We start from the raw sequence: 288,358 nt of genomic DNA, 5'->3' as shown, positions 1-288,358 counted from the left end.
AGGCGCTGGGAGAAAAGACATCAAACTGACAGATCTTGTGCAGTAGACCAAGTTCCCCAAAGCAGAAGGTGGCTCTGAAGGGCTCCATCAGTGATCCCTTGGCTAGAACAGCAAATTCTTGGAGTTTGCCAAGGAATATTGCTAACAGTAGGGGATGTGGAGCTGAGTGAGAAACACCAAGACATGACATTTATACAAGAAGTCTGCCTGTGTGATTGGATAGAGAATAATGATAATGATCAATAAGATTTTGTAGCAGGTGATCACAACACACTTTTATTTATTTTTATAAGCACTTAGTTCTTATACTTTGCCAGGGACAGTTCAAGGTGTCTTACAAATTTTAACCCACATAATCCTGATAGGCCTATGTGGTAGGTACTATTATTATCACCATCCCTGTGTTACAAGTGAGGACACTGAGGCACCGAGCAGGTATGTGACTTGTCCAGGGCCACAGCTTGTAAGTGGCAGAGACTGAATTCAAACCGGAGCAGAATGTCTCCTGAATTCATGCTCATAACCATTACACACAAAAAACCTTTGTCGTTATTAAGAAGAAAGTCACCCTGCTCACCCAAGGAGGGTCCAGAAAATGCTGAAAACACTGGGAAGAGACACGTTCACAGGCAGGGCCCTTCACAGAGAGTGCTAGAAAGTTTTCTGAGGCTCTCAGAGGTTCCACGAACTTTAAGACTTCTCAGTGTACTGTTTCCTCAGCTTAGTCCCCTAGGTTGAAACTGCCTGCTGCTTCTACTCACCCTCTGGGTCCCTTTCCTCCAAATTATTGAGGCCATAGCTAGGTATGACCAGACTATCCTCCTTCAAAGATGAGTAATAATCAGAAACAGAACTGTGAAACCAATGTGAAGGAAAGGAACAAAACAAAGACGACTGATTAGACTGTAGAAAGACATGGAAAGTGAGCAGCCGAAAGAAAAGAAAACCAATACAGAAAATAAGGAGGGAAAAAATGTACAGTTAACAATGCTTAAAATAGAGTCATGGATATGGAGGAAAAGGAAATATCACACACACACACACACACACACACACACACACACACAAAGCACATGTCCTGTGTCATACAGGACTGTGAGCCGGGGAGAAATCACACTAAACTAGAGATAATTAATGCCCATAGGTCAGTGTGCTGAGGAAAGAGTTGCCAAAGATTCTAAGATTTCTCAAATTATTGCTACCTCAGCTTAGTCCCCTGGCTCTTCCCTCACATTTCTCCTAAAAAAATAATTTATTCAGGAAGAATTCTCCTCATTTAGAAATCAGTAATTTTCAAAAACAGAATCAGCTTAGAATCTATGCAAAATCTATGCAAAAATAATTCAAGTAAAGAAGCTAACAAAAAGCAGATGAAGAACACACACAAATTTTTACTGTAGAATGAGCAAAAAAGTTCTCTATTAAATAAATGAGTTTAGAAGAAAACAATGGTCTTCATGCAACACGAAGTCAAAGCAGAGAGCTAACATTTAGTGAATGGTTAAGTTCCAGGCACTGAGCAAATGATTTATACTTAAATTATTAAAAAGATATTCTTGGGCTTCCCTGGTGGTGCAGTGGATAAGAATCCACCTGCCAATGCAGGGGACACAGGTTCAGTCCCTGGTCCCGGAAGATCCCACATGCTGCGGAGCAACTAAGCCTGTGCACCACAACTACTGAGCCTGCTCTCTAGAGCCCACGAGCCACAACTACTGAAGCCCACGCACCTAGAGCCCGTGCTCCACAACAAGAGAAGCCACCACAATGAGAAGCCCACGCACAGCAACGAAGAGTAGCTCCTGCTCGCTGCAACTAGAGAAAGCCCGCGCACAACAACAAAGACCCACCATAGCCAAAAATAAATAAATGAATAAAAATTAAAAAAAAATTTTTTTAATTAAAAAAAATGATAGTCTTGTGAGAGGCCAGGTGGTAATAATAATAATAACAAAATTACCTAGAAGGGTTAAAAAATTTTTAAAGGATAGCTTTGGATTTCTCTACAGCAATGCTCAACTCTAGAAAACAATGGAGGAATTGCTACAAAGACTCTAGCAAAATAGCCAGGCAAACCTTCATTCAGGTATAAGAACAGCAGCTATTTTCCAACATGAAAGAATTTAAGAATATAGTCCATCTGAATCTTCTTAAATAAAATTTCGAGAAGAACTTCACTAAACAAGAGATAAATAGAGAAACTGTTGTGAAAGTACTGGCTGTGCTCTTTAAGTTGACTCGAATGTAGGTCTAAGACTAAACAATGAAGTTACAAAATAACATGTAAATGTTATGAACCAAGGCAATATAGAAATGATATTACTCAGTGTACAAGTTGCTGGGTAGAGATGTAATCAGCTTTCATGGAAAGAGTGCATGGTCAATTATACTATTTGAAAACCAGTGAAGATTACAGTTAATAGTGATGAAAGATGGAATGCCTTCCCCCTAAGATTGAGAACAAAAGAAGGAAGTCAGCTTTCACCACTCCTGTGCAATATGGTGTTGAATGTTCTAGCCAGAGCAATAAAGCAAGGGGAAGAAATTATGAAGCATACAGATTGGAAAGGAAGATGTGAAGCTGTTTTTATTTTCAGTCTACAATACCCCCTCCTCATAATCGGCAAAAAACTAAAAACTGCAAAACATTGATGAAGGAATTCAAAGACATAATAAATGGTTAGATATTCTATGTTCATGGGTCAGCAGATTCAGTACCATTAAGATGTCATTTCTATTTAAATTCATCTGTAGATTCAATGCAATTCCCAATAAAAACCCCTGAAGACATTTTTGTAGATATCAACTGGTTTATTCTAAAATTTATGTGAAAAAAATCAAAGGTCCTAGAATAGCCAAAATGACTTCAAAAAAGAAAAACAAGGTTGAAGGACTCATACTATCTGATTTCAAGATTTATTATGAAGTTATTGTAAGAAAGGATGATATTGGCCAGAGTATACACATACAGATAATAGAACAGAATCAAAATTCCAGAATTAGACCCATGTATCTATGGTGAAATTTTGGCAAACCTGCCAAGGTAATTCAACAGAGAAAGGATAGACTTTTCAACAAATGGTGCTGGACAATTGGGCATCCATATGTTTTAAAAAACGAGACTTGACCCATATCTCCAATCATATACAATAATTATTTCAAAATGAATCATAGACCTAAATGTAAAACTTAAAACCATAAACCTTGTAGGGACTTCCCTGGTGGCACAGTGGTTAAGAATCCGCCTGCCAATGCAGGGGACAGGGGTTCACACCCTGGTCTGGAAGGATCCTACATACCGTGGATCAACTAAGCCCGTGCACCACAACTACTGAGCCTGCACTCTAGAGTCTGCAAGCCATAACTACTGAGCCCACCTGCTGCAACTACTGAAGCCTACGCAACTAGAGCCCATGCTCCACAGCAAGAGAAGCCACCACAAGGAGAATCCCTCACACTGCAATGACAGCAACGAAGACTGAATGCAGCCAAAAATAAATAAACAAGCAAATAAATAAATTTATTCTTTTAAAAAAACCATAAACCTTCTAGAAAAAATATGAGAAAATCTTTGGAGTTTTGGCTAACAAATATTTCTTAGCACACAAAAGGCACAAACCATAAAAGAAAAAATTTGGTAAGGTTGGGGCTATACCTCATACAATATACAAAAATTAACTTGAAATGAAACTTTGACCTAAATGTAAACCTAAAACTATTGACAAAGATTCTTTGCTTGACCAAACTTTAGTCAGGCACCTTATCCTAAGCCCATTTGTGCACTCCTTATAATATTCAGTTTTAGTAATCTATGTCAGCCTAACCACAAGCCCCCACTCTCAATATCCAATTACCTTCCATGTCTGATCAAGCTCCTTATCCTCCACCATCCCCTGGGTGAGGTGTGATCATCCTAGCTGTCTTCAGCAAGAATTCTGTTAGATCAGTTTAGCTAGACTCCCTCTTACCTCTGACATTTTCTCTTAGTAATTTTCCATCCACTACCCTCACCCTTGCTCCTTGGCTATAAATTCCCAATTGCCCATGCTGCATTTCAGAATTGAGCCCATTTCCATTCTGAGGTCTCTCTTCCCCTCTTGCAATAGTCCTGAATGAAATCTGGTTTTACCTTTTTAACTACTCTCCAGCTATGATTTTTCTTTGACACTATAAAACTTTTAGGGAAAAAAAAATCTTTGTGACATCAGGCTAGCAAATATTTCTTAAATAACACACCAAAGTCAAGCCATAAAATAAAAAACAATACAGACTAGTACCCAGAATATACAAAGACTCTCAAAATGCAATAATAAGAAAAACAACCAATTTTTTTAATGAGAAAATTTGAGCAAACACTACCAAAGAAAGATTCAAATGGCAAACAAATATGTGAACATATGTTTAATATTATTAGCCATTGGGAAAATTCAAATTAAAGCCTCAATAATACACCATTATACACCTATTAGAATAACTAAAGTTTTAAAAGGTGACAATACCAAGTGTTGACAACGAAACAAACAATTGGATCCTCACATGTTTCTGTTGGAAATGTAAAATAATATAGTCTCTTTGGACAACAGTTTGACAGTTTCTTATAAGGTTAAACATATACTCAGCAATTCACTACTAGGTATTTATCGAAGGGAAATGAAAACATATGTCCACACAAATGCCTGTGTGCAAATGTTTAAAGCAGCTTTATTCATAATCCCTAAAAACTAGAAACAACCCAAATGTCTATTGACCTGGGAATGGATAAACATATTGTGACATATCCATACTTGGCAACATGAAAGAAGAAACTACAAACACATGCAACAATGTGGATGAATCTCAACATTATTGTGCTAAGCGAAAGAAGGCAGACAATAAAGATTACATAATGGATTACTCAATTTATGTGACATTCCTGAAAAGCAAAACCATAGGGATAAAAATCCGATCAGTGGTTGCCAGACTCTGGGGATGGAGTAGGGGGTGTATTACAAAGGTCTACAGGGGAACTTTATGACGTGATGGAAATATGGTGTGATGGAAATATTCTACTATGTATTGATTGTCGTGGTGGTTTATATTACTGTATACATTTGTCAAAACTCATAGAACTATACACCTAAAAAGGGTAAATTTTGCTGTATGTAAATGATACCTCAATAAATCTGATGTTCAAAAAGAAACCAATTTATATAGTCATGTAAATTATAGGTATAAAGAAAAATTAAAGAAAATTATATAATTAATTTAAATTAGGAACTGTATGAAAGGTGTGTGGTAGTGGACATAAACTAGTTTTCTTATTCATAGTAGGGAGGCAATGGGTAGTGTCAAAAGTTGACAAACCCAAAAATGGAAGCTTAAGTATATTATTAAAGGTTGTAAAGTCACCACTAAAGGGCTTGAAACACATTGTAAATCCGCTGAACTATCATAAGGAAAATACACATACATGCTTAATTTTTAAAGTATAGATAATTTAGCAAACTAGAAAATAAAGTAATAGCAGAAATTATAAAAAACAAGAGAACTAAGACCAAACATACCTGCATAACAATATATGTAAATAGGAAAAAGCCACCTATTAAAAGAAAAAAATTCTCAGGTAAGTTTAGAAAACTAAACAACTATTTGTTGCATGCAAGAGATATATTTAAAGATTAAATACTGGGCACACATATTAGGCAATTACTAAAACAGTAATTACATTATTAATATCAAACTATGTTGATCTCACAGAGAAAAGCATGAGATAACACAAATAAGTTCACTTTATAATGATAAAAGAGTCAATCTAAAGGAAGATCTATTGTGAATCATTAATGTCAAATATCCTAGCATGAAAAAGTCTTAAAGGAAAAACTGCATAAGATCAAGGAAAAATAGAGAGAAATACAGAAGTAACAAGAAAAGTTCACTCATTCTCTTGACCCATGGCAGATCAAGTAAACAGTAAAATGTAAAGATATAAGGTCAAATTCTGTAATTCATAGTCTCTCAAAAATTTTAATCTCTGTAAAGTATATTACACTCTTCACCTTAAAAGCAAAGAATACTCCATCTTTAAGTACCCAAAGTACATTCACAAAAATTTAGTTTATGTTGGACCACAAAATACTCTCAATATATTGCAACAACTAAAAATAGTAGAGATTATATTCTCAAATTACAATGCAAAGAATGTAGAATTGAATTTTAATAGAAAATAAAATCCCCAACTGCCTAAAAATTAGGACTTTTTCAAAAGTTGACTTAAAGGCAATAGAAAATGAAATTGAAGGATATTTAGAAAATAATATTAATGTAAACACTATGCATCAGAATCCAAGTATTATGGCTAAAAGCAATACTTTGAGGAAGAATTCAGAGCCTTAACCAAATTATAAACAAGAAAAAAAGAAAAGAAATGAGTTCATATTTAAAGCAAGAGGTAAGAAAAAATAGTAAGAAAATAAATGTGAGAAAATCAGAAATAAAGAAATCAAACACAAAATCATACATGAATGATATTGAAACAAAAAATATTAAAATAATAAACATAAGAATTAGTCACTTGAAAAATCAACAAAATGGATAAAATGGTAGCTTGTCTCATTTTTTAAAGGATGTGTAAGAAAAGCATAAACACATAAAATTGGTAGTTAGACTGAGTTAAAAGGAAACCAAAATAATTATAAGAAAATGCTTTGCACAAAAGTATGCAAATATACATGAAAATCTAGATAAAATAAATCAGTCTCTAAAGAAATATAAATTACCAAAACTGACCCAAGAAAAGATTTTATAAAACAAGCAGGCCAATTACCAGTAAAGAAATTGAGAACGTTATCAAAGATTAACCCTTCACAAAAGCACCAGGTTCCAACAATCTCACTAATAACTTCATTCAAAACATCTAGGAATACATTATTTCAATCCTAAGTGGGCCCTGAGCAGGGAAAGAATAACACTGACATTGAATCTAACAAATAAAGTGCAAGAAAGGAAACTACAGAACAATATATAACTTATAAACAGTGCAGTAATTCCAAAAAGTATAAGAAAATTAATAGATTAACCCACAGTGATAAAATAGGGTTCCTTCTTTGGATGAAGGGATAGTACAAAACTGGAATATCTATCAAGATATTATTATCACATTTAATCATCTCAATAAATGGTGAGAAGCTATTTTGCAAAGTTGAACATCCTTCCTTGGTTTAAAAATTATACACACACACACATATGATTATATATGATTATATTATGTACATATATGATTATACATATATATGATTATATACATATATTATATAAAACATGATATTATGTATATATGATCTTGCATATATGATTATATATACATTTATACATATATGTATTATATACATGTATGATTATGATATACATACATGTGATTGTATATATACATATATATGATTTTACTCATATACATACAAACATATATATTTTAAAACTCACATATATTCATATATATTCACATATATGTATATGCACATATTGCATACATACATGTATATACATAACCCAAATCTAACATCATACATAATGAAGAATCATTATAATTATTTCCATTACCGTAAGAAACAAGATGGATAATGACAGCCTGTGTGAGCAGAGGGTTGGAGTGGGACATCAGGGGAAGCCCAGTGTCAACTGGTAATAATGAGAACAGTAGCAGAACGGGAAGGGGGGACATTTCAGTGCCAGCCAGTACGTGTGTCTCTCTCAAGGACAGTGCTGTAATGGGACAGCATACACAGCCTGGCAGGATCAAGAAATTAGCTTCATACAAGTGACTGGACAAATAAGTAAATACTCTAAGGATAATGGGAGACAGGGTACTCACTGATGGACAGAGGGAATACAAATATGGAAAAAATGAAAGTAGAATGAATCCTGTGGTATTGAATTAAAATTGGAGTTATGTGAACTCAGGAACATACACATGTATAAAGATTTGTCCCTTTATCTCCTGCTGCTCCCACTGAGAATGTCTGGGAGTAGTAATACCCCAATAACTATGAGCATACTTTGCACACAAATCCTGACTTCCAAATCACATTTTCCACTAACAGGAACCAGGACTTGGAGAAATGGCTAATTTCAGGACAGGAAAGGTACAAGGTGAGCCTAGGCTACCCTGCTTTGCCAGAAAGTAAAAAAATATTCAAAGAGTGATGGGACATGTCAAAAGGACACAGAAGGCAGCTTGAAGGAGCTACTAATATCCAAATCTCGGACAATTTGAGCATCAAAATAGATAAATAGTGATGGATTACAAGCTATTGAATAAAATAAGAGTCCCTCAATCCACACTGACATAAATAAGTTAATAAATAAGTAGGGAGAAGAGAAAAAGCTTTCTTACCCTAGAAAGTCAAAAAATAAATGTAAAAGAAATGAAATCATTTGGCAACCATCAGAGCAATAGTTCAGGTAAGAAATATCAATGGGTGCTAAAACAGTAGGTGAAAGTAGAATGAAAAAATGGAATATTTACCTGCTTTCAAAAGTGTCTCCTCACAGGGCTTCCCTGGTGGTGCAGTGGTTGAGAGTCTGCCTGCCAGTGCAGGGGACACGGGTTCGAGCCCCGGTCTGGGAAGATCCCACATGCCGCGGAGCGACTGGGCCCGTGAGCCACGACTACTGAGCCTGCACGACTGGAGCCTGTGCTCTGTAACGAGAGAGGCCGCGATAGTGAGAGGCCCGCACACCGCGATGAAGAGTGGCCCCCGCTCGAAGCAGCTAGAGAAAGCACTCGCACAGAAATGAAAACCCAACACAGCCAAAAATAAATAAATAAATTTTTTTTAAAAAGTGTCTCCTCACAATATATTTACTAATTACAAAGGAAAGAAAAGTAACTTAATAATAGACATATCTAACAGTCACCTCTTAATTAAGTACTCAAAATTACTTAACATCATGAGTAATGGTACACATGGACTTGGTGTATCAGCTGAGAACATGCAGTGAGAACACTGCATCTCTTCTGTGATGTTCCTATGAAAGATGCATAATCTGGGTCTTATCATAAAAAAAAATTGGACAAACCCAAATTGAGGCACATTCTAAAAAAGAAATGCCCTATAATCTTCAAAAATGTCAAAAGCATGGAACTCAAGGATAGATAGAGAAGGTGCTTCAGGTTGAAGGAGACTAGATAGACATGACAGCTATGTAACACATTATCCTGGAATGGATCCTCCTGCTGGAAAGGATGGCAATTATGGTAAGTTGATTGGGTTAAGTGTTGACAATCAGATTCTTTTATGTAAAAGCAGTTTTGTTTTTCCCTTAGCAATTAGCAATAATTTGAATTCTCTCATTCCTTCTACGTTTATTAGCTGACACTCTTCCCCTTATCATCTTCTAAAAAGATATGGTAAATGATAATTCTTTCCCTTTAATTTCAGATATTCAGAGTGAGGATTTAATGTAAAAGTCACCTTCAATGTGACAAATGAGGCCTGTGCTCTCTCCTCTCTCTCATGATGAATATATAACCAGTTACAGTTGATATTCTTTTTAATGCTAAAATTGTCCAAAATTTGGCCAATGGGAGAATCTTCAATCTGTCCCTTATATATTTTTGTCACAAGTCCATTGGGCTTTGAGCATTTCCTCTTGCTTTTTATGACTACAAGACATCCTAGGCTCACTTCATACTTTGAATGTCACATGACTAAGAATCAGCTATTTGTCCAAGGAGATGATTGCTTTAATCTCCAAGGTATTTAGAAACCAAGATGAAGATGTTAAGTATAACTGTTATTACTGGGGTGTTGTTGATTCTAGACAATTTCAATGGGTAAAGTTTAATATAAAATCAGGAATTTTATATTATGTCCAATTCAGATTTAAATGTCAGAGCTTTTTTTCCCTTAACTGCTTGAATTTTCTATTTCTATCTCCTATTGTTTACATTAAAAATCTTGCTTCCTAAAAACATTAACAAACTGTCTTATTTGCTTTACTCTACTATACATAAAATCGTTTCAAAATTATAATAATAATATTACTATTAACAGTAAAACCACTGAGTTAAATGTACATTTTCTTTGCAGTTCTATTTGTCTTTAGGCTATCACACTACAAATGTCATCAGGGAAATGCAAATCAAAACTACAATGAGATACCACTTCATACCCACTAGAATGTCTATAATCAAAAAGACAGATAATAACAAGAGCTGGCCAGGATATGGAGAAATTGTAACCCTCATACGTTGCTGGTAGAAATTTAAAATGTTTCAGCCTCTTGGAAAGCAGTCTCACAGTTCTTCAAATGTTTAAAGTAAGTTTACCATATTACCTAGCAGTTCTACTAGGTGTATACCCAAGAGAACATATGAAAACATATGTCCACATAAAAACAGGTACATGTATGTTCACGATAGCCAAAAAGTGGAAACAATGCACTAATGAGTGAATAAATAAATGTATCATAAGGGAATATTATTATTATCATTTTTCAGCAATAAAAAGGAGTGAAGTACTATTATATGCTACAACTTAAATGAACCTCGAAAACATGCTAAATGAATGAACTCTGTCACAAAAGACCACACATATTGCATGTTTCCATTCATGTAAAATGTCCAGGACAGGCAAATTTACAGAGATAGAAAGTAAGTTAGTGGTTGGCATTCGTAAGGGTGAGGGAACAGAAGAATGCCCAGGGACTGCTAATGGGTACATTTCTTTGGGGGTAATGAAAATGTTCTAAACTTACATTGTGGTAAGGGTTGCACCTATACATTTTATGGTATATGAATTATATCTCAATAAAGATTTTTTTAATGAAATTTCCTTATCCTGATAAAGGATATCCACAAGAATATCAGATAACATCTTATTAAGTAGTAAAAGGCTGATTGCTTTTCCTTTATGATCAGGAATCAAAAAAGGATGTCTGCTTAAACTACTTCTTTTCAACATTATAGTGGAGGTCCTAGACAGTGCCATAAGGCAGACAAACAAATGTATAGATGATAGATAGATAGGTAGATAGATACATAGATAAGTAAAGATTGAAAGGGGAGAAATAAAATGACATAATCCTAAAAATTCTACGAAGTGAAGACTAAAACGAATAAGTGAATTTAGCAAGGTTGCTAAATGCAAAGCAAATATATAAAAATCAAATGTATACCAATACATAACCAATAAGCAATTAGAAAATGAAATTAAAAGAACAATTCCAGGGCTTCCCTGGTGGTGCAGCGGTTGAGAGTCCGCCTGCCGATGCAGGGGACACGGGTTCGTGCCCCGGTCTGGGAAGATCCCACATGCCGCGGAGCGGCTGGGCCCGTGAGCCATGGCCGTTGAGCCTGCGCGTCCGGAGCCTGTGCTCCACAACAGGAGAGGCCACAACAGTGAGAGGCCCACATACCACAAAAAAAAAAAAAAAAAAAAAAAGAACAATTCCATTTACAATAGCATCCAAAAACATGAATCACCTAGAAATGCACTAACTAAAATATGTGTAATATCTGTGCACTGAAAAATGCATAAAGAAATTAAAGATATCTAAATAAATGGAGAGATATACTATGTTTCTATATTGAAAGACTCAATATGGTTAGGATGTCATTTCTACTCAAATTGATCTACAGATTCAGTGCAATGTGAATCAAAATACCAGCAAGTGTTCTGTGTAGAGATTGCAAAGATCTAGAAAAGATAGAACAATTTTTAAATAGAACAGAATTGGAGAACTTATATATCTGATCTCAATACTTATTATAAAGCTAAAATAATTAAGACTTACTATAAAGTAAAAGACAGTGTGGTATTGGCATAAGAAGAAAGGTATAAATAATGCAACAGAACAGAGAGGCTAGAAATAGACCCACACCTATATAGTAAATTGATTTTTGACAAAGATGCCAAGGTTACTCAATGTGAAAAGCATAGCCTTTTCAAAAATTATGCTAGAACTGGATACTCATGTAAACAAAATTCAATCATAATATTTCCTTCACACTACATATACACACACACAAAAATCTCTAAGTGGACCATAGACCTAAAAATTAAAGCTAAAATTAGAAAACTTTTAGATGAAAACATAAGGAGAATCTTTGCAATATTTTGGTAAGCAAACATTTCTTAGCTAGGACAAAAAACCATTAAACACAAAAGAAAAACTTGATAAACTGAACTTCATTAAACTTAGAACTTTAACTTTTCAAGAGATACCATTAAGAAATGAAAAGGCAAGTCACAGACTGGGAGAAAATATTTCTTGAATCCAAAATATATAAAGAAAATATGTAAAGAAATCTTATTTCTCAATAATAATTTTAAAAGTAATCAATTTTTTAAAAATGAGCAGAAGATTTGATTAGCCACTTCACAAAAGCAGATATATAAATGACCATCAAGACACGAATAGTCAACATCATTAGTTCCAAGAGAAATGCAAATTAGAACTATAGTGAGATGCTGTGACACATCCAAATTAAAATGGCTGAAATTGAAGACTGAAAAGACTAAAGCACCAACATGTAATTCTCATATTTTCCTGGCAGGAATGCAAAATGCTACGGCCACTTTGCAAACCCTTTGGCAGTTTCTTGTAGAGCGAAACATACACTTACCATATGACCCAGCAATTCAACTTCTAAATGTTTACTCACAAAAAATGAAAACATGGGCATGTAAATATATATAAATGCTCCTAGCACTTGGTTATATCCACTTTGGGTAGAAGACGAAGTGACCCAAGATTAGAATATATATGATTCAGACAGTGACAAAAACCCTAGTTTTTTGGCCAGAGGCCAAAATATGGTCAAATGGTCAGAGACCTTGAAAATGAAAATTTGAAAGATTTAAGTACAATGCAGTCTAAGGTAGAGGCATGTGGATAGACATGGGAGTGGGCCCAAAGTGTGGAGATCTATGTATCAAATAACAGCACCCACCAGAGACCCATCCACCAGAGAAGAGACACTAACCAAACGAGTTGACAAAATGACTTGGACCACTATCAGTCATTGACTACATGGCCCTCCCATCCCCGAAGGACCAGAGATTTGTCCTACCACAAACAGACACACACTCCAGGTAGGGGTTTGCCTTTCCTACCTCTAGGACCCCAACCAGAAACGCCATCTGTAGGCTAATCAAATGTTTGGTCAGCCGGCACAGGGTCCCACACAGACCAGGAGTCCATTTCACAGCAGAGAATTTGCCAATCTTCTAAGGCTATGGGATCCACTCTTTGTATCATATCCTGCATCACCCACAAGGAGCTGGCTTACTGGAAGGATTAGCTGCATAATAGTCTTTCAAAGTCACTCCTGAGTTCATGGTTTGTACCCACAAATCGGGTAGATCCATCCATAAGTCAAGTTCAGGTTATTTCGTCTTCCATCAGCTGGTTGTAGCAAATTCCCGTATGGCCATACGTATCAGCTGAGGTACTTGTCCAGACATGGGGTCTGGGCTTTTGCTCACACAGCCCATTTGCACGCTCTGGTCCTGCTTGTGCTCAGCCCCAGATGTATCACTGTCATCTCATGTTGCATGGCTCTGAGGCCTGCCTGACCTTATGACTCAGAGGGACTAGCAGAATTCAGATCCTGAGAGGTGGGTCCAAGTGCCTGGTCTCTTGGTCAGACACTCCATCTCTACCAGGGCTCAATTTTACCATCAGTAAGATGACATTTTCAATCATTTCTATTTTTTCATAAAGAAGTTTTACTATGCAGTCTCCAGTGTCTGTTTCTGTGCATTATTGAAACAACATGCACAAAAGTTGAAAAGTGAAGGTCAAACAATAGACACATTTTTTAAAGGGTGCTGGTTCTCAGAAATCAAAATCCTAATCTCACCTCACCTGGAATCATAATCTTGTGTTTTGTTCTTGTTAATTTTGTTCTTGAAATTTAAAATAGAGTTTAAGTTCAAATATGACCAAAGATTTCCATTTACCATGCTTTATGGTTTACATCTTTGTCTCTATTTTATTACATATATGAGAGGTCCTGTGATTAATACCAGCACTTCGGTGTTTCATTAAAATGGGGGCAAAAATGAAAATAAAATAGTCAACTAACTGCCCGATTCAACTAATTGACAAAAATGACAAAGCTGCCAAAACTGAACTATTGATTAGCGCCCAGTATACCCACAGAAAAGCTTAATACTTATCAGCTAATGTACAAAACTCTAAATTCAGTATAAAGAAAGGTTTTAGGCATTTAAACATGTAGATATAAATAAAGGTTGTCTAAAAAAATCAAACACAAAAATCTAGTACCACCTATATTAAATGGAATTTAAAATTAAAATTTAAATTGAATTACTACTCTAATAAAAATGGTATAGGACAAGCCATGAAGCCTACACATGAAAAGCCTTTCTAGGGGACAGAGGCTCTGAGTGATTTCTTACACACAGGTACTCAGCGCAGTGAATACTGTGGTGCCCCGCACAGATCCCTCAGGCCTCACCACTTCAGTGAGCTGCAGCACTTGCAACTGCTGAGTTCAACCTCATCTCTTGGCCAGAGGGTGCAAACATTGGAGCATGGAAAAATGAACACCCCTCCTCTACTTCCCTCTGAGCAGCCTTCAAACAATAACTGAGGTAACACTTCGTTGGGATAACACTGGGACATGTCTTTTATGCCATGTTCCCGGTTTTCCCCATGGGATTAAACTCTGGTCACCTACAGTGCTTGATAATGAGCTCTTTCCTGGCTGCCTTCCCCCCACACCATCCCAGTTGCCCCCTCCCCAACTACCATTTCCTGCACTTTCCACAGAAACTGTGTGCACTGGAATCCTCCATGCGTGCTTTGCATCACTTGACTCCGCCACTAACTGGAACAGCAGTTGGGTAATCTGTGACCTCTGAAGTGACCTGTTTTGAGACCTAGAGGAACACTGAATACTGAACAGACTGAAGAACCCAAACAATCTTCTCTCAGGAAGTTTAAATGTGAAATGCTTGGAAAAAGAGTTGATCATAGAAGCAAAAACTCAGAGACACACTGGTGTGCAGTAAGATGATACGAGTCAGAGGCACAAAACATCTTCAACTCTTGTGGGAATCAAGAATCAAGTTTTTTACATGTGTTGAGGTTTCATTTTATCATGAATGAACCTAGAATTGAAACCAACATCTTCTGCCTTTAATTTATCTATTCAACTCCCAACATTTTCTTTTCTACAAGTCAACAATATCTTATATAAATTTCAAATATATTATTCAAGTGTCATTGTATCCCTAAAATTTTAATTCTATACTTAATGTTCCAAAGGTTTAATAAAGTAGGTTAATCCTGGTACTTTGTCAATTACCCCAAAATGCCCTAAGCCAAAATTTTCTGTATTTTGAGACTTAAAAAGTATAATCTGGGACTTACCTGGTGGCGCAGGGGTTAAGAATCCGCCTGCCAACGCAGGGGACACGGGTTTGAGCCCTGGTCCGGGAAGATCCCACATGCTGCGGAGCAACTAAGCCCGTGCGCCACAACTACTGAGCCTGCGCTCTAGAACCTGCGAGCCACAACTACTGAGCCCGCGTGCCACAACTACTGAAACTGGTGCACAAAGAGCCCGTGCTCTGCAACAAGAGAAGCCACTGCAATGAGAAGCCTGTGCACCGCATGGAAGGGTAGCCCCGCCTCGTCGCAACTAGAGCAAGCCCACGCACAGCAATGAAGACCCAACGCAGCCAAAAAAGAAAAAAGAAAAAGTATAATCTTCCTCTTCCTCTTGAAGTTTGCTTCTTTCACGTTTCTGTGAGTGTCAGGAAAAAGTTCTTCAAACTATCAACATGTTGCTTCTGGTTAGAGGAGTTATAACTTACATCTTCCTCTGCAATCAGAGCCCAGGTTGTAGCTAAAAAGACACTTCTGCGATATGGGGCTGAAAGGAGATTTCCAGGATTGTACAAATGTTAAGATGCTTCTTAAAATTATTTAAAAGGAAATGTACACCATTTTGCAGCCTTTTTGAACCTACTATAGATAACGAGAATACATTAAAATTTTTAGGAATGTTTATAGCCTTAACTTGTGTTTTCCATACAGGAACTCACAAGATAAAGAGGACAGATGTTATTAACTTACACCTAAAGGAGAGGAAACAGAGATACAAAACAGTAACTTCAACAAGGTTTGAATGAATTGTTGGTAGGGCCAGGACCTCAGCCTCCTGGCCTGGTATTCTTCGTCTTCCACAACTGAGGTTGGGTTATCTGTAATCTATTTTATAATTGTCAGTCCCTTTAGGGCAGGTGTCATATCTTCCAATTTAGTGGCTAAAAACAATGTGATACACATGCAATGCCCCAAATAGACATTCATTTTTGAGAATTTAAAATATTTCTCATAGGCCCAAAATATGTTAAATGTCTTTGAACAAGAAGTGATCCTTGAGGACTTCCCTGGTGGCGCAGTGGTTGAGAGTCTGCCTGCCAATGCAGGGGACATGGGTTCGTGCCCTGGTCTGGGAAGATCCCACATGCCGCGGAGCGGCTGGGCCCGTGAGCCATGGCCGCTGAGCTGCGCGTCTGGAGCCTGTGCTCCGCAACGGGAGAGACCACAACGGTGAGAGGCCCGCGTACCGCAAAAAAAAAAAAAAGAAGTGATCCTTGAATCTCACATCAATTTTGATAGAGAGTGAATTTTGATTTTCTAAAGTTAGAAGTATTCCCAAGATGAGACTCTATTCATATGTTCAATCTATTACTTTCTTTCAAAAACTAGGAAAACAATCTTTCATTTTGAAAGTGAAACAAGCCTTTAAAAATATCTAACTAATTCCAGCAACATTGTGTCCCATTTTGTCCCATAATTCTGTTAGATTAATGAAGATAATAATAACTAGAAAGTAGTATTTTAAAAGTTATATTAAAGAAATGTGCAACACCATTTATTATAACTATAGTTTAGAGCCTATGTGTTCTATTTGAAACGCGAAGTTGAAGTTTTCTTTTGGTACTTTTAAAGATCTAGCATTTTATTTCGATTCCCATTAAACAGTGGAGAAGAAGTGGAATGATTTCTACCAGGGCTTCTTTTCAAGGAAAAAGTTTGTGAATTGAAGCAAAAGGCCTCCTCTACGCCTATTTCTTCATACTTATCTCAGGACGGAGACTTCTAGCTGAAGTGTAAGTTAGATGACCTTTATTTGTAGCTAAGCACAGAAGCTTAAGAATCTCCTAATTATACCTTGTGAAACAGCTCCAGAACCAGCTTCCAAGGAAGCTATTGGAGAGTCATTTCAATGACCGGGCAGTGGGAGCCAGCGCTCCTTTCAACAATAGCTGAATCTTCTCATTTCTCATGGACGTTTATTGGCAGGAGCCACCGTCTGATATAGTCTCCAGATTCTGCAATATTTATTGCTGAGATGCCAGCATTTTAAACTCTTTCCCAGGGCCCAAAGCACTCCTTTGGTAAAATCCAGCTTTCTTCTTATCTTAAATTTAGTCTGTGTATCTTTCTAGGCAGTGTTTCTCACCCTGTCTTCAGCAGATGAAGATTGCTTTCCCTTCCTCAACAAGGTCACCTTTAAAACCCCTGTGGAAATTTTTGCATGTGTTTTGGGTTTGGGCTGTCAAAGCATATTCCTCAGATCACAAATTATTCTTTTTTTCTTCTCCTACACAATTCCTAGAGCTCAGAACAAGCTGCATTTTGAGCTGAGAATTCTTGAATTAACATTGATTTTCAATACGGGCTTAGGATCTTGATAACCGAGAACAAATTCATTTGTGAGGGTTATCAGCAACCTCTGACAATATTGTTTCTTGGAAAAGGCTGATGATAGCATATTTATATGTGAATCTGATTCATAAAATTCAGAACTTCTTGCCATGTGTAAGTTTGCTTTACTTGAATATTAACATGCTGGGGTGATAGAAATGAAATCTAAGGAACAAATCCTGGATTACTTAACCAATGGCTCTTGTTCAATTGCAGACACACACAGAAGAGATCAATAAATGAGCAAATAATTACATAATTAGAAGAAGTCACTTAACCCCACCATCCTTTAAATCCATAATGTATCATAATGAACATTTATATAATAGTGTGTGTTGAACATTAAGATGCCATTAAGATAGTATCGACAGTGGACATTGGTCATCTCTGTCTGGCATCCACCTCTCCTTCCTATCTTCCTAGTTTTTCTACGGACATCTCATATTTCAGAAGCTAAATGAGCAAGATCTCCTATCCTTCTCCCCATCACAGACAGGGGGTGGGCACATGACTGGCTTCTCCCTGGACTTTGAATGTTGAGTCAGGAATAAAATTATTTTGAGAGAGTTCAATATTATCTCAAGAGCAGAAGCATATGAGCCAGATAATTCCCACAGCGCGATCTTCATCGTGGCTTCTGTTCCCTAGCTCTCAGACCCTGCTTTGACTCTTGCCCATTCTCTAAACCTTGTTCTCAAGCTTTCCATTAATTCTCTGCACCCCGATACCCTTCCTCCCCCTCCCCCTCCCCTTCTTGCTCCTCCTCCTTTCCCTCCTCTTCCTTCTCCCCTCATTAATGAATGTTGAATTTTGTCAAATACTTTTTCTGCATCTATTGAGATGATCATGTGATCTTTATCCTTCATTCTGTTAATGTGGTGCATCACATTGATTGATTTGCAGATATTGAGCCATCCTTGAATCTCTGGGATAAATCCCACTTGCTCATGGTGTATGATTCTTTTTATATATTATTGAGTTAAGTTTGCTAATATTTTATTGAGAATTTTTGTTTCTATATTCATCAGAGATATTGGCTTGTAATTTTCTTCTTCTTCTTTTTTTTTTTTTTTTTGTAGTGTCTTGGTCTGGTTTTGGTATCAGGGTAATGGTGGCCTCATAGAATAAATTTGGGATTGTTCCCCCCTCTTCAATTTTTTGGAGTGGTTCAAGAAGGATAGATATGAGCTTTTCTTTATTTGTTTGGTAAAATTCCCCTGTGTTGCTGTCCAGTACTGGAATTCTGTTTACTGGGAGAATTTTTTATTATAGATTCAATTCCACTACTAGTGATTTGTCTGTTCGGATTATCTATTTCTTCCTGATTCAGTTTTAGGAGATTGTATGTTTCTGGGAATTTATCCATTTCTACTAAGCTGTCTGATTTATTGGCATATAACTCTTCATAGTATTCTCTTACAATTTTTTGTGTCTCTGTTATATTTATTGTCTTCTTTCTTTTTTCGTAATGAGCCTGGCTGAAGACTTATCAATTTTGTTTATCTTTTCAAAAAAATAGCTCTTGGTTTCATTGATCTTTTTTTTTTTTTGTCTCTACTTTATTTATTTCCTTTCTCGTCTTTATTATTTCCTTCCTTCTGTTGGCTTTGGGCTTTGTTCTTCTTTTTTCTAACTCCTTTAGATGGTAGGTTAGGTTGTTTGAGATTTTTCTTGTTTCTTGAGGTAGGGCTGTATCACTATAAAATTCCCTCCTAGAACTGCTTTTGCTGTATCCTATGGATTTTGGAAAGCTGTGTTTTTATTTTCACTTGTCTTGAGGTCTTTTTCATTTCCTCTTTGATTTTTACATGATCCATTGCTTTTTTAAATAATATGTTCTTTAGTCTCCACCCCTTGGTCCATTTTAAAGTCGGGTTTATCTATTTATTGTTGAGTATGAGTTCTCTAATATTCTGGATACTAGATGTTTATCAGATAAATGGTTTGCAAACATTTTTGCTAATTCTGTGGGTTGTCTTTTCACTCTCTTGATGGAGTTTGATGCATAAAAGTTTTTAATTTCAATGGAATCCAATTTGTCTATTTTTTTTGTTACTTGAGACTTGGTGTCTTATTTAAGAAGACCATTAAGTCTCAGATCATGAAGAGTTACTCCCATGTTTTTTTCCAATAGCTTTATAGTTTTAGCTCTTATATTTAGGTCTTTAATCCATTTTGAATTAATTGTTGTATATGTAGTGAGGTAAGGGTCCAACTTTATTCTTTTGCATGTGAATATCCAGTTGTCCCAGCACGATTTGTTGAAGAAACTATTCTCTCTTATTGAATGATCTTGACACCCTTGTCAATATCAACTGACCATAGATCCATGGGTTTATCACTAAGACTCACAATTCTATTCCACGGATCTATATGTTTATCCCTAGTTTTAAAATCAGGAAGTGGTGAGTCATTCAATTTTGTTCTTCTTTTTCAATATTGTTTTGGCTATTTAGGGTCCCTTGTAATTACATATGAATTTGAGGGTTGGCTTTCCCATTTCTGCAAAAATGCTATTGGAATTTCAGTAGACATTGCATTGAATCTGTAGATTATTTTGGGTAGCATTGCCGTATTAACACTATTAAGTCTTCCAATCCATGATCATGTTATGCCTCCATTTATTTAGGTCTCCTTTAATTTCTTTCAGCAATATTTTGTAGTTTTCAGTTACAAGTCTTTCACCTCATTGGTTAAATTTATTCCTAAGTATTTTATTCTTTTGGATGCTATTGTAAATGGAATTGTATTCCTAATTTCTTTTTTGGGTTGTTCAATGCTAGTGTATAAAAATACAACTGAATGGTTTGTGTCAATCTCATATCTTGCAACATTGGTGAATTTATTTATTAGTGCTAATAGCTTTGAAGAATTCTTTAGGATTTTTTATATATAGGATTATGTCATATATGAATAGATAATTTTACTTCTTTGACATCTGGATGCTTTTTTTCCCATCTTCTTGCCTAATTACTGTAGTTAAAACTTCCAATACAAAGTCAAATAGAAATATCAAAGCAGGTAACCTTGTCTTATTCCTGATCTTAGGGAGAAAGCTTTCAGTCTTTCACCATTGAGTAGATGTTAGCTGTGGGTGTTTTAGGGGTTTTTTTTTGTTTGTTTTCTGTTTGTTTTGCTGTACCCCGCAGCTTGCAGGATCTTAGTTTCCTGACCAGGGATAGAAACCAGGCCCATGTCAGTGAAAGCACCAAATCCTAACCACTGGACCACCAGGGAATTCCCAGCTGTGGGTTTTTCAAAAATTCCTTTTATCATATTATAAGAGTTCTAAGAAAAAAATTTTTGCAACCTAGAATTGAACACTCAGCCAAGCTCTCAATCAGGGGTGAGAGCAGAATAAAAGACATTTTCAAACTTGTAAATTCTCAGAATATTTGCATCCCATCCATCTTTTCATAAGCAGTTGTTTGAAAATGTACTACAGTGAAACAAAGAAGCAAAGTAAACAAAGGGAAGATGTAGGATCCAAAAATAGTAGACCTATCCAATCCAGGAGCACAATAAAAGAAGTCTATAAAAAGACTTCAACTCTAGAAAGCAACCAGTCCATATTTTAATACTATTAAGATAAAAGGATCCCGAGAGGGACCTTTATGGTAATATTTGGAAGTAGGATTAAGTATGAAAGTATTGGTCCACAAATGAAGAAACCAGTCAAACTAAAACAGAAAGTCAGTAGCCTTAAGGAAGAATGAAATTGATTCCAAGTAAATAAAAAGAAAGAGACTGTTTAGATATACAGCAGGGAAGGCACCAAAAAAAAAAAAAACAAAAACAAAACTGAGGGGACACGGGTTCGTGCCCGGGTTCGGGAAAATCCCACATGCCGCGGAGTGGCTGGGCCCGTGAGCCATGGCTGCTGAGCCTGCGCGTCCAGAGCCTGTGCTCCGCAACGGGAGAGGTCACGACAGTGGGAGGCCCGCGTACCGCAAAAACAAACAAACAAACAAAAAAAAAAACTGTCTGGAAGAGTATTATGAAGAAAACCAAACTGTAGAATGACTGTAAGTAATTGGTGGCATAAGACAGACACCTTTATTTGAACTTAACACAAGATACTGTCCTTGGAATGGCACCAAAGTCATGAAATGTACCATCGGGACTACTCTAAGTGATCACTATTTACATACTCAAGATAATGTTAAAGCTGCTTATTGGTTTTCAGTGTTCATGAAGGAAATCAAAGGAAGGTTTAATTATGGTTATAGAAGAGTATGAAAATATAATGAACAGTCTGATGAAAAGACAAAAGAAATATTTTTGATTGTCCCTTGGACAAGGACTTTTTCCCAACTGTCTCTAAGTCAGGTTGGGTTCTTTATGGTAATAGGCCTTCCAGATGTGTAGGAGGAAATGGCAGGTTTACAAGGCACTGTGAGGATTGCTGGCATGAAATCCTAAAAAGGATATGGAAGGAAACTTTACAAAAGCTTTGGTTTAAAAAAAAGGAGGCTATCCTGTCATCCTTTAGGGAAGAAAGATAGAACAGGTGATAATTAGTATATTTGAGGTGGAGGAAAAGAAAGTTCCAAGAGAATTTGCCACATTACTCTGAATGTTCCGTCACTATTTAACTAGTTTCTAGTTTTTGCCTGAAAACCGAGAATGATATATCACATCCAATTCATTTTAAGCATAAATTTGAATCCATGAATAAAGTTTTTCATTTTTGCAGACACCACACCCTTTTTCTGTCCTCCAGTTCTTTTCAGTTTTGTTCCATCAGACAATTATGCCATTATGCTCCATGGAAACCATTCCGTGCATTCTTGGCATTAGAAATTGGTCCTCTTGGTCTCTATAACTCCTACTAATATGAATGGGCATGACATCAGTATCAAAGAGTCATTTAGTTTGGCGTACAACATAAGATATTCTCATAATGAATTATTTTCTGTGCATGTAAAATATACAATTCAAAGCTTACCCAGAATATAAATAGTTCCTGAACATATTCTGTCCTTTCTGAAAAGAAATGCTGTATTTATATGCATAAATCCCATGATTCCTTCTAGCCATTTTGGACATATTACATGTGACTTCACCAGAAAAGGAAAGTGGAAAGTTAAGCAATTATCCAGTGAATGTATTTAATGGAGACAGTCAGTCTGGACCACGTAAGCAATAAAACATTTTCTCAGAATCCCTTTCTGAAACTTGAATTATCAATACAGGCACCTCAACCCCTCAGTTATTTGTGTATGTGCTGCAAAGTGTTTGGAATGGGGATATTAAATGGCAATATTTTGCCTATTTTCATAGAAAAAGAAGAAATTTACCCTGTTTAAATAAATTTTCAGACCTTTGGAGGTAGACACTGGTAAGTTTAATTTTTTTCAGTGCAGTAAATTATGGATCATAAGCTCTAGCTGAATTATGAAAATTGTGGCTCTTCCTGTAGGCTCCTTCAAATACAACTTTACCGAGAAGTAGCATAAAAAGGAGAAAAGATCCTGTAGAGATTTCAGAGACTTATCTTAACCTGCTTGTAACTTATAGTTAAGAACCTTGAGGCTCAGAGTACAAATGTGTAAAATACATAAATTAACACCTTGAGTCAGAACCCAAGGTATGTTTTTAACCAGCACTGAAATATGGATAAGCTCTCCCTCCCACTCTTCTGCCCCCTTAAGGTGGCCCCACAGGAAGCCAAGGGGCAGTGATGAAAATGTAATATATCGTGATTGTTGTAGTAGTTTGACAGGCATAAAGGCTTATCAAAAATCATTAAAAATTCATGTAAAGTTGGTGAATTTATAATAGATGTATATTATTATATATTATAATAAAACAATTAATAGTAAAATTAAATATTTAAAATTTAAATGTATTATATTTAAATATCTCAATAAAACAAATAAAAATGTAAAAGGAGGGGTGAGAAAATTTGAAAATAATTAGCAATTAGAAGAGCTACATGGACCTTAAAATGTTCCCTCTTCCCTCCTTCATTGTTCCTTTTTTCTTTTCTTTTTAAAAATGTATTTATTTATTTCTATTTGTCCATGTTGGGTCTTCTTTGCTGCGCTCGGGTTTTCTCTAGTTGTGGCAAGCGGGGGCTACTCTTCGTTGCGGTGCGTGGGCTTCTCATTGTGGTGGCTTCTCTTGTTGCGGAGCATGGACTCTAGGCATGCGGGCTCAGTAGTTGTGCTCGTGGGCTCTAGAGCACAGGCTCAGTAGTTGTGGCACACAGGCTTAGTTGCTCTGCAGCATTTAGGATCTTCCCTGACCAGGGCTTGTGTCCCATGCACTGGCAGGTGGATTCTTAACCACTGCACCACCAGGGAAGTCCATCCTTCATTGCTTCTTTTCTTCTGGTCCCTCTATATTCTTCTACAGTTTTTTCCCCATTCTTCAAAATTTTATTTCCATAACCCATGATTAGTGAATTATCTGGTAATTTTTAATCATAGAAAGTGACTATTACATGTGTGGTTGAGGAAGACAGCCTTTATGGAATCACGTGTTGCAGAGTTTCTCTTGGCTAGATAAGCAAAGTTCTGTTAGGGTAACATGTGGACATAACTATGTTATCATAATGACAGCTGCCAGGAAGGTAGAACCAAATTTGATGCTCAATCACAGCAACTCTATTAGCCCTTGAGGATGACATATTTGCTTTCTCTTCCTTTCCATGGTCTTGACTTTCTATATTAATTTCATCTTCCTTGTGATACATTTCTTCTTCTTCATGAACCACCTAAATTCCTTTTGAGACAGAAAAGGAATATAAACAAGGGAAATAGAGTTGTAATAATAATGATGATGCTTATGATAATGGGATTATTCCTATATATGGAAAGGACTGTGGTGGTTTGTACTCTGCTGACACTTCTTTTCCCAAAACACAGAGGTAAGTAATTAGTATTTCCCTGTACCAGTGTGTAATGGTCTGAAATTCAGGAAAAAAAAAGAAATATGTTCTCATTTGTTCTTTACATATAGAAGTTAAACTTACTGATGCACTTGTGAAAGCAACCTCATCTGAACTTCTAGCTTGAGAACTTTTTCCACTCCTCCTCAGGAATGGTAATGTCCTGATGTATGGGATGTTTTCTGTTTGCCCTTCCAAATCCACCATTCACCCTTCTCTTTTATAGACTGCATCATTGAGCATCTTTTCCTCTGGCAAACATTTTGATTCTACCAATGAGAGGCACCAGTAGGAGGGTGGAAAGGAGATAAAGTTGGGTGTTTTTTCCCCCAGCTTTCTTTATGTCAAGTGAAATTCTCTTTCAAACCACACAGGTGCCTCCCTCTCCGCCTACAGTTATAGCTACTGGCTCTAGATTCCATTGAGTACTTCCTCCCGTCTCCTGCAGTCCTAGTAAATACACCCTATAGGGCTTCACAGTTCCTGTTGGTTTCTCCCAATCCTGCTATAATGGGTTGAATGGTGGCCCCAAAAAAGATATTAAAAGATGTCCACATCTTAACCTCTTGTTTGTAAAAATAATCTTTGCAGATGTAATTAAGTTGAGGATCTTGAGATTAGGAGATCATCCTTGACTGTTTGGGTGGACCCTAAATCCAATGACAAGTGTCCTTATGAAAGGAAGGCAAAGAAGAGTTTGACACAGACAGAGAAAAGAAGGCAATGTGAAGAGAAGAGGAGAAGGCAATGTAAAAACAGAGGTAGAGATTGGAGTGATGTAGACACAGTCAAGGAAGCCAAAGAATGCCAATAGTCAACAGAAGCTGGAAGAGGCCAGGAAGGATTCTCCTCTAGAGCCTCTGGAGGGAGTGCAGTCCGGCCAACACCTTGATGTTGGACTTCTGCCTTCCAGATTGGTGAGAGAATAAACTTCTGTTGTTTTGAGCCACCAAGTTAGTGGTAATTTGTTAAAGTAGCTCTAGGGAACAAATACACCTGCCCATACCTTGGTAAAAAGACCCCCTTAAAACTCTTGCCAGTTACCCAGTTTGCGTGTCTCACCTATCTCCTGCCAAGATCTGCTGGATGTATCTGGCAATGAGTGAGTGTCTCATTATTTTACCTCTGAACTATAGGAGTGCCCTGGTGACATAAAAGAAAAACTGGTACTTCCATTACTTATTCTTATTAAATAGTATTTAGCCTATATACACTGGTAACTTTCTATTCAGCATGAGGTAGACCTAGATGCATAAGGTACATTACAAAGTCCCCAAAAGACCTTATTGTGGGGTTGTTTCTCCTGTAAGATAGTTCCACAGTAAGGATGGTAGTTTTCAAAATGTTCTATGAAACGTCCTATACAGTGGGAATTGATATCCGGAAGAAGAGACTGTAAGTTAGTTTTATGACTATGACTTTTCATATCTAATTTCCAACACCATGATCAAGAATAGAGTCACCAGGTGGCCTACCAAAACAACCCCTGTGGGAGAGATCAGGCCAAAAGATAGTTACATGAACGTTGTTTCTAGAGAAGTAAAGCCATGACACTGGCCAGGGAAAATTAATCAGAGAAGAACCCTAGGACAGCTCTTTGGGGAGCATCTATATTTAATGTGCAAAAGGTTGAAGAGGAAGAAGAGTAGTTAGAAACATAGGAGGAGAACCAGGAGAGTGAGGAGTTTCAAGGTACCTGAAAGCATGGAGTGTTTCTAAATCTGAACCTCAGGGGTTCAGAGGAATGAGCATTAAAAAAGGCCATTAATTTGGAGACTTTCAGGAGAGTGCCTGGGACAAAAGCCAGACTGCAAGAGAAGGCTCTCCTGGCTGCTGATAAGGGTCTACTGGGCTGGGTCAGTTTTCAAATACACAAAGAGCAACTATCTCATAGTGATGGCTCTCAACACTGGCTGTACATTCTCATCCATAGGATGCTTTTAACTAATACCAACACTGGGGTCCCCTCCCAGACCAATCAAATCAGAATTGGGGGAACAGGAGCCCAGGTGATACCATTGTTTAAAAGCTCCTGGGTTCTTCTAATGAGCATTCAAGATTGAGATTTACTGCTATGGAGGAGTCCACAGACTATGGCCCAGGCCCAAATCCAGCAGGCTGACCATTTTTATAAATAGTTTATCATGAAACAGAACTACCCATTGTCAGCTGGTATATTGTCAGTAGCTGCTTTCATGCCACAATGACAGAGTCAAATAGTTGTAATGGAGACCACATTGCCCACATATATGAAAATATTAACTATCCGGTCCTACAGAGAAAGTTTGAAGACTTGGTATAGAGTGGGGTTTCTCAACTTTGGCACTGTTGACATTTTTGACAGGATAATTCTTCATTGGGGGAGTGTCCTGTGCATTGTAGGAAGTATAACAGCATCCTTTGCCTTTAACAACTAGAAGCCAGTAGCACCCCCTCCCAGCCCCACTCCCCACCAAGTCATGACCATCAAAACACCTCCACACATTCCTAAATGTCCCAGGGGGTGCAAAATTGCCCTGGTTGAGAACCACTGCTGTAGACTATCAAAGAAGATGCAGTAAATTCTTGTTGTTCACAGTAGTTATGTTCTGTAAAGTCACTGAAAACACTGAATTAATGAATACTGAGCCATTGCTCCTAGGGGAAATACAGGGTTAGGTTCCTGTGAGCTTCTGGTCAGAACAAAATCAATACATATTCTTGTTTCATGTGTATTTCTGTTTAAAGACAAAATATATATATGATTATACATATATAATTATATATAATATTATATGTAATATAATGGTATATATACATATATATATATATATTACAAATAATTATTGACATATTTCTTTATAATAAAACACTAGACAAGATGGGTTTAACATTTTCATGACCCTAATTAACACGACCGTAAATTCCTTTGTTTTTAGCCTCACAACAATTCATCATCTCATGAATCCACAAATACAGTTACATTTTTTATCTTTTTTATAACTTCATCATGGACTATAGGTGTCACACTTTCCGGAGCAGCCTCATGTACAGATTGGTGGATTTCTTCTTCTTTTTTCTGAATGTACCATCTTGTTGATTCATTAACATTGAGCTCACAGCCAAAGCACTATAACTCATGCCTACACAAAGCATATTTTCTCCATAAGGAATATCACAGTTCAGTGTTTAAAGAACACACTAGACAGTACTTCACCACAACATTTCAGGCCATTTTAAACAGTGAAATCATCGACAAAGAGCACAAAAATGCAAAAATCATGGCAACAAATAGACTGCAAAAAGCACACCATTTACAGTCTAAGAGCTGAAACAAGAAGGCAGAGATCACCTTGCTCAATTTGAACTGAAAATGTGCCTGACAGGAGACTAAAATTCTTTGCTGCTCTGTGCATGTTCACAAATGACCACAAAAGCCACAAGAATTGGTTTTGGAATTACAAATAAATTTTAGTGCGTAAACTAAACAGTAAGAGAATCAACTATATAAGATAACACTAAACTACCAGCATGTAAATCCCAACTTGGACAAGGACCATGGTTTATTTATCCTTACATAACAAATGCTTTACACATGGCTAGTGTTCAATATATATATGTCTAGCCAACTAATGAACATTAGAAACAAAAAAGTATTCTAATCTGCTCATCGTTCTTTTAAAATGAAGTAATTCTTATAGCATGAAGACTATGGAGAATTTAAAGAAGATCTGGTGATTTTTACTGACTGTTCCAATGCTATCTGAAGAACTTTGAAACTTGACAACCGGTTATCCAAATGTGGAGAACACAGGTGAAGTTTGGAAGTGCACCATGGAGCAAGTAGAGAAGGTGACAAGTATAAATTTAAGGCAGTTTTCAGGTCCCCTTAAACTAAAGTGAGTTCGGAATATGGATCCCAATTCATCCTGACTTCTACTGACTGGTGAGGTCAGGCCAGCTCTGGACATCTCAAGAAAGTCAGAGTTGCCTCTGTGACTCTTCATGACAGTTAACTTAAGATTCAATTAATCACAGAATAGAGGTAACTCTGCTCAGTAAAGGGTAAATTCTTTTCTTCATGTTTGCACATCTTCTACAAGTTTCTGTGCTGTCTGGAATTTCTATGAAGAATTCCTATTCTCTGGGCAATCACTTCCAAACACTATAACTTTTGCCAGTGTCCAAGATCAATATAATAATCGCAGCAATGAGATCTTACATTTTAAAATAATAATAGCTAACATATTACTATTTATTATTTACCAGGTAAATAATACTTAGTGATATAGACTTATGACATAAGTAATATTATAATAGTCATATGATATGAATAAATATATATTTATTCATATCCATTTAATATAACTTATAAATAGGAAAAATTATTAGCCTTCTCATTATTTTTCCAGTTTTATTGAGATATAATTGACATACAGCACTGTATAAGATTAAGGTGTATAGCATAATGGTTTTATCTTCCCCCATTTTATAATGAGGAAATTAAGGTACACAGAGGTCAAGTAACTTGCCCAGGGTCACACAGCAATTAAACAAGAGAACAAGGGTTCAAATCTATTTCCTAACTCCCATCCACCAAGCCATCTGCTATACAATATAAAGAGACTGCACAGTAGTTTGAAATGATCAGAAAATATATCTTTGGCTAAATTTTCTGAGTCTGTAGACATATTAACCACTCAGTAATATTTATTAGTCATAAACCTACTGAGCACTGGTAAAATACAAAATTTCATTGCACTTGAGGAGATTGTAAATTTTTACCAGTGCCTGATGAGAAAGATATCTTGTTTTCCACTTCTTTTAATTTTGTTACCTGATTCAGACTGTTATCATCTTTTTTCTCTCTTACTAATGTAATTTGCCTCAAAATTTGTTATAACATGAAAAATAAAATCATGTATTTGTCATGGGGGTTTTATAATTCATGTGAAAAGATCAAGACAGCCTGTCAAAGTGATATTAACTGTTTTTTCAAAAATATGAAGATATGACCTTAGAAAGCCCAGGAAATGCTGTAGCATGAGTGGAAAAAAACAATTGTTTCAACCAGGACATACTCTACTTTACTATACACAAATTAAGATGATTTAAGGGCAGGAGTAGCTGTATACAGTGACTGCCAGAGGAACCTAGAAAACATGTTCTGTTTTGACCATAACAAAATTAATCATGTGCAGAATGGCTGAATCTGATAAAGAATTCTTATCTAGCACATGTGGCTACATATCAGCCTCAGTACCAAAAAAAGAAAGAAAGAATACAGACAAAAGCAGACTGGATCAAGGAAGAGTATTCAATCTTTTTTACATTCTTCAAAATAGGAATTTTCTTAGAAAAATAAAGTGAGGAAATCAGGCTTGTCAGAATGTTGATATCAGAGGAAGACAACTGATTTTTTTTTTTTTGTAGAATGAATTTATAAAATAAATTAGCTGAAACTACAGCAATAAGGCAGGATGCTTTAAGAAAGCATGTCCTCACCTATAAAGAAAGATTCCCCTGCAATATCAAACAAGCCTCTGATTTTGGGAGGGGGCTGAATGGAAAACATTAAAAAAAAAAAAGGGATGCTGATCAGGTATGAGTTAAAGTACTCACTTCTATCCTTGACTAATCTTTGTCCTTTTACATCTCCTCAAAAATTTCATCTTCCTGATATGTATAAGAACTAAATAAAATCTGATGGGAGGCAATTAGCAAAACACTAGCAGAATGGTAAATAGCGATTATTCCCCCAAAGCAATCTAACCTCATTGAACAAAAATAAAAGTAGAAGGAGGTGGAGTAGTTTTCATTATTGTGTATTTTAAATATAACCTTGTTCAAATATAATCTTGCTTAAGTATAATCTAATCTCACTAAGCAAAAATGAAATCTTTTGGGGGGGGGTTGCGTGAAAGGTACATCATTTTCTCTCTTAGACATAAGCATATGTTCCCAGTCAAATGTCTTAAGATTCTTGACTTCCGGGTAAGATGGCGGAAGAGTAAGACGCAGAGATCACCTTCCTCCCCACGGATACACCAGAAATACAGCTACACGTGGAACAACTCCTACAGAACACCTACTGAACGCTGGCAGAAGACCCCAGACCTCCCAAAAGGCAAGAAACTCCCCACATACCTGGGTAGGGCAAAGCGGAGAGATTCCCGCACAGAGGATCGGTGCCGAGCGGCACTCACCAGCCCGAGAGGCTTGTCTGCTCGCCCGCCGGGGCGGGCGGCGCTGGAAGCTGAGGCTCGGGCTTCGGTCAGAGCGCAGGGAGAGGACTGGGGCTGGCGGCGAGAACTCAGCCTGAAGGGGGCTAATGCGCCACAGCTAGCCGGGAGGGAGTCCGGGAAAACTCTGGAGCTGCCGAAGAGGCAAGAGACTTGTTCTTCCCTCTTGGTTTCCTGCTGCGCGAGGAGAGGGGATCAAGAGCGCTGCTTAAAGGGGCTGCACAGACGGGCGCGAGTCGCGACTGAAAGCGCGGAGCCCAGTGACGGGCGTGGGACGCTGGGGCTGCTGCTGCCGCCGCCAAGAAGCCCGTGTGCGAGCGCAGGTCACTGTCCACACCGCCCTTCCGGGAGCCTGAGCAGCCCGCCACTGCCGGGGTCCCGGGATCCAGGGGCGGCTTCCCTGGGAGAACGCACGGCGCGCCTCGGGCTGGTGCAACGTCACGCCGACCTCTGCCGCTGCAGGCTCGCCCCGCACTCCGTGCCCCTCCCTCCCGCCCGGCCTGAGTGAGCCAGAGTTCCCGAAGAGGCTGCTCCTTTAACCCTTTCCTGTCTGAGCGAAGAACAGACGCCCTCCGGCGACCTACACGCAGAGGCGGGGCCAAATCCAAAGCTGAGACCCGGGAGCTGTGAGAACAAAGAAGAGAAAGGGAAACCTCTCCCAGCAGCCTCAGAAGCAGCGGATTAAAGCTCCACAATCAACTTGATGTACCCTGCATCTGTGGAATACATGAATAGACAACAAATCATCCCAAATTGAGGAGCCAGGAGTCAGTACTGTGCCTCTGAGGTGGGAGAGCCAACTTCAGGACACTGGTCCACAAGAGACCTCCCAGCTCCACATAATATCAAACGGCGAAAATCTTCCAGAGATCTCCATCTCAACACCAGCACCCAGCTTCACTCAACGACCAGCAAGCTACAGTGCTGGACACCCTATGCCAAACAACTAGCAAGACAGGAACACAACGCCACCCATTAGCAGAGAGGTGGCCTAAAATCATAAAAAGTCTGCAGACACCCCAAAACACACCACCAGACGTGGACCTGCCCACCAGAAAGACAAGATCCAGCCTCATCCACCAGAACACAGGCACTAGTCCCCTCGACCAGGAAGCCTACACAACCCACTAAACCAACCTTAGCCACTGGGGACAGACACCAAAAACAACAGGAACTACGAACCTGCAGCCGGCAAAAAGGAGACCCCAAACACAGTAACATAAGCAAAATGAGAAGACAGAAAAACACACAGCAGGAGAAGGAGCAAGATAAAAACCCACCAGACCTAACAAATGAAGAGGTAATAGGCAGTCTATCTGAAAAAGAATTCAGAATAATGATAGTAAAGATGATCCAAAATCTTGGAAATAGAATAGACAAAATGCAAGAAACAGTTAACAAGGACCTAGTAGAACTAAAGATGAATCAAGCATCGATTAAAAACACAATAAATGAAATGAAAAATACTCTAGATGGGATCAATAGCAGAATAACTGAGGCAGAAGAACGGATAAGTGAGGTGGAAGATAAAATAGTGGAAATAACTAATGCAGAGCAAAATAAAGAAAAAAGAATGAAAAGAACAGAGGACAATATCAGAGACCTCTGGGACAACATTAAACGCACCAACATTCGAATTATAGGGGTTCCAGAAGAAGAAGAGAAAAAGAAAGGGACTGAGAAAATATTTGAAGAGATTATAGTTGAAAACTTCCCTAATATGGGAAAGGAAATAGTTAATCAAGTCCAAGAAGCACAGAGAGTCCCATACAGAATAAATCCAAGGAGAAATACGCCAAGACACATATTAATCAAACTGTCAAAAATTAAACACAAAGAAATCATATTAAAAGCAGCAAGGCAAAAACAACAAATAACACACAAGGGAATCCCCATCAGGATAACAGCTGATCTCTCAGCAGAAACTCTACAAGCCAGAAGGGAGTGGCAGGACATAATTAAAGTGATGAAGGAGAAAAACCTGCAACCAAGATTACTCTACCCAGCAAGGATCTCATTCAGATTTGATGGAGAAATTAAAACATTTACAGACAAGCAAAAGCTGAGAGAGTTCAGCACCACCAAACCAGCTTTACAACAAATGCTAAAGGAACTTCTCTAGGCAAGAAACACAACAGAAGGAAAAGACCTACAATAACGAACCCAAAACAATTAAGAAAATGGGAATAGGAACATACATATCAATAATTACCTTAAATGTAAATGGACTAAACGCTCCCACCAAAAGACACAGATTGGCTGAATGGATACAAAAACAAGACCCATATATATGCTGTCTACAAGAGACCCACTTCAGACCTAGAGACACATACAGACTGAAAGTAAGGGGATGGAAAAAGATATTCCATGCAAATGGAAACCAAAAGAAAGCTGGAGTAGCAATTCTCATATCAGACAAAATAGACTTTAAAATAAAGACTACTAGAAGAGACAAAGAAGGACACTACATAATGATCAAGGGATCGATCCAAGAAGAAGATATAACAATTGTAAATATTTATGCACCCAACATAGGAGCACCTCAATACATAAGGCAAACACTAACAGCCATAAAAGGAGAAATCGACAGTAACACAATCATAGTAGGGGACTTTAACACCCCACTTTCACCAATGGACAGATCATCCAAAATGAAAATAAATAAGGAAACACAAGCTTTAAATGATACATTAAACAAGATGGACTTAATTGATATTTATAGGACATTCCATACAAAAACAACAGAATACACATTTTTCTCAAGTGCTCATGGAACATTCTCCAGGATAGATCATATCTTGGGTCACAAATCAAGCCTTGGTAAATTTAAGAAAATTGAAATTGTATCAAGTATCTTTTCCGACCACAATGCTATGAGACTAGATATCAATTACAGGAAAAGAGCTATAAAAAATACAAACACATGGAGGCTAAACAATACATTACTTAATAACGAAGTGATCACTGAAGAAATCAAAGAGGAAATAAAAAAATACCTAGAAACAAATGACAATGGAGACACGACGACCCAAAACCTATGGGATGCAGCAAAAGCAGTTCTAAGAGGGAAGTTTATAGCAATACAATCCCACCTTAAGAAACAGGAAATATCTCGACTAAACAACCTAACCTTGCACCTAAAGCAATTAGAGAAAGAAGAACAAAAACATCCCAAAGTTAGCAGAAGGAAAGAAATCATAAAAATCAGATCAGAAATAAATGAAAAAGAAATGAAGGAAACGATAGCAAAGATCAATAAAACTAAAAGCTGGTTCTTTGAGAAGATAAACAAAATTGATAAACCATTAGCCAGACTCATCAAGAAAAAAAGGGAGAAGACTCAAATCAATAGAATTAGAAATGAAAAAGGAGAAGTAACAACTGACACTGCAGAAATACAAAAGATCGTGAGAGATTACTATAAGCAACTCTATGCCAATAAAATGGACAACCTGGAAGAAATGGACAAATTCTTAGAAATGCACAACCTGCCAAGACTGAATCAGGAAGAAATAGAACATATGAACAGACCAATCACAAGCACTGAAATTGAAACTGTGATAAAAAATCTTCCAACAAACAAAAGCCCAGGACCAGATGGCTTCACAGGCGAATTCTATCAAGCATTTAGAGAAGAGCTAACGCCTATCCTTCTCAAACTCTTCCAAAATATAGCAGAGGGAGGAACACTCCCAAACTCATTCTACGAGGCCACCATCACCTTGATACCAAAACCAGGCAAGGATGTCACAAAGAAAGAAAACTACAGGCCAATATCACTGATGAACATAGATGCAAAAATCCTCAACAAAATACTAGCAAACAGAATCCAACAGCACATTAAAAGGATCATACACCATGATCAAGTGGGGTTTATCCCAGGAATGCAAGGATTCTTCAATATACGCAAATCAATCAACGTGATACACCATATTAACAAATTGAAGGAGAAAAACCATATGATCATCTCAATAGATGCAGAGAAAGCTTTCGACAAAATTCAACACCCATTCATGATAAAAACCCTGCAGAAAGTAGGCATAGAGGGAACTTTCCTCAACATAATAAAGGCCATATATGACAAACCCACAGCCAGCATCGTCCTCAATGGTGAAAAACTGAAACCATTTCCACTAAGATCAGGAACAAGACAAGGTTGCCCACTCTCACCACTCTTATTCAACATAGTTTTGGAAGTTTTAGCCACAGCAATCAGAGAAGAAAAGCAAATAAAAGGAATCCAAATTGGAAAAGAAGAAGTAAAGCTGTCACTGTTTGCAGATGACATGATACTATACATAGAGAATCCTAAAGATGCTACCAGAAAACTACTAGAGCTAATCAATGAATTTGGTAAAGTTGCAGGATACAAAATTAATGCACAGAAATCTCTGTCATTCCTATATACTAATGATGAAAAATCTGAAAGTGAAATCAAGGAAACACTCCCATTTACCATTGCAACAAAAAGAATAAAATATCTAGGAATAAACCTACCTAAGGAGACAAAAGACCTGTATGCAGAAAATTATAAGACACTGATGAAAGAAATTAAAGATGATACAAATAGATGGAGAGATGTACCATGTTCTTGGATTGGAAGAATCAACATTGTGAAAATGACTCTACTACCCAAAGCAATCTACAGATTCAATGCAATCCCTATCAAAATACCACTGGCATTTTTCACAGAACTAGAACAAAAAATTTCACAATTTGTATGGAAACACAAAAGACCCCGAATAGCCAAAGCAATCTTGAGAACGAAAAATGGAGCTGGAGGAATCAGGCTCCCTGACTTCAGACTATACTACAAAGCTGCAGTAATCAAGACAGTATGGTACTGGCACAAAAACAGAAAGATAGATCAATGGAACAGGACAGAAAGCCCAGAGATAAACCCACGGACATATGGTCACCTTATCTTTGATAAAGGAGGCAGGAATGTACAGTGGAGAAAGGACAGTCTCTTCAATAAGTGGTGTTGGGAAAACTGGACAGGGACATGTAAAAGTATGAGATTCGATCACTCCCTAACACCATACACAAAAATAAGCTCAAAATGGATTAAAGACCTAAATGTAAGGCCAGACACTATCAAACTCTTAGAGGACAACATAGGCAGAACACTCTATGACATAAATCACAGCAAGATCCTTTTTGACCCACCTCCTAGAGAAATGGAAATAAAGACAAAAATAAACACATGGGACCTAATGAAACTTAAAAGCTTTTGCACAGCAAAGGAAACCATAAACAAGACCAAAAGACAACCCTCAGAATGGGAGAAAATATTTGCAAATGAAGCAACTGACAAAGGATTAATCTCCAAAATTTATAAGCAGCTCATGCAGCTCAATAACAAAAAAACAAACAACCCAATCCAAAAATGGGCAGAAGACCTAAATAGACATTTCTCCACAGAAGATATACAGACTGCCAACAAACACATGAAAGGATGCTCAACATCTTTACTAATTAGAGAAATGCAAATCAAAACTACAATGAGATATCATCTCACACCAGTCAGAATGGCCATCATCAAAAAATCTAGAAACAATAAATGCTGGAGAGGGTGTGGAAAAAAGGGAACACTCTTGCACTGCTGGTGGGAATGTGAATTGGTACAGCCACTATGGAGAACGGTATGGAGGTTCCTTAAAAAACTAAAAATAGAACTACCATATGACCCTGCAATCCCACTACTGGGCATATACCCTGAGAAAACCACAATTCAAAAAGAGACATGTACCAAAATGTTCATTGCAGCTCTATTCACAATAGCCCGGAGATGGAAACAACCTAAGTGTCCATCATCGGATGAATGGGTAAAGAAGATGTGGCACATACATACAATGGAATATTACTCAGCCATAAAAAGAAATGAAATTGAACTATTTGTAATGAGGTGGATGGACCTAGAGTCTGTCATACAGAGTGAAGTAAGTCAGAAAGAGAAAGACAAATACTGTATGCTGACACATATATATGGAATTTAAGAAAAAAAAAGGTCATGAAGAACATAGGGGTAAGACAGGAATAAAGACACAGACCTACTAGAGAATGGACTTGAGGATATGGGGAGGGGGAAGGGTAAGATGTGACAAAGTGAAAGAGCGGCATGGACATATATACACTACCAAACGTAAGGTAGATAGCTAGTGGGAAGCAGCCGCATAGCACAGGGAGATCAGCTCGGTGCTTTGTGACCGCCTGGAGGGGTGGGATAGGGAGGATGGGAGGGAGACGCAAAAGGGAGGGGATATGGGAACATATGTATACATATAACTGATTAAATTTGTGATAAAGCAAAAAAAATAAATAAATAAATAAATAAAAAATAAATTAAAAAAAAAAAAAAAAAAGATTCTTAAGATTACGTAATTACACTTACATAATTTGGGATTTTAGAAAACCCTATTTGCTAGTGCATATCCTAATCTTACAACATAATGTGACATTTTACTAGTATATTTAAAGTCACAGACAATCTAAAATACATCTTATTTTCTATTTGATCCATCTTTATTATTTCCTTAATTTTTAATTTGTGGAAAATGTCTCTTGTATTAGATGGAAATTTGTAAGAAGTGCATGGGGGCCCTCTTAATTGCGTGAAAAGCAAACCAAAAGTGTGGATTGGATTTGAAATGGGGTTACTGAGAAAGGAAGAATGCTCCCAGTCCCTGGGTCTTGTTAAAAATAGGGCAGACTCTTCTCTGTCTGGGCGGGTTTGGGTGTGGTCCCGACTGAAGGCAGGAGAATGGACAAGAATAGATGACCGCACGCTGTCCCTGACATCCTGAGGACACTAGGATCCTAGAAGCCCCTGGACTCGGCAGGGTGGGAGTAAATGAGAGAAAAACTCTTCCAAGTTTTTACTGAACCACCAGAGCCTGAGATGTAAGCACATCCTTCATTCCTGTAGGTTTCTGTAACTGGAAAACCCTAGAATATATGGGTAGCCCCATTTTACCCAATCAGTGCATTAGTCACCATGTGCTAGAAAGGATCTCAGAAAGTATTCACCCTTAGGCAGCCCTTCACAAAAGGGTGTAACTCTTAGTTTTAGGAAACTGAATCCCCTGGGGATCCAGGGGAGCGTATTATTTAAAGGAATTCTATATTGAGTCCTTTCCTTAAGAAAATACCCACTCTCTGTTTTGCTTTTTTTGTTTGTCCATAATTCTGGTTTTCCTAAAATGAGGTGTACTTGTGTGAGACTGTCTTAATTTTCACTACTACATTAAGAATGTTTTTAAAAAAAGATTCAGTACTTATTGACTGTATCTTTGTGTAGTTACTAAAATTATAACTATAAAAATTAAACAACTTGTGAAAATGTAAATGAAAAGTTGTATGAGAAAAGTAGAGCTTGAAATTGTGCATTTGCTAAAGATTTTACAACTATATAAAAATTATAGTTATATCCGAATTAAGATCAGAAGATGCTTTTATAAGATAAGGGTTGAGGGACTTCCCTGGTGGTCTGGTGGTTAAAACTCCGTGCTCTCAATGCAGGGGGCACAGGTTCAATCCCTGGTCAGGGAACTAAGATCCCACATGCTGCATGGCGCAGGTAAAAAAATTTAAAAATTAAAAAAAAAAGGTAAATATTGATAACAGCACAATATTATAGAAAATTTATATAAATGTGCCTATTAATTTCAAATTAATTATAAAATTAACTGAACCATTTATATGTTCCATTGACTCTTTGCTTAAAGTGAAATATTGAGGCATAATGCATTGAGTATGAACTCAGTTCAAAGCTTGATTCCTCCACTCTGAAGCCTTGGGCAAGAGGTAATCTCACACAGTCTTTGTCTTCTTATCTGCAAATGCAAGGATAGTAATCTGCAAAGCAGGGTGACAGAGAGGATTAAGTGAGAAAACATTTAGTAAATGGCTGACATTGTACAAGAGCTATGAAGTGTGAAAGATCCATGGAAGTTAAATGTAAGCCTGACCTTCAGGAAACCATAGAAAATGGCCATTTTTCAGGCTGGATCCTGGTGGGTCAGAGGTGCTCTGACCTAACCACACTTTGCCCATTCCCCACCAATGCCAATTACCCAGCAAGCAATCTAGTCTCCCTGCACAGCATTCATTAAGGGGTGTTCATTACCCTTTGAGTACATAAGAGATCTATCTTTCAAAAAGTTGGAATATTCTAATGATTCCACAGCAGTAAACACCACTGCCATGTAATCACATTACCCAGAAGTCTAACCTACTTCCTTTTAGACATCAGGGTGCAGGTACAGTCCTTCTGAATGCTCGATTAGATTTCCTCCTCCCCCTAGGCCAGACATCTCCCAAATACAAGGAAATCCATCTAAAGCATCTTGAAAGTGCAGGATTACTCTCATTTCATTATTGTTGCTAAGTCAATCACAATATATACCAAACACAGAAAGTCCTGACAAAGATTGGATGGTTTACAATCACTGGCATTCTGCATTGTACCTGCAGGAAATGTAAATGACTGAGGTTTGTATGAACTGGGATTTAGTCCACCAAACAGTCTTGCTTATGCTCAACTATCCATTAAAGTGGGAAGGTTGAAAACATAAAAAGTTTCATGCAATCCTAGAAGTGTAAGTTGATGGGGAGTAATGTCCCCCCAAAGTGCAGGTGGACAGCTTAGTGTCAATCTAAGAAATCTAGAAAACTACCACACAAGGGGTAAATTATAGGTTCCCAATGTTGTTCAACATTCCTTATGAGTGACAAAATGGAATTGAGAAAATTCTCAATTCTGGTATGATAGCAAATATGACAAGATTATTAACACTTAAAAAAATATAAGAAGAAGATTGAAAGTATTCTTTGTAAATTAGAGGTATGTGTAAACAAAGAATTTTGATCAAAAAGTACAAAGGCAACACTAATTAACATGTGCCCTGAAATTGAGATACTCTCTGCTGATGTAACAGGAGAAATAATCTAGACATGCCATCAATAAAGGGGTTTGAGATTACAATGGAGCACAAGTTAAAGATACTGATAAATCAATAGTGGATTTGTCTTGTTTCCTTGTTATAATAACAGAACAGGATACATCTTCAAAGAAGGTTGGACTGTAAGAGCTTGGTAGAGCACACACTTTACTGAGCATAAGAAGACAGTGTTTTACTAGACTATCCAATTGAATCATGATGTAGTAAATTATGGGAGACCCAGAAAATGCATCTAAATTTTAGAAAATATTTAAAGGAAAGGTGAAAGGCCTGAAGTTATTTAGTCAATAAAAAAGATGCTGGAGAAGTTATTTATATCACAGAGCAGTGACTAAACATTATCCATCTTCCACAGGGCAGGATGTGATTTCTTATGTCATAAATTATAATTTGAGCACCTAGAAAGTAGGGATTTCTTGATAATAAAATAACTAAACTGTTAAATAAGTTATTGAAGGGAGTTATGTGATCCTACAAAGTCTATAGGTTGATGATAAATGAGAAGCTCTGTATAATGTGAACTAGTTTAATGCTTACACTCAAAGTGTTAGACCAGAGAATGTCTAGAGGCTTTAGCCAAGTCCTGTATGCCATAGACATTTTGACTTAACTCCTACCTTCAGTCTACTGCTCTTTTCTCTCTACATGCATTCCCTCTTGGTTTTGACCACAACCCATATACAGTTGTTGACTCCAAGTCTATCTCCATCTCTGACCTCTCCTCTTAACTCAGACCCACAGATACAAATACCTGCTGGACACATTCACTCACATTTTCACTGGCACCTTAAAAATCAATCCCCTCTGCCCCAAATACTTTGCATAAATGTTCATAACAGCACTACTCACAATAGCCAAAAGATGGAAACAGGCCAAATATTCATCAGCAGATGAATGGATAAACAAATTGTGGTATACACATACAATGGAATATTATTCAGCCATAAAAAGGGATGAAGTACTGATACATGCTACAATGTAGATGAACCACAAAAACATGCTTAGTGCAAGAAGCCAGGCAAAAAAGGTCACATGGTGTATAAATCTGTTTATATGAAATATCCAGAATTGGCAAATCCATAGAAACAGAAAGCAGACTGCTGATTGCCAGGGGCTGGGAGGAGAGGGGAACGGGGAGTAATTGCTTAATGGGTAATTTTCTGAATTAATTTCCAGGTAGCACACAGTGTGTACTGTATGAGTAAGTAAGTAAAAGAGTACGTAGTACTCTTTTTGTGTTCCTTTGAACTTTCTACATATGTTACTGTGGCAGTCAGACTCCAAGATGCCACTCATGATCCCCACTCCTTGTACTCACATTCGTGTCACGTTGTAGCTAATAGAATGTGGCAGAATTAGAATTGATAGTATGTCACGTCTGAGATTTAGGTTATAATAGACACTACAGCCTCTACCTTGGTTGAGTTTCTCTCTCTCTTTCTCTCTCTCTCTCTATACACATGCACACACACACACATACACACTATATATGTATATACAGCTGTCATGTCATTAGCAGAGCAGTCTTATACAAAGGATCACATTGAGAGGAACTGAGGATGCCTGCCAATAGCCATAAGTGAGCTTGGAAGTGGATCTCCAGCCCTTGACCTTCAGGCGACTACAGTCCCAGTAGACATCTAAATCTTATGAGAGACCGTGAGTCAGAATCATCCAGCTAAGCCACTCCCAAATTACAGACCCTCAGAAATCATGTGAAATAATGATTGTATGCTGTTTAAGTTGCTAAAGTTGGGATAATTTGTTAAGCAGCAATATATAACAAATATATACAATGATTAAATTCAGCAGTAACCATGGCAATTATTTGGAACTTACACCAACAAAAAATTTTTTTCAGGGAGGAGTGTTTTTATCACTAATATCACACTCCCTTATTGCCTGCACCCAGAATGCACAGCTCTCATTGCTCTTATACATCCTGCCTCTAGATTAAGCCATTGTCATATCTTTCCTGGAATAACTGGAGTACCTGATTCTAATCTCCCCCCTTGCCATTGAATCTATCTACCATACTGATGACACTGTAATCTTTCTAATCGTAAATCTGACCTTGTAACTCAGATTACAACTCAGACTCTGTAAAACCCCTTAATAACTCCCTTACACCGGCAGAATAAAGCCCAAGTGATTTACTAGTTCATGTTGCCTATGCAAGAAATATTGGAAATGTCCACGTATTGCAGACTAGTATTCTAATAAGGTTGTCATGATCTAGTCCCCACTTAGCCTTTCCAGCTTCAATACTTACTCACCTCTGCATGTACTTGGAATTTAAGTCATAACGAAAGATTTGTAGTTCTCCAACACTTTTGCATATACCAATATTTTGTCTAGAATTTTCCAATTCTCCTTCAACTCTACTCTTGCTTCATTCCACTTGTATCCCTATTTACTTGGTGAATTTTTTTTTTTTTCCTCACAAACTATAGCTAAAAGTGTCTCTTCTTAAAAAAGCTTCACTGGGGCTTCCCTGGTGGCACAGTGGTTGAGAGTCCGCCTGCCGATGCAGGGGACACGGGTTTGTGGCCCTGTCCGAGAAGATCCCACATGCCGCGGAGCGGCTGGGCCCGTGAGCCATGGCCGCTGAGCCTGCGCGTCCGGAGCCTGTGCTCCGCAATGGGAGAGGCCACAACAGTGAGAGGCCCGCGTACAAAAAAAAAAAAAAAAAAAAAAGCTTCATTGGACATCCTCAGTCCAAATAAAGTACTTCCTCCTTATCCAGGTTACCACACTCTATAGCAATCGTATGTTTACATGTCTGTTTTCACTACTAGACTGAGAACCACTTAAGGACAGGAGCTATATTCAGTTTGCCTTTAGTGCCATGTTGATTAACACAGTGTCAGGCTACCCAGGAGGCATGTGCTAAACAAAGGAATTAATAAACATTGAAAATTAAAGCAGCAACAGCAACAAAAACTATCCAGTATCACAAAACCCTAACTCACATGCTATTGTAATTTTTACACAAACATTTTCATATTTTTCTAGATAATAATTTTATATAAATTATCCATTTTTATTCCTAGCATTAGCACAGTTTAGTGTTCTGCATTTATTTTTCATTCTGGATACTTCTATTGCTATCTGTTCGAGTTCAGTAATCTTTTCTTCTTCATTGTCTAAGCTGCTGTTAATCTTTTCAAGTACATTTTTCATCTCAGGCATTGTTTTTTGTAAATAAGTAGAGATCATAACTACAAGTTAAATATATAGCATAGTATGACTGTCAGCTAAAATCACCTTTTTCTTCCTTCCTTCCTTTCTTCCTTCTCTGTCATCCCATTAAAGAGAAATTTATCAGCATGAGTTCCTTTCAAGTTCACATGCAATTTAGTTCATCACGTTAATGTTTCTGGTGATGATGTTGGTGGCACTAGTGGTGGAACAGGTGGTGAGGGTGATGGTAGGGGTAGGAAAAGGAAGAGAGAGAGGAGAGAAAGGAGAAGTTGAGGGCGAAGATAAAGATGAGAGAAAGAAAGCGATCAAAGGGAGAGAGAAGAGAAGGAGGAAAGAAATATAAAGGAAACACAATCTAAGTAAGAAGGTAGTACTGAACAATATTTAAAAATAGGGCTTTTATCATCAGCAGTCCTGGGGTTTTACCCTAGATTTTTAACTTACCATAAAGAACTACCTTAGTTAGGGCAATTACTGAATATCTCTGTCTATTTTTTTTAATATATAAAAGAATAGTAATTAATACTTCTATAGTGCTTATTTTGTGCCAGGCACTAGTTTAAATGCTTTATGGATATCAACTCATTTAATCCTCTCATAAACCTCATTTTACACTTTTCCAATCAGGGAGGGGAACAGCCAGCTTTAAACCTGGGCAGTCTGACTCTGGAGTCTGTGCCCTTAATAACAGCATCTACCTGGAAGGATATAAGTGAGGATCAAATGAGGTAACTTATGTGTGAGGTTTTTGTAAACTAAAAAGTAATTATGGGGAATCCTCTGGCGGTCTAGTGGTTAGGACTCCATGCTTTCACTGCTGAGGGAAGTTTCCATCCCTGGTCAGGGACCTGAAATCCCACAAGCCGCGCTGCGGCCAAAAATAAATAAATAAACAAAAAGTATGATGTTAAAATAATTTCAAAATAACTGTGATGGCAATGATGCTGATAAAATGTAGATAAGACTACAGGAAGTCTTAAGAACAAAAACAAAGTATTGCTAAAATTCAACTATAATTTAGATCCGGAAAATTTACAAGTGCTAAGGAAGCTAAAGATGATGTTTCCTTTATGTGTTTCCTTTCTTCCCCAGCTTTCTAATTCCACAGCACCATCAAACAAATAGAATTACCAGTGCCTTCCCCCTTGACTTGGCTGATCACCTATAATGCCACAGAACCCATACACTGGTAGATAAAAATTGATAGAATTTATAGTCTTAGGCTTCTATTTTTATCAAATATTTCTATGTGGTCTTGAAACACATATTATAGTTTTTCATTTCAGTACTGCATTGAAGAGTTTATGTATGTACAGACATATATGTATATACATATATAATATATATACACACTGGTTAAATCTTAGCTTTTAGGACATTGTACCATCTCATTTAAAATGCTTTTTAAAAAAAATCTCAAACAGTGAAGAATTGAAACAACTAAATAGTTATCTTTAAAGTTGGGGGTTTTGAAAGAAAGAAAGAGAAAAAGAAAGAAAGAAAGGAAGGAAGGAAGGAAGGAAGGAAGGAAGAAAGAAAGAAAAGAAGAAAGGAAGAAAGAAAGGAAGAAAGAAAAAGAAAGAAAGGAAGGAAGGAAGGGGCAATTAGGGAAAGGCAAAAATTCTCTCCTCTCACTCTTCTGATACCTCTTTAGAAGTTCTCTTATTGGTGAACACACTGGAAACATCCTCAATTAAAAAAGAGCCTTAAAGTATTAGGAGCACAGGCACCTTTTCTTGACCTCTTCTGATTATGAAATCATGAAATCACAGCCTACCTCATACAGGCATCTAAACATCTTGCTGCAAGGGTCAGGCTTTTTAAAAAGTGAAAATGCAGTTGAAAAGAAAACCCTTAGTTGACACATGCTTAATAACATGATTTTGTTTGACTTTGTAAAACATTTTAGAAAAATCATGTCATTAAATGATTTTTATCAAAAGCATTTTAAAAACAAGCAAGGCACAAAAATTAAAATCTATCTTTAGGAAATATTGGCCTCCACAAAATCCAAATTTCTAACCAATAGCAGCTTGAGGACTGCTGGCCTACTACGAAAGAAAACAGACCATAAAGTGAAAGAATTTTTTCCCCTTCACATTCAGCTGGCTTACTCCCTGAACTTTTGAACATTTTTAATTATTTGGGGCTTTAATATCATCAAAGGTTGTAATAATACTTATCAGCAGTCTGTTTACAAACACATTCATAGGACCAGCTAAGGAGTGCAAGTCATGGAACCTTGGTTCTTCAAGAGCGGGGTCTATGTCTTGACTTGCCTCTAGATGCCAGACCATTGCACACTGATGGTGCTCACTAAATGCTTACCTGATGAATTAATTAGTTATAAATTATTTCATTCACCTTTTTGTGGAGATGAGTCTCTGGGCTATGGTGATAAAGAGGTGAAACCTTAATTATAGAACACCCATCCCCAACACGGCTGACTGGGGAATGTACGGCCTTGACGGTCAGCTGAGTCCTTAGTTCCACTGTATTCTTAGATAGATAGCAGCATCCAACTCTGTGCATGACTTGCCAAATTTAGGACTAGTAGTCCACCACCATCAACACTATTAAATATTCACTGTAACTGAGTTCCTCAGCTGTGCCCAATTTTAGCCCTCATTAATATATTTATCAAATACACGTTTTAATTCATGTATACTTTTTGTCTATTTCACTTCTGGAAGGAATTTTTTGTGAAGTTTAGTACCTACTGGTTGAATACATGGGCTCCTTTTACTGATCTAAAATACACTGGGGCAAGGAAGGGGTGTGTAAGTGGTTGTTACACTGTCACTCTTGTAAATCACAAAATCACTGAATTTCTAAATTGGAAGGGACCTTTGAGCATTTAAAGAACATTTCTCCCCACGAGTTCTGGAGGATGCCTCCAGTAAATTTGCATGTAAATTGGGTAATTGGTGTTCGGAGAGAGGTTCAGACTGGGTGCCATGGGAGAGGCATTCAGTCCAACCTGGTGGTTGAAGGAAGCCATGACGGAGCTGGCTTAAGGAAAGGATAAGAGTAGACCAAGTGAAGAAAGGTAAAATGTGCTCCAGGCAGATGGATCAGAAAAACCCAAAGCTGGCTGGAGTTGTACAACAATTTGGTGAAGGTTAGAAGGAGCAGGTATGAAGGAGAGGAAAGAACTACAAGTCACAAGGAGAGAAATCAATATGGAAAAATGAGAAGGTCCAGTCAGAAAGGGAGTTTTGAGCTGTGATTAAAAAAAAAAAAAGTGAACTAAACAGCACTTCTCAAACTCTGGTGGAGGATAAGGGACACATTCTGAGAATTTTTAAATTTGTGTTTCACCTTGATGGAAAAAATGTTAAAGTATATTGCAACTTATAAAGGTAACAAGATTTTAGTTTCTTAAGACAGGTCTCTACAAAATAAGGTTTGAGGATCAATACCTGAGAAACATCAGTGATGTATACATACCTTCCCTGAAGACTGTAAACAATTCCCTACTCATGACCAAACTTCATTGTACATTATAACCAATGGTTCCCTTTTATCTACACTATTATTTGTTTAACTGTCTAAGAACTCTAACATATATGTCAGGCACACTTTCACCTTGCTAAAGCTATGTATGTGGCCATTCTGTTTTAAGTGTTTAATAAATGTATTACAGACATCACCTACTTACCTAGTGTGGAAGTAAATTCTCCAAGTTCTGCATGAAGTCTTTCTGATGAATCTAAATCCCATTCACTGATGCTCTAGCACAAGGGCTTTTCATAGCAAAATTTCTAATTTTATCCTTCAATTATTTCAAAACTCTCAGATAGATGGCATTAGAACAAAGGCATTCATCAATGCTAATTTGTTTGGTCCACTTCTGATTAACTGTACTGAAAAAAAAAGTTTACCATTAGTTATAAGTGAAACCAGATTGGAGATCTTCGATGGGACAATGTGCGCCTCAAAGTCTTTAACTTGGGGTTGCTCCTACAGAGACACAACCCCCCACCTTTCACCTCATCCAATGTTCTTATGGATGACCCACTCTCATTATCATGTCTCCTCGAAGTGGTTTTCCCTGACTACTTAAAATTCCTATCCAGCTCCCACAAAGTTACTCTCCTCCCATTAGCATGTTGCGTTCTTCATAGAGTTTATCATAATTTATTATTGTTTTATCTTTGTCTCTCTCACTAGACTGTACACTCTATGCAGGCAAACACCAAGCCAACTATATCTCCAATGTCCTGCACATAGAGGATATTTCTTAAATGTTGGTGAAGCTATAAAGGTATAACTTCTCTTGGGGAAAACACCAATGGCTCATGCTTTCCTAAGGGTCATCTTGGCACAAATTTCATTAAGAATATTTCATGAGCTCCTTCTCCCACATGTAATAAGGATAAAAAACACATTTTAAGGAATTTGTTATTGAAAAAAAATTTTAAGAGCAAGCTGATGTGGGTTTCTTAGAAAAATAGCTAATCCAGGTGAGGGCATGAGCTGTACAAGGACCCAGGACAATCTCACTATGCCAGAAAGCAAAAAAATCTATCAAAGACTCTTGGGGTCTGGTTAAAAAAAAAAAAAAAAAAAAAGCCACAAGAGACAATTTGAAGGGTTCCTCATTAGCTGAAGATGGGACAGTTTGAGCATCAACAAGAATAATGATTGTGGTGGATTGGAACAAATCAAACATGTAAAATTCACAAGTTCAGGATGTTGTTACTTAAAGCTGGTTAGCTTTGGAGTTTCCTATGGCATCAACTCATTATTCTGAAACTTGGTAAATAGGGGGAAATTTATCCTGCTCTTCCTGTGTTAATTGTATTTCAAGTTAACCAAAGAATTGAAGAGAGAAAAATTCTTCTCCATAGACAATTTCCAACTAATAAGTAAAGAAGGAATGAAGAAACTATGAAAACCACAATTTTGTAACCCCTAATGAAATAATGGATTGAGGTAAGTTATGAATGACTATTAAAACCATGGAAATTTTTAGGGGATAAATCAAACTGATACTACCTGAACTTCTGATCAATCTTAACATCACTAAAATGAGACAACCATATATTATGTGTCTCTCTTGATGTGATGTGTGTCCAGCACCATCTATGAAGTGTTCTTTGCCAAAAACAGTGAACCAGCATGTAATAAACTTCTAGAACTAACCATCAACTTTAAATGACACCACGAGGTTGCAGTCAGCCATGTGGGAAATTCTATAGGACAAATGACTTGATTTCTTTAACAAATAAACATCAATTTAGAAAGTGAGTGGGGGTGAACGTTTATATATTAAAAGAGGCTTAAGAGATATCTCAACCAAATTTAACATGTGGACATCGTTTCATCCTGATTTAAACAAATGAACTACAAAAAGCGATTTTTAGATAATTGGAGAAAAATGAACAAGAACTGGGTATTGATCTTAACAAATTGTCGTCAACTTTGTTAGAGGTGATCATGATATTGTGTTTTAAAAAGTTCTTCCTTGTTAGAGGTAGATATCAAAAGTGTTGCAGGTGAAATGATACAATGTTTGGGATTTGCTTTAAAACACTCCAGAAAAATTAAAATGTGTGTTTGTGTGAGAGAGAGAGAGCGAGAGTGAGGGAGAGAGAAACAAGAATGACAAAATGTTGATAAATTTTGGAGCTGGGTATTAGGAACAGAGGAAATCATTATTCTCTCTGCTTTGGTATATGTTTGAAAATGATCATGAATAAAATTAAAAGCTGAGTTTTGTTTTTAAAATGTTTTAGCATGAAATACAGAAAACATACAAAAGAGTCTTGGAACCATTTAAAGAAAAGTATTGAAATATATTTTTATATATCCACAACCCAGTGCAAAACATGGAACATTACCATCTCCACAAGCCCCCTTCCAACCCTCCGTGAACATTTCACTCTTCTTCTCCCTCAGAAATAAACCACTATTCTGAATTTTATGTTATAACCCTTTGTTTTTCCTTATAGTTTTAAAACCATTACTCATGTAACTATTCTTACACAACATACTGTTAAGATTTTTTTTCTGTTTTTCAGCTTCATGCAAATGGAATCATTCTTTATGTTGACTTGCTTCTTGCAACATCAATTTTGAAATGATCCATGTTGCTGCTTTTACCTATAGTTTATTCATTTTCACTGCTGCAAAATGTTCCATTGTAGGCATATACCACAGCCTTTTTACCCATTCTACACTTGGTAGACATTTAAGTTATTTTCTGTATATTATGAACACTCCTGTACATTTCTCTTGGTACACAGATAGACGGAATTCTCTGAGGTAGATGCCGACAATTACTGTGCCATAGCATTCATGCAAATAAATTGGGGAATATCAAACTGTTTTCTAGGGTGGTGAATGTACCAATTTACATTTCCTCCAGTAAGCAGTGTTTTTGAGATTTTTCCCTTTTCTACATCTTCACCTACTCTTAATATTTTCAGAGTTCTTAATTTTTGCCAATCTGGTGAGTGTGAAATGGTATCTTATTATTATTTTAATTTACATTTCCTTTATTACTAATGAGTATGAGTATCTCTTCATGTGTTATAGGGACATTTGTGTTTCCTCCTCTCTGAAATACACACGTTTAATCTTTTATTCATGTTTTAACATGTTGTTTTTCTTTTTAAAATTGATTTCAGGGAGTTCTTTATATATTCTGTTAGCCTTTTGTAGTTATATGGATTACAAATAACTATTTTGTGGCTTGCTTTTTCACTTTCTTTATAGAATCCTTTGATGAATCAGTGTTCTGAATTTTAATAGAGTCAAGTTGATCAATCTTGTACTCTTGGTCACCTTATTAAAGAAATCTTTCCCTACTTCAATGCTATCAAGATATTTCCTATATTATCTCCTAACAGCTTTATAGTTTTGTTTTTTTACATCTAGTTCTTTGATTCATTTGAAATTCTTTCTTCCCCTTTTGTGAAGCAGGGCTCCAATTTCATTTTTTCCATATGGATAGCCAATTGACCCAGAATCATTTATTGAAAAGCTCATGCTTTCTCCACTGCTCTGCAATACCACCGCAGTCATAAATCAAGTGTCTACATAATTGTGGGTGTGCTTCTGGGCTCTGTAAAACAGACTGAATTTTCATCATCCAGAAAAAAGTAGAACAGTCTGAGTTTGGTAATTTCTTTTATCAACTCAGGCCTAGAACTCCTGAGATTGTTCTTAACTTGTTCTCTTCCTTCCGTCACTCCTGTAAACCATTCCTAGTCCTCCTAGGTTCTTATAACACAGGTTAGTTCACATGGTTCTCTTATCAAATGCATTCAAGAGTCCCACACTGAAACAGTATAAAGAATTATTTTTAGATCCCCTAGCTAGGCAATGGACCACCCCGACCTTCAGATTGACATTAACCTCAACAGGGCCCACCATACAGCAGAAGCTCAGCTATAGGATTTCACATGGGTTAACTGTTAATTTTTTAAAAAGAACGTGATTTGCCTCCTGGCATATCCAAAATATTCTCATAGGAACTTACATTTGTTTTTTCAAATTGTATAACCTAGAAATTTGTCTAAATCATATAAAGATGATAAAGGTTTCATTTCACTATTGCATCATTTTAAAGTATCTTACTAAGTCTTTTGAAATGTAATCAAATAAAAATGTAACTGTTTGACAAAATCATGCGTTCCATTTCAGTTTGATTTACCTTTGTGCTATTATGAAAACAGACTCTCAGAAAACTAAAATGACAAAACAGAGTAATCAAGGTCTATTTAATAACAAATTAATTTTTCATTACATTTTATTAGATGCGCAACAACTCCAATTTGAAGGTGCTTTCTTACTTATCCTATTTGTACATTTTTGGTACTATCTCTTGTCGAGCTACAATATAAAAGTCTTCTACAGGCAGCTTCGGGGACCAATTAACTCCATTAAATTATATCCAGTTATGTAGTGAACTGAACCACTGCTGTCTGGGGCTGTCTGCAGCTGTGACAATTAGGAGATGGAGAGAGGCAGAAAGGGAGAGATTGATTTTAATATGTCACTGAAGCACACTGCAACAATATGCCAGCGTGACTTTCAAAATGGCCTTAAAATATTCCAAACTCAGGGAGTTTCCTTGTTCCTGAGTGGGAGTTGTCAGACTGTCTGGCAGCATTAGAAAGAGGCAGAGAAAAGCTGATGTCTATATTGTGTCCTCTAATAATAAGTCTGCCTCTTTGCGACATCTCCCCCTTAGAAAGATCCGTCTGTTTGTTGTGAGAAGCGTGTGTGTGTGTGTATGTGTTTGAGTGCTTTGCCTCCTCTTGTGCAGAGGGCATGATTTCACCTCTCATATCTCACCAAACTCACCAATCCGAAGGACACTAACCCTCCCAAGGTCACCTAGAAAATTAGTGTTGTGACCTGGGGGGAACCGAACCCAGGTGTCCCCACTCCAGTCTTGTGGTTGGGCACTAAATAATTTTCCTTCTCTTGTGAAAAAAAAAAAAAATTATTCGGCGGGGTGGGGCGGGGGGAGGGAAGTGAGAGATGAATCAGATTTCCTCCTCTTTCCCCCTTACCTCCCCTCCCCCTTAAGGAGATAAAAACTCATGAAAGCAAACAAGGTGTCCACTCTGCAGTTCTTAAGTGCGTCCCCCCAAAGAAGGTGTCCACTCTGCAGTTCTTAAGCTGGGTCCCCCCCAATCTACCCCCACCCTCCACCCCCAACACAAAGCGATTCGGGCTCCCAAGGCTTCTGCCCGTCAAGCCTGGGAGGTGAGGAGTGGTTAAAACTCAGCCCTCACCTCCAGCCGGTCCCGGCTCCGCTGCGCCCAAGCCCCGCCCCCGCCCGCCCTTCCCCCACGGCCTCGGCACGCCAGCCCCTCTCCCCTCTCCCAATCGGGCGCACCCACCCCAGATGCCGCCTGGCACCGAGCGCAGCCGCCGCCGCCGCCGCCGCAGCAGCACTTTCCACTTGTATTGATCACCTCCCGGCCCCGCTGAGCCTGCTCGCCGCAGCGGAGCGCGGCCAGCGCGCCAGCCCTTGGCAGCCCCGGAGCACTCGGGCTCCGGGAGGCAACTCCTTGCGAGCGCCCTGTCCGGGGTGCCCTCTGCGCTCTGCAGTGTCTTTCTCTCTGTCTGGGAGCAGAAGAAGGAGGAGGAGGAGAGGGAGGAGGAGGAGGAGGAGGAGGACGTCTGGTCCGGGCTGAGAGGTGGAGCAGCGGCAGCAGCCGCCGCCGGAAAGGGAGAGGCAGGAGAGACCGAGACTTGGAAACCCCAAAGTACCCGCGACCCTGCACGGCAGGCTCCCTTCCAGCTTCATGGGCAAAGTGTGGAAACAGCAGATGTACCCTCAGTACGCCACCTACTACTACCCCCAGTATCTTCAAGCGAAGGTAAAGAGGCGCCGGGGGCGGGGGGCGCCGGGGGCGCGCGCGGCTCTGGTCCGGGAGGGGCACGCGGCGAACCCCCGCCGCCCCCGGTGGAGTTGATGGAAGGTTGCTAACTATAGCGCTGGCCTGGGCGAAGCCCGGCGGCGCGCGGGGCGGCGGCTGCCCGCGGAGCGGAGTGCGGGGATCGGGTTACAGAAAGCCGCGGGGGGAGAGACTAGACAGGAAAGAGCCGCCGGCCCCTTCCTGGCCCGGGAAGCGGGGAGGGTCGCGGGCCGAGCGGCGCCCCTCGCCGAGCCTTGGCTGCTCGGCCGCCGACGCCTGGGGCCCGCGGCAGGACCCGCTGGCGGCGCGGATCTTCGAGCCCTTCTCCTGGGCCTCGCCCGGCGAGCAGTAACTCTCGGCTTCCCTCGGAGTGGCGCGGAGCCTCCCGCCCCCCGGGGACGCCCCTCAGCCTCCCGCGCGCGAGACAACTGGGGCTCGAGGCGGGGGACGGGACTTTTTCCTCCCCGCCTCCGGCCCTGCGCGCCCGCCCCTCGCCTTGATCTTTGGGCGGTGTGGCACTTCACCTGGTTACTGATTTCTACTTTTACGCTGTTGTTTTGGGTAGAAAAGTGGCCAAAGTTCACTCAGCGTTCATTGATGTCCCTTTTAATCTTCCCTGTAGCTTCTGCAAAGGAGGGACAATGGGCAGATTTCGATGCAGAGAAAGAAGTGACTTAGTATTTCGTTTAGAGACATACTACCTTATATGTTTACCACAGATCGATTTCCAGTGGTGCTTTCTCAAAAACGGCCTTGGAACACGCTTAGGTAACACAGCGGATGACATGTAGTCATACAAATTGCGACTGGCTTTCCAGGGACCCTGGGTACGTTGTTAGTGGGCCTATCTTATTTTGACAATAAGAATTTGATGCCTCCTAAACTCAGGAAAAAAAATATTGGGTCCATGAAGAGTGAGGGTTTCACTGCTTTGGAAGCTTTTTCCCAGTTTGGGAGGGCAAAAGTTGGATGCACCAGTCTTCTTCAACAATTAGCATCTCTTATCTTGACTCCTGGTGCCCTTCCAGATCACAAAAGATGCAGCCTCTGAACTTTCTTTGGGAGGTTGTAATCATGCCCTGCTTTCTGGCAGAGGGCATGTCTGGCCTGGTGCAGAGAATCTCTGATTCAACCTTGATAAGCTTTTCTTTCTTACAAGTGTGTGTGGTCCATGTTATGTACCTACATGATAGTTTTGTATGTGTCCATGTAAAAAGGACACTTGTTAGCATAGAGACCTGAAATTTCTTAGCCCTCAAGGGCCTCATTTTCACCCTCCTCCCCATTTTCATTTTACTTTGGGTCGCCACAAAGCGGCAAGATGGTAGCAGCAAGGATACCCATCATTCATTCTTGTGTGGTCGCTGCTGTATTTGCTTTCAGGGAGTGGAGGGAGGTACCCGTGTTTTGGTGAGCTACACTGTAAATATAAGTTGTTCAAAGAAAATTTGAAGTGTAATCAATGCTCTACCTTTTAGATATCATATATGTTTAATGCACTTGTTTAAATTATGCAGCATTGGGTACCTAAAGGACAGCCTATTCAACACTTAACTGTATGAATAATAAATAACATACACTCAGGTGAAAAAGAAAAAAAGGCCATGTTTCTACAGGTATATTCACCTTAGTAATTTTTATGTACCATTAGTAAGTTAGAAACCAAGTACATAGCATTTAATATAGCTAATGCAATGCCATTTGGCGCTTTTTGCCCCGTAAATAATTGAAGAGAGAGACAAACGGCAAGAGCCTGCTCTAGTAATTAGGGTCGGATCCCAGAAAGCTTTAGGGCCCATTTTCTGAAAGTGTGCTTCCTGCATAAAGCAGTTAATATTGATTTGTGTTACGGTAAATGACATTCTCAAAACTATTTTGCTGTTTCTACTATGAAATCTGAAATCCTATTATTCTGAATCTCTTTGTTTCCGGAGAAAGACACACATACTCACTTGACCTATATAACTTGGTATTAAAGTTTGATAATTAAATCTAAATTCCCTGTTGTAAAATATCTTGATTATCTCAGGAAGAGGCATCTCCTAAAATGTAAAGCGACTAGATGCAGATTTTAGGTAGCATAGTTCAGAACACATAGCCCTTTTTGTCTCCCGTATCTCATCTATCTCTTGGTCACATGGTATTGTGAGTCATTAAAAAAAATAGAGACCTGATTTGATTTGTAGTTAGTTTAAAAACAAGTGTTACCTAATCTACCTAAAGAGTTAATAAACTGACGTAGAATCTGTTGTCTACAGTGATGATCCTTGCCTCTGTGTGTGTGTATTTTAACCTTCCTGAAATATGGGATAGAAAACATCACTGTTTAAAGTACAGTGATGTGTTTGCTAGACAGAGTTGTTTTGAAACTTCTGTGTGGAAGCTATATCAAAAACTGAGGGATGGCACGATCGTTTACCAAGTGATATTTGACTTAAACTTGTGATCAAGAGATGGATGTGTTTTGAATTGAAAAAGACTAAACGGATGGGATTTCTTTTCATTAGAAGGAATAGATACCAATGAAAATGGCACTTGAAAATGAGTTTTGTTGCCATACCGTAAAAAGTTAACATATGTCAAATCATTCTTCGTATGTTAATCATCCAGAGTCTGTTTCAGAAAAATTTAGTAATTTTTCTCTATAAAAATATATTAGTTACTTCTGCATTCTACTAACAGTCAACAACCAAAAAAGCCTGTGGAGCTGGATTACGGTGTGTGACCATATTGGTATGCTTTGTGCTTTGACAGAAAAAGATAATTATTAGAAAAAGTAATACAGCTGCATTAAACATAAACTAAAGTTGAGGATGTTATAGAAAGGCAGGACATGGGTGGAAATGAAGGAGATTGCGAAATTTTCATAATGCCTTAGCATAGAGTAACAGAGATTGCAAGTAACCTGATTTTACACGCTTGTTGAGTTTTTTGTATTTCTCCGTTAAGGATGGTCTTATCACAGCAGGGTTCTCTTTATCACCTGACACATTCATTCTAAGATATAGGTTGATGTAGCTTCATAAATATAAGCACGTATTGTTCTAAAGGATTTTCTAAATTATTAAGTGACTTATGCCATATTACTAAAAATTAAATTTGGTATCTACTTTTCAGATACACAGGAAAAATTCTGGAAATGTAACATATTTTAATTAACATTTTGTGTGTAGACATTTTCACTTATTGCAAGGCAACCCTTGAATTCTGTTTGTTTCAAAGATACCGTGATGTACGTTACTGCCAATATGTGTATGCAAATATTTATGGAAATCGAAATACTAATTCTAGTTCTTCTGAAGAAAGGGAAGTACAAAATGTTCTTTACATGGTTAGCTAATATTTCATACCAGCTACAAGCAGTTTAACACATTTGTGTCTTTATTCATAGTTATATTGTTTTGTGTACTAAAGAAATGTTCTACACTAGAGAAATGTTTGTTTCTAAAACAAATGTTTGTTTTAAAGCTATTTTTGTATAAGTGTATGCCAAAGAACATACCTGAACCTAGCTTCAAAATCTGAAAAATAATGAGTAATATAATTTGGTATTCTATTAATGAAGCTACTAGAAAAAAAGCAGCTTTTCTGAATTGAATTTTTGGGTGCATTAACATTTTGTTGAATTCCTTAACTTTTCCTTAGTCATAGTCAAATGAATATTGTATCAATCTGTTTCTCCAGGAATGAGGGATCATGATTTGATACGTGGAACTACTGAGTATATTAAGGTGAATTGGAGGTACAGTGGCATGGTATTAAAACTTGGGTTGCTCTGTGTCTTGAGAAGTAAGTACGTTTGTGAGATGAATAAAGTTTGCTTAAATGCATCAATACAGTAATACAATATTTTACATGATGAATACACCTTACTTCCTTAAGTGAGCGGGATATTGTGGCTATCTAGAAGTGGTGTTGGAAGGCTCAAGGTCATGGAAATGCTAAAATCAAGATGCATTATGATGAAATATTGTAGCACCCTTCCCCTGGGATAGCCATTTCTTTTGAATTTCCATAATACATATTATTTTTTTATATGTCGGGAGACAAATCTTATGCTCCTAGAACGGAACAGGGAAAGATAAGTGAAGAGAAGTAGGAAAGTATTCAGTCATTTAGTATCAGTATAACTAGATATACCTTACATTTTTGGCAATCTTGGCTTCGAATTTAAATTCAAATATGGGCAATTTCCATGTAATACACTTTCATGAAAAGCATTTTTTTAAGCTTTACTGACATATTTCTCAGACTTTGTATTTTGCTTAATGGTTTTTTGGAACTTTTAAATTACCCCAGCTTACTTAATGAGTACTGAAATTTTAATAAGTCGTAGGTCTTTACACTAAAGACAAAGGGACCTTTTTCCCTTTTCTTTTTACTAAAGAGGGAGTTACCAGGAAATAAAATTCTTTTTTTTTCCCTATGTCTGCTTAACCACTAAAAATCATGTGAGGAAGATCTAGAATGGAGGTAAAAATGATATGGACACCTAAATGTTGTTCATTCTTTTTAAAGATGAAGAATTTCTTGTCTAGTTTGTTTTTTATTGGATGCTCAGTTCCCTAAAGTTTATTTTCCCCAAGCATGGTGTCCTTATCCCACACTAAGTCTCTCTTCAAAGGCTATCAGCCCTCCCTATTTCCTTGCTTGATTTGCAGAACAGTAGGTGCTAAATAAATGCTTGTTAGTGACTATTATTATTCTGAATAAGTACACGCAAAATTTTTTTAGACCAGAAAAAAATTATAGACCAAAATCTACAAATATAATAACTCAGCCTGATTTTCTGATGAAATCTCAATATAGTTTGATTTGAATGTTAATTTATTTTGTTCCTATAATGAAAACTTCAAACATTTTATGAAGTGAGTAAGATCCCTAAGATGAATCACATATCAATTGATCCATGCTTAATTTATGGAATCAAAAGTGCCTTTTTTTTTGGCAGACTTTATTAAAGAATATGGTGCCAGAAAAAAAAAACTCATAGTATTATATCAAAGAGGGAAATGTTACATGATGAATTGGCGACTCAGCCTGTCTTTACCTCTTATTACTGGCCCCCACCAACAGGATTCAAACTTTTTTCTGCTTAATTTTCAAGAAATTCCTTATTTTTCAGAGTATTTCAGATGTGGTAAAAACATTTATTCATTTAATGGTTAATAACCAAAACATAAACTAGCATTAAGGTGTTCAGAATTATAATTATCTCTGTTACTGAGTGTTGTATAACCCTAAATATGACATTCAGCCACCTAGCTTTTTATCTCATTCATTGGGTATTATAGGAATAAGCAGGAACATATCCAGTTGTTCTTAAGTGGAAGTGTTTTATTCAATGTAACATCGCTTATTTTAAAGAAAGTGTAGTAATGATATGTCAGTGATTTAAATGCAGTGCCATAATATTTGGTACAAAATTAAACCATATATTCAAAATTGAACTTTGGGCTTGGGGATTTTATGTGGAATGAATGTAAATGTTCTGGTTTCTCTGCTGTATCATTTTAACGAGTAAGTAGTAAAACCTGGTGGAACTCGGCTGTTCCTCGGGAGAAGCAGCACTTGGATGATACAGACATTTACCACCGGGAGTTTGGTCAGATGGTGCACAGCAAAATGTCTTCTTAGATTGTGTGTGTCAAACACACATGCAAATTTGAGCATGCACACAAATTTGATGACAGAAACCAAATAATTTCTTAATCAGGTAGAAATGTGGGGAAAAGTGTAAAGAGAATGGTGACAGCCAAGCCAACAAGCTAAACGTGTATCTCACATATTTGAATTCCTTATTTTTGCTGAATGCATCTAGTCTCCTTAACATAATTATATGAATATTTAAAAATTTCAAACAAACATTGGAAAATAAGTGTGTCACAGATGGTGAGAGAGAAAAAGGGGGCAAAAATCAACATCTAGACCTCCTAGAGGAGAAAATGTTCTGTCTAAAACTAAACATTGTCATTCTCCATACATTGTCTTTTAGCTAATTCTTAAATGGATGCATTTACCATTTTAGAGGATGGAGAATGGTCTTCTGGATGACAGATATGAAAACCTAGATTCTAAAAGAGAGATTAGATGCTTATATCAACAGCTAACTTACTTATAAATCTGCTACTGTAAACACACAAAATCAATGTCTGGTGGATGATTGCCTACAATGGCTGTAACATCTGTATTCTGGAATTAGGCTAAATTTTAATCTGGTTGTTTGTGGGAAATTGCTGAGGCTCATGAAGGGCTAAAATACTAACTAAGCAATCGTATTTCCTTAGTGACCCCAGAGCACCATTCTCTGCACTTGATATTAGGAAAGGTTAGGGAGTGTAATATCTGGTCCCTGCTCTCCAGCTGCCAGGGAAGACAGAATAGACACAATTCAAGACATAAGCAAAGAATATTTACAAAACAGTATACCCAGGAAGGCAGCATACCAACCAAGGGTCTGAGTGACAGGAAGGCACTCAGATCTATATGTGGGATTAAAAACAGTGCCATGTGTATTGTGAGAAAAAGTAAAGTGCTAATAAAAGTTCCAGTAAACCTGGGAATTTTAGAAAGACTTGGGCTTTAGATTAATGAATGAAAATTTCTTGAAATGATAATCACCATTGTTTTGTATATTTTCTGCTCTATAATCCTTTTATGTCTACTTAGAACTTTAAAGAATATCACCTTTTTGTACTTTATGTTAACTCCTTCTCCTCAAAGTTTCATATACAATTACCTTATTTTACATTATTATTTTTCCAGTTTTATGCTTATAAATGTGCTATTAAACCCACCTATTAGGGTTGTGACAGGCCGAGAATATAATCCTTAAATGATGACATAATGGTTATATAGAAGTATTACATTTATTGTTTAAACCGTGATGTTTATTTCTCCTAAATTATTAGCCTTCTTTGGAGTTTTGTTATGTTGCTAATTACATCTTTGTGTGCCTGCAATCTACATCTTGATAATGTGTCTATTGTGAGCTAGCATTTCTTCAGAAAATAACATTTTTTTATTATTCCTGATCTTTCATGGTTATAGCTTTTTATTCTATTTGGTCATTATCTAGCTTTAATTCTTTTAAAATAAGCTGTTTACTCTGCAATGGAGCTAAGTCCTTCAGGAGTATTATCCTCTGGCCTCAGTGTGAGACACAGAACCTATCCCTCTGGCTACCCATTGAACAACAAGTGCTATTGGGCTGCTGGGTCCAGAAAAAGAGCAATTTCAGGGAAGGTTTTCGCGCAAGAAAACAAGATCATTTCATTGATATGATAAATAATTTTTACTGATCTTGAAGGAAAAATGCATCATCTTCCTAGCTGTGCAAGTGGGTGGGCCTTCTTTACATGATACTAGTTTTGTTTTTTATAAGTTGAAAAATTTACTAATAAGAATGGGCAGAATTAGATGGATACATCATGGAATTCTGTGCTTTTCCTGAACTTGAGTTTCTTGGGGCGGGGAATCAAAGTTGCCGAAAAAGAATTTTAGATTATAAACTTACATTTCTATTATACTTAAGCCCCTCAAATGACACTATACTATTTCCCCTGTTTAACACTTTCTAAACACGATGATTTTGAGACTTATAATTGGGAGTATGTTTGTGCTGGAAAACCGCTTAAACCCTTCCTCACCTGTAGAATAGCAATGAAATATTTTCGCAGTTTGAAATAAAGTCTCAGATAAAATATTTGGTTACAAGGAAAAGTAAATCATATCAGAAATTTGTAATACCACCAACTTTACCCTTGTCTTCTCAACAATAACTTGAATTCAACACCAAACAGGTTTTTGACGAATGCAGACATTTACAGAAAGAAAAATTTTCCAGTTTTTATTTTCAGGTCATTAACTGAAATACTCCCCAAACCCTCTCTGCTTCCTACAGAGCACAGCTTTGATTAATTGCATTGCTTTAAAAATGGAAGCCTTAAAAAAAAAATCCTAATCTCAGTTCTTAGGTTTTATTCTACATGATTATTTGCATACCTTTATTAACAACAACACGGAAAGAACTGGCTAGGAGAGAAACTTCTATAGCTGAAATTCTATAGCTGGGCAAATGATATTTTTTAGAGCTCTATGTGATTTGTTCTGTGATTGGGTATACCTTATCTTACAAGCAAATTGTGTTTCCAACAGGTTTTGTTCCAGAAAGTTCACTTATCAATTATTTAGAACTTGAAACTCATCTAGTATATTTCATATATAAATTGTTATCTTTAATGATAGGGCCCCCAGCCAACCCATAAGAGCTTGTGAATGTAACCCAGTTTATAATTCACATACACTTGTTCTGTACTGGTCCTACCATAGAACCAAATCATCACACGGGGACAATGTTTCTTGGAGGAGGGGGGTGAGTATTCAGAGTTGGAATTCAGGGAACCCATCTTGGCCCCCTTTAGGGGAGTGAGGAATTTTCCCTAACTCACCTGAGGGGCAGTGGGAAGACGAGTTCCCTTAGTCCCTCAGAAGGGGCTTTGAGCTTCTAGGACTGGGGACCGGGTTTCAAGAAGAGATGGGAGGTGTGGCTTGTGGAGTCACGTGGGTCAGGGATTTGCGAAGCTGGGAGTTGTGGGTTCAGGAGCTTCTCGCTGAGTTAAGGCCCTGGGAGACGTCCTCGCTTCTCACTCCTGAGACTAGCTCCCCGCTTACTTTTTTCTTTCCCTGTGTTGGCCTCACTGCTAATCTCTTGTTCCCTTTCTTCCTAGCCCACCCCCAATTTTCATAAAGCAGTCCCCGGCTTTCTGAGGAGTAGGGGTTTTCATCCCTAGCTCATCACTGACTAGATTACTACAGACTCACAAGCTTTCCTTCTCTTCTCTAGCACGGAATCAAGCAAACAGCTCTTGAGACTGGTAACAAGAAGGATATCAAAAGACAAAGAAAACATTGTCCAATACCATCACTTCTCTTATTTTCACCAAGTCCTTGTCCAACAATGGTTCGTAACTCTTAGGGGAACCTCAGACCTTGAGAATCTGATGATGGCACATTCCCATTAACCTCAGATTTTTACTGAGACTCAGCCTGTAGAGCACAGGTTAAGAATCCTACCCTGAAAGGAGGGCAAAAATGGAACCAGTCTATGCTTTAGAACATGACTCAGACCATAGATCCCTTGGTATTTTGATTCTGGATTGCTGCTTGACTCTGGGGTGAAGAGCTAGACAAAGCCCAAGGGCTGCAAAGTAGGAATGGCAAGGGTCCAGGGGGTTGGGCAATCTCAAAGTGTGCTTCCTCTTTCCCGTCTCATTTTCCCCCACTCCTTCCTTCCCCTTTCTCCTCCATTCCTGCTTCTACCTTTTCTTCTTGCGCAGTAACAGTAGTGCCACTGTGGACTGGCTTCTGGCCAGCTACACGTTTGTGTGCCCAGTGGTGAATCTGCCAGGGTGATGGCTGCATACAAGCTAGTCCCACTGCGTCTGCCCAAGTCAGGGGACCAAGTGGGTCTGACTTAATTTGGCTAAAAAAAAATCTTTGCTACCTCTTAATGCTACAGATTATGATTAAGAATTTGCTAATTACAGTTCCCTCTTTGAATGGGATTTTCTTTCTGATTCCTTATCCAATTTTATATGGAAAATTTAAATAAAATTGTATTTGGTAATGTATAAGTGTTATAGAAGCACAGACATGATGTAATACTTTGAACAAAAGAGAATATAATTAGCATAATAAAAAGTATTTTGATGCCAAATGTATGCTCTTAATGAGATTGGAACTTTAAATAGTGAAATGGTAAGCTGCATACAATTTTTCTGAACCCATAATAAAATTTAAAATCATATGTAACCATTTTTTTCTGTTTCTTGAATATTTCACAAAACTATTTTTTGTCTAAAAATAACCACGAAATATTGTGTTTTTCTGATTGGCAAAAGACTAAAAAAAGGTGTGTTTCTTACTTGGTAATAGTGCCTCAGATTTTCATTTTAATAGCAAAAATCTTAAATGTTGATTTCGATTGCTTTTTTTTAAAGAGTAGATTATATCTTAACGTATAAATAGGATTTCAAATGACAGTGTTCTTTTCTACCCCTCTATCTCTGTCACCAAATTCAAATTCATGTCTCAGCAGTTCGGGATGTTCTTCGGTGCATATCCTCTGAGCCTTCAAAATTTGATTTGACTGTGTGTTCTGATGATAGCTTGTTCAGATAAGCACATGGTGGTCGTCATCTGTGTGTCTGGGCCCTAATGAACATCTGCTTTCTAGGGCGCCACAGGAGCACCTTTCTTTGTTTCCTCTTCCTTTGCCTTTTTGATTTGAATCTTGTTAAACCCTGCAAATGGGGTTGTTTTTCAGTATGCAAATACTCCCATCTCCCTTTTTGGAAAAGAAAAAAAAAGCGCCAGATATTTTAAACATGAACGCGTTGGGAATTTAAAAGGAGTCTGCAGGAAGCAAGTGCACAACTATAGTTCTACTCTTGACCACTCACACATGTTGTACTAAAATCATCTAGCTGAGATCGTAGAGTTGGAGCTACCTGGTGGGCAATTTAATTAAATTCAGCAAACACTGAGCAGGCATTGTATTAGGCCCTGGAAGGTGCAAATATGTAAATGAGGCATGATTCCTGCCATTGTGGAGCACGAGATAATTTTTTCACTTGTTTATTTAAAAATTTTATTTTAGGTAGAACGTATATATAGTATAGTGCACACATTTTAAATATATAGATTGTTATGCTCATGTAATGGCCACCCAGGTCACTCTATGACATTTCCAGCACCCAGAAAGCACCCTCATGCCCCTTCTCACAGTTTCCTCCCCAGAGGTGTCCGCTAGTCTTACTTCTATCTTTGTAGATTGGTTTTGCCTATTCTTGTACTTCATAAAAATGAAGTCTTATCATATGTATCCTTTTGTGTCTGTCCTCCTTAGCTCATGAACATTTTGGTTTGATTCATCCATGTTCTTATGTGTAGCTGATTCTTTTTTTAATGCTATGTAGTATTCTATTAGAGAATATATCACGATTCATTTATCTGTTCTACTATTAATGGGCATTTGGATTATTTCACTTTGGAGCTGTTATGAAAAAATTGCTGTAATTATTCTTGTTCATACCATTTGGTCAACATATGCATTTAGTCATAAGAGAGGAACTGGTAGGTCACATGATATGTGTATGTTCATCTAAAATGGTAGATATTACCATTTTCTAGTCCTACTGGCACAATGTGAGAAAGCTATTTGCTCTGTATGTCACTAACACTTGGTATTGTCAGTCTTTTTAATTTTAGCCCTTCTGGTGGGTGGTATCTCATTATGGTTTTAATTTGCATTTCCCTGATGATTAATGATGTTGAGCACTTTTTCATATATTTATTGGCCAATTGGATCTCCTCTTTTGTGAAGTGTCTTTCAAGTATTTTGCTCACTTCTTAAACATAACAGCTTTATTGAATATAATTCACATAACATAAAACTCAATGTTTTGCTCGCTTTTAAAAAAATATCTTTATTGGAATATAATTGCTTTACAATGGTATGTTAGTTTCTGCTTTATAACAAAGTAAATCAGCTATGCATATACCTATAGCCCCATATCCCCTCCCTCTTGCATCTCCCTCCCACCCTCCCCATCCCACCCCTCTAGGTGGTCACAAAGCACCGAGCTGATCTTCCTGTGCTATGCGGCTGCTTCCCACTAGCTGTCTGTTTTACATTTGGTAGTGTATATATGTCCATGCCACTCTCTCACTTTGTATCAGCTTACCCCTCCCCCTCCCCATGTCCTCAAGTCCATTCCCTATGTCTGTGTCTTTATTCCTGTCCTGCCCTTAGGTTCTTCAGAACCGTTTTTTTTTTTTTTTTTAGATTCCATGTATATGTGTTAGCATACAGTATTTGTTTTTCTCTTTCTGACTTACTTCACTCTGTGTGACAGACTCTAGTTCCATCTACCTCGCTACAAATAGCTCAACTTCATATCTTTTTATGGCTGAGTAATATTCCATTGTATATGTGTGCCACATCTTCTTTATCCATTCATCTGTTGATGGACACATAGGTTGCTTCCATGTCCTGGCTGTTGTAAATAGACCTGCAATGAACATTTTGGTACATGACTCTTTGAATTATGGTTTTCTCAGGGTATAGGCCCAGTAGTGGGATTGCTGGGTCAAATGGTAGTTCTATTTTTAGTTTTTTGAGGAAGCTCCATACTGTTCTCCATAGTGGCTGTATCAATTCACATTCCCACCAACAGTGCAAGAGGGTTCCCTTTGCTCACTTTTTATATGGGGTTGTCCTTTTTATTGGTTGTAGGTTTTTAAATAAAGTCTGGATACAAATCATTCATCAGATATATATGTATGAGAGTATCTCCTCCCAATTTTCAGTTTTCCCTTTCATTATCTGATTACTATCTTTTAATAAATAAAGTTCTTAATTTTAATGAAGTTCAGTTTATGATTTATGTTCACCACTTTTTGTGTCTGTTTTAGAAATCATTGCTTACTTTAAGGTCATGAAGTTATATTCCTATATTTTCTTCCAGGAGCTGTATTTTATCTTTCACATTTAGCTCTGCAATCCATTTCTAATTAATTTTTGTGTTTGTGGATAGGGTCAAGATTCATTTCCCCCCATATGAATATCTAACTGATCCAGCAGTATTTATTGAAAAGACATTTTCATTTTCCCCTTTGAATTTCAGTGCCGCCTTTGTTGTAAATCAGGTGACCACATTTACGTGTTTCTTTTTCTGGACTTTCTGTTTGGCTCTGTATGTATTCTTGTGTCAATACTACCTGGTCTTAATTACCAGAGCAATATATTAACTGTGTATTCTTCAAAGTGGCCTTAACTATTCTAGATCTTCTACCTTTTAAAATAAATTTTAGAATAAGCTTATCAATTTTCATAAAAAAAGAAATCTGATAGAATTTTTATTGGACTGACATTAAGTCTATACATCAATATTGGGAGAACTGATATCTTCCAGTCCTTCTTAATCCTCAGCAATTAAGTCAAGTTTGGGGTTTGGGTCGGGGGGGTGGTAATTATTACATCACAAGTACATTTGGCAAAATCAGTTCTGATTTTCGAAAGATTTATCCAAATATATCATCTTTTTAATGTTACTCATTTATTAGAGAGATCCTTTATCCTATGATTTGCTTAAACCCTTAAATAAATTACACTTTAAAGGATTATAAATAATCCATCTAAAAATTCAAGTTACACACCTCAGTGTTGGTTACTATGCAGAGAGAATGTCATTGTGTATAGTTTCATGTAATCTGTAAGAAGGATATCTCTTCTTATTTATGAACTTACCACTTTTAAGTAACTGATAATAAAACACAATGGAAAATTATTGTTTTAAATGCTTATTTCTTAAATACAGCCAATGATTTCTTCAAAATTTATAGTATGATAGTTGGCATAGACTCTAAGAAAATAATTCTTTTGAAGGGCAAGAGAGAATATTCATTATCAGGTAAAAATTAATTTTGAAAAGTAGCTTATAACTGAAACTTCCCCCTTAAGAACAGATGACATGCTTTTTGATTTTTCTTGAATGCATCTCAAAATGTAACTGTTTCTCCTTTATATTCTTTATTCTCCCTTTGAGGCTTCGTTTATTTGATGATGTGTCATCCAATCACCTTGTCTGGTATAAGCATGATAATCAGCTGAAAATTAGTTTGTGTTTGGAGAACTTACTAACATCCGCTGTGATTTTTTTTTTTTTTTTTTAAATATACCCTGGATATTGTGAAAACAAAGGCTGGGAATAGCTGTGCTTAGAAAGCAATAGGACATTGCTGCTCTGTGGGCTTCTGTTCCTTCAAACTTTTTCGTAGATGTTCTAGAAATCTCATATATATTTTTTTCATGCTTTATATTTAAGGTTTTTAAGCTTTGATTACTGCCGACTTCAGCCAGCCAAAAACAACTACATAGAACTTTCAAGGCTTATTAGTTCTGGCTAGGTTAGCTTGGGTTGAGTAGGAGGTTGAATAGGTGACTTCTGAAGTCCCTTTCAACTCTAAATTTTATGATTCTGGTAATTTATAACATCTAAGAATCACAGAATGTTAGAACTAGAAGGAACTTTAAGATAATCTGATCCAAGCCACTCACTTTCCAGATGAGGAAAGCTACCCAAAGTGAAGAGACAGGAGTAGAGTTCCAGAGCCAGGGGCGGGGAGTAGGGGGGGGTGGGGGGAGGGGGAGGGGGAGTGACAGGAGGGCCAGACCTCACATGACTGGCCAGCGCTGTGACCTGAAGGAGGGAAGGAAGGAAGAAGGCAGGCCACACACAGCTTTAGCAGCTATTCCAGGAGACTTATCAGAGGCTGGACTGGCGTGTGAATGGGGCCAGCGTCACCAGCTGGTTTCTGATTGGAAACCAGTAGTGGTCACCCTGCCGGCCAGACTTCTGTGCTTCCTCCCCCAAGTGCGGCCACTTCTCCTGGTTTGCCATAACAGTGTCCAGATCTGATTCTGCTTTGTTCTCCTGTTTTTAACCCTACAGGTTAGCTGGGTAGCGCTACCGTAGCTGGGCCCTGCTCATCCTCCATGGCTTCTGGCCTATTCAAGGCCTTGTCTCCTTCTGGATTCTTCCTTTACCACATTCCTAAGCGTCTTTGTTTTCATAGCCCTGGGTCTGGGGCCAAAACCCTCTCACTTTTTCAGCACGCCTGGAGCCTTCCCACACTAGCAGGATACACTCCAGACTACTTCATTCTCGCTAAACTTTCTCTGTCCTGCCATCACTACCTGCTGTAACCTGTTTGGTCACCAAAACAACAACAACAGCACAACCCAGAGAGGCTCTGATTAAGCACCTCCTTTCTTTGTTGAAGCCAACGCTCTCATTCAGCACTCTGATGGGAGCCACTTTCTTCCTAATGCCAAGCACTCCACGTTAGTTTCTAGTATCTCTTGTTTTTTTCATGAGTTGTTTGAACATAATTGACAGCCTTCTGCATTTATGTAGGATCAGGTTTCAGGAGCTCCGTTTTAGTCAATTACGTGGAAGACCTCAGAGAAAGAAAACACACAGTAGGAGGCATCAACAGGTCCATTGTGCTACTTGGATACAGCTTTTCCCTCATGCTGTTTGGATCATATACTCATTAAATACATTAGCTGGAAAGAACATGCCTGGCCATATGCCTCACTTTAGGGAAATCAAATACAGGAGAAATTGGGATATAATAAGCAAATAAGAGAGCATGATTTTCCAACAGTTTACAAAACGTTCTCCAGTGAAAATGCCTCCCTAAGTTCATTTACATATTTCTAAGACTTTGACAGAAAGTATAATTTAAAGTTGAGCCATCAGGAGTCATGGCCTATTAAAGAGTAATTAGATATTAAGAGAAATAGTTTGTGGAATAATTCCTTAAGTCAGTTGGAAAGGGTGAGTTTATTTTGTCGTATTAGATTTACATTGAACTTCTGAGGAATGCATGATTGAGCAAAGGTACAACTGTAGTAGCCTTTTGTGTTTGTTTTGTTTTGTTTCTCACTGCTTCAAAAACCCTCAGTGCTGATTGGTTCAAACCTTTTGGTTTTCCTCCTACTAGTGTGTGTAATCATGACTGGTAAACTCTGGAAGCCATGCCATGCACAGAAGGAAATGACAGAAAGGCCTGTGGGTGATTTAAACTCATCATATTAGGGCCTCTACATTATCTGGAAGGAAAACAAATTGTTTGTGGACCATTATTAGTTGATAAGGGTCACCGTCAAGGTTTCCAGGGTGGTGGTGTTTTTAAAGATTGGGGAGAGACGTGCCTTTTTAAAACATCTTAGGGTGCCTCTTTTACAGAGCAGTTGATTTCTTGGGCCAGAAAGTTCTCTCAGGTGGAGTGAGTGAATCATCTTTAAACAACATGTTGCAAAGCAAAACGAAACGAAACAAAAAAAACACCATGTTGCTCCAACATATTTGGCTATTAATAATGTGTGCGTGTAAATTGCTCTGAGTCTCTCCCAAAACACAGCGGTAGCTTTGTGTTTGAATTTCCTTTACTTATTTAATTATCGCAGGAAAGATGGGCCTGCTTGACACTTTAGAAGTCATGTACATTGTTTGTCTAAGTTAAAAACATATGTATTCCATCAGAGTGACTTAAAGGAAAGTCAGGGTTCCAGTAAGCACAGGAGTAATTATTATCCTTAGAAACAGGGAATTTTTTTTCTGATCCAAGTTTACTTCCTAAACTAAATGTTTCTGTTTTTAGTAACCTTTTATCTAACTTTTTCAATATGTCAGGAAGCTTTTGAACAAAGTTTACTCACATTTTAAAGAATGTACAGGCCTATTAAGGCAGATATATCCAGTTCTTCATTGGTTATTATATGCTCACTCTTGGGCAGCTGATAAAATCTCATTTTTAGGATGTTTAAAATATGGGGGGCTTCCCTGGTGGCGCGGTGGTTGAGAGTCCACCTGCCGATGCAGGGGATACGGGTTCACGCCCCGGTCCGGGAGGATCCCACATGCCACGGAGCGGCTGGGCCCGTGAGCATGGCCGCTGGGCCTGCGTGTCCAGAGCCTGTGCTCCACAACGGGAGAGGCCACAACAGTGAGAGGCCCGCGTACCACAAAAAAAAAATAATAATAAATAAAATAAATAAAATATGGGGACATAAGAGTTTACTAATTTGATCTTTCCTCATTCCTTATTATATGTTAACTTTCACTAAGTGGAATTTCATTTAGACTATATGTAATAAATTTACATTATAATGTAACATAATTCACATGTTGGGAGATAGGATGGAACAAGTCAGAGAATATCAGGAAAGAAAAAGCATAGCATGAAGTTTTATGTGTATTTAAACTGAATTTAGTAACAGTTTAACGTATCATTTTGTTAACAGTAATTTGTGTGTATGTTGTCCCCTTTATAAGAATGTAAGATTCTTCAGACAAGAAATATACCTTGTTCATTTTTGTGCCTATTACAATGCTCTGCACATAGTAGGTAGTTAAATAAATGTTTATTAAATTGAATCCATGTCTATTGTTTACTAATATGATAAAGAGAATTATGAAGCACAGCCAGAATTCTTTAGGGGTGAAATGCTAATGCTTAAAATACACACATGATTAGGATAAAAATGGGTTTTTAGTCTAAATTACCTAAATAATTTTCTCAATCTGTAGCTTTACTATTAGACTCCTTGTTTGTGCCTAGAAGGCCATCACTACTATTAATCTAGTTTGTCACTGTCATATAAGCATTTCATGAAGTACAAAACCAAAATATTCAAGTTAAATATAACAAATGTAATGTGTATAGAAATGAGAGGCCTGGGCTCCCCTGGTGGCACAGTGGTTAAGAATCTGCCTGCCAATGCAGGGGACACGGGTTCGAGCCTTGGTCTGGGAAAATCCCACATGCCCATGCACCACAACTACTGAGCCTGTGCTCTAGAGCCTGCGAGCCACAACTGTTGAAGCCCGTGAGTCACAACTACTGAAGCCCGCACGCCTAGAGCCCGTGCTCTGCAACAAGAGAAGCCACTGCAATGAGAAGCCCGTGCACCACCATGAAGAGTAGCGCCCCCTCGCCGCAACTAGAGAAAGCCTGCGTGCAGCAACCAAGACCCAATGCAGCCAAAAATAATAAATAAATAAAATAAATAAATTTAAAAAAAAGAAATGAGAGGCCTATTAAAATGAAAATTTTACTTGTAATTTTTTGAATAACACATGGATGGGGCATTATTATTGAAAAGCAATTAAATATTTTAAAAGGGCTACATTTCTAAGAACGATATTTTTTAGGATTAGCTGGAGGTCTCTAAGGGCCTAGAATTGTGTCTGGAAGGGTTTGTGATTATAGTTGTCAGGGTTTTGACAGGAAACATATCGCATACTCAAACTCGGTATTCAAGGGATGTTTAATAAACAAGGATATTTACAAATGTGTTGGCAGGACTTAGGGAAACCAAAAAGGGATAATGACATGTTCTGAGGCCAGCAAAAGATGGGTATTTTTACTACACAGGGCCTGAAGGGCTAGAGGTGGGAGCAGTTCCCAGAAGCTAGAAGGGTAACGCTGTGAAGAGGGCTGCCTGAGAGGAGCAGTGACCTTAGCTGAGGACCAAGGCCAACCTAGGTTGGGCAGACATCCCTCACTTCCCTCCCATTTTTGGATCTCCTGCGAGTGCCTCCAATTGGAATCCGTAGGAAGCCAGAGGGAGGAGGATCCCTCTGATGAAGGGCATTATGGGTCAGTTTCTCAGGGCACAGAATAGGGTAGAGAAGATGGAGAGGCAAATGGAGGAATGGGGATCAGTAAATATTTGTCACATAAATAAATGGCTGCTTACTACTTAATGAATAGTTTTCTTTTTCTTTCAATTAACAGTGCTACTTATTGCCTTCTTAAAAATCTGCATTATTCCTTGAATGAGATAAGCAATATTTAGTAGAGTGCCTACTATGTGCAAAGCATTTTGCCAGGCCTGCTGCTATCAATAGCAGATTACTTTCTAAGAAAATTGTCTGCTAGTGGAGTTGTACCTTGCTTTACACAATAGATATTGAAAACAACCAAACAAGTGTTGACATTAAATACTTTGAAGTGACATTATAAAGTAATCCAAAGCACCTCATTTCAAGTAAACTTGGGAAGCTTGCTCTTTAAAGCAGTCCTTTAGTGTAGCTCTGTCCAGTAGAACTTTCCACAATTATGGGAATGTTCTATATCTGCACTGTCTGATGCAGTGTCCACTGGCCCCGTGGAGGCTACTAAGCACTTAAAATTTGGCTTTTGTGACTGAGACACTAAATTAAAAATTTTTAGCCACATGTGGCTAGTGGCTCTCATATTGGGCAACACAGCTCTAGTAAATTGTTAAGGAAGTATGGGCTACCTGATTTAATTTTTGTGTGAAATCCATTTTGAAGTAAGAAGTTGGATCCTGCATTTACAGATTTTCAGATTGCTAGTCTCCATGTATAGGAACCCTGCAAATACTGGTGACCAGAATGTAAAGGGAAAAGAAATCAAAAGCACCCAAGATGGAGTTGGTCCTAAAGCTTTTTGGCTAGTAAAAGTAAAGCAAAAGATGCAAAAACCCTTTTATGTTATATAGTATATGCTTTACAAATGTAGGTTATGTTTATTTAGACTGATTTATGTTTAAAAATAGACCATTGTGTCCAGGTTTCTCATCATTAAAAAGTCTACTTCAATTAAAAAACAATACATTTATTTCCATCATGTAGATATTTTGTACCATACTAGTGGCTTCCATTCTTAGGCAATTGGTTACAAAGAAGATATTCAAAGAATGAAGCTAGGAAGTCTAGTATGTACCCAGCTAGAAGAAAATATGACTAATGATATATTAAAGGTGTATATATCTTCTCTTTAAGATCTTGATATTTAGAGTCTTCATTTTTTGTTTATTTTCTTGGGTTTACTGTATATATATATATATTATATACATATATCATATATATTCAGCTTTATGATAAAATCTGAGATTTCTCTTGGCCATTTTTATAAAGTTTTCTTCTTTTTAGCCTGTCTTTAGAAATCTGCATTACACTAAGTCCAGAATCTGAAAAAACAATCACTTGAAGTTCATAATTATTCCATAAGGAAAAACAGATGATTACATCATGGATATGACATATTACCTGTAATGCAACTGAAAATATTTTTCAGGGCATTAAGTTCATGGATATTTGTTTTCTGATTATTCTTATTCTATTCAAGTCTACCTTTCTCCTGCCTTTTCCACATTGTGCTTTATTTGATTGGTCTTTAGCAGGCCATAAGAATTATATATGAGACTGTGCCTTTTTTTTTTTTTTTGCGGTATGTGGGCCTCTTACTGTCGTGGCCTCTCCCGCTGCGGAGCACAGGCTCCGGACGCGCAGGCTCAACGGCCATGGCTCACGGGCCCAGCCGCTCCGCGGCATGTGGGATCTTCCCAGACCGGGGCACGAACCCGTGTCCCCTGCATTGGCAGGCGGACTCTCAACCACTGCGCCACCAGGGAAGCCCAGACTGTGCCTTTTAAAATGAACAAGGTCTAAGGTCATTATGACAGATCTTAAAAATGACTCTTGCTGTACAAACTCAAGAACGTTTTTGTTTTGTTTATTGTGGTAACATATGCATAACATAAAATTTACCATTTTAACTATTTTTAAGCATATAATTCCGTGGCACTAAGTACATTCACATTGTTGTACAATTATCACCACTCAAGAACATTTTTCAGTCCCTAATATTGAGAGGTGACGTTTCCAGTTTCATGGAGATTTTTTTTTCTCTTCTAAAAAGAGCAACAAAATCATCCACAAATTCTTGTTTGTGTCAGTAAGGAAACATCTGCTAAAATCCTATCAAATGGCATTGTAAAATGGTATTAAATTAGCATAGCTACTGTAAGCTTGTTCATCAATATACAAAAAGAAGTTGTTGAAGTAACTTTTAAAATGAAACGGCACTTAAATAGGAGAATGCAGTTATTTGGCCTCTTTCCATTTCATTTTTGAAGGAATTTTGTCAGAAACCCAACAAACACTATAGACCAATGATATGGTATGTGCTGAAGAAAGGTGTGGTTTAATGTATGGGATATATTACACTTTGTGACGCACCTTCCTTTAATGTATTTTTCAAGTTTGTATAATAACATCCATACTTAAGCTTCCGTTCTTTTATTCCTTTGAGTTCTTGAGACGATACTAACACAGCAATGAAGTTTTAACTCACTTTTATGTGTGATAAAATGCATAATTGACTCATAATATTTTGGGAAATTATAAAAGATAAAACCAGCTTTCTTCCACAACATGAGTTCTGTCTACTTATCTGTTGCCGTAGTAACCAGGTAAACACTAATAAAACCAAAGGGGCATCAAAAAAGTTTCTCACATCATTTGCATTGAAAATTCTTCGTAGGACCTTTTAAAAATATTATCTGGCTAGGGGAAGGAAAGATTTACATAATGGAAGAGAAGTCAAACTTTATTTGAATATAGAAACAGAGTTGAAGGGGTAGAAATCTGTATTGCTGAGAAAGGAGTTTTCAGAGCAGACTGTTTCTGGTATTTTATACCAATTATGTGCAGCTATTGCTTTGAATAAATTTTGCTGCCCTGCTGAGATTTCCTTTTTACAAATCCTGGAGCAATTATAAGATGGAAGTCTGGAATGTATAAACAATGTCCTTTGAACAGTAAATGAGACTCATTCTTATAAAACTCAAGGGTAGGAATGTACTACCTTTATTCTGTTTCTCTGCCTTTCCTTCCTCCGTAATCATTGCACAGAAACTCGTGTCTACTTTGAGTGGACAAAAACAGGAATTTTCACTAGAAATTCTTTTAAAGTATAATTTCTATCAAACTAACAAAATCTCTCCATTGCTATAACACAATAAACGGTATACTTAATAACTGTTCAGTGTAGCTATTGATTATATATTTCTATATCTCCAACCTTAGCCCAACAAACTGTAATAGATTACCTTTTTCTGTAGACCTGGAAAACAAAATACTGCCCCAAGTCAGTTTCATGGGGAGAAAAATGACACCCTTAGAGCATAACATTAGGCTGAGTTTCCAAATGTTAGCTTGTTTTATGTGACAAAGCAATCTGCACTAATAATAGCAAACAATATATCAAATCCTAAAGAGAAGTCAACTGTCACTTGGAATTAACTGTAAAAAGCCTGAACTCCATTATTTTGCTGAACTTACAGACCTTATACAATGTTTACAATAAGGTTTGGAGAGTTGCCTAGCATTGGAATATATACAATTAAACAACACAGTGGAACGGCCCTTTTATGTCAGCACTGCTAAAAGACCGCCATTATGCTCACATGATAGTCATTCTTGGAACTCTTAACATAAACAGGAGTAGAGAACATTCATTTGTAATTCTGTCTAAGTGCATGTGGGATTTTATTTTATTTTATTCACATAAACCCCCATGGAAACTAAAGATAGCAATAATAAAGGGATCACCAAATGAGAATTATTTCTTTGTCAAAGAATGTCATACTTTTATTTTGTTTGCAACTGAGCCTAAGTACTTAGGTCTTTGGACTTTTATGTAAGCTTTTATAAACAGGGAGATTGTGTTTAAATTTATTACAAAGTGAATTTATTTGTTTGAAGATACTTTTACACTAGAAATTAATACAAAATGCACTTCCTGGTTCCCTCTTTTAGACATTTGTCAAAAGTAACAAATGTAAAGAGGCAACAGAATATCATAGATTAAAATGAAACCAAACATAGGCTGTGTTAAATCCACATCATGTTTCCTTGAAGTTAGATTAGGTCAATTTAATAGTTACAGCTAGACCAGAAGGGTTGATCCTTCAGTGCAACCACAAGAGGGAAAGATACACAACTGAAGCAATTTCTTGTTTTTGGAAAGTGGAAATATTTAAGAGATTGATTTAAGTTCTGTCTTTCAGTGATATAAATATATATTTTTAATACATGTATTGGATTTTCCCTGTAGTATTTTTTTCCTATAGGCTTCCCAGGGTTGTGTTTGGCTTTATAATTCCGAAAATTAGTTTACATTGAGACCAAAATAAAGCATAGCTGTAATCACATGACTCAATATCAAGAGGAAGATTTGAGCTCAGTTTAGATCACTGGAGCCAGTGACTCCAGCTGTTTTTGCCTCTGTTTTCTAGTCTGTTGTCTAAAATTTGGGAATTTGTTAAGCATGTTTCCAGAGAGGTTTGAACTGCTTGACAGAAAGTTGACCTGTTAAATGGCCAAAAAAAAAGCACTGTCAACTTGTATATGAAAAGTTTGCAGGATATTTGAATGACTGAGTGTCAAAGCACCTCGGAACATAAAAGGTTATCTGAAATATGATTTTTTCAGTAAAAAATGAAATGTTTGCCTCTCCCTAATCCTGGCCTGAAATTTGTAGTTTAGAACCCTCAATACAGACCACTTTTTGTCCTTTACTTTCGCTTATAGTATGAATCCTTCTCTCCACTTCTCTAAATACCTGGTGGAGCTCCACTTATAATTAGAATAAGTGAAAGATTATATTGAATTAGACTAAGGATTTCCCAAACATGGTTTTGACTCTATTTGGACAGGGTCAACCAGATGCCCCAAGTATCCTTTCAATAACCAGTGAATCGATCATCTGTATGACTAGACTGTTCTTGCACCCGTTTATGTGTTTAAGGACACTCAGAGCAATAGGATCCACATACATTTGTGCAGTACTACTGGATTCCTTTTTTTTTTTTCAAGAAAATACACATTTCAAATGTTTCCTCTGTTCCTTTCTTTTCATAATTTCAGGACTAAGTTTGGTTTTGATTTTATAAACTTTAAAAATATCTCTTTCAAATTAATATTTTTCCAGAATGAAGAATCCTAATTTTATATTTCTTTTCTTTGAATCATTTTAGTTGATAATTTAGTTGTTTGGAAGGGCAATAATTACAACTTCACAGAGTGACCTAATGCACTTGAATTTTATGCATAGTAACGTTAGATTTTCGATTATATTTCTATTAAATAACTCGCCATGCCCAATGTTAATTGCTCTTTGGGGTTATGGTTCACGTTGAGCTGCCACCTTTCAGGTGGTCCAAAATGACTCCCAGATACCGTTCCAGTTGTAGCTGGTAGTTTAGTGGGCTGTTTTAGTCTTACTCATGGATATTGAAGGTCATCTGTCACCTTTTTGACTTACTTTCCCGTTTTCTCAGCCTCATCAGCACAGTATGTGTCGTGATGAAAGGAAAGAGTGGTATATGCAGATGTGGCATTTCAATGCGTACCACTTCTTTCAAATTTTATATAAAAATGTTAAGCTGGACATGAGTCTGAGAGAGACCATTCTTAGAACTTAAAAGAATTATGTCATGATTCTCATGTTGGCTTCTTGTTACATTTCCTTCCTTTCTAATGTTCATTGCACAGATACTCTTACCCAGGCATATGGAGGATTCACAGGTCAGAAGACATATCCCCACTCTTGGAGAGAGTACAATACAACTAGGGGAAATAGTATGTAATTAATAGCCATTAACAATTTGAGTTGAGGGGTGTGGATGGTATGAGGAGAGTGGTCTACGGGAAGGTGGAGAAATAGACTTCACTTCACTTGAGGATAAATCCAAAAAATCTCTGTGGATGGGGCAACATCTGTGCTCAGCTTTGATAGCATGGTGATGATGATCAGCGGTGTCGGTGGCAGAATAACGTTGGTATGTTTGGGGTGGACTAGAAGAGCAGTGCAGAGAGCCTAGCATCCATGCAGGAAGACAAGGCGAATGAAAAGTTCTTGTTTTATCCTTTGGGCAGTAGGGAGCGATTATAGGTTTTAAGCTGAGAAACAGCAACATTTCAGGGAAATTAATCCAGTAGATGCAAAACAAATGGGTTGGAAGTGAGGGGAACTCTAAGCATAATAAGGCTTTTTCTGTGTATATTTTAAAGTGGATTCTGTGGCTACTGTGTCAGAGATTTCTTGAAAACCCCTAACTAAGAATATAGACAGTACCTAACGAAGGTACTGTCTATATTCTTTCAAATATTCTTTCAGTGTTAAACAGTTCTTTTCACTACTGACCACAAAAATATTTAAGTGCAAAATCAAATGTGCCTGTGATATGTACAAAAGACATCTAGGCAAAGTGATTCTATGTTTTTTCCTTAATTATTTGAATTTGGAATCCCACTTTATAAGACTCAAGTACTATGTAAATTCATCCTGCACAACTGCAGGTATAGGCTATGAGAGAATTCATTGTAGTAAGGTAAATTGTTTTGAACAACAATAACAAAAATGATAATGATTACAGCTAACATTTTTTGAATATTTACTATATGCCAGGTACTGTTCCAAGAAGTTTATGTGTATGCAAATCACAATTGTTAAAATATAATATATAGTTAAGTATGAATGGGTCTCATATTAAACAATAGAAAAATGGGAAGAGAAGAACAAATTGGTGTGCTTGATAAATAGAACAAATTTGATCTGTAAATATTGTCTCTTTTCATATGATCAAGAGAACACCCATGTACTAGGCCCTATGGGAAATGAATGATGTCACTGTTTTATACTGACAATTGAAAAAATCTATAATATAGTTCATTAACATATGCTAGAAAGTAAAAATAAATTGGGTGAACAGAATAATATTTGGGGAGTGTGATGTGGAGCTATTCCAAGCAGAGCACCAGCTTGGATTTGTTTTTCTTTTACATCTACACCCGCACAACAGCCTTATGGATTTAAAAATAATTATGTACAGTTTTATCGTCTTGGCTCTGGAGCACTGCACTCAGTGAAAATCATAGTTATCTGCGTTAGGAGGCTGCCGATGCAGCCTGAGCATCTTTTATGAAGAATCTTGTCTCATTCTGCCTTTCAGAAATGTATAGCCCCGCCCCCTTCATTGTTTTATCTATTCACTACGAGGTCAGCTCTTTGTCTCCTTAACTTTATTCTCTTTTTTGAAATCTCTCTTTTACTCACTTGTGGAGTTACATCACAGAATGTGTATCTCCTATAATTATATATCTTGTGACAACTCTCTTGATGCTTCCCAAGAATAATTTCTGAGTTGTTTGCATAATCCTCTGGCTTGAGTGAGAGTTAGTTATAGGGATACCAATAAGGTCCTGAGAGAAAACAGAAGGACCAGATATAAATGCTGAGATTAGTGGCTCCCTGAAGAAAAACACCCCGTGGGAAGGTGGGTACCAATGTGGGCAGTTAGAAAGGTTTGGATAGTGATTCTGGTGGAGGGTTGTCCAATGTGGAAGAAGCTGAAAACTACTAGAGAAATGACGAGTTTAGAAAATGCTGGATGTCTCCGGGGCCCCAAAGCCCTGAGTAGCCATCAGGGGCCACATAACTTGCATGGGCAGAGTCCAAGGAAGCCTGGAGTCACGGCTATGGTGGGAGCAAGTACCCAGGGGATGAGAATCAGACCCAGGCAAGAACCTCTGGTTCTTTCATGTCCAGGGAGGCGGACAGAGAGGATTCTGGTTTGAGTTAAGGTTGAGAATGAGGGTAGATTTGGAAAAGAGACTGAAAATGCTATGGAAGAATGATCTATCTCTGTAGATATCACTTATATGTGGAATCTTAAAAAAATGATGCAAATGAACTTATTTACAAAACAGACATAGACTCACAGACTTAGAAAACAAACTTATGGTTACCAAAGGGAAAAGCGGTGTCGGGGGGTGGGATTTGGGATTAACAGATACACATTACAGTAGATAAACGAGGACCTATTGTATAGCACAGCGAACTATATTCAGTATCTTGTAATAACCTGAAATGGAAAAGAATCTGAAAAAAATATATATAAGTATAACTGAATCACTTTGCTGTACACCTGAAGCATTGTAAATCAACTATACTTCAATTTAAAAAAAGAATGATCTAATGTGTAAACATGAGCCAGGCCACGTGGAATTTGAGAGTATGTACCTGTAATATGTCTAATTTGTATGTAGTTTATTCCCTGAGCTTCTCTTTAATGTTTGCTTGTAAACAGTTACCAAGTCAATCATTTTGTCTATTTTAAATGACTTTCTGGACATGTGGTACTTAAGAGTGGGGACTGAGGGCATTGTAAGAAGAGTACAAAGGCATGGAATCAAGTGGTTTTGTCTTAGGAGGAGAAACCTGTGTTCCTTCAGATGATGGTAACAGAACATTTCCCACGAAGTGGCATCAAACAGAGACTTTTTGTTTAAGGGTCCCCTGGGTCTGGGTTTTGGCATGTATACATGTAATAATCCCAACACAGGTAAATACTGACTGTATCATGGGTAAGGGCGGAACTAATGCTAACAAATAATTTTGTCAGTGGGCTGTTACTACGCTAGCCCTGATACCTCTTTTCATGCAAGAGTTCAAATTTCTTGTGGCCAGTAAATTAGGTGTTCACTGTTCAAAGCTGAATTAATGAGTAAAAGTTGCTTCAATAATTTCTTACAGTTTTTTTTAAAAAAGACTTAAGGATAAAGTTCCCTCCAACTTTCCTGCCCAAGATAGAAGTTAATGTGCCACAGTGGGCTTCCCTGGTGGCGCAGTGGTTAAGAATCCGCCTGCCAATGCAGGGGACATGGGTTCGAGCCCTGGTCCAGGAAGATCCCACATGCTGTGGAGCAACTAAGCCCGTGCGCCACAACTACTGAGCCTGCGCCCGTGCTCCTAGAGCCCGTGATCTACAACAAGAGAAGCCACCGCAGTGAGAAGCCCATGCACTGCAATGAGGAGTAGCCCCTGCTCACCACAACTAGAGAAAGCTCACGTGCAGCAACGAAGACCCAACACAGCCAAAAATACATAAATAAAATAAATTTATATAAAAAAGAAGTTAATCATATTTACTTATGCTATATATTTTAACCAAATGATCAAAATTGCATGTCCCACGTGCTGTACATAATACTGTTATTTTGTATGAGAGCTAATCAAAGTTATCAGAAAGTAGTTTATATATTTTTTGTTGAAATTGGAGGAATGAAAATAAGCTTACTTCTATTAAAGCTATTTATTTGTTTGTTTGTTTTTTATTAAAGTATAGTTGATTTACAGTGTTTCAGGTGTATGGCAAAAATGCAGACTAAAGACAACCTTTCAATGCTAGACCATAAAAAAACAGACCCAAGAAGGGGGGGACCTGTGCATTTACTCCTCTGACCATTTTGGGACAGCACTCTAACCATTTTGGCAAAACAATCCAAAAGTAAATCAGATAGAAACACGAATCTATGTTCCCAGAGAGAGACTGTTAGTAAGCCACTTGCAAGCATGGGTCGTGCCTTCAAATTGCTTTGAAACCTCTGTTATACATATAGTGGATACATACGAATAAATACTTGTTGAGTGACCCAGATCCATATATAATATCATCTTATTCTTTTTAAGAAAACAGCTACTGCGTTTCCTTAATTCCAAGTGTACACATTTCCTCCCAATACTTAACCTTCCCTGAAATCAGAGTGCATTGTCTGGTTGGTGGCATGTTTGAGGGGTTGCCAGCCTGGGTGAAAGTCCAGTTCTTCTGGAGGGGATTTGTGGATTTGGGTTTACTTGTGATGGCCACCTGGGGACACTACCAATCTGAGCCCACTTGAAATTAAATCTGCTTGAGGTTTTGTTGTGCCACACTGGTTGTGTGGATATCGTACCAGCTGGTACTTCAAATTCTTGGAGGAGATTTTTTTTTCTTCTCTTCAGCCAGTCATGAGCTTGAGACATGCACATTTCCTTGCTGTGTCTTTCAGTGCCGTAAGTTTATTTCTTGTTTGCCCTAATCCAGATAATGGGACCCCCTTGCTCTCCACATTTTCTATAGAGTTCTTCTATCAGATTCCTCATTTTTTATTTCGAAGTGGTACGTAGAATAATGGTGTATCTTGTTGTTGATGGCATCTTAGGTTTCATGAAATACAGTATTTGTTCAGGTTGCAGTTATCCAGCTGATCCATGGCACTTGAAAGCCCAGACAGAGGTTCTGCTGATTGGCTGCTACGGGGGCCAGAAAGCTTATTTTGTGTAGAAGATGGTTACAATACCCTCGTGGATCTGAAGGTATGAGCCAATGTGGATGACAATTAATGTCTTAGTGTTAATTCTGCTAAGCCTCTTTGGGCTTGTTTGTAAAGCCACTTTACAAACTTACTGGTCAGTTGTATCCTTTTGCATTTCTCATAGTAATTGATCCTTGCACATTTTTTTGCTATCACATGTGCAGAGTAGAATGCCCTCCTGAATTGTAATCTCCACTTGTTAACAGACTATTCATTTCTCTCCTTCATGATTGTTGCCAACACTTTCTAAATGCTTCTGTCCCGGGTGCTTCTCTTCCTCTTTGGGAAAAGAGACAGGAGGAAGAGGATTAATATTTATTTATTGCCTAATATTTATTTATTGCCTACTATTGTCAGGTACTCTATGAAATTATTTTATTTAATCCTGACAACAACCTGTGGAAGATAATTATTATTATCCCATTTTACGTAAGAGAAGACTGAGGTTCACAGAGGTGAAGCACCTGCCCGAGGCCATGCAGTAGGTAAGGAGTTGAGCCAGGATTTAAACCTGCGAGGCCATGCAGTAGGTAAGGAGTTGAGCCAGGATTTGAAACCTGCGTCAGACTTCAAAGCCAAACTACTTTCACTCTACTTCATCTTTTCATTTGAGGGCAGAGCTTCATGTAGGTTTTTTTGTTTTGTTTTGTTTTTTCAATTTCTCTTAGGCTCACTGAAGTGATTTATTCACACTAGAGATTGAATACACATATAGAATTCCACTAAAGCAGGTGCTGCATCTGACTATATCATAGGTGTTGGCCCTGAAGCTCGAAATTTGGGCTTTTGTTTTGTGTGTGTGTGTTGCATACATGTTAGATTTTGGTTACTGTGCTAACATTTGAGAAATGAGTGCTTTTACCTCAGATAAAAATAAAACTGAGGGCTCGCTAATCTAATTCTCAAATTTAAAAATTCTCAAAATTAGTCCGATATCTGCTTGGGTGTCTCATTTTTCATATAGATATCTAATTTAGAATTTTTACTCTTTAACTAGGATTTGGCAAAGCATCAATTGAAAGCAAATAATATTTTATATTTACATTTAGTTATATTCTGAGACTATAACTTACTACTGCATACTTTATTGAGTGAATTTAATTTCATAAAAGAATGATTTTAGAAACTTTTATTTTTAAAGGTATGATTGACAGACATGATGTAACTCACTGGGGATGGCAATAAATTGCAGTAAGATTATAATCAAAGCACTTTGAGTGTGTATGTACCATATGATAATAATACATGAATATGCTTTAGGCTAACACAGACTTTTCTGCTAAGTTTGAGAATTACCCAGAGAGGGAGGTTTTATGGAAGCTAGATGACATTCATAATTACTAGGTAAAGACTGAAATTCAGGAGTGTGTGTGTGTGTGTGTGTTTGTGTGTGTGTGTGTACACATACCTGTAGCCCTACCAAGGCCTAATTTATTTATCTGTCCTCTTGTTTCCCACTGCTTGATCAGACCCAAGCATAACTTGGGTAATCTGAACTAGGCTTCTAATCTGATGGGTTCTACTGCGAACTTTGGTGACTGATGAGCAGTCTCAGGAGAAGGCAATAGAAAGGAGAGAATTCTGTCCCACAGTCCTCGCACTTGGTTCCTGAGGCAAGCCTGCTTTATTGATTTCTTGCTGAGATTCCTTATTTCTGATACTGGCTATGATTGGTTAGTATCTGACTTTTTCTCACCCTTAGACCTGGTCCCTCTTTGAAAGTAAATAATAGGGTCGCCTGACTACAGTTGTGAGGGCTGACATGTGATGACTGAAAAAGTGGTACCTTTCTAATCTTTATCAAATAAAAAAGGTTGAATGAAAAATGTAGTATTCAGTTTGGCAGGAGTAATAATGTTGGAGTTAGGCCACAATATTGGGGCCTGATTTTTTTCAGTGTAGGTGGTGATGTCTGTTTGTTTTGCAAAGACTACACAGCTACCTTAGAGAAAAACAGGAGAGACAAGACTTTGAGTTTTGAATTTCTACAGAGTTGAGTCATAAAATGTTGGACGTGCTGTTGTAGTGTTGCAATGACTATGCCAAAGTCAAGTTTTACTGCATCACATATTGTTGTCATTAGTAGTGACAGGCTGGCCAATTAATCTGTCTCTTTGGAGAAAGAAAGATTAACTTACTTGTCTTTTTGTCATTATGATTGTCTGTCTGATAATAACTCAACTTTGGAACATCTTCAAAACTCATTTGCTTCAATGCCCTTTGAAGAACTCTTGGCCAGAAGATAGTTAAAGATAAATATTGACAATTATATTTGTGGAACTGTAGTACTATGCTATTCTGTAAATAAGTACATTGCAGTTACTCTTGGGAAAATTCAGACCTCATGGAGATCCTTCCTTATTGTATATAGCAACCTACATTGTGGAATGTGACACAATTCCTATTAAATAGGATTAGCCCATTCATGTGGGCCTTACAAGGGCAAGGATCTTTTCTTATTCTTCATATCCCAGAATTAATGACACATTCAACAAATATTTGTTGAATGCATGAGTATATGGGCAATTGAATGATTTTAGAGAACATGTATGACTTTTATTTATTTATTTTTTTAAATTTTTTCTTTATTTATTTATGGCTGTGTTGGCTCTTTGTTTCTGTGCGAGGGCTTTCTCTAGTTGTGTCAAGTGGGGGCCACTCCTCATCGCGGTGCGCGGGCCTCTCACAATTGCGGCCTCTCTTGTTGCGGAGCACAGCTTCCAGACGCGCAGGCTCAGTAATTGTGGCTCACGGGACTAGTTGCTCCGTGGCATGTGGGCTCTTCCCAGACCGGGGCTGGAACCCGTGTCCCCTGCATTGGCAGGCAGATTCTCAACCACTGCGCCACCAGGGAAGGCCTGACTTTTAAATAAAAGGTATTTAAAGCTATACTATTTTGAAAAAACAACCTCCAGAAAGCTTCAGAGAATAAGAACCTGTATATCTACCTTAAAGTATTAATAGTTATTAACATTTGCCACATATGCTTTACCTCCTTTTTTCTTCTTAATCAAAGAAATAAAATAGTGCCTTCACGCCTTCCTCAGAAGCACCTCTCACCATGAATGCTGAGACTATTCTTCATGTTCGTGTCCTTATACTTTTCCTACATTTATGTGTATCAATGAAACAATATATAGTAGAGGTTTATTTTGTGTTTTTACATTTGCATTTATGATATCATACCATGTGTATGATAGCGTATCATTCTGCAGTTTTGTTCATTCACAGGTTACATTTATGAGAACTGTCCATGTTGATTACATATAGATCAGTTTTATTCATTTCATTGCTTAGTATTCTGTCTTATACCTTAATTTGTCTACTCACTTTTTGATGCATGTTTAGATTGTTGCAGGTTTTTTCACTGTTCTGGAAATGTCTCCACGAATATCTCTCTATGGGTCCCTTTTTTGCACATGTGCGGGAGCTCCTCTGAGGCCTGTTTCTGGCAGGGGAGTGGGAGGTCTTGGTGTGTCCTGTGCTCTCTGAAAGGGCTGTCTTAATTTATCCTGACACCAGTGTGTAGGAGAGTACCTTTCTTCCATATTCTTTCAAACAGGCTTTAGTATTTAGTTAGTAAAATATGCAAAATGGGTTCTTTTAAAGTTCACAGTAGATGGCTTAACTGTTACTTAATTTCGCAAAGTTCAAATTCTTTTTCATAACCTTAGAGGAGAAGGAAGACAACATAGTAAACAAAACCCTTGTGAATGAAAAAAGGGAATTGCCATGGAATAAGATAGGAGACATTAAGTTAAAAACCCTTTGGTGGCCCTTCATTGAAGGTCTCTGTTGAACCACACTGAAGTGCATCTCATTCTCAAAGGGGTGGTGACTAACCCCCTCCCCACTTCCCATGACAATCCTGGCTGAAAAGACTCCATAATAATCATTTTTGAGCCCTAAACACTCGGTCTCGTAGCAGCCTGAACTGATGCTTTTGAGAGGCATATTATAAAATGAAAGTAGATATCTAATGAGAGGTTCTGGATTAAGTAGCTTAAGTGAGTAAGAATCAGCTTTTACAGTGATTGGATTAACCATCCTGACCAATCTGAACATCTTTTTGAACCTCTTTTTTCTAGAAAAGATACCATCTCTTTTATGTGGAAACCACCATTAGCAGAAATGAAACCCTGGTTTTGTCAGAAAGAAAAAAAAGCATTATGACTAATTTTATGGATCAAGTTTTTTTTTTTTCTCTCAGCTCCTGACTGTGTTCCGTTTTCTTCTCATTTCTGCAGGAAGAGCCCATTTCCTTGCCACGCTTTTGCCTTTAATGTATAAATAGCAAGTGTTAGATGGCCTTTACCTCAAATCTCTTCCATTCATCTCAGGTTCTCATTCTTCAGTTGAAATGGCCCGCTAAATCTGGCAAATGACCACGGTTAATATGTTCTTTACCTTTTGCCCAAATTCTCTATTTCTCTCGCCAAATATTCTTACTGTTGAGAGGATCATTTCCACTTACCCAGTTCTAGAGTCTCCAAAATCACCTGGTTGTGAAGTTTTCCTCCTGAGTACCGCTCACTGCCCTTGCCATCAGGAAATCAGCCTTTTGTCTTTTGTCCCTTTCTCTCCTACCCTCATCTGACCGGTGTGAGATGTTAAATTCTAGATTAAAAGAAGGTCTCCTCAGGGCTACCTTGAGATGCCTGGGCAAAAGGCAGGCCTAAGAGTGGAGGGCAGGAGTCATGTGCTTGTTTTTCCTATATAGTACTCAGCACGCTGTGAACTCAGTAAGTCTTAAGCACAAACTCTTTAGTGTCTGCTTGCCAGTTATTGTGATAAATGGCACAGAACAGATTGGTTTTCCTCAAAACACAGTATGCTTTCAGGCCACTTGAATACCCTCCCCCAGATGAAGCTGGTGCACATCCAAGTTTGGGGCCCATTGGGCTAAGCAGAAGAGAGCCGGGGAAGGAAATTGGTGGGGGAAGAGCACATAAAACAATACTAATAGCTGAAACGATAATACTAACTGGTGTTGTCTGTGGTTCAGGGTCATCTGCTCCGCTCCTTGCCTTCCGTTGCCATAGAAAACTGAAAATTGATTGAATTTATTAAATCAAGAAGATGACAATGGTGATTCCATTCAGCTGCCTATAAACCTGAGGGATTCTTTCACAGCTAAGCAAACAGCTACATGGCTAATGCCTAAAAGAAAATAAGCAGCAGGTCCAAGGGAAATTAAACTCTGTCCTTTCGCTGACTCCCTTTCTATTCTATTCTACTGGAAACGTGTATCTGTGAAGAATTTCTTAGTCATTTGCTGTAGGCAAATACTTGTGTGGGCCTAATGGAGTATAGAGCAGTGAAAACAGAGGTCATAACTCAGGGAGGAGGGCGGGTAGTGGCGGTGATGGATGTGAACTAGGGCAGGGTGTCTTCTGCAGCCTTTGAGGCCCTGTGCACTTGCCACGGTCCCAGAGCTCTCATAAAGCCACACCAGCCACAGGGGCTCTCCTTCCAGAGGTGATGGAGGTGCAGGCTCGGGCCCTTCAGCAACCACTGTGCTGACTTTACAGAAGTAAAAGGAAAGGGACAGGAAGTCACACCCTGCCCCACACATACTTGAATTGAGTGAAGTAAGTTCTAGAACTGCAGACGAGGCCACAGCCACCCTGCCTCTCTCTGAGGTTTGTAATGCCACCATTTACACTTTGTTCCTTCCGTCAGAGCATTGTCTTTGGTTCAAAAAAAAAGCACATTTTCTGAGACGGATAAGATTAAGCTTCATTGCTCATCTCACTCTTATTGTAGCAGACTGGATGAAGAACAAAGAGCAAGAGGATGCTGCATGTCTATAGTGGAAGAGCTGTGGTTACCAGAGCGGGGGATGGGGGGTGGTCATTCCTCAAGGAGCTTAGGGACCAGAGAGAAACCCACCCCTGCTCAGTGTGGTTGTCATATTAGTAAAATGAGAATAAGGTGAGTCCAGGGCAGCCTTCAAGGAGCAAAACAACCAAAGAGAAAAATACAGAAAAAGCAATGGGTTGTCTGATGACCTGTGTTAGAAAGGCGAGTGAGCACTCTTGCAGCAGCAGCTCTGGGACTTCCTTCTGGTACCTCACCAGCCCATGACCTGTGGCCAAACCCCAGTGACCTTAACTGAGACTCAGCCTCTCTGAGCTGCAGCGTCCTTATCAACGAGTTGTCCTTTCTGGAGCCTGGATGTTGATTCCCTTACCTCCTGGTGACACGCTAAATGATGAAGGCCCCCAGATCTGGTCACCACCTTCTCCTCCTACCCCTCTCACTTTGTGCCTCTCAGAGTCATTAAGTGGCCTCAACTTCTATCCCCACAGAAAAGCCAATGCATCCCCAAATTGATGACGAGAAGCAGGACATTCACCTTGATTGCCTCGCCGCAGGTCAAGGATGGAACTTTTGGGGGTGGGGTAGAGTCATCACCCGCTTCAGGGAGATTCTACCTCCTTTGGGCCCAGAGATTTGTTTTAACTTATCTACAAGGTTAATGGATTTAATTGTGTGTTAGATTGTAAGTAAGGATTCTTCCCAGTTAATGATGCTGGTGTAGGAAAAGCCATCAATTCTCCCATGGCTCAGCAAGCTTAGGCTTGAAGTAAAATAGTGTTTAGACCTTTTCTCCTAATATATGCTTCTGTGCACATTGGGTTCAATCAGTATTGACGAACGGGTCTCTTAGAAAGAAGATGGGTGCATTAGACCTTATCTCATCTGTCCAGTAAGTCAGTTGTTGTGCTTCAAGTATTAGTATCAGGCACTCTTCTGAAACTTTACTTTCAAAGTAATGGAAAAGTGAAATAAATTATTTATTGAGAACTTTGGTCATGAAATGCCCTGGTCTCTTGTGGCAATAAGGTTAACCGTATAACATGTGAAATAATATACAAGTTGGTCCACAGTTAATAATGATTAATGAGTGGAAGAATGAGGAAAATGTTTTAAAATAGGTCAGAAATGTAGTGCTTATGTTGGTTCGTACTTCTGTTTGGAATTTTTAAAGATCAGTATATGTATCATTTTCAGTTATTTGAAATATGCCATTAAGAATTATGGATATAGAGTTTCCCCCAAATGCATTTAATCTTTTAAGCATTTGTACTATTACAAAGATCGTTGAGGATCAAATGAAAGCATTTTAAATGGAAATCTTATAAGAAGGAAGAATGGCAGCACTTTGAGTGGTGTCCTGTTTACTTTTCTAAGATGAAATTAAATGTCATGTATTTGGGAAGCCCACTACAGTTTTTTTTTCTAAGGGAGACAACAACTTGTAACCCTAAGAAAGAGTAGATACTTATGGCAAATTGGAATAAACATGCCAGTGTTAGAAAGAAGACCAAGAAAGCTCCAATCTACACGAATGGAAACTATCCAAAGTGCCATAGACACTCTATTAACAGGATTGTTTGGAACATGAATGCAGATCAACTGTAGGCCAAACAATCTCAAAATGTAATTGCATCCCAAAGCAATTAGACATGGTGGGTATTAGGTCTTGTCTCTGAAGCAGTCTCATAAAGGTGCTGCCTGAATTTCTAAGGAACTATGTAAGCTGGTACAGTTTTTGCCAGCGTGCCTCTGATTGGTGGTTAGAAAAGCGTCACAGCAGCACACAAAGGCTGTGTGAGTCTAAAGTGAATGAGTCTTACAGATCTGCTCCAGCCAGGAATCCCTTTCTTCACAACTGTGCATGTCGTGTATATTATGGACCTTGTGCTTAAAACATTTCTCTGGAGATTTCTCTCTGTCTGCGTGTTTTGAGTCCCAGGACCCCAAGATGTGGCCAGCAGTTCTTACTTCCTTGCTTCTAAGGAAGTACTTGGGGTGTAGTTGCCGTGTGAAGACCTCTCCACTTTGGGTAAAGACCCTGGTAACTTTAAATATTAGTAAATCGGGAAGAAAATGTTCTTTAGTGTAATTTCATGTGTGAAACAGCTTCAATGGAAAATTTCTTGATCCATTTTTTAAATACTGACAATTTTAATGATCACTGTGAGTAAATGAAGGTACACGTTAATCTAATTACAATCACTGTACCTAAATAAATATTCAGGCTTATGTACTATAGAGTCACTTCTACCCTGCCATCTAGTATAATATGTAGCACAGAGTATCTGTAGCAGAGTATCTACTTAATAAATACTGGTTAAAGAAATAAATGAATTGGGACAACCAGGCTGAAATAGAATTAGGTCTAAATAAGAGAGATAAGTGCCATTTATAGCATCCAAATAAGGTGTCTGAATATGGTCATCAGTAAAGCTTTAGTGTGATGATATGCAAAAATTAATGCTAACAATGTTTTTATTCTAAGAGATATTCAATGTGTATTAGAGAAACCTATATTTCTTTGCAAAGTTGTTTTACTCTTATGCAGTAAATTGCTCGAAAGTGGTGGGTTGCACCCAAAAGTGTCAGGAGATCACTGAGGAAGTCACACGATGTGTCAAAGCGTGACATTCAGGCCCGCACTAATTAATGCGTAGGCAGCACTGCCCAGCTAGCTGATCAACTGTTGTATGTTGCCTACTTAGCAATCTCTGATCTATGCTCTGAATCATGTCATATGATTCCAATGTGTATTTGTGGAATTATTCAACACTTAGCATACCTTGAAGGCATAAAGCAAATTGTGGCTATTTCTTGAGGCCATCGGTGCTGCGAGAAATGTTGTGCTCCCCTCTCCCCCCGCCCCCCCGCCCCACTCCTGTTTGCGGCAGTGAAGCTTAGGAATAAGGAAGACCACGTTCACATCAAAGCTCTGTTACTTATTTGCTGTGAAAGCCTAATATTTCTAATATAAACATATAATAGTTCTTAGCCTCAGTTTACCTCTCTGTAAAATGGGGCTACTACTACTAATTCACAAGATCGTTAGTCTTCTCAACCTCTGTTAAGTTACACAAAGTCCCTTGGAACTGGCCAGCTGAGGGGTGCTGGAAAGGAAGTGTAGTTGTCTTGGTTTGGCTGAATATCTCTATTATTGTTGAGAAAATAGCCCATGGAGGACAATTGGAGGCTCAAGAGGAGGTTGGAGAAGCAAGAAGCAGCTGAGTTAGTGGAGAGGGAGTGCGAGAGGCAGATTCCTGCTAGAGCTCGGTACACTGACAGCAGCTAAACGTTATAGTTGGTAACTTGGCAATGAGGGACTAGACAGAACAGAAAAAGCTGGAACAACTCAAAGAGCCTTCTGCTCCCATTTGGTATAGAAATGAATAGTCCTACATTTTTTAGTATCTCTTGAGGTTTGCTATTAAGGTAAAACATGATAGCTAATGTTCAAATTATGCTCAGTATATGGTGAATTATTAAGAGAACTTTATCTGTAGAGATGCTCAGGATATTGTGTTTAAGAAAGATAGAAAATCTAAAATATTACTTAGAGGGCTTCCCTGGTGGCGCAGTGGTTGAGAGTCCGCCTGCCGATGCAGGGGACGCGGGTTCGTGCCCCGGTCCGGGAAGATCCCACATGTCGCGGAGCGGCTGGGCCCGTGAGCCATGGCCTCTGAGCCTGCGTGTCCAGAGCCTGTGCTCCGCAACGGGAGAGACCACAACAGTGAGAGGCCCGCGTACCGCAAAAAATAAATAAATAAATAAATAAATAAATAAAATATTACTTAGAAAATTTTTCATTAAAAGAGTTAATATAAAAATCTATAGTGTATCTTATTTAAACTCTTATCTAGATTAAAAGGAACACCAAAACTTACCTGGAATCCATTTGTAAAAAGCTCCAGTCAGATGGAGGTGACCTCTCATTCACATTTTGGCTTCGTTTAGCAACAGTTTCCTCATCTTTTGAATGGAAATAAAATTACCACCCACTTACAGCTGGTAAGAGGTTTAAAATCAGATAACCCCTGGAAAGCACTTAGCACAGTACCTAACACAAAGTATGTGCTAAACAGAGGTTAGCTTTTATGATTGGTGTTCTTACTATAAGTGTTACAATTACTATTTTACCATTTCAAGATTCTTTTTCTGAAACTATTAAGACCCACTTCTTTTACATTAGCTGAAAGTCTTTGCTTTCTACTCCTTTGCTTGGTCTGGATTTCCTTTTCTTTCATTGCTTTTCCAAACATTGTTTTGATATTGGGTAAATCACTGCCCATTAAAAGCTTGGGAAAGGAGCTTATATTGCATTGTGTGTGCTGGTTATAATTTTCCCTGTGCTCTCTTTCTTTTCTTGTCTTGGCTGGATGTTGGATATTTCTTTGGTGTCCTCTCCAGGCATGTTCATGGTTTTCTTTCCCAAGTTCTAAGTAGTGCCTATGGGACATTGTGGCTTGCCAGCCAAAATCCATGTATTGAAGTGTGCACATGTGTATTCCTGTTAGTCTTTGTTCATCCTGCAACTATATTTCTCTTCTTCCTTCCTCTCCCTCTTTCTGGTTGTAATATTTCTTACGGTTTAACAAAATGTCACAAGAACATTCTGAAAATGATACTGTGCATTATCTCCTTTTTGTGACATAACTGTAACTTGAGTGAATTTGTTCTCAACAGAGAGAAGGAGTGTGACATTTCTAAACAAACAAAAGTAACAGCCTTTACTGTTTCTTATATGCCATTCATAAGGCTGCAGCTTAGGTAGAAAAGGCCAAGTCTTCAGCTGAAGTTAAAATGAAAAATTTGAGTTTCAATCAACATCATATACTAGTCTTTATCTTGACAAGAGGCTTTAAACACTTTGGAAAGATAGCTCTGATTAAACATTTGTTGGCATGGACAATGTGGCATTCCAGGAACCAGGATCTGTACTGTAACTTAGTATATGTGAAGTATATTTTCAGAGAAACAAGAGCTACAGGGGTAGCTTGGGTTTAACTTCTGAGGATGATCAGAGACAAATATTTGACTGATGAATATAATATTTGATGGATGTTCAAATAACTATTATCCCAAATGTACTAGAAAATCAAATAAACTGAGAACTTTTCCTTCTCACTAGTAATTCTACCTAAAGAAATTTTAATTCCTCACTTCAGAGTGGTATTTTTAAAATGTAAATCTGATCCATTACCACCCACCCCTCCCAGCACTACCCAAAACCTTTAATGGCTTTTGGGTGCCCTTAGAAGACAGTACAGTCTCTTTGATGGAACCACCACGTCTTAGAGGGGCTGGCCCACTGTGCTCCTGCTTCACTGGGTTCCTGGCTTACCATCCTTCACTTTCTCAAATGCTCCACACTCCCTTCTGTCTCAGAGCCTTCCAGGACATTTCCCCTTTTGGAATTCTCTTTCTCCCATTCTTTACATGGTTTATTCCTCCTAAACCTTCACTTCTCATTGTCACAGTTACTTTCTTAGAGAGGGCTTTCCTGGTTCCCTGATTTAAATTAGAGCCTCAAAGTTGCTGTCTTACACGGCCTCCTGTTCTTTTCCCTTATGGCACTTATCACAGTCTGTAATTGTATATTTGTGTTTCTTTAGCATCCATCTCACAAGTAGATTGTAAGCCGCATGAAGACAAGGATTCTGTTTTATTCACAGCTGTATACATGGTACCTAGCCCGGTACCTGGCAGATAGTGAGCCCTGGATAACTGTGAGCTGAATTGATAAATATGTAAGATTGCAAGAGAAGGATAAACAATTGAAATGGTTTGCATGTGTCATCTTTGCTTCTTTTCTACCTCTAGCTTGCTGTAAACAATCTACCTCTCATGAGATTTCCTCAAAGAAACCATTATAATATTATTTTAATTTGAGTAGCAATGATGCAAACATTTATTGAGTTACAAGCTGGGTGCTTCTGCACACAAAAGTAAATTAGATGTAGCTTCTACGTTAATGGAACTCATAATATAACCCAAGAGATAAACATTTATCTAGCTCCCTGGAGGGCAATATGGGGAGAGTTCCCAAGGGCTTGTGTTTGGGGGAGAGGTGGACAGGATGGAAGAAACTTTCATAAAGGAGATGACATTGAAGCTCACTGAGTTTGGAAGCAGTTGTAGAATGTTTCTAGACGGAGGATGTTGAAAGGCTATTCTTGGTGGAAAACCTAAAATGGGTGAAGGCAGAGGGGCATCAAAGTACATGCTGTGAGAGGTTCTATGTGGCTGGGAGTGGGTGTGGAGAAGGGTGAGTATTGGAGGAGAGTGGCAGGAAATGACGTCGGCAGGATAGATTGGGTGTAGGTCCTGGATCATTGGGGTGTTTTTGCTAAGAGGTTTGGATATTATTCTGTAGGCCATAAGAGGCCACGAAATGTTTAAAGCAGGTGAATGAGAGATCAGATCTGTGTTTTAGAAGCTTAATGCTGGAGTTCCTTCTGAAGACCTTTCCAAGAGAGCTGTTTTAATAGAGTGATGGCAATGTGTTACTGAGTGCGTGGGAAGGAACCGAAGAGGACAATGAATAATAACCAGGCTTTGCGGAAGCTAGGTTATAAGGGGAAGGAAAATAATGATGGGATCTCTTTTAAAAATCTTTCTTTTTTAAAAAATTATGAAAGTAATACGTGCTTAATAGAATTTGGAAAATACAGAAAGTTATAAAAAAAAAAAGAAAGCAAAGATTATAACATGGTTTTGGAAGGGAAAGCAGAGTCAAGGGAAAATGTTCTTAGGGAAGCTTTTGGAAATGATCTGGAAGGATCTTCCCCTGTAGAGATGCCTTAGTTTTTTTTTTTTCTTTTCTTTTCTTTTCTTTTTTCTTTGCAGGTTCTAATTCTGTCCATCTAGAGGGGCCTTTTGGGTCTCAGAGCTTTTGCATATGCTTGTTCTTCTGTCTGGAATAGCTTCTCTTGCTGTCCTCCCTTCCCCCCTTTGACTTAGTTAACTTACTCTTTCAGGCAAATAATAGTAATAATGACCATCATAATAATAGCCATAATTTAGAAACATATATTGATCACTTTTTAGATGCTATTCAGTGGTTAGTGCTTTCATTTGTTATCTACTTTAATCCTCACAAGAGTTCTATATGGTACGTACTATTATTATCCCATTTTCTAAATGAAGATGCTAAGGCATGGCTAGATTAAGTGACTTGAACAAGTATAAATACCACTAGTTATTTCCTCAGGGAAGCTTTCCACACCCCCGACCGAGTTAGGAACCCCTAAATATGATCTCATAGCTCCTAATTTCTCCTGGGAGGCTTTTATCACATTAGTACTCATTTGATAAATGTGGATCTTGCCTATTAGACTGTGTCCCATGAGGGCACGTTCTATGTCTTGTTCCTGGCTGTACCCTCCAATGCTTAGCTCTGTGATTACGTGGCACATAGTAGGGTGCTCAGTTAACCAATCACTTGACACTAAAGATCGCTACTCTTGTAGTGAGGTCAGTCTAAGCCTGTGATGCTCTGACCTGGTAAAAGCACCTATACTGGAAAAGGGGCTGTTTCTTAGCTGGGCTCCATGACAGCCCTGAGGCCTTGAGATATGAGAACTTTGGAATTTCCTGGGGCTTAGATGCCTCTAGATCAAACTGTATATCTTTTTTTTCCATTTCCTCTCAGTTCCCTTTCTTCCATGGAGCAGTCTCGTAACTGATCTGATTTTCTAGGCCTTGAACTAGATCACATCTTCATGCAGGTCTAGACAACAGGGACTCCTGGTCTAGGTTGATACTCAGATTCTCTGGGCAGTTTCCTTTAAAGGTTTGAGTTTGCTTTTATTCAGGTTTTATGCATCTGATTTTCACTGAACTTTTCAAGCTTTATAATTAAAAAAAATAATGAATTAGGTGGAGATTATAGAAAGATGATTTTTCAAGATAATGCATTAAAAGTTTCATTTTTATATTTTGTCGATGAATTGGCTTTAAATAGATTTGAAAATCACCAATAAAGAAACTGAGGTTTATTTAGTAAAAAAGGTAAATTATTGATTTTTAACATTTTAATTCAAATGTAGGTTGTGCTATACATTTTAAAGTAAATATATTTCTGGATTGATTTTGGACCTGCTGCTTTTTTTATTCTATTTATCAAGCAATAAGAACTGTGAAGGCACTAGAATTTGAATATTTAACAGTTAATACAAAGTGTCAAGAAAAGGAGCACACATTATGAATTTTTTTTCCTAGTTTTAGACATTTAGTAGAGTTCTTTTTGTTTTGTTTTGTTTTTTCCCCCCTTAACAAAAAATTAAGGCAGGTCAACTTGAGTTTCAAAATATTATCTTGGGAACTACTTTAGTCTTTATCTTTGTCTTCCTGTTTATTTATAGACTGGAAAAGGAACACAGCCTTTCCTGCTTTTTCAGTTTCCTAATGATGATATCTCAGTTTGTACTGAATTAATCCAGAGGAAGAAGGCATTCTTTCTACTCCTACAGAAGAAACCACCTCTGTGAAAAGCTGGGTTTAGGGCTGTCAAAGTCAAGTGGTTTAGGAATTTCCACTATTTTACTTTATTTAAAAGGTAACACAACTTTCAAAAACTTTCTTAGCCCTAAAGTGTATTAGAGCTAGTATTATAGAAAGAATATAAGAATTGACAGTATTATAAAAGGATATAAAGATAGTAAGCCAGAGTAAAACTAACTTTGTTGGCATTTCATGGCTGGTTGTGATATCGAATTTTGTTACTTTGGGTATGAAATGAAACTTAATAGAGCCTAGGTTCTGATTACCCTATTTAAAAAAATATTTTACATTCATTCATTCAGCAGACACTTCTTAAGAGTGCTGAGTGTTAAGAATTCAGAGATAAGTACGACCTCATTATCAGACAGGAGTCTGGGTCCATGAAGGATTGTGTGCAGTTCACTCACCCACCTTTAAACAATGCCCCTTCCCAAATAATACTGGACTGTAATATAAATGAGAAATAAATTTTCATTGTGTTAAATCCCTAAAATTTGAAGGTTATTTTTTATAGCAGTTAATCCATACTGATTAATATACTTGCTGTCCACTCTCAGGATACCTCCCCCCAGTAAGCATTAGTTAGTGAGAAGGGGAGGAAGAGTGTCCCAAGTGGAGAGTGGCATAGGGGAGAAAGAAAGGTTGGAACTTTCAAGGAGCAGTTTGGTGTGGCCAGGGGGTAATGGAAGTGGAGGGCAGTGTTTATGGATGGGACTGGAAAGGAAAGTCAAGGACCGATCAAGGAAAGCTTTATGGGCCAAGCTAAGGGAAGAGGACTACTGAGACCTGAGGGAAAAGCAGCCTCAGGGATAGAGTATGTGATGGAGGGTGTCCAGGCAATAAAGAAAAGGCGCTAACCTAGATTTGGTAAATGGTTTAATAAAAGAAACAGTTTCTCACAATAGAGATAATTTTTAGTCATGGTCATGCTTAGTGGGTTTTCCAACATACAAGGTCTCCAAAAGTCTGTGATTGTAGACCCCTCTATGGATGGTAATGGACATTGATAGAACATGAGCCAAGTGAAGGAACTGGGAGTGTTTAGCCTGGAGGAGAGGGAACTTGAAAGACCGTAATCATTGCCTTCAAGTGTGGATAGCAGATGGAAGAGGGTTGTACTTGACTGAGTGGCCCCAAAGTCTACTTAAGACAAATAGGTGGAAGGGTAGGGAGACAGATTTGCGTTCAGCGTAAGGAAGAACTTTCTGTTATAATTGTCTGAAGAGCAATCATTCAGTCCTGGAGAAGACAGCCACAAATTTTATGAACAGAAAGGATTGGCATAGACTGGCTTCACAGCTTCAAGGTATTGCCATGCAGGTGGTTCAACTATTGGATGAGATTGAGACGAGATACCTTTTGAGGTCTTTGCTAATAGTCTCATGTTCTTTGATATTGATCTGAAGTTTAAAATTTTATGAAGGCTAACTACTTAGATTTGCCCTGATTTCAAGGTCAGGGAAATGTGTGATATAAGGGTTTAAAAACTTCCAAAGAGAGGGAAGACTATACTTGCACAAGTGTCTCTACCCAGAGCTAACCATTTGGCACTTAATACATACTTTTTTTTTTTTAATTTATTTATTTATGGCTGTGTTGGGTCTTCGTTTCTGTGCGAGGGCTTTCTCTAGTTGCGGCAAGTGGGGGCCACTCCTCATCGCGGTTCGCGGGCCTCTCACTATCGCGGCCTCTCTTGTTGCGGAGCACATGCTCCAGACGCGCAGGCTCAGTAATTGTGGCTCACGGGGCTAGTTGCTCCCCGGCATGTGGGATCTTCCCAGACCAGGGCTCGAACACGTGTCCCCTGCATTGGCAGGCAGATTCTCAACCACCGCACCACCAGGGAAGCCCAATACATACTTTTTGTTGGAGCTAATGAATAGGCATTTTGTCCAGTTCACATGGCTAAATGACCTTGCCTTGATATCACTGAATGGTATCTCCAATAGAATGTCAGCCCGCAACAACAAGGCAGTGGGGTGAAGGAAAAGACAGATACTATCTTCCTCTGAGATATTGGGGGAAGAAATTTTCCCTTAACTCCCTTATTTATCAGAGCCAGATAGCTCAGCTGTTCCTCTGAAACTGTCAGGCTTTCTCACATTGCTGCCTCTGAACTGATGGATGGGGATTGATGGATCTTGCTTACCAAATGTGCATTGTGGCAAGACACAACTTTATTTAAAATACCATTAAGATGCAAACATATTATAGCTACTCTGAAGGCCTTCTCTTACAACATGAATTATTCAAAAAGCTTCTTAATAATTGCATTGATTTCCACAGTTAAAAACAAATCAGATTATGGAATCTGTTCAATACCACTTAAATGTTTATAGATGTTAGAGTTGACAAAGACCTTTTAGATACTGATAATTCCTTTCACTAGGTCGGAATGCTAGAGATTTGGCGTTACTAGTAATGCTCTGTGATTGTTTTTAATAAATCAGGAGCACTGTAACAGCAGCCATTAAGGTCTTCATTCTTATTCCATCTTATTCCCAGAGTCATTGCCTGAAAATCTAGTTATGCTAAAAATCTGAGCCAAAACTTTTACATTTATATTGATCAGAAGCTTTTATGTTTCTTTTGCAAAGATCAATATAGTAAACATGCCTTAACCTGCCTGTATTGATGCACGTATTTTAAAAATCTATGAATATTTATTGTGATAAAATCCAATAAGATTGCAGCTTCTCAGATGCTTTTAGTACCCTATGAAAGAGGGGCAAGTTAACTAGTATGAAAAGAAATTATAGGTAAAGCAAAAATTAGATCTTATGTTCTTTTTGATTTTCCCCTTATATGGAAGTTTATGGGAAGATGATTTCCGTAGTGTTTTCATCTGTGTGGACTGCCACAACAAGATACCATAGGCTGGGTGGCTTAAAAACCAGAAATTAATTTTCTCACAGTTCTTGGAGGCTGCAAGTCAGAGGTCAGGGTGCTAGCATGGTTGGGTTCTGGCCAGAGCTCTTTTCTTTTTCTTTTAAAAATTTATTCTATTGAAGTACAGTTGATTTACAATGCTGCGTTAGTTTGTGGTCTACAGCAAAGTGATTCAGTTTCATATATATATATATATTCTTTTTCATATTCTTTTCCATTGTGGTTTATTACAGGATATTGAATATAGTTCCCTGTGCTATACAGTAGGACCTTGTTGTTTATCCATCCTATATATAATAGTTTGCATCTGCTAATCCCAAACTCCCAATCCATTCCTCCCCCACCCCCCTCCCCCTTGGCAACCACAAATTTGTTTTCTATGGCTGTGAGTCTGTTTCTGTTTCATAGATAAATTCATTTGTGTCATATTTTTAGGTTATACATATAAGTGATATCATATGGTATTTGTCTTTCTCTTTGCTTAGTATGATAATCTCTAGGTCCATCCATGTTGCTGCAAATGACATTATTTCATTCTTTTTTATGGCTGAGTAATATTCCATTGTGTATATGTACCACATATTTATCCATTCATCTGTCAATGGACATTTAGGTTGTTTCTATGTCTTGGCTATTGTGAATAGTAGAGTTCTTTTCTTGATGTGCAGATGACTGCCTTCTTGCTATGAGCTCTCATGGTCAATCCTTGGTGCTCACAAGGCATGGAGAATAAAGCCACCAATCCTGTCGGATTAGGATCCCACCTTTATAACCTCATTTAACCTTAATTTCTCCCTAAAAGCCCTATCTCTGAATACAATCACATTGGAATTTAGGGCTTCAATATAATAATTTTGGGGGGACAAAATTCATTCCACAGCACATAGGCAGTGGACCCTGGAGTCAGATTGCTTGCGTTTAAATGTGACCTGGAGCAAGTTACTTAACCCTATCTGTTCCTCAGTTTTGTATAAACTGAGGATAAAGAGTGATGATTTCATAGCTTTATCATGTTGAATAAATGAGTTAAAACATGAAAAGTACTTAATGCGTGGCATATACTAAACATTCAATAAATGTTAGCTATTATTATTGAATATCTAACTAGGTATTTATGTCTCAGCTAATAAGACTTTTGTGATTTTATATATGTATTATCCAAGTATTCATGTTTACATATCAAATGATTACTAGCACTGGAAAGTCAAAGCATGCCTTGAAAATTTTCCCTCTGAAATTTGATAGATACTTAACTGTAAGAGAATAAAGTATATTTTATTTTATAAAATTCTTATAAAGAAGTTGTTCCCATCAGTGTTGATCTAGTCACCCCCTTTCTCCCTGTCTTATCCCGTCTGCCAGCGCTGGAGAATGTCTGCTCTGCAAACAGACTCAGGACCTTTTCTGTCTATAACCTAAAGATTTCAAGATGACACTGTAAAAACAAATAGCAAGGGTGGAGTAACTTTCCTAGTGACTGAAAAAGGAATTCTCTACTTTTCCTATTTTTCCACTTAAATCTTTTACACACACACACATACACACACATGTACTCACTTTCCTACATGTACAATAAAAAACAGAACACATGGTTGTATACCTTATTGCTGTGGAAATCAAGAAACTTCATCCATAACAAGAAATTTGATAATCTTTGGACTACCCTAAAGGGAGTTTGGGGTAAAAGCATCCGCATTTAGTTATTGTCTTGGAAAGCTAAACAGAAAACAATTGACAACTTACCAGTAGCTCTACAGGTAATATACGGTTGCCTAATTCATTGGCATTCCATTTCCTGTGTTAGACTGAACACTGACTGGAATTTGAATTGAGTTAAAAGTGTAGAGAAAGTGCACTTAACTGATTCTCAAATAATACATTATTTTTTAAGATTTGCAACACATGCCATCAGACAGTCTCCAATCCTTCCTGGCTCTTTCTGAGTCTAGAGAAGGAGCTATGTTTTCTGTCAGCGTCAGTCATTTCTATTTGGCAGGTAGGCTTAAAAAAAAAAAAAGGAAGGAGAAAAAGCATGAAAGACAATGCCCATGAGTTCTCTTTGCCCCCTTCCTAGCAAGCAGTTCTCTTTTCCTGCCTTCTGAGTCCATGTTGCAGGCGCTGGACCTATAGCTTCCCTCCCTCTCCCATTTTGAGTCCATGAACAAGTCAGGGATATATTACACTTATAAACGTTTCATTCTAGACAGTTGTACTTATGAGTCAAATTATAAGACTTTCACTAAAATTGGAAACCTAAGAGTCTTTTTATATCTGAGCTCCTGCTTTAAAAAAAATTAAAGTGAAATATTTATGTAGTGCAATCTCTAGCTGCTGTAGGATGTACAATTTAAGTGATCTATCTTTGTAATACTTTTCAGTGTTAGGATGGCCAGTTCTACTAGAATACTGAATGCAGTAGAAAATAAAATCAGCGTGGTGAGGGCATGTACCACTTATATGCAAATTAAGGCATTTATAAATTATTTTTCATATGTACTGGGATGCAACTATTTCGCAAACTATGGTCAAATATAGTATCAAGAAACAGTCCTTTTGGGGGAAGAAAGTGAACTTTCACACCTATCTCTGTACTACAGAATTAATTTGAACTGAATCGTAGACCCAAATATAAACTCAGAACCATAAATCTTCTAGAAGACATGGGAGGATGTCTTTGTGACCTCATAGTATGCAAAGGTTTCTTGGATACCACACAAAAAAGCACATCATAAACTTTAAAAATTGATTAATTGGATATCATCAAAATTAAACATTTTTGTTCACCAAAATATACCTTTAAGAAAATGAATAGACAAGTACCACCTGGGAGAATATTCGCAACACATATATCTGACAAAGGACTTAAAAATACAAAACACATAGAGAATTTGTACAAATCTATAAGAAAAAGACAACCCAATTAAAGACTCGAACAGGTATTGCACAAATTAAGATACATGAATGGCCAGTAAGCTCAAAAAAGATGATCAACATTGTCAGATGTCAGGGAAATACAAATTATAGCCACAATGAGATGCTATTTCACATCCACTGGAATAGCTGAAGTATAAAAGACTGCCAGTGCCAAATGTGGGGGAGGATATGGAATACCTGGAATTCTCAGTCAATTGTGGGAGTATAAAAAGGTCTAACCACATTGGAGAGCTGTTGGAAAGTTTCTTACTACTTTAAACAGACATTATATGACCTAGCAGTTCCACTCCTAGGTATTTACCAATGAGAAATAATAATATATGCCTACAGAAAGAATTGCATTAAAATCTTTGTAGCAGCCTGATTCATAAAGCCAAATGCTAGAAACAATCCAAATGTCCGTGGAAAATGGATAAACAAATTCCTTTATAATGGAATACTACTCATCAATAAAAACCACTACTGATTTAAGCAACAATACTGGTGAATCTCAAAAACATGCTGAATGAAAGAAGCCTGTTGCAAAAAAAAAAAAGCCTTATTCTATGATTTCATTTACATGAAATCCAAATACGGGCAAATCTAACCTATGGTGATGGACTTCAGATAGTGGATGGAGAGGGAGGTTGACAGGAAAGGGGCATGATGGAACTCCTGAGGGATGGAAATGACCTATGTCTTGTTTTGAATGGTGGTTATGCAATTGTATAGAGTTGTCAGAACTCATGCACTAAACATTTAAGATCTGTGTATTATATATCAATTTTGTTAAAAAAAAAAAAAGAAGAATCTGTCTTCCTCTGTCAAAACTTTTGCAGACAGACGAATAATCCAAGATGGGAGCCTAGAGAATGTGAGAAAAGTTATATGTGAGATTTCTTGGAAGAAGAAGAAGCAATTGGCTGCCTCCAATGTGTACAAATATGTCTGTACTACAAGAATCCCTCAAAAGAATGTTAGACAGGAGGACCTGGAGTCAACAACCTACTGAGGAAATGGAAAGCGCAGCTTTAGGGACATCACTGAAAAGGCCATTTTATTTATTTATTTATTTATTTATTTATTTATTTGCTATACACGGGCCTCTCACTGCTGTGGCTTCTCCTGTTGCGGAGCCCAGGCTCTGGACCCGCAGGCTCAGCAGCCATGGCTCACGGGCCTAGCCGCTCCGTGGCATGTGGGATCTTCCCGGACCGGGGCACGAACCCGTGTCCCCTGCATCGGCAGGCAGACTCTCAACCACTGCGCCACCAGGGGAGCCCGAAAAGGCTATTTTAGAGTGAACAGATTTTGTTGGGGGGGGGGAGTGGGGGAAGGGGGGTTTGCCAGCAGTAAAGATGGCGACTTTTGTGCTTCACCTAGAGGGGAAGGTGGTACATGGGGATCCTTCCAAGGATACTTCAGGTGTTCCTTGGCTTGGGAGTCGACTGACTGAAAGACCAGTTAGTCAGTCTACCTTGAAGGTGGAGCTGAGGCATCCATCCTAAAGTCAGGGAAGCCGCATTGGTTTTAGGTGTCAGAACTGTCCCTTAGACGTGGTTTCTTAAGGCCAGGAATGTTGGGTACCCTCTCAGGGAGGAGACCAGATCCATCTGGTCAACCTTCCTGATGGAGAAGGTGAATCTATTTATGTTCCCAGTTACCAGAGAGCATTGATCCTCCAAAGATTGCCTTTCATCTGCATAAACAATGGGCTTTATATAACTTGATTCCCCTACGGAATCCCTTAAAATGATCTCAAAGAGTATTCTTGACTTCTAAATGCTTTGAATGCTGCTGAAAAGCAAAAAGAACTTGATGGGGATTCAGAGAGGGCAACAACATCAAAGTAACTTCTTCTTTTCCTACAATGGTAGGAACAGCAGGAACCTAAGGCATTTCTTATCTCTTGTCCAGGTCCTGTCAAAAATCTCATCTGATCACAATAGTAAAAGTGGTATGAACGGGGTGATTCTCCTGCGTTTTTGGAGTCAGGCTCTTGCAAACTGTTTTAGAGAAGTTTATCCTTAATCCCTTAAATAGAGAAGTATGTAGTATTGCTATAATTGGAAGTTTGTTTTAGAAAAACTGGGAAGTATGACTTGAGTCCCTTAATAATCAGTGCCTCTGATTTTTCCTGAATGACAGAAATGTATATTGCATGTGATACAGACTGTTCCTTTGTACCCATAGCCCTCACAGTTTGAATACTTCTTATGTTGTGTGTTCTAAAGATGCAAAAATGTTGTGAGACGATGTCCATCAAACACTTGGGAGACTGACTCAGAAAGAAGCATCATATTCATGAACTGCCTTCATATGGTTATAGGCATTTCAAGATTTGTTTTGTCAGCCACAAAACTGGTCATATTTCAGCATCTGTAACTCCTGCACTTACTGATGATAGAAAGATGAAGATTCTGTGCAGTGAGTACTGGATTGGAGTGTTGGCATTTCTGACAGAACTGACAGTTTTTCACATTGACTGAGGCATTAGGTAGACTTTGCTTTCTGGATTATATATCGCTTTATTATGGATTATATACCATTCTTGCTAATTGTGCTAAACTGGGAGCAACTGCAAGAGAAATGAGAATAGCACATGCTTTGCACCCATCCCTCCCCCAGAGGACTTTTAGAAGGGCTCAGGTGGGAGCCACAAACTAGACAAAAAACTAAGGAGGTGGCAGTGGTAGAGCTGAATCAGGTGTCACTAAGGGTAACCATGAAGGTCTGGGCTGATGGCCTTTTGGATAGTAGTTGCCAGCCTGCTGTTTTATTTTTGTGTAATTTTTTTTCCCCTTAACATCACTCAGGGTTCAGTCTCAGTGGATTGGGAATGCTAAAGCAGGTTTTCCCTTGGAAAGTGTCCCCTTTAACATTTTAGACTCCTCCAGCTATTCAGGTTTGTTTTCATGTCACTCATATTTATTTTGTCTATTAAAAATATTTTCCCAGCATCATTTCATTCCAGGGAAACGAAACAGTCTCCTCCACAATCGAACAAGATTAATGTGCAAACTTAGCACTTATCTACTTATGCTTTGCAATGATTTAAAGTTCTTATCCTATCATTGAATTAAATATTCATGGTAGAAAAGAAAGGGCAAGAAATAGAGTGGCGGCAGGGGTGAAATTCTAGGATGTACTTCAGAGACAGACAGCCGGCTGCTTGATTTCAGTTAATCTGGCTATTTTTCTTCATTACCCTTCAAAGTTCAGTTGAAAGGCCTTAGCTGAGGATTCTTTTGCTAAACACATTCTTTCAGATGAGTGTTAAAATGTATGCTATAGTTTTCCAGGAACCCAATACTCTGTTAGCTCCCATTTTATTTTACCTTCTTTTTGTTAGTGGTGGTAATAAGCATGAGACCAATGTAGCAGGAAACCATGGGGATGAGCTTTCTCTTTGCGTGAGCCTTTTCCATGGTAGTAATACCCTCAGAGATGCTCACATTCAGTCATGTTTGAGCTTGGGTGAAAATGGTCAACTATACTTCCGAGTTATTCCCTTTATTCAGAATAAAAAGTAGAGGAAGCGAGTTTGGTAATGAAGTATGGAAGAGATAACTTAATAACTCAGCCCAAAACTGCATAGCTTAAAACAACAGTAATTTATTTTTTCTCATGATTCTGTGGCACAGGAATTTGGACAGGGTTGGCGGCTCTACGTGCTGTCAGCTGAGGTGGGGCACTGGGCTGTATGCAGCTGGTGGCTGCGATGGGTTGGAAGGTTATGGAGGTTTCACTTTTAAGAGCCAGCGCCTCTTGCTTTGCTCTTATTCTTTCTTCTCCACCTGGGTAGCTTGGCCTCTCTCACAGGACATAGTCTCAAGGTAGTTGGACTTCGCTCATAAGGAGGCTCGCTTCCAAGAGGCAAGGTGGAAGCTGCCGGGAACAGCATCACTTCCACCACATTTTGTTTGTCAAGTTACATGTCAGCCCAGATTCTAGATGAAGCGAGACAGACTGCACCTCTTGATGGGTGGAGTGGCACTTGAGTACAGGAAGGCGAGGAATTGATGGTGGCTGTTTGGAGATTATCTGTACAGTTATTTACCTATGTAACTTAAAGAGAAGGGACAATTTTAGAAAAATGGCTAATTTTATTTGTTCCAGTAAGGTGGACTGCTACGATGAAGATTATGAAAGCTTTCTTGACGGGTTGTTTCATAGAGATGACTTTATAAATCCAATAATGTTGATTGAAACTCCTCCCCCACCCCTGCATCCCCCTTAATTTGTCAGTGCTCATTAAGTAATAACTTGACTGTGTGATGGAACATTTATTTACACACTGTAACTAAAACCTTGGGATGCTGTAATGAATGAATTCTTGATTCTTAGGAAATTTGGACAAAGAAGTTCAGCTTAGTCTAGATCTGAAAATAATTCCAGATTTCCCATTATTGTACTCCAATGAACCTTAACTCTTCTTGGTTTTCCTCCTACTTCTGGAGGAGTAGCATATGTCCATTTTCTCACAGCCAGAGATGACCTTGAAAATAAGTGCCTTTTTTAGAAGAAAAACTAAGGCTACACTTCTAATATAAAAATCCTCCCAAATATAAAGATTAGTCTACAGCTTGGTGAATGTAAAAATCTGTTCCTGTTGCACTCCAATTATTAGACAGTAAAATGTATTGCATGATTATTGTGTACTAAATATTCTGAAGAAAGGGTCATAGAATAGGCGTAAGAAGATTGATGTTCTCGTCACCTTTGGCAAGTCACTCAACTTGGAGCCTTTTTCTTTTTTTCTTTTAATCCCAGTTCTTTCTTTTATTTTTTATGATTTAAAAAAATTGAAGTATAGTTAATCTACAATATTGTGTTAGTTTCTGATGTATATTATTTTTCAGGTTCTTTTCCATTATAGGTTATTACAATATATTGAATATAGTTCCCTGTGCTATATAGGAGGACCTTTTTGTTCATCTGTTTCATATATAGTAGTGTGTATATATTAATCCCAAACTCCTAATTTATCTCTCCCCCCCACCATCCCCACTATCCCCTTTGGTAACCATAAGTTTGTTTTCTATTTCTGTGAGTCTATTTCTGTTTTGTAAATAAGTTGGCTTATATCATTTTTTAAGGTCCACATAAAAGTGATATCATATGATATTTGTCTTCCTCTGTCTGACTTATTTCACTTAATATGATAATCTCTAGGTCCACCCATGTTGCTGCAAATGGCATTATTGCATTCTTTTTTTTTAATGGCTGAGTAATATTCCATTGTGTATATATACCACATCTTCTTTATCCATTCACCTGTTGATGGACATTTAGGTTGCTTCCATGTCTTGGCTATTGTAAATAGTGCTGCAGTGAACATTGGGGTGCATGTATCTTTTAGAATTAGAGTTTTCTCCAGATATGTAAGTCTTTTTCTTAATCTATAAAATGAGGAGAATAATTCCTACTCTGCCTTCCTCAGAGAGTGTGAGATTTAAATGAATAAGAGTATTCAGGGCCACACATAAAGTATGATAACTGGTGATAAAAGAAGTGTTGGGATACCAAAAAATGAGAAAGAACTCAATTTAGAAAATATATGTATATAATATATATATGTGTATTCCCTCCAAGGGGCTCAAGTCTCATTAGAGAGCATTTCCAGTAGAGTATCTAGTTAAAGCATAGAAATACTTTAAGATAAACCCAATGATTTCCAGAGAGAGTTAGCAAGACCCTTTTTTTTTTCATTCTGTCTCACTGTTCTAGCTATGTAGAAAGTTTGGGTCAGGCTAAACTGCCCTAGCCAGAATACCAGTCCCTTTAAATGTTTAATTCCTTTTAAAAGCTGGGTAACATGGCAGAACATTAACTACAGGAATCAGGACTGGGCTTGTCCTTTCTGCCCTGACATTCTATGATTTCTGCCCTTCCTTGACAGTACTTTTACTTATATATGGTTAAAGATCCTTTTCATGATCAATTTAATAAGGATTTTAAAAGATCATCAGAGGGCTTCCCTGGTGGCGCAGTGGTTGAGAGTCCGCCTGCCGATGCAGGGGACACGGGTTCGTGCCCCGGTCCGGGAAGATCCCACATGCCGTGGAGCGGCTGGGCCCGTGAGCCATGGCCGCTGAGCCTGCGCATCCAGAGCCTGTGCTCCGCAACGGGGGAGGCCACAACAGTGAGAGGCCCGCGTACCACACACACACACAAAATAAATAAATAAAAATAAATAAAAGATCATCAGATAATCATCAGATAAAAATAATTCTAGATTCCTGCTGGCCATAAAATAGTTGCCACATTTAACTGATGGTATATAGGCGTACTTTATTTTGTTGCAGTTGGCTTTACTGCACTCTACAGATATTGTGCTTTTTACAACTCGAAGGTTTGTGGCACCTCTGCATAGAGCAAGCCAATTTTCCAACAGCATTTTTCTCACTTCGTGTCTCTGTGTCACATTTTGGTAATTCTTGCAATATTTCTAACTTTTTCATTATTATTATATTGTTATGGTGACCTGTGATGTGTGATCTTTGATGTTATTATTATAATTGTTTTGGGGCACCAAGAGCCATGCCCATGTAAGATGGCAAAGTTAATCGTGTGTGTGATCTGCCTCCCCCACCAACCAGCTGTTCCCCTCTCTCTCCCTCTCCTCGGGCCTCCCTATAACCTGACATAAAACAATTTTGAAATTAGGCCAATTAATAACCCTGCAATGACCTCTAAGTGTTCAAGGGAAAGAAAGTGTCACACATCTCTTATATTAAGTCAAAAACTGGAAATGATTAAGCTTAGTGAGGAAGGCATGTCATAAGCCAAGATAGGGCGAAAGTTGGCCTCTTGTGCCAAACAGTTAGCCACATTGTGAATGTAAAGAAAAGTTCTTGAAGGAAATTAAAAGTGCTACTGCAGTTAACACATAGATGATAAGAAAGCAAACATCCTTATTGCAGATATAGTGAAAGTTTTAGTGGTCTGGACAGAAGATCGAACCAGCAACACCATTCCCTTAAGCCAAAGACTAATGCAGAGCAAGGCTAACTCTCTTCAATTCTGTAAAGGCTGAGAGAGGTAAGGAAGCTGCTGAAGAAAATTTGAAGCTGGTGGAGGTTGTTTCATGAGGTTGAAGGAAAGAAGCCATCTCCATAACATCAAAGTGCAAGGTGAAGCAGAAAGTGCTAATGTAGAAGTTGTAGCAAGTTATCCAGAAGGTCTAGCTAAGATAATTAGTGAAGATGGCTACACTAAACAGATTTTTCAGTGTACACAAAACAGCCTTTTATTGGAAAAAGGTGCCATCTAGGACTTTCATAGCTAGAGAGGAGAAGTCAATGCCTGGCTTCAAAGCTTCAAAAGACAGTCTGACTCTGTTGTTAGGAGCTAATGCAGCTGGTGATTTTAAGTTGAAGCCAGTGCTCATTTACCATTTTGAAAATCCTCTCATAAGAATTATGCTGTATCTACTCTGCATATGCTCTATAAATGGAACAACAAAGCCTGGATGACAGCACATCTGTTTACGACATGGTCTACTGAATATGTTAAGCCCACTGTTGAGACCTGCTGCTCAGAAGAAAAGACTCCTTTCAAAGTAGTACTACTCATTGACAGTGTCCCTGTCACCCAAGAGCTTTGATGGAGATGTGCAATGAAGTTAATGTTGTTTTCATGCCTGCTAGCACAACATCCATTCTGCAGCCCATGGATCAAGGAGTAATTACTTAAGAAAAACATTTTGTAAGGCTATAGCTGCCATAGTGATTTTTCTGATGGATATGGGCAAAGTCAATTGAAAACCTTCTGGAAAGGATTCACCATTCTAGCTACCATTAAGAACATTTGTGGTTCATGGGAAGAGGTCAAAATATCCACATTAACAGGAGGTTGGAAGAAGTTGATTCCAACGCTCATGGATGACTTGGAGGGGCTCAAGACCTCAGTAGAGGAAGTAACTGCAAATGTGGTAGAAGTAGAAAGAAAACCAGAAGAAGTGGAGCCTGAAGATGTGTCTGAATTGCTGCAATCCCATGATAAAATTTTAATTGATAAGGAGTTGTTTGTTATGGATGAGCAAGGAAAGTGGTTTCTTGAGATGGAATCTACTCCTGGTGAAGATGCTATAAAGATTGTTGAAATGACAACAAAGAATTTAGAATATTAATAGTTGATAAAGCAGCAAGGTTTGGGAGGGTTGACTCCCATTTTGAAGGAAGTTCTACTATGGGTAAAGTGCTATCAAACAGCATTGCATGCTATAGAGAAGTCATTTGTGAAAGGAAGAGCCAACCGATGTGGCAGACTTCATTGTTATCTTATTTTAAGAAATTGCCACAGTCACCCCAACCTTCAGCAACCACCACCCTGATCAGTCAGCAGCCATCAACATCGAGGCAAGACCCTCCACCAGCAAAAAGATTATGACTCACTGAAGGCTCAGACGATGGTTAGCATTTGTTAGCAATGGAGCGTTTTTAAAATAAGGTATGTACATTGGTGTTTTAGACATAATGATATTGCACATTTAATAGACTACTGGATAGTGTAAATACAACCTTTATATGCACTGGAATATTTGCTTTATTGTGGTGGTCTGGAGCCAAACTTGCAGTATCTCCAAGGTACGCGTGTACAATAGTTTGCTTCCTCTTTTTTCAGGGATCCAGTAAATTATAGGCCTGTGCTGTCGAATATGGTAGCCACTAGCCACATGGGACTATTTTCATTTAAATTTAAGTTAATTAAAATAAAAAATTCAGCTCCTCAGTCAACACTCAGCCATATTTCAAGTGCTCACCAGCTACCGTATTGGACAGTACAGATGTACAACATTTTCATCATTACAGAAGATTCTAATGGATGGCACTATTACAGACTATTTTCTAACCCATTTGTTGCTGTTTTTTCTTCCTGCTATCTCCCTCAAAGTCTTGCTCTTTCATGCTTGTTTGTTTCGGGTGAGCAATGGGAAAAAAAGAGATCAAACTCCTGTCCAATGTTTCTGTGTTTTAGTAGTGTTGATGAAATAGCTGGTAACTGAATGAGCTGAAACTATTGACTAGAATAAGATTTCAGAAATATCTGTGAATTTAATTTATATGTATCGCCCAAAGAAGTGGTATAGAGGTGGCCATATTTGGTTTTTAAATGGACTAGTATCATGTCTTCGCTAAACACTTCTCATGAGCTAGTGGCTACACTTTTCCTGTTGAGTGTTGTTTTATTACCTCTAAAAATTTTGTTTTATTACAAACTCCTTTAGTGAGTGAAAATTAGGCCACTATGCTCATATCTAGGCCTTTTCTCAGTTTAAACAAAATTTCTGATCCGAGATATGTTCGGATCTTGATATATGCCAGTTAAAATATTGACTTTAAACAAAGAGGTCATAAAAAATATGTGATTAAAATGATTAGGAGTTGAGTCCTTATCACATAACACAAAGTAAATGAGGGTTGCATAATTCTGTACTTAAGAGGTGCAGCTCCATTGCACAGGCATGTTCCTGGATATTCCAGACTGCTTTTAAATTATAGTGCTTCGTGTTGAGAGATTGATATTAAAATATACTTGGGAATTAAAATTCACTTATGATGAATAGTTGTTTAAAAAGCTTTAAGATAACACCGTGGAGACATGTTAAAATAACACTGTAGAGACGTTAAAAAAGAAGTCTTCAAAGCCAAGCCACATTTCTTCGGATCAGAACCAGAAACATTTGTGTAAGCAGTATATTTACCAAATGGATCTCCAGTAATGGAAGCCCATTTTTCACTTTAACATTGATGTAATTTATGCAAAGACAGGCAACAAAATTATACCTTCTTGTTGCTTAATGTTTCCTACATGGACCAAATTTCGGTCATTTTTTTTATTGTGAAACTAAAAATAAAGTTTGCTGCTGAAGACTTGAATTCTGTGAACAGGCTCATTTTAAGCATATTTTCCTATCTTCATATCCAAACCAGTGAGAATAGGTACTTACCCAGGAGATTCAGTCAGTGAGCCTGTAGCCATGAACCCCAGAAGGGAAGAGTAGTTCATCGCTCATCTAGTTGGACTTCCTACCTGATGTGAATTGCTTGAGGATTGGGCAATGAGGGTCATGTCCCAGGTGTGAACCGGCTTTGTTCTAGGCAGCTGGGCAGGCTCCTTAGTAGCATATCTTTCCAGAATTCCAAATCATTAAATGAGATGCTTGTTTCTGAGTCGCTGTGTCATGACACACCAGTGAGTCACAAAGATTGCCCTGCGGTGTTGCAGCAAGCCTAGCTTTCCCCAAAGCTCTGCTTCCTTCTTGGACACATTGCCACCAGGCTACCAGCATGGCCTGCACATTCTGTCCCCAGTCCCAAGGGTTTTACATTCTTTATGTCTGGATTTAGCTAAAGTCTTTTCTTGGCTAGGGTTGGTTTGCAGTTCTTAATCTGAATTCCTCCACCCATGCCAAGTTGTTTTTGCAAGGGGTTAAGCCAGTCTCTGCACATAGGTCTAACAGTTTATCGTTCAAAACGACATTTCTTTGAGTTACTCATTGCCAGTGTCCTATGAAACCACCATTTCTTTTATTTCCTAGAACTGGAAAGGAATTTGAGACACCAGGTGAAAAGGAAGAGTGAAGAAAGAAAAGTGTGGGGATGACAAACGCTTGTGAACTTGACTGTTTCTTATGGGCCAGAAAAACACATTTGTGTCAGCCTTGCCCATTCTTACAAGCCCTTTCAGAATGGTTTCCACAGTTTTCTGTAGTCACTCTGTGGTCAGTCTCCTCCCTGTTCTCCTACTGTGTATTGTTTAGATCTCCGCCATATTGCTACTGATGAGGTTCTGCTTTGTCACTTGGTCATTTGTGCATGTCTCTTATTGAAATCGTCACATTCTTCTTTGTATCTTCAGAAGCACCTATAATATAATATGATATAATATAGTATAATATACAACATAAAATAACAATATATAAGTTTATACATAGGTATATATTTTTTTAAGTTCCTTAAATATAACAGATTCATATTCAATACATAGTATTGAGTGCTTACTCTACATTGTATAAGACACTGGTGAAAAAACAATGAACCAAACAGGTGTGACCCCTTCTCTCAAGGAGCTTCCATCAGAGCATGGACATTAAATAATAATTTAAATTGCAACTTGATGAGTCCAGAAAAGGAGATGTACAGTGTGCTCTGTGTAAGATGATGTAACAGGAGGGCCTAGCCTCTTCCGGCGGTTGCAAGGGGGGATTTTCTGGTAGAAGTGCCGTGTGTGTTGTAAGCTGACACTTGAAGATAAGTAGGAGTTAACCAGGCAGAGGTAGAGGAAGAGCATTCCACGCAGAGGGAACAGCATGTGTAAAGCATGTTGCTGGATAGGTTGCCTTGCAGATATGAAAAACTGAAAGACCAGTATACCTGGAACATAGAGGGTGAGGAAGAGAATGGTGCTAGAGGAGCGGATAGGTATCAAATCTTGCAAGTATTTGTGGGCCATGTGTGGAGGGTTTGGTTCTTTACCCTAAAATCAAGAAATCACCACTGAAGGGTATAAAGCAGAAGATGCTTAATCCACATATTTATTCAATTAAATCCTAACAGCCTTCAGCTTTTGGAACTTACAGTGGCACTCATTGTTCTCATTTGCACTTTTACTGTCTGGGGAAAAGAGGAAGTAGTATGACTTATACAGGTAATTGGAACCTCTCTACCAAAAGATAATAAGATGTCTCCTCAAAAAGAAAGAACTACCAGTCTGGATCTAAAGCTTTTGAAATTTGAATTTTATTCTATCTTAGACATGGACCACTCAGTTTATTCTGAAAACCTGATTTCTAGCAATCATCTTCCCAGTTTATTCTTGGACTCTTGTCTCAGTGAATTAGACCATTCTTGAGTTCTGAGACCGTTCCCCCTGCCACAATCCCCTGCCCCACCCTGCCCAAACACTTAGCCATTGAAGGGAAAAATCTCAACGGTTTTTCTCTTGCTGGAGCCGTGTGTCCATATCAATCATAAGCAGTCTCATGGAAAAGCAGTCTCATGGAAAGCTTGGAGGAAGGAAAGGAGGGGAAGAGGCATCAAAGGACCTGGGGCTAGGTGCCCAATCATTATTTTGCTGAACTGGAGCTCAAACAGATAGGAGAGTTGCAAAATTTGTGAATGCAGTGAGAATAAGGAAGGCAAGAACTTTTACTTTTTTTTTTTTGGAGGTATAATTGACTATGTTAGTTCCAGGTACACAACACAGTGATTCAGTAATTCTATACATGACAAAATGATCACCACAGAAGGTAAGAATTTTTTATGCATGTTCTCAAATTTTAAAATCCAGTTTATTATATTGCTTGAAGATGCCAGTGCTTTGTGCATAGAACCTTTAAATGATTAACGGTTCTTAAACATCGCAACAAAACTAGAGGCGTGCATAAAGAGACATAGGTTCCGAAAGGTTATTTTTTGCGTATTGAATCCTTAAGACTAGTAGAAATGAAAAAAAAATGTTCAGATTAATCAGTTCTTACTAAAAAGAAGCACTGGAGAGAGTAGTTTTTAGTCAATTGCTTGATTATTTCATGATCACTACTATACTAGATACAAAATAGAAAAATAGAGATACAGTGTTTTCTTATGAGAAACATATCTCTGAAATAATTTTGTATTTGCTTTTAAGCACTCTCAACTCTTGGACAGAGTATTTCACCTCTGACCCAGTTTCCTACTGCATGGTAGGGCTATAGGAGCCTATGGATGTGAAAGGGCTTTTAAAAACTATAGAGCACATACAAATGTATATACTAGTATTATCGTTCCAGTTATCTATTACTGAGGAACAAACCATCCTAAATTTAAAACAACGACTTATTATTTTGCACAATACCCTGGGTTGGCTGGGATCTGCTGGGTGGCTCCAGGTGACTTTGGGTCACTCATGCAGCTGCATGCAGTTGGGAACTGAGCTGTGGATAGAAGGTCTAAGATGAGTGCATTCACGTGCCCCCCAGGTGTCTGGCTCTTGGCTGGAGTGCCCTTCCACCTGGCTTCCCGTTCTGCAAGACCTCTCTCTCCATGTGGTCTCTCTACCTGGATGCAGACCAGCCCAGACTTCTTTACGTGGCATTTTGGCTGAAGTCTTCTTAAGTTACTCAGCAATGCTTTTACATTCTTCTGGTCCATTACAGGGCCAACCCACATTCAGTGGGAGGAAAAATAGATTCCAACTCTTGACCAAGGAAAGCAAACTCACATTGGGAAAGCATATGCAGACTGGGAGGGATTGTGGCAGCCATCTTTGGAAAATTCTATGGCAATTATTAGGTAAAGCTTGATAGGTTAAAATATTCTACTCTCAATGAGTAAGCAATTAGAAACAAACTCTTGACCTACACTATTTCCAGAGATTAAAAATTTTTGTCATTTTTAATATGTATGCATAACAACCATCAAATATATTCACAGTAGTTATTCTAGTTGAAGGGGAAAATGTATCCCCTAAAAACCTAATTCCTGATTTAGTCTTATTGTTTAATAACAAAGAAATATACTACAGTCATACTTTTTATTGTTTCAGAAGTTAAACGCACTCTACCCGTTTATTGATACAAAGGGAATTTGGATCTCCCTCTAGTGGCAATAGGTTTTCTTTTCTTTTTTTTCAGAGCTTGCTTGAAACAGTAAGATGGCTGACATATATAACAGAACACAGTTTCAAAAATGACTGGTTTTCACTGAGATGGATGCTTTCTCCTGTGTGAGTTATGGTAGATTCTTTCATTTCTTATGAGAACTGTTCACCTTCCTAAGAAACAATCATCATATTATATGAAAAAAAAAATTGAAAGGAGACTTCCTGTTAACTTTTAAAGTATAAAAACTGTTCCCATCAGTCAAGGTCTTAAGTGAAAATGATTATATTTTGACAACTAAAATAGCTTGATCCTTCACTGAAAAAATAAATTGGATTTTTAGGTTTTGTCTGAAGAATTATTTTTGGAGCAGATAAATGTATTTAATTGCAAAAATCTGCAGAGAGACAGCAATAGGTAGTTACTGAAATGTGAAGCTTGAGAAATACTAATAGCCAAACCAAAAATAAATAAATAAAAATAAAAATAGAAGTGCCAAAGCCTTATGCTTTCCTCTAAAAAAAAGTTCAAGTTCGGATAGCTATCGCTATCATTGTATAAAAGGAAGCGCCACGTCAAAGGGTGGGAGTAGAAAAACAGCTACAGCGGAATTTGTAAATGAGGCTTTGCTATCCTCACCCCACCACCCAGGAGAGTTAATATATGTTCATTAAGTTAGTCTCTTATCTGTCCATTTACAGGCAGAGCTATTCTGATTCTTTAAGAAAGGACATTTTCTGTAATGCTATCAGAAAAGACATTCTTACAAAATGCTATTTTCTCAACTATTTGCTGAAGCTGATCCAAGTTACTTATACTGCATTGTCTTGTGTGGCAGGCTGAAGCTCTCATCCCTCTCTTCTCCTTCCCACAAAGATAGCAGGATGGACAGGGATGGTAGGTAAGAATCCAGAGATTCTTTTTTCTTTTTTAATTTCCAGAAAGTAGAACCTAGGATTTTCAGAAGAATTACAGGATATTTTTTGTTTGGGAGTAAACTATGAACCAGTAAGGTTTCATGAAAATAATTAAACCATCCAATGAAAATTTAGTGTTTCGTTCCAATACCTCTTTTCAGTTCGATGTGTATAGCCAAGTATTTGTCTCTTGTGGTCTCGATTACATCCGGTGTTTTTAGCTGGCAGCATTTCCTCTGTTGAGGCCCCACTTGATTTGCCAGGCTTCATTTCTGTGAATATAAAGAGAGAAAACCAAGTTGTGTGAAAGAGTGAAATTTAAGAAAAAATTAAGTGTTAGGATAACATTGATTTTTGAAACAAAAAGTGAGACACTAAATTTGTTATAAACAAACTGGTCCTCTGATTATGAAAAATGTATAGGCTACAAAAGTACTTGGAAAGTCTTATAGCCATCTTTTAACCACCCTGTATGTTTTCTTTTGAATATTTATAAAAACCTAATTCAACTAACAAACAGAGACCAAAGAAGCCCCTCCTACGTAGTTAGTTGCACACATCTGGAATAATGAAAGTGAATTTGCAATTCTTAAAATGGTGTTTTCTTCCAGTTCTCATAGAAGTGTTTTTGGAGCAGTGGTCTATACTAACAGCTGTATTCAATCTTGAATAAAAGTCACTTCCTGAAGAGAATGAAATTCAACTCAACATTCGAGCTTGCCCAGAACGTAATCCTGTGGGGCGGGTGTACTATGTGATTATGAAACTGGACGTGGGCACCCTGCTGAGGTGATTTCTTGTAAATAGTACCCAACAGAAACCGTTAATCAGTGCCAGTGCTTTTAACTGAAGATTTAATCATCTGAAAGCATTGCTTATTCATTGTCAATTAAGACAAAACCATCTTAATTTTCAAGAATTTTATTCTTTGGTATTTTGAAAATATAATTCCCTTCTGAAATTATATTTATATGGAATCTGTATCTTTATCTATCTACACATACTCATATATATAGATATGCATACCTACATATGTTTATATATATTTAGACTTCTCAGGTTTTTTAAATTGCTGTGTCATTCTTGAGTTTCAGACAAATTTTATTTTTGCTTTTTTAAATTCATTGATTCATTCATTTACTGTAGTGAACCTAATTTAAATAGAATTTTTGTTCCTGGCTTCATAAGATTAGTTGATTACATATTTAGATGTGAGAGATACAGTTTTAGCTATTTAATATCGATTTTAAAAATATCTTTTAGGTAGGTATTACTGACTTTTACTCTCCTAAATATTGTACTTATTTAAAAGAAAGAAAATGTTGTATAACTTGGATATTGCTAAATCTTAATGGAATCATGGTTTAGATGGAAAAGTTTTAACTGAATCAGTTGTTTTCTTTATGGATCACTCTTTTGTTGTCTAAACAATGAATGCATAGTTTTCAATCAAGACTATCAAATTCAAATAAAGTCTAACACATTAAGCCAGAATTAACAAACATATATAAAAATTCCAGCCTTCTCAATTTGTAGAAATCAAAACCATTTCCCGTTTTACTTTGGTAACAAAGAAGGAGCTAGGCTTTTTTCATTCCTTGACGAAATCTCTAAGTTGCTTTGAAGACCTTTGTTTATAATGGCTTCTTGCATTCTTTTCTTCTTGACATGCTCCCCTCCCTCCAGTGAGATACTAATTAAAGAGAGGCCACTGTGACCCTAGATTGTTTAAAAGTCACCAGGAATGAGGCAGCAGCACAAATCTGGACAGGAAGTGCTCATTCCTAAAATACAACACAACCCTTAAGACCATCTTATCAAAAATCTGTTGGCTTCTAATAGCAAAAGAAAAAAAAATGCTTCCTTTGATTTAAAACATACACATTTAAAACCAAAATAGAATCTCTAAAACTTACTTAGACACCGTATATACAGTTTTTAGAAGAATTTGCAAAAAATAACATTATCTCTTATATATTAGATGACAGTTTAGTTTAGAGACATTGAAATAGATAAACATTAAAAACATATTTTGAGTTTGATGGAGAATAGTCTGATTTGTATGTGGGATTTTTTGTGTGTGTGTGTGGGTGGGGAGAGGAGCCTATATCTTGTCATTCCTTTGAAAGAATTTGAGACAGCTCAGATTGTATATGAGAAGCTTGGTTTTCTCATATGCAGGAAGTGGCAACACTTTAATTGGGATGGTAAGAAAGAAGAATATTGTACCAGCTGATCATGTAGGCAATTTTGTTAATACTAAATGATTTGAAATGAAATAATTTAGTAACTTAAATAAGCAGGTGGTACTGCCTGACATCAAATTATTTCCCTCTTGAAATGACTTGCTGTTGCTAAGTGCTAACTTTCAAGAAGAGTTTCTTATACAACTGTTAGTATTTGTTTAGCAAGATGCTTTTGATTGCACGTAATAGAGACCCACTACTGTTTGTGTTAATTAATGGGGGTGGGATTGTTCTGAGAATATATAGGGGAATCAGAATCTCTGTTATGAGACCAGACCTCAAGGGAACCCAGGAAAGCTGCCTTACCAGGCCTCGGGATTGGCAGGACCATAGTGGCCATGGGCCTTGTGGAGGCCAACTGGCTGATTGTTCTCAGTTCCAGGCACAAATTAAACAGCAGGAGTTTTGAATTTTCCCTCTTGAGCTTCCATCATTTCTGTCTCCCAGTTGCTCTTTGTTTAGCTGCTGAGTCTAGCTCCTTTGCTTCTTGCTATCTACTGGCAGCTCATTCCTCCACTTCTGTGATTCTCAGTGTAGAAGATCCTTGCCCTGTGAGTCACTATTACAAGTGATGATTCCTCTGTCTCATTGTTTCTGCGTCTTCCCAACTTCAGCTTAGTCATGGCCCCTCAGCTGCCTCATGGCCTCCCTGTCTGTGCACAGTACCTGACTGTTTGACTGTAGTAGGCTCTCTGTAAGTATTGGTTGAATGAATAGATGAGGCCTGTTGTTAGGGAATTACCATCATCTTCTCTTTTAATCAAATTTTTAAGGAACTAATAAGATAGAAAATAACTAAAAGGCAGGTGGAAGAGAAGTTATTTTGAGAATTTTTAGAGACCTGATCATCTCTCTTTGGGTTAAAAAGAATTCACTGGAGTAGTAGTAAGAAATTATTTGTTTATGCAGGCACTGAAGAAGTGAATGTGTTTAAACTTGAGAGTATAGACTATCCCGTTAAGAGAAAGAAGTACCTTTAAAAATCTCCCACTTCATGCTGTGCATTCAAGCAGCTATAGGTACTATCAGGAATGGAGATAATTTAACTTCAGACGTCAGGAAATGAAGCACTCATTTTCTTGACCATAATCCACCCAGGAACCAAGATTAAAGTCTCTAATGTAGGTCTGAAGGCTTCTTTTGGCCTTCAGATCTGAATCTTTATTATTTGTCTGTGAAGAGATGATCAATTCCTGATTTTCTCAAGGCAACCGTCCCCTTTTATGCTTGTTTTTTAAAAGTCCTCTACCTTCCAGTAGCTGCTCATCTTTTAGCTTTTGGTTGCTCAGGGTAAAAAAATAAACACCAAGACAGAGTTCTCAATTCTTTACTCCATTGCTTGCTTTTTTTTTTTTTAATATGAAATTGAGGTTCTGAAGTTTATTTTATAAAATCTTTCCTAGATTCTGCCATTTGTATAATAGTATATGAGTAGATGGTAGGCATAATTAGACCCAAATGGGTAATTATGTTTTTCATTTAAAAGTTTTCCTCTAACACCTGGGTTGAAGAAGAACCTGAAGAGCAGCTTAAGATTCAATAAAATAAATTTTTAAAAAAAGAAAAAGATTCAGTTGCTCAGCTTTCCCTGTTAGAGCATGACTATCCAAAGTTGCCAGTTAATGGGGCTTTCATTCCTCCTGCACTTTGGAAATGATCAGCATTCCCAAACACATTTGAGAGTATTTTCCCTCATTAGAGAATAAGTGCTTTTCAGATTCTGAGGACTTTCTGTGTGAAAACAAAAACAAAATAGATAATGAAAGTGCTACATGAGTATAGGGAAAATTTTCTCTTTAATTTTATGAAAATGGTATTTTTTTCTTGGACTCATGTGCCAATAAATTTAAAATAACCTTTGTTTGTAGAGTTGCAACTGTGTGTGCAAGGCATTGAGCTAGACCCCTAGCTTTTAACAAGCGTACACATTCCAGTGAAATGCACAGATGGCTATAACCAAAGTACACTACAAGTGGCCATAGTAGGGAGCATATAGATTTCAGTGGTAACGAGGGGTGGGGGGGAGAGAGGGAGAGAGGGAGAGAGGGAAAGTGAGCACAGTGAATGCTGAGCAGGGAAGCAGAGGCTCGAGGCAGTTTGGACTATGCGTCTGGATCCCTGGAGAAAGAAAGAAGAATGCCAAGAAGAAATATATATATTTGAGAAAGAACTGAGGAAAGTTCATATAAATAATGTCAGATGATCTCTATGTTATCAGTTAGCAGTGAAGAGTGAGATTTAGAGTTTCAGGGAAAAAAAATTAAAGGTTTGGAATTAATTCTGAGGAGGATGGGGTAGGAAGCCACCTGGAAACGAGTAAAGTGAACATTAAGCCTAAGTGATTTTTTGGTGAAGCCAATGAGCCTGGTTATGATTTGCGGTCATTAGCAATGCAAGAGGAGGAACAGAAAAGTCTGATGGTGGAAAGTGCTTGTCTGTAAGACAGGACGAAAGGCTGTGGATACTGGATATTGGAAAGAACAAACTTGGTGTCCCTGGTCGGGGCTCTAGATTAGTTAGGAAGCGAACTGTGGGGAGGAGGTGCTGTTGGTAATGGTGGTGATGGTGTGGCCTGATGGAACCGAGGAATGGAAGGATAAAGAGAATGAAGGGGAAGCTTACATTTTCACATCTGGAATGGGAAGAATAATGGCGGTGTGGGGACTAATGAAACAATGCCTATAAAGTACTTATAACAATGTCCGGCATATATTATGCACTCAAAAATGCTAATACTGTTATCTTTATTAATGAGTGCAGAAGTGATGAAAGAATGGGCATTTCAGGACTTGATGGCATGTAATGGTGTTAGTCACTGAAGTCAAGGAAACATGCAAGTTCTCTTGAAGTGGAGTTCAAGGACCTACCTCTAAGGTTGGGGTTTTAGGTGACATGATATCACCTAGGAAAAGCTCTTAGCTATGTGCAAAATTATCTTTATGTTGAAGGTAAATAAATGATAATAACTGATCTTTGTAATTGAACAAACTGAACTGTCTTATTTTCTTCTTCCCCAAACTCCATAGTGGAGGTATTGTTACCTTTTCCCTTTTTACAGTGAAACAGATTTAGCTGAAGATTGCCAAGTTATCAGGTGGTAGAATTGTCTTTCAAACCCGGAAGTTTTTATTGAAAGCCCCTGCCTCGTCCTCTACTCCATACTACAAGCGGCAATGGCAATCTGTAGGTGGTATAACGAGATAGAGAGCATTTCTAGGGCTGTACTGTTCAGCATTGAAGAGGAACAAGGAAGAGGCAGATGCCTCTTGGTGTGGGGAAGACAGAAGAATTAACCATTGGAGTTTCAAGGGAAGTCGCGTCATGAGGAGAAAGTAATTTTCAGCTGTGTTAGTCATTCTAAAATACATTTTGGTACCATCTTGGGTTTTAATAAAATACATCCTTTCCTGAGAAGACATTTCATCAGTCCCAAGCCCTCTTAGATCAAGCGGCTGTAATTTCTATGTATCTTATAGTAAACCTTTTTTTAATAGCAAAGCATTATATTCTATAATATATGTTATATAGACCTATCTCTTATATCTATATAAATAGAGCTGAAGTTAAATGTGTATTTTTTCTGGGTTCCTGTAACTACTCTCTGGTTCATTCTTTATAACAGTGTTTTTCAGATAAGGATGGGAGTGTGTGTCCTCCTCGTTTCTGACCTAGAATCATGTAGAAGTAAGCTGCAACGACTGATGGGAATATATAGTATTCCTCAGGTGTGCTGGACTGGAAAAGAGACTGAGAACAACTGATTCATGGTGAAGCCAGGCCAATAAGTTCTTGCTGAACTCTTACAGGATGCCTTTCGATGTAGTAAATAGTGGAGAGTACATGGTAGATCTTGGCCATGGTTTCATCAGTAGAGGAGTTTACAATGTAAAGACATTACGTTGACCTAATTTAGGCATTAATACAGTCCTTAGAAAATGTAGCGAGAGGTCTTGGAAAATAGATGAAAGTAGGAAAAACTCAGAGGGGGTGGACCATGAGCTGTGATTTCAACAGAGTAAACAGAGGGAGGGATGAATGTGGTTTGGCTGATGGAAAAACAGAGGCTGTTTCCTGGCAAAACTCAGAGCCAGAAAAGAGTGAGTTCATCTGTAGCCAAAACACAAGTAGTAGCCGGAAGAGAGGTAAAGGGGGAAAGGCGTTAGAAAGAGTGCTTTACAAGTGATGTTCAGAAATTTGCACTTGATGTGGGAGTTTTAGGAAGCACGGTGATACGGCCAAAGAAGTCATAACAAATTATTTTAGAAATGTACACAACAATTTGGAATAAATAAGGACTGGTTAGAGGGAGAAACAGAAGAGGTTCCAGCAGTTCTAGTTTGAGGAAACTAATGGATAAAAGATATGGAAAAAGAAGAGTCAGTAAGGAACACAGAGGTGCTGCTAATTTAGAAATAGTGCATTTTCACTGTCGATTGTAGAAATTGGCTAAATCCTATGTTTAATCACTTGAAATTATATAGCATTTTCCAACAGATTTGCTGTCACCCTTGTAGTGTTCAGACTGTGGTCTCATATCTCAACTTTTTAAATGTTTTTCTTTTTCTTTTTCTTTTTTTAGAAGAAAAGAATAAAATGGACAAAGTAGTTATTTAAAAGAAAACTTTCTAGATGTTGGAGCGCCAAGAATCAATTTGCCTTGGTTTCTGGAATCCTCTGAAAACCAACCTCACAAGGCTTTTAGTACACTGTATCATTTAAAAATTCTTTAATTATGAAAATTTTCATATATACACTAAAGTAGAAAGAAGTAGCTTCAACAATTATGAACAATTTGCCCATTCTTATGTACTGATAGAATTTTTTTAAGCGTTATGTGATAGAATGAAATAATCTATATGATTTTCAGTTACAAGAGTTTGTACATCTAGTTTTTTAAAATATGGTAATTATCAAAACTTAAATTATGATTTTTTTTAAATAAAGGAGACAGATATAGAGATGGGAGAAAGTTTCTACAATGATTTGCAATATTTTGTAGCCTTCTTTACCTAAATGATGTCTATGGTAAATAGCTTAAATGAATTCTAAAGCTTCTTAAAAGAGCCCCTAGATAGAATATATTTTCAAATCACTCAAGAAATTATGAATTACAGAAGCTGGAAGGATATTCTTTAATACTGAAGAAGTCTGGCTAGTCAATTCGAATTTATAATTTGTCATTGAATTAACATATCAAAATAATAAGCTTGTTTTACTTTTAGGACATAATATCTGTTTCAATAGGACTTGCATGCATTTGGAAGGTATTGTTTATTTATTCATTAAACCAATATTTGAATGCCTAGTGTGTGCCACGCCCTAAGTTGGGGCTTGAGATATATTGGTGGTTTGACATGTTAATAATTTCTATAAGATAATATTCAGTGTGAAATCAATTATAATTTTCTCTTATAACAAGGGAAACATTACAGATAAATGAAATTCATAGATAATTTCCAACCTTCAGTTTGACCAACCTTGAGTCAGTTAATAAATTGACCAGTTTGTTTCACTTTTTCCTATCGGTTTTATCTTCACATCAGCAATGAAATGACTAAAAGGAAAGCTGCATAAGGAAGGAGGAGGAAAAGGGACCAGTCAGTTCCTGAACAAATATGAACCCTCAGATACCTACAAGTACTAATAGTCATTGCTCTAAGTGTGAACCATTTACATCTTTTTCTGTAACTGGGTCATCTCACCTGCTAAGTTATTGCTTTTGATTCACTTTGTCATTTCATATCAATTTTAAGGGTTGTGATAACCATTTTAGATATATGTCTTTTTATCTGACTTACCTGATTCACATAAAAATTACTTTTCCGATCGGAAGTCCTAGGAAGACTGAGAACTGGTACTCCAGGCCCTGCAAAAAGGTAGAAATCTGTAAGACTCATAGGTTGGAATTGATGTTGTGTGCCAGAACAGCACTGAGTGATCTTTTGAGAGTGCATGTGTCCGTGTGCATGCATTTGTGTGACTTAAACTTGATAAAGAAGTAACAGTCCAGGATGAATGTTCTCAAGTTATGTTCATAACTGACAACTTTAAAGCACTAATAACAGGAAGTGTGGAGTGGAGAGGTCTGATAAATATCTACAGATTTAGGCTCCTCTCCCTGTAACCTTTCTTATCATATAAATGCACCGTGTATCTAAAACACCACGGGTGTAACTTGAGGTGACTGTGAGGAAATGGCTGAGGAGGGAAGCTGACAGCTCAGTTTGCTCCTTTGTGAGATTACAGTAGAGTTTCTCATTCTGCCTTGTGGAGACTGCCCACTGGTACAGTCAGATCTTGGAAGAACTGAGTGTGTGTCATTTACTTGTAATCACTCAGTAGCTCTGGGTTCTTTAGAAGATTAAAAATGAGTGTTTGAAAAATATATTTCTGGAGCCTAGGCTATGAATAAAAAGAACATGTGTGTGCATTTGTATGCACTGTGCTCGTGTACCTGTGTGCCATACTACACAGATGCCAAGATTCACTTTTTTCACATTTCAGCATTGCTGAAATCAGAATGCATCTTTTAATTTATAATGTCCTATAATTACTGTTGTCCATTTTTTTCAAATGTTAACATCTCAGTAATTGTCAAGCATATTATAATCAGTGGCACCTTAGATTGCACGACATACAGTTTATATCCAAATATTTATAGGAGACTGATCTCAGAGAGATTTGTAGGACATTTCTCTTTTCCCCAGAAAGTAAAGCAGGAAGATTTGTTCTGACAGTAATAGTTGAGGTCAAGAGAGAGAAACCATTTGATTGTGGAATACCATTTCCTTAATAAGTAACATACAAATGCAAAATGCAACATTCATTACAACACCTCTTAGGATCCCCAGTGATCTAAAGATTAGGACGCAAATTCACCATGTTTAATATAATCTGTAAAATGTAGTCTTTAAGATTTGATCACCCATTTCTTACATTCAGCTCTTTCTAATTTCAAGTAATCATCATTTTGAAAAGAGGATGCAAATCATTTTTGTCATTTGTGTGTATGTGTGTGTGTGTGTGTGTGTGTGTGTCTGTGTAAGAAAGCTACCATTCCTCATCCATTCATGCCTCCAAAAAAATTTACTGCACGTAAGACAGTGGGTTAAGTAACTCATTAGAGATTTACAGACTGTTTAAGCACTCTTACAAGGTTGTTAAGGCTCAAAATAAGATGACTCCACCCTCACTTTTATGGGTTGGACGGTATAGAATACAGACGAAAGCTGTATACAATCTATAGAAGACATAGACTCTAGTCCTGAGGTAGGAATATAATGAGTAGGTTCAGATTTGGAGGCTGTTTTAACAAAAAACCTTCTAATAGAAATGACTAAATATGGATAGATTGAATTTATTATCGGTCGTGGTGTCCAAGGAGAGACAGTAGCATTCATTCTATTATTGTATTATTTCTTGAGTGATTATTATATGCCAGGCACAGGAACTGGCTTTTAATAATTCTTTCCCACCTTGAGGTTCTGCTTCATGACCCAGGTCAAGTCGTTTAACCTACCTGAGGCTCATTCTCCTGTTTAAAAAAAGTGGAGGATGCCTGCCCTGCCTCCTTCCATGAGACTTTAATGAGATGTACAATAAAGCATTTTATAAATTGGAACATTTTATAATATGCTATGATATAATATAATATGATAGGTCTGAAAAATGTCTTCAGCTATTATCTATTGCTTCTTCCTAGTGCTTCCTCCAACTTAGAAGAATTTAATAGATTTTAACATTTAATAATCCTTTAGTTGAAACTTCATCACATCTGCCACTAGATCAAATATTAGATTGGGAGGTGAAGGAAGGGTGGTTCTGGGAGGATCTGTTTAATGTGTTGTCAGCATTCTGGGAGTGTTCTTCATAGTTTGGAATTAGGAATTGCTGATGTCATGATCAGTCACATTGTCATGACAATATCAGAATTTCCTCATTTGCCTTCTCTTCTCTTGGGGAGTATCAATTTGCCACAGGTCTGTCATCAGTGTGTCCCATGTGTTAAGTGTATTAGATAACCCAGAACTAGTCATTCTTAAGGACACTTGGGGTGGAGAATTTTTAAAAGCTCCTTATGTAGCCCACTGCAGTACTCTTAACTTAATATTCTACTGCTGGAAATGTTGCCTTCATGTATCCCCAACTGAATCGAAATTTACTTCTAATTCTGTATTTTCTTGTGTGAACCTTCACATTTATAATTCAGGGGAGAATAGAAAGCTTTTCAGCATCCTCATTTACTTAAAGGATGTTATTAATTATTCTGTTATCCTCCTCTTCAGGTGAAATAAACTAAGGTAATGGTCATCTTAGCAACTAAATAGAAAGGAAACTGTTTTATTGGGGGTTTTTTTCTGTATTTTGAATGCTTTAAATCCTAATTTGTGCTCTGGATCCCAGGTTTTGCATAGACATTAGTTATGTCTCCCAGACATTTAGGAATGTTTTATACCTTTTGTCATTCTTGGCTTATACGAGGGTTTTGTTTATCGGAGGTATAGTTAGTTGTTCAGTCTGTACTATCCAAATTTTCTAACAGTTGATTTTTATTCATGGAAAGGAGACAGTTTTTCCAGGTTTGAATTTTGTTTTTCATGATTTAGAGATTTGTGGGGGTTTTTTTGGCTCTAGTTTTCCAAAAATTCTGTTGAGTTCCTAAGTACTTTCTGTGTCTTCCCAAGTCATATAGCAAGAGGTGGATGTGATTAGCTGTTTCCACAGCACATCAGCCCTGCCCTTCCTTACCTCAGCTCTTATCCTTTATACATAGTTTGATCACTACAGTAGATGATTATGTTACTTCCATGTCTTTAGATAAGCTGTAATTGCAAAAATCACTTAATATCTTTCATAATTTGTAATTTCACTGTAATTCATGGAAAACTCATTGAATTATCTCAAAGCAGTTTGAAAAGAAGCACTTATTTTCTTATAGGCTTGCTAAAGGATGGAGAATAACAGCTCTAATACTAGATTCCCACAGTCAAAGAATGTAGAGGATTGAGGCATCCATCCAGGTAAATTAGGAAAACAGTAATCCACAATAAATGCAAAATGGAGCTTCTCTTTCTCCTGTTTTCCCAGATAGTTGACTCTCCTTTATTTTGTTATAGAATTTGATCTACAGATACAAATTCAATATAGTGTAAACCAAATGAAAACAAAAATCTTGAATTTTTAACTCATATAGCTACCCCCAAGATTTTGGTTTTTGGAAAGAATAAGGACCCAAGTACTTATTTTTATAGAAAAACATAGGAAAATAAATTTAACTTACAGAGAATCACTATGCCAGAAATTTGAGTGAGCTTTGAATTTTATTAACTATTTTGCAAGAACAGGGTAGTAACTAATTTATGAATAGATGATATCCAAAATTTTTTGAGTGTAAATTATTTGTTTGGAATTTAGAGGATGTTTGGCCACAGAGAGAAATATCCTAAATGATGAATAGGATGTTAGTTGTCCGATAAGCATGTATGAATCCCATAATGAAGCTAATCTCTAATACGGTTTTCCACTATTTTGTGAGTGAAATTATATTCTCAGTTTCAGTTCAGGATTCTGGAAATACCTTTCATCTAATCACCATCCCAGCTTTTAGAAGATAGTTATTTCTGCTTCTCTCCCAACTTCATCCCACCAACTATCCCAGAAAATAAAACTGGTGGTTGTAAGAGAGGAGTTATATTTTAGCAACCATCAGTTAAATGAGATTTAGGAGCTAGGTTGGGCCAGAATATGTATTTGTACTATTAACTATATGTTCTAATATTGGAAATTTTGCCTTCATAATCAACTGAATGGAAATTCAATGTAATTTCATATCTTTTTAAAAGTGACTTGCCCAAGGTCATATACATGGTAACTGAAGCTCAGATGCACACCCAGGACTGAGCTCTTGTGTTTTTCCCTATGGGGTTTGGACTTGAACCATAGATCATAGTAATAATAACGATCACAAGTGTCATTGGAGCTTGGAGACTTGGAGTCAGAGAGACCTAAGTTCAAACCTCAGCTCCATTCTGTATTGGATCTGTGGCCTTGGAAAGGTTGCTTAAGCCTCTGAGCCTCAGTTTTCTCTTCTGTAAAATGGGCTAATCATTCTCTCATGTTGCGTGTGTGTGTGTGTGTGTGTGTGTGTGTGTGTGTGTGTGTGTTGTGAGTGAATGGGGGGCGGGGGAGAGGAACCTGCTGAGAAAGTGCCTACAATATAGTAGTTACTCAATAAATGACAGTTATTTATTAGTCCATTCAGAGAAGCAGCAGCAGGGCAAAGCCTGTTTCTTCTGTTTTGTTCACCAGGATAGGTTTAAGAATCATTAGAATGTTGCTTTTGTTAAGACTCATCAGAATTTGGCTTTGTTTATGTTGTTCAATATGCCTTCTAGGATTATAGCTATAGAGCTATAGTTTTATTTTATTATAGTGGTTTCATTTTTATATACATGTGATTTTATATGTGTCTACGGAGACTTTAGGTCTAGAACAAGAATTATAGAATTTTAAAAAAGCAAAATAGTAAATAATAGAAAATATTGCTGCTCCTTTAGAAATAAGACACTATCAACTCTATTTTGTACCAGGAAAGAACAGAAATTTAAAGAATCTGCTGACATCATAATTTTTTTTTCTTTTTCTGTTTTGCTGGGAGCTAGAGGCTTGCGAGCTTTTAAACGTAGGTACTCTCAAATGTAAACAATTTTTTTAGTGTGAACTGTTTACATTAACCAATACTATGTGGGTGTATTTTATTCCTTAAAGATTGTAATGTGAAGTAATGTTGGATGAACTCTTCCTCTTCATTCTTTTCTGTTTTTAATGTGATCCAAATAAAAATGGGTGCTTGAAATTATTTAGCAGTGATAGAGAGATAGACCCTGCTACAGGTCTATTCTTTTGTTGATAGAAGTGTTCTATTTTTATCTCACTGGACATCTTCTCTTCCCCTATTTTTTTCCCTTCTTTCAAAGCTTAGCTTTCCCACCACACTTACTTTGTAGTAATTTTACTCAAAGGCTCCTCTCTTATATGAGGTTCAGTAATGCATGTGTTGGAATGGGGGCTCTCCTAGCCTTCTGATTTTGCTGCTGCCTTCAAGGAGCTCACTGATTAGTGATGATTTCAGCAGCAGTCACCCCGAATCTACATCCTCTGTCATACCATCCATCTCTCTCTATCCCGCTCTTTTTGTTTTTCTCCTCATCTTCACAGTGCTTCTTTCTGAATGTCCCTCAAACAAAACATTTATACAGCTGAGCTGCCCACACCCATGTTACATCCTGTATTGATCTCTCCCTGCAGTGGACTGGCATAGCACATGATTGTCTAGACCACTTGGCTGGCACTTATCACGTAATGCCTTGCATTTTTCGTGTCCAGCAACTCGGTGCTGTAGAAGTTACGAGTACTCACCTGGGAATTGTAGCATTATTTATAAGGCTGTTTTGAGTCCACAGCATTATAGTGTTGAAGGAGCACAGGACAGGGTCTTTTAACCCTAGCTAAGCCTAGGTTTAAACATTTACTTGTTACTTCCTTGCTCTACGGTTAAGTCAGTCAGTCTTAACCTGTTTTCCTCTCGTCTGTAAATGAAGCCTAATAACCCTTCCAACCTCATAGCGTTGCTGTGAAAGTGAAATGAAATGTGAAATTTATAAATGAAAGTCTCATTTTCAGAATGTTTCTGTGGGACAAATATCTTCTCAATTCAAGAGGCTCAAATTGCAGTTATACAAACACTTGGGAGTAGCCAAGTGTCACCTGCTCTACAAGGCTGCAGGCTCCTGCATGTACTGATGGCTCCATCTTTATTATCCTCATTCATAGCCCCCTCCTGCCTCACAGTGTGATCTCTGATACCACTCACAGTCTTCCCATTCATACAGAAATGGCCCAGGTCCAACACACAACCTCTTTAAAGGAAACAGGACAAAAACAAATGTGGGAGAGAAACTTGAGTTCACCTAGCTCTTGAAACAGACCTTCTGTCAGACTTTTTTTTTTCTTAAACCTCTTAGAGTTAAGCCTTAGAAAGCATCTTCATTCAGCCATTCAACACACAGTTCTCGAAAAAGGAGCCTCTCCTTACCTAAATTTGCTCTTTTTTTTACTTGTCAATTCCAACTACACCCTTGCTCCTGCTCTTGGATGGTCAGCCAGCCTTACTAACATAAGTTATTTACACAGTATACCCACTTAAGTCTACAAACCACCACTCTGAAACCTGGAGAAACAATAATAACAGCTGCCATTTATTGAGTTTGGTACTTTTGTTGGAGTACCATAGATACACTTAAGACAGTCAGGGAGGAGTCTGGGACTCAGGTTAACTGACTTGCCCAAAGCCATGTGGCTAGTAAGTGGGAAGCTGAAATGTGCAGCCAAATCTGTTTGGCTGTTTTAATTTTGTTCCTTGGATTGCAAAGTCCAGATTCACTTAAGCTCTCTGAAAAAGAGGGGTGGGGCTGGTTAAGTGTACACATGGAGGGGCTGTTGTCAGTCTTAAGAGCCAAAGCAGCTTCAAGGACTCCATCTCACGGCCAAGTGCTCACCCGCTCCTGGCATCTGCTTGCCTCTCCGCTTGCTGCCAGTCAGCTTCCTGTTACTCATAGTTTCTGCTTCCTCATAACCTTGGCTTGCATATGGTTTTGGCTTTTTGTGGCCTCAACTCTACCCCCTGGCACTCTTGCAGTTTCTGCCCCTTTCCTAACTGGAGTTTTCTGAATTAAATTCCCAAGGGTGAGAATCTGATTGGCTCTGCTCATTTTTTCAGTCCCAGCCATGTCATAGGTCACTGGCCTATCTGTGGATTGGCTGCCCCTGGGTCAGATTCCCACAACTTTACCCACCAGCTGAGCTACGGTAGGAGGATGTTGTCTGACCGCCCAGGCAGCAGTCTCAGTTTCCCTTTCAGGAAGATGAGCATCTACAGGGCAGATTCCAAAGCCCTAATTCCTACCATGATAACTTACAGTTTCTCTGGAATGTTTCCTTACTTTGTCTTAAAACATACTTGTTTCAAAGGTCAATAAACTTTCCCAGATGAATCTCACTAGGATCTATTCCTATAATCATTTATAACTAAGCACTTGTGAATATCTATAATTGAGTATATATACATATATGGTTTCATGTTTCTGTTATTTCTCTTAGGTTGGAATTATTTGGGCTTTAGTGACTTTGTTACATTTTATATTTTATAGTCTTTGAGGGTGGAAAATCTATCTTCTCCTTTCTTTGCAATGTAGTTAAGTGTGTAGTACCTACCTAACTCTGGAACTTTGAACCCTGGCTTGTAGACATTGTTTTTAAAAATATACACCTTGAGTTACCTCCTTTTATGTCATACGCTATATAGAGCACTTTGTTTTGTTGCTATTTAGATATCCTTTTTATTCTTAAAAATAGTCCTTTTAATACTTTTAGTATTTAGTATATTTTAGTATCTAGTATTAGAATTGCTTTTGTATTCCAATTTAAATTTTTTTATCACTTAAAGTCACGTCTTATCCCTGTAAAACGATTTCAGGGTATCAAATCAAGTCTTCCCATTCTAGAACAGCACAATATCCAAAGTATCATGACCTTAGAGAAGAGCCATAGAAAAATTAATCTATGCTGTTCTTTTGTGGTTTAGACTGTGGTTTCCTAAGAGACCAGTCATGACAAGTGAGGTTGTATACGGAATTTTTTCCATAGATGACAGGTTTGAACTGCTGGGGTCTTGGGCATTAAGTTCTCAGGAAAAGGCATCTATGACTTGAACAGTTCTGCTTAAAACCTTATATTTTATACCTGTGGTTGATAACTTGTGGTAAAAGGTCCCTGTGAGAGGAGACAGCAAAGGGGCAGCCCAAACAACTGTAAATGCATGCAGTAGCCCGAAATAGCATATATATTAACACAGAACTGAATGTTAGTTGTATTGTTTCTATTAATTCATTTTAAAGAACAAATACGTTTCTGTGAATGTTATCTAGCAAGTTCTTACTTGCCCTTGTGCACCTAGTACTGCACTTAGAGTAAGTTTGCTGCTGCTTTTTTTTTAAATGAAAAGTTAAGAATTATATATATATATATATATATATATATATATACATACACATACACATATATATATATAGTTTGTGTATATAGTTGTTTTCAATCAGGTGAGACTTGTTCTCATCACTTTTGCCTGAGAATGTTGGGAGCCCTTCATCATATGGAGGTGGCTCCCTAGGTCAGCAGGAGGAAGGATATCTAGGATGGATATTTTTTAGTTCCTTGTTGCTGGAAACACCTTTGAATGGTCACAGCTTTGCTAGAAGACTTGGTTTCTATAGGGGACACTTTGTTTTCCTTATGGCAGCCAGAAGTTGAGAGCCTTCACTTCTTAGCCGAGTTAGGATTTTTCATTATCATGGCAGATGGCCCTTTCCAGGAAGGCGTTAGAGGCCAGAGGCCAAGGAAGAACGCTGTAATATTGACCGCTTAGTGCGGTAATATAACCCTGTAATAGTCACTGCTGAACAGGCCAGCTGTCCCAGTGGCCCATCCACAGACCGCGGGGCTCTTGCCGGTGGGACTTGCTGTAGAGGCCGTCTGCCTTGCACGGGTTCTAGGCTTGATACACTAACGAACGCAAAGGCGATCCAGAAAAAAAAGAGGGGGGGCATCTTGGGTCGCCTTAATTTCAATTGAAAAACAAAGGAAACTACCTCCTCACTTTGTCCCTGTTTTGAAGTTTCTGTGTCCCTTCAATAGAACACATTTGTGTCGCATCTCATAATTAACATATAGAAGGATCACACACTTCCAGTTTTCGGGAAGGCTTACTAAACCGATGGCTTGAAATGATTTTCGCTATTTGACTTTGGCATCTTGAAGGTAAGCTTGCCAATTCTGGCATAGGAATGAAGTACGAACTTTACCGTGCGTGTTTGCGGTTAGGGGGTGGGGAGTGGAGACTTATTTTCTCTGCTAAAATTTTAGCGTGCGAATTGGGGGAACGGGGATTTGGAGAGGTTTGATGGAAGTCTGGTTTGTTCGTTGAAATAGGAGTGATTGCCCGCACCTTTTCTGGGAGAGTGGACGGTCGGGGGATAGTTTGGAAGGGTGAAAGAGAAAAAGAAGACTTGGGACCAGTGGCTTCCTACCCAGGTGTTAGCGTGATCGCCGGCGCGGTGCCCTGAAAAGGGGCTTCGAGCCCGGGTGCAAAGCTGCCGCGGGTGCTGAAGCCAAGAGCCGAGGGGGAAAAAAGAAAAGAGGAGGGGGGTGGCTACTCCAAGGAATGTGCGGCATGCGGGGAGCCAGACCCAACCATTGCACCAGAGCGGGGGCGCCGGCGGCTCCCCGGGCCGCGCGGCCCCCGCTTCGGCCCCGAGCCCGGGAGGGAGCGCCCGGGGGCCGGCCGGCCGGCTGGGCGGCGGGCGCGGCGCCGGGCGGGAGGGCGGGGAGGCGCGGGTCGGCCTGGGCGCGGCGAGAGGCGGTGCGCGGCCGCCTCCCCGCCCCCGGCCGGCGCGCTCTCGGGGCGGTGGTTGAGGCCGCGGGAGGTGGGGACGCGGCGGCGCTGCTCCTCCGCTGCCGCCGGGAGAGTCCGCGGCGCCGCCAGCTCCGCGCGCGAACTCCCGTCCATGGCACGCAGGGCGGCGGCCGCCGGAGCTGCCCGAGTCCTGCCCGCCGCCGCCGCGCCGCACTTTTAGACGAGTCCGGAGGTCGAGGGCGGAGGAGAAGTCAGCCCGGAGCTGCAGCCCCCGCCGGCCGCCGCCGCGCGGCGAGAGGGAGTTCCCAGAGCGGCCGCGGCCCCGGCCGGCCCCCTCCCTGCGCCCTCCCCCTCGCGGCGAGGCTGCCCCGCGCCCGCGCCCGCCGCCCGCGCCCGCCGCGATGATCTTCCCCAGCAGCAGCGGCAACCCTGGGGGCAGCAGCAGCTGCAGGACGCCCTATCGCAAGCAGGTGAGGCGGCGGCGGGGATGCCGCGCGGAGGCCGGCCACCCCGCTCTACAAAGGGTGGCAGCGCTCGGCCGGGCTCCGCAGTCGTCCTCGGAGGGACCGGGCCGGGCGGTGACCTTGTTTCGCAGGAGGCGGCCCGCGGGGACGGCTCGGGCCGGTGACCTTAGCCGGGGAGATGCCCTCGCCCCTCCGGCCGGGCCGGGCGGGACGCGGAGGAAGGGGAAGGGGCGGCGGCGCGGCAAGAGCAGGAGCGCGCCGGGGGCTTCGCCCAGCTCTGCAACAAGTTTGGGTTTTTTTCCGGAAACCTTTGTGTGTGGAAGAGTACGATAATAAGTCTTAAGATTGGGATACAACAATCTTCACTTGGAACCTCAAAGAACCTGCCCGATTCGTACGAAACCCGGAAGACGTGTGTGTGTGTGTGTGTGTGTGTGTGTGTGTGTGTTCGCGCTCGCTCCCCCTCCCATTTATATATTAAAAAAAAGAAAAGAAAGAAAAAGAAACAGGAACTTCTACTGTCACTTTCTCAAGGTTTTCAGTTTTCAGCAGCACAGGGAAATCCTGTGACATCCTAGTTGCAGAGATACTTGGATAAGCCTGAGTCATACACATGCCTTTTCCTATTTTAATACCGTTTCATACATTTTTTAACAGATTGAACTCCAAAGGCACTTTAGTGGTTAGATGAAAATCCCCTGCCGGGAAAAGGAGTGGAGCTGGAAGCTTATAGTCATGGCCTTTTGTTTTGTTTTTCATCTTTGTTTTTAAAAGAAGGTTACTGAAGCCATGTTGTGGTAAATCTCACGGAGCCTTTCAGCAGCAGCATTAACAAGACCTAGCTTTAAATTATGTAAAAAATGTGCAGGTCTGTTTAGAAAAGGTTAAACTGATTTAGAGGTCAGTGGCAAGATGCTTGTTGAGAAAACAAAAACACGATTGCAGATATTTTTCTTCCATAATAGATCTCTTGTCTACATCCTTAGCCACTGAGACAAATCAATTAAGTTATTATCCCAATAATGATTCAATCAAACTGTATCCTTCCACGCAGACCATGGCTCTGTTAAGATCATGACAGATGACAGTGATGCCTGGTGGCTTTCCTAAACGCGTTCACGGGATTATTGATTATGTTTAGTCCTTTTTGTTCTCAAAGTCATTTTGGGGGGTGGGGTAGGGAGGGCACTCTTACTATAAGTATATCTGAAAATGGTGCTAATTTTCTGATACAATGACTGTCAAAAAGTATTGTTTTCTGGTGTCTGGTTCTTTCACTTGTTAGCTTTCCCTTAAAAAGACAGTAAACACACCTGGTCTGTATGCCCTTGCTTTCCAAGTCAATGGAACTTTTACCTGGTTTAAGAAAAGCCCCTTCCTTTAATTTAAAAAAAAAAAAAAATCTGCATTTGTGACTTGGCTGAATATATACTAAAATTTGTCAAGATTCAGAAGCTGGCATCTGTAAAATCTCTTCATGTGGCCTCATTTAAAATAAATGCCCTCAGATCCAGTACACTTGCATCAACTTCATAAATGAAGCCGATTTACAATAAATATTCTCCTGAATCCTCCTCCCCCCACCACCTCCCTCTACCTGAAAAGATGGCTAATTATGTAAGGGCCTTGTGTATTCATTTATTTGTTGTCAGAACCCGGTGGGGTGTTAGCTCTGAAATGGGGAAAAGGCTCTGAGGGCGAGGCCTTTTGCTGTGAGGGGCTGGAGGTTTTGTGTGTGGAGGGGGACAGCCTGCTGGTCTGGAGCACGCTGATAAGATGCTCTTCTTTTCACTAGGCTCTCCTTAGATTCAGAGACTAAAAGAGCTGACTGAATCAGAAAAACAAACAGACTTTCTTTTTTCTATAGGCGAAGAAAGAAATGAATGTGTAGGCATTATACAGACACAAGACCCCGGGTACCAGTGGTATTTGAGTCAAAGGTTTCTTTTGTTAGTATTTAGCCATTCACTGGGAAAGCACACTTCCAGCAAGGGGACCTGGTTACCATGAGTGACTTTGTGATCTCATCCTGGCTTAGTCTAAATGGGAAGTCTAATTAATGCTTTTTATAAGATTTTGTGACATTAAGCTTGCACCTTTCAGTTCACGTTAGTTTGTTCATTTTGATGAAAGAATAGGTCCATTTGAGGTGTATAAGGCAGTTTGATTTTAATCTAGAAATATATGATCAGCTGTTAGAGCTGATTTCAGATAGTTTGCCTGAGGAAAACACTGAATGTGATGAATACTTAAAAATCGCCTTTGGAAAAAAAATAAGCTGGAGTCACACTTGTATTATACATATATATTAATAGTGGCAAACCATCATCGAGCATCTTATAGCCTGTGGGTTGCTGTTCTCAGTGCTATAGGTGGGTTAACTCATTTAGTCATCTTGACAGTCCTATGAGCTAGGTAATGATAATATCTCCATTTTACAGTTAAGAAAACTGAGGCATAGATTAAGTACCGTGCTCAGTCTGTATGACCCAAAGTGCAGAGCCAGGCTTTGGCAGTCAAGCTCTTAAGACAACCACACTACAGCAGCCTGCTTATTACGTGCACATCTCAGTGAAAACTCATGCAGAGCTTCTCTGCATCACTGCCCATCACCCTTCTAGTCTCAAAAGCCTGGTTTAGGGATTCCTCCCACCTACCTGGGCCATGGACAGGTGCAGGGAGGGGGTGGTGAGGAGGGAGTTGCAGGTGAAGGAGGATGCTGTGAATGACATGGATGGTGGCTTCGTGATATTTGGGATCGGCATTGATGTTAAAGGATTGCTTTACAGAGCGATTGTACGATTTCTTCTTAAAACTTTACAAATATAGGAGTCAGCCAGTTTCAGTTAAACAGAGGTGGGTGGTGCTCATTCCCCTCCTGCCCCACGTTGTGTATCGAGGACGTCAAGGAGCACTGATCTCCAGCATCATTTAGGATAAACAGGATTTTCCTGCATCACAGGCCTATGAGCATGTTAGAAATACTTCTGCTCGGCTCAGGTCAGAGTAAGATGCTTTGAGTGGGTGATAACCCAGGAGGCAAGATCTAGACAAAGATTGTTGGTTCTAGTCTCAGTGGAGAAATGTGTATGGCCTATGATTGTTGACTGTGACTTTCAGATACAGGATATTCGTTAAGCAAATCCAGTCTGTATGAGAACACCGCCACAAGCAAAATGAAAGCCCTTTAGTAGGACTTCTGTAGTTGTGAAAATATTTTTACTATGTCTCAAAAGAAAAAGTGCTTTCCTTTAATTAGAGAAGATAAATATTTCCATTTTATTTTGAATTCTTTTATTAGCTACTTTCCCCTTCCTGTTTCCTTACTTCCATTTCGGAACTGCTTTTCTTGAAGTAGTTGATTCAGTGATGTCATATACTTGGTTTTTACAAGTTGAGGTGTGTAGCAAGTACTTTTTTGCCTAGTGGTTTGCAGTGGGGTCTTTGGGGTAGGGGACTGCATATAAGAATTTTCGTGTGTGTGTGTTTCTTTTCTTTTCGAATGATCTTGCCAACCTGCCAAGCTGTACTTGTTAAGTGTTGCTAAAACTTTTGATGAGTTGAGTACTTATCTCCCCAGTTTAAATAGATTTACATAGTTTGCTGCTTTCTTGAAGATTAACTGGGTGTAGCTGCACGTGAAGAATTCAACAGTGATTCAGTGTTTGGCCTTGTTAGAGGATGACATACAAAGCTGTTGATTAATCCTCTTCAAGCCGTTTCTGTTCACAGCAATTTATGTGTAGTAGATTGGGTTTTGTTAAAGTTTGAAGATTAAAGTGTTCAGAGAAATGTTTAAATGAACACTGTCTGAGCCAGTCCCAATTTGTTGTCTTTTTAAAAGAAGGTAAACCTACTCAAGCCACAGAAATTGTAGGTTTAGGGGAAATTAGCAGAAAATTAAAGTGGTATACATAAAAAGGTCTTGTCCTGTTTTTGTATTAGGCTATTTCAGTGTGTTTGTGATTCAGTAGTGCTTGTGCCTCAAGGTAACTGTTTGAAATATGTAACCATGGCCATTTGAAAAGCACGGAATTCGCCGTCAGTGATCATCCAGTTTTTCCGCTAGGCATCCCTTTTGGCATCTCACTACATTTTCCATAGTTCGCTTCAGGTTTTGAACACGTTTCTCATTTTTGTTCTTTCCTTCCTTTTAGAGACTGCTGTCAGCTGGGCTCATCATATATTGGTAATACTTTCTGAGCCCTTTCTTGGGGTGGGCGGGGACGGGGGGAGTCAGTCTTTCCAAGTTTCTGAGAATATATTTCCAAAGCACTCTGCCAATAAATAAATATTTAAAGATGTATATGATATCCCTTCCCAACCTCAGCTATATTTAATCTTCACAACATCCATATAAAGTAGGAAAAGGTCAGGAATTTTGAGGCAGTGAATTTAAATGGCCTAGTTGGTGAAAGCTCAGGTCTCTGGAGTCAAGGGTTCTGTCAGCTACCAGAAAAAAGAGAAGGAAGCTCGGTCAAGAACAGCTGTAGCCCCACTACACTTCCCTTTACTTGGCCTCCCAAAGACATGTGGCACACACAGCATCCCAGATTTCAGCTTTGGGAATAGTAGCTTTGTAATTTATTAGTGTTTTTTGTTTGTTTCATAAAGGCCTTTGCCCTAGGGTTCTCAGATAACATACGGGACACCAACTTAAATTGGAATTTCAGATAAACAATGAATAATATTGTAGTATAAGCACGTCCCAAATATTGTGCGGTACTGTGTGTTTTTATTTGCTAAATCCAGCAATCCTATCTCTGGGGAACCCAACTCACTTTTTAAAATGAGTTATAAAAGAAATCGTAATTATAAACAATATGATTCCCATGTTTTCCTCCAAAAATCTTGCCTCTTAGCATATTCCTTGAGCCCTGGTAATGCCGATTTCACATCTTAACTTCTTTAACCATCACTCGGCCTGATTGAAAGAGACCCCGTCTTAAGTTCTGGTTCTGTCTCTTGCATGCTTTTTCACTTAACCTCCCAAAGCCTCACTTTCTGTTAAATAAAGATAATAATGCCCACTCTACAGGGTTGTTGTTGTTAATCCTTCTAAGGTGTTATTATTATTAATGTCCCTACAGAGCAAGCAACAGCGGGTGGTCCTGGGAGGCTCTGTGTGATCCTGGGAGACCTTGACACAGCCTCTAAGAATGGACTTTGTTTAGAAAGTGGGGGCAGCCTCCAAAAGCGTAAGGATCTGGAGCTTGAAAACGAGACTCTCAACCACATCAAAAAAAAAAAAAAAATCCAAAAAGAAATAGAAAAGAGCGTCCCACCATATTTCAGAACAGTTGTTCCTGTATTATGCTCTTGTTAGCAGAGTTTGCCTTCTCTTTGGGGAAAGAAAGCCTTTCAACCCTCTGTTCTTTATTTTATGCAAATATATGATTGGAGAAGGAAAAAAAGAGCATCAATCACTCTTGTTGATGAAAAATGCTACCTTTTAATTTGCTCGAAAATGGACGGATTTGATTATTAGTATATGCGTGATGATTTCCTGAATCCTTTCCTTTGTCTTGTTGGTTTTCAAAGATGCCATCTTTGCCTTTCTCAGAAAAATAAACATTGTTTTTCTCCTTGGACATCTGTAGGTGTTTGGTGGGTGTTTGTTTTTAAGCTCGCATCTGTAGAGAATGCTTTGCTTTAATACATTCTAAAAGCGTAGGAAATTTTTAAATAGGATAGACATACCATGAGGAAGGAAGTAATAAGCTTTTCCTGAAATTAGGACAAGGTGAAAAAATTAAATGGAGCAAACTAAATTCTGTATTAAAATAACGAATCAATGTAGCTATTGTTGTTTAACACTTATTAAATGGCAGCAGCCACAACAGAACTTGGTGTTAAACATAGTAGTGCTCTAATAAATAGAAATGTATTTTGGCTCCACTTTATTCATTTAAACATATGGACTTACAAAGCAGTGTAACGTAAACTGGGGAAAATTGTATTTGCATTTGTTAATTGTGCATACAATACAGCCTCAAAAAATGCATTAAAAAAAAAAGACTGGAAGGAAATATGCCAAAATATTAACAAGTGTTTTCCTCTGTTGGTAGATGGAATCATGAATGACTTATTTTTCATGATTCTCTTTACATTTATTTTTCGGCCTTCCAGTCCCCCTTGTTCCCCACCTGAACATACAGTTCCTTCGGTTATCAAGAAAAAGATAAAGTGAAAAGAATATAGAAAATTGTATTATTTTTAATGTTTAAAAATTGCAGTGAAAACCCAATTCTCATGTCATTGAGAGTTTCAGCATAGCATGTAGGTGTTACTTGTTTCTGTGCCTGAGCTTTGAGATACAGTCCTTTACTATTCTTTATGAATTTCTGTTTTTATTTTTACTGCCAATTCCTGTATCACATTTTTGGAAATCACCTAGTTCTGACAGATAGTTTTTGTATTTATGAATTTAGTATTTTCCCATTTTATACATACTCGACAGGACTTCTGTACTTTTTAAAAAACATTTTTAAGACACCAATATGAGTCAGCAAGGAGAAAATGTAGCTATATATATGGAATTTCATATGCTAAAGTATTTTTCACGGAAGGAGTTATTTCAAATATTGAAGAATTACCGCTGTTTTCTCTGTTGTCATTTGACTTACAGGTGCATTTGAATACAGCTGTTTGGTGGACAAATTCCCCCTCATATGATTTCTGTATTGAACATGAAAAACCAAGACTGTTCTACCACTCATGTCATAATCCTTTGGATTTATTTTATTATGAATACTCATAGCTGCCTTCATCACACACGTCCTTTTCATTGTAGCTTTTTGAAAGGGCAGTGGGGTGAGAGGTGTGGCTTCCTTACAGGCAGCTGTAATTTATAGTGGGACAGTTTCTGTAAGAAACACACAGTACAGATCATGTCTGCACTTTAGAAGCTGTTGTTACGGTGTAACCCAGGGGGGATTTTCAGTATATCAGGGAGTTTTGGGTGTGCTCTGTAGAGGCTACAAGACTTCAGAGTGAAAGGAGGAGAGAGCACTGAAGGGAGGAAGGAAGAGGTGGGGGGGGTCTGAGGGAGAGAGAGAGAGAAGGAAAGCAGTATTGCTTTGTTAGCTTCTTACTTTATTAGTTGACGTGCCACTTTACAAAATCTGTTTGTTTCATTGTTTTGATGCCCTGTAGGTTGGGTGCCAATATGTAGCCTCATTGTTTTGTATTATCTGAGATTCTTAGATCCTATTTTTTTCTGCATAGTATTCCCATCATCTAGAATTTCCTTTCAGCTCTGTTATAAAACAAGATCTCTGTCTCTCGACTTCCAGGAACTGCCTAAAAAAAATCACTCTTTTGGAGGACCACTTATGATCAACCCAACCCTATGTATTCAGATATTCTAGAAACAATGTTGTCTCCACTTTCTCTGTCTGTATTCTCAGTTTTATAAGTCAAATGCCAACAGGTCAGCTCCAAGGGAGTGGATATGTTCTTTTGTTTAACTGAAAGTTTAACAGCGACTCAGAAACATTGAGTCAAATAATTACTGAGCGTGTAGCATAAGTTAAGTTGGGAATGTCATTCTGGAGGAAGTAAACGGGTGACACGCAGAAGGTACACTGTTGTTCGTTAAGAGAGAGGCTGGGTGGGGGGAAGCCAGTTTAGCTAGCACCTCAAACAGCTGAGAGATGGTGAGGACCCAAAAGAAGGGAGTTACATTGTGGACAGGAGGAACAACCAAATTTTATAGATATTGGAGGACATAAAGCCCCTAAAATTGTATGTAAAATGTGGCATACATCCGCCGTTTCCTGGGGAGACGTTCGTAACTTTCATCAGTTTGCCAAAGGGATTTGTGCCCTCCAAAAGAATTTATGACTGCATGTGGAAATGGAGGAGGACAACTTAAAGATGGTGCCAGGATTTCTAACTCGGGAGGCAGGTTGCATCATGGAAGGTGACATTTCAGGTGGAAGGAACATTACAGCAAAGATTTGAAGATAGAAGACATGGGCTTTTCTAGGGGAAGACTGAGAAATTCAGGTGAGCTGGACTGCAGGGTAGAGGTTGGAGGACAGAGCAGGGATAAGGTCAAGCTTGCTGAAGTGGATGCAAGGAGAAGGTGAGTTTAAAGGTGTTGTAACAGTTGAAATAAAGCTGTAAAATGGAGTAACGGCAGTGTGAATGTATTAGATGGGGTGGATTCAAGTTATTGTACAGAGCTGGCGATTGACTGGGTGGGGAGTGGACAGTGTTCGTAAAAAAGAGTCCTAGGTCTCTTGTCTGAAATGACTGGAAAAATAAAATGTTTCTGCAACATGACTTGCTCTGGTCTCAGTGATTAGGTGGAATCCAGCCATTCTCTTACAGGGATTGGTCCTTCAGTATCCATGTTAGTCTCATAAGGAAGAATCATCCAGCCCTGAAAGGCTAGTAGCACCCAGTGCAAGCCATGTTAAGTACTCTTTTTGAATCCAGGAGATGGTTGTAAATATTTCTTTTACTGGGATTGTCTTAAAGTCAGTATAGAGGCTGTGTCACATGGGTGTGTAGATTTCCATGTTTGGCCTGGATCCTCACATTCTTTGGAGTGGAGAACTTATCCAGCAGATCTTTTTCTTGATAGTATATGTCATCTATAACATCTGTAGTATAACAAGAGCATTGGTTATATTAAATACTCCCACCTCAACAGGAGTATGAAAGATGGCAGGTTGGATGGTGAACGGGTTAGAGAATTCACCCTACCACAATAAATTAGTTTCTGAGGAAAAGCCATAAGCCTGGTTTGGCCATTTTAATTTGGCCATGTGAATCACACGTTACCACCCTTCCTACCAACCAAGTGCAGGCAGGAATTTCCAGCAAGAAATACAGAACTAGAGTTTTGGGCAAGAAGCTCAGGACCTCCTGAAACTTAATAGGTGGCACATTGGGAACAGGTTAAAGCAGTTCAGGAAGAGAAGGTGTCCAGGAGAATCTGGAGAGACCTGGGGGCATAGATTCTATAGTGGGAAGGAGGATGAGCCTTAGGCAAAGAAGGGGAAAGAAATGGCAAAATGCTGGGAGAATCAAGAGAGTATCACAGAAGCCCAAGAAGAGCAGAGTTTCTAGCAGAGCTGGTCAGCTCTGTTAAGTGCTGCCTAGAGGTTAAGGAAGATAAAGGCGGAGTAGAGGCCATTGGAAATGTCCGTTGGGAGGTCTTTGAAAGTCTTTGAGACGGAAGTTTCAGTCGAGTAGTTTGTGTGTGGTAGGCAGGGAAGGGAGCAGGGGTGAACGTGGTAGAAAGTACATTCCAAAGGGTTTAAGGAATGCATGAGTGAAGAGGGTGTGTCTTTAGAAAAATTGGGTGTCAAAGGAAAGAGTCCCTTCAGACAATCTTGAGGCAAGATTATCTTAGCATCTGACTGGTTGTAGGTAGAACAAGGTGATAGAAAACAGGGACTAGTTGGAACTAGGTCTTTTTTTTTTTTTTTTTTAAGAAAGATTGAGGTTAGTCTTACAGGAAAGGGATCTGAGAGAGTTTCCTGACAGTGATACAGGAAGGAGGAGATTGATTATGCTAGAGATATTAGGAGGAGTAAAGAGGCCAGTGAAGCTCAACCTTTTAAAAGCTTACATTTCAGTAAAGAGGTTAGGTCGTCTGTTATGATTTAAAAAAAAAAAAAAAAAGGGATTCTAGGCCTAAAGAGTGTGACAAAAGATTTGGAGTAATCGCTCTTGGGAATTTGGTGAGCATTCAAATAGAGATGAGTAAAAGGATGCCTAAGCTGTAGCGAGGGCCCCTGGGAGTGCAGGGGTCTGAGTTGGCAGGATATTTTGACCCTTCTCCCACAAGAAATGAGGGAAAGCATCTGGGTAATGAATTTATGTAGGGTTTGGCATTGGTAAAGGGATTAGGTATGAAAATCGAGAGTATCCTGATGAACGTTAAGGAGACAGGTGAATATTACTCAGCCATAAAAAGAAACGAAATTGAGTTATTTGTAGTGAGGTGGATGGACCTAGAGTCTGTCATACAGAGTGAAGTAAGTCAGAAAGAGAAAAACAAATACCGTATGCTAACACATATATATGGAATCTTAAAAAAAAAAAGGTTCTGATGAACCTAGGGGCAGGACAGGAATAAAGACACAGACATAGAAATTGGACTTGAGGACACAGGGAGGGGGAAGGGTAAGCTGGGACGAAGTGAGAGAGTGGCATGGACATATATACACTACCAAATGTAAAATAGATAGCTAGTGGGAAGCAGCTGCATCACACAGGGAGATCAGCTCGGTGCTTTGTGACCACCTAGAAGGGTGGGATAGGGAGGGTTGGAGGGAGACGCAGAGGGAGGGGATATGGGGATATATATATACACGTATAGCTGATTCACTTTGTTATACAGCAGAAACTAACAACATTGTAAAGCAATTATACTCCAATAAAGATGTTAAAAAAAAGACAGGTGAAATCAAGAGAGACACTGAACTTTGAGAACAGGGAGGGTCCTGGAGATTCTGATAAGATAAAAAGGAAAGTCCCTGGGAGTGAGGGAAGGAGAGTGATCAGAGGGGAAACTCCACAGTCAAGATCTTGAAGGTGTAGTAGTTCCAGAATCTTAACCTTTTAGAGTTATTGGGATGATTAAATGAGATGATACAGATGTGTCTGCCTGGCATGCCAGAAATGCTCAAGTGGTGATAATTACTAAGATGTGGCTCTCATATAATTTATACCTCCCTATAACCATTGTTCAAATATTTGTGTAAATCAAATCATATTTCAAACAGACTTCAATCACGAACCAAAATAATATATATTTTTTAACTGAACCACAAGCCCAAATTAAGTTTTAAAATATACTATCAAACTATTTCAAAACATCTTAAGTTGCTTTTAAAGAATAAAAGGTGGACATGGGTGTGGATCCCAACTTCATCACTTATTAGTCCTATCACTGTGAACACATTTCTTAAATTTCCTGCATCTTGATTTCCTCAGTGACAAAATGAGATAAAATAATTACTTAATGTTATTGAGATGATTGGATGAAGTCATATATGTGACAGCACTTGACGCATTATCTGTTCCAGGTACTCTGTCTGCTTCCCTTCTTCCTTGCGGTGTCGCCTAACAAGTCAGTTCACACAAGAGGATCTCGGCGGATGGGTCACAAAATGATAATAGTGGTAGAAGGTTGTGATCATTCTGTTCATGAGCAGAAAATACTTTGTTAGGAGAAAGCTCTAGAAGGGAAACTCAGTTCTCATTGATAAAAGGAAATGATTCTTACATTGTCCTTGACTTCCTAGAATAAAAGATCAAGGAGTTAAAGTAAGGTAAAGTGCTTTATGACAGACAAACACTACAGAGATGTTGTTATGGATTCTGAAATGGGTGCCCTTAAACTATTACATGAGTATTTTGTTTCCTTCAGCGTGTGATTTTAAGTTTATGAAGTCTATTGTTCAAAGCCACTTTTCCCAAATTGTGTTCACTAAGATACTGGGGTTCTATTAAATGTTAAAAGTGTTCCAGGAATTGAAATATTCAGTGTTCAAAGAAACTTGGGAAATACTACAAACTATATAGTATCGTCGTCTTAGAGAGTAACAGTGGAAATCGGCATTTAAAAGTCTGAGAAATCCTGCAGTACAGACATTTGTCCAACTTTGTGTATTTCATTGTTTCCTAGAATTATTTGATCACAGTACCTAGAATATTTACTAGCTATATTCTGTGGAACAGTTTGGGAAACACTTATTTAAAGGAACCTTTTGCATTTTAGAGTTGGAAGGGACCTTAGAGATCATCTAGTCCAGCCCTTGTAATTTACCCCTAAGGAAATTATAATCCAGAGACATCGAACGATTTGTTCAAAATCTCACAGCTCAAAAAGCCTAGGTCTTCTCACCCTGAATCCTCCATCATTCTACCTTCAGAGTCTTGGCTTTTCCAAGTGTGGCACACCCTTGCACCAGTGTTTTCAGAATTGCTTTCACATGAGGTGTTTTATTATTCTCTGAACAAGTAAGTCCTTAGGGATGGTATTTTGCATGTTACTTTCAGACAAAATAAATTATCTGCCAACTGTCATATGTTTTGTTTTTAATTTCTCCTCTTTTAAGGTTAGTTTTCCCACCTATTTTATTGTTTCTTAAAGCACTTATGAAATCTAGATTACTGACTTGGGAGGTCAGTCTAGTTTAAAATATCAGTGATCTAGAAAACCCACAGGTTCTAATTATTAATGAACATTCTTTTGCCCTCTAAATTTGTTTTGTCTTTTTCACCTAATTGGCTGTGGGTAGACAAATTTACATATGTTTAGCCCCTTCCTGCCTGACTTACTACAACATGCAAAATTTGCTCTGTGGTTTCTAGAGTAAGTTCCTGTATAGAAGAAACCACAGTTTAGACTTTACAACCCTGCTGTGTGCTAAAGCCCTCTAGGACACACTGAAATGTGCTCTTTAAAAATATGAATGACCAGTTCCTTGCCCTTTGTTACCATTCAGATATTTCAGGTACTAATAGTTCACTTGGATACTTTCTCTTTTTATGTATCTTAAGGTTCGTAGTTGCTTAGCCTAAAGAAAAGTGGGTGGGTCCCTGTCATAGACCCTCACTGATTCTTTCTGGTGTCTACAACGTGAAAATTTATTCTGAATGAATCCTGTGATGTGATAACTAGTGCTCTGGATGAAGTGATATGAAATAATGTCTGTTATATCATGTGTATCACAAAAGAAGCATAGAATATTAGTGCTGAAAGGACCTTAAGAGATACACTTTTGTAAGTACTCATTTTAGAGTTGAGGATGTTTCAACATCACACAGCTTATTTGTAAGAAAGCCAGGACTAGAACACATGTATCCAGGCCACTAGTGCAGTTTGAACCTTTTCAAACAAATCTAGCTTGGATTATTATTCATTCAATCAATATTTTAGAGACCAATATGGGCCAAGCACTGTGTTAGGCCCCGAAGGGAATAAGAAATTGATGATTTTATTTCTCAATGTTGTAGTGAAATAGGGGCTGTGGAGCAGGTGTATAAATCACTATACAAGGTAGAAATGAATCAGTGGCTTAAGAGGTGTAGCTATTTAAGAAGTGCATGGTGTAAGAACATGTCTAACCTATAGCTATCATGCTCCGATTGACCTTAATTTAGATTATTTGACTTTTAGGTGCATTTGATTTGACTCCAGATAGAAACAATGTTCTCAGTTGGCTGATCCATTTTGTCATTGTGTTGATTGTCACATTAGAGTTATTCTACCCTTTAATTGACTGTATTAAGCTGCTTATTAGGGCATAAAGCAGAGAAGAAATGGAAGTATATCTTCCACATTCTTGACATTAATTCATTGACAAATTTGGTTTAGTTCTCTAAGAGGGGTGTGGAAGAGCTAGAGAGCACAAAGAGAAATTCAGGCAAAAATGGTACTATTTCAGTTTCTAAGAGGCTCTTCTTTTCATTGTTCAGAAGTCAAAGGTATGAAGTAGGGTTGGAAAATATCACTTGTGGAGCTGGGATTGTTGACAATCAAGGCAAACAACAGATAAAGGCTTACCTAAAAATTGCTCGTACATTTCACAGACTGTCTACAACTGGGGTCAGTATACGGTTTTCTGTGAAGGGCCCGATAGTAAATATTTTAGGCTTTGCCAGCCATAAGGGCTCTGTCACAATTACTTAGCACTACCTGTGGCTTCAAAGCCGCCATAGATGATGCATTCGGATGGGCTGTGTTCCAGTAAACTTTGTTTACAAAAGCAAGTGGCAAATGGGATTTGGCTTCTGGACAGTAGTTTGCAGACCCCTGATTTATGGAACCCTTTATTCGTTGGCTCTTTTACCAAAAGGTGCACAGAACGAACTGAAAGAAAATGATACTCAAACCAGATAGTAATGATACTTATTAGCACCATCAGAATAGAGTAGACAGAGAGTAAAACCAAGTGAGTGTAGGTTTGATTCTTAGCTTTGATCAGAAGGTTTTGGATTAAAGGCTCAATCTTTTTTTTTTTTTTCCCTAAATAAATTTATTTATTTATTTAATTTTGGCTGAGTTGGATCTTTGTTGTTGGGTGCGGGCTTTCTCTAGTTGTGTCGAGCGGGGGCTACTCTTCGTTGTGGTGCACGGGCTTCTCATTGCGGTGGCTTCTCTTGTTGTGGAGCACGGGCTCTAGGCACGCGGGCTCAGTAGTTGTGGCACGCAAGCTTCAGTAGTTGTGGCACACGGGCTTAGTTGCTCCTCGGCATGTGGGATCTTCCCGGACCGGGGCTCGAACCCGTATCCCCTGAATTGGCCACTGCGCCACCAGAGAAGCCCTAAAGGCTCAATCTTGACCAGATATTTTGTTTGGTTGTATTCGGGGAGGCTTCCTTCATGTATCTATGTAATCAATACTACCTTGGTCATTTTTTTTTTTTTTTTTGTATTTTGAATCCCTATATCTTGGTCATAATTCTGAAATGGAATTTATCACAAGAGAGCTGTGATAAAATAGAAATAGCATCCTAGGAGTAAAATGTTAATTTTTTTTTTTCTTTAAAAATATGTTTTGGCTTAGTTTGCTAGGGCTGCCATAACAAAGTTCCACAAGCTGAGTTCTTAAACAGCAGAAATTCATTTTCTCACAGTTCTGGAAGATAGAAGTCGAAGACCAAGGTGTTGGCAGGGCCATACTCCGTCTGAAGGTGTTAGGGAAGAACCTATTCAGGCCTCTCTCCTAACTCCCGTCTTCACATGACATTCTCCCTGTGTGGATGTCTGTCTCTGTGTCCAGATTTTGCCTTGTAATAAGGACACCAACCATGTTAGAGTCTACCCTAATGAACTCATCTTAACTCCATTACCTTTGTAAAGACTCTATCTCGAAATAAGGTCACATTCTAAGATACTGGGGGTTAGGACTTCAGTGTATGTGGGGGTTTTTTGGGGGGCGGGTGGGGGAGGACAAAATTCAACCCACAACAACCTGGTACCAGACATTCCTTCATCTTGAGTGAAGCTCATCAGTTGGTTACCCTGATGGACCCCAAATAAAGCTGAAATGCTTCGTGACTCACTCGTGGTCACTTTGGCTTTCATAACACAAGTGTTACACTGGTGGTCCTCTTGTGCATAGCATATAAGGAAATGTTTTATTTTGTTGTTGTTTTTCACCTGTAAGATAAAAGATACTTCTTTACAGAAATAGCTTAAACATGTAAATAGCTACGGATGCGTCCATTTCCAACCATAATCGTCAAGGACCTTGAGGAACTAACTGCTCTGTCCCTGATCTGCTTTGCTCAAGTCCATACCTGTCATTCCAGTCAAAAGTACTCTCCTTGCTTCTTGAAGTCTGTTTTTCCTTCCTCTCCTCCAGTCTTTTGTTAGGCTATCACAGATGGCCACGAAACTCCACCCTCTCATGGGCAAGCTCACTTCCCTTTCTTCTGGAAGTTGAAGTTCAAGGTCTCCCTCTTCCAGGAAGATAATCTCTGTGATCTCCCTTTTCTGCAGTTCCTGCTATTACATTAGAGCAGAATTTTGATGTGATGGTTTTCCATTGACCGCATCTCAGCTGGGATGTGTATGTGGTGGTGTGGAGAAGCAGTAATGCCCTTTATACTCAGAAAGGGATGAATCGCACCATTACCCATTAAGGCATCAGGTTACCTCTAGGGACTTGGAATGGAAGTGAGTTCCTGAAGTTATTAGGTAAGTCCTTCGGAACAGGGAGATTCTTGCCATTTTTAAGTTTGTTTTGAAAGCTGTCATAGAGCTGTGGTTCTGTAAGAATGTGAAGCCTATCAAAGCTTCTTGAGTCTTATACAAAAATTTAAAGCTATTCATACATTCCATTAGAGGTGCCTCACTTTTGTTATTCTTTCTTTCACTTCTTTTTCTTTCTTTCTCCGCCTCCCCTCTTTTTTTGACAGATACTAAGGACACATCTTGATGGCACCAGTTTTTTAAAAAAACAACTAAATTAGTTATTTCTCTTTACCAAAGTATTCTTCATTATATATAATTGTTGCTTATTTGCTGAATTGTTCTAACTTTTTGTTTGGGTGTGTTTCTCATTACCAACTAGGTTGTTTTAAGATCTCTGAGCACTCGGAAACTGTATTTCTTTGCAGCATAGTGTTTATGGAGCATAGTGTTTTACATGCATATTTGGGGCACAATATTTGCTGCTTTCATTTTCAGGTTTTCTTTAAAAATCCTGTTTCCTTACTGCATTCAGGACATGGATTTGCTCATGCAGAATTTTTCAGAACTACCTCAGCGTGTGAAGTTAGGCATACTTATCAGTTATTATTTCGGCAAGAATTTATCAGTGACTGGCAGTGTTGGGGAAGGTACATTTCTGCCCAGAATGATGTCATTGGGTTTATAAAAGCAGCCACTTTCTGAAGTTTGTTTGTTTTCTGCAAATAGTCACATAAACCAAAGTAAGGATTGAGAGAGTTTGTAAAACGAACACTTGTGGAATTGACTCCCTGACTCCGAATGGGAACAGAAAGATGTTGTCTTGTAACTGTGTAGGAGATGCACTGTGGAAGGCCTCGTCCCGGGGGGCATCCTCTGAGCCGATGAGTTGACATTTCTTTGTACCCAGTGAAGTGTAGGTAGAGCTGGGCATTGAACTCTCTATATGTCTGTTAGTGAGAAGCCACGAAAATCTCTCACATCTGAGGGAGGGTTAGTAAGAAGTGTCAGATCAGGGAACCAGAAATTGCTTGGATCAGCTGATGGAAAAGAGGATCTAGAGGGTGTGACTAGAGAGTGTGCAGTTTCGGAACCGGAGACGCCTTCTCCTGCCGGCAAGTCCAAGGATGCAGTGTCATTTGGAAGAGCTGAAAGATAAACCCTGTGGGGGGCAAGGGGACAAGATGGCGGCTGCTCTGCGAGTAGGGTGGTCACAGCCAGGGTGCTGGGGCGTAAGTGGGTAGGGGCCTCAGTGCCCTGAAGACTCAGATTAGCTGTAGAGGCCATAGCATAAACCTGCCAGAGTAGGAGGGACACCAAGGTCTCTGAGTCTCAGAGATGTGCTCTCTTTGTTCTACTGTTTATGTAGGCATTTCCTGAAGTGTGGTCCCTGGGCCACTGGCATCAGAATCTTCTGGGGTGCTTATTAAAAAGGTAAATTATTGGGTCCCACTACCTCACTTTCCCAAACACTACAGGGGCATTTTAAGGTCTCTAGGTGACTTAGAAGCTCACTGAAATCTGAGGACCACTGGGTGAAATATTCCTCAGAAAAGCTCTGCCTGTGGGCATCTTCAGTGAAGAAGAATGAGCTAGCTTATAAAGTAGTCATCTTTTAAGTCCAGGGGTGATGTAGGCAGGAAATGTAAATGGGTGCCAAGTAAGAGAATGACAGATGTATGAGTAACTGAGTCAAAACTGGGTCCAAAGAAAAACTGGGATATATCTCCCAAGGCTGACATCAGAAAAGCTAACAGCACATGTCCCTTGCAACCTTGGTTGGCCAGAGCACTGGACCAACTGGGCTGATGCATTTGAGCTATTCTGTGTTCCTACAGGAAACTGGAAACGGTTTCAGAGGTCAGTCTGTAGAAGTGCTGAGCCAGCTAAGATGCCAAGGCCAGCCATAAACCTCAGGGACCAGATGAAAATCTTCAAAATCTAGTACACAGGAAGCTGTTTCTTTTTTTCCCCTGGTAAAATTTTTGCCAGGCATGTTTTTTAAGCAACTGCCTAGGGTGTATATATGTGTTGGGGGGGCGGTGGGAGGAGGTGCATGTGCTGCTAGTTCTGTGTACTTGTTGGGGGAGAGGACACGGCAGGGAGGAGAGATTTCCCCAGCATTGCCACCTCCCCAGCCCCATTTCCTAAAGCCACGATTGGCAGTCTTTTGATATTTGTAACTTCGATATTGACAATCGTATATAGCTCTATCTCTAGCTAAGAGGGAAAAAGCAGCCTGGAAAGTCAGGAGGTGGGGGTAGTCTTAGAATTTGAAAAACCAGACAGTAAATATCTTGAGATAAAATTTGTTGAAAACAGCAACTTGTACACCACGTAGAAAACATGCTTCTCAATTCTTCAGGTGACGTCCAGCTGGGAGGAATGGTGCACTACAGAGAATATCAGCAGAAGGATACCAGTACACTGGAAGATAGGCACCAGTTAACAAAAAGAGGGTTAATGGGAATAATCATAAAATCGTGCCGTTCAGTTAAAAAAAAAATTCTGAGGGAAATCGAATACGTCCAACTAGGTATGTGAAAAGACCTGTGTGGCTGGTTTGACCCCAAATGAATTAGCCAGCTGATTTAGCTGCTTAGACTGTTGGTGTCATTTTACCTACAATTAATAAAATGTGAGTACTTAGATTAAGAAATGAAGTCATCCTACTGCATGAGTATTAAAAGTTCTCATCCAAAAGTTCATCTGTAAGTTGAAATTTTTAAAATCAGAACACTTTTTTTTTTTCTCATAGAAACATGGTATTTGGTGAACTGGTTCCTAAGTTTGCCAGTCGAAATGTTATTAATAATAGCTAGATTCCTAGGTTAGCCCCAAAGCCCATGGTCTTCTAATGGAATTTTAGAAATGATGTTGCCAGCTTCAGAGTCTCTGTTGAGCAAAGGGTTACCGTATGGTACGTTCAGTAGAGGAAGAGAATGCCTTTCTCACTTCTAATAATCATAGTGAAAAACGTAAATTGAGTGGCCTTTTGCACTCTCCCTCCTCTCTCTCTGAAGGTTGAAATAACAAAAGTTAGGCACCTCTAATGGAACATATGCACATCTTTAAGTTCTCTTGCTGATGTTCATCTCAACTGTTTTAGGTGATGACTGTTTTACCACATCAGATTCAAGAAGTTTGGGGATTTTTTTTTTTTTTTTTTTTTGCGGTACGCGGGCCTCTCACTGCTGTGGCCTCTCCTGTTGCGGAGCACAGGCTCCAGACGCGCAGGCTCAGCGGCCATGGCTCACGGGCCCATCCGCTCCGCGGCATGTGGGATCTTCCCGGACCAGGGCACGAACCCGTGTCCCCTGCATCGGCAGGCGGACTCTCAACCACCTCACCACCAGGGAAGCCCAAACTTTGGGGATTTTAAAAGAGGGGCCCTAACCCAGATGCACCTCTAGTTGGAATTTCAAGTGTCAAACTCACCCAAATGAAAAGGCCCAGGGCATAGGAAAACTTTGGTTAGCCAGCCTTTCCAGGGAGCCTTTCCTGGGGAATCAGCTCCCCCAGTTTCCTTTGCCTTTTGCAGCATCTTGCACTTTTGAACCCACAGGGTCATTTTCATTTTCAGTTTTCTCCATTTTCTTCTTTACCGTGGCTTTGCAAAGGAGCCTCAGAGTAGGAGGAAGGGGGATTGAGAAGCTACTTACCTGTATAAGTCAGTTTCAAGCTTAGGACTGGTGGTGTCTGTACTGAGCAGAGCCCTCTTGGCCATCTGGGTACCAGGTTGCGAGAGGAACACTGAGAAGGATGAACTCAAGTGTAGCTGGCAGTAATTAAGCGCTTCTTCCAAGCTTGGCATTTCACTAGGAGCCCAGCAGTGATTAGCTTGTGCTGCCTTCACAACTACTCTGTGAGCTAGCATAGACAGTATCATCCTTACTTTACAGATGAAGAGATGAGATTCAGAGATAATTTGCCTTAGGTCATGGTGAGTGGCAGTGGTAGATCTGAACTTGAGGCAGTCTGATTTCAGAATCCATCCTTTCAACCGTAATTGCTTTACTACCTCCTTAGGAGTTGTCTAGGTCAAAGAAGTTGTTCAGTTATTGTTGCTTGTCGAGGGGTTTAAAGGAATACCTTTGGGGGGACGATAGTTATCATTAAAGATTTAAATTTGGATAAAAGAAGGGAAGATTAGACTTGTATGCTGTGGCAACTAGAAGTGGTTTAGAAATAAACTGGGGCATCTGTTGTCTTGTAATGGTCCCCCACCTTCACCCCCCATCTCTATGCCATAGAGAGAAATCTTACTTTGGATATGAGGCTGGACAAGATGACACATAAGTTTCTTTCTGGATATAATTATGGTTAAAGAATTAATCGGTGTTATAGTGGGTACGGATGTAAAGTAATTCTCTGTGCATGTTTTGACTACATACCTAAGTTTAGGAGAAGTAAGGTTGGGAGGGTCAAAATCAGCCGTTAGAGAAAGTCACTGTAGTGGGTTGAATAGCGTGTCCCAAAATTCGTGTCTAACCAGAACTTCAGAATGTGACTTAATTTGGGAATAAGATCTTTGCGGATGTAATTAGTTAAGGGTCTTGAGATACAATCAAAGCAGAATTAAAAAGTGGGCCCTAAGTCCAGTGATGGTGTCCTTCTAAGAAGAGGAGAGACACAGACAACCACGTGAAGGCGGAGGCAGATTGAAATTACGCTCCCTCGAGGCAAGAACAGCAGGAGCTACCAGAAATTAGAAAAGCAGGAAGCAGCCTCCCTTAGAGCTGTCAGGGGAGCATTGCCCTGCTGACACCTGGATTGCCGACTTCTGGCCTCCCGGACTGTGAGACAATAAACATCTGCTGTTGTAAGCCACTAGGTTTGTGGTGATTTGTTACAGCAGCCTTAGGAAACTAATCCAGCCATTTCCCACTTTCTCCCCATTTATATTTTATCTTTAACTTCGGGTATAGCTTAATGTACAAATGTAACATTATAGTTACTATACAAATCTAAGTTTTAAATTTCCTGACAGAAACTAATGACATTTGAATTGTATTAGGATGCTGATACTTATATTTAATCGACTTTTTAAAAGCCATGCAGTTCATTTCAAGGAGTAGCATTTTCTCTGTCTATTCTTCTAAAGCCATGCTGCAGTTGAGGGGGCGGTGGGTGTGATTTGTGATTCATCCGAGAGAATTTTATCAAAATACTCAGATGGCTCCATTAAGAAGTTAGTCCTCTAAATAACTCTCTGTCGTACACTTCTCTAAGGTTAAAAATCAATTAAAAGGATTGGAGTGAAGGTGTCATTTTTCAATTGAGAGTCTAATAAAGCAAATCCTGGCAAGAATGAATAACAACTGCCTGACCAGATGTGGCCATTACCGAAGGCAGGAGGATCCCAGAGTGATTATATCTTCTTGAAGGTTTATAGTAATTCTGATTAATCTGTTTTGAAAAGACAGATACCCACATATCTCAGGTATCCAAAGGCAATACGATTAAGATTATTAGGACTCATCTTTTTCTCTGAATTATAATTCTCACTATCAATCATAATTTGTCCAGCATCCCTTGTGTTTTTGAAGTCTTAAACTTTAAAAGTCCACCTGTCATAGAGTTGGGAGATTGTTCCAGAGATGCTACAAGTCTGGAGAGGAAATATAATAGATTTCAGTGAAAATAGAGATCCTGTTTCAGCTATGAAAAGGGGTACGATTGATGCATTTTGCCCCAAATATCAAACTCCTTTCTAAGACAGACTCTGCCATCATCCAGCCCTGGCCAACTCCTCTCACCTCTTTATACCCCAGAGCTGTTCAACATACAGCAGTTAAAGCCCTGCAACAGTTGCATGGTTTCTAACATATGTCAGTCCATGTTTTTTCCCTCACCACGTACATAAAGCGCTTGGTCCAAGCTCTGTGCTGTACAGGGTGGGATAATCAGGCAGGATGTGGTTACATGTCCTCAAGGGGCTTACAGGCCAGGGAAGGCAGATTTATTCTTTAATTCAAATGTAGAAATAACCATGTTAGAAAGTGTTAAACTATTGTTTAGATTAAAATACCATGTACTGAGAAGATCTAAAGGAAAGCATGTTGCCTGAGTGTTTTCTAGCGAAATTCCTTCACAGTCATGCTGTACTGTTGGGATTGGGGTAAGGGAGGACATATCACTAAGTTCCACTGTTTTGCAACCAGTTTCTTGAGCCAAAAACCTTTTGGTTATGTTTGATTGATGGGTATTAGGAAGATTTTTAGTAACCATGACATAGGCAGAGTATTCACGGCAAAGGTCATTTTTTAAAAAAAAGAGTCTTTAGATAGAGCAACTGTGTATCAATCAAATAAGGCCCCCAATTCAGTGAAAATCAATGACACACCCCTCCCTTAACGCCTGCTTTCTCTTCTGCTTAGCTCCTAAAGAGGTTGTCAGGCAGACCGTATTTCACATCAAGACGTCCACCTTATCAGTGATGTTGGCAAAATCTCTTAACTTCTGTTTTCTCAGCTGTAAAATGGTGAAAATTATACCTCCCTTATTGTGATTAAATGAAAGAATACATATAAAGCACCTAGCTTCGTACCAAAAAACACAATAAATGCTCAACCATGTTAGCGATCAGTACGATGAATAACACTCAGTTCTCTAGAAAAAAATGTTTGCAGTAAGCTGTCATGGTTTAAAATGGTGTTCTCCCTTTAGCTGTTGCTTATTTCGCTCTTCTTAAAGATTGTCTAGGTAAATTTGATAGTAAAACGATCAAATATTACAGCCCCAACTAAAACAGGTAAACAAATGGCTAAGCCTACTCCCCTCAATTAAGAGAAAAGTATTATTCTTGACATTTTGTCTCTTTCTAGAAAGATAACTGCTAGCGAGCATTTGCACATCAGCTATTAGTGCAAGGTATGTTTGGATTTTACAGTAAGAAAGAACGAAGATGAAGTTAGAGTCTCCGATGCAGGTGATGCAGGCAAAGTTTCCATGTGTATTTCTGGGGACAGCAGAGTGAGATAACCTGTCTAAGGTTTTAATGGATAAATTCTGGCTTCAGTATTTACAATTTACATTTTACCTTTCGAAAAATGTATTCAGGCAGGATTAGATTGTTTTTTAGATCTGCATCTCTTCCTAATTTGCTTGGTACTGGAAGTTCTCCTAAAAGTAGGATGATGGTGTAATTTGAATAATTCTTATGTAACTGGGAGCAGCTACTGGGTTGCAGAGACAAGCAGAACAGGGGCTGACTGGCACCCTCCGTGCCTCGAGGTGAGGACCTCCTTCTCCAGCTTCCCTGGCTGGAGTGTAGAAGAGGCAGTTTGCCCATTCATTCCTAATTTTTCCCCCCCATACTAGTAGTTACAGTGCCTGGTTCTGATCTTTAAAAAAAAAATCTACCATTCTTCTTAGTTCATTCTTTTGTTCTATGTCCCGATTTTTAAATTGGGCAGAGAGTACTGTTTTGAGATTAAATCTAGTCCAAAATGTAAAGGAAATATCCAAAGACTTGAATTTTAGGATTTTTGATGTTGTCTGTATGGAGAAATAGAAATTTTAAAACTGTTTGTGTCCCCCTCCTGCATTTTTTCTGTTTCAGCAAAATGATTTGGTTATGCACAGGTTCTCTGAAGTATCCTTGCTGCTACTTCACATTCACACAATCCGGAGAGCGTAGGAGATCCTAGGTGGCTTGGAGGCCACACCTGGACCATTCCCATCTGCTCTGTCAGGACAGGGGTTCACAGCAGTGTTTTTCCCTTTCCTGTGCCGGCAGTGCTCATTGGCTGCTTTGGTTTAGGTGGGGTGGGTGCCGACAGCTGGCCCCTCATCACTGGTCATCGAGTGTAGAGTCTCCTGAAGCCAATTTCCATTTAGGTACAATTGTCTTCACCACTGTGTTTCTTTGTCGATGGGTGGGAAGAGATGACGTCGTTTTCTTGTGCATTTAGAAGGACAGAGATTTATGAAATCCAGTTTGGGTACCTGTCACTAATAAATTAGGTTAATCTAGGATCATGATTGAGAATGAAAGATTGCATGTTTGATTTCATGAAGCAAAGGTAAAGGATATTTTATATGCTACATAGTGAAACTAAATATAAGGAGAGGAAAAGGGGATGGAAAGGCTCAATGGAGCTGTGCTGCTGTGGGGTGTGTGACCCCCATACCCGACCCCCCAAATTCACAGAGGTTCCAGGTCTCCTTTCTACCGAGAGCTAGAACTTGAATCATACTGTCCCAGGTTTCTTGGAAAAGAAGGTCCCTCTGAAATTTTCAATTTTCAATCAGTTTCAAATGAAACTGATGCTTTGTGATTAACTTGAGCAACAGAAAATAAAAGGGTCTTCAGGAAGATGAATAGCTTCACTTTTTTCTTCTTGAGCAACAATCCCTACTTTAAACAAAGAGTATTGTGAAATAATTTTTCTTTTGAAAAAGAAGTCCTGTCTGGTTTACATAAATACTGAAACCGTTTCCCAGATTCCACTTACTGCAGAATGAAGTTGTATGTTAGTTTATCTACTTCAGAAAAGATGAAGAGAGGAGTGAACCTTGCCAGCACTTGGGTTGGTTACCTTCCAAGGCACCCAGGTACTCCAAGGCTGATACCATCAGTCCTGAAGTGATTAGACAGCAGTAGTGCATGGGCTGGCTCCACAAGAGAGAGGAGAGTCTCTGGGCTGCTGTAAGCAGTGGATATTCAGTCTAAATATACAAGAGAAATCCCACAGGGAAGAAAACTTGTTCCTGCAAAAAAAAAAAATGAAGAACTGCTTACTCAGGTCAAAAGAGGAACGGTTCTTTAAGTATACTGGTGAGCTACTGGGAGCAGGGTTCTCATAACTTTGGGGATTTCTGAAGGAAAACCAGCTCGTCTTAGAGAATTAATATGAGTATAGCCACTGTGAAGCTTTAGGATAAAACCAGACACTGGAATACATGAAAGGAAAATCTTCCAAGTCTCTAGTTTCTTTGTGAGGAAACTGAGGGTTAAAGTTTCTTGGTTTAAGTGAGTGAATTTGTGACATACATAGGGAGATTAGAGAGTGGGCGGACAATTCTAGAGACTTTTCAAAGGTTTCTAACCTAAGCTTATTAAATTGCCAGTTGACCCTGAATGTACTTCTCTGACAGAAAGGCAACAAACTGCTATAATTAATCTGTTTGATTTGTGTATCTTCTTGTAGATGGTACAGATAGTGATTATATTATTCACAAATTTTTAATATAAACACAAAAATAGAGTGGTAGCATTCACAAGAATTTTTTAGGAATTTTGAATTGTAAATTTAATAGATGGTGTGAGTTTCCTTTTTTTTTTTTTTTTTTTTTTGGTGAGCAGGAAATTGGATGTCTCGCATACACTTGGACATCCAAGTAAGCAATCTAAAATATGAGGTGTATAGGGGTAAGACAGGAATAAAGACAGAGACCTACTAGAGAATGGACTTGAGGATATGGGGAGGGGGAAGGGTAAGCTGTGACAAAGCGAGAGAGAGGCATGGACATATATACACTACCAAACGTAAAATAGATAGCTAGTGGGAAGCAGCTGCATAGCACAGGGAGATCAGCTCGGTGCTTTGTGACCGCCTGGAGGGGTGGGAGGGAGGGAGATACAAGAGGGAAGAGATATGGGGACGTATGTATATGTATAACTGATTCACTTTGTTATAAAGCAGAAACTAACACACCATTGTAAAGCAATTATACTCCAATAAAGATGTAAAAAATTAATTAATTAATTAAAATAAAATATGAGGTGTAAAAGAGGCAGTACAAAATACATACTTCTTCTATGATGCCTTAACAAGACTAGCACATCAGTTTTCCTTTTTAAGACTCATTGAGAAAACTTGGCATGTACCATTATAATTGCTACAATCTTTGTAGCAAGTAAGGGCTGGTGCCTTTTGACAGCACTGGTGGGAAGGGAGACCTAGTTCTGCCTTGAATTAGCTGTACGACATTGGACATATACATGCTTTGACTTCTTTGGGCCTCAGAGGGGTTTCCTGAAAAGTAAAGTATTGAATTAGATCACTGTTTATCAACATTTTAAAAGTCAAGCCTTCTTGAGTAAAAATAAAAATACTGCCCCTATCTCCACTCCCCACCCATCTCTTAATATTCTTTTATACTTCCAGTTGAGAATTACTGGACTGCATGATCTCTGATGTCTCTCTCAGCTCTGGAAAGCAGATGAACAGAGGTTTTCATTTCATTTTATGGGTAGATGCACCTTGCTCCTTCTTAAAGTTGGAAAGGGCCCTTTCCAGAATTCATTGTCACTCACCAAGAGTATTTATTGCCTTCAGTCCTGCCTTATGCATGGGCAACACCCAGAAGCTTGCTAGAACTGCAGAATCTTGGCTCTACCCAAGTGGCTGAGTCAAAATCTGCATTTTAACAATGCAAGTGATTCCTGTGCACATCAAAGTTTGAGAAATGCAGCAGAACACTGTTTTGTAACCTTCAAGTGGTGGTATTAGTGGGGTGTGGAATCAATTTAGTAGGCCACTACTAAGTCGCTACCAGCATTTCTTATTTAAGGAAATAGGCAAGAAAAGGTACTGTTAGGGTACATTTTATACGGTAAAGGAAAATAACTTCTACGTCTTTGCCTGTATGTGTATACAGTGTTTCAATCTCAGGCAAAAAATAAATTTTTTAGGTGGATCTCAGGCAAAAAAGAAAAAAAAAAAAAAGCCACTGTGCTTTGTGTCTCAGAGACAACCATTTGCTTAATCCCTTCTGTTTGCTCACAGACATTTACGTAGAAATACATACACAGAGATACATAACAAAAAGCTGTCCTACACTAATTATCCATATTGCGTCAGATGTAAACTGCTAAATTTTACCATGAAAAAGCAATAAATGTGATTATTAATTTTTTTGAGTTGTAGTAACTCAAACATTTTTCCTGTTGATGTTTTACTTTGGCTATATACAAATCACAACACGGTCAGATATGATTTCATTTTTTGTATTATTATTATTATGGGAAGATTTCAAATACTTGTTCAGTTTCCTGAAAGTACAGATAATGCTTTTTTCTCCAGGGGCTAATTTGTGAAACCATAATACTGCAAGCTTATTCACATGTCCCTTTGCATCTTGGAAAAAAAAAAATTCATTTGGGGTTTTTTGGGGGTAAGCTGGCTCATATTTTTCTAACTTTATGTTTAGTTAATCACTTTATAGTACTTTCAATAAGTGTTGTGTAGTGTAAAGAAAGTATATTTTTAAATAGGTAATTTCCACCCTGAGGACTTTGCAATCTCAGCAATAATTCTTTACTTACAAAAAATGCTAGAAGATACAAACTGTACTGTACATAGAGTTTTAAAAACAGCTCATTAGAGAAATGCAAGTCAAAACTACAATGAGATATCATCTCACACCGGTCAGAATGGCCATCATCAAAAAATCTAGAAACAATAAATGCTGGAGAGGGTGTGGACAAAAGGGAACACTCTTGCACTGCTGGTGGGAATGTAAATTGATACAGCCACTATGGAGAACAGTATGGAGTTTCCTTAAGAAATTACAAATAGAACTACCATACGACCCAGCAATCCCACTGCTGGGCATATACCCTGAGAAAACCATAATTCAAAAAGAGTCATGTACCAAAATGTTCATTGCAGCTCTATTTACAATAGCCAGGAGATGGGAGCAACCTAATTGTCCATCATCGGATGAATGGATAAAGAAGATGTGGCACATATATACAATGGAATATTACTCAGCCATAAAAAGAAACGAAATTGAGTTATTTGTAGTGAGGTGGATGGACCTAGAGTCTGTCATACAGAGTGAAGTAAGTCAGAAAGAGAAAAACAAATATCGTATGCTAACACATATATATGGAATCTAAGAAAAAAAAAAGGTAATGAAGAACCTAGGGGTAAGACGGGAATAAAGACACAGACCTACTAGAGAATGGACTTGAGGATATGGGGAGGGGGAAGGGTAAGCTGGGACAAAGCGAGAGAGAGGCATGGACATATATACACTACCAAACGTAAAATAGATAGTTAGGTGGGAAGCAGCCGCCAGCTCGGTGCTTTGTGACCACCTAGAGGGGTGGGATAGGGAGGGTGGGAGGGAGGGAGACACAAGAGGGAAGACATGTGGGAACATATGTATATGTATAACTGATTCACTTTGTTATAAAGCAGAAACTAACACACCATTGTAAAGCAATTATACTCCAATAAAGATGTTAAAAAAACAAAAACAGCTAGAAGGAAATTGACCATGCTGGTATCCTAACTCCATTGGGGCGAGGCAGGAAATTCAGGCTTTGCAGAGGTGTTCTGAGCTGTCATGATAAAGGTAATGCTGCACTTCCCTTAGGAAATTTCCTTTTTTCAATTTATTTTGAGTAAAAAGGAAGAGTTTGTTCTTGTCCCTTTGCAGGGCTCTGTGTCAAGGAACAAAACAGGTGTGGATTTGAAAATTCTTCATTTGAGACCCAGAAAGAGAATAAAAACACTCTCTGTGCACCTGCATTCAGAATCCAGAAGAGTAATCAATTTCGTGCCAGGAGTTTGGCAGGATTTTCTGTTTACCGTGTTCCAATAGCTGGTTGTTATGAACTTTCTTTTAAGGTGGTTTTGGAGCTATTACATGGTCTTTTGATATATAAGAGATTAAATAGAACGTGAAATGCAACTTTTTACTGATTACATGTTGAAACAGAAAGATGTGAGGCTGTTAACCAACAAAAAGTCTCAATAGGTCCAAGTTATTCAGCTATGATATTTTCACCTGAAGACCACTCTGGCTATAAGAACTCTGAATATTATATCTTAAAAAATTTTTTTAATTTGTTTCTTTAAACTTTAGTTGTACTTTTAGTATAGCTTCTGTATTTACTGTATTTCCTCATAAACATCTGTGGCTAAATAGGGACTCTGTGCTTGGCTTAAGTGGTGTAGGGAGGTGGGACCACAGTGCGACTCCTGTCTGTCTTCTAGCTGTGCATGTAGCTGGGTGAGTCTTCTTTCTCGGGTCTGCTGATTCAACCTCTTACTCCATTTCTCTGGCTGTTGGTGCAGGTAGATAAGAGTACCCAGGGGCCTGGCTGGGTTCTGTCATGATATGCCTTAGTTGGAGACAGCCAGAAGCATTATCCAGCCTTAGAATTCGGAAATGGAAGGGAGCTTAGAAATCACCCAGTCTAACCTGCTCATTTCCCAGGCGAGGACCTTGTGCTGCCCAGAAATGATGCTCCAGTTACTGGCCAAGGCAAGACTGGACTCCAGATATGCAGATTTTTCCATTCAGTCATTTTTCTTTTGTACGTAGAGAGGAGGGGGGAGAATTTCCTTAGGTTTATGTCCCCCACGAGCTATGCTCTTCATTTATCATCTTTAAATTTTCTATTCTCCCTGTGAGACTCTGAACAGTCATGTGTGACATTATATCCATATTCTATATCGATTTCTAGGTAATCCTCCTACCTTTCTAGTGTCATCCCCACCCCCCACCCCTTCTCCATCCCAAACATCAGCTTGTCCTAGCATACCCTTGAGCCAACCAAGGGAAGAGACCAAGGAAAAGAGGTTGGTCTTTTCCCTGGCTTCATGCGGAATGATGCTTCCTGTCTGTATCTTGGCTGGCTCTTCTCCTCTCCCCACACACCCACCCCTTTCAGGACTGCCCTTCCTCTGTTTTTAATGACTTGCCGTTAATATTCAGCCCCCTCAGCCATCCACTCCCTCAGTGAAGCCGCCTTCAACCTTTCTGTCCCAGGCCCTCTCATCCCTCTCCTCTCATCTCAGGGATGAGAACTTGGTTGAACTCTTACTACTTTTAGAAACCATACCATACCACACCATTTTACGTGATGCAATTAAGGGTAGATAAGTCCAGGAGCCCACTGTTAAAAGCTTTTCCTTCCTAATGAATGTGCTTTCTGGTAAGGAAGTTTTGAACCCGTTGTCTTAAGCCTCTCACTTACTTTCTTGGCCTTCCAGCTTTCCGGTGAATAACATATTTAAAGATTTTTTTTTTTTTTTGATGTGGACCAATTTTAAAGTCCTTATTGAATTTGTTACAATATTGCTTCTGTTTTATGTTTTGGTTTTTTTGGCCGCGAGACATGGGATCTTAGCTCTCCCACCGGGGATCGAACCCGCACCCCCTGCATTGGAAGGCGAAGTCTTAACCACTGGACTGCCAGGGAAGTCCCTGTTTTTTTGTTTTTTAAAGACTTTTTTAAGAGGAGTTTTAGGATTACAACAAAACTGCAAGGGAGATACAGATTTCTCACCAATCCCGGGTCCCACACACTCATTCGCTTCCTCCGTTATCCGCATCACTCACCGGAATGGTACCTTTTAAAATTTCAGTGCACGTCTGAAATTTATTTATTTTTTTATCTGATGGACTTAGGTAAAGAGATTTCTATGTAGAGATTGCAACTTTACATTTAAGGATGAGATTTGATAACTATCTTAGTGAATATTAATTACGAAGCCTTGGGAATTTTTAGTTTTAGGTTTTTTAAATAGCTAACATAACAACATGGACCTCTCTGCTTCGACAGACAGAATCCAGCAAAAAAATACTGAATAACCTATTGCTCAGTTTCATAGTTTGAGGCTACAAAGTTTGTTTCCAAACCAGGGGCAGTGACAATATGAGACCCAGTTCATTAACTAATTAGCTATGTGATTTTAAGCTTTGATATCCTGGCATCCAATGGGATTACCTGATATCTGCCCATTTGTCCTCCTTCCCACATGATGGGTGAGTAAGACCCTGCATGTGTGAAGGGGCACCATTGTTCTGGGCTAATGTCGGTGCTGTCCTTTCGCCTCCTGGCCTACCCGGAAGAACATCTGCTTCCTGGCCAGCTACTCATCTCTCACTAACTCACCTCCCACTTCTCAGCTGTGTACTTTCCCAGCTCCCTGTGCCAGGAACTTTATCTTTCTCAGTTATTATTCCTAGCCCTTTTGGAACCACTCAGATGTCTAAATGGAAACAAACCAACAAAAATGTTCTGACTGTGACAAAATTGGCCTATTTAGATGATCTGCCCCCCATCCCCGTTCCATAATTCCCCTAAATTATTAAATTTCCTTTGTATATTGAAAGCTTTGGGAGAAGAACCAGTATATGGCATTAGTATGTTAGACAGTGCCTTTGTGTAGTACTCAGTTCACGCCAGGCTTGATATTATACTATTTCCTGGAGAAATGATGATGTCCATGACTTCTGTCTGCTCTCAGGAGCAACTGTCATGATTATTTTGCTTCTGGATAAAGGAAATAGTTGATGTGGTAAACCTCCCTGCTGTTTGGTGGTGGTGGTTGTGTGTGTGTGTGTGTGTGTGTGTGTGTGTGTGTGTGTGTGTGTGTGTGTGTGTAGGGGGTGGCAGGGTAGGGACAGGGATTATAGATTATAACCTTAAACTCTAAGGATGACAGCCTTAAAGAAGACTTGAGGGTAATTAAAAGGCAGATACTAGGTTTCCCTTCCCTTCAAAGTATATTCTTAGGAAAGTTACTAAGTGAGGGGGGAGGGAAGAACAACTTCAGCTATAAGATTGGTCAGAGCACTATTCTTAAGCCTATTAGAAGTAGGAAGGAAATAAGACAATAGAATTTATATTGACAGGTCTTTGTTTTTTAATTGTTCTTTGCTGAATAGAAATCTACAACAATGTACATGATTACTAATATATTTTTAGTTCACATGTGGTTAATCCCATTTTTAAAAGAGACTTAGATTTGCATTTATATAGAAGAGACTTCTTAATGTGCATTGGGGTGAGGGGTGATGTGATGGGGAGAGAAATAGATTTACCATATGTGTAGTTGCTGTGTGTCTGTCTTTTAGTGTAGGAGGTGAGTGGGCTTTCCTGGTGGGATGGAGGCATCAGAGCTGTCCACACAGGAAGTCTTCCCTGAGTGCTGCCCACACAGGAAGTCCTCCCTGATTGTGGTCCACACAGGAAGTCCTCCCTGAGTGCTGACAAATCCTCTTCCTGCTGGTGCCCCCACCCACTCCTGCAGGGAGTGCAGAGAGGCTCTGCTAACAGAGCCACCCATTTATTCACCACCAACTTTATTTTTCTATCACTTTAGGCATGCGAATTCAGCCTAGTTAAATGTTATTGTGAAAACTGAATTAGCTTGTTTTCCCTGCCCTTGGATAGATAACTTGATAGGTATCTTGTTTACCTGACCTGAAGCAGTGAGATTAGGCCAGAGAAGCCTGAGCTATAGACTCCTAGGCTCTTGTGGGATGGGTCAGCACTTAGCTGTGGTCATTCAGCCACCCAGTTCCTTAAATAAATAGGTTGAATTTGTGAAAATTGTCCACATGCTTCATCCAAGGGGTGGAAGGTGGGGAGTGTCTTTTCAAATTCTAGGGCAGCTTAGGGGTTTTGAGAGGCAAAATGTAAAAGGACAACCAGTGATGAAAATGGAGTTTGATAAAATATCGTCCACTTGTAAGCTTTTTTTTTTTCTTTCTCTTTTTTTTTTAAGTTTGCGGTTCATGCTGTTGAGGCACTTGACTACAAAGTGTAATTGCTTTAAATTGATCAGGGTTCTGAAGTTGTAGATAAAGACTTGTCAGTGTTTGTGTCTCAGTCTGGGAGTGAAGGTTTCATTCTTCACTGGTTAAGTGGAGCCTTCCTAAAATGGTGACTCATGTTTGGCTGTAACGTGCTGTAGCTTTCCAAAATTGTTTGCAGAATTCTTTTAATGAAAAGATTTATAAGGTCGAATTTTAAAAACTGACCTTTTTAAGGGTTTTGTTAAAAAAAAAGCACAAGTTGACTGTTGCTCATTAAATTAACTTAAAGGCACCTTTGACTTTTTTTTCTTAAAAAAACTTAGCCACCAATGGTATTAAGTGTCATATTTCAGAAAAACTTGAATTTCATAATTTAAGTTGCAGGAAGATTGGGCACAGAAAAATGAAATAATATTAATAGTTCATTTAGGATATACACAGTGTTTTGGATGCCATTTAGAGTACAGATTAAGGGCTCTGGCTTTGTTGTCCGGCAGATCTGAGTTCAAATTGCAGCCCTGCTGCCTACTAAAAGTGTGACCATGGCACATTACTTAACGTCTCCTGAGACTCAGTTTCCTGATCTGCAAAATGGGAGAACAATAATGCATCTGTCTCGATTGGATTAAGTAAGATGATGCATGGCACTGTGACACATGGCATAGTGTCTGACACATTTGAAACATGCAGAATATGACAATAATTATTACCCTGCTCTTACAATTATTATTAACCCATTCTGAATATTTTGGAATAAACTCCTTTATTGTGTTTGCATTTTCGTTTTTGAACATGAGGAAGTCTTTATCAGGATTTAAATTTTTTTTTTTTTTTGCGATACGCGGGCCTCTCACTGTTGTGGCCTCTCCCGTTGCAGAGCACAGGCTCCGGACGCACAGGCTCAGCAGCCATGGCTCACGGGCCTAGCCGCTCCGCGGCATGTGGGATCTTCCCGGACTGGGGCTCGAACCCGCGTCCCCTGCATCGGCAGGCGGACTCTCAACCACTGTGCCACCAGGGAAGCCCCAGGATTTAAATTTTTAATTTCAATGAGTTCTTAAAAACTCAAACTTTGATCTAAAATTTTCTGTACCAGAAAATGGAAAATGGACAACTTGGACTAATTTAATGCTTCTTCTCTTTAGTCATCAACTATTTCTGAGAGTTGATAATAGAATACATTTGAATTTAACCTTGGTCACCAGGACTCACCAGAGACCAGTCATCCTCCTCAGGATGCATTCGGGAACTCCCTTCTCCCAGCTGGGATAGGAATACTAGGAGATTTCTTTCCCCCAAAGAGTAGGTTAGAGGGAAAGTGGGGAGGCACAGACTGTATATGCTCCCCACGTACTTCCAGCACAGGAAGATATTGCCGTCATAAATATGGAGGCCGGTCAAAGACGCCTTCCATCAGCTGCGTAGATCACGGCTCTGCTTCTGCCAAATATAGATACATAAATAAAAGCCTGCTCCTTCATGTCCAAGAGATCTCCAGATAACTCACACGTCCACATGTTTCTTTTCATCGTGTAAGTCCATGCCTGACACTCCACTTTCCACCCCAGAGAAGAGCAGAGGTGAGAGCTGAGGCAGACTTGGGATGCAGTCTTTCAGATGCCTGCTGGTTCACTTTCTTTGGGTGGTGTCATCCCACTGCAAGGTGGGCATGGACCCAATCCACAGCTTCTGTCAGACCCCTGCAAGGCTTAGCCAGGTGACTACATTTCATCCCCCGACTGCAACGCTGAACATACCAGGTCCTATGGTGAAAAGCTGTGTTTGAGGCAAGCACAGGTTCTCGGATGTGAATCAGAGGTGATTTCAGAAAAACTGCAGTCTTGCCTAGATGTCTGCAACTGTCAGTTCTTTGTGTAAATCGAAGGCTAGGGACGGGGTGGCGATGTATGTGTTAACTTCCCAGCCCCTCTGTTCTCCACTGAAGTGAGAAATAGAGGGTGCCTGGCTGATTGCAGGTTGCAGCTAGCAGTTACGTTGAGTGACTTTGGAGAAGGGACACAGACCTCTGTGTGGCACAGCTGGGGGTCTGAGGTGCCAACAGTGGCAGAGCAGGAGAAGGGCTTAGTTTATACTTGGAAAGCAGTTTTTTTATCCCTTAGAGAAAAACAGGGATGAGAGGAAAGGATTTGAGTTCAACTGCTTATTAAGGGCATAAATCAAATAGATTTGATAGGATATGATCTCAGGCAGGTTTTGTTTGGATTAAGCAGTGCTGATGTTCCTGGTTCAAGTTCAGCCTTCATTTATACATTGACTGTTGTTAACCCTTCTTGCAACTCTCCTTTCTGAAAAAGAATCCCTTGAGATAAAGTGGTGTTTGGACTCTGATTTTAATTTAGCAAAGGCGCTGGGCAGTGAGAAGAACAATCTTCATAGTATAGGCCATGAAGAAATGGTTACGTGTCTAGATTCATGAGGCGCCCAGTGCCTCAGGATACTGTGGAGTTAGGGTGGCCGTGGCAGAAACTGGGTGCAGAGCCAGATAATCTATCCTGGAAAGTTGAGATTGCTGACAAGGTCAGCAAGGTTATATTTATTGCAGGGGGTCTACTTTTTGAACTTTCTAAAGTGGAATTTAATTGTGTCCTAGAGATGCCTCATTTTCTTGTTTATGGTAGTAAAAATCAAGCTGTAAGATTTGAAAATTTTGTTGAATGTCTGGTGACTAATTTTACATCTTCAAACTGTTACTCAGTGTCAGTGATGCCCTTGGTTAGTCTCTTTATTAGTTAGAAGATGTGAAGTAAAAAAAATTCCTGTCGTGGTGTGAAACTGCAGAGCATTTGCTGTGAGGACACTTTGGGGTGTGCTGACTCCCATGTCAAACTGAACCATTTAACTTCCTCAAAGGTCATGTGTGTGGCATAGGGACAGAGAACTGTGGTTTCTTTCGATTGGTTAACAATTATCTGATGTGAGTACACTTTCAGACATTCTTCCTAGGTGGCTGCCGACTGAAACCACACCGAGCCTGGCTTGCAGGCTTTGTAAAAGTTACCTTGGTTGCTGCCAGGCCTGGGAAGGTTTCCAGCTTCTACACCATTCTCACAGGGGTTAAATTTCACAAGGTTAGCCAGAGCGAAAGGCAGCCGACCTGTGAATCTTATCCGGATGTCTCAAGGAAGCCATGGGCCTGTCTTAGAACTAGGTGAAGTCTTCCGTATTTGAGCCCCTTGACTGAACTCTAACTTTCTTACACTTGAAGAGTAATCTTTTTTTTTTTTTTTTTTTTGCGGTACGTGGGCCTCTTACTGCTGTGGCCTCTCCCGTTGCGGAGCACAGGCTCCGGACGCGCAGGCTCAGCAGCCACGGCTCACGTGCCTAGCTGCTCCGCAGCATGTGGGATCTTCCCGGACCGGGGCACGAACCCGTGTCTCCTGCATCGGCAGGTGGACTCTCAACCACTGCGCCACCAGGGAAGCCCCTCTTTTTTTTAAGAATCAGCTCAATAAAATTGTCAGCAACTTTCAGTCAAGTGTCCTTCAGAATTTGAAAACCTTTTCAAAAGTCCAGTGATTTCTAAATGACTGTAGACTAAAATGATATTATCAGTAACTTTATGCAAGTTCGTTTTGAGTATCAGATGTGTTCCTTAAAGTATGTGAATAAAACCTTACAAAAACTTAGTCCTGTTTCAGGTGTAGGTAGAGAATATTCTGCTGAGTAAAATCCTATTATTCATGTTGAAGGAGAGGGTATTTTTGTAGAATGAACAGATCTTTTTTAAGGTGTAAATTAAAATCTGCGGTAAAGTAGCTGAAGATAAATCTGTATGCATATCTTGGTAACTTCACCTTGGTTGGGAGGTCATACAGCCTCTGAATGGTGCCGAATCGGTTCTGTCTGGCGTTCTAACGCTGCCGTCTTTGTTTTCCAGCAGTCTCTGGTCCCAGCCCACCCCATGGCCCCTCCCAGCCCCAGCACCACCAGCAGTAATAACAACAGTAGTAGCAGTAGCAGCTCAGGATGGGATCAGCTAAGCAAAACGAACCTCTATATCCGGGGGCTGCCTCCCAACACCACAGACCAGGACCTGGTGAAGCTGTGTCAGCCGTAAGTAGAAGTTGTTCCTTGTGTTTAGCTCCTAAATATCTCCTTGATCATATTACAGAGTGAGATAAATTGTGTTATAAGAGAGGTTTAGTACAAGACAAATCTGTGAATGCTCATTCTGGTCACAGTTGACAGGGTTTCTAAGTTTTCAGTCCTTGGATGCTTTTTCAGTCAGCATTACGATCAACAGAATGCCTATATAATAAGATAAATTGGAGCATTTGCTCAGTAGAATTTGACTTTATTGGCGCATGAGAAGCAGGCTATGAATTGTTTAAAAACACAGCTGGTTCCTTTTTGAGGAGTGCTCATATTTTGTGGAAGCACCTCTCGGGGCCATTCTGTCTCATCATAAGAGAAACTTTAGTTGTCACTGTTTGTCAGAAAGGTAGTTACAGTCTAACTTAATCCTAAATGGGTATAAACTCTAATGCCAGGGGGGCAAAGGTAGTCTGTCTTCACTCACACCTGTAGTTTTGTGGTCCGGGTTGTTCACGCTCAGCTCTGGGCATTCTTTTTTTTTTTAATTTATTTATTTATTTATTTATTTTTGGCTGTGTTGGGTCTTTGTTGCTGCGTGCAGGCTTTCTGTAGTTGCAGCGAGCGGGGGCTACTCTTCGTTGCGGTGCGCGGGCTTCTCATTGCAGTGGCTTCTCTTGTTGTGCAGCACGGGCTCTAGGTGCGCGGGCTTCAGTAGTTGTGGCTCGCGGGCTCAGTAGTTGTGGCACATGGGCTCTAGAGCACAGGCTCAGTAGTTGTGGCACACGGGCTTAGCTGCTGTGCGGCATGTGGGATCTTCCTGGACCAGGGCTCGAACCTGTGTCCCCTGCATTGGCAGGTGGATTCTCAACCACTGCACCACCAGGGAAGCTCTGGGCATTCTTATTCCCAAAGTTCCTATTCCTCTTCTCACTGCCACCCTTGCTGTGTCCTGAGATGAAATGTGCATACATGTATAACTTTGTTCCAAAGGAAATTTGCATCATATGGTTGTCGATAAATAGAATTTAAGTATGCTACTTTGCTGCAATCACATTAACTAAGGAAGAAAGCACTAGTTTAAACCAAGGAGCCAGAAGCACTGTACATTGCAAAGATCACAGTGTAAAGACTAAAAGCCTCCAATCACTTTAATCTATAAAAGCCTACACGTACAACAGCCTCTTTTATTTATCCAAAGACAATCATGGTCCCTCACAAACAGAACTTTATATAACTGTGGAAAAGGGTGTCCACTAAAGAATGTTTCCTGTTCCCTAAAAAGTATTTCCATTTCTAAACATATGATTAATAGCATCTTATTTTTGTTGTACTGGGTAAAGTATAAATTTATTACTTCTTGCTTTAAGAAAAAAATTTTTTTCAAAACTTACTTGGGCAGCGTTTGCCAACTGGAACTAAAAGTAACATCTGGCCTTCCATCAGGAGCGATGGTGGTTTTGCTCTGTTGTGTTTTTAGAGAGGAGGGTGGGACACTGGGAGGTGTTTCGTCAGCATCTGGAGAGCCTTCCGAAGGCCGTCACCCTCAGGACCCTCCCTCCGCCTTTCCTGTGTTACCCTTCTGATCAGCCCCTTTGGACTTTGACTGCAGCCTTTGCTCCCAGGGCAGTGAAATAATGTCCTGTGCTAGGGATGACTTTGAAAGCAAGTCCAGCTCTTGGGGTTTGTCATGCCTGACCAGAGTCAGATGGAATTTTGCCAGGCACGCCCTGCCCTGTTGCAGCTGTTCAAGACCACAAATAGGCCTTTTTGCTATCTTGTCTGCTGTTGACCTTTACAGCCATCTTCCTCTGCTTTTGCAACATAATTACAGGTAGATAGAGCACCTAAAGTCTAAGGAGCTAAAAATATAACTTTGTAGGACACAAAAGAATGAAATTAACCCTCACATTCTTGAGGTGTAAGAGAAGGGGAAAGGATTTCAGATGTAACATTAAGGGGATAGAGTTAAACAACCATAAAATAATAGAGTAATACCATGTTTTATATGCAGTAAGTATGTATTTGAAAAATTAACCAGCAGTTTTTTTACTGAGTCAAATCATATTCCAAATGCAGCAGAAGAGCATTTGATCATCTTTCCTGAAAAATTCATTCCTTTGTTGTTGTTGATCTCTCTGACATACGTGGATTTTCTCAGCATGTGTAGACATCAGTCTCTTCGCTGTTATCAATAGCAGCAATAATGGTTTGCCACTCACTCTCTCCTATCATTTGCAAAACCCCAGGTTTGATATTTAGCTCTGATGATAGTTTTCTTTATGTTATTATACAGAGGCAAGACATACAGTAATAGAGAACTCTATGTCAATATCTGCTGAAAGCTTTGTTCCATTTAACACAGAGCATCTAATAAGTACCAGATTTGTCTGGTTGACAATTTTGTGTCTTAAAATGTGGAGAGAGCAAAAAGGAGCATTCCTGTTCTGGACTTAATTGTTTCCAGTAAAGAATAGCTAGTTGGCCACATGGAAGTGACAAGAACCTTATGGAAAAGTGACTCATCCTAGAGCTTAAAAAACTGAGTGGACATAATTAGAGATTTTTTAGAAAAGTTTCAGAAGCTTCTCAGAAAAGATAGGTGTAAATTCATAGCTCTAAAAAATATATATTTTAGAAATAAAAATTTAGCACTGTAATTTACAAATTAACGTGAATTGTAGGAGGGGCAACAATTGAAACAAGTAATTTGGGTCTCTAGGGGACTTGGATATTTTAGAGGGTTATGTAACAGAAAAATGGAAAAAGATACCTAAGAATGTTTGCAACAGGGACTTGATAACATACAAACAATGCATGAAACCTGAAGGCAAGAATGACATGAGGATTGTGAAAACTGGAGAGGGAGACAGAAAGTATTTATAAAAAGCTATGTTTGGAGTAGAACATACAGATGCTATAATGTTAGAAAAAATGACAGTGAAAAAGCAGATGTCAACACGAGATGGCAGTGAAAAAGCAGCCTCAGCCCAAGTCAAAGAGGGACTTGGGACACTAGAAAGTGTAGGTCAACATGGCTGAGAGAAAGGGGGCTCACACTGGAGGGTAGTCAGTTTCGGTGACTTGAAAGACACTGGTCTGAAGGACTGGGCTGTGGGATGTGACAGTGGTAATGGTGGTCAGGTGATAGGGAGTAAAAGGAGATCAGTTTTCTAAGAGGATTTGATAAAAGAAGCTGACCAGCTCTAGCGAACTTCTGCACTGTGATGTGTGTATATATAGGAAGTCTTGTTGGGACCTCATGACCACTCTGGCTGCTGCAGCTCTGCACCCTATGTCTAAAGTGTTATCTGCTCAAAAAGAAGACATCAGTCCAGTTAACCAGCACATTTAGGAAATGGAATGAGCTGGGTGACAGAAAGGACTCATCTTTTACCCCCTGACCTTTAGATAATCTTCATTCTCCGCCTTCTCTAAAAGCAAGCCAAACAAAAAACTTTGCCTGACTGTGTTGCCCTTCCAACTTCTCTGGCAGATTTTCTAGGCAGATGAGCTGACGGCTGTTGGTGCTGCCATTTTCTCACTACCTTAACCCTTTGCATTTTTCTTTCAAGTTTCAGCTGAAACTGCATGGCGTCTTCCATCTCCCTTATTTCTTCTGGCTTGTTTTCACTGCTGTGCACATCTCCTCAACTCCTTGCTCTTTTTTTTTTTTTTTTTTTTTTTTTTTCAGTACGTGGGCCTCTCACTGTTGTGGCCTCTCCTGTTGCGGAGCACAGGCTCCGGATGTGCAGGCTCAGCAGCCATGGCTCACGGGCCCAGCCGCTCCGTGGCATGTGGGATCCTCCCGGACCGGGGCACGAACCCGTGTCCCCTGCATTGGCAGGCGGACTCTCAACCACTGTGCCACCAGGGAAGCCCAACTCCTCGCTCTTTTGATTTAAGTTTTCTTGGCTTGTTCCTCTGCAGCCCCATCCTCTCAGAGGGTTATTCTCCACTCTTTCCAATTTTCTGCAGATTTTTCCACTTGAATATCTTACTAGCACCTCAGATTCAACACTATCTCCTTCCTCTCCAAACCGTCACTTTTCCACATTTACTCTCCCCAGTTTGAAGCTTTGGAGCAGTGTTGGCTATTTCCCATTATCCTCTTAGTCACCAAGCCCTGCGGCTTCTTCTTTGGCCTGTCTTCGTTCTCAGAGCCAGAAGAATTGGGTGGTTCCTCCCTCCCTCCCTCCCTGAGGGGTGACAAGTGAGAACCGTTTGTTCCTGCTGCTGCCTCCCCTTGGGCCTCTCCGTTGCCCTTTCTTGATTTTCCAAGGTCGAGTCTAAGCTCCCCCTGCCTCCTTCATGCGTGGACCACACTAACCTCTCCTTATTTATTTTTATGCATCCCCACCTCCCAGTCAGCATCTTACTTCCATACATTTCTGTTCTCCAAGGGCTTGTTATGTAGCAGCACGTCTGTGACTGTGTGTAATGCTGGCAGCATATCATCTTCACAGATTTCTTACCTACAGTATAAACTCATGGTGGTCAGGGTGGCAAGATTTTGGTGCCCCAGAGTTACCTACCACAGTGCTAGGCAAGTGCCTTATTCTCAGTCAGTAACCTGTAAAAGGGGTCAAATAATGCTTATATCATGAGGTTGTGCTTAGGATTAAATCAAGTAATATAAGGAAAGGAGCTGGTCCACAGTCTAGGTCATTGAGCAAATATTAGTCTCCCCATGCCTGAGCCTTTACTCCTCAAAATCCTAACTACTAGAATAAATTTAAATTATATGTAATCCTACATTTTAAATTAAGGAGAAAATACCAGATTCTGATCCTGAAAGCTGGGAAAGCCAGAGAATAGGTTATATTAACATGAACCACCAACCTTCTCTCCCTGAGGCGTTTTTGGGGGGGACAAGGGGGGAGAGCCGGGGGGTGGGGGGAGAAGCACTTCATTCACAAAAGACTAGTTTTATCCTCATGCCACTCACCCCTGATTTATTCCTTGTCATAATACTGTAAAGTCTTTTGTTGTGTCCCAACTATTTTTTCTGAAAATTTAAAAACAGTATTTGGTCCAATAAAAACAAACAAACAGAAACAGTATTTGGGGGCAAGGTTTGGTCCATAGTTCTTCCTGGTTTGCAGTAGGAGCAAATATGTGGGTCTCTGTTGGCCAAGGATGGACATTTCTGTGATACTGACATCACATGAAAAGGTCTGCATAACTCAGTGTATCAACAGCTTATTTTAAAGGAAAAAGTCTATTGATATTAAAACAAGATGAGGTATTTCTACTCCTCCCACCTTCTACAACCTTATTCTCATTCCCAAACCAATCCTTGGTCAACCAGTTGTTTTGTTTTGTTTTTTTCCCCTTTCATTCAATAGATATCTAATTCATTTCAAAGTACAGTAAAACATGATTTTTATATAAATGTGAAATTAAATCTAGCCTATAATATTATAGCCTATTACTAATTAAAAGGAAATATTTTTGATATAGAATGTTTCCTTGGTTGTAATATCCAGTATATTTTTATTTCCTAGCGCTTTGTTTTCTGTTTTCTGCAAGTTTTCCTTATTCTTTTCAATATAATGCAACTCTTAAAAAGGCAAAGCGGAAAAGCAACACAGATCAACAGAGGCAGACATAAACAGCCAACCCTAATTTAAGACAGAATAAAGTAAATGTTATAATCAGTGCAGTGTTCTGGGAGGGGTCGGAGAAAGTCTTCGTTAACCTCGATACCAGGGGATTGGGATAGCTTTCGGAGAGGAGGTGATTCTCAACCTTAAAGGACAAGGTAGATTTCATGCGGGGTGGAAATGATAGTGTCCTCCAGGCCTCCAAAAGGGCCCAAGAGATGTGAGTGTGCTTGGATGTTCAAGAAAGCACAAAGAACACTTCTTGGTACGTAGCTGCCATTCAGCAGTTGTTCGTTAGCCAGGGCTCCTGGTGCCCAGAGTGGAGAGTGTGGATGCAGAGCAAAGAGAAGCTGAGATGCAGTTTGGGAGCATATCGTTAGCACTTTGAATAATAAGCTGAAAAGTGTGGAGTCTATTCTTTAGCTACAGAGGAGAAGTTGGCCCTTGGAGTGGAAGAGAAGCAAAATTCAGTGTTTTCTTTTTTTCTCAGAATGGTAATTACAACGGAAGTCAGAAGGTTGGCTTGGAGAAGAGGGCTGTCATAGGCCGAGCCGATGCGACCCTGAACCAGGGTGGTGATAGGCGATGGAGGGGAGAGGCACTGGGATGGCAGGGCGCCTTAGAGATAGGAACGCGGGGACTGAAGCATGATTAAAAATGACTGTAAGGTTTTAGCTTTGAATAAAGTGAAAATGTGAGTTGCACTAACTGAGAGAGAGTGCACAGGAAGGGCACAGACTCTCACTGATTCTCTCTCAGACCGTAAACTCCAGCCTCTCCCTGTGTTCCCCAGATGTGGCCATGCTTTTATTCATTCGTATAAGCCACAAACAGGGCCCACTGAACTAAATACTTCTCCGAAACCACTAGTTTTTTTGTTGAACACTGACTTTAAAAGAATAATTTAAGTTCTGACTATAGTAAAAAGTCAGGGCAACTGTTAGGAAAACGGACAACTTAAAATGATAAGGAATAATTCTTTATACATTTCCATTTATCTCTGTAACTCTAAAATTTCTTAAGCAGTTTTATCTGCTGAAAGTTCTTTTTTCTCTACCCTGGAATAAAATGATCATCCCTTTTATTTCAAAATCATTAGGCTACTTTTAAGGTAAATTTGAAAGTGAAGGCATTCTAGTAAGCTAAATACAGTTTTTTATGCTTAATTAATCAACCTTTAACCCTAATAGGAAGTTAAACCTTAAGTGTTTACCCTGAAAGTAACAAGGGCCTGACTGACCCACTATTAGGAAATCCCGGGTATATATGAAATCCTTTGGAATTTATATAAAGTGCATGAAATGAGAGTACCTTAAATTGAAAACAAAACAATGATCCTGTGATGAAGTAGGAAAAATCACTCCACCCAAAAGTGATCTGATTCTCACTTTCAAATTGAAGAGAGACTTTAAAGCCAGGTAACGCAAGGCCATTCAGGTATCCCCAAATGACTCAGTCCAAGAAGCCTGAACATACCCTAAGTTATTAATACATTTACTTTAGGAAAGAAACACACACACAGCCCACATGGGGTATTAAACACACACACACACAGCCCACATGGAGTATTCAGACAGCTGTACAGACATGAAAGACATGGACCAAAAGATTTTATTGCCTACATTCAGTATTATTCTAAAGTCAGACTTGTGAATCTTACAGACCCATAGCTCTTGATATAGGGTTAAATTAGAAGCTGACGTATCTCTTTGAGGCATACTTTACCCTTCAAGTGACGTTTCTAGGCAAGTTGAAGTAGTGTCTTAGTGGTAGCGGCGGTGGTGGTCATAGTGTATTTAACTCACACACATCAACAATGAAAGACCCACAGATTGTTTTTTCTTTGGTATCCACCGCCTCTAGGATAATTGAAATTTGGACGTACTGAGCTGTATTGTATTCCAAAGCCATTTGAGCTTTTAGGTTTTTTAAAATTGCATTTTACAAGGGTACTGAGAACTGTATCTAGCAAAATTTTATTTCTCAGATTCCTTTGAAAGACAGTCAGAAAAAGAAAAGTTAACAGAAACAGAGTGATAAAAAAAATAGTTCTCTCATTAAATGTGTGCCTTAACAAAAATGTTTTATTGACTGGAGTACTTAAAAAAAGCTCTCCCCAAAAGTGAAATTGAGTTAAGATGATGTTTGCCATAGTTAATCATAGCAAATGCATGCCATTTTTCTTTCTGTTGGTATTATATAGCTCCTTGTGCATATATAGATTTTATTTATATGGTAAATAATAGGATTTCTTTTAAGTTCCAAATGTTTTTGTTCTGTAAAGCAGCTAAATTTTATCCTCTCAGTAATTCTTTCTTCATCGATCTAGAAGATTCTCAGAATATAAAATACTATTAGCAATAGTTTCTCGGACTTGGCTTCTTTTATTATTACTAGCATAAGAGGGTGACACATAATAATTCACAGAGGGCTTAGACCAAGAAAATTGGGCATTTTCTGAAAAGTGTGATCTAAGATGTGAAGTTTTCAGACTTTATCTCACTGTTTTAAAAAGGTGTGCCAATCTATTGCATCAAAATATTGAGTCATTAATTGTAATTTAACTCTTTCTTCATGGACAATATTCCAGTCAGGGTCTATATAGTCAAAGAGTAAAACAGGATGCATTAGACACTGAGCAAGATATATATCATCTTTGTGATCTTTTTTTCCCCTCTAAAAATGGAACTCAAAGCAGATTTCAGAGTTTAGGAACAACAGTGTGTATTTAACAGTGTGTATCTCCTTAGTCATCTCTTGGATAAGCCATATAAAATCGTTTGTTTTCTTGTTCATGTTAATTGCTTCCTTTTCCTTCTTGGTATGAAAGAATTCTGGCACTTTAAGAAATACTTTGTGTGCAATAGATCTTTGATGTACCAAGATATAGTTTGAAGACTTTTGGAAATCCCAGAATTTCACAAAAATAATTTCAGCATCCAAAAAATTCTCCACAAATACCTGCTTTCCAGTAGAGAACCGTCTCTTTCTTAGACCTCTCTTTGCTCTTTCTTTATTTTTATCATTAGAACTATCAGTTGGCTTTTTTTAGGGGGTGGGCAATTTTCAAAAATTAACACAATATTTAATCCCTTCTTGAGAGTTACTGCTACACAATTAGAGCAAAACCTTCTTGAAATATGGACCCTGGGTGATGGGCTATGGTTCTTCACTGGCTGCATGACTCACTTCCCTCTGTCTGAGTGCTCATGATTCAAATACATACCGCAGCAAAATTTTAAATTACTACAGGTCAGAGACTTTCAGTGTCATCACAAGTAATTGAAACCTCAAACATTAGTTATTGCCAAGTACCTACTGCATTCATGCATTTGATATTTTGGCAGAAAACCTCAATTATGTCTATTTTCTAATTTATTCTCCGTGTAAAATCTGCTGGTAAGCATGGATATTTAGAGATTTAGCCAACCCTCCTTACTGTCAGTTGACCTTTTTCTTAAGTGTTTCATTTTGTTATCCTAGACATGATTAAGAGCCTTCTTCCCTGTATTGCCCAAATATTGCACACACTGTTGGCAAACCAATTTGAATGTTAGCCTTAGCAGAAGTTAATTGGGAAGCCAACACTGAAGATAATGGCCAGAATCACGAGAATTTTTTCAAGAGCATCCTCTCCTTCTCTGTGAGAGCAGATGGAGTTTACTTTATGTTCATCCCCTGTTCCTCTGTCTTAACCTTAGGTTTCTGTGGCAGCAGCTTAGGGGTGTTTAACCATTAAATGAATTTGAAGGTATGATCAGGAATAAAAGCCTTAAGTCTATATTTGGCAATTGTGCTTGGTTTGACTTAGAATTTCCTTAATGGGTTAGCATGAATATTAGAAATTTACAACCTCTCCCTTCATCTTTCCCCATCTTCATTTTATAATAAATGTATGTAAAACATTTCTGCATAATGTGTAAACACCTGAATAATGCCAGCAGCTAACCTTTGACAGATATTTCCTGTGTGCCAGGGACTGTGCCAGATGTCTTATTATTTAATCCTAAGAACAACTTTATGAGCAGTATTGTTATCCCCATTTTATTTTTTTAACTTCTTTTAAAAAATTAATTGATTAAAGTTAATTTTAATTAATTTTTTAAATTAATTAAAAATTTTTTAATGTAAATTATTTAAAATTTTAGAAAATATATATTCTTTTTTCAGATTCTTTTCCATTATAGGTTATTACAAGATATTGACTATAGTTCCCTGTGCTATGCAGTAGGACCTTGTTGTTTATCTATTTTATATATGGTAGTGTGTATCTGTTAATTCCAAATTCCCAATTTATCCCTCCCCCTCACTTTCCCCTTTGGTAACCATAAGCTTGCTTTCTATGTCTGTGAGTCTATTTCTGTTTTGTAAATAAGTTCATTTGTATCATTTGTTTAGATTCCACCTGTAAGTGTTAGCATATGATGTTTGTCTTCTCTGTCTGACTGTTATCCTTATTTTAAAGATGGAGTTGAGAGAGGTTTCCTTCTCTTATTGCTCAGGATAATTCAGCTGATAATGGTAGAGCTGGGACTTGAGCCTGGACAGTCTGACTCTAGAGCCCATACTCCGAACCACTGTGCTTTCTACTTCCCCAAACATACTCTGAATGCCGGTTCATTATGTTCATCCTCCCTTCATCAGTGCCCACGTTCCTCTGTATACCACAAGCTATAAAAAGACTCATTTCTCCGGGATCCTAAAAGAGATATTCAGCCATGATAGATTTAACAAGATTTTGTTAGAAAAAGCAGCTTTCTTTAGGTCTGCTTGAGTAGCCAACAGAATCAAAAGCTCAAGGTAAAGGCGGGAAGATAGAGAAGGAACTCATCTTTCCTGACATCTAACAAAGTAATCCCTTCTAATGTAGCCGGTTATACACAGCTCAGCTCCTGGTTAGCTGTCTAGCGTGCCGCTCCCCGAGATTACACAGTACAGAGAAGGTATGTCATTTGCTTGATGCCTGAAGGGCTTAGTGCATTACAAAAAGAAACATTCTTTTAGGGATCCCCATCTAACAAATCCAAACCACAGTGCTTTCCAAAATGGCCTAACATAGCATTATAATTTTACTAGAAGTATAAATCTGATTAAAACATAAGACCAAACCTCTTCTGAGGAGAAATTAAAGTAGAAGTAAGTGAGTGGTGAATTCCATTATTTGTTAAGCATCATGCCTTTGATTTTGCTAGATACTGCACTGGGTAAGGCACATTTCCTACCCTCAGGGAGGTTCTTGTCTTATATGGAAAATAAACTTCACACATCATGTAGACCAGAATGTGGTGTATCATGTGAGAGACAGAAAGTGCTATGGAGATTAGAAGATAGGGCGTGACTGCATATGATTGGGCGGGCATCAAGAAAAGCTTGGCATTTGAATGAGTCTTCATGGCTGGGTGAGTCGCTCAAGCCCAGGTTTAAAGCCAGTACTAGCCTGGCTGCCTGCCTTGTCTGGTCTTCACTAGGACCATATCATGGGGTTCTTTAATCCCAGAAGAAGGCTTGTACTTCACTGGGAGGAGAGTAGGTCCAAAGAGGAAGATGAGTCGATGAGTGTAAAATTTTGAGTGTAGGAAACTGGGAGTTTGGTACCATTAACATATATAAGGATCAGGAGGAAGAGCTTGGTTTTTATTCTTGCCGGCAAATTCTCATCTACCCTCTGCGAATTCAAATTGAGTACCTGTCTGCTTTATGAATTTGTGTGCTTTTGATAGGGCTATTAAGTGGAAAGAAACAACACGTCAGTTCCAGACTGATGCCTCTTCAGTGCAGAAGAGAGACTAGTGATTAAACCTGATTATTTGTCAGCTGGAATACTGTATATTGGAAACTTTCTGCCGATGTAGCCCTTATGGTCAACCATTCGATCTATATATTCCTCCAACATGTCATTATTTTCATAAATTTTTATAGTTCCGGTTTAGGGGCTTACACTTTTTAAAACGTTGCTTTTTGTTTAATAACATGCTCTGCAACTCCCTTGATAGGACCATTTGGCTTCAGACTGGAGACTTTTGAGAAGAGATTTTGTAAGAGAGCCATGGGACTGAGTGGGAGGAGAGGAGGACAAGTTTCCCTAAATGGGGTACCTAGAATTAGAGAGGAAGTGCACTCATAACACAAACAAACCTGACCAAGTTCGTGGCTGTGCCAGCGGACATGGACTCTTGCTCCTCCTGGCCGTCTGTGACCTCACTGACCTGGCCACACCAGGCTTAAACTTGTCTAAATTGGTTAAACTTGCTTATGGGACCAGGATCACTTGTCTTCCTCGTTTTCTCTTTATGCCATAACATCTTTCTGACTCTATGACTCAGACGTCTGTGAGGGAATCTGTATGAAAAACTAACATTTTCTGGATGACAGTAAGTCCCCTACACGCGAACCTTCAAGTTGCAAACTTTCAAAGATGCGAATGTGCCCCGGTACGCCAGCTGTTGTACCGTACTTTTCAAGGTACTGTACTGTAAGATTAAACATGTTTTATTTTTTGTGTTTGTTTTTTATGTATTATTTGAGTGAAAAGTGTCATAAACCTATTACAGTACAGTACTATATAGCTGATTGTGTTAGTTGGGTACCTAGGCTAACTCTGTTGGACTTACAAACGTGCTCTCAGAACAGAACTCATTCGTATGTAGGGGACTTACTGTATCAGCATGTACGTGCAGAGTTCCATCTTTCCAAAGGCCACTCTGGTAGCAGAAGGATTGTTTCTTTAAAGATGAAACAAAGAGGCAGTTATCTGTGATCCTAGGGACAAAGAGACCTCTGGCCCATTTGGATGGGAGCACTGATACTTTCCAAGGGTTTTTCCAAAATGTTTCATCTTCACCCCCAAATCTAAGCCAAAAATTATGAAAATATTGTTACTGCCCATTTATAGGCTTAGGTTTTACTCCATTACTTAATCTACTTAAGTAACCCTGTGTAGTCTGTCTACTTAACTAGCTACATAACATTTTGTTTCCTAAATTTTTCCTACTCTCTCTTTATTCATTATCTTTTTTGTTGTTGTTTGATACCATGCAATTTAGCTGTTAAAAGCCAAACCCATTTAATTTTTTTTAAACTTTATTGGATTATAATTGCTTCACAATGGTGTGTTAGTTTCTGCTTTATAACAAAGTGAATCAGTTATACATATACATATATCCCCATATCTCTTCCCTCTTGCGTCTCCCTCCCTCCCACCCTCCCTATCCCACCCCTTCAGGCGGTCACAAAGCACCGATCTGATCTCCCTGTGCTATGTGGCTGCTTCCCACTAGCTGTCTACCTTACGTTTCAAACCAATTTAATTTTGACTGAGATCTTTGAGGCCAAAGAATTTGAGCATTTATTTAACTAAAAAGTCTGTGGCACTTTTTTCATCTCCAGGCTGAATCACAGAACTTTACACCTCTTCTAGTTCAAGTGGCTGTGAATGAGGAGTGCTCACCAGAATCAAAATTTGCATGTCCAGGCCCTTCAGTAGATTCTGAGTCAGAAGATTCAGAGATACATACATATGGAGAGAGTCAGTGTAACCTGCAGTTGTACTAAAGAGCACAGGCTCTGGATCCTTCCATCTGGCTCTGCCACTTAATTGGGCAAATTTCTCAACCTTTCTGTGCCGCAGTTTCCTCACTTGTTAATAGCACCTACAACACAGAGTTCTTGTGGGGACTAAACGGGTTAATACATGTGGAGTGCTCAGAACATTTCCTGGCACGTATGAATGTTACTGCTGTCATTATGTATTTTTTAAACCTCTTAGGAAGTTCTGGTGTTCAATCCCTGTTACGAGCTACTGATTTAGTCCCTTCATGGTATAATTGAGAAAGCTACGGTTCAAGAAGTGACCTTCTTGGAGTCAAAATTAGGAAGTGGCAGGCCTGGGAAAACATCCCATCGTCTCCCCCACCACCCATATCTTGATTTCTCTCTTTACTTTTCAGGAGTGAATGAAACTCTACACTCATCTCTGCCCTTAATCATGAGTATGAAATATCTGCACTTCAGTTTCTTGCCAAAGAACTCAACTTTGTCCTCTCCACTGCAGCTCTTGTCAAAAGCTGTTGGAAGAAATCAGATTTATGAAAAATTGCCAGAAGGATTTGTAGTTCCTTTGTTCATCACAGAGCTTCCCAACCTTGTCATGGCACACATAGAAGAGGATAGTGTTTGTATTCGATTATATTGGTATCATATTAGATTAGACTGGTATATCGTCAGCTGGCAAGGCTGCTCAGTGCTGGAAATGATGGGCCCCACCCAATCTCCAAGGGTTGACGGGATCAGTATCCCCGTATCTATAATAGGACTACCCTAGCCAGAGGGGGTTTCGAAATTTTTTAGTAGAAAAGGCCTTCGGTCAAATGAAATTTTAAACAGAACTACCTATACAAATACTTCAAACCAGTAATTTTTTTAGTATGTATTTTATAAATGCAGATTTGTAACATTTATAAAATTTATAAAATTCATCAGGGAGAATGATGAGGAGGTTTTGATGAACTCAAAAATTTGAGACTGGGACTTCTGACGGTTGCAGAACAGTATCAACAGCTTAACATCTAGAATATTTCTGTTTTCTGTTTTGGTGGTATAGTATTAGGGAAAAATACTTAACATCCATAAGCAGTTGCAGAGGTACAAATCTTCTAACAGCTCATTTTATCTTCTTAGTATTGTCTTGAATTGATCTGATCCAAAAGCTAGAAAGAACCAGAAGTTTTTTTGTCTTGACATTGAATTGTAATACAGCTATTCGCATGCCTCATGATAGGTATAAAGGTCAGACCTCAAAGTATGGTTGGGACCAGTCTTAATGATGTTTCATTGTTGTGATTCAATGCTTATTACTGTACAGGTGGCTTAATAGCCATGGTCATGGTGAGGGTGTACGCCAACTAGTTGTACCTGCTCCTGGCCTGTCATTTGTTTGAACGTGATGTATGTGTAGGTTATTTGTACAATTTTATATGAATGGATGTGTGCAGGCTTGAATTTCCAGAATACCAACGCAGAATTAGAACTTTCCTAATCGGTGACTCATTTTTAAGAAGTTCAAATGTACGAGAAGAGATGGCAGGAGACACATTGACCCAGAGTCTGCCCTTGAGGAGACTTAATGTGAGGGTGGTGATCGGTGTGATAAAATGTGTTGTGCTTTATATTTGCTTGCGTTTCCTGTTTGGTTTTCTTGGTGGGGTTTTTGTGGGGGTTGTCTGGTGTTTTGTTTTTTGTATTTAAAGGCTAAGAAATTGAATTCCAAGAGAAAATTGGTGGAACTCCGAAAGCACCTCTTTAGAGTCCAACTTGATAACCACTGTTCCAGGGAGTGTGGATTTTATCTCTGGATGCTGCAGAGTCAGCAGAGAGTGTAGTATGGTAAACACAGAGCCGTTTGCCCTGGTAGAATTGCACACGCCACCGGGGTACTCGGGTGCCGTGCTGTCGTCTGACCTGGCTTTGCACCTAACTTGTGGCCTCAGGAAGACCTACAGGAGGAGGCTTCTTTTGGCCTCGGAGCTGGAATACACAGAACTTCTCCTGAGCCCTGGACTTGCTTTTACTGACAAACACTAGTTTTGTAACTGTTGTATTTCTTCTCATTTTGACTGCTAGGAAGTTCTAGGCCAAATTTGCATCCCCTGTTGGCAGTTCTGTGGGACTTCATTTTCTGGTTCGTATGTCTGTGTAGTAACTCTCCTCCTGAGTTTATTTTCCCTTCACCTTGAATTCCATTATCTATTTCCATCTTGTGGTGTTACTTATATTTCTGCCCGCAGTCTCAAGCTTTTATGGAAAGAAATATAAATAAATGTTTCTCGTGCTCTATTTGACTACCCCTTTTAAAATCACAGTAGGTGGGACTTTGCTGGGTCATCTTTTATCAGTTTGTACCGCAATCATTCTTATCAAAGTGGCTCTCTCGGGAATGCTGGTATTTTTGACCATCCAATGGCATTTCCATTGGAAAGGAAAACCTCTTCATGGCCCTATGAAGACATAAAGACATAAGTGGATGCACAGCTGTTCCCTGATTGTCAGTAAACATTAAAATCAGCAAATACTCAAAATCCTGATTCCCAGCAACTCTTAGCTTGGTTGACATCTTTAAGGAAAAGGAAGGCTCTTTTTTTTTGGCTGCGTTGGGTCTTCGTTGAGGTGCACAGGCTTCTCATTGAGGTGGCTTCTCTTGTTGCGGAGCATGGGCTCCAGGCACGGGCTTCAGTAGTTGTGGCTCGTGGGCTCTAGAGTGCAGGCTCAGTAGTTGTGGCGCACGGGCTTAGTTGCTCCACGGCATGTGGGATCTTCCTGGGACAGGGCTCGAATCCGTGTCCCCTGCACTGACAGGAGGATTCTTTTTTTTTTTTTTTTTTAATTTTAGAATTTTATTTATTTTTTTATACATCAGGTCCTTATTAGTTATCCATTTTATACACATCAGTGTATACATGTCAATCCCAGTCTCCCAATTCATCCCACCACCACCACCACCCCCCCACCGCTTTCCCCCCTTGGCATCCATACGTTTGTTCTCTACATCTGTGTCTCTATTTCTGCCCTGCAAACCAGTTCATCTGTACCATTTTTCTAGATTCCACATACATGCGTTAATATATGATATTTGTTTTTCTCTTTCTGAGTTACTTCACTCTGTATGACAGTCTCTAGGTCCATCCACGTCTCTAGAAATGACCCAATTTCGTTCCATTTTATGGCTGAGTAATAATCCATTGTATATATGTACCACATCTTCTTTATCCATTTATCTGTCGATGGGTATTTAGGTTGCTTCCATGACCTGGCTATTGTAAACAGTGCTGCAGTGAACATTGGGGCGCATGTGTCTTTTTGAATTATGGTTTTCTCTGGTATATGCCCAGTAGTGGGTTTGCTGGGTCGTATGTTAGTTCTATTTTTAGTTTTTTAAAGAACCTCCATACTGTTCTCCATAGTGGCTGTATCAATTTACATTCCCACCAACAGTGCAAGAGGGTTCCCTTTTCTCCACACCCTCTCCAGCATTTGTTGTTTGTAGATTTTCTGATGATGCCCATTCTAACTGGTGTGAGGTGATACCTCATTGTAGTTTTGATTTGCATTTCTCTAATAATTAGTGATGTTGAGCAGCTTTTCATGTGCTTCTTGGCCATCTGTATGTCTTCTTTGGAGAAATGTCTATTTAGGTCTTCTGGCAGGCGATTCTTAACCACTGCGCCACCAGGGAAGTCCCAGGAAGGCTTTTTTAAACTGTGCTTTTCTTATACCCATTCTCACTTAGAATTCACTTTGGCCTTGAATTAATTGTCCCTCTTTTTAATGTTTGAAAACAGGAAACATTCAGAAACTTTACTGGATGTGTATTTTAGCTGTAGAAGTTTATTTCACCTGTGTTTTGGTAGCTCAGTAAATCACAGCTTAAAATACTTGGTTCTGGCTTCTAAACCTCCTGTGGGCTATGCAACTGCTTTATTCTCTATCTACTACAAGTTCCTGATAAATTCCTAGGCTTGAGTTTGAAGGAACATTCTTCTTTCAGAAGTAGGTCATCATGCCACAGTTAGTTTCCTCTCTCCCTCCCCTCTGCTTTCCTCTCTTTTTGGATGTCTGTTCTGACAGCACCAGCCTTTACTGGGTTTGCATAGACAGTAATGATATGTCGGTTATGAGTTTTTCAGGATTGGTTTTATTTCTTTATAGGGTTCATTTATACCCCAGTCTTACAGCAGATGTTCCTCGACATGCAATGTGGGATTATGTCCTGATAAACCCACTGTAAATTAAAAATATCCTGAGTCAAAAGCATTTGATACACCTAACCTACCGAGCATCATAGCTGAGCCCAGCTTACCTTAAATGTGCTCAGAACACTTACATTAGCCTACAGTTGGGCAAAATCATTTAACACAAAGCCTGTTTTATAATAAAGTGCTGAATATCTCATGTAATTTATTGAATACTGCACTGAAAGTGGAAAACAGAATGGTTATAAGTGTATTGGGTGTTTATCCTTGTGATCACATGGCTGACCTGGAGCTTCAGCTGCTGCCCTGCATCATGAGACAGTATCATACCACGTATCGCTAGCCTGGGAAAAGATCAAAAATCATAACTCAAAGTACAGTTTCTGCTGAATGCATATACCCCTTTTGCACCAGTCAAAAAAGTGTAAGTCGAACCACTGTTAAGTCGAGGACTGTCTATATATAGAGTCAGTGGTTTTCTGACCTCTGATACATGCCAGACCAAGGTTTCCTCTGTGGGTCCACCACTTAACAAATGTCCAGGAAGAATTTTAATACCACATTGAAGAGAAATGACGAGGTGACACTTCGTAAATGACCTCAGACTGCAGCAAACCAGGCATCCCCTCACTCTCCACTTGTCTTGCTCTTGCTTTCTAAACCTTCCCAGCAGTACGATCTCAGGAGCACTGCTGCCACACGGGCACAGTTGCCAGGATGGGTCACACAATCTGAGCATGTCTTTTCGCGTTGTGGACCGATATGAGCCATAAAGATAAATGTCTTTGAGCATGTTCCTAAAATCTGCGTACCCTGCTGCTGTCCACATGTACACAAAATGTACAGGTCGGCCCTGTCTCCAAAGACAGGGAACTCAGTCATCCTGGCTTGCTGACCCCAAGTGGCTTTTTCACTTTACTCGTCATTTGCAAGTCTTGTGATGGCTGCAGGATCCTGTATTACCTGCCCCCCTCCTCCATTATTTTTCTGACCTTATCTCCCCTTATTCTCCTCTACTGCTTTCCTCCAGCCATGGTGGACTCCTTGGTATTTCTAAAACGTACCAGGCCTGCTTCTGCCTTCCAGCCCTTCACTGGTTTTTCCTCCTCACATAACTGCCTTGCTCCTCCCCAGATCCTCCTGACTCACCTCCTTCAGGACTTTGCTCAAATGTCACCTTCTCAACAAGCCTACCCTGGCCACCTTTTTAAAAATTGTAATCTGCCTCCACTTCACCTTGGCATTTGATATCTCAATCCCCCTTGCCTTGTGCTGTCTAATTGTTATAATACCACCCTCTAACATACTGTGTAATTTGCTTATTTTTGTTTATTTATTACAAGCAAATATCAGTGAATATTTCTGAATGAATGAATAAAATGCTTCTTTATATGGCACAAAGGAAGGCTGAGGTATGAGTCCACATCTCTAACAGCAGAGGCCTTGTTTTCTTTTCTTTTTTTAAATTTTACTTCTGTTTTTTTATTATCAAAGAAAAAGATTTATTTCTTCCAGATAGCTATGACAGAACTAATAACTTTTACTATACATGAATTCATTAAAAATCTCCTTTTGAAATGTATTCTTGCCAATAATTCAAAGTACAGTAGCAAAATAAATGGGCAGTGGTTCTTAGAGGCCTTGTTTTCTTGATAGTCAAACTCAGGACCTATTCCTGGGGTGCATATTTGTCACATACACACACTCACATTCATACTCACATTCTCTGGGATGAGCAACTAAAATATCAATGAATCTGGATTACCCAGTGCTGGGAAAGGCCATGGTGAAAATGAAGGCTTTAGAATTTGCCACAGGGACAAACTTCATCCTCCCCATTATATATATATTTTATCTCTCATCCTGTTTTTTGACATCTCTTTATTGTTATTATGTGTATTTCTGTAACATGTCAAATAGTTTTTATAATAAGGCTAAATAAATCTAAATAAATAAATAAATCTAAATAAATCTAAAGCTAAAATAAATCTAAAGAGAAATGGTAAATAAGTAGCCCAGCACTTTAAGTCTCCAGTTCCTCACTGGTAGCATCAACAAATTGAACTGAGATGAGGAATAAAGCAAGTAAGCAGCAATGTACTGCCTCATTTCCTCTTCCCTGGCAGAATTTCTAATAAATAGATGAGAACACTCTTTCCTGCTCGGTCTGGCTGGTCCTCAGAATCCTTCCCTACACGACACAACCACTAGCAACTCTTCAGGGTTGGCATGTGAGATGAAAGCTATTTGAAACCCTTGACAGATTCCTTCCAGCTCTGTGATCTATGAAAGGGAGAAATAAAGGGTTACTCTTTGTCTTTCTAGGGACCTGGAACCTTGCTTGTTTCCATTTTTTGGGGTATTTAATATCCCTGCATAAAACACATTAATAAGGCGGGAGCTTGTATCTCCAAGTAATCAATAACTGGGCTCTCTTCCAGTTTAGTCAGGAAATAAATTATATTAATTAAATTTTCTGATTATAGAGTTTTATATACTTTATCTGAATTGTCAGTTTTCAACGCAACAGGATACAAGGAAAGAAATACATTTTCTTATCATGATGCAGGTTACACTTAACAATTGCATGTCAGAGTTATCATTAGGACCAATTATCATTGAAGTATGCTTGTGCCGAAGAGCTGCTTATGATAGATTTCTTGTCAATCAGGTGCTTGATCTCCAGGTAATTCGCTGTGTTTGATCAGTGCTGGTTGATAGTCATTACACAAGCTCTTCAGGCTTAACCACTGATGAGAAGTCGCACTTGAAACGATTGACCTCTCTCAGTAAGCCATTTTGCTCCTGCCTCATTTTCCCTTTGTCCTGTGTTCCTTGCTGTTGATTTTTACCTTTATTTTATCTTGTAGGGTATGCCTTTTTATTAACTTCCTGAAGTCCTTTCTAGAACAGGACAGCCAGTACACATATTATACATATATGTATAGATGTATATGCATATATATACACATATATACACACAAGCATCTTATATGTTTGGATGCATAAATAGATGGATAAATGTCATTTTTACTCTTGTGAGTAAAATAATGAAAAACACCAACTAGAAATCTTTTCATTCCTCTGGTGAAGAGGATATTTTGAGTGAGTCGCCTTTTGAAATGTCTTGTAGGAAACATTTGGAGTGTCAAATGCATATACACCCTATTTTAAAGAAAGAACATACCTAGTATTGATTTTGAGTAGATTTATATAATGATTTCCTTTCATATTACATTTTCAGTGTGATAGATGGTATTCTTTAATTGGATCACAATTAGGAAAACGTGTTAAAGGTAATGAAATTAGAGATAAGGACTGTGCAGACCATTGTTCTGTTCTAGAATGGTCAAAGCTCAGGAATACTGCCCCTGACCATTCTCCACGCAATGGACAGTGTCTAATTTGTTACCATTTATTTTAGCCTCCTTTCTCAATGATGAACTCTAAATTATGATTAAGGTAATGAATATGAAAGCACTTTGTCAAGGATAAAACAGTCTATTCAAACATAAGATCAGGGATATCAGGACCTCTGCTGGTGTCCTGTTGGGCTAATTTGAGACATTGCCATGAAATGCAGCAAAATTCCTTAGTTTAGAAATGTTATGATTCATGTGATAATGTAGGTGACAGTGCTTTCATATGGTGTTAAAGAGCAAGAAAAATGTTACTCTCAAAATTGTGTATTCTATGTACAAAATTAGTGGACAGACCTCTGAGGTGTATTCAGGGTTGTTTATTTGTACTGTTACTTGATGACCTCCAGTGAGGAAACAGATTAGTCCTTCTGCTATCTTGGGTTCACCACCATTCTATTCCAAATAATTTTCCAGTTCTATAGTTTAAATTGGTCTCCTGCATCAACGAAGTCCATTATTGTGACTATCCTCTTTTATCACTGGATAGCACATGGATGCTAAAAATCGGGATAAAAATAAGGTTTAAAAATGGTGTTTAAATAAAGAAACGCACAGCATGGCGTTATAACTATTATGTGAAAATTATTGTTCGAGAATCTTACATTTTTGCAGGGTTGTGTTCACTTTGGTGGTTATGTGTTTGAAATATCTTGTGAGCACCATGCCGGGTTGTTCATTGAATTTTTAAACCATTTGAATTATTACAGCTACAGAGGCAATAGAATATTGCTTGAGTATTCTAAACAATTAATTGCTGGGCCTTAGACAGATAAAAGGTATCCATGGTCCCACCTCTGCATTAATACTAAAAGTGATTTTATTCCTCTAGTTCAAAGTCATTGGTGTCTCTGATGTTCACTTCTTACATTTAAGTTAAAGCACAGACATTCTCTGAGAGCGGTTTTGCTCTTATTTTTTCACCAATGATAAGAAAAGATCTCTTTCTCATAGTACTTATAGAAAAAGAAGCAATGAATTTCCTTTTGTAACCATTCTTTTGCAAAGTTTGCTTTAAAAAAAAAAGTAGTCCTGCATGATAATTACATTTAGTTTGAATTGATTAAGGGACCTAAATAAAAAAAAGAGTTCTGGTGTTTTTGAACGTAGCTTTAAGAAATTTTATTCAGAACTCTGTAGTGTTCAGAGGATTTTATTATTGGACACAAGACCATTAATTTCTGTTCCTTGGTTCTTCCATCGCATTGTATTGCCTTTGAAGTCTTCACACTTTTTTTTTCATTTTAATGAAACATTTAATACTCTGTTAAACATACAAGTTTGCTTAGTTTGATATCTTATCCCTGTGGTTTCATTTCCACAGGCTAGCCTCTGTCTAACAATGACACACATTTGATGAGCACCTACATTTTACAAAACATTATTTTCATATATATGGTTTCACATTTATTCTCCTCTTTCCCTCCAGTTTGCTTTTAAGGGATTTTCCATGAGTCAGTTAGTTGGTAAGAATTAGAACATGGTTCTGTTTCCAAAACTTAGCTTTATTCATTGTCATTTATCTGTCCTAAACAGTGTGCTTGTACAAACACATACACTGACTGTCACTCTCTATTCTTGAAGTCTTCACTTTTAAGAATGGCTTAAAACAAAGGAAGTTTCAGTCACACCATTTATCATGGAGAGAGTTAATGTGTAACATCTCTTGCTTGCTGGCTGCTTTCACCCTAACCCCATTCCTGTGTTGGTTAATACGACTTTAGGAGGAAGGGACAGAGAGCGGAAGCTAGCTCAAGCCAGTTTTACAACAGGTCAACTTAGGTTAAATTTAGAAATAGACATAAAGGAGTCTTGGGTATTTTCTGTGATTTGTCTGTATTTTAAGGATATGATCTGATTCTCATTTTATATAATTTTGACCAACAAAGTTTTCATCTTAGGAAGACAGGAAAGCAGGGTCACTATTCTGAAAGAATGAATGATCAGGGTGGATGAAGGCTGCATTCAGCACCTGGAGGGCCCACTGGCTGCTGCCCATTCTGATTGGTCAGTGCCTGTGTCATACCAGCAGTTAAATATTTTTAGCATCACATCCGTGCTGGCATATCTGAGTTGAAGACTACATTCTTTTTTTTTTTTTTGCTGTATGCGGACCTCTCACTGTTGTGACCTCTCCCGTTGCGGAGCACAGGCTCCGGACACGCAGGCTTAGCGGCCATGGCTCATGGGCCCAGCCACTCTGCGGCATGTGGGATCTTCCCGGACTGGGGCACGAACCCGTGTCCCCTGCATCGGCAGGCAGTCTCTCAACCACTGCGCCACCAGGGAAGCCCTAAAGACTACATTCTGATGGCGAATAATGTTGTAGCTCATCTCTGATAAGAAGTGTAAAGACCCACACCAAAAGAGGTCAAAAGCTGAAGCTCTAATTAAATGTTTTTTCAGAATGGGCAGGCATGGGAGATATTCCATGATTGAGAAGACTCTGAAGACTGGAGAAGGCTTCCCAGATTTGGGGAAATTTGTTTATCAAGTAATTCAGCTAATATCTATTGAGAGTGCTTGCCATGCTAGGTTCTGGGAGATCCACAGTCCTTTACTCTGAACAGTCACTATCTGCTTAGGATACTAATTATGGCACCATATTTGACATAGCCTGGACTGTTAAAGTGATGTCCATCCTTAAAGTCTTACACATGGCATTATGAGGGAAGATTATTCCTACCACCAACCACCTTCTTCTGGAGTGAGAGTCAAAATATTTAACAATTAAAGCAGACTCTAACCAATCAGAATAAGCACTGGCAAACTGATTTATTTATGTTCTGCCCACCCATGGGGAACTTCTCTAATTTTCTAAGGGGATTTTAAGGACACGATATACCTGGGCTGTGTTCTCAAAGTATAAGTAAAAGACAGAAGACCTGATTTCAGGCCCTGGTCCTACCCGTTCCTGACAAGGGTTGGTTATAAGTCAGCCCTTAGGAATGCACTAAATATTTGAGTTTCAGTTTCTTCACCTTTAAAATGGAAATGATGTCATATGGAATGTGAATTTCTAACCCCTACTCCAAGTTTCCTAACTTTCCACAGGAATGAGCAATTTCAGTTCTCCCTTAAGAAATCTCCACAGTGTCCCCTAAAACAGGACTAGCTTCTCCATATGGGCTACTCTTCCTGCCTTTAAATGCTTATAACTCCCTCTTCCATATTTTTACCTGCTCTCTGTAAACTGACCATTTCTGGTGTAGCCCTCTTTTCTGAGCTGCTTGCTATCTTACGTTTCTGTTTACCAGCCTCTAAGACTTGACTGTCCTACAGGTTACTCAATTTAGCATTGTGGGTTTTACAAACTGAAGGGAAAGTTCAGTTCTTCTGAAATTACTGTGTAAACTTGGACGACTTTGCCTGAAACTTAGTCTCCCTTTTTGTAAAATAGGGGTAGAATACTAACACTCTAAGCTTATTTTTAGGAGAGAGAGAGAGATATTACCTAAGCTGTTATATAGACCATTTAACCCATGGACACTCACAAATGGAAGTTTTTATTCATATGATCATTGTCATCATATCGTAAGGTAAGGATCAACGATGTATCACTAACCCAGTCGAGGGACTCTCTGGATACTAGGTTCAGTTTAATGAAGTTTTATTTGAGCATCTGCTGTGTGTCAGACACAGTGCTGAATGATAGGATACAAAGACGATGCTAAGCCGAACAAGCAGAGACCCCTGTAGCCCACTGCACCTAACACATACCCACCTGTATTATTATTATACCTCTCTAGTCTAGCAGCTGGGCTGAATGCTAACACATAGTAGGCACTCAGTAAATAGTTGTGAAATGTCATAGCTGTGAAACTTATTGCCATTGCAATCTGATCTCTTCCTTCTGAATAGATTATGTTGCATCTTCCTAGTACCCATCAGTGTTTCCATATATTGTTAAGAGTCATAAATTAAAGTGCTCATCAAGTCAGGCAAAGCATCATAGATATGGAAAGGAATACGAAAACCTATCTGCCCGTGTTCTGCCTTTGAGTAAGGATTCATTGAAATTATCTCAGAAAGGTAAGTGTTTGATCTTAAGTTAAAGTTTCCAGAGGAACAAACTGTTATCTTTTTAGTAATACCTGCTGCTCTACCCAGTACTGCTGCTTACAAGTTCCCCATTTTACCTACTTTATTGCCTATTGTGAGGACTATGTGAGATCATTAGTAATGAAAATATCAGAAATAGTTCAATTTCACTGATTTCATTGACTTTTTGAAAATATAATTTTCAGGTTAAAAAAAAAAAGGAAATGTGCATTTAAATGGTAATAACTGGTTCCTTAATTCCAAGTTGTTCAAAGCATTTGGCCAACAAAGCACAGTACAGGAAATAGATATGTAGTTTTAACACATACATCAGCAAGTCCTATAATATTGTTTTAAATGTGCATCTAATTTCAGTCAGTAAATCCAGTTTCTTTAGCTCATGTTCTTGTACGCTGAAAAATATATAAAGAATTTGCTGAATTAATAGCACACAGGAAAATTAGTATAGATACACCATGGTCTCACCTTCTAGATGAATTATTTTTAGGCTTTAGAAAGGGGTTTAGTTTTTATTTTTCTAATGTCAAAGCAAAAACTATAAGATAGTATTTTGCAATCACAGATGCCTCACAAGAAGACATTTTATATCATCCTTACTCATATATTCTCTGGTTGGTAATTAAATTTTACTCCAGGTGACACACAGCAGAGGTCAGAACTTCCTATAATGACAATAATGCACATTAATAACTGTGTGGTAGCCAGTAACACAACCCTTAATTAGAACCAGTAATCCGATAGGCTTCCTAATGAAACAGGAGGCCCCACTGAACTTGTTCTATTTCCATACTCAGACCTAGGACAGAGCCACTGCTCAGGATTTGGCTATAATAAGCCAGTAAAATGTGGCCTAATGCTAACTAAAGTCAGATTGTTATTTTAATGTGGATTTTACTTTTTTTTTTTTAATATATGACATTCAAAGAGCATTTCTGAAGTGCTGAACAGCTATTTTTTGAAGGTACAAGTAATGAAAACTCTTGATTTTACTTTTAAGAATATTCACTAGAAATAAGGATCTGTCTTGCCTAAAATTCCACAAAAAGAGAAATTCCTGGGCTTCCCTGGTGGCGCAGTGGTTGAGAGTCCGCCTGCCGATGGCAGGGGACACAGGTTCGTGCCCCGGTCCGGGAGGATCCCACATGCCGTGGAGCGGCTGGGCCCGTAAGCCATGGCCACTGAGCCTGCGCGTCCGGAGCCTGTGCTCTGCAACAGGAGAGGCCACAACAGTGAGAGGCCCGTGTATTGCAAAAAAAAAAAAAAAAAAAGAGAGAAATTCCTAACCCTGTAAGAACTGTGCTATGTCCCTCCTTGGATATAGCACTTGACTGAAGTGAGCATTTTTAACCCAGGCAGTAATAGCCTTCTTCCTGACGTGGTGTATAATGGCAAAATCACCGGGGATCATAGTTTGGTTTGGTCAGTAAGTTTCCATGAGGTGTGTTTCGTGCCATGATGGCTTCTTAGGTCCCTTATTTCAGTTCTTAGGAAATAATCATTTTTTCATATATCACTTGAAGATCCCCAATTTGGATTGTAATAGGTGATAACGATATAAAATTTTTCCTTAAAAAATTTTTTCTTCTGCACCAATAACTTGATATGTGCCCCTGAAGGACTCTGATACGAGCAGATGATACGGATGCTTCAGGGTGGAAGGAGTGTCTGACCCCTAAGAATATGCTCTATTCCTGCTCTAATGCTAATTTAACAATCTTAAGAGGAAACTTTATTGTGTGAGCATTGAAGTCAATAGGCAGCTGGAGCTATTAAAAAATGAATGTGATGGGTTTAAAAGAAACCTCTTTGGTTGGGTTTTCTTACTTTGCACATTTTGTAACTTTCAGTAACTATAAGGGATGTCTATTTAGATGTTTAAAACATATATAGGAACACAGCTCTCAGATGACTTAAAAATTGAGATACAAATTGCATATAACATTGTATTACTTTTAAGTGTACAGTATAACGATTTTATATATGTATACATTGCAAAATGATTACCACAGTAAAAACGTTGATCACCACACATAGTTATAATTTTTTCTTATGACAGAACTTTGATGATCTACTCTCTTAGTAGCGTTCAGATAGATATACAATATTATTAACTATAGTCACCATGCTGTCTGCACATTATATCCCCAGGACTTATTTGTCTCATAACTGGAAGTTTGTACCTTTTAACCACTTTCAGAAGAAGATTTTGCCTCCCAGTGTTTCATGACACTATGCCAAGCATTAATAGAAGTCATTTTCTTCGAGGAGAAGTGGTCAGATGTTTAAGACAAATTTCTGTAAATGATAGTAATAAAACAGCTGCTCAGAACTCAGGATGTCTTAATTAACCCTTTGAATAATTTGTTACTGTCACTTGATTTCAGAGGCAGTTTTATCAGGTTCAAGATCAAACATTAGGATTGTGAAGTGAAACTTATTTATTATTGCTAGATAAAACATGATTTAAGAGCGGTCTCACCAGGTTTACTGAGCTTTTCTTTTGGAGAATAAGTTTTTTATTGAGTTTTCTCAATATTATTAGTAGACCATATTAAGTATTTTAATTTAGTTGTAAATGTTTGAAAACATATAACTATATTGGAAGTAAAAGTTCAGCTTCAGATCTTGCTCAAATTCATCTATCCTCTGAAATACTTATTGTGAGATTTGGAATGGAAGGGAAATTAAGATGGGAGATAAAATTATTTGGACATTTTAATGTATCTTGCTGGTTTAATTTAAAACAGAAAACAGAGGGTGGTACAGCTCAACTTTCCTATCCCCTCTGCATTTAGCAATACCCTTTTCTAGGTATCCCTTAGAACAGGGAAAATGTTCCCACATACCATCTAACTAATATGTCTCTTCTTGTGGCAGTGTCACTAGATTTATGGTTTGTGGGTTTTTTGTTTTTTGTTTTCCTGGTTTCTTTCTCCACCCTTAACACTCCCCACCTCATAGTAAACATGGGGTTCCCCTGACACTTTGGGGGTGTCAAGAGGGAGACTTTCTCTTCTTGACAGTGGTAACAAGTTATCAGCTTCAGTGTCAGAGCACTGGGCCTCAGGGCTCGGTGCTGGGCAGAGGGAAGGTAATTTACGGCACTGAAGATATCAGTAAAAGGGTATTTATCACAGTGCCATTTGTAATATTAAAAAATTGGAAACTACTTGAATGTTCCAAAGTAATTAATGAATTTATAGTATATCCATTAAAACATGTTATAATCACGGTAGATCTTGTTTTTGTTTGTTTTTTAAACATCTTTGTTGGAGTATAACTGCTTTACGATGGTGTGTTAGTTTCTGCTGTATAACAAAGTGAATCAGCTATACATATACATATATCCCCATTTCTCCTCCCTCTTGCGTCTCCCTCCAGATCTTGTTTTTGAAGAATATTTAATGACATGCACAAAACTCACAGAATATATTAAGTGAAAAAGATTTAATAGTTATATATTCAACATGATCTCAATATTGTTAAAAAATTTTGTCTATCCAGCCACTCACATACATTCATCTTTTAAAACTCTTCTAAGACAATTAACAATGTTTCCAATTTTATAAGAGCACCTGCCAGTTTTATAACCAAAAAAAGGCTGAAGATTTCACAGAAGGAGAAAAATGACAAAAATGAGAGTAGACTATGAAAATGTTCCTGGTCATTGGATTAAGGATCATCATTCAGGGGGTGACACTCTCTGTGATAATAGTTGGGTAGTTGGGTATTTAATCACTCCTCTAACACTCGTATGTTGTAAAATAGCAAGTTTTTAAAAATGTATGTATTTTCTGACATACCTATGAATATCCTAGTTTTCTAAAACATTAAATTGGAAATTTCACGGTTTCATTAAGGGATGGACATATACTACTAATTTCTTTAGCTCTGACTTAGAAGTTTTTTGCTTTGTTTTCTGAATGGTGGTAACAGCCTACTTTTGTAACTTGGATCAGAAAATTCTGGCTGTCTCCATTTCTCATTGTTGATTTTTCACCTGCTTCAGATCTTTTCCAAGAGCTGTTCACTCCTCACGCTCTCAAGCCTCCTATCATTTCTATCCTTGTTTCTGCAGAGATCTTTCTTTCTTCCTTTTCCCTTATGTACCCTGAGGTCAGTTGGTGTGTTTTTGCTCTTAACTAGATTACTCCTTGGGGAACCAGAAGTCAGTGTTGGGCCTCAGCGGACTATGTTTTGAGAAATTCTTCCTTCCAGTTGTCTTCCAGAGTCTCATATCCACTATAGCAACATAGCCCAAAGGTGTCCGTTTTTAAAGCTGTCAGTGGGATTCAGCAGAATTGGAGCTCTTTTCAGATGATTACCTCGTGTGGCTATTTTACTATTTTGGCTGACATGCTTTAAATAGTGTTGATCCATTAATAAATCACAGCAAAGGAAATGGCCTTTTTTTAGTATTTTCTTAAAAATAGTATATGCTCATAAAGAAATGAAAAAGTATACAAAAGTTTAGAGTAGAAACTAAGAATCAAAAGTTAATCCCACTGCTAAAGAACCCCTCTCCACAGTTTATTGGTTGATACTTAAAATATGTCTATGTAGTTAACCTAAACTGGTTCATTAAGGTCTGCACAACAGAGTACCAAGTTTACGTGGGCGAGAGAACGAGGGAGAGAATGATTGATTGAAACATGACTCTTCTGAAGGACGGGATGTGGGGTTATGGGGCACCCTGAGTAGTGTCGTGAACATTAGATGAGCACTAATGATGGTCCAAACATCACCAATCCAAGGATAAGATAAATACCTTTAAATATATTCATGTGTCATAAGAAAATACCTACGAACTAAGAACTAATCTAACATTTACAAACTATACCTTATTACAGTTTACTTTAGTTACAAAGGCGATTTCACACACACATACATTTTGTAAACTGCATCACACACAGGCACACACATATGTATAAAGACGTGCACATTTGTGACCACCTAGAGGGGTGGGATAGGGAGGGTGGGAGGGAGATGCAAGAGGGAGGGGATATGAGGATATATGTGTATGTATAGCTGATTCACTTTGTTATACAGCAGAAACTAACAGTACATTGTAAAACAATTATACTCCAATAAAGATGTTAAAAAAAAAGATGTGTGCATACACTGGGCATTATATATATATATATATTCATTTTGCTGTTTTGGACACTTTACTAAGAACCTTATTTTAGGACAGTCCGCGGTATGTAATAAAACACCCTTGTGTTTCAGTTCCTGGCACTGTGGGGAAAATTAATTTACAGATACTGTTCCCAGAACTTCTAAATCACCACAAATAATTTTAGAACATCAACATAGCTTGGACATCTGTTTGTTTCCAGCTACACCAGAAACGCAGGAAAAACAATGGGTAACAAAATCATCGTTACCATAAACTTCAAAGGCTTAAAATAATTTGTTTTCCTGGATTTTATGTTGAATATGATTAAAGTAACTTGGTCATCAATTTAGAATTTATGCTCAGATTGTAATGTTATTCATAACGAAAGTAAACTTATTTCAGTAGACTACAGTGAGATGTGTAATCAGTAGAGGAAAAAGGAGAAAGATAACTACCCACTTGGATAACGTAGCACAGAATTTTCCTCCAGAGTCTGCACAGCTGGCATCTTAGCCTTTTCTTTAACGGGTCCTCCCCTTGCGCTGAGGGCACAGGCAGGCCTAGTTCACTCCTGGCTTCCTGGGTTATAGCTGGGTGATCCTGGGCAAGTTACTCTCCTTTCTGGCCTCAGGGTTCTCAGTCATAAAGTCAGGCAATTAAGTGAGATAACATACGAAAGTTCCTCCCCCAGGGCTTGGCACAAATAGGGTGTGGAACAAATCTGGTTTCTTTGGTTCTTTCCCTTGCCTTCCCTTTTCTAAGTATGGAGTGGTTATTGGATATTCTTTTGTGCTCACCCTATTGTCTATGCCTTATGGCCACTACCTCTTCTTCTCTTTTTTCTTTTCTTTTCACAGTTATTTCATGTAAAATTACTTCAAGCACTGCTTATTGAGCACCTACTGTATGAAAGGCACTCGGGGTAGATAGTATAGGACATATGAATGAGTAAGGCATGGTTCCAAAAAAAAAGTAATAATAATAATAATAAGGCATGGTTCCTATCCTAAGCAAGATTATAATATATATGAGAGAAAAAAGATGGATGGGTGGATGGATGGATTGGTGGGTGGATGGATGGATGGATGGATGGATATATATAAGATGTGTTAACTGCTTTCCCAAAGTAGAAGGAATATCAGGTTTGGTTGGGGCAATGAATGAGTTTAGTTTGAAGTTATTACACATTTTCATTTAGATCCTATTTAGATGGAAAATAGAATGTACTGTAATGTTTTTTTGTAGCACATTTATAAGATTAAATTGAGTATTCGATATTGTTACAGTCATGTTATTGTAGCAAAGGAGAAAGGAAAAAGTGTGTGATTAATAAGTTCCAGTTATATCATTAGGTGGATTCTCTCAACATTATTTATTATGTACCTTATAAAGATTTATAGAAAACATTTTATTAAATTTACCATGTATTTCTTCATATTAAGAACTGCCTTAACCTTGGAAACTTTAATTTCTAAGTTATATGTATATAACAATTTCAGCTTTTGAAAATTTGGATTTCTCCATATTTTCTGCCTCACCTGTCTGTAAGGAGGGCTGTCACCATTTTGCAGTATTTAAAAAGGATGGAATTGTGGGTACTGATGCTCCTGAAGGAAATATATAACCTACACACTAAGCTCATTGCTCTCTCAAGAGCTTGCTCTTCATGTCTGCTATTGTGTGCCAGCTGGGAAATTGTTCCCAGGACTCCCATACAATTAGGGATATTGTCATCTACATAAGAAATGCCTGGTTAGTGTGGATATGGGACTGAAATCCATCTCAAAGTCAGTCAGCAAGTTCTGTACCTGAAGCATTTCCTCCTCCCACAGAGGGTACCTTTTTCAATTTGCGAAAAAGGTGTCTTCAAGGCTGGCGGTTGCCCTGGTTGCTCCCCTAACCTTGTGGTAGTAAATGGTTAAAATGTGATACCTGAGATAAGTAAGACCGACTGATGTCAGATTTAGTCAGTTCCTTGTTTCTAGACTGTGAGTAAATATGTGGTTACCCCCCCCTTTTTTTTCTTAAAATGAGGCTCATCAAACAAATGTACCATTCTGACATGCGATCCTGTCGTACGTTATTCATTCCACCCAAAGGACATGACTAGAGCTCATTCAAAGCCCCAGTAGTTGGGCATGATGAGGGAAGAATTGTAGAATGTTCTGCTGTGTATGTGCCACAGGACTTAATTTATATGGTGAGAGTAACTATAAAATCTTACCAAGTAAGTCAAAAAGACAATGCTGTCAGGACTTTTCAGGTATACCTTGCATTTCATATATTCTCAAAGATTAGCCCCAAAATGTGAATGCTTATTATCTCCCTTACAGCCAAGGTTAGAAAAATAACATTAGAAGTGCAGAAGTTGTATGATTGCCCTAATTTGTGCACACTCTAAAGTAACTACCGGGACTTCCCTGGCGGTCCAGTGGTTAAGCCTTTGCCTTCCAATGCAGGGGGTGTGAGTTCAGTCCCTCGTAGGGGAGCTAAAATCCCCCATGCCTCACAGCCAAAAAAAACAACCTAAAACAGAAGCAATATTGTAACAAATTCAATACTCTAAAAAAAATTAATGAATAAAGCAACTACCATAAGCAATCTAAAATAGTAGTTGCCAACTGCTGTAGCCATGATTTAAATGGTGCCAGGCTACCATTTCCCATGGCAAGGGAAATCTTAAACTGCAGAAGACACAGCAGCCCATGAACATCTAGGTCTGCACAAACAACACGAAGACCAGCAGCCACATGTGGCTCTTGAGTGCTTGAAACATGCCTAGTCCAAATTGAGGTGGCTGGAGTGTAAAATACACATGGGATTTCAGATACTTAGGAGAAAAAAATATTAAACATCTCACCATTTTTATATTGATTATATGCTGAGTTGATGATATTTTGGATATGTAGGGTTAAAGAATATTAAAATTAATTTTCTGTTTCTTTTTACTTTTTAATGTGGTTACTACAAATTTAAGGTTACATACATGGGTCACATTTATGGTTTGCATTCTGCATATTTCTATTAGACAGTGCTGGTCTAGGTATTTCAAGAGAAAAGATGGGGGGTTGTGTCTGTGATTTCTTCATAGTCTGTATCTCACAAAATACTGGACCTCTTGTTCTCTCTGTCCCACAGGCATGGGCTGTCTCTGTAACAAGGACATACAGTATCATTGGTTACATGTTCTTTTCATCCCATGGCTGTTCTGCAGTTTACTTAGTATGTAGATTATTTACAATCATTCTGTATAATCTCTGCCGCAGAATCTTTGTGCACAATCTTAATAGTTTCCTTAGGAGAAATGGTTTTCAGCTTTTGCTCCACATTACCCTCCAAGTATTGGGTTTGGCCAAAAGGTTCATTTGGGTTTTTCCGTAACATCCTACAGGAAAACCCGAACGAACTTTTGGCCAACCCAACATGACCAGTTTGCTCTTAGCAGAGGTGCATGCCTCTTTTGCCATTTTTCTCTCCAACCTGGGGATTTTCTTTTTTGTTGTTGTTATCTTTGCCAATGTGACAGAGAGTGTGTGTTATCTCTGTTAGAAAAGGAAAAACAACTAACTTTTACACTCTGACATGAGCTGCTCAGTGTAAAGTAACAGGAGAGAATGAGAAAGGGCAGTGTATCCTTACCTGCTTTAGATAGAGGTTTGAGTTAATTTGTAGTCTCTGCAGAAGTGTATCAGACTGGGTGACCATTCCAAATTATATTTTTCATGACTATCCGGTCCTCTTTGCCAGCATGAAGACCTTAAGAAATAAATAATGTAACCTGGCATGGAATACCTGGCAGGATGAGTCAGCCCATACATGTGCCCTCGAAATGAAAGAACACCAAGAGCAGTTAACATCACACATAGTTGTCCGAGTGCATAATGAAGATCCTGGGGGAAAGCATCCTTCTTGACTGGGAAGTTTTTAATTGGCCTGGCTACCTGGGATACAGTTACATCAGGACTGCAAGTCCAATTAACCAAGAGTTTACAAAAATCCATCCTGTGCCTTCTGCACTTGAGGAGAACAAATGAAAAAGAGCCCTGAACACACAGACTCTTTTGCTTTCCTTCTTTTCATTTGCTAAGTGTAGATCTGGTTTATGTCAAGAAATTGATCGTCCCTGTTGTCTCTGGCACATTACCATTTTTCACACACAACAAGTGGAATAGTTCCCTAGGAGGCTGCTGTCCTGTAATTGTCGTGTCTCAGGTTTGCTACGTGGTTGTAACAATAAGAGAGGCTCAGCCACTTGATGAATGGATGCTCCTAGACATTGGTGCTGGCTTCTTTCTCCCTGCTACTTTATATTCTGAGAAAAGCTTGACAGTACTGCAAATCTTTATATGCCTTTGTTTTTTTCACTTGGTTGATTAGTTTGATAATAAAATACCTACATTAAAAAATATTTTTTAACGTCCCACACATTCTCTCATCCCCTTTGCAGGTGATGGATAGGTCACATGCCATTTGCTGAGCTTATGTGTGTAAATCATATGCTTTACATTCTAGACCTTTCTTCCTCTTTCTTCTGCACAGGGGATTGGGATAGAATTTAGTCCTCATTACTTTGCTTTTTGTTATCTGATTAGCTGAAGGGATCTGGCCCTTTCTGAGATAAATATCTTTTTGTTTTCCCCATTTCAGGATAAAGTCTTCAATATACATTATAGCTTTTTCATTTGGCTGAAAGACTATAATTTGGGGTTGCTTCCCACCACACCCCCCAATTGTCTCAAATCTCTACTTTTATTAGTATAAGTTTTTAATTTGTGCTTTAAACTTAGCCTGGAAGGGTGACTAAAAAAGGTGAATTTTGGATTTAAACTTAGCCTGAAAGGGTGACTAAAAAGATGAATTTTGGATTTAAATGTTCGTGTTTCATTTCCCTAAAAGAAGATTGTGCTGCATTATTTCCTTGGTCCAACACACCCTTCATGGCTCAGGTCCAATCTTGGCTTTCTTTAGTAATGATCTTTTCCTGCTTCAGCCAACAAATTTCTTTAACACACATTTTCACTGAAGTGGCTACTTAGCTGCAGGACGAGCCTGACTCAGATTCATTTTAACTAAGCATCTACCAAAGAGCCTGGTTTCCTTTTCTGATTCCTTTGTACTGGCTTGTCCTGGAAAGATGAGTCACTTTCCCCCTCAGTCTCAGTTTCCTCCCTCTGTAGTACAAGACTGGTCTCCTTTTCCGGGTTGTCATGAGGCTTGGATGAGATATATGTGTGAAAGCCCTTAGAAAATGTCAAATGTGACAATTCTTTAAATGTTTATCCTGGAAATCAAGCACTTGTCATAGCTTCTCTCCTGGTTCTTGTCTTAACTGTCTACATGTTCATTGTACACTCGTAGGAAATACAAATTCTCCATTCATTAGCTCATTGTTTACTCAGAAATATTTTGTTGCGGACCTGAAGTACATTACTACATCTTCTCCTTTTCTACAAAATCTCCTTGCATAATGTTGTGTCAGAGAAATGGAAATCTTTAGGTACTGTAGATAAGTGCTCTGTGAGTAGTAATGGAGGATTCCTCATTGAACAGGATGAAAATATTTTTAGAAGTGAGCCCACACAGTAATCATCATTGCCAAAATGGATTTACAAATGTGGGCATCTCATTACACATGGTACTGGAATAGGTGCTTTACCCCTCAAGTTTTCATCTGTTTAAAATGAATGTACTTTCTATCTCTGTTTTCTTTAAGGTTCACCATTCAGGGTTCATGCTCGAGTTACATGGTTTTGTTGTCAGTTTTAAAGATACTGGTTTGTTACTGTCTCCTGAATTTCCACTGCAGCTTCTAATTCTTCTGATTATTTCTTGTGTTTTACGTCCAGGCACTAGGAGGAAATTTAATTTTTCATTTACTGGACCTAAAAGTGCTTATTCCTGTCCACCAGTCATCCCCTGCTTCACTTGCCCTGCCTTCCGTCCCCGTTGCCTTTGTAAATGAGGTGCATGGTTTGGGAAGGGCCTGGAGTCAGTTCTAGAAAGTGAGCTGCAGCTTCAAGCCATTCCCTGCTTCTTTCTGATTTCGGCTGTTTGTAAGAGGAAACAAGCAGGGGCTTGGAGCAATTAGTGAGCCCAGTGTAGGCCTGGGTGTCAAGGGGGCAATTATCACCTTCCTCTGGATACAGTTTGGAACTGGCTCTGGCCTGGTGGGGGCCACCCAGGTAAAAGAAAAACAAATATTTTGATAAGCTGAGCTTTGAACAGTTAAGTAGTGGGAAAGGGTACTTAATATTTACCTAGGGCTTTGTCTTTATTTTACCTATGTGCTAAAACAGATACCATGTTCCTTACAACGGAGTGGGAGTGTGGATTATTAGGATCATAATATAGATTATATGTAATATGTATTTGGCAAATAAGCACAGGAGAGATAATCATGTCATATCCCTCACCTCTCCCGTATTCTCTCGTATTCCCTATTTTCAATCTCAGCTCAGAAAAAGCCCACCTGTCCTTCCCATCCCACCCACACCCAGCGGTGCCTGGGATGGGATCTGGGAAGAGAGATTTCATCTCCATCTGGTTGCCTTTTATTTGCATCTCATGTTAATGCCAGAGATGTTGCACTTTAAAATATAAAGAGCTTTACACTTACCTAGAAAGAACTCTGGGGGGGGGCGGTGCGCGTGTGCGCACATGCACACATAATGTATGTGTTTATATATGCAAAACTGTGTTATGTGATAAACTTTCTGGTTACTTTCTTTAACACCATGTCTTCAGTGATTCTCTAATATCACTAGGATCTCAGCTAGTACCGCGATTTATTTATTTATTTATTTTTTGTGGTACGCGGGCCTCTCACTGTTGTGGCCTCTCCCGTTGCGGAGCACAGGCTCCGGGACCGTGGCTCACGGGCCCAGCCGCTCCGCGGCATGTGGGATCTTCCCGGACCGGGGCACGAACCCGTGTCCCCTGCATCGGCAGGTGGACTCTCAACCACTGCGCCACCAGGGAAGCCCGCGATTTATTTTAATACCACTCTTTATTTAATACCAAAAGTGTGAGAATTCCACTTTTGAGGATCCCTTGCAGATTGTATGAGGCCTTTCTAAGGATCTATAAAGTGCTGTGTTTGTGTTCAGGACCCATTGTATCTTGACTGTTTTAAGCATACAAGTTTAATTTAAGTACGCTCTGAATGAAGCAGGAAGTCAGGGGAGCTGAGGGCTCATTCAGCAGGAGAGTTAGCAGAAGTGTAAAGAGACACCATTCCTGGTGACAACGCCTATGTCAGCCGCACCCTAGAGAGAACTAGAAGGAGGTAAGCTAATCAGAAGCCTTCTCCCTGTTCTCACTTGTTTCTTATGTGTATTTTTATTGGGGGCGTGGTCAATTCATACACAGTTTTATAGAATTTTACTGGGCTGTTTTGACCCAGTCTATAACTTGACATTAAAGTAAATGGAATGCTGTGTGGTATTGTTTTTTGAAAGATGTTTTTGCCTTTATTCTTCTTGCTAATGATTCTGTGCATGTAACCAGTATCCTTATTGACATTAATCTGATTGATCACCCAGGCCAGTCTTCTTTTCAAAGCAGGGATACCAACCTCCCACTCACCAACCCCCCGTATTTTAGTGGTTCTCCAGATTTTTGGATTTTAAGGACCAATACACTAAACAAAAATAATTAGGGTTAGGGATCTAGTATCGACTTAAATTTTTATTTTGTCAGAAAGGACACAAACTAAAACAACGACCACCTTTCATCACTATTTTATAAAAATACCCAGGGGCTTCCCTGGTGGATCAGTGGTTAGGAATCCGCCTGCCAGTGCAGGGGGACACGGGTTGGAGCCCAGGTCCGGGAAGATCCCACATGCCGCAGAGCAACTAAGCCCGTGTGCCGCAACTACTGAGGCTGCTCTCTAGAGCCCGTGAGCCACAACTACTGAGCCCACATGCCACAACTACTGAAGCCCACACGCCTAGAGCCCATGCTCCATAACAAGAGAAGCCACCACAGTGAGAAGCCTGTGCACCACAACAAAGAGTAGCCCCCGCACGCCACAACTAGAGGAAGCCCGTACGCAGCAACGAAGACCCAACACAGCCAAAAATAAATTAATTAATTTTTTAAAAATACCCAAAGTGTTTTATTTATTTATTTTAATACTAGTATTTATCTAATACCACTACTTATTTAATACCAAAAGTCTGAGAAGTACATAATTTTAGATTAAAGTTAACTCTTTGAAAAATTCACTGCACTTGTTTTTCTGTTTACCGCTTGGCGATCATCTCTTCCTGAGTTGGTTTTTGTGAACACCTCCTATGCAGCCGCATCCCTGACCCAGGTTGCCTCCCAGCCCTGCTTGAACGCTGCTAGTTGTGGCAAGCTCTCTACAATAGTTTTTAGACAGGATTTCTTTATAGTTTTTTCTTTTCCAGGTGAGCGTCTGCAAGGCTGTCATCCATTCCTTCCTTGGAGGATATGATTTCTAGACCTTTGTCTACCATTCTCACTCTTCTTCGAAAGAGCTCAGACTAGGTAAAAGGAGATGTTTAGGGCTTCCCTGGTGGCGCAGTGGTTGAGAGTCTGCCTGCCGATGCAGGGGACACGGGTTCATGCCCCGGTCCGGGAAGATCCCACATGCCGTGGAGCGGCTGGGCCCGTGAGCCCTGGGCGCTGAGCCTGCGCCTCCGGAGCCTGTGCTCCACAACGGGAGAGGCCACAACAGTGAGAGGCCCGTGTACCACAAAAAAAAAAAAAATAATAATAATAATAAAAAAAGGAGATGTTTAGAACAAATGCGTTTAATGTAGAAAGCACTCAGTGAAAGCAGACTGTTGTTATTCATCTATTCCTCCACTCCTTTCTCCTGAATTTTGACTGTTTATCATTTGTCAGGCACTATGCTGGGGCCTGACAGAGGAAGCAGTCCAAGGACGCATATCTAATGGGGCCGTAGACATGGAGGTGATGCAGCAGCACGCTGAGGGCTGCACAGAGAGGCGGTGTGGACACACTGCCATGGGCAGGTGCAGAGGGAGCCCTTAGCTTGGTCAGGGAAGGTCAGAGAAGGCTTGCTCCTGCTGGAGAGGAGCATTAAACTGAGGCTTGCAGAATGACACTGAATTTCCCAGGTGAAATAACATCATAAAGGTCAGAAAATTCAGATGGATCAGGGCAGGTGCAGGGACTTATATAGGATCTACAGGCAAGCTGGAGCCCTATGAGTTGCCTAGGGCTGCTGTTACAGAGTACCACAAACTGGGTAGCTTAAGATGACAAAATTTCACAGTTCTCAGGGCTAGAAATCCAAATTAAGGTGTCAGCACAGCCATGTTCCCTGTGAAAGTTGTAGGGAGGATCCTTCCCAACCTCTTCCAGCTTGTGGTGGTTTGCCAGCGGTCCTGAGTGTTCTGACTCACAGCTGCATCTCTCTCCCCCCACTTCCCGGACTCTGTCTCAGGGTTCACATGGCGTTTGCCCTGTATCTCTATCTGTGTCCAGATTTTCCTCTTATAAGGACAACTGTCACATTGAATGTAGGCCTACCCTAACGACCTTATCTTAATTTGATTATATCTGCAAAGACCCTACTTCCAAATCAGATCACATGCACAGGTACTGGAGCTTAGGACTTGGACATGTCTTTGCTGTGGCAGGGGAACACAGTTCAACCCATAGCAGTGGGTATCAGGGAATGGTGAGCCGAGGGGCCCAAAAGCATAATTTCTTTCTATAGTCAGGATCATATATTTTCCTCAGTACAAACCTAAATCATTCAGAGAACTTGAATTTGTTCCTAATCAAAAAATCCAGGTATTTTCATGTGAATAAGCCAAGGCTTTCCCTAAATTTATACAGTCGATTTTTCCGCCCTTGTAACTTACATGTAAGACTTTTCCCTATTAAATATTATAGTGTTGGCTTTGGCCAAGAATTCATGCTGGCCTATTGAAATAATTTCAGGTATTAATTCTGAATCTTACATTCACCATCCCCCCTAGCTTTGGGACATTTATGTATTTAATAAGTGAGCTATCAGTGACCTGATTTATGGCATTTTTAAATGTTGAAAAAGTGCTGGCCAAGAACAGAGCCTTGTGGCACATCACTAGATGCTTCCTTCGTGCTGTGGCCCTGACCATCTGACTAACTCAGTCACTTGTTTAGCTAGTTACCCACTCATCCAAACCACATTTCCTCTTCCCAGATACCCTTGTCTAATCCGTGAGCAAATAATGATTTTTATTTAGCTCAAATCAAAATATACTACGTAGCATTTCCGAGCAACCCTGACTTCCTCACCAACCCCCAAAGGAAAAAGAGCAAACGTTAATGTGCATGACTTGCTCTGAAGGACTTCACTGGTGCCTGTTCTTTTCACCAGTCTTGCTAACCTTCTATTTCACCAATCCATTCTGGAAATTTCACTTCAGATCAGCATTAGCCTTACCTGCCTTTCGTTTCTAGAATCTAGTTTTCTGTTCTTTTAAAGAATCAGAATGGTATTTTTCCCTTCCATTAGCACCTCTCCTATTATGCAGGTTTTCTCAAAACAACCAAGATTAGAAAATCCTTACTGATGAGGTCATGTAAATAAGAAGCACTTTTAGCCCCAGTCTTCATTCACAGCCCCCTTACTTGCATCTTCTGGAAAATGCAGTAAATTCAAGCTATCTTGAGAGTGAGGCATATTACCTTCATTTGAAATATGGTAATATTGTAAAACTGATACTAAAGTAACTTACAGCATGTGACTCTCTTTGGTTCCCTTCTTCCTCATAAAGATAATTCCTCTCTGATTTTCTTAAATTTTAAATTGTAAATTTTTAGGGCCATACTACTCTGTCTTTGGAATGATTGGTTATCTGCAGTGTCTAAGGACAGTCTTATTCAGAAGCAAACCAGTAGGAAGCCAGTGTGGGAGCCCTGTTTATCCTTTTCCATCAGATCCGCTCTTCAGAGACGTGACCACTGTCACAAGTGACCCTTGAACGAAATATCTAAGTTTAGAAACATCAACTGTGCTGGCAGGCTACATTAACATTCCCTTGCCTATCAGCTCAAGTGTATTTTTTTACTAATGATACATTTATATTATATCCCCAGATTTCTTAAGAGCTGAAGTGAGTAAAATAGACATTAATTTCCTTTTCATTCTGTTCTTCAGGCGGGCTTTTCAAGGTCATGGGGCAGTCAGGATTTATTACTTAAAAAAAGGATGGCCTGACAGTATTTGGAAATTGATATGCTGGTGCCGTGTTCTGGATCAAAGCCAACATTAGTGTTCAGTCTAGGAAATGTCCTATTTGACTCTGTCCTTTTTTAGCTTGTGTCAGAATCAAGAGAAAGTTCTAGGTAATTTGCACACTCTGTTTTAATAGTTTCAGATAACTCTCTGTTTTGCTTCAGAGAGCATGTTTACTTTTACTCTCTGTCACGCTGTTCTTGTTTTGAATGAAGCAATCATTTATGGTTTTCGGTATTGAAGTTTAGTGCATTCAGTTTCTACAGACTCTGAAACAGTTCTCTGGTAGTGTGTGTGTGTGTGTGTGTGTGTGTGTGTGTGTGTGTGTGTAAGAGCTTTCTAGTTTTGATTTCTTTTAAAAAGAGCAGAAATTTAGAGATAGTTGCAACAGGTTTAGGAACCAAAACTCTTCTCGGTGTTTTGGTTTTTTTTCCCCCCAGCAACCTTTTACAGTTTCCTTTTTGGTAGCAATTTTTAATTCCATGTTAAACACCTAAATTACCTTGCTTCCCTCATTTGTTTTTATAAGCTAAATTGGGATAAAATACAAGGCCATGTTCATTTTCCAAGGCAAAATGTAGTATTTCCTTACTCCCTGCAACTGCCAACCTCCCTGAATTCCCCACACCAAACACTTTAAGGGGAAAAAATGTGTACTCCATGTTTATATTTCATTCACTGAACCAATATATATTGAGGGGTTTCATTATGCAAAGATCTGTACTGAAAAGTAACCATAAAAATGGTAGGCCTACAGTTTCTCAACATTTTGTGGCTTAGGACCATGTCATTATGAAGGTGAGGAGAGTAGTCTAGTGCTCTCCAGTGGTTAGAATTGGAAGTGCTGTTATTCCAAAGAATTCCGGGGCCGGGGTGTGCGGGGCATGGGGAGAAAAGTTTAACATTTATTTGTTACCAGACATCTGTTATGTGCCAGCACTGTTCTGGCCCCCTAATAACAGTGCTGTGAGTTAGACGTTGTCACGCCCTAGGTGATAGGTATGGTACAGATGGGGATGCTGAGGCCAGACACCCACACCAGAAGCACGGAGCTGGTTATTGGCTGAATGAGCACTTGAAAAGAGCTTGCTCTCTCTCGGCAACTCCATCTGCTTCCCAATATAATATTGTCTTCCTTCTCGTAAAGTACTATATCATCCTGAAGGTGAGATTGTTAAAGCAAAGAAAATACATTACAGTTTTTGTTGGGAGAGGAAGAAAATTTTTTCAATGCTCTATCATTGTCAGTTCATAAATTCAACTCAGAAAGAAAAGACCACTTTATATAGTTAAATTGCCTTTGTTTTCAAAGTTAGACATTTATCAGTGTTTTGAGACTTTTCAGGACTCATTTTTATGTTAGATAATCTATGTTTTACTTGCAAAATTCTGGGTTCCATTTTCAGCAAGTATTACTTTCCTCTGACATATTAGTACTTGGGAGCACTAATTTGGTCCTGGCCATCTGTGACTGCATCTGTAAGTGCTGCAGTATGGTGACTTGTGGCAAAAATACTGTCAGAAGATAGTGTCAGTGACCCTTTGTGTGCTGTGTGCTCTTAAAAAACCAGAAAGTACTGTAAAGCTACTTTACCTTGATTGCAGATCATAATAGACTGGATACTAAGTTATAATAGCAGATCTATATAATAAATCAAATGCTTTATAGTGTTCTTTTCATTTAGAAGAGAGGTATAAGTTTCTCATAGAATATGGCAAAAAGTGCATCTTAGCCATTTCTAATGAGGTAGTTTTAATATTCATTCTATATGAATTATTTAGTTCAAGCCATACATGCAGTACACAGCATCAATTGTTACTTTTGTATAGCATTTATAATAGATTAGCTGTGCCAGCAGGAACGTTGAAAAGGCAGGGTAGCAGGAGTGGTTCTGCATTTAGTCACAGAAGAGGTTATACTCATCCCCAAATCTGGGTGTAAATTACCAATTTTATTTGTGTTCTGAAAGAATGTGTTTATCTTAAAATTTCAGTGTTTTGAAAAACTAGATACATAGATGTATATGTTTTCTCTTGAAAAACATGATACTTTGTCCCAAAGCTTCTGTTATTTATTCTCCAGCAGCTCACATGTCGTAAAGCAGCCCCTCTGGCCGAGGGCTGGACCACCCGAGGATGGTGTGCACGTCTGCTAAATTAATCTACAGGCTCCAGGTCTGGGACTGGGGCTGAAATTCACTGTCCTTTCCAGGGTAGTTCAGAAAAGTGAACCATGGTGATTCCTTTTCTCCGTCTCCTCTGCCTTCACAGAGGCAAGCCACTAGCTTTCTGTAACACAGATACCGATACCATAGGTTATTTTTCTCAGATGTTAAAGCATTTGAGGCTAGTTAGAAGAAGTCCTCTGTCTTAAAAACTTCCCTGTCTTTTAGAACCTTTCCATTCTTCTCCTAGCTCTCCTCAGCCCTCCATGGTAACTTCTTGAACTTGAGTGTTATTGCTTGAGTACAGAGAGCCAAAAAAATAATAGTAATAAATAAACCAAAAATGTGACATCTCTCTTTGCTAATTCTAGCCACAAGGTTTCCATTAATCTTACTAAAATCCTGCTTTCATCATATCATTCCACAGTTGCAAAACCTCCAGCCACATTCTGTTCCCTGACTCCTTTTCCTAGAACCCAAGGCCCTCTAGGACCTTTTCAGACTTGATTTCCAATCTTCCCCACACAGCTCGCATTAGACAGATTCTTCTGTTTATTATCTTCCGTGGCCTACCTGAATTTCTGTTTTCCCCAAAGTGTTTCTTGCTGAACTTGACCTTTATCCTACATTTATGCTCCTTTTATTTAGCATTCATCATACAGGATCTCAATATTCTTAATTATTTTTTAATATTAAAAATTTCTTACATTCCCCCCCCCCCAAATTATCCCCCTCAGAGGCAGGAATGGCATCTTACATACTTTTCATAGGCCTTGGATGGTGAAGGGCATGCTGGAGACGTGCTCTAAATATGTGAGGCTTGATTTGATTTCTGGGTCTGGCCTCCTTCTTGACTGTACTTGTCTTTCCTGCATTCCATTCACCTTCAGCACCAGGTTTGGTTTTGACCTTTAGGGCTGTAGCAGCTTTTCTTGCCAAGCATTTTCCTTCTTCAAACCCTGGCTCCCATTCCAGCTGCAGCTTCCTTTCCGTTCCATATACCAGGAATCCTGTATGCACAAAGCACATCCAGCCGTACCGCACAAGTGGAAGGGGCGGTTAACGAATGTTAAGAGTTAAGCCAAAACGACTGAAATTAAAAATGGAATATCTTTCTGTACCTTTAATTTTTGTACATCTTAGAAGTCTTATAGAAACAGTGAAACTCTTCAAGGCCAAAAAGGTGAAGTCTTAGAAAATCTGTCTGATATTGATCGCCTAATTTTAAAATTTCACATACATATACCTCATCCTCAAATGCTTACCACTTCCTATACCAAGTAGATAAAGAAAATAGAATGAGCTGAATTATTCAAGGTACTGAGGATTCAGGATAACATGGATAAATGACTCCTTCTGCTAGAAAGCAGAACTAGAGAACTCTTTTAGGCCTCATTGTCCAGCAAACTTTTCTATTAGCAAAATGAATGTAATTTATACTTTCTTTTCCTTCCCCTATTCAACCACTGTTAGAAGACCTAAAGCAAATTGTAGGAAATCCCCTTTCCTGGGAGGCCATTGGAAAGATAAAGCAGCAAAAAAAAGCAAGTTAGAAAAATGCATGTACAGTATCATCCAGGTGTGAGTATATGTCTGTGAATTATTTTCCCTTTTCCCCCACAAGTCCACATTAACAAAGGGCTCCTAATTCCCAAATCCATTCCCACCAAATAGATACCTGCATTACTCCTTCTAAGCTTTAAAGCCAGCCATACCCCCTCTTCACTGATACCTTTGTTCTCTTGGGCCTCTTATTCCAAATAGAACAATGTTGTCTACCCAGAAAGTCAGGGAACTGCTTTCTGAATGTTATCAGCATCTGTATTAGAGGCTTTAGCAGTTCCAGGGTCTGCCCTCATCCTCATGCCACTTGTTTGGAGCTGCGCAGATTCACAGTGGGAGCAGCTTTGAACCTCTGGAACAGTCTGTGTGGTTGGCGACCAAAGTTTCCACACTTGTCAGCATGATTGGCCAAGCAAACTTCTGTCTCCCTTCTTTGCTGCTGTGTAACCTTTATGGGTCCCTTACTCACTCCGCTCCTTCGTTTCACAACTGCAAAGTGGGAATAAAACTTCACCTATTCAAAAGGTCGCTGTGAAGATTAAAATAATTGACCTAAATCACATAAAACAGTGCCTGACATAACATAAAAGCTGTATAAATGTAAGCTGTTACTTCTGCTATTCCCCTGAGTTAACTCACTAGGTCATAGGCTTTCCATTGTGGGCGCTGATTTGATAGCCCATAGAGGTTTTGTTTTTTTCTCATTTCAATTCCCTCTCCCTCCTTCTTGCTAATTATTGTCATTTGCACGGGCACAGCCTCTCTCACGGTGGTAAGTTTCTTTGTCCTTCAAAGGCAGTTCAGCTATTAAAACAAAAGCAATCATCCTATATGCATGAGCAATATCCCACCCTTTTTCACAGTCGGTTTTTGTTTACATTATAGGTGTACACTTTTTCTTACTGTTTTTTTCCACACACCCATTGCTTTTTTCAGTTTAATAACGTTTGTAAAATAAACTAACATAAACCTTGCCAATCACCCTATGGTGCCTTAAATGAGTTTCCAACTGGGATGACCAATACTAAAATAACTCGTCAACCCTTACCGCCATCTGTTGGTGGTGGGTGGAATGGACTCTTCTCCAGAGCCTTGGCTTGTAACTGGCCATGTTCAAAAGCTCCAAGTTCCCTAGTAGATGAGAGAGAGGAGAAAGAAACTGTGTGCGCACCTGAGTGCCACGTGCAGACACTTGTACGTGCATACTGGACAAAATCTATAAGGATGGGCTTCCCTGGTGGCGTAGTGGTTGAGAATCTGCCTGCCAATTCAGGGGACACGGGTTCAGGCCCTGGTCTGGGAGGATCCCACATGCCGCGGAGCAACTAAGCCCGTGAGCCACAACTACTGAGCCTGCGCATCTGGAGCCTGTGCTCCGCAACAAGAGAGGCCGTGATAGTGAGAGGCCCACGCACCGTGATGAAGAGTGGCCCCCACTCGCTGCAACTGGAGAAAGCCCTCGCACAGAAACGAAGACCCAACACAGCCATAAATAAATAAATAAATTTAAATTTTAAAAAAAATCTATAAAGATATGCATCAATCCATTTAACATTTCGTATTCAGGACTTCAGGTGATTCTAATATTTCAGTCTGCTTTTCTGTGTCTTCTAATAACAACAAATACGCATTTCTTTTGTAATTATGCTAAATTTTCAGAAAGGTAGAATCAATGAAGGACTAAGTGATGGCAGAGGAGAAAATGAAGTTTTATTTTAGTAAGTGCAAACTGAAATATGCTTAGATTTTATATTATAGCAGATGAAAGAAGAAATGGAAATGGGGGAGAAATGACAAAAGCTGGGGTACAAACAAAAGAAACTTGGGTAGCTTCTAAGCGAAAGGTTTTATTAGCCAATAGATTTAAATGTGAGTTTTTACCTGTTATCCTCTCCCTTTGAAATTTTCATTATTCTGTAGTCATGTCTCTTAATTACTCTTTATCCTTTTACTGTCAGAGCTTCCTCTGAAGTGGATTAATCTACTCTCAGCAAAGAATATTATATTCTGGGTAGCCAGGACTGTGCATCTGAGCCTTGTTACTTTGAAGCTGGGTAAAACCCAAAGAATCTTCATCTTCACATTTTCCCCATTAAATTCTGCAGCTTGCTTTCTTGGGCATGCATCTCCTTGGTGTCCTTGGAGTGTGAATCCTGCCAGTCAGGAGGCCTGTTTTCTCCTAATAAATCCTATGTCCCTGTTACTTGACTTTTTTTTTTTTACAAATTAAGCTGCAGATAGGAACAAGGGGAGGTGAAAATCTGGTTGCTTTATGAATTTCTACCCAGATATCTGTTATTCTTGCAGGCACTGCTGATCAACAATAGAATTAGACTAAATGCTAATCATCTATAATGACTTCTCCCCCGCCCCATCCCATCCCTTGCCTCACATTATTAAATCTTAACTGCAGATAAGACTAGCAGAGGGGAATCGGGACCGCTCTGAACCCTGCTGCCCCCTTTCCTGTTCCTTGAGGCGCCATTTGCCAGACGGCTCGTCCCCATATTGTAGATCTTTCTCATGTCATCAGAAGAACTTGTTCTGTACTCCATTCCCACAACATGGTGACTGCATCAGCCCCTGAGAAGCTAACTGAGTGAAGAGCTCACAGAAAAAGATATTGTAGGAGAGGAAAACGCTTCAAAACCCTGCCCCACCACCACCCCGGGTAGCTCCAGAGAAGTGTCTTACTGAGCCTCTGATTGCATGGAGGCTAGTATGCAGTAGTACCACAGAGTGAAAACTGTTTTGACTTTCTGGGAAGTCATGGGCTTTCAGTGTTAACCCACAAATCATGATGAAAACCACAGTAAAAAGTAAAACCGATAAATTTCAGACATATTTCTTCTCCTACACACAACCCCCATCCCTCCTTCAACCATGAACCACAAACTTATTTCTTGTGTCTAAAACGAACAAACAAAAAACTTGCTTTGGTTTGAGAAATTCGTCTATTCCAATCCCTTAATAGAAGAGATCTTCCACTTTTTTCCTCACCTTTCATACTCTTGAGTATGTAAAGGAAACATTGTTTCTCAAAATTATGTCACAGATAAATTGCAGTGAAAACTTAACTGTTTTTGAGCTTTGAGGTTTTAGGCAAGATCTTAGTCTCAAAATTTCTATGAGCTTTTGTTTTCCCATTAGCAAAAATGGGAATAATAACAGATACCTCATAAGATTGTTGTGAAGTTAAATAAGATCATACATACAAAGTGCCTAGAACTTTAGGAACTGAGTAAACGTTATTCCCTCTCTGGTTTCTTATAAAATCGCCCACTAAATGGTTGAGGAGATTAGGGATAGTTTCATGGAAAAGTTAGTGTTACAACAGGTTCTTTAAGTTCAAGCTTGGATAGAAGGGGGCAGTGGAAAGATAAGAGAACCATGTTCAAAGTGGTGTTTAAGGCAGAGTAATGCAGCAGACTGGGTTGGAAGGACCAGAGGCTAGAGGCAAGAACTATGATATGCCTTTTGTATAGATGTAGGCACAGTGAAGGGAAGGAGTGAATGTTACACACATGTCAGAGGCAAAACTCAGAAGAGTGATTGACTGGCTGGATTCGGGAATGGCTGAGTTGAAGATGTCTCAAGGACCACAAGCTTGGTGGAAGATTGGGAATGTGATGATGCTATTGAATGAAACGAGATATGAAGAGGAGACAAGGAAAATGTGTTTGAGGTTCTTTGGGGATGGGATTTAGAAAATAGTGGACATGAGGTAAGATTTAACTAGATATTTAAGTATCTTAGTAAGAAACTAAGATAGTTAAGTAAAAAGAAGACAAAAACTAAAGATTTGGTTAGATTAAAAAAAAAACAGGAAGGAGAAATGGGCTTCATCAAAGAAGATGTATTAATTAAATCTGTGGCGCTGGATATATTTCCTAGGAAAAGGAAGGGTTAAGGGCTGATTATCAAATGTGACGAAAGTACTTGGTTAAGGAGAGAGAGGAGGAAGCTGAATGGGCCAAAAAAAAACACTGAAAGAGTGCCCAGAAAGGTAGGATGAGGTCCTGAGAGTGAGGGTCCTAGAAGCACAGGTGTGGAAATGAGGAGAAATGTCCGATGTAGCAAAGATCAAAGAGAACCCAAACCAGAGTAGAGTGTGGCATGGATTGAGTCTAGTGCTCTCAGGAGCCTCTTCACTTTTCCTGCTTCCCACATCTTCCTCTCTCCATGTCTTCTTCCCCATTATTAATGCGGAGAGCAGAACCAGAAGGGTAGAAGGCCAGCCCCTGACCTTCTCTAAATTTGCTTTCTTCTGTTTGGTTTACAAAAGACCCTGAACTCTGTGACCGCAAGCAAAGTCTCTTAATCTCTGTGACTCCCAATCCCCTTATCCTACATTGGAGTCATACCAGTTTTCTTCCCTACTTTTGGAAAGGGCTGTGATAGGGATGCAGTCTAAAAGCGTTTTCAGCTAAAACTTGTGCAAAAGAGAGAGTGCTGGTAAATATCAAGCTGTCAGTGACCTAGGTAGATAAATGGTTGCTAAAAGGTGGTCTTTAAATCACTTATTGTTTCTGTTTTGCAGAGTTTAAAAAAAATTTTTTTTGTAAGCTTCGTGACCTGTGTTAAGGTTGTTATAAATACTCAGAATCTCTGCAGGGAATTGAAGGTATTTGTGTAGCCTTATGCCTCTTGGATGTAATTGTCATTTGAACCTTAAATTATCTTTACTTTCATGTGCCCAGTTAGTAATCATTTGATTACATGATTACACAGAGTGAAGATTAACTGAGGGAGAGAGGTGGCCCAAGCCATTTGTTTCCTCTAGATAAGTATCTTTCAGCTTGTTCAATACATAAAATAGAAACCTGCAACATTTAAAATGTTTTAAAGTGCTGCACAGATACTTCCATTTTCTAAAACTTTTAAGAGTCTTTTTAGTCCTCAGCAGAAATCATGAGAAAGTAGTATTAGAGAAAATGTGAAAAATTTAAAGTAAATACATAGGAAAGTAAAATTTTGGAATTTACCACATATAAATGGGGAAATGTCTCAGATACCTCAAGTATGTTATGTGCATTCTCTAAAAACCTAGTAATTTTTAAGAGTTATTTTAAGAGTTATTTTTCAATAAGAGTTATTTTTCAAAGGTTTTTCTTCTCCATTTTCAGAAGACAAACATAGATAGCGGTGCTTTGCATTGTGGTCTGGTCACTGTGAAAGGGTGTAGGTAGTACATATATTTAAACTCTGCTGCCCTTTTGTTTCCGATAGCAGTGCCCTCAATTTTAATATTCTGAATTTTTTTCCTTCTTCTCCCAACTTCTGTTGTACATTAAGGAATTTGAACACATTTTTCATACAAACCCTCATAAAAGTAATGCTTAATTCCTGATTCATTGTTTTATATTTTTGTATTGCCTATTTCTTGCACACACGTGCCCACACACACATTAGTGAGTACACCGTATAACTATTATTACAGCATTAAAAGAGGTCTTAATAAAGGTATTTATAAACAGTTGTCAAAATCTTAGGTAAAAAAGACCTGTTTTAAATATCACATTTAAAATATTTAAATAACACATCAAGTGTGTTAAAGATATATACGCATACGCACCTTTCTGTGGTGATCTAGAGCCATGCAGAGCTGCCTGCAAAAGCAAAATGGATAGATATGATCCAGGCAGCTTTCCCACCATGATTAGTTCATAAAGGCTATGTTGATCTTAGTATTTTCCATTAACACTTCTGTAGCCTTGCCTTTGGGTTTGTATTTGACCACAGACATGGTGTTACTAGACGAAACTATTTTTATAGAGCTTACATTCCATTTTTTTGGTCCCAAGATCATCAGGTAAGTACCTGATTCCTCAAAGCTAAACATCAAACTGTAATCCAAAGATTCAAATGAGAGGCCTAGCTGTTCCCCCTTTTTAGTTTTTAGTTTGTGTTTAGAATTCTCATTTCCCGTCCCCTAGTAAAGATCATTTTGTACTTGAAAGTTTGCAGATGTTTGATAAGTGTGTGTGTTCTCTGGACTTAGACATTAATAAAGGTTCCTCAATGATAACTTCTTTTTTTCTCTTTTTTTTCTCAGATATGGGAAAATTGTTTCCACGAAGGCAATTTTGGATAAGACAACGAACAAATGCAAAGGTATGTTTCCTTGGCTGATGATTTGCTAAATCAGAGCTTCAGAAAAATAATGGAATTTTAAACTTGATCTTTGGTTTCAAAACTACCTCCATTTATTAAAATCCAAATCTTACATGTCACCCAGATTCTGTCTTGCGCAATGGCAGCATATTGCTTGCGTTTGTCCCTGGTTGAGTTTTGGCTGGAAACCCAACAGCAGCTAGCCCTTTGCCAGAATCCCAGATTTGATGCCAGTAGAGTTAACATGCAAAATACCGGCTGGCATTTATCCCCTGCTCTTAAAAGGGGAGTAGAGTTAGAAAATAGCTTTTCTTTCCTGAGCCTGAGGAGATTAGAGCTGCTTACTGAAGCCCATTGGACTGCACTAAAGAACTGAAAAGATTACATATTGTGCAAATTGGCTCTATTAATTAGAGTAGTTTTAAGCAGTACTTAATTACATGTTTCAATACTCCCAATTGTTCTCTGCTGAATGCCTGTTGACAATATTGGCAGCGGGGAGGAGAGAACCATTTTCACTGACCGAATTGTAATAGGGAGGGGAGGTCATACGCCCCTTTGAAATATGCTGCTGCATTAATTTGATGCACTGACCTTCAGTTTTCCGTGTAATTAGGATGAGCTCATGCGGCTCCATGAGCTGGAAGAGGAGGCGTCTGGAGTAGGCAGCACTGATGCTCCGTGGTTCTGACTTTTAATGATCCAGCATCTTAACAATAGGCATGTGATTTCTAGGAAAGGGGAAGAATGGAGTCAGCTGACTTTGAGTCTAACGACTGACCCCGTGAATTGAAATAAGGTTGACAGGAATAGGCAGAGAAGGCAAATCTCCTCATTAATTAGACCCCAGTTTTTCAAGTAGTGGGGACGGCTGTGGCTTAGCACAATCTGAAAAAGGCAGAGAACATAAATGAAGCCTCTGGATGGTATGGTAGGGCCTCACCATAGAAGCCAGCCGTTTCCTTTAATCTAGACTTGAAGTGATTCATTGTATTTCTGTCTCTTCTTCAAAGCTCCTGAATTTAAAGGAGCTATTGTGGCAAATACCTAAGCCCATGTTTAGTCAACATGGCACATTCAGGCAGTTTTGCCTTAGGACGGTGAATAGAGCAATGCTTTACGTAGAGTGGTACTCAATTAATATTTTCAGTGAGTTAAACTGGAGAGAGTCAAATTGTAGACTGAAATGTCTACCCAGTTACCAGATTAGTCGTGTTTACCATATTTTAAAATGATTTGGGTGAGCAGGGACACAGAAAAAAACCTTTCGGTTTTATAACAAAAAAAAAACTGACTCCTGCAGGTATAAAACAGGAAGCTGATCTCAGCATTTGTTTCAAACCAAGAGAGAAATCACAGTAGAGAAGTCATTTTATAACCTTACCCTTCCTTTTTTCCTCCTCACCTCCCCAACCCCCTTACCCCCCAAAAAGAAGTCTTCGCAGCAGATCAGTGCGTTAAAAAAGCACAGCTGCCCTAGTTACGTGAGGGAGAGGACCCAGAGGCCTCCCTGGGTGAATTCTCTGCCATACCTCTGCACTGGACACGCTACTGTTACACACTCTTTTCCAGCAAGACCCTATTGCCTGGAAGCCAAAACTCCACAAAATGCTTAGTATGATCTGGAAAAGGTACGAGTAAAAAAATACTAAAGCTAAACCGAACATCATAATACAAACCCATGATATTTGGGAAGGGTCCAAAGATAAGTGGAGAGATTTCTGGGGCTTCTAAATAAGGATAAGAATAATTCAGCACTGGTTTTCGATACATATCTCCTGGAGATGTTCTCCTAAATTGAGTCTCAGGAGAGACTGCCTCATGTCGGGGGGTGGGGGGCGGCGATGAGAGAAACCTCTGAGTCTCTTTGTGTCACACAGGCCTCTCAGGAAGAAATAGCAACAGATATCTGGGGTGTGGGTGAGTGAGTGAGGGGAAGAGAGTAAGCAAGAACGAGTTTATAAAATTCTGGAAGGGAGAATGAAAGAGCTCCTGAAAAATAGTAATTTTAGGACAAATGAGGAAAAAATAACACAGCATAGCTCATAATAAAGACAGATAACATGTTAGCCATGTTATAGATAACTTGAGAAGGTGGGTAGGTGGATGGATGGATGAATATAGGTAATGCTTAAGAGGTTATTAGTATAAATGGAAAGTGCTTGTGTTGTATACGAATTTTTTGAGAGTTGAACAGATCAAAGAATTTTATACCTGGAAATCAGAGACCTTATAGGTCATAAGACATTTTTTGGCACAAAACATATTTTGAAGCCTCTCTCCAGAAGACAGAATTAAGCTGAAGGAAATATTGCTCTGAATAACATGTTATCGTAGTTATTAAATTTAAAAATTCACTATTCAGTTGCTCTTCTACCTTTCAATTTTTGTCAGTTTTTAGCCAACAAAAGGTATTTAAATGCTTTTCAGCACTGGAATATATGGTAGTTCAGGACCAAAAAAAAAAAACTTACAATGGATTGATTGTGACACCGACTGGTTAATTATCAATGTTTACAGAGTTGTATATAAGACCAGAAAACACACACACACACACACACACACACACACACACAGACGTAAAATGGGTGAGGATAAGTCAGACCAAAGGGAAAATAGGGGTAAGAGCAGGAAACTTCATGTTACTATAGAAATTGCCCTGTATTTCTTAGTTGCCAAAGCAAAAATAAACATACCTATTCCCATGATTCAGTAATCACAATGTAGAAGAAAATCCAAGAAGCAGGAATACCATAACTGTTCCTGGTCCTGAGACCTGAGAAGAATCCTCTTGGGGGTCCAGTGAGAGGATGCTGTGTTACTTAGTTTATCCCACCTTCAGAAATATCTGTATACATATATAATGAAATCCATGGAACCTGTGAAACTCATTTATATACTCTTATATTTACTTGAAAGTAATACAATAGAGGAAGTGAAAGAGCCCAGGGTTGCATGCTTACCTGTTATATTTGTTTTTCAGCAAATATTTATGAAACAGCTATGTAGTAGACATCGGGCAAGGCCAGAAAAGGTTATAAACAGTTAACTAAAAATGCAACCATTATGGATTTTTCCTAATAAGGAAATAACAGATAAAATAATACTAATATTACCTGAATGAATAGCAGTTTCAGCTACATGAATATCAAACTTGAGATCTTCTGTGTATTGTAATTTATTGACAACAGCAAAATTAAGGAGGGTGTCTTAAATATCCATCAGTAGAAGTTACATCATTTCAGTGTAGTTGGGTGTTCATTTATGACCTGCTTAGATTGTATTTGGTAGTAAAATATGAGAGTGAGAGAGTGAGTATGTGTGTGCCTGTGTGTACCTTCATAACGGGTTGCATGTTAGCATTAACAACAGATTTCTGAAAAAAATCCAAAATACGTTTAACCTGACTTCTAACCTGGCTGTTGAATAGCGTTCTCTGCTTTTACTTGGGTCAGCCTCTTCTTTTTCTTTCCAACCTAGCTATTTCTCCACTCACTGTCAAAATCAAATTAGGCCTTATTCCAACCCAATTCCAAGTACTCGATGGAAGCTGCTGCTTGTTTCAGCTTTGACACTTCTGTCTCCTAAAACATCTATTTCTGTAATCCATAGTCTAGTTCACTAGTTTTGTTACCAGGCAATATTTTTGGTATTAATACTGCACACTCACCTTTGGACTACTTCTGAAGTTTCTGTTTGGTCTTGTTGATGCATATATTTGCCTATTTTGACACTAGTTTCTTCCTGTCTAAATTACTGTAGCTTTATAATATCTGCAAATAAATGATAGGGCTGGCCGCTCTTCTATGCAACATCCAAACAGGGCTTTTCTTTTTCAAAATATTCTTCCTCATTTAAAATTAATTTGATAATAGGTTTGAATTCCAAGGAAATCTCTGTTGGTATTTTTGCCTGGCACCCTGATCTTTTAAACAGTGTGCTAAATAGAATTGAACCTTTTCTCAGTAACTTAAGAGTTACAGTGACAAATCAGTGATTGCCTGATTTAATACAGTGATGCTTATGGATCAGTGAAGTTCATGGAGCTGTTTGCTCATATGCTGCTTAAGGCCTGTTCTTTGTATAGTTTTCCTCTTTCTTGATTGCTATTCATTTTCACTAATAATTAGCATATGGATACCATCCATATGATTATTTTATAGCAGCCCTACCGTCAACCCGACCCTTTTCCCCCATCATTTCCTGCTTTTGATTTGTCTGTCGTGGCCAGACAGAATAGCTGACCAGCTTATTTAAAATGTTTGAAAAGCTGTGGATAAATATGCTTTGAACCAGGACCTCTCTTAGGAGGTTATTTATTTATTTGTTTTATTATGTTTTGTTTTTAGACTTTAGGACATGAACTGCTAAAACAGCTATTTTGGGTTTCTGGAGCCATCCCCCCCCCCTTTATTTATTTTGAAGAGATCATGAGCTCTATTTTAGATAATGATATTATTAACCAAGTTCTAACATTTAGGTTATTTTATATTTGGGGTATCCAGTGGTTGTACTTAACTTACTTGAAAAATAAAATGTAGTCTACAGAGTAAACATACACTTGTAAGCTCTGTAGGATAGCACCGTCTTTTTTACCAAATTATTAAAAATGCTACTTCTCTGAAGTTGATTTTTTTTCCTTTTTTTTTTTTTAACTCTTGGAATAACTTAGATGTCTTTTTTTTTCCCCCAGTAAGTACAGGACACCTGAGAAAAAGATCTGGAAAAGGAAAAAAACTGGTTGTTGTTTTTTTTTCCTTTTTTTTTAAACTTTGAAGGGAAACTTGCCTAGCCCGTGGTAGATGGGGAAGGACAGCTTGAGGAGGATGTTGCATTGCGGCTGTAAAGCTTGAGACTTGTCAGCACATCGGGGCTTTCATTTCTGTTGCCTGCATCAGAGACCAAATGGAGTCATCCTTTTCCTCTTTATGTAATCATAAAATAATGGCTTAAACACTAAGTGTGTTCTGCATTTCAGGTTATGGTTTTGTCGACTTTGACAGTCCTGCAGCAGCTCAGAAGGCTGTGTCTGCCCTGAAGGCAAGTGGGGTTCAAGCTCAAATGGCAAAGGTGAGTTGAGAGCCGGTACTCACTGCTCTGGTCTCTGGCTTTGGTTCTGAAGCTAGATACATGGCTTTTCCTGTCACCATCCAAGTTCTTCCTTCCATCCCAGAGAGCCTCAGTTACCTATGGACACTTGTCCCATGCCTTCGCATCCTCAATGGTAGCTATTTTGCCAAAGACTGTTCCTCATAATTTTATATGTGAAGAAGGATTTTATAACTGTATAAAATTTTACATAGCAGATTATGTAACCCCCTAAGTAAATGGAGAAATAGGACCAGATTTTCTCAGGTAAGTGGGTACTTGTGGGCTGAAGCTCTGTACTGTATTTTTTAAAATAATTTTAAAATGTCAATGCTTAAGGAATTAATACATTTTAGAAACACTTCCGAAGGTAATTGTGTATAGAATGTCATATTATGAAAGAATAACAAATACAATCACATATGTATGCGTTGTACAAATATACTAGTAGTTTTAATGCAGTGTAAGCTTACAGATACTATTTCCTCTGTGTAAAAGTCAGTGATTTTTAGACATTGGTTATTTATGGATTATAAATCTTCTCTTTAGTAGTTCTGCAGTGGCTTTATTCAGGACTTGTTTTGATGAACTCTTAATCACTGAAGTGGTATTTATGCTCCAGTCTTTTTGCGGTACGTGGGCCTGTCACTGTTGTGGCCTCTCCCGTTGTGGAGCATAGGCTCCAGACGCACAGGCTCAGCAGCCATGGCTCACGGGCCCAGCCGCTCCGCAGCATGTGGGATCTTCCCGGACCGGGACACGAACTCGTGTCCCCTGCATCAGCAGGCGGACTCTCAACCACTGTGCCACCAGGGAAGCCCTATGCTCCAGTCTTATTGCCTAAATGTAAACTTGAGTTATATCATACCTAGTGCCTGAAGTGCATTTATTAAGATACTCATACAATTATATACATACTTTTTATTTGTGGTTTTTGAATTGCTACAGAACATATTTTCAAGTTTGAAACTTGGCAGTTTGATATCTTGTATATTCTTTTCAAAAGATCGATAATTTTATATTATCTAGTGTCTTTAAGTACAGAGGAAAGTAATTTTGTGCTGTCCTCTGCTGCTTCTGAAGAGTAGCATGTGGTCATTCCCTGAGGGGTATTCACATTTCCATAAGGAAAGAAGATTTATGGAAGTTAAAGAACACTGGTTGAGATAAGTTACCTGCTAAGACCTTAAAGCTGTTGAAGGACATATATGCAGCTACCAGGATAGAGATTTACCTTGATTAAAAGAATCAGCATGAGTAAAGATTTCAGGAATTTATGAAAGGGATCACCTTTCTAAAGTAATCCTTGACTTTTAATATTTTTAGACCTTTGGATTGAGTTGGACTTATTTCAGATGTTTTTAAACTCCAGAGGAAGAAGCTAAAATAAACAAACTGTAAATACTAAGCACCATGATTTTTAGATTACTTGTCCATAATATACAGCAGTTTCCTGTGGTATTGTTGAAAGACGGTGATTATGAGGCTTGAAATATATTTAATTGTGAGTATGCAATACCTATGTTGTATATGATTTACAGAATGTTTAATACGCCTATGTAAACAATGGGTAACCATACATTTTCTAAGCAGAACTTTTAAGGCACAATTGGAAAAGGGCTCTATTTTTCCCTCTGTTGTGTCCACTTCCTCTACTCTGTGAAGCTCCTGTTTCTTCCTCTCATGGATAAAATCTAGGGCAGGTCCCATGACTTTTCTGGCTACTCTCGTTATTTTGAAAATTTCCTTCAGTTGCTTCTTTCATTTCAGGTCTTTCTGGTTCATTTTTTTCAGTAGAATGCCCCTTAATTGTTTTCATATCCAAATTTCAGGGAACATAATTGTCTTTCAGTACATTTTCAGCCTTCCTATATGTATTTACACCAATCTCAGTACAATATTTTAAACAAGATGTTTAAGGGGAAAATCTCAGGTTATATTCCAAGTGCAGTTTGTAAAATGTCAGAATTGTGTAGAGGTTTTGAAAACTCTGCTGAGAGTCAGCAGAAAGAGATGTGTGTCTTGGATGCTGCTGGTGCTAAGAGAAATGACAACTTACAAAGCAGTTGTCTGCTAATAACCATATTGATAATTTGGTGATCAAGAAGTGATATTTTAAAAGTTTACATCCCAATATAACCATGTATTACGTGTATACAGACACACGTACAGATGTGTAACAAATGTATTTAGTTGCATTTTAGGAAATTGGGGGTTGTGATTAATGGTAATACATTATACTTTTCTTCTTACTTGAAATAATATGAAATAGGCACCTGGTTAACATTTTGATGCTGAATATCTGATTTCTTTTTTTAAGAACACATTCCAATCCTGTTTATTTGACAAAATTTTGAGTACCGTATAATAGTAAAACTTCTCCCTTCCCCCAGCTCTGGTCTGCTCTAAGTAGTAAGCTTGTCCTGGGATGGGAGCATGGTTAGTTTCTTTCCTATTTCCCAAATTTGTGTCTTTCCCACTCTTCCCATAGCTAGCTGTGGTTTCCAACCCCTCCAAGGTTGGAGCAGTGGCAAAGGATGGGAAAGTTTCTTGACCTGACAATTATGTGATCTGGTGTTGATTTCTCTGGGCAGACAGAGAACTGATGTTTTCCTTAGTAGAATGCTTTGCTCTTTCCCCTGTAGTTCCTTCAAGCTAGAGAAGACGTGTCCTCAGGCTGTTAGCCTCAGCTCCTGAGAATCTAAGGGTCAGCCTTCAGCCCCTTTCTTCTAGGACCTTCTTATACTTCAAGACAGCCTTCCTGGAATGCTCTAACACAACCCTGGGCCAACTCTACCTGTGTGGCCCACATTGATCTGTTTGCCAGCTGTCTGTGGGAGACTAGTTACCTCCCAATTGCACTTATAGGCCCCTTCAACCAGCCTTTGCCTTTTAGATTCCTCAGGCGTAAGTCAGACATTGATTCATTGTATCCACCAAGCTCGAGCGGTCACAGACCATGCCTCCCGAGGGGTCTGTTGAAGCCCCTCTTGCTGGACTGGCAGTGATGGGGGAAGCAGCCCATGTGGTGGGACTCAGAACACATCAGCGATTCTCTCCACATGCGTGTCCATTCCAGCCTCTCCAGTCCCTCCCAGGCAGACGAGAGGTGGGTGGTCAGCTGAGCCTCTCAAGCCAGATCTCAGCCACTCCTATGCAGACTTTGTGTAGGTGGTCTGGTTTCTCACTCTGAAACGTGGGCATGCCTGAAACCCATTTTTTGGTGACTTCTGCTGAAACAAAGTTAGAAAGAGGGCTATTTTAACAACCTGCTCCAGGTAATACAGAGGCCTTTTTTAGAGCGGCCCCATGAGCACTTACCTAGGCATCTTTTCAGTGCCAGTGATATTGAGTAGCATAATATATTAAATATATCCTGTTTGAAGAAGTCTTTACAATGCATTTAGTCAGAACCGGACTGGGCATAGATTGGCACTGTATGTTGTGTCAACAGTGCACTTTGAATGCCAGCTTTCCCGTGGACTGATAATGAGCACTGTTCAAAGACCTCCTTAGGTGGCTTGGACTGTAAATTGGCTAGGAAAAGTGATCCCTTCCTACATCATCTGTAGGGAGGGAACAATGCACGGGTTCAGAGATGCTGGCAGTGTGCCAACATTCTGCACGTTGTGAATTTCTTTGGGTCTCTGTAGGATGACTGAGTTTCCTGGACCTGATTTCTTTTTTATTATATCATTAAAGTTACAAAAGGTATTTTAAATGCTAGAGGGTCCATTGTTCTGTGCCACAGAACCATGGGTTTGAGTATCGGGAGTTGACTTATCCCCTTTATGCTGTCTGGATAAAGGAGCATCTGGCATGTACCTTTTGTGGAGACAGTTTATAAAAGTTTAGGTCTGGCTCCCATGTTTGGATGATAAGGGACCTGTCACTGTCCACTTTCCTCTAGTGAATTAATCTGGACACTATAAAGTTTTGAAAATTCACATTGCCACATATTAAAGGCTTGCTTTCTTACATAATCAGAAAAAATTAAGGGACATTCCACTAGGCGAGTCTGAGGAGTGGGAGAGAATATAATATTGTTTGACACTTTGACTACCTGAGTTGAAAAAGAACTCCACAAATATTCAAAACTGAATTAGAAAGCTACAAGTGGAGAGCGTTGGACAACAATGGTTGTTTCTTATTCGTGTTTTAATTTCAGTGCCTTGCTTGGAACTTGGCCTATGGTAGATATCAAATGTTTGTTTTGTTGATGATCAAAGAAGCCAATTAAGCAAGAGAAAAACTTCCCAGTTTGGGCAGATATGGAGAGAGAAGAATGGGACATTTAAAAATTATATTTATTGAGTCTATCGAGTACCCTGATGAAATTTACCAAAGGTTTTCCAAAAGGCTCAAGGTTATACTTGAGCCATTTATGTTAAACTTGGCATTTGTTTCAAATGTGTGCATTTTTCAAAATAAAAGACTCAGAATCTATGAAAAGAAGAAAAAAACCTCAGATAACGAGCTAAAAAGATATAAAACTCAAGTCAACATTGGTGATATCTGTTAATAGAGTGACTTCTGTAGGCCTTTCCGCAATACCTCTTAAGACCTGCTGGGGGTCAGCGGATCACCCTGTGTTATTTGCGTAGCCGTATGCTCGCACTTTTTTCAGTAAATAGGCAGTCAGAGGAGCAGGAATTTAATCGCCCTTCCACACAGAGGTCTACCATGCTTCAAGCAGTTTGCATTCACATGCCCATAAGCAGGTATCTGCTGGTTGGTGAACCTACTCAGTACAAGAGAAAACAGATGTCTGGTCTTCCTGCCAGGTCCCTTTCTTGAATTTTAGGAACCATTCCACACGCATAGGGAGGTTTTTGTTAATTTCTTTCAGATGATGACTGAGTGCTTTACACCACGTGGGACCTCCAAGCCCCACTTTTCTACTCAAGTGAACATTAGTAGCCATTTATCCCTCTCATGGCCAATGTGGGATCCAAGTGTTCTACTTGTTAAAGAAGCCATTGAACACTTTCCATGCCTAGGGATATAAAGAGGTCTGTTAGCCCCATTTTTATGTCTGACCACCCATAATTTACAGAAAAATTGTTTTTTTCAGACATAGCATTGTATGTAATAAAATAGAGTTATGGTTGTCCCTGATTTTAAAGGGGTGAAATTACCCTTATTCAAGAACCACTCTCACGTAGTACAAGTACTGTATGTTCCGTTTACTAGGAATGTATGGTGATTAGAATGCATGGACCCTTTGGTGATTAGATATTCTTGTGGCCATTGCTGCCAACTTGGAGTTGCTTCTCTTTTTTGTTTTGTTTTGTTTTTTTACTTGCAACTTTGTGTGCAATGTGTGCAAGATAAGTTGACCATTTGAAAAGAAGGATAAATAATGTTAGCCCTAGAGGTCATTCCAAATGAAGAGAGCTAGTTGACTGAGTGTTTGCTATTGAAAACAAATGCATTAAAATCACAGGAAATATCTACCTGTACTTAGTCTGTCTTATCTCACTATTTATCATAGAGTGGGCTAGGAGCTCAATTTCCTGATTCTGATTTAGCACTTTTTATTATTTTTTTTCTTCATTGGTAAACATTCACGTTGAATCAACATTTTAAAGAATAACTTTTTTTTTTTTTTTTTTGCTGCATTGGGTCTTCATTGCTGTGTGCAGGATTTCTGTAGTTGTGGCAAGTGGGGGCTACTCTTCGTTGCGGTGGCTTCTCTTGTTGTGGAGCACATCGTCTAGGCACGGGGGCTTCAGTAGTTGTGACACACGCGCTTAGTTGTTCCGCGGCATGTGGGATCTTCCCCGACCAGGGCTCGAACCCGTGTCCCCTGCATTGGCAGGCAGATTATTAACCACTGTGCCACCAGGGAAGACCCAAGAATAACATTTTTATTAATAGTTTAATAGCAACTAAACCACAGATTTAGAAAGTTCTTGGTTACCTACATTGTCAGCCCTTTTGAAAATACTTCACAGATGACAAAGTCTATGAACATTCTTAAATATTCTTAATGTTAGTCATTTAGATTTTAATAATTATAACTCAAAAGCTCACAATATTTATGATACATGCTTCTTTTTTTTTTTTTTTTTCGCGGTACGTGGGCCTCTCACTGTTGTGGTCTCTCCCGTTGCGGAGCACAGGCTCCGGACGCGCAGGCTCAGCGGCCATGGCTCACGGGCCCAGCTGCTCCGCGGCATGTGGGATCTTCCGGGACCGGGGCACGAACCCGTGTCCCCTGCATCGGCAGGCGGACTCTCAACCACTGCGCCACCAGGGGAGCCCGATACATGTTTCTTATGTAACATTTTTAATGCCACATCTTTGTCCAAGGCGTGTTTTAATGCTCTTTAATTAGGGAGTTCCCAGCTTTATTCTGAATCTGACTAAGCATGATTCAGAAATCTTTCTAATAAGATAGACTTGATCACATCACTCCCTTGCTTATGTGCCTCCAGAAGCTGCAGATTTTTTAGGGCGTGGCTTTCTAGCTGCAGCACAGGGACACGGCTCCCCCTTCCTCCTACTCCCCCTCACCGAACAAAGTATAACGCCTGAAATCACAGGATAAACATGGCTTATATTCCTGCAATATCAGTATGACTCAAAAGTATTAATTCAGAAATACTGTTTCTATTTGAAACAAACTCAAATAATTAGGGAGTAGATTGCAACATTTACATGATTTTTTTTTTAGATAAAATACAAGCCTTCAAGGAAATTTTGCAGCTCTGGCAAGGCTACTTTATCCTTTGCCCACACAGTCTTCAGGATACATAGTCATTCTCTTTCGTGCTAGCATTGCTTAAGTGGAAAAGTGTAAGCACTGATAACTGACAAAAAAGTCATACTCCTTGGATAGCTTTTCACAATCTGGTTTTCAGCCTCATGCCTTATGCTTGTTTCTCAAGTCTCAACTCAATGTCATGCCCTCTGTAAAGTGTTCCCTAATAAAGACAAGCTCCCCTATCTGTCCTCCCATTGTGATTTGTATACATCTCTATTACAGCATTCATCACATGTGTTTTTATATCCCCAACTCAACTATAAACGGCTAGAAGACAGGCCTGGAGCACAATTATTGTACAAGAGGGTCTGGGATGTACAGGATGCACTATAAATGTCACTGGGCTGTATTAGGCTACAGGACCCCTCAGTGTACCCACCTTCAGAGAGAAAGAACCCCATCTGTGTTCACCAGCTAAGGACCAGACTTCCACAGGAACAAATACAGTCTTGTGCACTCCAGGAAAGCTTCAGGGACTTGGGAGGTTAGAGCCAACATGAGATAGTTAATTGAGGAGCTGTGGATTAACTGGGTGAAGTCAGGGAAGGTAGTGAATGAAGTGGAAATAAGGAATTAAGATTTTAGCTTGTAGTCCACCTGAGAAGAATTTGAAAAACAATACCAAAGACCATTTTGTTTTTCCCTTTATTTTGAAGCATTTTATCTATTACTGTCATGCATTTATTAAATCGCTTTACAATTTTTATACATTAAAGGTATGCTTTATGTAATTTTCAGTGGGAGGTTTTGCCCGGCATAAGGTTACCAGTGGTACCACACTGACTTTATCTGCTTTCAGATAGAAGCAAAGGTAGTTGCCATTTTTGTTTAGTCTGTCAAGGGTTAATGAAGTTAAGTTTCTGGCTTGCTACTGAGCACCTGAAAATTTTTAATTTTTTTCTTGGACACAACCGCACTGACAGCCCTGAGAGTCTGGGCCACCCAGGTTGGGAGCTTCTGCTCCATACCTTTGGGACTGGCCTGGTAACAGGCTGCCTTCTGTCAGAACCAGGAAGTCATAGGGACAGTACTTTCTGCCCATAGTTTCTCAGGCTTTGGTAACTTTAATTCTTGGGACTACCAGGGTATTTGCCATTCCCTAGGATACCAGATTGTTGTTTTAAATCTTAAAGGTCAGTTACTTTTACTTGCAGATTATCTGAAAGGAAAGGTTTTATTTCAGGTTTAATTAATGCCAGGATACATTTGAAAGTAGAGACTTTGTGCAAATATGCATATGTTTCACATATATTTTTAAAGTACTGTGCATTTTGGAAATTTAAGTATAATGAGTGTGCTGTTCTGTTGCCTAAGGCTGAGACATCAGTTAATGACTTTGCTAATAGTGTTTGTTAAAGAAAAATCATAAACTTGCATAGTTCAGTATGTAAAGATACAATTGGTAGTAAGGTCAAAGGAAAGCCTGTTTTAAAGTTAAGATCATCCTGATCTCACAATTGCCAAGATGAGTTTTTACTTGTCAGAAAATATTCCAGATATCATATAAGCTTATTTCCTGATGATTTAACACCAGACTCAGTAAATATACATAGCAGTTACTGGTTCTCAGAAAACTCCGTTGCTATCTTTGGTTTCAGCTGATTTTACCTCAGCAGTGGAAAGGTGGGTGGGAAATGATCTAATTGCTGCTTCTCGAACTTGCATATGCATTTGTACTGCCTGGAGATCTTATTAAAATGCAGTTTCTGATTCTCTAGGTCTGGGATGGGGCCTGGAATTCTACATTTCTAGTAAGCTTGCAGGTAATTCCATCACTGCTGGCCCCTGGATCACTCTTAGAGTAGCAAAGATTTAGCAAAACTCCCTTCCCCCATCTACACTTGAGTTCAGCTTTATCCAGATTCTAAAATTTGTTCTGCCTTGAGTCTGTCATTTTGTATGACTTTGTGGGGGTTTGTTTTTGTTAATTTAGGAAGTTCTCTATTTCCCATTGGTGATCACAACTCAGAGGTAGTAAGGACTCTGCTGTAGAGCAAAAGAAGGGAATTTGGGCAAAATCCCACTGGACTTTAGTTGAATTAGTCCAGAATCCGTCGTGTGTTTCTGGATTGAATTATTAGCAGTAACAACCATTTGTGCAATAGTGTGCTCAAAATGGGCTCCTAAAAATAGTAGTGGAGGAGAGGTTAGTTATTTTGTAGAACACGGCAAACAGCTGAGAGTTGTGCGTCCATGAGGGCATCCTCTCCAACTCCGCAACGCCTGCCAGCACTTCTGCTTCCAGACCTGCCAAGAATGGTTTGGTGGGATCGTGTCTGACCTGCACAGATTGTCCAAGCTTCAGACACTGTTTTCAAGTGTTCATGGTGACTCGGGTGTTCTGTAGTTCCCATGATCTCACTTGCTAGTACTTTCAAAGGACCTGAGCTAAGAGAGTGGCCAAGTAAACCTGTGTTAACATACATATCTCACCTCCTGCTGGAAATTAATAGACAGTTCTCTGTTCGGTTTTAGCAACAGGAACAAGATCCTACCAACTTGTATATTTCTAATTTGCCACTGTCCATGGATGAGCAAGAACTTGAAAATATGCTGAAACCATTTGGACAAGTTATTTCTACAAGGATACTACGCGATTCCAGTGGGACAAGTCGTGGTGTTGGCTTTGCTAGGTAAGCACGCTGCCCTGTCTTCTTGTCAACAACAGTAACTCTGCTGTGTTTCCTGGAAAATAAAAATTGAGCAAGAAGAGAGAATTTAAGCCAGGGTTATAGGAGCCAGTTGTACCATGAACTTAAATTATGCATAAAAAATAGTTTGCATTTTTCCAAATCTTTTGGAAGCTCATTAGGATTCTTGAACCTGAGGACACTAAATATTTGGTGACTTAGGGCAAGGAAATACCACATGAGCAATAGTTCCTCAAGTATGTTTCCTTAATAATTTGACTAATTAGATCAAGATGCCTAAACTTCTTAAAAACAACAATCTCAGGCTCCTAAATTTCGTAAATAAATTGGTATTTTTGTCTCATTAGATGGAACTTTGGTTCATCATCAATAAGGTCAGTGAATTAGATTTTTAAGTGAAATATTTCAAACACTCAGAAAAGTACAACAGACACCTGTCTAACCACCAAGTGTTACACAAATTGTAACATTTTACAGTTTTTGCGACATTTTTTTTTTAAGAAGTAAAATGTTGCAGATATCTAAAGTACCCTCATTCCTTCCATCTTATTTTTATCCCTTCCTCCCCAGAAAGGATACTTCCATGTAATGGTTAGTTTGCTTCCTTTAAAAACCTTAAACAAAAGAAGCTTTGGTTTTTGACGTAGTTGCAATCCGAAAGCCTGCGTACAAAAACTGATTTTACATCATTTAGCAACCTATTAATACTGTGCAGTAACCGATAATGTCTACATGTCTTAAAGTATTGACTTTGGTTTTGGAGGGGCAATTAGTGACGTTTTACTTTCCTATACATTATCCTATTTGATGACAGTCGCATCTACCACAGGCCTGTGAGATCAACAAAGCAAGCACTTTTCACTCTTTCACATATAGGAAAATTGAGTTAAAGAAAGGACTTTTCCATTGTCACAGGGCTGCCAAGCAATGAAGCAAGGTCTAGTACTTGGTTCTTCTGGCTTTCAGTCCATTACTTTTTCTGTTAGGCCAGATGATTTTATAATAAAACTAAGATATTCTACAGGTGGAAAGTCACCAAGGCCAGCATCCCCAGTGTGCACTTCATGGGTTAAAAGGACCCAGGTGAAACACTGAAAGGCCCAGCACCATATGAAAATCGTCCCTCTGTGGGTGTTCTTCTGAAAGCAGATCAAGGACTTTCATTTCTGTATCCAAAGATAGAACCCAATTAAATTCTATTGCTTTTAAAAACTATTAAAAACCACCCATTAAAACCAAGGTGCAACTCTTCTGGGTAGTCCAGGAGCGTAGTGCATTTTGAGCAGATTATTCAGTGTTTTTTCCATTAAAGAAAAATAAATCAAAATGATTTAATTCCCCTGAAAGGTTTCTTAGGTGTTCTTAGCCACCTGCAGATGTAGAATAAGTTGTTAGGCTCCATCCTTTAATTCCTCCTCTAAAGCCAAGATGACAAAGAAGGTACATAATTGACTTCACTAATTTAATTTTAAACTTCAGGCTAATGAGAAAAACCTGTAAGACACATCCTCTGATTAACACCAGTTCTTATCATGACTTTTGAGTCTGTCATTTTTTTGAATACGTAAAAGGAAAGACCATCTTTAAAATGACCAATATCCCAGCAGCACTAAATACACTAGTATTTTAAACTGGTATTTTTATTTTTAATTCACTATCATGACTAACAAAGCTATTGTGTATTGATTATCAGTTTTTCTACAAGTGGGAAAAAATTATACATTTCCTATGCTTGATATTAAACACTCTTTGTATAATTTATTTCTTTTATGACTCTGAATGTACTGTGTGGTTATCAAGTTTTTATTTTACTATGGAAGTACACAAACAACAGTTAAATAAAAGATAGAATAAACCCACTTTTTCCTATCATTCACATTTTTGTTAGTTTTCATTTGTATCCAATAAACATATAGGATTGTATTCATGTGTACAGAACAAAATGAAAACTAAGGTATCTCTGATTATTTACGTGTTTTATTTTTATGTATAAATAGGATGGAATCAACAGAAAAGTGCGAAGCCGTTATTGGTCATTTTAATGGAAAATTCATTAAGACACCACCCGGAGTTTCTGGTATGTTGTTTGTCTAAAATTGTATCAGTAGTCTTTTGTTTTAGGATGTGGTGACTCTTATATCAAGAACAAAAAACTCCTCCTTTAGCTCTTTAAAATTTATTTCTTTGGATCTACAAATAAGACTTCAAAATTCACTTCTCCCAACTGTTTAAATATGAATGGAAGCATAGAGAAACAAACTTATGGTTACGGGGTGGGAGGGGGCATAAATTGGGAGACTGGGACTGACACATACACACTACTATATATAAAATAGATAACTAGTAAGGACGTACTCTATAGCACAGGGAACTCTTCTCAATATCCTGTAATGACCTATATGGGAAGAGAATCTAAAAAAGAGTGGATATATGTATATGTATAACTAATACAATTTTCTGTACAGCAGATACTAACACAGCATTGTAAAGCAACTATACTCTAATAAAAAATTCTTCTAAAATTCCAAAAAAATGAAACGTAAGCTTAGGGGGGAAAAATATATATATATATATATATATATATATATATATATATGAAGCAGACCCAGTGGTAAGGAGGTGTGTGACTTGCAGGGCATTCAGAAGCCACTCCTTCTTGGATGAGGAAGCCGTCCTCTAACTCACCTCATCACCATCCTCAATAAATATTCTGTCAGTCCTATCCATTGAGGACTGTGGTACTTTCCACCCCAGCTCCCGCCTTCGTTCTGGAAGATGTCAGCCTGTGTTACCCCTCCCCCTGGACTCAACTTCTGTGGCCCCTCCATCCACTCCTCTGTGGCCGCTTCCTCCCATTGCTCTGCCCCGTGTTGTCTTGACCAAGAAAACACTGCACCTCAGGAGCTTTTCGTTCCGACATTACACCCCCTCTAACTCCCACTAAACCCGGTCTGAAATACAGTGGGCTCCAGCTTGATCAGACCCTCAGCATCACTGGTCCTCACTCAGCCTCTCACCCTTACCTAAATAACAATTCTCAGTTTTCACCACCCTGCTCAGCCCTCTCCCTACACTGCTCCCACACCCCAATCCTAAGGAGATGACTTCACTTCCCTTTAATCAGGCTGTCCTATCTTGCCCTTTCAACAGCTTCCTCTGCTGCCGTTGGGTTACTGTCTGCATAGCGCCCTGAGGACACCCACCTGTACGGCAGCATTTAGCATGTTTACACGTGTCAGTGCACTAAACTAAGCTCCTCGAAGGCAGAGACTGTTTTCTTATCTTTCTGTTTTCATGCCTAGCTCAGTACTTGAACCATACTGTTCAAGCACCAGTAACTGTTTGTTGGCTTTGCATAAATTTCACTTCACTATTCACCAAGACAACACTACCTATTTGCAAGCTAGCGTGCAAGCGGCTGACCACAATCTAGAAGACGTTTCCATTTGTGCATGTGTAACTAGTGTTCAGTATTTATTCTTCTGTAGCTCCCAGGTTCCATCTTTAACTGGATGGCTGATGATTATGATTAGGGATCCACTTTACTTTTCTGTATCCAGGTGAGTCTCACTTCATAGAGAATCTGTTTATAAGTGTGTGCGATACCACGGACTAACTGCATCCTTTAATACCAAAATCTGACAGCATACAGTTTGCATGGCTGTATTTGAGCTTGAGCTAAAGCATAAAATACGAGGCCTAGAAGTACGCTCTTCCAAGGAACTCAGCCTTGTGAAAGAGCTTCCTTTTCTGTTTTTTAAGTCAATTTTGTTTTTCCATCCACAACACTTGAGTTGAAAGAAAAAAAAAGAAACGAGAGGGGAATGTTTTTACCTTACAACCAAGTAAAGACAAGGGAGAAATTTCACACGTGGGAGGCTTCTGTCAGCCTTGCCCCGCGGGGCCTTCCAAGGCCCCTGCACACAGCTGCCCTCTGTGTTCACCTCGCTTTCCGTGCCATCCTCAGCATGGGCAGAACCCCCAGAGTATTATATTAGTCCCTTCGAAGGGCTGCTCATCCAACCCACCTGTGACCTCGTTACTTTCTCAGCTCATTCGTGCATGCAACAAGGAGATTTCGAGAAGGAAAAACACCCCAGCACACATTTGTTTTGATGTTGTATCAAAGATAAGATCTACCAGCTCCCTGAATGAAGTAGATCTCAGGGTGTCACGAATTGAGGTTGGACCGTTTCCTTTTTTCTCCAAAGGACTTCATGGTTGTGTCACTTAACTGTTTTCTTTGAAGTAGGTGTGAAGACTCTTGGTCACACCCATTCTAGGAAGAAAAAGACCTTGTTTTCCAAACCACACGCAAATAATTGTAGGATTCTCTGCACCTTTGCAATGAATAGCTTCTTCCAAGTAGTGCTAAGTGTCAAAGCGAGCATATGAACCAGATGGGTTCCTTCTCCATGGAGAGCATCCGGGCAGGGAAGACAACTGTGCAGTCAAGCTGTTCTCTTTATTCTGAACCAGGACTTAACTTTATGCCATTTTCTGATGTTTGATGATCTCTCACATGTTTTAGTCTTGGTTCCCAACTAGACTGCATGTTCTTAGCGGCAAGGGCTGTGTTTTATATTTTAATTTTGTGGTAGGCACCAAAAGCCTGTGCGTCACCCTATACCAGCAGAGGTCACCAAGCGGTTTCCAAGAGCATTTTTCACATAGAGCTCATCACAAGAATCGTGGCTCTTTTGATGACCTTTTTGGATAGCTTTTGCCTTTAAGTGAGGTTGAGCTACTTTTTGGCAGGAGTTTGAAACGTACAATGCGGGATTGGGAAGCATGCTATTCCAGTGAACCCAGCCTTTCCCCAAAACAAGTCTCCAGTGGACTCGAGAACCCACAACAGAATTTGAAACCATTTGCAACTTCTCTGGATTGTCTTTTGTACACACAATACAAGAATTATCTTTGACTACCTGTCTGTTTATTAGATGCTGCTGTCTCCCGTCCAATTACCTGAATGGCTGCTGTCACATGGGTTTCCCCGTGGAATGCATATGATTATTTTCAGTAGAACCAGATGAAAAACAAAAATATTGTCAGGCAAGGGTAAACTGAATGGGCCTCCACTTTAATGTTTAAATAATGTAGGCTCATTGCTAGGCAGACATAACATTTCATAAATACAGTCAGAGGATGGTTTATTTAATGATGCAAGTTGTTTAGCTGGCATAAGCAGAATTATCCAGGATGGTTTGTGTCAGAGTACTCCGATTCTTGCACGACTGGCGATTTGTCTGTGACACTGGAGCCAAGTATAGGAAAGAAACCTACATTAGACACAGTCCCCAAAAGACACTTTCTTTTGAGAACTGAAAAGAAAATGCATCGCGTGAACAGTGCGATGAACAGTAAACTGAACGTAAGCTCATCGCGTGACACTCTTAAGAAAGTCTCTAGATGGCAAAGCAGAGAGGTCAGCTGTGCACATGAGTTGTCACTTCTCAGATGCCACCCATCCATCTGCCAACACACTCTTTTCATACCAGGGTGATGTGGCTGGGTTCCCCCATGCCTGGCATACCCCACCCTGGCCTGGGGCCTGGTACATAATGTAGTATATGTTTAGAGTTCCATAAAGATCCACTGTACCACATCACAATTTTTTATACAATCTGCTTTCTGAAATCACTTTTTAAAAATCTTGTGCTTTTGTGTCTGATGTTACCACATTTTCAAAAAGGCTTTATCTTATGGCAGATTCTTCAAGTGTACATTATAGTTTGTGTTAAAAAAAAAAAAAAGTTGCTCAGAAGGCCATTCCTTCTGTCCTTCCCCCCACTCAGTCTCTCATTTTTCCCTGAAAATGTTGAAATATTGTCCTTTGTTTGGATTTACCTTGATTTCGAGTGCTAGCTGGTTTGCAGTAAGTCTGATTTGCTTGGAAGGACCCCAACAAGGATAAAAGAGGCAATGACTTCTTTGTGAGACAATCTAGGTGAATTCCAGAGGTTTAAAATAAGTACGTCCCATTTGCTTGATAAAAATTCCATTATGGAGAAATAGGATGGTGGTGGTTTCCCACAGGGTGAACATTAGAAACGAGATGGGTAGAACTGGTGTCCAAATTAGGAGACATGCCCAAGGCAAAAACACTGTCACTCATGGCCATGATTCAGGGATCTGTCTGAAAAATATTCTTCCAGTACCTTCCTGGAAGAGAGTACAGTCTCCAAGAAGACTAATGCACATGGCATGTTAGCTGGAACTCTCCTAGGGCTGCTTGCCCTGCATCCGTTGTTTCTGCCTCTGTGGGAGACACGCATGACACACACACCCCATGGACAAAGACCACGTGTATATTCAGTGCTGCAGGAAGCAGTATGGTCACATCTCTCTTTCTGGACCTCTCCATGACATGAATGGAGTCTGCCCTCGTGTGCTAAGGGCAGAGAATTTTTAAAGAAAAGAAAGAAGTGTCTTTTCACTGGATATGTGAGCGCCTTTGAGATGCCCAGTATTGTGCGGGCATCATTCTGCCACATCGCCCAAAGCTTTGCCTGTGTCGTGGAGGAGCTCCGTCGTGTCGTGAAGCGCATATGTGACTGCTGGCCTACTCCATCCAAAGACCTCAGCTTGTTTTACAGCTACTTTCTGTGTTACTTTGACTTTTCAGATTGGGTACATGCCCAGCAGGGCTTGAAAACCGCTCTTACATTCTGGAACGTTCTGTGTATAGGTAAAATTCTTAGGGCCTTGTCCTATGCCAGGAGGCAGAAAAGGTAATGTTTAGGGGAAAAGTTACAAACCTAGTAAAAAGCCTGGAAATCTTTCAAGGGTTTTTATTGCCCGTTTCATTTCCTGAATGTTTGGCTTAAGCATTATTAACTCTGTTAAAAACAGAAACGTTTGGCAACTCTAGGACAAAAGAAATACTTGAAAACATGTGGAATGTTCCTGGTACCTTTAAGACAATGTGATCATACCTTTGGGATCGTGATGTGTTCACGTCTCTCTCACCCAGTATGTACAGTAGAACAGAGTCTGAATGCATGTATTGTTGAGATGTTCCCTCCAAGAGCTGGAATCTTATGAGTAAATCATTGCCATGAAAGCACAAGTGCTGGAACCATCCTGGGAGGCCAGTGGGGTGAGGGCTGTCTTGCAGATCCAAAACTCCAACTCATTCTCTACCAAGGAGGGAAGTCTGGTTTTTAAAAAGCGACAAGGGACCTCAACTAGAAGTGTGCCATTGTTTGTTTTAGCTGAAGATCCTTTGAGTACCGTGCCAGGCTTAGGAGGAGGCTACCTTCAGGCAGCTGTTACCACCATGGATCACACCCAGCCTACAGCAGGCCCCCTCCAATCAGTTTTACACCTTTCCACTATCAGGTTCTGCCAGAGAGGAACAATAAATAGTGGAGTAAGATTTTATAAAAGCATAAGGATCTTGGGTGGAAGATGTAGGTGTTACTATGAAAACAGTTTTCTAAAAGGCATTTGCCAGTAACTTCATCCTTAACTACAACTTGAACATTTCTTTATTCTATGTGAAGCCAAGGCAGCAACTATAGCCAGCTCTTAAATCTCACAGAATCAAATTCCAGGGAAAACAGGCCAGTCCCTAAAAATGTTTATAACTTCTGAACCAGAAGTTCCTCTCCCGAGAATTTATCTTGATAAGTCAAAGGTAAGAGGAGGGGCCGTAGCTCAAAATTTGAACTCCTCCTGTTGTCATAGTGATAAAATAATAGTAACTAATATTCACTGAACTGTTCTCTGCACTTTATACATGTTTATGTATGTTAATTGTAACAGTCTTTTGTACAATCTTAAGTACTCTTATTATCCCCATTTCACAGATTATGAAACCAGAGACGTGCCTGGAGCCACTAGCTAGTAAATGGCAAAACCAAATTTCAAACCCAGAGAGACTAATCTAGAGCCAGTATTCTAACCACCATAGAATCTGACCACCAATATTGCACGGGCACTGGAATCAAAGAGATAAAAAAGATAACACACACAGATGTTCATACGGTGTTAGTTATGTTGGCACTGGAATCAAAGAGATAAAAAAGGTAACACACACAGATGTTCATACAGTGTTACAAGAACAAAGAAACTATACATGATCCCTTTTCAAACAGAACATTATGTAACCATTAAAGAAAAGAAAAAATTCTATAACAAGGTAGAGAAAGGTCCACAATGTAAATGGTAGAAGAAAAGGCCCTATCATTGCAAAAATGAAAAATATAGACTTAGAAGAGTAGTAAATATAGAATATTAAAATATTTATGTTGGAGTGATGGGGAAGTATTGCGTTTTTGTTTTCTATTTAACCTGGCTTGAATGTTGTTTAACCATTATTTTACTGATAAGTAAAGCTGAGTGGGAGATGGAACTACTCTATCAGGGTCAGGAAAGGAGGAGAGATAGAACCTAACAGAGCAGGCGTGGGAGGGTAGGCATCTGCAGAGAGAAGCCGGAGCTCTGCCCTGTGGTAAGAGGACCGCAGGGTTTGGTTAGAAACAAATAGGGGGCTGAAACAGGAAATGATGTCGTGCACACAAAGATGGGATGGTAGATAGTATTTATTGGATCCTTAGGTTGAAATTTTTAAAAGAGCCCTGGATGGTTTCTTGCATGTCCTTAGTTGAGGGGTCTTGAAAGTAGCCAACAGTTTCAGAAAGAAAGCTAATTACGGTTGCTGAGTGGACTACTTTTCTGCAACTGATAGAAAAGCTTCTATCAAGGGCAGTTTATGTCTTAGAGACTGTTGATTGGGATAAAATACTGCATAGCTAGAAAAATGGGAGTTTGGGAGTAGCAGTTCCTCCAGCTGTTAGAACTTGGTGAGGAAAAGTTCCACTTTTTTACAAATACAAAGAACTCATAGTCCTCTGAGCGGTTGGATTAGGTAAGTGAGGAGGACGTCTGGGAGGTCTAATCATGAACTACAGTGCTTAGTCAAAGCAGGCATTCTAGAAGTGATGCTTCATGAGGGTGTCCAGGGAAGACAGTTGAGTGCAAATTACTGTAGAGTTTGAGCTTCAGAAGATGGGTAGGGACACGACTTGGTAGAGATGTGCAGTGAGGCATCGTGGGCATCACCCCTATGGCTCACAGTCCCTTAGGAGGGACTGTTATTGCCACCAGTCAGGCATTGGTAAAAGATCGTCCCTGTCGACAGCACATTGGAGAATCCAGTAATACAGTTACCTTAGATGGCTCTTAAGAGATGCCCCTCCAAAATATCAGATTAGTGCTTGCATGTGGCACTGCCTACTGAAGGCTCTACCACAGTAGTTAAGCTTCTGGAGGTATATGTTCTTGTTGGTTCTGATGAACAAGAAAATAACTTCTCTGTCTTGGCTAGTAAGGACGAGAATCTGACCTGAGAGATTTCACAAGACATCTGAGGCACACCCTTTACAAACCCCAAAGATCCTGATTCATTACGGGAAATTCAGCCTAGAATACTTTGCATATTTGGCAGAATCAATCAATAAGGGGTAATTTTATGAAACATTATATCACAAATTTTTTTTTTTCGCGGTACGCGGGCCTCTCATTGTTGTGGCCTCGCCCGTTGCGCAGCACAGGCTCCGGACGCGCAGGCTCAGTGGCCATGGCTCACGGGCCCAGCCGCTCTGCGGCATGCAGGATCTTCCCGGACCGGGGCACGAACCCGTGTCCCCTGCATCGGCAGGCGGACTCTCAACCACTGCGCCACCAGGGAAGCCCATATCACAAATGTTTTTGTTAGAACTCTTTGCAATTATTGTTTTGGCTCAATAAGGTGAAGAGTTACTAATCTAGAAAATTACCATATAGAGGATATAGGTTGACGGTTAGAAACTAATTTTTTTTTTTAAGGTTAATATACCCAAACTTACCTGTTGATCACAGTCATATTACTAGTATTCAGGGCACGTCCTTTTCTGCGTGTCAGGCCTCCTCAATACCTCCCTTCTACAAAGAACAATCAAGGAGGCCACCTGAAGGATCTGTTCTGTAGAAAAAGCTGACATCACATAGCATCTCCCAGTCTTTAACCTGGAACCCTGGATTATTAGGCTCCAAATGCAAACTAGAGACTTCCCTGGTCGAGTAAGCCGCAGCATATGCCAGTCGAATAAGGAGCTCTCGTTTTGTAACAGTCTTGCGCTCACTTAAAAATAAGTGGGCCGTGACACAGATCTGGGTATGTAAGTTTGGTTTTCGATTCAAAAATCTAACTGAAGTCCTCTGACTCTTGCGCAATCTAATGGTAACATAAATGTCTTAAAGAAATCTTCACATAGTTGCTTTCCTGGCACACATGATACAATCTTTGTAATAAAGAGGTTATCAAGAATGCTTGGGAATAAGCTGTGTCTCATGTCATCCAAGTTCAAGGAGCGGCAGCTGTAAAAGAAATATAGCTGTTCCTGTATCAGAAGTGTTTCACTTCTGCTGGCATTCTTTTTTTTTTTTTTAATTTTTTTTTTTTTTAGTTTATTAATTAATTAATTTCTTTTTGCTGTGTTGGGTCTTCGTTTCTGTGTGAGAGCTTTCTCTAGTTGTGGCAAGCGGGGGCCACTCTTCATCGCGGTGCGCGGGCCTCTCACTATCGCGGCCTCTCTTGTTGCGGAGCATAGGCTCCAGACGCGCAGGCTCAGTAATTGTGGCTCACGGGCCCAGTTGCTCCGCGGCATGTGGGATCCTCCCAGACCAGGTCTCGAACCCGTGTCCCCTGCATTGGCAGGCAGATTTTCAACCACTGCGCCACCAGGGAAGCCCTGGCATTCTTTTTAAAAACAAAGATTTCAGTAAACAGTTCTCTGTCCCGTAAACGGCAAAATGGCCTCATAAGATTGGGATGCTCTCGTCTCCATCAGACTGCAAGAACTATGAAGTAAGACCCTGTTTTATTCACCACTGTATCCCTAGCTCTTCACATTATATCTGGCACATAGTAGGCACTCAGTAAAACTTTCAACTGCTAAAGAGACCAGAGAAAACTGTAATAGAGGGAAGAGGCTGTTAGAATTTTATATTGCGTCACACACACGGAATACTGGGGTATTCCTGTTCCCCAGAAGCAAGGAACCAACATCTAAAAACTGTGTCATTTCTACTGGTTATAATTCTTTAAAATAAGAAATTAATTTTCCTAAGATACGGGATACCTGCTACTAGTCAAACTGTTGTAACTACTTACCTTTTTGGTTTTAGAGGAAGGAAAATATCTTAATGACAGCACAAAGTCATGTAGCAAATGTAATTCATTTTTGAAAGATTCAACTACATTCTGTTCCATTTGTTTCATTTTAAATGATATATTTGCAAACATGTCATCGCTCACTTTATGTTTACCTCCTCATTACACCGTTTTTAGCAGGCTTGATTGTTGCCTGAAATTGCTTTTTCTTTGACGGAGCTTAGTGTAGATGAATGAAAATGTGTTGGAAGCACCTTCCCACAGGTAGGGAAGGCCTGTTTGGCCTCTCAGCAAATGTGCAGCCCTGGCACTCGCCAGGGATGGCTACCCAGCTGCTTCCATTCATGCCTGCCTGGGCAGCCCCGATGAACTTCCAGAATGAGTCCGACCTGGTCACCTTCTTTCTCTGCTAATAGAGGAAAATGGTGCATTTGCATCACTTGCTGTGCCAAGTAAACTTCTTTTAATTTGAATTTCAGTCTAGGCGCTCGTCTTTATAATGCCTCTAGATAGAAGCAGTTCCCCAAAGTGAAGCCCCACAAAGTGTCAGCACCACAGAGTTTAATCTCTCTCTCTTGTTCCACAAGGTTATGGGGAGGTAGATTCCTAAAACCTCAGACATCATTGGAGAAAACATTTGATGCCATAAGGACCTTTCTAGGTCGGTGGAGAGTGAGATCTTGTTTCCAAGTTCTCAGTTTGTCCTTAGAAGTCAAGGATGAGGCATCCCCGGCCACGGCAGACAGGCATTCTCCTTCCTTCCACTTGAATGCTGTCTTCTCTCGGCCTTCATTTCCATCTGGCCCTGAACAGCCCACTTGTAGAATTAAAAGCATCTTCAGGGGTTAGAAGGCTCTCTTGTTTCACTGCATCCATTTACTTTACCTTCTGTGATTGTTAGTGAAGGTGGAAATTTCCAAAAGTCAGTATCTTTTTTTTGAAAAGACAGAGAATGTAGTTTAGGAATGTAGTATTTGGCCCCTGGCCATCTTCCTTCACACCCGGTTTGCCTTAAATGGAAGAATGGAAGTTCCTTGTTCTGGAAATCGGTGGGTGGGGGAGGTGGAGGAGTCAGAAGGGAAGCCCGGGGCATCTCACCAGACACATGACACTTTTGCTCTCACCTCCTGGCACCCATAGTACTACAGCTGCCATTCAGAGAGCTCACATGCCAGCCTGTCCCTCTGGAGCGGTTCACACCAGGGAGAGGAAAAAGGAGTGCCAAACCGTGGCCCCGACAGCCTCGAGGAGGAATTGCAGTTGGGTTTTGGGTGCATTTTGTGTTTGGGCAGAGGAGTATTGAGAGGCACTGTTGCTCCCACCCTGTCATTAGCGGGTGGGTAATAGTGCTATAAAATAAGAGGTGAATTAGGATAATAAGAGGCAAAGGAGAAAGGAATAAATTTTCCACAAGTAATATTTTTCTCTTCATGGTTATTGAACTTTGAAACAGAACTTGAAAGTAGTAATCATGGTTCCACGGTAGACAAAGGACAGAATGTGAGAGCCAGACAGGAAGGTGTGATTGTCTTTATTACATTAACTAGAAACATACGGAAACAAGCACAGCTTTGAGGAATACACTGTTATTTTCATTCAAGAAAAAATTTTTTTAAAAAAGGAAAAGTCATGGGTGGCCTACTATGTCATCGCCTTTTTTTTTCTTTTCTTTTCTTTTTTTAACTAATGAATATGTATCCCTGGTAAGAGAGTCTGTGCATCTTATACGTCTTTTGCTTTTCTTTGCTAGTTTCTTGGGATCATTTTTTTGAGGTAGATGCATAGTAAAGCAACACCAAGTGGGATGATTAAAGGCCCAGAAAAACCTTTAGGGTGGGCAGGTGTTTTCAGCTGTCTCACAACAGCTGTCTTCCATGTTGTATCCCCAAAATAAACAAATAAGACCTATTTGTATTCATTCATTGATTCAGCCAAGATGTAGAAAGCGCCTGCAACATGCCAGACACTTACTTGGGCACTGGGAATAACAGGGATGAACAGAAGTCACTGCTCCCACGGAGCTTCCACTCTAGAGGGGAAACAGACACCAAACAAATAGCCACACTCACAAAGTGTGATAAATGCTCTGAATAAAAATACAGTGTGAGCAGTATAAAGGGGGGCTTGTTTTCTACTGGAGAAAGTGAAGACTGCTCCGAGGAATCGTAATGGAAAGCTATGGGAGCATTTTTAAGTGGCGGAGGGGAGGGTGACTCAATCCTGTTCACATTTGAAGATTTACTGAAATGGAATTAAAGAGGGCCCAGAGTGAAAAGAAGAGTATCTAAACCTAAAGAAGTACAGAAGTGAATCCAAAAATGCCTTTGCTTCCTCGAAATAGCTCTTGAAATGTTTCATTACACTCTGGTTTGAACATCATAACTAATATATTTTCTGTACAGTACTTTTCACCAGTATTTTCACCAGTAAATCATCTCCTAAGGGTCTGAGTAAACTTTTGCCTTGAAGTATTCTATCCATTCCCTTAGAGCACCAACACTGCTCCTATTAAAAAAGAAATTCAGGGACTTCCTGGTGGCACAGTGGTTAAGAATCCACCTGCCAATGCAGGGGACATAGGTTCAAGCCCTTGGTCCGGGAAGATCCCACATGCCGCAGAGCAACTAAGCCCGTGCGCCACAACTACTGAGCCCGCGTGCCCTGGCGCCTGTGCTCTGCAACGAGAGAAGCCACTGCAATGAGAAGCCTGTGCACCGCGGCGAACAGTAGCCCCGCTCGCCACAACTAGAGAAAGCCTGCACACGGCAACGAAGACCCAACGCAGCCAAAAATAAATAAACAAACACACACACATGTATATTTAAAAAAAACAAAAGAAATTCAATTACGTTTTGTCACTCGTACACACGTAAAATTTTGGTTTCCTGTTATTTTTCCCTGTTTATTCAGCTCCTACAGAACCTTTGTTGTGTAAGTTTGCGGATGGAGGACAGAAGAAGAGACAGAACCCAAACAAATACATCCCTAATGGACGACCGTGGCATAGAGAAGGAGAGGTGAGACTTGTAAGTCCTCTCTTGAAACTTCCGTGGGGGTGTATGATCATGAAAGCTACGTGAATGGTTACACAAGCAGCATCTTGACTTGGCCGCCACGCTTCTAGAATAGGTGCCAGGATTAAAACTTTATAATCCAGATAATGTCACATAAAACTCTTCCCGGTGGATACCGTGCTAAGAGTGGTGATTCTCCCAATGGACACATAGATGATGGAAGCAGCTGTGTTTACCAGTTACCTACATAAAAAGTAAAAGAGCATTTTAAATTGCTGTAAGAAATGCACGAGTGGTTTTTTCCTCTAATGTCACGGTTTCTTAGGTTTACATTTTAAATTATTCAGAAATTACTTGAAATATTATTAAAATAAACAGTATATTTGTCATTGAGGATTTTTTGCCTAATAATAATGGTCTTTAGGAAGAAAAGAACTCAATTTCTTAATTAAAATGTTGGCCCATCATTCCCCCATATTTATCGTAAATGGATTGTTCTTTTGCTTTTTTTTTACGGAACATACTGGTTCAAGAATGTCTAGGGAAGTGCCGTCCAGTAGAAATGTTCTAGAATCTGTACTGTCCAATGATGATCACTAGCCACTTAAGGCTATTTATTTGAGCACTTGGAATGTAGCTTGTATGGTAGAGGGACTCAACTTTTCATTTAATTTTAAATAGCTGCCGGTGACTAACAGCTACCATATGGGACAGTGCCGATCTACAGCTTAATTCTCGTGTTGAGTTTATAATTACATTTGTCTAACGGAAGCTCTCAATTTTATCAAATACTACTAAACTATCACTGTTTTATGTTGCCATGACTCTGAGAAATGGAATTTTTAATTTGTGCCTTTGCAGATGAATGTTTCCTTTCCTTTCCCATAGGCTGGAATGACACTTACTTATGACCCAACCACGGCTGCTATACAGAACGGGTATGTCATTAAGATAAATACATAATGGCTAGAGGGAAAATGTGAAAGTGGAAAATATTAGATGTTTGTTCCGTGAATGATTCTATTTAAAGGATTACTTAATAAAGGCTTTTGTGTTTGTTCTAGATTTTATCCTTCACCATACAGTATTGCTACCAACCGAATGATCACTCAAACTTCTATTACACCCTATATTGCGTCTCCTGTATCTGCCTACCAGGTTTGTACCTTTAGGATTCATCAAGAGTATGACAACTTGCCGACCTTGAATCACTGCTACATTTTTATGTGTCTTAAAATTTTGAACATTTATAGTGAAATTTTAAGTCAAATATTATGCAGCTTGGATACCCAATTTAGAATCAGCTGCTTTTTATGTGACAGAGTGATTTACTTTTATGTTTAGGAGAATGTGCAACGAGGGGAAATGGTTGTCAGTTGTCACTCCTTGAAACCATAGCATTTTAGAATTGGGATGAACCCAAATACTTCCTCCACAACAGGCCCTGCTGCTGGACACCATGTGTCCCAGAAGTTGAAACGGAAAGAGAATTGCCGTTAGGTAAAATACAGACTAGGTGTGCACCCTTGCCTTTGTTAATTTGTCAGCAGGAACCAACAAAAGAGCAAGTAAACATGTTAATAAATAAAGATGTGTCTCTGTTAGGTAATGTGAAATGAGCAATGCACTGAGATTTGAGGCCAAAAAAGAGAGGTGACTCCCTGTTTATGTTATTTTGTGAAGAGACTTTACCCTAAACTCCCAACTTAGAACCAAGATCTCATTAAGCACCTTATTGTAATGTTGATTTGGTTTTATTGCAGGGGTAGCTCCTATTCTCCATGAACCCCATGGTGGTGCACATGTACTTGTCCTCCCGTATCAGAGTGCCTCTCACAGGGTTGCCGCCTTGGCCCAGACAGGGGCACTCTAACGGAGTCAGTTACAGACATGGGAATACACTTTTGTTGACTGTTGAGATCCTGTGTGACTAAACTAAACTTCTGTGTATTCTTGTTTTTAAAATAATTGAGTCAGTTATTGGAGCCCTGGTTTCTGGGGGTAGGGGACGACAATAATAACTGTGTTATTTCACTTCTGTAAGCCTCAGTTTCCTCATCTTTAAAATGGGGATAATAATAGTTTCTATCTCATAGGCTTATGATAAGCACTAAATGAGATTATCTATGTAAAGAGCTCACCACAGTACCTGGCATATCATTAGCACTCAGTAAATGTTAGCTATGATTATTATTATCATCCTTTACATCCAAGATTAACTGTCTGGTAAGAGTATATCCATTCTGCTTTTTTAAAATAATGGATTGGTCAATGTAAGCAATATCATAAAGGTGGTTCTGTCGAAAAGCATAAAAGTAGCTCTGGATAGCAAAGAGAAGAGATTAAATGCACTAAAACTGGAGTTGTAAAGTAGCATTCACAGCCTCCCTCAGCTTCTAGGTTCTTTTCACTTCCTTTCTTTGAGTCGTCACTCATTTTCTTTTATCTCTCTGGGTTGTTAAGTTACTTACGCTGGTGCTTCAGTCTGCTAGGCATAGCACTCACTCATTTAATGCCTTTTTAATGATTTTGAACTTAAGATTTCTATGTTTTCCTTTCCTGTATGAGATTCAATGAGATCTGCTCTAGTGCATTTTCCCTAATTAACAATTCCTATATCTGATGTTGAAAAGTAGTCTTCTTTCTTAACTATCTGAACTTGGAAACCTCTTTATGTATACCACTAAAAATAGGGACAAGTAAGCTTATTCTCAGACAAATGAAAGATTGTGCATATTAATTTGAATGTATGCAGCTATAGATATTCACAGCTATGAATGCTTCTCCTCACCACCTTTTTTTCCCTCTTTGGTATAAAAGCAGTGAGCATTTTGGCCACAGCATTATTTCATAGAATAGAAAAAAATTAGGAGACCAGGGTTGTTAATAGATTTGGTAGACCTAACTGGAAACAACATTTCATTACAAAGGTCTGATTTCTTCTCCTAGGCGATCTGTGTTTCCCTAAGATACATGTGGAAATTCATTCCAATTGCCTGGCACTCAGTGCCATTACCTTTTAGACTGATTCTTAACCCTATAAGTTCAGGAACCCAATGGGGTCAGCAAATGGGCTTTAAGTGGTCTGTGATTCTCTTAAATTGTTTTCAGAATGTTGCTTGTATGTGTGCAGTCAGTTGGGGGGAAAAGGTCTATTTCCTTCATCAGGTTTTCAAAAGGATTCATGATCCAAAAGAGGATAAAGAACCAATGATAAAGAGTTCACAGAACATAGATTATTATTCCCATTTTATAGTTAGGGAAAATTGAGGAATAGAAATTGACAGCAGCATATTTGTTGCTTAAGAAAGAAAATTGTATTAGATGTCATGGCTTCCTAACCCCATAATGATATAAGCTATTAGATTATTAGGACCACTGGAATTATACCCAAAATGGGTGCATCTGGCCCAAATTGGGGTCTATAACGGGAGCTGCTCGCCTCCCCGTGATTTATTCAGTGAAGGCCTTGCACTCCTGTTGGAGCAAGCCTTTCTCTGCTAAACCACTATATGCTCATACAATTGGATTTGAGAAATTGGCATCTGCAAGAAACCACCAATATCCCTTTGGGGAAAGGCTGCAGTCCAGATAACTGAAATGTTAACAAGGCAGAAGCACTTAACTTTGGTCTGCCTTAGGTGGCAAAGGAAACCAGAGAAAACAAGTATCGGGGCTCTGCTATCAAGGTAAATCATAATACATTCTTCCCCCATGACTCTTCCCCATATCCTCTCTGTAGAACCTCTCAAGTTAACAGTAGCGGATGAGATACAGGAGGGGTTTGTTCTCAAGAATTAGAGGCAAACTTATTTTGAAATCACATAGTCTCAGGAAAGCTCTGGGCATCAAGAAACGGGCTGATAGTCTTTCTCTGGGGTGGCAGAGACTACACATGCTTTCTTTCCTGCCACAGAACCTGACTCTCGCATCTTACTTCTCGATCCAGAGGGTCTACTGTATAGATGCCCTTTTGACTGTAGATGTCAGGATCTAGTTACTGAAGTTTAATTTCCTAAATCTGGATTTCAGATTTTTATGTTTTACACTAACTAGAAATTGTTGACTGCCAGACAAGATTTCTGAAATTTAATGTCCTGGGTATAAAAAGGGGGTTGAATTTGATTATTCTTTTTAAATAAGCACATACTTTAAGGATTAGTTTCTAATAAGATGTGCTGGAATTAATTCTCATTCCTCTGTATTCCTAAAGCACCTACGTTCATATCTTGATTGTAATACTTTTCACTATTTCTTTGAGGAGTTTACTTGTTTATCTCCCTTGCTTAGACAGTAAATTTCTTGAGGGTGGGACCTATGTCTTCCTTTTTCTCTTTGGTGCTTGATACTCAGTAAATACTTTTTGAGTGGGCAAATGGAACTTGGTTTTAAATAATCATTTCATCCTATTCAGAGTGACCAGTTTGTCAAGAACTCTAACTGCCTTAATCTTTTTAATCATTGATAGTATTGTTTCCTTATTTTCCTTCTGTAGATCTTAACATGATTAAAAGAGCTCTAGAGAAATAGGTAGCACTCTAATGGAAATCAACGTTTCTTCCAAAATCCTTCCTTTTCCAGGTGCAAAGCCCTTCTTGGATGCAACCGCAACCGTATATCCTACAGCACCCCGTAAGTTTTTCATCTTCATGGCTTTGTAGTTTATAAGTAAGCTATGTATACGTTAAAAACCATTCTCTGGGTTTAAACCATTTGCCCAAAGATGGTGTAGGATTTGGGAGATTTTAAATATCAAATATGAGAATGAGTTCATTATAAAACTTTCACTCACCTTGTCTTAAAATAAATCGGTGGTTGACCTTAAGTCAAATTCGCAATCCATGAGAATTTAAACGTAGGAGATTGTTCCATTGAATTTTTAAATTTTAAAGTTTTAAAATTGCTAAATTTTTAAGCATACTTAGGATGAAATAGCTCTCATTTTTTACATTCTGTTTAATGCAAATATAAAGTGTTCAAAATTGACCTAGAGTTTTTCATTAGTGTTAGCCTCTCCATGGAAATTATAAAAAAACTAAAGTAGTAACACTGACTTTGGTGAATAACAAAGGTGATTTCTTTAGTGACATGACCATGTGTTGTACTTATGTATATATTACATTTTTTTAAATTAAGTGAGTTACACTTCACCTTATTAGGTAGTATAGTTAATGTATTTTTCAGAGATACATAAAATCCAGTTTGTGGAATTAAAACATGGGTTTAAAAGTTGAAAAATAAAGGTGGAGAACAAAATCACAAAAAAGACTAAGAATGCCTAATGTAATAATCTAGATGCTTGCCATGAGGCGGCCACAAATTTGGCCTAAGCTTTCTAGTAACCAGTGCAAAATGGGAATCTTAATAAGCAATACAGTTCACAGTACTTATAAAACGGATCAGTTGCTTAGGAAAAGCACACTGTTCTTGGCCTTAAAATGAGATAGGAATTTCTCTCAAGACAACTTCCTAAAGAGGACACTATGCAGTGTTAGACCAGGCATGTGAAACAGCAGAACAGGGACACATTCTGAACAGGAAGTTGCTGAGATGACTTTGAAGAAGCAGACAAAACATGTTTAATTGATGACACAGGAGAAGAGCTCTCTGATGATATATGTATGTGTGTTGTGTGTCTGTATAAACATACACACGTGTGTTTCTACACACACAAATCTGCACACGTACACCCACACAAACGCCTATGGCAATCTGCATCCTGGTACTCTGTGCTGTCCTATTGGGGAATGCTGGAAATCAGCTCACTTTTCATTTGGGGGCTTCCTAGTACAGTCGCTCCTACAGATGAATGAGGAAGAGAAGCAGGAAGCTCCTTCTGCATATTCTGGGCTTTTGAGTCATTTCCATGTTACCACACACTTTTTGATGATGCACATTACAAATTTTAAAGGAAAAAATTTCTTATGAAATATATTAATAACAAACTACTTCTGACATGAATCTATATCCTTTGTCGGGGGAGGAAGGGGTCAACTGTTAGAGACAGAGGCAGGCACATCTCTGAGTTGAACAACTTTGAGACAGTAGTGGTGTGTGCAGAAGGCTCCTACCTAAGGATTCATTCCTTCTCCCCACCCAGATTTAGACTGCCTGCAACCAGCATTAACACACCTGCACACCAATCTTTGCCCTCAATTGTGTATCAATTTATCAGTAAATAACAGTGTATCTAAGGGATGAGTCAGGTACAGTGATACCAAAAACCTAACATTAATATTTGTAGGGTGTATCAGAATAATTGCATCCTCAGGTAATCGGGTGATAGCAAAAGTGAGAGGAATGCTCTAATCCATAAGAATATTACAATTGGATAAATTAGAGAAAATGCAAAAATCCAGAAATAGAACGAATTGAATTTCATACACAATTAATGTACCATTAAGTAATCATTAAAAATGATGATAATGACAGCAAGGCAGTAAGGTAAATATTTATAATGGAATGTTAAGTAAAAAAGCAAAACCCAGGGGCTTCCCTGGTGGTGCAGTGCTTAAGAATCTGCCTGCCAATGCAGGGGACACGGGTTCGAGCCCTGGTCCGGGAAGATCCCACATACCGCGGAGCAACTAAGCCCGTGAGCCACAACTGCTGAGCCCATATGCCACAACTACTGAAGCCCATGTGCCTAGAGCCTGTGCTCCGCAGCAAGAGAAGCCACCACAATGAGAAGCCCATGCACTGCAACAAAGAGTAGCCCCCGCTTGCTGCAACTAGAGGAAGTCTGAGCACAGCAACAAAGACCCAATGCAGCCAAAAATAAATACATTAACTAATTAATTAAAAAAGAAAAAAAAAAAAAGAATCCGCCTGCCAGTGCACGGGTTCAGGCCCTGGTCCGGGAAGATCCCACATGCCACAGAGCACCTAAGCCCATGCACCACAACTACTGAGCCTGCGCTCTACAGCCTGCAAGCCACAACTACTGAGCCCACATGCCAAAACTACTGAAGCCCGCGTGCCTAGAGCCCGTGCTCTACAAGGGAAGCCACTGCAATGAGAAACCTGTGCACCACAATGGAAGAGTAGCCCCCACTCGCCACAAATAGAGAAAGCCCGTGTGCAGCAACGAAGACACAACGAAGACCCAACGCAACCAGAAATAAATAAATTTAATAAATTAATGAATAAAAGCAAAACCCAGGATATGAAGTAGTTCATGTGCCCTGGTTGCAACTCTGTAAAAACATGCAGAGGCCAGAATCTGGACAGTGCTACCCTGACTATGCTAACAGCTGTGTATTAGAGGCAGGCTGGGTTATACGGGTGGTTTTTTTCACCCCTCCTCTCTGTTTTTAACTATATTTAATATTATTTTTGATGACCAGAATTTTTTCAAATGAAATCAAAGATTCTAAAATTGGATTATTAATCATATCTGAATCTGCTTCCCTCCCCTGGCACCAAATTGCAGTTGAAAGTTCTGAGAAACACTGAGTGAATGAAGAACGTGATCTTGGTCCTAGCAGCCTGACCTTGAATCAAATGACTATTTTTTTTAACATTTTTGAACGAAACACTGTATTTATAATATTCAATATAGTATATTGTTTTGTGGCTGCATGAAACATCAACTGTCATTTACTTTAAAAAAAAAAATTAAGCATTTTGTAACCTTGGCCAGCCAAAAGTAGTTTGCGTTTCCTGTCACACCCCACAGTTCTCCTGTGGACTAGCTTGCTTTACAGTTAAGTGAAAGTAAAGGGAGAGGTATTTAATAGAAGGATTTCTGTGAAGCGGGTGCTCTTTTAAAAAGTCTCAGGAAGCACAATCTAGACCATTTATAAGAAATCATGACACCATTTGCAAGTTTGAGGGGAGGTTATTTTAGCTTCATGTTCCTCAGTAAACTAAGGCATTTCCTTTGCAAAAGGTGGTTCCAGAATCTGCACTCCCTCCCTCAGTTTGTCTCACTTCCTCTGTCTCCGAATCCCCAGGGTGCCGTGTTAACTCCCTCAATGGAGCACACCATGTCACTACAGCCCGCATCTATGATCAGCCCTCTGGCCCAGCAGATGAGTCATCTGTCACTAGGCAGCACCGGAACAGTAGGTGGCAAATTAATATCATGTGTCTCAGCAAACAGAGGAGGGTAAATTAATGCAGCCTGCGTCTTCCTTATCAATTATAGACTCTGTAATGTCAGAGATTATGTCTGATCCCCTCTCTCCTCCCACATTGCCTTTCACATAGTAAGTACTCAGATATTTCTTGATTAATTGATGAACTAAAAGTCTGTCCTCTGGCTATCTATCTGTCTCTCCTTTATCAGAATCTAGCATCCATACAAGACCACTTCTAGCCCTAATTACTAGTATCGTTCATTCACACTGGCAGACCTGGTCTCATGAAGCAAAAGATGAAGGTGGTTCATGGTAGTCAAGGCAGGGAATTTTTACTCACTTATTTCTTCTTGTATGGATTTTGGGGGCACTGAATCACAATCTTAGTACTGACTTATTTCCTCCAAATCCAGGGACTCAGTTGGGAATTGGGGTTGAACTAATCCCAGATTCACTTCCAGGGTTGATATGTGTAGTGTTTAGATGGTCAGATGGCCAAAGGCTTTTAATTGAGACCATACCCTTTGTAGTATTTTCCTGGCTTACATTCACAGCCAACAGAAGCAGCTTGTAAAGGCTAAGCCAGGGCCACACACATCCAGTGAGAAACCTCTCCTGCCTTCAGAGAAGGATGACTGTCAGCATCAGGAAAGCAAGGGTCCATTTCCCATTTTTCAGTGACCTGCTAAAGATGTAATAAGGCATTTACTTCTTGGGTCTCCACCTATGGAAACAATTCTAGATACTGGTTCAGGGGGCTGCTGGAAACTCATGAGGTCCTTTGAGGGAGAGACCTTCTCAAATAAAATAGCACGTTAGTGATGCTGAATTACCGAGGACGAGAAACTGTAGTGACCGTCACCCATGGCTCATCGTTGGCCATGCTGACTGTATTCTTCTTTTCAGTACATGCCTGCCACGTCAGCTGTGCAGGGGGCCTACTTGCCACAGTATACACACGTGCAGACGCCGGCGGTTCCTGTGGAGGTTGGTATAGACTGTCCAGTGGCCGTTCTGGCAGTGAGTAATTTCAGAAATGGGTTAAATAGAACTCAAAAAAGAATCAATCGGAAGTCAAACATTTGCATAAAGAATCGAGTTGAGTGCTCGCTTCGGCAGCACGTATACTAAAATTGGAACGATACAGAGAAGATTAGCATGTCCCCTGCGCAAGGATGACATGCAAATTCGTGAAGCGTTCCATATTAAAAAAAAAAAAAAAAGAATCGAGTTGAGAGGGAGTCTATGCCTAGAGTTGTTTTCAACTATGAAATATTCTCTGCATACAAGTTAGTAAACAGCATCCAAGCCACACCCCCAAGACTCCCAGAAATACTGATATTTTCTAGGCTTGTAGCACATTTCATACCCCTTCAAGGCTCTGTCTTGTCTCCTGTAAAGTGACGCTTACAGGCAAATTAAGATAAATCTGGAATTTGTAATACTAGCACCAAAGATTTTATCAGTAATAATAATTAGAAAAATTAACTTGTTATTAAGATACTTGAAAAAAAATGTTTCAGAACTGTAACAGAGATGAGGAACACACCATACCTGTTTTTATAGAGACTTAGTAGAGCTAAATAACTCTTAGTTCTTGTTATGGAAAATACTGTTATGATATTGATATGGAAGAAGTCTGACATTTGGATTCAAGTTGGGCAGAAAGTATAGTGTTTTCCTGCAAAGTACCCTTGAAATTCCAAGGAAATTCATCAACCCAGTCGATCCCCCCTGCTAGGCAGATCCCATAGGTTCCAATTCCAGAAACAACCCTAGGACTGTGGCTGGATTACAGGGGAGGTGGGATGTGTTTTGTTTTGTTTGCTTCTAAATGATTTAAATTTGTACAGTTATTGATAGCCACAGTTACCAGAACCCCTTATCTACAATGCTAGAACAAACAAATCTGAAACGAAAAATTTTCCTTGTAACTACTTTAGCAAAAAACCTGACCTGTGACAGAACCCAAGCTGAACTGATGTAAGACAAGATCTTTACCCCATTTACACTGCATGTTCATACCTTTCAGCACAGACCTATTAATGTGTTTGATTATGAGGTACAGCCCTAGACCCCACTGGGTATAGTCTCTGATGTACAGCATATGCATACCATGTTTCCGATTCTAAAATCTGAAAATACTGAATTCCAAGTCACATCTGGCCCCCAAAGGGTAAGAGATTTGTTTGGTAAATTGCAGCTTGATATGAAGAGGCAACTCATAAAAGTTAAAGGAGGTTCTTTGGGTCTATCAGACATTTTAACTTCTTAGGGAAATAATTAACTTTGAAGGTTCTATATGACATTAAGAAAATCACCTTTAAGGAGTGCTTGTTTTTCAGATGTGGGACTCAGTCCAACCTGGGTAACAGAGTTTGGATTTCTTTGCTCACATGTCTCATCTGTTCTGCTTTGTTGTAGGAGGCGAGTGGTCAGCAGCAGGTGGCTGTAGAGACGTCTAATGACCATTCTCCATATACCTTTCAACCCAATAAGTAACTGTGAGGTATGAGAGAAAGGTCTCCATCACTATAGGGCTCAAGTCAAGGAGAGTCTATGATTCTTGTATCAAAATTGTACTTTAGGGCTTCCCTGGTGGCGCAGTGGTTGAGAGTCCGCCTGCCGATGCAGGGGACACGGGTTCGTGCCCCGGTCCGGGAAGATCCCACATGCCGCGGAGCGGCTGGGCCCGTGAGCCATGGCCGCTGAGCCTGCACGTCCGGAGCCTGTGCTCCGCTCAAGGGGAGAGGCCACAACAGTGAGAGGCCCGCCTACCGCAAAAAAAAAAAAAAAAATTGTACTTTAAAGAACTCAGGTCTGGTCACACTGCTTCAGTCATGGCCAGGGAATCCAATGTTACTGAAATGTTAAAAGCAGTGATTTTGGGCTTCCCTGGTGGCGCAGTGGTTGAGAGTCCGCCTGCCGATGCAGGGGGCACGGGTTCGTGCCCCGGTCCGGGAAGATGCCACATGCCGCGGAGCGGCTGGGCCCGTGAGCCATGGCCAGTGGGCCTGCGCGTCCGTAGCCTGTGCTCCGCAACGGGAGAGGCCACAACAGTGAGAGGCCCACGTACCGCAAAAAAAAAAAAAAAAAAAAAAAAAACTACAGTGATTTTGTGGATTTGTAGATAAGTATTCTGTCCAAAAAGAACAGTGCCTTATATTGAAGTCAAATGTATATTTACACTCTCTTCCTTCCTACCCACCCCCCGCCAAAAGATTGGTAACATAATCAGACAATGTCAGGTACCATATTTGTCCTACAATACATTTATATATATATATTTTATATATATATATATATTATATGTAATATATATATATTATTTTAATGCTCACAAACTAAAGGAAATATAGCATAAGATTTTGCTTAATCTAGCATTACAAGATTAGCAGTATCTTGACTATGAATCTAATATGACTATCCTTAGATTGAGAGATTGCTTAGATTGAGAGATTGCTCTCCCAGTTCCCACTTGGACCACGGATCTCAAAACTAGTCACTCTGCCATGCAGATTGCAGTAAAACAGCTGTGTGGAAACCTAGAACACCTGGGTTTCTGGATTGCTCTGGTGAAGTATGTTGCAGGTCCCAGGTTTGAAAGGTGGACTCAGGGCATAAAAAGTGACCTCAGTTCCAGAGTTTGCATTTACTGGCCTACCACCAGCGATGAGCAGATCCTTTCTCAAACACATATCTTTAAAACAAGAAAGAGATGACATATCTCTGGTATATTACACCAAATGTACAAAAGCATTTTTTTTTTCTCTTCCAGATGTACAGAAGGGTGTGCTTAAATGAAGAAGGTTGTGAAGGCTGAACAATCATGGATTTTTCTGATCAATTGTGCTTTAGGAAATTATTGACAGTTTTGCACAGGTTCTTGAAAACGTTATTTATAATGAAATCAACTAAAACTATTTTTGCTATAAGTTCTATAAGGTGCATAAAACCCTTAAATTCATCTAGTAGCTGTTCCCCTGAACAGGTTTATTTTAGTAAAAAAAAAAAAAAAAAAAAAAAAAAAAAAAAAAAAAAAACCAACAAAATACAAAAAGATTTTTATCAAATGTTATGATGCAAAAAAAGAAAAAAAAAGAAAAAAGAGAAAAAAAAAGAAAAAGAAAACTTCAGTTCTCTGGGTATGCACAAAGACCATGAAGACTTACCCAAGTGCATGACCGGATTCTTGTGGTTTTGTTCATTTTGTGTTTCGTTTGTGTTTTTTTCAGCTGTATGAAATGGGCTTTCTGATGTTTAAATAGTCCAACTTCACCCCTGGTGTTCTGTGCTTGCAGTGTGAGTGTTGCCGCCAGTGTCTCTTTTCTTAGCTTTCCGTTTGCCTTTCCACGTAGTGTGAAGTGTCTTATCCTTTTCTATGAATTCCAATTTGCCTTAACTCTTTTGATGCTGTAGCTGTTTCAGTAAAAGTTAGTTCAAACTAATGATGTAGAATGCTTTGACCAAATGGGCTGGTCTATTATGCCTTGTAAAACAGCAGCATAGGGCTTTTAAAAGGTAGTCAATAAAAGTTGCTGAAATTTTGGCTTTTTTAAATATGTAGTAGGTGTTTTTCATGATTTTTCACATAATGTGTAAGGTAGTGAAATGCAAGAAGGGAAAACTGTTTTGTGTGAAACACATTTTCTGACTGGGGAACTTTTAATAGGGTAAATGGTTTGTAAGGCTGTACGCCAAGAGTTTCCTCTGATAGTTTGACTGATTTAGGATATCTGCTGTATGATGCAATGTAAAGTCTTTTTTGCCTTTTTTCAGGAAAAAAAAAAAACAACTAACTTGATGTTCTAGATTTAGTGTAGGTAGCGTAGGGGCAGGGGGTGGGGGGAGGGGAGGGAATCACCGAATGTTTTGTCCTTCCTTTATACTAACGATAGTGCTTTAGAATGAGAGTGACGCCTGAGATCTGGCAAACCGGAAAAAAACACAGATGTTGCTATTGCAACGAAATGGCAAAAGCTAAAAGTAAGGCTTTATCTTCAAACATAAGCTGAGATATGAATAGAAGCAAAACGATTGGCTACTAGCTCTCTCTATCACGTAAATTTGAGAAACAAAACTTACTTGGCACTTTTAAAGGTAACTTCACCAAAGACCGAAGAGCCAGTAACCAGTAGCTCCAGCTTGTCTCAGCATCACATCTTCTGTGCTCTTTATTTTTGCCGGACCAGTTTGCGGTTAGGAGAATGTGCCTTTTTTGTACCTTTGGATTTAGGTTTTATAATTTTAATTGATGTATGGACACACACAAACAAAAAAGCATGAAGGAAGATTTGGATCCAAGCAGTGCCACACTTTACATCATCACTACAAGTGTTAAGTGTAAAGAAAAACCAATTTTGAAACTATGAAATTCCTGATTCATAAATACACAGTTATTTCTACTTTAGTACATATAAGATAATTCACTGTTATTAAAGCTCTTTTATTAAGACAATTGCATACGTTTGAAAAGCAATGGTAAATTAAGTTGTCTTCCAAAACTGTGTACTTGTCTGGTCAACTGTGTGTGATCAGTTATCTACCTCAGAGTCTATTTTCTTTTGTGCTGGGACAGGTTGCTGGCCCTCCCTGTTTCCACAGACCAAATCCTTCCTAGCTCAGGAGCTAGGCCTAAGCAGTTATTTCTTTCGAGTATTTTTTAGTTCTTAAAATTTATGCTTGTGTTTGATTATAGATGTCAGTGATATTTCATAGTTTCAAAAGTCCTTGCTGCTCTGAGAAGTGTAGATTCTAGTGAAAATTACATAGTCATAAGAGAAGTGTGTTTTTGTTTTTGTTTTTGTTTCCTTTTTTAAAGTTGTGGTATTATTGGTTCTATGCTCCCTGGAATATTACTGCTTTGTGAAAGTCCAGACCGAACGCAGCACCCTCTTTGTACCTAGTACATTATAAACCTGGGTCTCTCACTACTTGATATTTTTGCATTAGTTAAGACAGAAATTTGATAACTCAGTTAGAGGGGAGGGGAAATCTGCTGCTAGAAATGTCTGAACTAAGTGCCATACTCGTCTGGGTAAGATTTGGGAAACATAACCTCTGTACATAAAAAAAGAAAAAAAAATCAGTTAAACATCACATAGTAGACAGCCATTAAATTATAAAAAAAATTAATTTATGAAGAAAGACCTTTTGTACAGATTGAAAAAAAAAGATTTTCATAGAGATATCTATATGATCAAGAGAGTTAATTTTTTATTTTTGTTTTACTAGTGCCACAAACTTGCCAGTGGTAACTTATTTGTCCGGTTCAAGATAACTCTGTAGTTTTCTTTCCTAGGACTTGTTGTTAAACGCCAAAAAGACATTTTTGAACTGTACATTTGATCAGATTGTTAGCTTTTTCTGTTTTATTTCTTTTGAGAACCTTTGAATAAAAAACATCTGAAATTTTATTTTTCCTGTCCATTTCTTTTAGATTAGATTCAATGTATATCAGAATTTCATTTCATTTCTGATCTCTTCTTTCAGCTCAGTGGATTGGTTTGAAACTGAGTTGAAAATTATTTTCAGATTCAATATGTACTCGAAGTATATTTCCTTCAAAAGAACTGGAAAAAACCTTGCCACCCTGTTGTTTTTAGTCATTTCAGTTCATGTACAGGGACAAGCATGTGCTCACCAGGTTTCCTCTCAGCAAAGTCCACCTTTGGTCTGTTCGTAAACACCGAAGAGCCAGGCCCCTCTCCTTCCTCCTTCCTTACTGCTACCTTTTGACTATGGCACTGTCATTGCCCAACCAGGAGGAGCGAATAAAAGCAGTGTCCCCATCTCTGGTAAACAAGCCCACGGGTAAGGATTTCAGGGTGATCTTATCCCTGCCTTGATGCCTCGGGCCTCCTTTAGTGACTTTGTTTGGCTGTTCCCAGTAGGAGGCTCTGGTGCAGCATTCATGGGGCAGAGACCACAGCTCTCTTTCCCACACTGACATGCTTTATGGGAGGCTCTTAGTACAAGAAATGGACTCTGACCCAAGGTAGATGAAATGTTTCAGTGTAGTTGCAAAGGTTTCTTTTTCTGCTGCCCATTGGCTCTGTCCTGATGCAAGGAGTGGGCGAGAAGAATATCCATAGCCTCCATTTCTGTATGCCTCCCCCACAGTGTGGACGATGGGATATGTGAATTAGATACATGGGGTTTAGAGCATGTACCTTGCCAGAGCCGAGAAAGCCCCAGTACTCACTGGCTCTATGAGAAAAGGGAACCCGGTCCTCTAATGATGACCAGTGCTTCAGAGGGGAAGAGGTCGGGGCAGGAGCAAAGTGTAGCCTCACTGACACACGCAGGCTGCCAAGGATGTAAGCTCTGTGGCCCGATGTTCTCTCCCAGCCTCACGCTGTCCCCACGCTCCTTCACAGGACCACTGACCAGAGGCGGGAAAGAAATACTGCTGGGCCCCTTCGGTTTTGTTAACCTTATTTTTGTTCTCTTATTTTAAGACGGCTCATGTCATTGGAGTCCCGGGACATCCGGGGGCTGTCGTTCACACAGAAACTGATAAACACTTTTTCAGAGCACCTTTTCTGTCTGTGCAACAGGGCTTAGCAAGCCAGACTGCTGATGGATAAAAAAGAGCTGTCGCTCACACATAGAAAGAGAGCCTGTGGCGCCTTTGAGGATCAACCCCACCTTGCTAAAATGTGGTGGTTCCTCGGGTCATCGTCAGGGGCCAGGACTCCCTCTTTGTCTGAGATGGCCTGGGTCCAAGGATCGGGGAGGAATTCTTGCCTGGAAAAGAGGGAGGAAGCTGGCAGCGACTCCCGGGCTTGCATATTTCTCTCTCTCTCTCTATGGGCTGGGATGAGGGAGAGCAGTGGGTGGACAGGAGCCCCGTTTTCTCCCCACCATCCATGCCCTTCAGGAGCAGTGGCGGAAGTACATCCGCTGGAGCATGAATTCCGCCTCCTCTCAAATTTCACAGATGCTGGTTAAAAATTCACTAAGAAAGGTAGTGCCTCCCAGCCTGAGTAGGGGCTCAGAAATGTTCAGATCTGACAGCGATAGTCTCATTCCACCAGAACAGCCAAAGAGGAAAAGATGCAGCTGCCTTGGGAGAAAGGTCACAGACCTGTCACCACCACCTTCCTCCACCACTACCACCCTCCCCCCAACCCTTGCATGAAAATCTTCAGAAGATGGCAAGTAGTTAGGAAAATTCAGCCCAGGGTTAAAGAAAAACCGGGCAGCTTCTTCCCCTGCAATAGCAATGTGATGAGATAAGCACCCTTCGGTAGTGGCGGGGAGCGGGGGAGGGGTGGCCGCAGGCAGCCCCGGCAGGTGGCGCTGGGGAGCAGGGCTGCGAGGCAATGCTCCCGGGGCCCAGCGCAGCGTCCTTGGTACGGCTGGGGAGGCGGTGCCGTGCGCCCATCCTTCCTTCCTGTGGATGACCTCGGCCAGGCGATGGAATTTCAGCCCTGTGGAATGGCTCCGGAGGAGTGTCTCCTGTCTTTGGACGTCCTGTCTTGACGCTCTGGGTCTTTTCAGGGCCCGGGAGTGTTCTCACTTGAGCCACTAGAGGGAGGATTTTGTGGCTCTTCACCTGCAGCTGTGAGCTTGAAGGCAGGCGACCCGGGCCTCGCAGGGGGTGCTCCTGGTGGAAATCGAGGGTCCCCAGGCACACACCTCTGGGGATAACAGGGTACTCGAACTGCGGGTTGGTAGTAAGAACGTTGCCCGATGCTGTCAGCTTCCTCCTGAGAGCATTGTTGCTCAGACGGGGAGTAACTTATATGTGACTTTTAAGGCTCAAGGAAGGGGTTGGGGGCAGGGAAGGAAGTCAAAAGCCTTGCCAGACTTCATGACTGCAGGCGCAAGAAAGTGCTGGCAGGTCTCTGGGCTGCTCAGAATTGAAAACAGGTGGCTTTGGATTAAATACAAACTTTAATGCTATTATTCCTTTTGTGCATGTGTGTGTGACTGAGATTTGATCTAGATTATTCCACTGCTCATTGACACAAAATACGGATCATAAACAAGACTACAGGTATCTCCTACCCTCTAGTATCCCTGAAACCACTTCCTCTCCTTGAATACCTCCAGTGACTGGGCACTTCCCACCTCTCTTGGCATCTTGTATCTTTTTGGGAACTGCTCTCAAACTTGCTTATGGAGTCAAATTTGCGTCTTTGTAATTTCTACCTGTCAGCCTTAGTTCTGCCAACTGAGATGCCACAGAATAAGTCCGTCATTCCCATTCCTGAAAAGACAAAAGCGTAGTGACAGACGACACATCGGTGATTGCCAGGAGTTAAAGGGGACAGGAGGATGTGACCATAAAGGGGATAGCACAGGGGAGTTTGGGGGGGAATGATGAAACTGTTCTATATCCTGATGGTGGTAGTTACACAAATCTATATATGAGCTAAAATTCATAGAGCTGTATACCCAAAAATTCTATTTTAATGTACAGCCATTTATTCAAAAACCTTTTTTAAAAATGAGACCAGTCATTTCTCAAATGTGGAAAACTCCTGGCTCCACAAATCTTCTCTGGGTTGAACATTCCTTGTAGCTTTAACTGTTACTCGTCAGCTCTGGCTCACCATCAGGTCACCCTCCAGATGCACCACAGGTGACTCAAGGTAAAACCCAGAACTGCAGGAATAGCCTGGGGCTTCACCTGTCTCCCGGCTCAGCCCCATCCGTCTGTTGCAGGTGAAATGGTCTCCTTCTTGACTTCCCAGTTCTTAAAGCTTGTAGCCAATTAAAATCCCTGTTCCTTTCTTTCTTTCTTTCTTTCTTTTTTTTTTGTCACAATGATTAATTATAATAGACATGCAATGGAATATTACGTAGCCATTTTTAAATGAAGACATTTTCACAGCATGAAAAATACTCAGGATATAAGGTGAACAGAAACTCTCAGGCACAGAACTGTATAGTATGCTCATAATTATGAAGCAGTATTTAAGTATAAAAGATGAGGAGGAGGTACTTCAAAGTGCTTAGCTGTGGGTGAAAGGCTTATGGAAAGTTTGTATTTTCTCATTTATACTTTTCCAAATGTTTCTAGTCTACAATGAAGACATTTTATAATCAGGAAAAAAAAAAGTTTTAAAAGAATGTTGTCAGATCATCCTAAAATTATGCGAGTTGCTATGTTCATTATATTCCAGGTCAGCACATTCAATTAATTTTTTTTTCCATTTAAAAGATACTGCCCCAGACATCAGAAGACACAAAGAGGACATGATGTGGTCCCAGTCCTCAAGGAACATTCTTGTGAGGAGACGGTGTATAAATGACAATAGTTCAAGGAGAAGTAACAAAAGTATGATCTAAATAAAGAGCTTTGGGAGCACTGTGAGGGGCCCAGACGGCACAAACACTCTCCTGAGGTTCTTGTCATTTTCACATTACCAAACAGTTAGTTCCTTTCTTACTGATCAGAATTTACTCCAAAGCAGCCATTTCCTCACTAGTTCCTCTGCCTCCTGACAGATGAAATTGTCGGGCAGACGAAGTCTTTGGTAGCTCTGCCCTTCCCAGAGTGAGTCTTGGAGCAGATGTCCAAAGAGTTGACTTCTTTCGTCACTCCTGCTCTGAAAATATTGGGATGTGTAACAAGAAAGTGTCATCTTGTTTTGTTTTGTTGTAAACAATCAGGGTGTAGGATACGTTTTCTTAATAATGTCATCTTCTTTAACCTACCTTGGTCAGATGTTCTGCACACACCAGATTGTGGATTTGCAAACACCTGTGTAGTTTTCTGACTGCCTCCCCCGCAACCTCCACTATAGTCTTGAGAACTCATGTTTATTACTTTCTTCACAGAAGTCTAGCCAGCAGTCTCATCATATCCACTTTGTTACACATTGCTTTGACATGTGCAGGAATAATACATATATTATTTCCCTCAGCTTTCACTCTCCTAGCGATTCGTCTGTCTCTGTTTGTTTTACAAACCTTTATTTTTACAAAGGTTTGAAGCAACGTACCAGAAACACAGTAAGATAAATGTAAAAATCAGGGCTTGAGAAGTTAACAGTGAAAAGAGATAGAGAGAGCACAGAATGTATCCCTGCAAGCCAAAAGGCCTCCATCATCCCTATAGTTGAACCTCAATGATTTTGAGTTTCCTGGCAGCCAAGGTGAAGAGGGAGAAAGGTACATACATCTATAGCTTTTATTTTCAAAGGGAGCAAAGACTACCAGATCCTCTGGGAAAAGATAGTATTTACTAGATTTCGATAGGAACTCCTGCAGGCAGCACTGGACAGTGTCTTCTGCCACCTTTCTCTGCCAATACAATCACATTTTCCCAAGGTGGTTTCAGGTAGGGTCTCTGAATGAAAGTCAAGGACAGCATCCCAAAGCACCACTCCGTGAAAGTTACTCTGGAATGCTATAGACTCGTAACAGACGTTTTCAGTTACGTTTTCAGTTTCTTCTCAAATGTTCTTAGGCAGTATACTTCATCCCTCTCACCAAGCCCATTGCTCTACTTCGGAAGGACAAAAGTCTGTTTTGCAACAGCACAAACATTCCAGGTGCTCCTTTTATTTCCACATTCAGATCCTCAAAGGAAAATGAGGTGCAAGGCCCAAGTCATTCTGCGGCTTACTGAGCACTCCCAGTGACGCCTAAGGCCCTCTCCTCCATTCCACTGGAAGCAGCAGCTCAGGGGCAAGTGTCTGGGCTGGCTCGTTTGGTCAGACACCTGCTCCTCTGTGGCAAAGACCTGTGAGTTGGGAAGCAGGATCATGGCACTTCCCATTACCTAATACTGCAGCTTTCCAAAGACTCTCAAAATGAATAACGCTTCTCTATTTTTTCATCAAAGGACGCTTGAGAGGTGAGGAGAAAGCGTAGGGAACTCCAGGGATGTCGAAGCACAGCTCTGTGTGGCCCACCATGAGCACAAAATTTCTCATGTTTTCTCAATGGGAAGCTTGTGTTTACTTTATAACATCTTTCTCTTTTCCCCCGAAGTGGTTGTGCCTTTGAATTTATTTCTTAATTTTTTAAAAAAATTTTGAAACACAAAAATTGCAAGTACAGTACAAAAAAGAAAAAAAGAAACTTTTATCCTGATACATTTGAGAGCAAATTATAAACCCAAAGCTCCATAACCCTCTACAAACAAGGACATTCTCCCATATGACCACAATACAACCATCAAAATAAGGAAAGGCACGCTGAAACATCACTAATTATTCCAGTAACGCCTTTGGAGTAAAAAGATCCAGTTCAAAAATCATGCATTGCCTTTAGTCGTCGTGTTCCTTTGGTCTCCTTCAGTCTAAAATATCTCCTCGGTCTTTAGTTGACTTTTGTGATTTGGACACAATTGAAGATTCCAGGCCAGTTATTTTGCAGAGTGTCCTCAGACTGGTTTGTTTGATGCTTCTGTGTGGTTCTGCACCTTTTTCAGGAATATCACCAAAGTAGAGCTGTGTTCTCCTCGCTGCGTCCCGTCGGGAGGTGCGTAATTTCAGTTTGCCTCATTATCAATGATGTTCCCTTTGATCGCTTAATTAAGGTGGTGTCTGCCAGGCGTCTCCCCTGTAAAGTTACTCTTTCCCACTTTGCAGTTAATAAGTAGTTTGTGGGGAGATGTTTTGGAACCATGAAAACGTGCTGAACTTCCGCAAACTCGAATTTATTCATTTACTTATTTCTATGAGTATGGACTCAGGGTGTCCTTTTTGTTCAATGGATGCAAATCCGTAATCGTTATTTGTTTTGATGCTCAAATTGTCCCTAACTTGGCCTGTGGGAACTCCTGCAAGCCACCTTCTGTGTTTTTAAAGATGTGTCCCCATTATTCTTCAAGAACCTCCTTGCTTGCTGGCCCCGCCAGATGTGCCAAGCTTGCCTTGTACTTTCCCTGTTCCAGTCCTAGATTCAGCCATTTCTCCAAAGAGTCCTGGTTCCTTTTAGCAGAGAACGGTGTTTAGAAGGTAAGGTTTGGGCACTAGATATACTCATTACTACTGACATGTCACTGTTCTCCAGCCCCGTCAGTAAATAGGGATAGGAGTGTGTGTGTGGGTATAGACGTGCAACACACACACTTACATCTGTATTTTCTCCATGATCTATACATACTGAAAAACATACATCTGCATCCATACCTCCAAGTCCTTTCCAACACGACAGCATTCATTTTCCCTTATTTGTAATTCTCTGCTGACACCAAGGAACCTGGCTCCCGACATCCTTGATCCTTGTACTCATTCGATCAGATCCCCTGTCTGTGACCAGCCTCCCGTCTCTGACACCCCCTCAGCAGGACAGATGCCTCAGACTTACTCTCCTGCTCAGGCTCTCACACCTCACTCTGCGTGGGAGTCTGGGATGGCGAGGAGGTTAGTTCTCCTCCTACCCTGCCCAGAGGGAGATGGAACCGTATGTCAGGGGACAGGGGTCATTCTGCCATAAGAGGGTGAGTGCTCTCCAGAGGAAGGGGGCCTTTTGTGATGCCGTAAATTTGCCCCATGAAGTCTGCTTTCCTCCCACTGTCAGATGGAATGCGGTCAAAGCTTTGAAACAGAAAGTTGAAGAACAGGAATGGTGTGGAAGTGGAAAACCCAAAAAAGAGACATAAAAAGAGACATGGAAGGATGGCAGAATGAAGAGAAAGAAAGGAAGAAGAAAAGAGCAACTTAGAAAGGGACTTAGGTAGGAAAATGAGTATTAGACAGTTTGAGTGGAAGAGAAAAAGAAGATAAAAGGAACTCCGTTGATTGACATCACCCTCGCAAAGCTGTCCCCCAAGGGCCTGATAAACACGCTGGTCTCTCACAAGCTCTCAGCCACCAAATTTGGTGTGTATTAAATTAAAGAAACAGAGATGTTTCTAAGATGCCTGCACTGACTTGCCATCTCTGAGGCCCCAAATCCAACATTTTGCAGAAACTCCAATGCAGCAGCCCCCTGATTTCCCCAGATGTTTTTCCAGCGCCTCGCAAGCGAATCTAGTCCAGCGTCACAAAGCGCGGGGTTACTTTCTTACCAAGTTGAACCATCTCGTTACCCATGAGTTAATTCTGAAGTCTCTGAAATAAATGCCTTTGAGTTTTTGAAACTAGAAAGAGCTACAGCCTTTTGTGGTCATGGAGAAAGAGTGAATTCACCAATCTAAACTGTCTCATGTCTCTTTTGCTCCAACTGGGCCTCCCTGCAGCAGCGGCCAGGGTGATGTCTCCACTTCCCTGCCTCCAGTCCCACCTCATCCTACTGCAATCTGGGCTCTGCTGCCGGCTCTCCACTGCACCATTCCCATCCTGGCTGGACAGAGACCTCCGATTCCCAAGACAGAGAACTCTCAATCCTGATCTGAATTAACTCTTGGCTGCATTTGTCACTGTTGACAGGCCTCCTCTTCTTGAAATTTCATTCCCCTGCTTGAAGTTCTCCCACAGCCCAAGTCTAAAATGCCTGGCTCCCCCAGGACCTCATTTCCACTGGCTTTGGGACCTCACTTCCAGCCACATCCCACATTGAACTTTAAAAATCTCAGAAGTGGGGCTTCCCTGGTGGCGCAGTGGTTGAGAGTCCGCCTGCCGATGCAGGAGACGCAGGTTCGTGCCCCGGTCCAGGAAGATCCCTCATGCCGCGGAGCGGCTGGGCCCATGAGCCATGGCTGCTGAGCCTGCGCGTCCGGAGCCTGTGCTCCGCAACGGGAGAGGCCACAACAGTGAGAGGCCCGCGTACCACAAAAAAATAAAATAAATAAAAATAAATCTCAGAAGTGTTCTGTAATCTGCACCTTCGCCCCTTCTTGTTCTTTTGCGGCACGCGGGCCTCTCACTGTTGTGGCCTCTCCCGTTGCGGAGCATAGGTTCCAGACGCGCAGGCTCAGCGACCACGGCTCACGGGCCCTGCCGCTCCCCGGCATGAGGGATCTTCCTGGGCCAGGGTACGAACCTGGGTCTCCTGCATCGGTAGGCTGACTCGCAACCACTGCGCCACCAGGGAAGTCCTCCTTTGCTCCTTCTTGTCTCGCTCCTAGATGATCTCCTCCACCTGGATAACTCCTATTTATCCTTTAAGAGTCAACTCAGTACTTAAACTCCTTGAGAATAATTAGGCAATAAATAACTGCTTTCGTTTGAACTTTTTTTCAGTTGTGAAATAAGCTTAGAAAAGTCCACAAACCATAGATGTACAGCTCAAAGTCTTGTAGCAAAATGAGTACCTGTACCTCCACCCGAGTTGAGAAATAGAACACGGCCCCCTCCCTAGATGCCCCGACAGCTGTGCCTCTTGACAGTCATCAGCCCCTCCTTCAGCTCAGTAGGTAACACTCCACAGACTTTATGTTATTCACCTCCTTGCTTTTCTTTATGATTGTATCACCTAAATATGCTTCCCTAAAACCTAGAGTTTAGTTTTGTCCATATTTGAACTTTATATAAGTGGAATCGTGCTTTCAATATTTCATTGTGTCTGGCATCTTTTGCTCAATATTATATCTTGCAGATTTAATCGTGCATTTTTGCTTAGCTGTAATTTATTTTTATCATTGCATAGTATTTCACTGTATAAATATACCAAAGTGTGTCTATTTTATTTTTGATAGACGTGGGAGCTCTTGACTATTCTGAACACGCTATGATGAAAATGCTCGGTGCATCTGTGCCTGTATTTCTGCAGGGTATATGCCCAGGAGCAGAGTTGCTGGATCATGGGGTATGCCTAGCTTCAGCTTTACAGAATAGTGCCAAAATGTTTTCAAAGCGGTCATCACAGACCCTAAGATTAGATGAAATAACTGTCTTTCGTGCAAAGAATACCTCTACTTGAGATTTAAAACAAAACAAAACAAAAACAAAAACTAGTAGTAAGGGTCCAGTGGGTGAGAGGTGAGTATTGACAAAGATCAGCATGGAGGATGAGGATCCACAGTGGAGGGGTCCAGCCCTCACGGGAAGGGGAAGGTACAGGGTCAAGGTGTAACCAGTGTACAGTCCCACGTAGGGTTGTGTTGGCCTCCCGCTGTCAACGCTGAAAAAGAGCTCCCCTGCTTTCTCTTGAAAAGAAGGAACAGGGCCTGACTAAGCAAGGATGCCATTCCTTGTCACGGTGCTCTGGTGCTGCGGATGTTGTTTCCGCGGTGTCCACGGACACCCAAAGCAGCTGTGGATCAGACCAGGTTGCTCCTGGGCCAGCCCCCATCACCCTCCACCCTACTCCCCACTGGCTCCCACCCCTCAGCCTCAGGAATACTTCTCCACTCCTGGCCCAGCAGTGGCTCTCACGGGTCTCTCCCAGTCTCAGCCCTGCCAGCCCAACAGCAGCCTCATGTTGCCACCACCTGAGTGGGGTGTGGAATGTTCTCCTTCCAGACCTTTCACTTCTCAATCACCGATAGCACTCAGCCATCACTGAGAGGGTGGGGCAGCTGGAGGTTGTTCCTCCGGGCATTATTCTGAAGCTGAGGCTGAGGGGTACCCAGGTATCCTCCTCTTCACTGTATGGAGAAGTTGGGACCATGTCTTAGTCTTCACTGGGTCCTTCCCTTTCCCCAGACCACTCCAGTGCCCAGCAGAGTTCCTCACACACAGCGGCCTAACCTAAGTTGGTCACTTACCCAACCAGCAGCTTTGTAACAACTGGGGACACAGGAGGTACACTGTTCCTAGAACTCCATACTGCACCTGCCAGAAAATGGTCAAAATGACCATACAAATCTACAACGGCTATGCGAATGGCGCCCGCGGAGTTGTGTAGAGCACAGCTTTCTCGCCGTAAGCCTCATTCTGGCTGATGGATAAATAAAATCCGATGCTTATATGCAAATCTCATGTTTGTCAGTAATCCCAAACTCTTAAAATGGGGTTACCAGAGTGCTAACAAGGAACGATTATCTTAATGACATTAATGGCTCCCTTTAGGTGGAAGATCCACCAAATTGTTAGTTAAGTTCAAGGCAGCCAGAAAATGCCAGCAAAGGGGGATTGATTGATTTAATAAAAGAGGCAGTGATAAATTCTTCTGTAGCTTAATGATTCTTCCCACGTGAACTAGAGGGAAACCAGTTCGCAGGGTATAGCAGACACGACATCAAAATCTATCCTTCCGTTTCTTCATGATGAGGGGCTGGAAAAAAGGGCTGATGGCTTGTCGACTCCGAACCTGAGTCCATGATAAGGGTGGCTCCCCAGTGTCCTGCAGGGGGTGCTTCGCTGAGGACGGTGAATGGTGAGCTCATAAAAGGACTGCTCAGTCCAGCTGAAGCCTCCTTTCTCCAATTTGTCTGCCCACAGGGATGTCTTTTTCTAATTTTTGCAAGGACTAGTGCTGTGTAAGATTTTCAAACTGTTTCCACAAACCCAAGCCTCATAACAGCATTTCTGTGAGACTAGCATCTCTTTTGCAATCCACAAGGCCAAACATCCTGGTTTATCCTGGCTTCTTTCCTTCTTTCTATGTTAAATTATTTATAACACTATAGGTCAACGAAATCTCTGTTTTCTAAATTCAGCACTGCCAGCCGTGTGTTCTCTGTTTGCTCCTCCAGATTACCCTTTTTAACTCTCTGTGTCTCAGGAGACTGACCTTCAGGATGGCATCAAGCTGGCTCCCTTGCCTCTGGCTTCCATCTGGGGTTGGCCAGTGTGAGGTACCTGCAACCAGTGGGCTGGAGAGATGATTAATCAAGGTTTATTGCCCAGGCTTCCTCCCTGTGGCCCGCAAATTGGCAGTGTCCCCATCACGGGTTGAATCGTGTCTCCCCTAAATCCATATGTGAAGGCCTGTTCCCCAGGACCTCAGCATGTAACTGTATTTAGAAATAGGGCCTTTAGAGAGGGAATTAAGTTAAAATGAGGTCATTAGGATGGGCCCTAATCAAATATGACTGATGTCTCTATAAGAAGAGATTTGGACACGGATACATGCCCAAAAGGAAGACCATGTGAAGACACAGGGAGAAGACAGCCATTTATAAACCAAGAAGAGACACCTCAGAAGAAGCCAACACTGCCAACACCTTGATCTTGGACTTCCAGCCTCTAGAATCGTGAGAAAATAAATTTCCGTTGTTTAAGCTGCCCAATCATGGTACTTTGTTAGGGCCTTCTACCAAAATCACAGATGCAGACCATGCTCCCTGTCCTAGAGCCACAGTTCTCTCCCTGGCTTGTGTCACTGCTCCCTCCCCAGACTCCAGGCTTAGGGGAAGGAAGAAAGGGCGCCCTGCTGTTGCTGCTTTATAGTGGCTGGTTTCCCTTTGCTTTTATTATGATATGATATAATAAATATAATATAATATACCGTCTTTATTAAACCCTCTTCAATTACCCATTTGTGTGCATCAGCAGTTACTTGCCGGAGCTTAGACTCATCCACCTGTTTCCAGCAATTTGTCTGGGTTGTTCCTAAAATGTAATCCTACCCAGCAGACCCAGACCAGAACGGTTCATCAGGTGAGATGAACCCTTCTGCCATCTTACCATGTGAAAAACATTTTCTGAAATTTCCAACGGCGACAAGAAGCTATTAGAATATGCAACTCAGTGGTGAGCTCTTCGTAAATAAAGACGCCAAATCGGTCTAGCCCAGGAAATGCTGACATCGTTGTACCAGGGAGTGGGAAAGTGACTGTTCTGAAAAAGAAATTCATGCTATGGAGAGAACACTCTGGAAATGGATATTTAGAATTGTTTCCACCATTGTGTAAATCGTTTCTGAAAACAATGTTTTCTCTGTTAAAAATTCCAATAAATACACATTTTAAAAACTTGGAAGTAGGAGTTAAAGAAATTATTTAAAAACCTTTCAAATGTATAATTTCAGAGAGCTTTGAGCATATCTCTAGCTATCTGCTATCTGCAAAAATGGTGCCTCAGTGAGGCTTCCTTGCCTTCTGACTTTCTCTGGGTTTGGCCAATTGGAAGCACTTTTTCATTCGGTTATAAGAGCAATTGATTGATGCCAAAAAAGATGGAAATTTATTAATAAACTTTCATCAGAATCTTTGCCTAGTTAGTGGATGTGGCCAAAAACATGTCAAGATGGAGTCATTACAGACAACAATGTGCTTCTTGCATATCCTTGTAGCATTGCTTTTAGACACAGTAGTCACTAATCAGGTACCAAAATAAACTGTGCTTAGAATCAGACTTTTGAATCAAATCACAAAGTGGTAATGCCAGCTTTTCGAGTGAAGCATATAAATATAAAATGAGCATACAATGTTAATAGCTAATGAAAGCAAAAAGGGCTTTTTTTGCCATCCAGAAAACAAAGAACTTAATATTGTCTCACCTTAAAAAGCATTCTCTTTTTGTTTTTCATTAATAATGTATTAGTTCAATAGTACATGTGTATCTATAAACAAATAACAGTATTGGGAGTATCTGCTTAACATCTTTTACTGATTCTGGTGAGTCATCCAAAAAGTTGGAGACCACTGAGCATTCAAGCATAAGGGGCTGCAAACTAAAAATCCACTGTATCTGGAATCTTAGAACTTCAGGTTCACAGTTCTATCTTGTTCAAACTGACTTCAAAGCCAGCGAAGGGGGAAAGCACAAAGGAATGCTGTGCCCTAGGGACAGCCAGCGCCACCCAGCCTCCCGCCCGAGGCAGGGGAGTCGGCTCCTGGGGTAGAACTGCCACCTCTCGGAGAGTTTGGAAATATTTGGAATGTAGTGGGAGGCCCAAGGGACCACCCAGTAGTAAAAACCCGGAGGAAAGCCTTCCAAAAACAACAGGGGGCAAAATGAGGGTAACTCCTCCCCAGTTCCACCTCCTGGCCAGGCCCAGGCGGGAGCAGTCCATCTTCCTGCATTCCTGACTGTCACAGAGGCTACGAGCCTTGGAAATAATGCTATCACAGTTGCAGTGTTTGGAGGTGACAGAAAACATCCTAGTCGCGCCAGAGAAAATAGCCGTTTAGACTAGACTACGGGAAAATGCCCCTGGCACTCAACTCAGCATGCCTTCTCTCAAATACTACCAGCAAAACAAGAACCCAGCTCCAGGCAGAGCTCTGGACCCTGTGTATATTTATTGCCTGGCCTTTCAGGAAAAAGGCTATGAAAATACATTGATGGAGTGGAGATGTCATTATGTGATTTTGAAATCAATGCCACTTCCCAGCTGTTTTTTGTTACTGTTTTTACAGGATGCCTCAGTGATTAAAATTGAAATGTGGTTACAGAACAAGGGGCCCAGAGAGCTGTTCATTTCTCTGCATTCCTACAAATGCATCCTGCTGCTTCCAGCTTTTCTCCTTAAAGGCAGGGTGAATTTAAATCGGCTTCTCAGCACTGACGGATGCACCAAAGCAGTTTCATCTCCCTGTAGAAGCCTCTAGAGGAGATTATCTGAATGCTTGAAGAAGCCATTCGTCTTTACAGTTATCCCAGGTGATGTTAACAAGACATTATTTCTGCTGCCCACATTCAGAGTTGTAGCTTTGTGTCTTAGATACTGGTGATTTGTTGTAGTTTTGTTTTTTAAGTCCATTCAGTGGTGGTCTGAGTAGAGAGTAATGGGATTTTGTAATCTAAGTGAGGTGAGCTCATCCCTGAGTTTGGCTAAACTCTACTATTCAGCCTATTGCTCAGCTCACAGGGGACCTTCTAAACCCCAAGAGCCTCCAGCTGAATGGAAGCACAAACACTCTGTCCCGAGCCACACTCGGTGGCGCCAAAGCTGGCAGATGCTGCCATGTTACATGACTGTACCCTCCAAACTGGATTTTCCTTCTCTTCACTCCTACAAAGAATAAGAAGGCCACATGGTCCCAAATTATTTTCCAAGATGACCCTCCAAATGGATACCTGGGGCCTCCAAACTCCCTCTTACCGGGAGGTGTCTTTCATTTTCTCCACACACCATGCTCCAACAAAACCAGACTTCCCACCTTGAAGAATGAAGCACATATTTTCATCCAGTCGACTTTTTGAAGAATGAAGCTGAGACCTTGATTTACTGTGGTTTGCCTGCCCTGTTCTATAATGCCAACAGATTACTGGGCCTTGCGGCAAACTTGTCCTTCATGTTTTGTGGCCAGGGCCATTCCTATCTTGGCTGGAGAGCTAAGAGTGGAATTTTAACTATGAATTTCCTTGTGTTTAATAGGCTCACGTCAAAAGGCCGCATTCTGCCTCAGATATGCATGAACAACTTCCACTGGTGTTACTCATGTATCTCTGAGTTTAGTTAAAATACTCCAACACTTGGGCACTATTGGAAAACATTCTTCTTGTTTAATTGCTTTAATGTGCATGTGGGAGGGTGAACCAGCACGTGGAAATTAATCAAAAATTCACTCTGTTCTAGGTAATGTTTGGTTTTTTAAGGGAACAAAGCCATCTGGACAATCCCGCTAATCAATTCCATCATTGTACATACCAACCACGGAGCCCCTCCAAGCTACTCTTGGAGGCCTCATTAGCCCAGACCCATCTGGTTATTTAAGGGGCAGCTGTGGTAGAATGAAGCACACAACAGGTCTGGACTCAAAATAGGCAAGATCAAATTCCAGCTCTGTTAATATTGTACCGACTTGGGCAAGTCACTTAATCTTTCCCAGCACCTATTCATCTGTAGACTGTTGAATTTACAAGGTTATTGTATGAATTAAATAAATAATGGGTGTTAAGTTTGTTTTTTATTCAAAAGTATTTTGCCTGATATAAAGACAAAATATGTAAACTAATAAACAAAAGCCCAATAATTATGGAGATAGTAAGGAGAGACTGACTTATGGTCAAACAATGGTAGAGCAAGCATAGACTGGTATAACTCCTTTGGAAAGTAGTCGCAATGCATACCGATAACACTAAGCAGATAAAATTGTCTTCTTTGATCCAATAATTCCACGTATGAGGATTTGTCATTGGAAATACAAAAAATAAATAAATAAGGGGAAATCTTTGTGGGTAAAGCTTTTCTTCATAGCATTTTCTTTTTATCATGGGAAATAAGTGGAAGCAACCTAGATTTTAAGTAAATAAGGAAATGTTTAAGTACATCATTACACACTTAGATGATACTTAAATGATCACATGCAGAATCATTTGTACCAAGAAAACATAAGCATTAAAAAGGACTGGAAGGAAATAGGACAAAATTTCCAACAATAATGGGTAGAAGAAAACCAGAAGATGCTTTGGATAAAAGCACTATATGGAGGCTTCCCTGGTGGCACAGTGGTCGAGTGTCCGCCTGCCGATGCAGGGGACACGGGTTCGTGCCCCGGTCCGGGAAGATCCCACATGCCGCGGAGCGGCTGGGCCCATGAGCCATGGCCGCTGAGCCTGCGCATCCGGAGCCTGTGTTCCGCAACAGGAGAGGTCACAGCAGTGAGAGACCCGCGTACCGCAAAAAAAAAAAAAAAAAAAAGCACTGTATGAACTTTTGCCCCTCTTTGCATTCGTAATACCTTATACATAGATGACACTCTGTACATAGTAAATGAATTTTTTTTTTTTTTTTTTTTTTTTTTTGGTACGCGGGCCTCTCACTGTTGTGGCCTCCCATTGTGGAGCACAGGCTCCGGACGCGCAGGCTCAGCGGCCATGGCTCACGGGCCCAGCCGCTCCGCGGCATGTGGGATCTTCCCGGACCGGGGCACGAACCCGTGTCCTCTGCATCGGCAGACGGACTCTTAACCACTGCGTCACCAGGGAAGCCCTAAATGAATGTTTTTTAAGTATTATACCTTAGCTCCTAATTAACTAGAACACTCGGCTCAACTAACTTTCCAATTAATCAAAGTTTTACCTTAATTAGCCCTGCAAAATAGTTTTGAAATATTTTTTTCTGGTGGTTTGTTCTTATTTTTCCATCCAGCTATCTGTAAGATCATAGCTATTCAGGAACTAGCACATTGGCATTTGGTCAAATAGCAAAAGCTTGGATTCAGTCATTGAGTGTCACAAGGCGCAACATCAAAGGAATTTTCCAACATTGCTCCCCACATACAGCTGGGCCCATGTCACTTGATCCTAAAGAATGCCAAGCAGTGTGCAGTGGGTGGCGACCGCTCATGGCAGGGGAGCCAATGTATATGTTTCCCTCAAGAGGAAAATGGGTGCAAGCCTAACAAGCCGGGGGGTGGGGGGGCATGGGGGGGTGGAACGGGGGACACTTTAAGTGTAGACAGCAGTTTTCAGAGAAAGTTCATCAGCGGTATCATAGTGAGTTATGCACAAGGAGGGAATGCAATAAATAAAACCTCATTAATTTACAGAAATAGAACCAAAGCATCCAAAACAGGCAACTACATGATTATCCGGTTCTCGGAGCCACTGGAAGTAACATTTATTGCCTTCAGATGAGAGTCACCTTTAGTGGCTTCCTTTTGAAATAACATTATAAAATACCATTTTGTATTTCTAGCACGTCCTATGGGCCTCTCTATGGTTCCTTTGGGAACACAGCGCCATGCTCAGCATTCAATGGAGTTGTCCACCCGGGAAATGGAAGCTAGCCTGTGTTGGGGCAGTCTACAGAGGAAATGAGTTTTGCAGAGAAGGGATAATATCTCTAGGTCAGAAATTAACTCAGTCCTTGAATTTCAAATAGAAGTGTTTCCTCACTGCTGAGTTCACCTAAAGAGCAAAAGAACAAACTTGCACCTCAATTACAGGAAAGGAAAAGCCCCTTGAAGGCTCATGGGATCACAGAAGGTTAGAAATGAACAGTACTAATACTCCACCACACACAAGACACACATAGATGAGGAGACAGTTGGAAGAGGTTAGAAATTTTTAGGAGATCACACAGCCAGTAAATGGTAGAGTCAGGATTCAAACCCAAGTCTCCTGGCTCTCTGCTGCTCTGGCTTCTACACTACTCAAATACCACAGGGCTTGCAATCTGCCAGATGGCCACCAGTACTGTTCATCAGATGTTCAAGAAGCAGTGTAGCACCACGGCAAGTGCTTTGGAGTCAGACTGGAGTTTAAATCTTAACTCTGTCCCTGACTAGTGCGTGACCTTGGGCAAGTCATCTCTCTGAACGTCAGGCTCATCTATAAAGCAAGATCATAAACCCAACCCCACAGTGTGGTGGGAAGAATTAAGTGAGATAATGCACCTCAAGCACTGAACAGGGGGTTTGGACCACCACGGGGACTCAATGAACAGTATCTGTCATTACTATCCTACCCCTGTCCTTGAAGACAGAGCCAAAGCCCTGAACAGTCAGCTCAGCCACAGAGGAAGAATGTGGTCTAAACAGTTCATCCTTCTTCACAAAAGCTTTATGGATGCCTCTTGTCCTCCTTTGTGCCCAGCAGGAATAAATCAAATCCAATCTAGACCATGTAGTGCTTGTCACCATTTTTGATACTAACCTCATCAGTTTTTATTTTCGTTTTCTAGTTTACCTAAACCAGCCATTTTTAGAGGCTAGGGACTTTAAACCAAGGTTGCCAATAAATTAGACTCATCTTGAAAACACCAGGATCCTTCTGAGGGAATATAAATATAAACACACACAATACAGGGAAAAAATTTTTTTAATTTATTTTTTATTGAAGTATAGTTGATTTACAGTGTTGTGGTATCTTCTGGTGTGCAGCAAAGTGATTCAGCCATATATATATGTATATACATATATTCTTTTTCATATCCTTTTCTATTATTGTTTATCACAGAATGTTGAATGTAGTTCCCTGTGCTGTACAGTAGGACCTTGTTGTTTATCCATTCTATATGTAATAGTTTGCATCTGCTAACCCCAAACTCCCAATCCAACCCTCCCCAATCCCCCTCCCCCTTGGCAACCACAAGTCTGTTCTCTATGTCTCTGAGTCAATACAGGGAAATTTGATAGGAGTTTGGTCATCGGCTTGAATGCCAGCTCAACTCTAAATTTGCCCAGTACTATTTGGGGTATTAAAATCTATATGTGCTTAATACCCCACCACCCTGCCATCCATGAGGTTTGAATGTCCTTTATAGAATGAACTTGATCCTCCCGCCTTACTTTTGGTCTCTCTCCAGAGAAGCTAACACAGTGGCATAGCTCTGCCATTTGTCAGCCAGAAGTCTGGTTACACATTTGCTCGTCAATCTAAACCTAACCTATTCTCATACAAGCACTTGGGGTTTCGTGTAAATCAACCAGACGTTCTGTCATTCACCAGCAATATCTCTCCATAGTGTTCTACACCCATGTGCCTTCATGAACTAGTTCACTATGTTTGTGGAAGAAACATTCAAATGAATGTGCTTTTTCAGGAATAGTGACACCAGAATGTTATAAATCTGTTCATTACCACAACAAGGATAAGTGGTATTTCTGCCAAAGACTTTTGATAACGGGTGCAGTAACGCATCTCAGCACTTTCTGAGATTAAAGGTCTGCCCTGAGAGGTAAGTAGGATAATGCATGACTAACAAAAGCAAACCCAAATTTCGGAGCTAAGTTTTCCTTGTCAGTGTAACTGATGGTTTCGAGCAGACGCTGCCATAGAAATTCATAATGTTATTTCTATTCTCTTCATCTTAACGTCCAGGTGAAGCTGACCCCATGGTTTGTAAAAGGGCAGATCCTTATTAACTTAGCATGCTTTATTGTGATGTTTCTTATATTGGAATTCACACATGTTTTTAACAGTTGTGCTTCAAAAATCTGCTATAGTTTAAGGATAATATTTCACAGAATTATTAGTTCATCACTTATTAAAATACTTTAACATTCAGTTGATTAGTCTCTTAAGCTTTTTAAGATATTTGTTTCTGATTAGAGTGATTAATTGTTAACATTTTTTTAAAAATAGGTGATTTGACTCTAGCCCTCACTAGCTCTTTTAGCATTTGCAAGAGGCACAAAGGAACTAAGGAACTGGAAATTTAAACAAGAAAAATAACAGTTCTCATTGACACGCACTTTACATTGGGCCAGTTAACTTCAATGTTTCTGGATTGTAAAATGGTGTTTAAATGTAGAGCTAATTCATGAGAACTATGGAGAAAATGAAGGGGAAATCCTTCAATCTAGGATGTCTATGAAGAGCACATTTTATTCCTACAAGTGTCTGAAAATGCCTGGTGTCATTACTATTCAGTTTTGTATCATTACTATTCACTTTGAGCTCTTGGAAGTATCAGTGCTGTAAAAAAAAATCCAATATCTCTGAAACGTTATTCATCCAAATAACATGTCCTCTAAAGTTAAAGCCTCACAGATAGAGCTATGTCGTATTGGCTTTCAAGATTCCTAAAATGGACAGAATATAGATTCTGGTCAGAGAGTAATGGCTGTTATTTACTGTTTTGGATTCTGAACAGGCTCAGCAGATCACAGTTAAAGTTTTGGGGTACAGGGCTTCAAGTCACTTGGTGATAGTATAAAGATTAGTGTCTACCTAAGTAAAATTCTGAGCCTCGGCGAAATGGAGAAATGCCTTCCTCCCCAGCCATCTCTCCTCTTCATTCCTTGCATTCTCATGGTAGCGTTTTTTCCTCTATCTGACGTACTCCCTCTAGCGTTTCCTAGATGAAGTACAGAAGCTAAAGCTCAATTTACAAACAAAAAACATTATTTCAGTCTCACAATATTATCCCCAGTTACCATACGCTAAAACAAACTTACCACCAGATGTTTTGATGTGAACTTTAAGGGATTGCCAGAATTTTTCATCTGAGCGTCTCAGAGTTAGATTCTTGTATCCCAACTTCAGATCCCAGAAGGGGACATGGATTTCTACTCTGTTAGGGTTGGATTCCTTCCCTGCCTTTGAATCCTTATATTCTAATTTACTTTTATTGAAACATGTGGGGAGGCGGTAGGGAGAGTTGGAGGGAGATTCGGTACTGAACTAAAACGTACAAGCAGGCATTTCTTCGACCTATTTTCCAGGGGTAGAACTTACACTGAATTCTCCTAAGTTACCCGAGAGGTTCAAGATATTTTGACTCAAGAAAAAAGTGATGAATTTTTTTAAATGGTTTTACGGAAACCATGGGCGTATTTTCCACCATAGAAGCCCTTAGTCAAACCAGAAAGAATAGCTACTTGGGAAATGTATTGCTTATGAGCACTTTTTCTTGACAGAGAAGAAAATATACTTGACAGAGAAGAAAACCTGTCAGCTGCTGTTGCTGCTACTTTGGAAACCAGCCGCAGCTGATTGTGAGACCTAACTATAGGCCAGGGTCATCTGGGGATCCACACTGCTCACAGGAATGTCACCCACACCTTGCCAGCCAGTTCAGCCAGTCCAGCCCGGAGAGCTATTTTCAGCTGGCCTTCCCACAAGAAGGCCCTGGACTGTCTTTCCTGCCACCGGCATCTAGTTTTATACTTAACTATTCTGAACCGTAATCTGATCTCTTCTCTCCTCCACAACATCCTACCTTTTTGAGACCCCCATAGCAGGTTGATAGATACGTCAAATTTTAATATTAACACTGATCTTTTGCTTAAACAGCACAAAGCTCACCCACACAGAGAGCTCTACTATATCAAATTACTTCAACCAAGTGCCTGAGCAGGAGAACTCAGCCTTATTTAGCCTCCTTCATCTCTACAGCCATCCGCCACCTCCCATCACTGCCAGGCCTGGTCCATTCAGATTCCTGAGGATCTGTTGTTGATCCTCTCCCCTTCCATGTTTACTGTCATTACATTTCACCCACGTTTGCCTAGACTTCTGTAATAGCCTCCTAGCCAATCTCCCTGACTCCAATTCACCAATATTCTACCCTTCGTTATCTTTCAAAATCACAAATCAGAATGCATCACTCTTCTGTTTAAAATCCTTCCATGGTTCCTCATCACCTATGAGATAAAACTACACACACACACACACACATACTCACACACACAGCTCACACAAACATTTTGGACTCTCCAGTTAGACTATGAGGCTTTTAAGGTAGGCACCTTATATTATTGATTCACACACACACACACACACACACACACATACACTCACACACACAGCTCACACAAACATTTTGGACTCTCCAGTTAGACTATGAGGCTTTTAAGGTAGGCACCTTATATTATTGATTTTTGTGTTCCCATCATTTAGAGCTATACCTCAATTGAATCAGTAAATACGTTTTGTTGTATTAATTAATAAACATATAAATCTCATGAACAAGTCAGCCAGTTGCCTTCAAGAAAGTATATCTGAATCCAAGGCCCATCTTAACCTATGCCCTTCACTAAACAGAACTTGACTTACCAGGTTTGAAGTTGGGTCGTAGTCTAAGGACCCATATCTGCATTACAGAAAAATGGATGCTTCTACCAAGAGATGACCTAGAAAAGTCTTAGGGCCAGGAAATTAGGTCAGAGAAAAAGAGGCAGGAGCAAGGATGTGCGGGGCTGGGGCTTGTCACCTGATGTGGGCTGTCCAATCCTGGAAGACTTAGGAACTTAAGAGGCTGTTAAAATTGAGACAGACATCATGCATGTGTCTTATCCATGGAGTGCCTCTAGGCTGTCTCTTCTTTACTTAACATCTCTACACTCTCTGCTCATCTATGCAAGTTCCCAGCTTGGATCTCAGGTTTAACCTGGTAACCTTGACTTCAAGATCAATTACCAGCACAGTTTCTACCTTTGCCATTCTAGGTTAGTCATTTCCCCTCATGCAGTTTTCCCCAAGATAAATACTTCTTTAAGAGGTTTCCGAGGTTTAATTAATCATGCCTATCGTGGTGACATTTGGCAACCACAGTTCAGGACCCACGGTCTTCTTGGCATCTCCTTATCACACCAAGTATTGACTCTGCTTAACTTCTGCTCAGAACTCAGGCAGATGTTGATCCCTCACCGACTGAGAAAGGTTGACTCCCAGAAAAATATGTCAACCATATAGTTCTTCACAAATCTGGCTAGCCTTCACATCCAAACCTCTCTAACTCTTCATCTATACAAACTCCCTATTTTTTCATTATATCATTAAAAAAAAAAAATACTGAGCCTTTATTTGCCAGACCAGGGATGGAGACAGTGAACAACACAAACACAATCCTTCTCCCGCAAATCTTGCAATCCAGCCATCTCTCCATCGTCCCTTGAATCCTACCTTTATACAGGACTCTTCTGTTTGCACTGAATATGCTCCTACCTGCCATCCCTCTGGGCCTGTGTGAAACCTTGTAATTCATCAAGTCTCCATTCAAGTCTTCCTACCAATGGCCTGTGTAGCCTCTCACAGTGAAGTGGATATTATGAACAGATTAAAGGACCGTATCTAAGGATGCTGTGTGCAGAACCAATGCTGATCCTAAGGAGGCTTCTAGAAGCACCTCCAAGGGCTCCGTCATACCTATAATTTGTATCAGTTGGAGGTTTTGATATACATAGAAAGTACACGCTTACTCCTTGTGTGAACAACATGAAGTTGGATGGTAAGAATGATATCCAACCACAGAATCAAGATATATTAGTTATCTCTTGCCACACAGCAAATCATACCATAACCGAGGGGCTTAAAACAACAAACATTTATTATCTCACAGTTTCTCTAGTACAAAGAACTCAGACTATCCCTGTGAGCAGACAAAGAGGGAAACCCCTCAGCCTTCACTGGGGAGCCTCCCATCCTCTTGGGGGAAATGGAAGGACAAGACGAGCCTGAAGAAATCCAAGGAGAGAAATGGCAACATACTCCATGTCATGTAGCGTTTTAGAAGATTTTTTTAAATTAATTAATTAATTTATTTTATTTTTGGCTGCACTGGGTCTTCGTTGCTACGCGCGGGCTTTCTCTAGTTGCGGCGAGCAGGGGCTACTCTTCGTTGCGGTGCGCGGGCTTTTCATTGCAGTGGCTTCTCTTGTTGTGGAGCACGGGCTCCAGGTGAGCGGGTTTCAGTAGTTGCAGCACACGGGCTCAGTAGTTGTGACTTGCGGGTTCTAGAGCGCAGGCTCAGTAGTTGTGATGCACGGGCTCAGTTGCTCCGCGGCATGTAGGATCTTCCCGGACCAGGGCTTGAACCTGTGTCCCCTGAGTTGGCAGGCGGATTCTTAACCACTGCACCACCAGGGAAGTACAGAAGAATTTGAAAATATACTCTGGGCTCCCATTTTCACTTAGCAATAAGGCAACAGGGCCCTTAGTAAGCAGTTGCTCCCTTGTGATAACCCATAATCTCTAACTGGACTCAGTCCTCACACTGGCTTTTAGCATTTCCAATCATCTCAACACTGAATCTGCTGTCGGTTGCCATTTCAATCGGCATTTATCCTATTGTCATCTTATAGAAGGGTTGAGGGAAATATCCCTGTCTCTTTTAAAAATGTGAAAACCGAAGGTAGACCAACAGGGCTCTGACATTGTGGGGGGAAGAATATTCTTGTGTATTAAATATACAAGGAAAACCGATGTGTATTAAAAAAGTATCTTAAGATGCTATTATGAAACAGCTTCATTCATTCACTCATTCATTCATGTTGCCCACCTGGCCCTGTTCTAATTTGAATTTTCCACTCTTCCAAGCGAAGTCTTTAATAACTTCTGGGTTTTACTTCTGGCTGCACCCCGCCCTTTGTAAAAGATGGGAGGTGGTGAGCGCTGCCAGCAAATATTTGATTGATTAACTGATAGGGTGGGTCAAGTTTCTGGGAGAGAATAAATATTTGAGGGCAAGGTACCCCTTCCTC

At 39.5% G+C, this 288,358-nt stretch overlaps 1 protein-coding gene across 1 annotated transcript; it reads left to right on the top strand.

Moving 5' to 3' along the window:
- The first annotated feature begins 133,501 nt into the window (after positions 1-133,501).
- RBMS1 (RNA binding motif single stranded interacting protein 1) lies at positions 133,502-261,862 on the top strand. The gene is made up of 15 exons (XM_079710728.1): positions 133,502-133,796; positions 169,868-170,043; positions 220,980-221,038; positions 226,017-226,108; positions 235,371-235,528; positions 237,544-237,623; positions 249,618-249,724; positions 250,610-250,659; positions 250,786-250,879; positions 253,363-253,410; positions 254,303-254,353; positions 257,677-257,787; positions 258,709-258,789; positions 260,227-260,311; positions 261,581-261,862. The coding sequence occupies exons 1-14, from the start codon at positions 133,728-133,730 to the stop codon at positions 260,302-260,304; spliced, it is 1,254 nt and encodes a 417-aa protein (XP_079566854.1). The 5' UTR covers positions 133,502-133,727; the 3' UTR covers positions 260,305-260,311; positions 261,581-261,862.
- The last annotated feature ends 26,496 nt before the right edge of the window (positions 261,863-288,358 follow it).

This window comes from Hyperoodon ampullatus (genome assembly GCF_949752795.1).
Source record: "Hyperoodon ampullatus genome assembly, chromosome: 8".
Taxonomy (NCBI): domain Eukaryota; kingdom Metazoa; phylum Chordata; class Mammalia; order Artiodactyla; family Ziphiidae; genus Hyperoodon; species Hyperoodon ampullatus.
The sequence above is the reverse complement of the archived record's forward strand: the minus strand, read 5'-3'. Positions and strand labels throughout refer to the sequence as shown.

What these genes read in the sequence shown, in the direction of transcription:
- RBMS1 (XM_079710728.1), top strand. Translation starts at nt 133,728, where the DNA reads ATGATCTTCCCCAGCAGCAGCGGCAACCCTGGGGGCAGCAGCAGCTGC. An exon ending in CGTGGCATAGAGAAGGAGAG is followed by an intron (nt 249,725 to 250,609) that starts GTGAGACTTGTA and finishes CCTTTCCCATAG; the next exon opens with GCTGGAATGACACTTACTTA. An exon ending in CTCCTGTATCTGCCTACCAG is followed by an intron (nt 250,880 to 253,362) that starts GTTTGTACCTTT and finishes GGTCTGCCTTAG; the next exon opens with GTGGCAAAGGAAACCAGAGA.